Raw genomic sequence first — 206,530 nt, forward strand, 5'->3', positions numbered from 1 at the left:
TCCCACAACGTCTGTAGGCGTCTCAGGGCAGATTACGGCTCTTTGGGTCTACACAGGGAGCTCTCGGCTGCTGCGAGCCAGCGCTGCCATCCGCAGAGCACGGTCCCATCGGTGACGGCTCCTGCCCCAGGCCACGAAGGAGCATCTCTGGGTGGCAGCACAAGACTGCACGGCCCAGGCAACACCATCGTGAGAGACGGAAGCGCCCAGCATCTGTGTCCAGAAACCTCAGTGAAGCCCCTGCTTTCCATTCACGTCTCGTCCTCTCCCTCACAGCGGGTTAGCGGTGCAATTAAGTTATTGCATATTTACATCAGGGCTGGAGAGATGAGAATCTGAACAGAAGCTTTAAAAGCCACTTTCTCCTTTTTTAAAGCCTGACATAAAATACCAGCCAGATTTACCATGAGTTTCCTGTGCGTGCACATGAGTTATACACACACTAAGTGTCCCGTCATCGTGAATTCTGCCGACGTGCTCTTTTTAACGGCACTGATCATAGGGAATTCATTTGGTCTTCATATAGCTGTCACCTGTATTACCAGAGCAATTTCATTCTAATTTAGCATTACTTAATGGTGAAGATAAAGTGAAGTGTTAGCCATGTGGGTCTTTTTCTTGGCTTCTCTCTTTCTCTCTCTCTCTGACACAGCAAGAGTGCAACTGCGGGGTGTTTTATGACCAATAATTCAAAAGAGCAGGGAAAAGAAGGAGCAGCAAATATCAACTGCTTGTCAATCATCCTCAGTCTTTCAGCTCAAATGGTTATTCTTGGACCTCTGATCTTTTCTTCTGCCAACTCTGATCCCCCTGTTTGTTTGGAGTTCTTTAGGTGCCGCAACCATCAAAAATATATTTTTTTAAAGGTTCGGGTATAGGAAACCCGCAGTGGTTGCCCACAATGATAGGAAAATGTTGTATGGCTTTCTATACCGAATGGCTGCAGTATAACGGCCAAATTACAGCCAGCCGGTCGGGGTGGCGGTGACGGGGTACCCGACAACCTGGCTGGACAGATGAAAATGCTGTGGGGAGACGGAGAGGTTCTATAGCATCCGTTATACAGCAACAAGTGATTTGTCCTCCCAAGCCCCTGCCCCCCCCTCCCTCTTTTCCCCCAGCTCCGAAAGGTAATCATTCTGTATATATCACTAGCTTGTTTAAACTGGAGATGAAAAGCTACAAAAGTACAACTTAATTGAACCCTGTATTGTGTTATTACAAATGCTGCCGACCTCACTTGCAGTCCATTATCAGAGGGTTCTGCTGAATGCTTTAATTAAAGACAATAAGGCTAATAAAAAGGCATCATTTTCCTGTCTCCAGCGCTGCTGGAGAGTTGGGGCTGATGAGATTATTTCCCGCTAATGCTCTTCTGTTGTTGTTGGTTTTAAATCTTTTTCTCCCTATGGTTTGCAAATACTGTCTGAGCCTGAGTTGTACAAGATTCATTAAGAACAAGAAAAAAATCAGTTTGGTTTCTGAAACGCTCACTAATATTTGACGAGCAGAGTCCCCCTTCCAGACGATCCCCGGTGCCTTACCCCAACCATCGCTGCCTTTTGCCCTTGGATCCAGTCCCAGGGAAGGGAAAAAAATCTTCCCTGCAAAGGCACAGGTACGCATACAAACTGAGTTAAGGACGCACTCTGCCCGCGGCACCCATCTCCAGCCCCCCCGTTCCCAGGGAGGACAGCGTGACGACAGTGCTACTTGCCAGAGAGCAGGATCTAGCCCAGAGTGAGTAATGCAGCACCTCGCCATAATTAACACGCTGCTTACTAATGGCCCATATGTGCCATCTCTGTTTACTTTCATACTGATAGTGTTAGCAATACCAAACCAGCAGTGCTTGGGCAACTTTGCCTCTCCAGCTTTGGTCCAAAGATGTAGAAGAAGAGGGAGACAGCGCAGGAAGACATCAGGCAGGATTGCCACAAAGAAGGGAAGGTGGCTAGCTGAGCGGGGGTAGCCAAAATGCTGCTGGGGGCGGGGTGGGGGGGGCTTGCAGAAGGGGAAAGGTTTGCAGTAGGACAGCTCTGCCCATCTGCCTGTAAGGGAATGTGGTGAGGGATAAGGGAGGAAGGACAGTCTCTGTCTCCGGATGCAGAGGGTGACGCACCATTCCCTGTCTGCATCACTCTGCCTTCAAGGACGTCTGCCTGGGCTTGACCTCATCCACCCCCTGCGTACCTTGGTGTCCGGTGAACAGCATAAACACGGGGGGGGTGCAAACAGGGGAATGGGAAATCACCTGGTGCTCATTGCATGGGTGCCTTCCCAAAACAGGCACATCCACCCACCAGCACAGAGACTGAGCCCAGCAACTCCTCACGCACTGGCCACAAAACAGTTAAAGCTTCGCTAACGATCCAGGCCATATCTGAACAAGAGACCTAATGGCAATCGGCATTGTAGCCCTGCTGTGAATAAGCCAAACCATCCAGTCCTACTGTGATTAAAAACTCCTTCTTGGACAAGGGAACAAGCAGCCAGACGCTAAGTAACTGAACTTTGCCCCTGCAAGGAGGAGAGCAAAGCACTAACCACTGAGCCAGCCCAGTTTGCCAAGACTTTTATAGGGAAGGAACTTTTACAATTAAATAACAGCAAAAGGTTTCTTCCACTGTGAGCCTCTGAACACAGGTTGAAAGGAGCAGAGTCGAACGTGGAAGCCAAGTTAAGAAAAAAAAAAAAAAAAAAGAAGAAGAAAAAGTCTTGATCTGAAGGTTGCAGGCTCAAAGTAGCTAGAAACCCCATCAAGTGACTGAATGGGAACAGCAAGAGGCGGGCAAAGACCACAACTCCTCCCTGGGTAAAGGATGAAGCTGTAATGTGGAGCCGACTGACCTAGTTACATATTTCTTCTTCACTTTCCCTCTCTCTCTCTCACTGCTGCAGTTGCCAGGCTGGGATGTTGCAAAGCAAGTTGTAAATGAAGTTTCTGCTATCCAAGACGAGCAAAGGAGAAACCAGGAGCTCTGCAGATGTGGGCATCTCAAGCAGCACCATCTCAGGCCCCTTTGGAGCAAAGGCATTTACTCACATCACCCCATCCAAGGTGGCTTTCCCCGTCGCGTCCCTCCTATCCGTTCTCCTTCATGTGTCGGCAGCTGTAAGTCATTTTTTGGTTGGGTAGGGAAATGGCCCACAGCCTGGTGACATTTGCAGCTCCATCCTCCTGAGCGCACAGCAAAGGCACGTGCTAATTAGACAGATTGTCTCCATCTTTCTGGTCTGCCATTGAAGCAAAGGAGTCTTTCCCTGAGCTGGGAGGGTCCTGCAGCCCCTACTGCTGGAGAGATGCTGCACAAAGCAGAGCTGCCCTGAACTGCCCCAAGGCCAGCAAGCATGGGGGCGACACCGTGCCATCAGGTATGGACATGCAGTATACAAAGTGCTGCTGATACCCTTAATTCTGATGGGGTTGGGCACCGGGAGGACAGGGCACAGTGCCGTTCCCTCGCTGAGTGCACTGCCACGGCTAGGAGCCCTCTGATAGCCTTTACAATCGTTCCCCGATGGACACAGGTGCTACTGGAGAGGTACAGCCATAGCAACTTTCCAGCTACTGGAGAGGTACAGCCATAGCAACTTTCCAGGGCCACTGTGAGGCCCTGCTCCTCTCTGCATTTGGGTACAGCACCCTTGCAAAGCCAGCCCCCAAGCCGCACTTGGATTGCCCAACATCTGGCAGAGCCTCTCTGGGTACGGCACGCAGGACACACGTCAGGCTGAGTTGGCACAAATCCCTCCGTGCTCCCCACAGTGGGCACTGGAGGTCAGCAGGCTGCCCGGGGTCCTAGGCAGGATTGTGGGGTTTTGTCCCTTTTGTACCCCAAGGATGGCCAAGGGTAGTGATGCACACTGATCCAGTGAGCCTCCGGAGGGCAGGAGGTTTGGAGAAACACCCAGGATCTGGATCCCTTCTCCGCCCCAGATCTCCAAAGCATCCACCGTTACTGCAGACTTACAAGACTGACAACCTTAAACCATCACCCAGCAAGTCGAGATGGGGTGCACGGGAATCTTTGCTCTTCATGAGCAATTAGCGAAAGGAGCAGCTGCCAGGAGAGGCAAGAGAAACCACCAATGGAAGCATTTCCAAAAGATGAGCAAACTCTTTGGGGAAGACCATGTTTTGGAAGAATCAGTGCTAAATGTAGGACCCGTAATGACTTTTGGGGGGTCTCCAGTCTATAATTTCTGATTAGAAATGAAGGGAAAAGAACAAGGAAACCTTCAGAATTTTCCACACACAAAACTACTAATATTTTTTTTTTGGCTCAGGAGTGGTTTTGAGATGCACGTGTCTCATCCTCAATGAAAAAATGTTTTGACAGAGGGAGAACCGGGGGTGACTGCGAGGAGATTCGCTCTGTCGGTCACAGCTACCCCTTCCAGCTGAAGCAAGGAGTCTCCAGAAAAGGAGCGGCGCAGGTGCTGAGGCAGATGCCAAGCAAGTATGAAGCCAGACAGAGTTCATTTTTGTAAACAGTTGCTGTGACCCCACTTTTCATCATCACTCGCTCACTTAGAGCCCTGCTTCTCCCTCGTCAGCATTTTCAGACTAGGGTAAAAGACGGAGTTTGCCTGTATGTCATGGGTTTATCTCTCTGGACTCACTGAGGTGCTCGTGGGTCCTGTGGACAACCCGGTAGAGCAGTTTTTTCCAACGCACCAAGTAAACATCGCTGATACGGATGTATTTTCCACACCTCAGCACTTCTGAGAAGCGTATGCGACAAGAGGACTTTCCAAACGCAAAGTGCCAGTCCAGCCTTCTCTCCCTTCCCTTGCACCGCTCAGCTGTTTCACAACCCAAGATACTTACAGAGGCACAGCGTTGTTCCTAACCCACAGAAACGCCAGGACTCAGGCTTTGCAGCAGAGGCAAGACTCAAAGACGACTCCTTGGTAAATGAACTTCGCACAAGCAAGGCACAGGAGGTCTAGTTTTCCTCATCTGGAAAAGCATCAGTGCATCCATCTGGGCTCACCTCTCCCCTTCGAGACCATTTTGTCTGCAAAAGAGGCAAGATCACCCATCAGTGACAACCGCAGCACCAAGATTCAAGCCCACCAGCCCTTTTTATGGAGGCACATTCCTGCCCAGGCAGCCAGTCGAGGCTGCTGGGAACACGCAAGGGGGGCAGTGCCCTAAAGGAGGGAGAGGGGCTGCCAGAGGACCCCCCCATCCCACTGCCCGGTTCAGCTTGCAAGGGACTGGGGGAGGCCAGCAGCCACACAGCTGGGGCCAGCACAATGGGCTGTCACTCTCATCAAGCAGGAGGGTAATTAGGGAGCACTTCTTCAAACACAGCTGCCTGTGCTATTCGAAAGCTGCCACGCGCTTGCTTTTAACGGGGAACGCCGTGGCCCAGCGGCGCAGAAACAAACCCACCCCCTTCCCTCGCCGCTGCCCCAAATGAGAGCTTCGAAGCCAGCAATCATTTCAGAGAGATCAGTGGTCGGTCACCACTTTCCAGCCTTCCCAACCCACAATTTGCTCTACAAGCATCTTGAACAGAGGGAAAAGGGCGGGTCATTATAGATGTGTCCTCAGGAAGAGATAAATCCATTCCACTTATTAATAACCTCTGCAGTCATCACTGCATGAAACTGGGTGCTTATGAGAACTGGCTCTTCTATAAGCGTGGCACAAACGCAAGGCGGGGTGAATATCAGATTCCATAGGCGAACCAAAAGATTTGGAGAAGCAAAACAGTGTGATTCATAAGCTGAGAATTGAGGCAAATCTCAGTTTTGGGGAGAAGCAAAATAAAACAGCATTCAATGTGGGGCAACTACAAATAACTCATTCGACTCTGGAAGGAATTTTGTTTAGACTGAGTTATTATTTGACCCTTTGATTTTCTTTTAAAAAATGAGGTCCTCTTTTTCATTTCAAGTGAAAAAGACTATGCCAAAATGGAAGTTTAACATCTAAAGATTTCATCTCAGAAAGTTTCACCTGGTAAGGAGAAGACTTGTCCCATCCTGTAACCTGCAAGCCAACCCTTCCAGCCTCTCTGACCGCCCCTCCCTCCACCTCTCACCAGTGACACGCACCCGACTCTGATTCATGAGCAGTTTCCATCCTCCTGCAACTCCACTAATTGGCAAATTTACTATGCACTACGTGTATTTTACCCATGTCTGCAGGAACCAGTCTTTTCTGTTCTCCCCTCTCCCTTCTTCTCTGCCCTTTCTGCTCCCCAGTCCCCCACATCTGCTTTTCTGCTCAAAAGTCCTTCTCATCATTTCCCACACGCACACAAATACGCTTTTTTTTTCACCCGCAACATCTGTACAGTCTGACCAGCTTCCTCAGTATTTTTTCATATGTACAAACTCAATAAATAATGCAAATGAGCCGCCACTTAATTATTTTCTCGGCTTGTCGCACAAGGAGCAATTTGGAGTGAGGACCCAAGGTGGCGAGGGGCAGCGCGCTCCCTCCCGAAGGCAAGCGTATGGCAGTACTACTGCTCCCCCTGCCTCCCACCGACCCACCCTCCAGCTTCCCCGCAAAGACTCACTTCACAAAATTTAATTACTCTGCTAACATGTCCCATATGCTCTGTGGCAGGCAGGGAAGGCTTTAATTACATCTGCTCAAGACATGCTGGGGAGCACTGATTCCCCATCTCCATCTCCCAGGGACCCAGCGCAGCACCCGTGGGGATGCGGGTGCTGCCAGAACCGTAACGGTGCCTCAGCATCAGGCGTTGAGAACCAAAATATCCTTTTTGCTCCTCCTACCCCTCCACACACACATCCACAGCTAACGGTGAGGCTGCAGACAAGGGAGGACTCTACCCTCTAGAGGAGAGCAAATCGTCCCTCTTACAAAGTGCTGACCATCACCGTTAATGAACTGATTAACAATCATTAATAATTAGAAAGCCTTTCCGCACCATTGCTCATTTGCATGATGCTTGAGAGACGTCATCCCTCATTTGGGAAGTGGAGGACAAAACCTGTCCCCAGCTGGCCTTCCCTTTCCCTGCATCCTCCCAGCCCATCAGGACCTGATCACTTGGCTATTCCCTCCTTCTCCCACCCCATTTTGCTTTTCATTTTCACAGCTGCCTCTGCAATTGCTAATTTCACAGCCATCAGGTGTGGCTGAGGTGGCAGGTAGTCAAAACCATTTTGGGGCACAATACATCAGGCGGTAGACAAGGACCAGGCAGGAATTTGTTTGACATGACATTGTTATGCAAAGATGCTCACGGTACCCGAGGTGCTTCATGCAACAGCATTGCATTTTCTGGAGACAGAAATCCTTTTTTTAGGGGAAGGAGGGCTGGAGGCAGGGGAAAGCCTTTCATTCAGGATCGCGTTTAAGTGTGAGAGCAGAATATCTATTGTGGTCCCTATACTTTTAATGTGGTTTGTGGCTTATGTGATCCAGCCTGTAATCTGTTCCATATCTTATACTGCCTTGAATTTGATCAAGACACATCTGAATTGTCATAGTCTGGTTTGCTGACTGCCTTGTGGTGAACCATCTCCTACCAGCTCTGGTTAACGTTCTGAACAAGGGCCAGTCATTATTGTTTGCAAACTCTTCAGGCAGGGGGGTAATTTCCAAGGGTGTTGTGGGTTGGAGAAGTTCCGCAGAGCACGCCTTTGAAGAGCGTTTTCCAAAGTGGGGGGTATGAATGTGCACACACGCACAATTTGTTTGGTAAACTCCCTGTGTTTCCTTCGTCAAAGGTGCAACTGTAGGGTCACAGTTAAGCGCAGGAATAGCGCTGCTTTGCCACGGACCAAGGATTGTTCCAGAGTCATAGAATCATAGAATCATAGAATCACAGAATCATAGGGTTGGAAGGGACCTCTGGAGATCATCTAGTCCAACCCGCAATCTAGTCTTCCGCAAGCTGTGGATCTCTAAGCCCCATTGCACCCATACGCAGCATCCGTCAGCTTTCCTGCTGCGCTAGGGGATGGCAGGGCCAGCCTGCACTCACCGGACAGTCCCGCCACGGGACAGGCTGCAGTGGCAGGTTGGCAGCAGGGGAGAGGCGCAGGCGATGCTGTGCTGAGCAGTAGGAGAAGAACATCCCACGCCGGGGTAGGAGGCATTTCCTCATAGCCTGTCCTCTTGCATGAACTGCTCTGCTTGAAGAAGAGATGCGTTGCCCTTATTTCCAAAGTGCTTTTTTTCCTATGGAGACACTGCAAGCTGCGTGGGATCTTGCTTTCCCCCTTGCATTAAGTAGAGTCTTGCCCCATGAGCAAACTCTGGAGTTACGAGTGCAAGGCTCGTGGCTGGCAGCATGGTCTCCCTTCCTCCTCGTTCCCCTCCGCTCTGGAGCTGCTACACGGAGCATGAAATAAGCACATGCTCGAGCTCCACATCACCGATTTCTCCTGTGAGAGGGAGATGCTCCACAAAGCACCAGGCAGAAGGGTGGCACAATACATCCTCTTTCAACAGATGTTCATCCCAATGCCCTTCTTTCTCCAGCGTGAGGTTCCAGCGAGCTCCCATACGTGAATACTCCTCCAGGACAGCACTTGCCTAGACAACTCCCTCCCTTTCCCAAGAGTGCGTATGTTGCAGTAACGTATCCGTGTTCCACGCCAAGGAACGGATGCGCAGCTGGTCCAGCTCCACTCTAGGCTTTGTACAGAAGCCAATTCCCTTTTCAGGACATCATTACTTCCTTTTAGCCTAAAGCCTAAAATGAGGGCAGGAGCGGGGAGAGAAAAGGGAATAAAGAAAGCAGACAGAGAGTAAAGTTGGCACTTGGGACATTTCAGCTAGAAAAGGTCAGGCAACACTTTTGAATGGCTCATCCCCCTACCTGGGCGCATGGTAATGGGAGATCCTGCCCTTCTCTGTTTCGTGCATTTCAGTAGTGGCTCTGCCCCTTGGGTGAATCAAATTGATTTAGTTCAGTCCCCTAGTTCAATTTCCAGGGCTGCTTGGCCAGGACTCCCTAATCTGTGAACAGGATTTCATTGTGGCTAGACACTTCTGATCCTTCAATTTATGGTTTGGCATTAAATTCAGCTCCAGTGATGCAGGGACGCTTAGATTATTTGTCTGAAAAATCAGGCGAGTGTAGCTCGAGCAGTGGGAAGATAGAGGTATTCTCGGAGAGGCGATCCTCCCTCCCTGAGCTAAAATAATCCGATGACATCTTGCCTGTGTGATCCAAAAGGCTGTGGTTTTGATGGCAGGATGAAATCTTGTTCGGGAGGAAAAAGAAATAAATTCTCATGGAAAGTTGGTTTGCAATTAAGAGAAGCATTTCTTCTAAAGTGCCTGTTCCTCGCTTACACACAACGGAATTAAATGAGCAGCTGAAGTTTCTTCAGCCCCCACGTCTGTTTTTCCATTTTGGAGGGCAGGAACTTCGGCAAAAATATCTCACAGGTTTGCGGTTTGTTTTTTTTTCCATTCCTGAGGGAGAGGCAGACAATACAAAAACACCTAACTGTAGAAGCGATGCTTGGAAATACAAATCTCAAATCCAATAGCGTGTCATGGTCTTAAACCAGGGCTTATCGCTGCCAGGCATAAAGAGATGCTGCAACCCTCACTTAGACATAGGGGTGTTATCCTGGTTGGTCAGGGCAGGTCTGAGCTGCAATCAAGGTGTTGTCTGAGAGCAGAGCAATTCACCCTAGCACACATTTTAAGGGCAACCAGGACTGCACAAGCAACGAGCTCAGCCTTTGGCAGAAGAAGACCTGCCAGTCCTTCTGTAGTGCTTCCTAACCCGTGACTTCGAAGCACCGCGCAAGACACGCCAGCCAAACGTGCCTGGTAAACTTTTCAATCCAAAATACCTGAGATAACGTGAGGGCTGCACAGCAGCCTGCTAGAGGAATATCTTCTGCTGCATGCAACGTGGGTGTGAGGTGTACCCCCGGAGGTACAGCAAGAAAACACGTGGAGACGCTCAAGAGCACAAAGCCAGCCCGGATAGCCTGCATAGGGCTGGTCAGCCTGATCCCTGGGCACGGGTCCTAGGCTGAGCTAGCCTCCAGAAGGTGTCCAGGGACATCCTGGAGACAAACCAAGACAAAACCCGGAAGCAACTTAACGAAGTAACAACAGGGACAATGGTGGCCACCTTCTCCGGGGCCCTCCCTGGCCCCTTCCTGCAGCAGCCCAGCAGAGCCACCGCAGCAGCCTCCCTGGCCCCGGCAGCCTGACTCAGAGCCCAGCAATGCCCAGGCAACCTCCCCTTCTCATGGGTAATTTCCTAGGCCCTGTATTGTTTCAGGGAAACACGCGTTTGGCAGCTCATGTTTTCCGGCACACCAGCAAGGATGGAAATAGCATTTTTTTCCAAAGAGTCTTCCTCTACTGTGTCATGAGACAAACATCCAGGGTGTGTTTCCTCACTCTCAATACGAAAGGCTGCTGCATACAAAGACAGTAGGAGGGCTTGGCAAAAGACCTCAAGGACGCGGTGTATGGGGATAACGGAGGTAAAGCAGCCGCAGGGTCCGTGCAGAGGGCGCAAAGAGCACGGAGCTCACCTGAGAGCCAGGCTCACCTCAGGCAGAGCTACGCGACCCCGAGGAACCGCACACCCCCACCCCTGCCCCTCGCTGCTCTGCCTATCGAATCAAGGGAGGGCTCCAGGGAGAAGGGCTCTGTGGCGGACAAAGCCCCTGGCACCGTGGGGGACGAGCACCCGTGGAGCCACCAGCCCCCTTGGCAGCGGAGCGGGGCGGACAGGTCGTGCCTCGTGGCCCCTTCTCATGCTCTATCGACTGGCCGCCGCCGCGCTGGCTTCTGGAGTGCAATCAATAAGCAGAGAGACATCACTACTGTTAAATTATCCCGCCGACCTCCTGGTGATCTAATGGACTCTCCAGGAAGGTCTTATTAAATTCCAAGCCAAACTGTGTCCAGTTACAGTAATTACTGAATATTTAAGAAACAGCAATTGCCTATTTAGAGCACACTAACAAACATCTCACGGAGAATTTCATGCTTTTTAATTACTATGCAATACCTGTCCCTTTGGTGACACCCTCCAACCTGGATTTATGTGTTAATTTGCATCTGTTCTTCTATGTTCCAGCATTTTAGAAAAGCAGAAAAATTACCAAAAAAAAAAAGGAAAGCAAGTCTCCTGTTGAGGGTTAGGGCCTGCGGGTAAAGAAAACCCTAATAAAAAAGCAGGTGCTGTGCCAGCTTTCCCCATGCCTACGTGGAAAGCCCGAATGCTGCAGTCCATCACTGCAGCTCTCCACGTCAGGCCAGACCCAAACCCAGCCCCGTCCCTCTGCGCGCTCAGCCCTGACCTCCACAACCCCCATCCCTCCCACCCTGGGGCTCAAACGCTCAAAAAAAAAAAAAAAAAAAGCCACAAAAAAAAAAAAAAAACAACACCCAAAAAAAAAAAAGCCAAGTTAAGCAAATCATGCCTTGGCTGACCGATGCGCATCCTCAGGAACTAGGGCAACACCTGCCTGGAGCTCATTTCCCTGCACGCAGCGAGAGCCGCGGCCGAATCCGAATCCGGGGCCTCTGTGTTAGCCGGGAGCCGTAACCCCAGCTGTGCTCTCCAGCTCGCTGCCTGCCTTATTAGCGCTAAGCAGCATCCTTATTTAACACACTTCAATTTAGAGTGGAATGGATATTTCTTACTTCAGAAAGTCTCACCTGCCTCTCAAACGGCTCTTGGCACGCTGCCCGTTCTCACTCGCGTTTTGCCTTTAACAAGGCAAGCCTCATTCCCCTCGAATGGAAAAGAGCTGGCAGGGCTTGATTGAAAGTTTGGAGTCCTTCCCCCTCCCCATCCACTTAGATGCCACAAGAGCCCCCAGATCTGTATAGCCTTCTTATTGCCAGGAAAGCGCAGCTTTTGCCAGCACATCTCCCAGGTTCCTCATCACAGAAACTGAAGCTAAAACATCTAACAGAAGCACCAACAAAGACTGGTGCAAAAAAAAGAAAGGGGTGGGGGGGAGGGGGGTGGTGAAGATGAACATTGTTTGCAGAGCTTGCCTGGCCTCCTGCTACCCCTGCCCCCATCTTTTCTTCCTCCACTGCTGAATCCTCAGAACATCCAAGCCCAAGGTAGAAATACCTAGCAAGTCAATTTTTTTTCTTCCCCATCCCCAACCGCAGTCCTTCCGCGGGTAGCTTGAAATGCAGAGATCCAAGAGAAAAGAGCATCACTCACCGCTCCCACTTTCCTAACAAGACCTCATTACGGTGCCGGGAAAACTTGACCCTGTCGGAAGTGTCAAGCCGAGGCACCACATTTATTCCTCACACAGTCCCCCTCGCCTATAACTTAGCGGGTGCTGCGGGGAGGTTATTCTTTCTTTCTTTGATTGTCACGGGGAGAGCGCTTTTCTTTTTTTAACAAAGCTATTTTAAAACAGATGCTTAACTCTCTGTGCTATTTTAAATGACGCATGGAAAAAAAGCCCACAGCAGAGCCGCGGTTCAGCACAAAGACTGGGCGAGCGGAAGCCCGTGTGCTCCTACCTGTGCACAGAAGGATCTTGGCGAAATGGGTCCACAGGTGACTGTTTTGAAGAAAATGGCCCCGTTTGGGCCAGAAGATGGCCATTCAGCGGGGAACAATTGCAAACCTGCAAGAGGCTCCCTCAGTTTGCTCTTGCAGGTCAGTAAATACCCACACTTATCTCCAAACCCTGCGAACTACAACACTGCAAGGTGAGGAGCGGGATGGAGGAAGGCTCCTGGCTGCTGGGCGCTGTGGGCACCGTGTGTTCCTGGCCATCCTGTAGGCTGACGTCCAGGCTGTAAGTTGGGTGAAAGACCCTCCACAGCCGCAGGAGGGAAGAATTAGAAACACACAATGCGGGACACCCAGAAAATGGATTTCCGCCTCAATCCCCAACAGGAGAGAGGTAGGAGCCACTAGATACCAACAGCTCCAGGGACTCAGCTTGGATTTGCGCCGTGATCTGGAGGCAGAAAAGTTTACTCTGTGTGTATTTGTTATTTTGGTACACAACAGATTATAAACTCAATCTCTGAAGTTACAAAACCATATAGTCAGTGTTTATCTGTGGCATTTGACTATTACAAAGTTGTTCATGCTCAGCAAATATGTTTTCTGTTAATCAGCTGGCATTTACTTTATAGACATCTGTGTTATTAAACACACAGAGAGAGGGGATTTAGGGATTGTGATAGCAAATGGCCCTCGTTCAGTCTGTAAAGCGTCACGCGTGTTTTTCTAGCAGCTCCATCGAGACATGCTCCCGTGGGCCAAACTTCCACCCAGCCCAGAGAGATGCTGCGTCTCCCAAAACTCCCTCTCCTCAAGCAGGCGAGGCCACGCCGCCTCCTAGGTAAAGGCACCCCATTTCTCCAGCTGCATCGATGCTGCTGTCTGGCACTGAATTATTTAGCTTCCCCTCACCGTGAATGGAAGTGATCTGCAGTTTAAATGGGATGAAGAGAAGTTTGCATCAAAGGCACCTTAACTCAGTCAAACACGCATTGGAGACTTCCTCGCCTGTGACTGTCAGGGGTAATAACCGTGGCTCTGATCAAACAAAAGGCCCTTCAGACCCACTTAGTCCCTGTAATCGGCAGGTTCACATCTCCTCTTCCAGCTGCCGGCGAAGAAAGTGTTTAAAGAGGTTGAGTCAGAGGGAGATGAGGATGTTGGGCTGTGGAACGTGAAAGACTTTCCCATAGATTGGAGGTTGATGTGGTGCTGGCGGCCCTGGGCTTTCTCAGCGCCCAAACGCTTTGTCGTGCAGGCTGGCAACACCCTCCATTTTCCTCCTGACCTGGCAGGAGAGGAGGGTCGGTGTTAGCAGCACTCATCTTGGCTAATTCACGTGGAAGCGTAGGGCTATTACAGCTGTCACTGGTGCACCAAACACCAGCTTTCTCGTTTCCTAAACCTTTTCTGCCCCAGACCCACCATCTCCGACCACCCCTCCCCTACGCACCCAAACCCACCAGCAGCTCTGCACTCTACCCATCGCCAAGTCCTCCTGTCCGTCCCCGTGCCCAAGGCTTCTTTCCCCACCTCCTCCGTGCTGCCGATACCAGGATCACTGCAGACATCAGACCTCCTCAGATGGTGGTGTTCCTCTCCAAGTCACACGGTGACAGGGAGCGCTGGTCAAATGTCCTCGCTGGTTCCACAGGAAAGATGGCATGGAGCTGGAGGCAAATCAGGGATCTTCTAAACAGGGTTGTTGCACAGACCTGGCTGTGAAAAGTCTTTTGTGGCAGCAGAAATGCTGTGGTGCTCAGTGGAGACCTTGAGGTTAAAACCAAAATCTGTCAGCATTTGGAGAATGAGGGATTCTGCTGTCTGACCTGCCCCTGCTTCACTGCCCCCAACGCCGTCCTCCCCAGATGGAAATTCTCCCCTCCCGTGCAGCCCTGTGAGCTGCCCACCAGTTTGGGATGCCTCCCTTAGGGGATGCCGTTGGAGGGAAGCAGAGGGGTGCTCTGGCATCAAGCAGCCAAGTTCTGCCCGTGCCAGCGTCGCACCACAGCCCAGGCTTCCCTTCCTCTGCCGCCCCCACCACTGCCCACCCCCCCCCCCCCAAGTTGCTAGCATTAAAAGGATTACTGAACAAAATGATGAGAGAGAAGGGATTAGAGGGCATTATCAGCCTTGATCCCCTCCTAATTAATTACTGGTCAGACATAGGAAAGGATAGCTTCAGCACAGCACAGGACAGTGAAGAAGAAATGACATGTGCAACTGGAGGGCACCTAGGAAAGGCTTTGGTAAATGCCAACACTTAATTGCTGATGCAACTTTTCTTCCCAGAAAGGGCTTCTTTAGAGAGCGGTACCTGAACGCGGCTGCTGCTATCGTCTGTGTAGTTTCTGTTCCTTTTCGCGCTCACCTTTTTTCTCTTCCTCCCGCTCGCGCCTTTTGCTTTGCAGCAAAGCCAGCTCTACCCCAGACCCTGGGGCTGGCTCCACAGATCACCTTCCCCTCTCAGCAGACTGGGAAAGCTGACGCTTAACTGGCTGACTGAGGGACGCCCGGTTTTCTTGCGCTAGGCTGGGGTGACTAATCAAAAGGTATTTTTCTTAAAATTCTTATGGATGGAGGCAATCATCACAACAATCAGAGCAACCCCGCAATGAGGGGAAAGAGGAGGCATGTCATTTCAGCTCTGCTCTCTAGAGGAAGAGATAAGAGAAGATCTATTTTTCTGTGTTTCCTGGCCTGAAAGGAAAGGCAGTTCTTATCCCTCCCAAAACACTGTTCAGTGGGAACTGGCCAAATTCTATTTTATTTTTTAATTGTCAGGGTTACACCCCAGTAAATAAGAACTAACAGCTAGTCTCTGCGTATTGTGCTTTGCGCCCTCTCGGGTACCCAGCCCCTGCAGTGAGAAAAAGCCACCCAATAATGATAGATTGGTTTTACCAGTCAAAGCCATTATTCCTGAAAGCAGAGCTCCGAATAGTCCTCCTGCTTTGCTGGGCCTATTCCCACCTCCTTCCCTGACAGACCAGCACTTCAGCAGGCTCATGGCGCCACCTGAGCGGGGTTGACCCCAAAGGATTCCTGGTACCTGACTGGGCTCATGTTCTTCCTTACTGAACACTCCACACTTTGAATAAGGATGCCCGTGATTTTGGGGTGCCCAGCCTTCCCGAGACAGACTCCATGGTCTGGGATCCCACAAGGACGCCTTAAATCTTGGTGAAGCACTTTGATGGAGCACCAGGAGTGCCAGCCCAGACGTCTCCAGGCTACCTGCAAGTGAAGTGGCCGCTTCCAGCCCTCCGACCCAGCAAGGTCCTGCAACTGCCCTGGCCTCGCCTCCTCACCCTGCTGAGCATTGCTAGCCTGGTGGGTGATTTACCTCCAGTTTGGGAAGTGCAGGCTTTCTGTTTGCAAACAACACGCAGCTCAGCAGCCCCGGGCTGGCCACCGCTCCACCTTTAAGCTCCAAGAGGGTGTGTGGTCACAGCAGGCGTCAAACTGGAAGGTACTCACGGGATGTGGCTGAACAGCATCTCTTTTTGCATCCCACCTTTCCCATGCACCTTCCCTCGATGCAGGATCGTTCCCCAAGAGTCACGACCAAAACACTATTTCAAGTTTCCTTTCGTGACCACCAAAGTCTTTAGGCGGGGAACTCAGACAAGGCATTTGTACCCGCTCCAAGATCCCCCGGGTCTGTCCACGTGCCTATTTTTCTTCTTTTTTTCTAACTCCAACAAATCTGCAGCACCTTCAAATCGATAAAACAAAGAAAGGCAAGGCAAGCTGCCACTAAACACCACCTGCTTAAAAAAGACCAGCTAAAATTATTTGCTGCTACACAACAAATTTCTGCCCGTTTAGTCCCCTGGTTGCTGTGCTGTAAATGACCGAGACGGAGCAGGATGCAGAGACGGGGGTCCAGCCGGCATCACCTTCCTCGCTGCATGGGGCACTTGGGCTCTGCTGCAGCTGCGATTTGTACCATATGTTCACGTAAGCGATGAAGCAGGGACGGCCACAGCCCTTTCCTTGCTTCAGGAGCTGAGAAGCCCCAGTGGGGGAGCGCGGAGACCACCTCTCTGCACCCAGCGGAGAGTTTATCGAAGGGCATCCCTCCAGCCACCGGGACGGGCAGGCGGCTTCGGCACGTGAGCTCCGCTTTTGCCTGGGGGACAGAAGCCCTTCTCTGCTCTACGCAGAAGAGGTTAAGGGAAAGCAAGAGCTAGCGAAATTTATGAGAAACGCCAGCATGCTGGTTTTGACAAATGCACAAATTGGAGCCGATTTGGAATGCAGATGTATGTAAACATGCATGAAATTATCCCATCCCTCCTGCATAATGTCGCCTCGCAGCCACAAAGGCTCTGAGCGCTCTGGCGAGGCCAAGCCACTTAGATCCGTTCAAATCAGGGAAAAGGCACTGGAAAGGCACCAGGCAAAAGAGTGGGAGAAGAACGAGGGAAGAAGATGCTTCATCGTTAAGTTAAACACGGTCCCGCTTGGCAGCAGGACGGCCTGTCTCCGGGAGCGGAGCTCCTCCTAGGAGCCCACGGGCTGAGCAGAGCACCCTGCTGCCCCCTGAGTTTGGAGGGGACAGACGTCACACGCAGGCAGGAGGTACTAATGGGTTTCTCTGGATGGATACTAACGGGTAAGTGGAAAAAGAGAGGATGGAGGAAGCAGAACAGGAGGGAACTGTGTGCACTGAAGGGACCTCCCTGAAAGCACCTCTGGCCTTCACATGCACACACAGATGTGCCTTTTTGGGTCCAGCTGCCCTACACAGCAATCAGAGGTGGGTTTACGGGAAAGGCGATGGGAATGTCAGCCCTTCCCTCCACTCCATCAGCACGGGGTATTTGCCACTTCTGTTCACATCGGGGGTATACTTTGCTGCATGCACAGACGCTAAGGGCCACTGTCCTTGGGCAAAGCCTTCCGGACCCCAGATCCAGGCTCCTGGCTTCCCTTCCTCCCTCGGCGGCCTCCAGCTTCAGCAGTGCCCCCCCTCCGGAGCCTGTCGTGCACATCTTTGTGTCCCGAGCCCACAGACATCAGGGGCGGTTTCAAGAGCTGCTTCCCTGCTCTGCCTGCAAACACCTTTAACCCTCAATGTCAAACCACGTCATACAGGGATGGGTTGGTGAACGCCGGGTTACAGACATTGACCCATTTGCCTAAGATCGCACCACGAGTCTTGGAAACAGAATCCAGGAGTCCTGACTCCCACATCCTTGTCCTAACCCTTCCATCGGTTAGGAGATTATTTAAAAGCCATGGAGATTATTTAAATGCCACCCATTCCTCACCAGCATGTCACTGAAGTGGTCCAGCAGAAGCAGCACATAAGCCCCTGAGAAAAGAAGCACCCTTCCCTGCTCCTGCTTCCATAGCAAGCTGCAACACGACTGGGGAAGAACTGAAAAGCTTTCAAGGCGTTCTCCACATAAGGAGCCCCTTTTTAATATCAAGCACACATATTTTCTATTTACCTACTGCCAGCCGCATGCACCTGCCCTGATCCAAGCCATAAGCCCTGGCAGGGACTAATCTCCCCATCCTCACACAGCACCTGCGAAGCCTCAACTCCACTTTTCATAACAGTTTGTACGAACAAATCTCTTCCATTAATCCGCCGCCTTCCTCCGGCCCTCGGTGAGTCTCTCAACAGCAGCCACCTCCCCCTGCTCCGGCACTTCAAGTTGGATTTAGAGATGAGAGAAGCCCTTTGAACATAGGACTTCCTGATTAAAATACATAGGGTGAGGGACACATCAAAAATGAAGAGCAGAGCAGACGTCCCGTAGGCTCAGTGTGTCTCGTTTTATAGACACGTGCTCTTCCAGGGAACTTGAAAAATCTCAGCTCTTGGGAAGAAAGGGATAGAAATTAAATGGGTAAGTCCCCATAACTGAAAGTTATCCCGCTCCCTTATCCCTTGACTGGAGCACTGAGAACCACCAACCGTCCTGCTGAGGATCCAAAAAAAAACCCTCCTCCAAGAGCAACTAAAGCTGGAGGCTTCAGAGAAAGGTAAACAAGCACCCGCACACATAAATAAAGCATGGTAATAAATGTCTTAATAATTAGCAGCGATACAGATGCAGCTGAGCAAACAGCCCTGGATCCAAAAAAACAAACAAGCCCTCTGCTTTCTGCCCTAACTCCGGTGATAATTGCTTGCATGCCTTCATCGCAGGCAGTCCCAAAGCCCTTAGTAAATAGAGACAGGGATGCTGTGTGGAGCGGGAGCTGGGAGAGGCGGTGGAGCGGTGCAGGTCTCCTGCGTGGACGCCCCAGAGCCACGCTTGGGTCTGTCACAACCACAGGCCACCAGTGCCACAACGCTGCCGCACGCTCACACGGAGCATCCCCAGCAAATGCCGTTGCTCTGCAGGAACGCCATTTGCAGATGGTTAAGCGAAAAGAAAAAAAGGGATTGAGGAAAATCGGGCACGTGTTCACCGCTCTGCCGCGCAGCGCCAAACCCCGAGGTCCATGTTCGTACGGCGGCTCCAAAGCCGCCGTGGGGCTCCGTGGGGCAGCGCGGAAGAGCACTCGGCACCTGTGCTGGTTTGTGGCCCGTCTAGGACAAGGTCGACACCTGCTCAGGAGCATAGCTACAGGACTTTACTCTCAGTTATTTTTCCCTTATTTTATGCGAGGGAAATCATGTTGTGAGTAGAATCAATAAGGAAAAGCAGAGCTGGAAGAAGGAAGAGAGCCGTACAGAAACACACGCGCAGGCACAAACCCCTCTCTTCTGAACTCCTACTGCAAAAAAACCCAATCCTTTGAACCTTCCCTTTGAGTCGTAAGCTCTCCTAGCTTTTTTTTTTTTTTTTTTGCCTTTTTTCCCCCCCCCTCCAAACTCAAGGATGCATTTCTAACCTCAGAAAGAAAATCCTCCTTTTGTAAAAGTCATTAATTGGCTTTGGGGAATCTGGGCCGCCAGATATGCCCCTAATCCTATACACACTTCCAGTCCCATGTTCAGAGCCGGGCTGCCCGGCACTTCTCTCCACAAGAGGTTTCTAAGGGGAATTAGCTGCTCCCTTCAGCCGCTGCAGCTGTCTGGCTTGATATATTTTTTTTTTTTAAATATGAGAAAAAAAAAAAAAGGAAAGAGTCAGTTGGCAGATCATGTTTGTTGGGGAGACACTGATGTGAATTTTTATCTCTCTAAATGGTGCATTTCTCCATTATCTAGACGCACAAAGGAATGTCAATCACCTTGTCCTAGTACAAAAGCTAAGAGCTTGCCAAAAGGTTGGCAGCAGCGTGCACACCAATGTAGGTGGCAGGGTGTTATGAGAGCAAGCGCCAGTTTGATAGGAGCTGTGTAGATTGTGAGGGTGTTAGAGCGTGTTTGTCATGATTTAAAGTGTTAAACCTTGGAAGCGGTACATAAAGGCTGACATGAAAGAGTCTGAAGAACACATCCTCGTGCGTGTGTTCGAAGGTCTGGGGAGCCGAACACGGCTCATGGTCGTGAATTCCCAGCTGCCCTTGGAAAACCTTCAGCTCAAAACCTCTTCCGACGTGAGGGGACTTATTAAGCAGCCACCGATCGCGATGTGGTGTTTCCCCAGGTGGCCCTACCTCCAGAGGCTGCCTGCACACACAGGGCATCCAAAGGGCAGGGAGCGAACCTGGGGGGGAGAGTAATTCTCCTGCCCCAGAGTTAGCTGCCTGAGCCGAGAGACGGATCTTCCTCCGTGACGTGGGGAAGGCGATTTCTGCAGAAGGTAATTCAGGCAGGGGTCAAACTTGGGTGCCCTAAACCTCTTCCCAGAGATCCCATGCTCGTATCCTGACCAGTACATGCCAACAGGAAGCGAAATTAAATTGGAATTAATTTGAATTACTGCCCTGAACAAAATTAAGCCTGTTCACCAATCCAAACACATCTGGGCATCCTCTCTAGAAGGAAAAAACCCACGCACCGTTTATTAAATTATTCTGACTTTTTCTTATTACTGTCTCTCCTGGTTCAGACTAAGGCATTGAAAAGCCAGGAGGCACATTGATCTTGTGCTGTTTCCCATTTAATATTGAAGCACTTGAAGCTCATGGGAAAGGTCATTCTGATCACATCTCTACCTGAGGAGATTTGGATGGCACAAATGAAAACCCAGATGCTCGAGTCTCCCACTTGCCACACGTGGCTATTCCTTTTGGGTCAAATCCTGCCAGGCTACGTTAAGCATGTTGGTGTTTATTGAAAGATGCAAAATGTCCTTTAAAAGGAGAAAAAGCCAGCACAGGATGGAGTCGAGAGGCTCTCCAGCTGGACCGTTGTTCTGGAAACTGCCATAAACTGTAGAGGTGAACTCCAAATGAAAGATCACACAACAGGGACCTGGAGGTAAGCAGATGGCTTTTAGAACTGGGAGTCTCGCACCAGCTACAAGCGAGTAATTACCAGCAAGTCACAGCTGTGCTGGACCACATGAGCAGGTGAAAATGTGGCTATGCTAGGGTGTGATCGCACTGCCAGCATCCTCTGACACTTCTCCTCTTCCCTAGCTGGTCCTAGTGCTACCAAATGTAGGGTTTATTTGCTTTAGAGAGATCGGAGCTATTTCTCCTTAGGAGGCCTTTAAAAACTGGGGTGGGAAGGAAGTTAACAAGATGCTCTGAAGTGGTGGATGAGTGTAGCTATCATTGCAAGAGGTGAGGAGCGCATCCAGACTAATGCGGAGCTTGCCAAAGCGGCTGTCGAGAGCGAGAGAGGCACGAGCTGGGGCTGGGGGGGCGGTTTCCTCAGCCAGAGGGCATAATCTGGCAGTGACATTGCCACTAGGTTTTGCCGTGAGGATCGGAAAAACTGGCTTCCTCACCGCCTGCTGCCCGAGCCAGTCTGCTCCTGAACGCGTAAAGATACGCGGTTCGAAAATCTTGGAATTTACCCCCATCGTGAGTTACTGGCTATAAGCCCTGGTTGGGAGGGAGCAGCTAGTGCCAAGCTTCTGATCCAAAAGTGGTGGGCTGGGCTGTAAAAGCCAAACCAACTTCAGCAGTCAGTCTGCTCCACGTGCTTGGCTTTTTTTTTTTTTTTTTTCCCCAGCTGCTTTGCCCAATATGTCTAAAGAGCGTGGATATACTGACAGAGTCTCGGGAAGGACTGCGCGTTTGTTTTTGTGCATCTCCAGAAATAAGAAGCAAAGAGAAGGATGATGCTGTAATGTCTCCTCCAGCCCCTGCAAGTCACTATCAAGTAAGTTTACAACTCTCTTCACATCCATCAGTGTGAAATTCTTGGGCAACAAGCTGGTTCCTGCCTCCGCGGAAGCCTGGGAGCTCCTGGCCTTTCGCTCCTTGCCGGCTCTGGCAGCAGGAAGAGGTGCTGAGCCCCCAGGCGCCGAAACACCTGCAAATCCCCCAAACGCTTTTGCCTGGTCTGCCAGCAATTAATAACAAAGAGCGTCATTCAAGCAAGGTAGATCAGACCCCGCACCTCTCTCAGCCACCCTCCCCTCTGCGTTACCTTTCCAGCAACACAGCGGAGGTCTCCTGGAAAGGACCACCTGGTGCTCTCAGACAAAAGAGAGAAAAAAAACCATCCTAGCAATAAAGGCAAAGCCACTCTTCCTCCCCCCCTGCCTCACCTCTTCCCCCTCCTTGCCCCCATCGCGCCGTCTCGGGGGCTTTTTTTGGCGCACCAGCGATTTCTGTCAGATTTGGGCAAAGGCAGACAGCTCTTTCACAGCCGGTGTGCCGGGGATGTCAGATCTCCTGCTTTTCCCCCTTTTTTCTCACCGGCGCTCGGAGCCAGCCTCTTGGATCGACTGGCGGATGACATGCCTGGCTGGGCTGAGGCACTCGGATCGACGCTTCCCCAGGGTGCTGCTCCTGATGGAGTTTGCAGCAGGAGCTAAAAGCTGCATACAGATAACTCTTCCTTCCCCCTGCTCCCTTCCTCCTTCCTTCCTTTCAGCAATTCAAAGAGAAGGAGGTGAAGAAAATGGCACTTGGATTAAATAAACGAACAACCAGCATGCGGGGCTTTTAGCTGTAAGTGAGCCAAGTGTCCTGTAACATTAAATAAATGCAAGATTAACCTTCAAGGCTCCCACACTAAATTATTTATCTTGAGAGGCGAAGAGGTCGGGATTGAAACAAAGGGTAAATATTTGAGGAGCGCGCTGTGTGCGCCGGCTGCGCGGCTGTTTGCCGACCGTGCCGGTGCTGCCCGCGCTTCCCCCCCGTGGGGACAGCCACGGACTGGCCGTGCCGGACCCCCAGCCCCTCGGCACCCCGGGGTTGGGCCGCGAGGGCAGCAGAGGGGACCAGGATAACCCTCGCGCCATCAGCCATGGCATCCCGCCCAGCAGAGGCTGCCAGGCGGGGGGAGAGCCCCAGTGACCTGACCGGGGCCGATAAGTTGCTGTGATTTCACCAAGCACCCCGTGCTCCGCAATTAGCAGTTGCATCTGCCTTCCATACCGGAGTATCATTAACCGCATGATTTACATACAAGCGTTTCTGTAGCCGCTGTAGGCAGGGAATTACCTGGTAACAAAATACCCTGCTGTTCATGCTAAGTGACAGACTCAGAAATATTAGGCTGTTTAATCAAAGCACCAACACCAAATAGACAAAAATATTTTGCCATTCCCTAGCTGATCTCCCCCATTAAGATCCTCCAGCATTCTTCTGTCAAAGATATGTCAATTATTTTCCTTTCAGTAAAAAAATTAAAGTGTAGCCACTACTGAGAAAGCATACGACACTTGTTTAACTGTGAATAGCAACTTTACAGTGCATTTTAAGATGAGAAATAAGCTGCAGCCAGGACCGATGTAATTAGTCAGGATGTACAACACTTTAAATTACCATCTCTCTGCTTTCCAGAAGTGCCAGGCTCCAGAAGGAGAAGCAGGCGGGATCTCGGTGTTAACTCACCTGAAAAAAAGCTCCCCTAACACACTTTTTCCCTAGAAAGAGCATCACCAACTCACTAATCAATAACTTTACTCGCAGCACCCATTTCCTCGTCCACATTCCTGTCCCAGCGTGGCAGAGATACGAACCAGCGCAACGGAACTCACAAGCCCACGATGCGCTGCGGCACTGCCCGGCAGCTGCCGGAGGTTTGGTGTTAAACGCAAAAAAATAAATACGGGAGGGGGGAAAAAAAAAAAGAAATTAAAGCTGCGACCTACCAAATGAAAACGTTTCAGCTGTTTGTCAATACACCAAATTCCCAGCATCGTATTCAAAGCGTGTGCAGGAGAGAGCAAGGCCAGGGTGCCCTCTGCCCTGGGTTGGTACTCAGCGGGATATGCGGAATTTCTCGGGCAGCTGTGCGGCCTGTACCCTTCGTGTACAATGCATTAAACCCCTCGCCAGGTGTAAGGTCAGGAAGGGATTTTCTCTGAGTGAAGGGAATGACTGGAGTGGGATTTTTACACTCCTTCACGGTAAAGTGTGTGCTTCGGACTGTCGGATCATCTCCTTATTTCCACGTAGCAAATCCCTGCCATTTCAGAGATCAAAGACGCTGGCACTACTCTTGATCTCTCGGTGTCTCCGCGGAGTACTTCAGCTGGTGGGGTTTAGTCTCTGGCACGGGGTGCGGGTGCGCTGCAGAGCCCTCCCCGGCAAACGCCCCGTGCGGTCCCTCCCGCTCCTCTCCCCCACCGCGCACAGCCTCAAGACCCGCTTTCCAAAAAAAAAAAAAAAAAAAAAACAAAAAAACAAACCCCATCGCTCCCAGCGCACCCACGAGCCACCGCGACGCAGCCGGGAGCGGCGCAGATCACCTCCGGGAGAGAGCATCGGGGGAAGCTGGGAATGAGACGTCCAAATTGACGAGCCACCCGCCACGGTGCTGGGCGCTGCCTTTTGCTAATCAGCTGACGAAGGCTTTGGCTCCGCTGCCAAAGAGCGTGTGTTTTAGCGTGGGATAAGTGAGGTGAGTAAGCTGTGAAACCCAAGTGGCAGTGAGGGCCGTTGCTTTCTACCAATTACGAGAACAACTATAGGTAAAGAAGCCATAGCAACAAAAACTTGACCTGCTCCACTCCAGAGACATAGCTGGAGCCTATTCTAGCTTTAATGTAGTCTCTTAACGCCTACTGCTGTTAATGGCTCCTGCATAATAAGGGGGATTACAGATCTATTACAGATCTGTCACCTCTTAAGGAATACGCCATTAATCATGATCGTTTATTTGCAAATTGGTTTATAATTTTGAAAATCTTTTGCAAATTACTTTAAATGGAAGAGGCTGGGGGGCAAGGGGCTTTCAAAACAGACTTCCACGCTATTTCCTTCCTTGGCTATTGCCCCATTTTGAGCCAAATCACTGCTTGTGTATGTCTGCATATGTATATGGGTATTTATGTGTGGGATTAAACTGGATGAGTGCAACCAGACACACGTGAGTGACAGCAGTTAGCAGGTATCGCGTAGGAGGTGGCGTCTGTTTGCGCACAGCCGCACCGGCCAGTCCATGTGGGCAAAGGTGCCTTTTTGCAGACTGCTTCTCACCTGGGCAGCTCTCCCAGATGAAGAGCAATGGAGCGTTCGCCCGCGCGCCTGGCCGCTGGTGACACCGCTGCCTGCGGCCACCCATCAGCAGCACCTCCCCGTCCGCCTTTCCTTGGCTTTTCACCAAGCTGGTTCGCACAAGGTTCGGAGGTTGGGCCCGAAATTCATGCCCTCGTCGCCACTTGCCCTCCCTGCAAGCTGCACTTGGCCACGCAAAATCTTGGTGTCACGCCACACAGCGGAAGGAGCAGCTAATTAGCTCCGACCAGCTAACGGCCACACGCCCCCCTAGCCGCTCGGGGATCCCTACGGGGCAGAGCGCAAGGTGAGAACTGCCACGGAGCCTTCCCTTATCCCACAGCTTAACCCACCGTTGGGTCGGCGCAGATAAATCCCTTACCCCACCACTCTCCCTGTCACCCCCAGCTCCCCCGAGGCTCTGCCCTTCTTTTTGGCTTTCCGCTAAACTCACCTACCAGAGACTCCCCTCCACTCTCCTCCTCTCCAGCCCTCTGCATCCATCCCTGCTCCCCGCCCCTGCGGATTAAGTAGACTTTGCCTGGATTACAGCTGCCAATCAAGTTCAAGTGCATTTTTAATAGTTTAATTTGTGGCACAAGGTTTCAAATAAAATCATCAAGTGCAGTCGATTAAACTCATTAAGTCCTTACGGACTCGTCTGTGTACTGTGCCGTTATCAGATTCGGAGACATGAGAATTAATTAGGCCGCTGTTATCCTTTGTCTGGATTAGTGTGCCAGGCCCAGCGGCCGGGTGTTTTCCTGTGAAAACACGAGGTCCATAATCTCCTTACGAGCACAACCGGGGAGACAGAGGCCTAAGAGATTTCTTCAACATTCCTCAAAGATCAAACTACAAGAAATGCACTGTTCTTTGATTATTTTTTTTCTCTTCCCCTGGTTTTCTTTCTTTCTCTCTTGTTTTTTTTTTTTTTTTCCCCCTTAAGAGCATGGTGCAGCTCGTGACTAAATGCAGTTCGGTGGGAAGCAGGCAGGTGGATAGAAATGGGTTGCTGGTACCAGGGCAACCTCACACCCTACCAGCGTACACCAGGGATGTCCTGAAAGGCTTCTTCTGCTGCAAGGGGATTTATCTTCTCTTCAACCTTCCCATGCATGCCAAACAACCCTTACTCACGTCCACTGGGGCTATTTCCCCACTGCCGCATCCCTTGGGTTAATGCCCATGTTTGGATAAAGAGACTAAGGGTACCCAAAGAGCGTAAGGGTACCCTCTCCACCCCTATGGAACCGGAGTAATGTGAAATCATGACTGACACACAACACGACTCACCAGGACTCCCCAGATGCCTTCGTTTCTGCGGTGAGTGCGATGCCTCCAGCACGTGTGTTACCTGCCTCTGAGAACCATGACTCTTCCAGCGAGCAACCACAGCAGATGGTGAGCTGCTTGGAGAGAGCGACACGCGGGTGGGAAGGACAGTGCAATACTTTGGCTGCCAGGACTGCATGGTCCTAAACATGAGGACATGCAGAGATGAGTACCCATGTGGATGCTCCAGTCTTTACTGGAGGGTACGGTGCGCAGACGAGCCAAGGTGAAGATAAGCAGGGATGTATGTAGACACCCTGCACCCGACTGTACTCCCACTTGCAATATTCTGGCCCCTACCCATGGAGCAGGATCCCACTCCACAAATATCGACACTGAACAAGCTCCCTACGTAACTTGCCACCTACACTGCTCTACGGAGTAGAAATACATGATACACAGTCACCACCACAGGGCTTTTAACAAGCAACATCTCACACTCGTAATACCAATATATGAAGCCAATAGCTACACCATGCAGTATGCAAAACAATACTAATATATATAGCTGAACTACGGATTTCTCCAGTCCAGGGGAGACTTATGAATACCCTTAGAACCCCAGCAAGGTCCACCCACAGAACTAGGTAAGAGAAGTTTATACACATCTAGATCCCAGAGGAGAATTTTTTTAAGTACCATCGGCAAGTAAGCACCTCTGGATTTCTAATGGCATGAGGAACTTCACTGACATCAGGGATCCAAAAACATCTCCCCTCACATTAAGGCTGTCCCTCATTTATCCAAGTCGGCTACTACAAAGAAGGGCAGGAGACAGGAGATCCACAGCAGGCGATGACATGCAGGTGCCCATGTGCAATGGCCGAGGGTTGCTGCCTCCATCAGACCTTTGGTAGTGAAGTTAGTCAGTCCTTGACGAAGCTGTTATTTCACAGAGCAACGCAGCTGCAGAAGGGCCTTAAAAAGGCGTATTGCTGAAGAGAGCTTTATCCAAGAGGCTTTTCTGGTGGACACAAATCCTTTCCGATGGGCCAGCTGCCGGCAAACACACTGCAACAAATTTATGAGAACATAACCATGCTGTAAAGAGATGAACTTAAGGGACAAAGAAAAGTAATCCATATTAAGGCTGGCAAGGGCTTTGCGCCTGCTAACGGTCCTGCTGAATTGCATTTGAGGGGAGCTGAACTGCAGCAATTTCTAAACTAAATCGCTTGGGCCTGCCAGTACTTTCACCAGTTTATTACAGAAATTTACTCACAAGGGTCAGTGACCCCTCCGTCAATGACTCCCCCAGGTGACTTCCTGAGCCGCGTTAAGCTACGAGCATTTGCTCTCGCTCCCTCTGATCTTTTCTTTCTCTCCTCCTCCTCTTCCACTTCCCGTTTCGTTCGCCTCTCCACTGAATCCCTTCTTTTTTTCTCTCTATTGTCAAATCACAGGAGTAGGGTGCGATGTGACAAGACAGGACTGGCGGAACAATAAGGGATGTAGATGTGAAGGAGCAACAGAGAGGCAAAAGGGCTGAGAAGGGAAGCCGAGAAGGGAAGCCGAGAAGCCTGAATGCGACGGAGGGGAAAGGGATGCGTGAAGGGCTGCAGGGACGGCAGTAAGGCAGCTACGCTTTTGGGAAATATGAGGATTTTCTTGCCCGCTTCACTGTGCAGAGAATGTGAAAACAAGGATGAGGGTGAGAGCAAATCTGCAGCCTCCAAGATGAGGGAGGCCTCCGGAATCATTTTAGCTCCTGAGGTGGGGAGAAAACAATGGGAGCTGCAGGGTGCATGTGGAGGAAGAGGCGTCAGGATTTGGCACAGAGGAGGAGGACTAAGGGGCAGAGCAGTCGTATGGGCAAGAGGGGCAACGCAGAAGGTCTGATGGCATCGCGTGAGAAAAAATAAGGGCTGTCTTTTTAATGGAGAGGAGTACACTCCCTCCAAAGGTGGGCATCCAAGTACGACAAGTGAATCCTGCTCTCCTTTCCTAAAAGGGGGTGTAGACAATTATGCACCTCCTGAGCCCAGAACATCTGCACTTAGACAAGAGGAATCCTACGGAAACGCTGTCTCACCGTAGCCAAACTGATGAATCATCAGAGTCCTGCTCTGCTGTCGGGCAGATTCTCCAGGCCTGGCATAAGTCTAACCCTCATCATTTCCCCAGCAGAAAAGTAAGCAAAAGAAATTCTTCAGGAAATACTTAACCCACGTACCCTGGAATATCAACTGCTGAACATTTAAAAGCATCGCAGCCCACAGCAGGATTTCTGCCTCCGCCCCAGCCCTGCCAACCTCCTCCTGCTCCTGCCCAGACACCCCTCTGAAGCAGCCTTCAGCAATTCTTGTGGGCAACACAGTTCTCCACGAATTATTCATCACAAGAGAAGACATTCAGAGCGGGCAGGCATCCTTCCTCCCTTCCCAGCTCCAAAAGGTTCTCCTTCCAGTGTCTCCTTCTCACTCGCTTTTTTCTTTTTCTCCCCTCACCACACATAAGGAATTGATGAATGTCTCTTTAAGGCCCTGTGTCTGCCGCCTTGCAGCACACCCTTGTAAATCAGATAAATATCTCAAGGATCCTTATCCTGGGAAAATTGAGATAATTGCGCTAAATTGAAGAGCCTCTTTTTTGGGTTTTTTTTTTCCTTCCCCACCCCCCCCACCCCCCGCCGCCCTTCTTCTTCTCTTTTCAGCTGGAGTCTCTTGTAGTAACAGGTGTGCTGATTGCTAATTCCTGCACAGGAATTGTCCCCTCTCTCTAAAAAGGTGGCCCTCGATAGCCGGTTCCAGTCTAGCTCCTGAAGCGCGTATCAACCAAGGTAGGACGTCAGACAGGAACATTTTCATAGCTCTATCAAGGTCTCTCTTGGAAAAGGTCACCCTTGCTGGTGCACCTCTGACACCCACCTGCTCAGGAGGTGTCTGCTGCGGTGTGAATGGTGGGTCATGCCTGTAACGGGTAACGCAGGGCCAGCTCCAACGTCTCCCCTCTGCCATGGACCGGTGCTGGAGAAAGCCGGAGAGGGAAAACAGCAACAAAAAAATACAATGGAAGGATGGAGATGAGTAAGATTCAGGTGAAAGAAGATGGAGCATTAAGAAACAGCAGGAAAACTAACATGGTAGTCAAGTCAAGTCACATCAAGTCAAGTCAAGAAGGCCCTGAGTGATCAAGTCAAGAAGGCCCTAAGCTGGCCAGCTCCAAGCAGGTCCTGAGGTCTCCTCCAACACATGTGGGCCCAGGGCAGGGCAGAGGAACACTAATGCTATATGAGAGGAGGGATGTACTCCAAAAACAGTCCCTGTTTCTCAGTGTCATCACCACGTGCTTCTCCTCCCGCCTAGAGAGAACACCTCCCACCAGCCAAGAGCAGCACCAGCTACATCAAGTTATTAACCCTCCCTTCCATGGCCGTGGCAAAAGCCACCAGAAAGGCAGGGGACAGGGCAGCAAGTGAGGAAATCAAGGGGCAAGCTGCGACCCTGCTGTTTTTCTGCCGGGCAAAGAAAAGTCTACAAAGCAGAAGCCTACAGTGTTTTGCTTTTGGTGCTCTACAGCCAAACACACAAGCAAATTGGGACTGTCAGAGGGACTGAAGGTGAATGATGGAGCAATCCAAAGGGGATGATTACTTCTCTAAGAGATTTGCAAGCAGCACCTGGGGTCTCCAGGGAAGCCTGCAAAGAGGATTTTGGGGTGACTTTGCTTAAGGCAGGGAGCATAAACACGGAAGGTGCTCAGAGAGCAAGGATGACTCTACACTCAGAAAACTAGGGAGATGGCAAGCAGTGGATGGTGACACAATGGTGCTGAGTATGGCCTTCGTAACGACAGGCCTCCTTCAAGTGCAGATTAGACCTTCAAGCCCAGCCAGCTCGTCTAAAGCATGCATTGGCTGGGAGAAAGCAGAGCAGACTGGCTCCAAGCCCCACAAGATAATCGCTGAGCTCGGATGAGCGGTCTCGAGGCTGCAGGTGGGTTGAGAGAGAGGAGGACACCAGCTGTTTCTACTTCACCCAGGTCTTCCGTGCCAGGCCACCCTTCCCTTGTGCCCAGGAGAGCCACAGCTCTCTGCAGACTCATCAGAGCTCATTCTTCTGAAAATGCTCTCACACACACCAATAATAACCTGAGAGCCCAGGCAGGGCTGAGACAAGATGAACGTGGTGGCTGAACAAAGCCATTCAGAGCTGTGGCTCCAGCCAGAGCTTTGACAACACATTGGGTTTCCTCCACAAACGCATTCCAGGTTTGGGGAGGAAGGAAACAAGTTTTAGGAAAGTGGGAAACGACTGAAAGCCCACTGATGAAGAGGGGATGGAAAGAAGTCTCATGAGTCAACTCCCTCTTTTCAGTTGCAGCCCAAATTTTCTCACCTTCCCCTGCCAAATGACTAGAAACAGGCACCATGGGTGCCATGTCCTGTACCCAGAACACATGCAGTAGAAGGTGACTCCTCTGCTAACTCCCTGTCATCCATATAGATCCAACTTGAGCTTAAAAGTAGCACCGCCAATGTGGAAAATAGGGGTTAGTTCTCCATGGCGCCCCTCAACCCTTGCCTTAGCACTACAAAGAGGCTCAGGACGGCTTTCAGTGCCTATGGGACTGGATGACCCCCCCACCCCCCAACCTGTGAGCCGCAGAGTCGCTCCTGGCATCAGCAGGCTCCACGCAACATCTCCACTCCTCTCAGGAAGAGTAGGCTTGACGGTGTTTTGACTCCCTTCTGGGAGACTCCCACACGGCACTTTACAATCCAACTCTGCTCTCAAATACACATCCTGGGCTGCATCCCAGAGATGTGTGTCAGGCACGAAGCGCTGTCAGTCAGCCCCAGTCACAACACATCAGGGCTTAGGAAAAGTCTGACTGATCGGGGCGAGGGGGGAGGGAGCACGGGAATGAGAAGAAAAGGCTGAACAGCCAAAAAAAAAAAAAAAATAGAGAAGAGCAAGGCAAATCAAGCGGGAAAATGGCAGGAACTATTCCATAAAGCAAGGATGTTTTTCATCTGTGATACAGCAGCAGTGTCAGGCACCGAAAAGATGTTCAGATACAGAGTGGCAGGGAGGAGAGCAGAGGAAGCACCTGGGAGGGCTCCTGGTCTGAAACCCACCGTCTCTCATCCACGTGGCTTCGGGCAGCAGGGACTGAAACTTGCTGCCACATCCGCAGCATGGCAATTAATGTAAAGTGGGCTGTAGGGACAAAGCTACCAGATAAAGCGTGCGCCTGGCTAAATGCCACTTCGGAGTTGGCCCTGATATCAGGAACATCAGCCAAGAACGACCAAATGGCCGCGGCACCGGGGTTGTCTCTTCCGTGCCGTGGAGAAGTTCACGGGGCACAGGGAAGAGTCACTGCAGGAATGACTTGGGGCTGTTCTCCTGCCACCACCCAGATGTTTTCCTGCATAGGAAGATACCTGCAAACCTGGCTGTCAAGAGAGGCAAAGCTGGGCAAAATAGGAGCAACTGAGGAAGCAACCAAAGCTGCGCTCATATTCACAAAGGTGAATAAATTTAGGCAAGGGTTCAGAGGAAAAGTCTGCCTATGAAAGGGCACCGCAGCAGAGAGGGAGGAGGTCCCTCCCTGTTCTGGGAGACGAAGGACACGGAGAGAAGACCTCAAACACTGCATAAAATTTTGAGATTAGTCAAGTATGCTCATATTATGAATTTCACTCTCTTCTACCATGCATGAAATGAGTAAATATTCATTGGACTGAAGGAAGAGAAAGAGAGGAGGGGGGCGAGGAGAGATGACTCCATAGCATAATTTATGTAAGTATCCACTGGAGCTTGAACAGGAACCCACATCTCCCCCACTCCCAGGTGAGTGCCCGAGCTACTAGGCTGGAAGTCCTGCTTCTTTTTACTCCCTCACTGCAACCTAGTGTTTAAATAATATTTAATTATTCCTCACCAAGTGGAAAAGTTCAAATGACTGGACTGATTTGACTCTTCTGCCACCTCAAAACCAGAATTCCCTGATAATCAGGAGGGTCTTTGCAGGTGGGTTTAAGTCTCTTTCAGAGGGAGAAAAGATGAGAGAGGAGAGGGCTCTAAGCCACGACGCTCTTCTGTAAGAGTGGCCAATGTTTCTCAGCCAATGCAGACCCCCATCGCTGAGCTGTGCCCAGAAGGTGCCTCGCAGATTGGGCTTTGCCAGCAAGAGAGACATGCCCAGAGTAACCAGGTGTTGCTTAGGCATAAGATAAGCACTGACCTGCTCAGCATGCTGAAAACGGAGGTAGCAGATCTTCAGGGAGGATAGGGAACATGGAAAGATGGCAGCTCTACTGAGAGGCAGCTGAGCAGGGGCTCTGAAGATCCAAACTAGACTCCTAAAATTGCTTTCTGTATGGGGTACAGCATACCTCTGTCAAACAGGATTGTTTCGCCACAAATCTGTGAGGGGGACAATAGACTCGTGCTCGCCTACCTCGTGAAGAAGACACAAAGGAAGGAACCGCGTGAGGAACCTGCTGCCCAGCCAAACCTTTCCCACGTGAACCTCAGTGCGTCGTATCAGTCTCTTGTCTACAAGGAGGCACCGCTGCCTTTCTAGCTCAGACAGGGGGTGCAGGGGGACAATCCATGAATAATTTAGAATTCTTCATTGCTGAGGGACAGATACTCTTGCATGAGGACTGTCTGCAGCTCTGGCTTCACGGGCTGCCTTTAGCCAGCTCACACAGGGTTGAATTGGATTTTTCTTTTAGCTGCGTGACAGACAAGGGAAATGAAGTGGGTGGTGTGTACTCTGACTTCAAGAGACATTTGTTAATCTCTGAGGAGGAATCTTATTAGAGAAATGGAAGAGGTCATAAGGGGTAGGGATAGGAAGCTCTAGAAATTACACATCGCCTACAAAATTGACTGGAAGAAATGGGAGTCTCTGTGCAAGCTGGCTCATGGGGAAAGGTGAGTCCATCCCTCCCGCTTCCTTTTGTTCACCATCTTCACAGTCACTGGTGGTTTTCCTCTGATGCAACCCAAACTCAGCACATTGGCTGAGGGCTACAGCTGGTCCCTTCATGCATCTGTCCCATGGCAGATGGAAGAGGTAGCAATAAAATGAAGAACACAGAGGGAAATCCAGATGGGGAAGCAAAGAGAGTAGTGTGAGACCCAAATCGCTTAAACCTTGGGATCCTGCACTCAATCACCAGCCTTCACTGGGGAAGACAGCTCATGAGTCAGACCACTAGACCTCATAGCTGGGGTGAGGAGCCAGCAGTCTTGCAAGTCACTTTTCTGATCTGACATAAGAAGAAGAAATTGCTATGGAAAGGAAGATACAGCAAGCCTCACCTTTCACTGGCTCATCTGCATCATAATTAGAAAGTGCTGCAAAACCTCTCTGGAAACCTGGGAGGAGACCAAGGAGAGGGAAAGACCCCAGACACCCCACCACTCCCCCCAGCCTGCCCTCAACCTGTAAAGATATGAGTCCGACAGCACATGCTTGCAAACCCCGGCCCGGCTCTGGCTGGGTTAATGTGACAATCCATTTCTGACAGCGTGTCAATACAAAGCAATTTAGGAGTGCATGAAAAATCGACCCGAGGTAACAGGCAATTTCTCCGCTCTGCTGGTTAGACGGAAGTAGGGACCAATGAGGCCAGCATCTCCGAGCACGCTCACCTCGGCAGCGCCCGGTCTGCTGGCGCGCGCTGTCGCGTTAGCAGCTCTCACCAGAAAGGAGGACGGAGCAAGGCAGGAGCAAGGCAGGAGCAAGGCACCTGCTACGGGGCACAGTCTCGGGATGGGGACGAAGGAGAGTTAAGGGTGGCATCCCATTCTTTCTCCCCATAAAGATTTTGTTAATTGGGAGGCATTTGAATATGTAAAGTAACAAACTGGTTGAAACGGAATAGACAGACTTAAACATACAGATGATTATAAGGCAGCACCCTGGCCTCAGGTCCGTATGACCTCCCTGCGGGCAGGGAGCCACCGGCTGAACCACTGCAGGCTGGAGAGGGACAAGCAGGTGGTCCAGAAAACCCAAAAGCCTGATGCCAAAAAATCATCTCCTCTTTTAAGCCAAACCCAGAACGTGCCTGGATGGGACCTGGGGCACTACCCAACGCCACACTGCGGCCCTTCTACCATGGAGACAAGGAGCACATTTCACCCTGGTGCATCTCCCCAGGCAGGGACTAAAAGAGGCCACAGGAATTAACAGGGAGTAGCAGGGGGTGCAGTGGGAGAGGGAGATGAAGGCACTGGCATCACCGAAGGCTGGCCTGCCCTCCTTCCCTCTCTGTCACCAGCACAGCTTGCTGGGAGGGCAATCACCTGCCCCTCGCCCACATGGTGGCCACCAGCAGCCATCTCAGAGCGCTGCCTCCCACCATGAAAGCACATTGGCTCAAACACCGAGGCTGGCACAGAAAAACAGAGGGCGAGCCCAATCCAAGCAAATCTGTTTGCAAATGTGGAGAGCGGCAACGATGTGCTGGCAGCGCTCGTGCAGCGTGATGGGCTAGCGGACACTCCCTCCGCGCTAAAAGCATCACGGCCTGTCATTATTAGAGCAGAAAACACAACAGACGGAGCCTATGCCACTGAGTCCAGGCTTTTGCTCCCTCGCAACCCCAGGACGTTTCACTCTGAAGAGTTGATTCAGATCCCTCACTCGTCTAGAGATGCCAGAAGTGTCGCCTCTGCTGACACAGTCAGGAGAAATTACACTTCCTGCCTATTTTTCAGATCGAAGAACTTCGACGCAGGCTGAACTTGCCGCCCGTGCCACACACCATAAACACAGCAACTCTAGAGGGTGCCAAGCATGGAAATGCAGAAGTCAAAAAAAGGAAGAATTGGTAGAAAGAGGAAATATAGTATTGCTGTGACTCTGCCAGAATAACATGCTGGGTTAAACCTACCCTTGGCCACATTTTCATCCAGGACACCATGGGATACAGCCAGGGAGGCAGGGTTTGGGGTTGGGTCCTTTTTGTGTGGTTGCATTAAGAGTAAGATTCCCATTTTATTTTGATTTAATAAGCTAGTTAGTGTGTGTTAACAAAATTAAAAGTCATTATTAAAGGCAGATGTACTGGTGTATGAATAGCTAAGCATCAGCTTTGCCTTTAGATGATCCACAGCTTCAGCGTATGCTTCTAATAACCAGCTGTCGCTTACCAGCGATGTGGTAACTCTCTTATTAAATCCTAAATGGGCATATGGACGCGACATTTAAAGTAGTACTTCCCCCTCCCCCCGCTTCTATCTTTTCCCACACGCAACTGAGCCAACTCACGAATTTCCTGCAACATTTTTTCCCTTCGTTAATGGGATGCATGTTGAGTTCAGAAGGGCCAAATGATGACCTGTCTTTTTGTTTTTACATCCCTTTGGAAAAATCCATATGACTCTCCGTGTGTCAAAAGAGCCATAATACATCCCAGATGCCTCAGCACTAATTGCGCTTTTTCTACTAGAAGCCGCTAAGCTCCCCTGAGAAGCCCTTCAACCACAAGCCCTGTTTGTCCAGCGCTGCCACGTTCCTGAACAGCTTTGCAGTAACAGGCTGGCGAGCTCAGCTCTCGGATGAGCCACCAGCGACAACCCAGCACGAACACCTCCTTAGTCACAAACTGCATATTCAGAGGATGCCGGAAACCAGGGCACCGTGGGGCTTGAGAGAAGCAAAACCGGTTTCCGTGATGGGAGCGGGGGCGAAGGGTTAAGAGAAAAAAAATCAGTCTTGTTTGCAAGGTTCCAGGAGGACTACAGTAAAAATGCCACCAAATGCAAACGGTGCTTAAAATCAGGAAAACACTTCCACCTTCCATATTTTTTTTTTTGCTTTTTGGTTGGGGTAAACGTAGTTAGCGATGCAGGAGGCAGTACCTGTACCTTCCAGCATTGTGGTCTCCAGCCAGGAGCAGAGGGGACAGAGGGGACTTACCTCCCCTGCCAGGTCACCCCCGACAGACTGAAGCTGCATTGGCTGAGGGGGAATAGCAAGAAGGGCCAGTTCTGCTCTGTCCGACGTGGGGTCCAACATTGAGACTTGACTCACGCAAACCGCTTCCCCACTGGCCCCATCCTTCCTTGACAGGGATCTATATGTCCTTAATAACATTTGACTAGTTAGTGTGGTTGGCTGGCAGGCAGGGAGGGGAGAAGTGCAGGCCGAGGACTGGAGAGCCCTGGCACTGCAAAGTATTAAAATTGCATTAAGATGGGTCAGTCCCTGAAGACTCGGGGCAACGATGCTAACAGGTCTATTCCCGGCTCCACCACCCATTTATAACATGAAATATGGAGAAACCGGGCCCCATTGTCCCCAGCCAGGTGCTCGTGGTGCAGAAACCCTCCTCACCTCTCCCATCATGGTGGGATTACCATCACACTCCTAAGAGCTGCTGTGAGAGGTGCCTCAAGTGTCCAGGCTGTTCCTGTAACTCCAGGTCAGAGTTCTTCCAAGGGACATGTTGTGCCAGGCTCCCTCTCCACCTAAGAGATTGGATGGAGCGGCAGGAGGAGCAGGGAGTTACCACCTCTCACAGATGTCCCCTTTGAAGGTACCGTTTCCCAACCGTACCTCTACGGGAGGATGGGACCTCCCATCTGGGAGCTGCCCCAGCCCAGGTATCGGCCACTTGCACCAGGCAGACGGTGATGCCAGCAGGTGACTCACCACGCTGGAAATCCTCCCTTTGATCCTTCCTCCATGAGAAGGAGCTGGCACCCTCCTTTGACTCCGTTTTTTCCCTCACTAGCAGAGAGAGGCAGGACTTGTTACACACGAGGTAGGACCGTCCGTGGATATGTTGCTATACGGTCTGAAAGAAATAGAAAACAGGCTTTTCCTTGTACCTTGGACTGTCTGCCCCAGGCTATGGTCACTGCTGCCCTGGAAGCGGAGGGGAGCATCACAAGACTTGCTCCCCTCCTGTGCTCTCCTCTAGGAACCGCTATCAGCCACAAACACAGAATATTTGTGGTCTAAACTTTCTCATCCTTATGTCTGAATGTCCTGTACACTGTGCTATCAATCATCCACAGAAATATTAAGCCACTGGAGAGCTGACGCTGTCGTGTGCTGTGTTCATTCACTTGAGGATCAAGTGTCTCAGCGAAAGCGGGAGCAGAGTGCGAACGCGGAGCCTCCCCCACCCCTGATCTCCTTACGGCCCAGCCGCATGCACAAACCCCTTTTCTCTCCCCGTCTCTCTTCCCACAGCACTGACCGCAGCTCATAAATTAATAAGTGCATGTATTTTTAAAATCAGGTTTGCGGTGAGGGAGACACTGAAGATGAAGTGGAGGGGAGGCGGGGGGAAGAAAACAAAACCAGCACATACAAACAGTTCAAACACTGCAAAATATTTAACAACATGTAAGTCCTTCAAAGCCACAAACCCCTTGGTCCCTCTCCGCCGGCCGGATTCGCTAATAGGTTTACTGCCAATGCCAGTGTGAAAGGCGGTGGTGCACAAGGACCCAGAATCCTCTGTTCTGCCTCCAATTATGTGCCAAGTTAAAACTCAGGAAAAAAAAAAAAACCTCCACCAACCTAATCCACAGTCATTCTTTAATCTTGTGCAGCTTATTAAAACCAAGAGGACAAGATAATCCACCCAGGCTGGCAACTTGGAGGCTGCTCATTCCCTCTCCAGAAGAAATCAGCTCATGTTTTCTCCCGAGGGTCCCAAGAGGCTCAGAGACCAGAAGACACTGACAATATGCTACAGAAAGAAGAAGAAAAAAAAAAAAAGAAAAAAAAAAGAAAGGAAGGTAATTATGGAAAAGGTTCAGAGGAAAACGTGTTTCTGCCCAGCTGCTGAGGGCCAGCAGGAGCTGTACACGCAGCAGGAGCTGCTGGCTCCCCACTCCTGGCCATCAGAGGACCGCACCGGAGAGGCAGAGCCGGGGCCAGGGCTGTTAGTGGGATGGGCAGTTCCAGTGATTTGGCCTCAACAGCCTGATCTACAAAAAGGCTGAAGAATAGAAAAAGACCGTGCGTTTCAAGCTACACAGATGAAGATACCTAGGCTGGACAGGTCACACAGAGGGAAAGAGCTGGGCAGGGTGGACCATTATGTAGGGCACCTCCTCAGCACTTCTGTTCACATCCCTCAATCGGTCACAGGCTCCCTTAGGCAAAGGATGGAGGTGGTTCAGAGGGACGGACATACCCGGTGAGACGGCACAACAGTGTGCGGCATGACCCCAGGTGCTGGAGAGGTGACAGAAACCAGGAGGAACAACAAACCTGGTGGACCAAAGGTGCCAATGGCTCTACTGGAAAGGTGGGAAAGAGGAGGTGGCACTTCCTATGCCTTCAATAATGTGACGGATGAAGACGTATGACAGGATGGAGAAGATCATTTGGGGCCACCAACACTTGGACAAAAGAAATAAAAGTATCTCTATTAGGAGAGTGCTAAAAGTCCTGCCTAGAGCAGCAAGGATGGGTTTGAATGGACACTGAGATTTCTGTTAACTTTATTAACACAGAGAGAGAAACTACAAAAAATACCCATTCGGGGAGACTAAACAAAAACAAAGCCAAAAAAAATGCAACAGTAAAAGCTACAAAGGTTAAAGACTTGAACACCAACTGTAGATGTATCACCAAGACATGATATTGTTTTAGACTCAATATTGGTGAGTGATAAGAACACCGTGGAAGAGCTGGAACTGAAAAATAACCTTGGACAGAGCGATTTATTTAAAACTCATGCCTTATTTTGACTTATTTTAAACTGAACAGACAGATAAACAACAGCAGAGTTGTTTAAAGGTTCCTGGTTTCAAAAGGGCAAATCCAGCCTTGGATATAAAAAGTTCAAAGACATTTGAACCAAAGACAAAACTCTCTGGATACTGCACCCCAAACATGGAAAAAATATTGAAGGAGCAGCTCCTAACTTGCTGGAATGAGCAGAGAAACGGGGATACGAGGAATAAGACGAGAGCATAGAAAGGGAAATGATTAAGCAGCACAGACAGCAATTTTTTAGGGGCTGGGAAACAGAAGGGATGGAGTGAGAGATGCCGTAAGTCAAACTGAGTTAGACGCGGGGAAGAATATTAAAACAAATAGTGAAAGGTGCTCTGGCCATACAAACACAAAGATAATAAAGACAGAACAAGCAGTGCTGTGATGCAGGAAGGGGGAAGGGAGTTCACAGAAAATCTAGGTGAGGTCCCAAGACTAAATGAATTCTCCTCAGCAGCTCTCAACAGGGACAATAATCATTAATATATGAACTTAGCCGGGTGACCAACATGGAAAATGTACTTACCACAGCTGAGATGGAAGTGAAGATCCAAGATCTTCCTGTGATCAAGTCAGGGGACCAGGTAGGTCCCAGCCCAAATTCCTGGAGGAGCTACTCCACGAAATGACAGGACTGAGAGCAAGGCCTTTGATAAATCCACCAGTAAGAAGGTGGAGAATATAAAATACAGCGTCTGTAAGAAAGAAGGATGAAAAAGCAATCTGAGCAGCTGCCAACCTAGTGCGCTAGGGACGAAGTAAAGACTGGGGAGGGCTGCGAAAGGTCGGGGAAGCCAGACTATCCTGTTGGGGGTTGCTTTCATTTTTGTCTCGCTTCTTGTGTTAATAACTGATCTTCTAGATAAAGGGAAATATGCATTTTAGTGAATCGTTTAATGCTGTGCCATGATGGGAAGTGATTTGTTACGGCAAAAAGGATGAGTCCCGGCCCAGGCAATGTAGAGGCGGACTGGGATTTGGTGGAGGGAAGGGGGCGGTTCGGCTGCAGGGAGCTTGGCAGCGGAGTTTCCTGCAAAGCAGTCTCGGGACTTGCCCTGGTCATCAATTTTCCTAACGAGCTCATCTTAATGAAGCTAGCCCATGAGAAGCAGGAGAAAAACGGGGAAGACAAGGTGGATATCGCACTGGAAGCACAGCTGGGGGGTGGCTTCAGCGATCTGGAAGCAAACAGGGTAGTTTCCAAGAACTTCTACTGCAAATGGGGAATTCATGAGTTGAAAATGACTAAAGAAAAGACGCTGCTTGTAGGAGACAATTACAGGCTGATTAATGAGAGGCAGGGAAATTTGATCCTAGGGTATATGCAGAGAAGGGTTTCCAGCAAAGGAGAGCATCACCCAGTTCAAGAGAGAACTTGGTCATCCACTCGCAACAGCAGATATCATAGAATTATAGCAATAGATGCAAAGAAAGGCTGCCAGGATTACCAGCGGATGGGACGTGGCCCGAGAAGCTGGGGCACATGAATTTTTGGTTTAATTGGCTGAAGAAGATGTGATTTCTCTCTCCATCCCCACCATAGCTAGTAAACAAGAGAAGAAGCAATGGAAGTAGAAGGATGACATGGGTACTAAAAATATATAAACTAACTAGAAACATGTCTAAGCTCAAAATTATGCCCCACCAGAGCAGGGAGGCAGCTAGGGCAACCAATGGAAAAAAAAAAAGCAGGAAAGATTTTTAAGATGGAGCCTGCTAAGAGTATGAAAGGGATTTTATGAGGTGGTTCCCAGCTGGGAATTTGGCCAAGGTGCTGGGGTTAACACACCCACTACTCTGAAAAGTACCAAGGGATTTTTCAGCAGCCAGAAATTGCCAGGACCTGGGTTTTAAATCTCCACTGCTGAAATGCAACTATTTATTCAGAGCAGTTCCACTTGAGCAACTATGTGAAATGCTGCTCTGAGACTCTCAAAAGTCTCCCAGGGAGCAGGCAAAAAAATACATATATTCTGTCTGGAGCTGATTCTCTTTCCACACTTCTCTCCCTCTCATCCCTCTTCGCCACTAACAGGATTTGCATCAGAGCAGCCCAGCCCTCGGAGCCATGCAGCTCCCGGCCCCTCTCCCCGAGCCCGTCACACCATGGAGACATCACCTTCGGACGTTCAAGCATGAGGAGCGGGGTCCCAGGAAGCCAGGGGGAAAATTTGCCACACAACACACACCTCTATGCCCCTCCTGGCAAGCAGGGAAAGAGAGTCCAGGCATCGTGGGCTATCGTACAGTTTAGACCTGTCCAAGAAATACCGGCTAGGAGCGGATGCTTTCAGAGCCACTCAAGACTTTCTTAATAACACAGGCTTACCTGGAACAAAAGAAAACTGAGCCATCTCCATCCTAAACCAAATGAGAAGGTACCAGCATGCTCGGTGGTTCCCAGGGAGCCAAGAACTCGTCTTAGCACGCACCATGTCCTTATTCACATGCTGTGGGGAACAGCCACTCTTTGGGAGATCCAGGTATCCCAATGCCCAGGTATATTTTTTTTGTGGGCTCAACACACTGTGTATTCTTACAACAACCACCAGGCCCTGCAAAAGAAGATTATTTTATTTTTCTGTATCCTTGTCCCTTCTTTTACTCCATATTATTTGTGCCATCTGCTCAATGATACAGGTGACAGCTTCCACACCAAAGCCTGGACACAACCCAAGGAGTGTTGCAAGTCCTGCCCTGCCGGCAGCAAGCAGCATCCACAACACAGCGTGCAAATGCCAAAGCACCATGAGAGAGCTGCTTCATCCTCCTCCAGCTCCTCAGCTTTGTGTCGCCCATCTCTTGCTGCTGGGTTTGGCAGCGGGGCTGAGCGAAGGGGTGCTGGGGAGCGGGGCAGGAGGGTGCTCTGTGGTGAGCAGGGTGGATCTTCTGTCCACAAGTGTTTACATGCCACCAGGCAGAGAGACGGACAGGAGCTGCTGGAACGGCTGATACACAGAGGTTTAGCAATAGAACCTCCTACTCCTCTGAGCCCACAGCTTGGCATGAGAGCCGGCAGGTCAGTCCCGAGCGCTGTGACTCCTAAGGCTGCCAGCAAGGTGAGGCACAGTTGGCACTTATCCCCCCTGCTCCTTGACCAAAGGAGACACCTTTCCACCTTCCTCAGCTTCGGCAGGGTCTCAGGAGCCTAAACCGCGACAGAGAAGGGCCAAGCAAACTGCATGGGATGCTGGTAGAAACGTGCCCGAGTGCTGCTACCTCCCACCCCGCAGCCAGCCCGCCCTTTGCACTTGCACACCCACTGCTGCGCCGCTCGCCGCCCGCGCTGCCTGCCGTCCTTCCCCATCCCCAGCCTCCCGCAGCGCCCACGGGAGAGGGGACGAGAGGGGACCAGGCTGCCTGGTGCCAGCCCTCATCCAGCATCTGGTGGTCCCCACGGAGCCCTCGCCCTCCGTGCTGCCCACCTGCCCCCTCCCCTTCCCCTGCCCTTCTCCGCTTGTTGCATGAAGGGCGCGTTTGACCTCAATCTGTCTGCTCGGATTAGAGTCCGGAGCCGTTCCCCTCCGCCGAGCACAGAGCCCCATCAGGGCTGCGAGGCCGCATCTGCCACGGCGGGTTATTCAAGAGGGGCTTCAGGGAGGGCTGCCGCCGTCGCAGGGCAGCGGGGGACACGGAGGTGAGAAGGGGCAGAGCTGGCTGCACCGTGCCGGAGCCGCTACTCCCAGCTACCAGGGGTGGAGAGGCACCGTCCCACGAAGCTCAGGTTGCCTGAGAGGTGAGGGCAAAGAGAAAGGGTTAAGAGGTGAAGGAGGAGTGGTGACTTCTTAGTATAACTGAGTGGAGGTGACTGCATGGACTGAGCCCCAGCTGCAGGAGTATGGGTCCTTTGGGTTTGCAGAAGTGTTTCTCCACAGTATTCCAGAGACACCTACAAATAAAAGTAAATAAAAAGGTAAGCATATAAAATGCAGGAGGGCCTGGTCTTTGGCCCAAGGCAAGTGACACAGCATGGCTCAAAGCAGCTGCGCTCTACTCCCTGTTCCCAAAATCAGAGTGACCTCACTCAAACTGCTCTCTGGGAGCCATTGCTGGCACATGACGTCCCCAAAAAGTGCCTGGACAGGAGACGAGCTCCTGCAGGAATCCCCTTTGACCTTCACTCACCCTGCCCCATGCCACCAGCATCTTCTGCTCAGGCTGGAGCCCAGCATCACAGCAGAGAGCGATCCAAAGGAAGGACCTTCATCCCTAGGTGGGCAAAAAAGGTAGAGACATTTGCACAAGGAGCTGACTGGCCAGTTTGGGAAGAAGCAGAAGGACAACAGCTACCATGACGTCCATCACATGCATGCAGCCCAGCAAACTGGTCAGGAGGGGAGGGCAGCAAGCCCTGGAGGCCTCCGTTGCATTGGTTGAGGGTGACAGGCCGAGTCTGACAGCTCTGCGTGCTGTCACTATCTATTGCCTTGCATTCCCTGAAGGACGATGGGGTAAACACAACACCCAGAGCCCTGACAAGTGGGCTACCAGACAGCCTGGCACAGCCAAGAACTGTCCCCAGTTGCACATGCCTCTCCAAGTCAGACCTCTCTCCTCTCTTTCATTTAGAAACACCAGCAGAGGTATTTCCCCCTGGTCAGAGGACAGGTCTGCTGGCAGCACCCAACTGGCCATCACAGCTGTTTCTGACTGCATCAAAACCTGAGCTTCAGGAGGGACCACCAGGTCCAGCATCACAGTGGTCAATGCCCTGGGGACATGAAGCTCCACTGCGGGATGAAGGTTGCAGTCCGTCGTACTGCACCAGTGTGTCCTCCACCAGAACGGCTTGTTAACACAGTGCTGGGGCTGACAGCAGTATTCAACCCCTGAGCAAGCTCATAACTGGTGGCTATGGGGTTCATGGTGTGGGTGTGATTCCACTTACTCTGCAGACCAGGGTCAGCTGAGAAACGTAGATTTAGCTTCTGGAATGCCTCAAAATCTCAGTTGCTCAAGTCAGATGTTTCCAGCCCAGTCCTCCCTGGTGAGAAGGAGAAGTACCAGTTCTGGGGGAATAAGCTCCACTAAGTCCCAGCTGGTTTATCCGTGCCCAGGAACTCCAAGACTTTGCCCCAGCCAGCAACAAGGACATGTTACAAACGTGTACGCAGTGGCTAAGATGCACATCTCTCTCTCTCTCCCAAGATGTGCATTTCAGCACTTCCCCACCGTTTTCTCCCGTTCTGTGCCTCACCCAGTTTGGAGACACTGCCCCTCAGACACATTGCTAATAGTCCCTAGGTGGAAACTCCAGCCCAGGCTGGAGACATGACAGGTCTGACAGGATTAGGAGAATCCACACTCCACCCACTCCCCCGCTCACCTCCAAGGGGAGAAGCCACCACCTGCTCTGGAGTTGCAGCTCTGCCAGCAGAAAACCCAGCGCCGCCGCAGATGGACACTCCGAGACGGCACAGCTCCGCTGCTGCCCAGCCTGTCTGCTCTGTCCCCGCGGCCACTGACGTCCAGCCAGCAGCTGGGGCACGTGGTGACACGACGGTGACATGTCGGAGGCCTGGCTGCAGCTCCACGCTGGAGGACAGCCTTGCCGCGACATCCTGGGGCATGAGCAGCGAGGAGAGTGGCACGTCCCTCCAGCTGCCCTGACGGCTGGCCGGGCTGTGCTCTGGTTCCTTTGCTCCTGGGACTCTGCCCAGCCCACAACACCACGACCCAAAAGTCTCCTCTTATTTCAGTCCAGTGACACAGAAAAACAGCCGTCAGGATGGGGGGAAGGGGTCAGATGCCAGCCTGGAAAATCCTCCGAGTCAGACACACAAACAAACCCAAATCACCGCTTCTCATGGATGTCACAATAAGTAGCACAAAATGTAGCTGCAGGAAAAAAAATCCAATAGACACCAATTAAATGCATGACTTGACTGCCTCTGCCACGGCAGCCAGTGGTGGCTTGCTGGTGGCAGCGGAGTATCACCGGTCATTGCTGACACTGCTGAGCCGCTGCCTCTCCCAGGGGATGCCAAGGACGGTCAGTCTCACTGGCGCGACACCCGCCTGCGTACCAGCTAGCTTATTGCCAAGTGCACCACAAAGTCATTCAAGTCCCACCTTAAAAACAGGGGATCGTCACTTTGCCGTGAGCCCGAATCTCCCTGGAACACTAACAGTGGGTGGACCCAATGGGAAAAAAAATCTTGTTCAGGTTGCCCAAAATCTGGGCTAACGCAGGCGGAAGCGTGTCTGCTACTGCTAACCAGGATGCTACAGCCAGGGCAAGCCCAGCAAAGGTCCTGCCACATCCCTTGACGTGACAGAACAGGATCACCCCATGCCGGAGATATCCGGAGCAGTTGTTGGGTGGCATGTTTCTCAGCCAAGAGAAAACCCACAGCCCATTCCCGAGCCCCAGTTTTTCCTTACCTACCCACAGCGATGCTGCCATCTGCTTTAGACACCCCAAAGACGACTGCGAAGAGTCACAGCGGTGTGATAGCCACAGCAGCACGACGCTGTGCCAGGCAGCCTGCCCACAGCATCTCCAGCAGCAAGGCACTTCCAAAACCAGCCCTCCTGGTGCTGGCCATCAGGCCCTGGGTACCGCACCGTGGCTACCCCGGGTACCTGCATCACGCTACAGCAGGCGCTCTTCCTGAGGGGCCTCAGTATTCCCCATGGCACGGATGTCTGCTCCCCTACAGCCTCCTGGCTTGCCCTCTACGCCGCAGCCAGCGCCCCTGGACAGGAGCATTTAGAGCATGGCAGCCACATCTGCAAGAAACGCTTTTCCCTCCTCTTATTTAAGCTGCAGCCACTAGAGGGTAATCCAGCCCTCCGAGTTAGATCTGCTCCTCGCTTTGATACAGTGGGCAGCAGGTAAATGCCCGAACCCCAGCAACTAATTACCAGGTGCTTTTTAACAGCCCCTGCCTAAATCAGCATCCGTGTTCCCCCACGGCTACTCAGAAAGCCCTTCTGGCTACCGCTGAGCTGCACAACCTGGAGCAGGCACCCTGATTCAATGCCACCCGCTGGGCTGCGGTTGTGACTCTGTTTCTTCCAGTTGGATGATGCCGCTCCTCCAAGCTGATTAAGAGTAGTACAAAATAATAACACTAATAATGAAATAACATTTTTTAAACCCGCTATAACCCTGAAATCTTCATTAATTATGAATTTTGCATGGCAACTGTTACTAAGAGAGTCTCCTCTGAAACTGATGTTCAAAGAACTTTACATCAAATCTTCAAACAGCTGAGAAGGTTCAAGCTACAAAGTCGAAACATCTGTTGCTTGCCATGCATTTTTCAATGGGGAGATCAGAGAGGAGAAAAAAGTGTACAAAATAATCCTGGTTCTGCTTTATTATTTAAATACAATGACAGCCTATGATATACACTCTGCTCAGAGAGAGAGAGAGCAAAAATGAAGGCAGAGTGTTACACAGTTCTACCTACTGGAGCCAAAAATATAATATGCTTCCATTTGCTTTAAATTTAGCCCTTCTGGGAAATGCTGTATTAACAGCCCTGGGGGATGAAGTCTAAAAGAGGAAAAGGAGGGTGACTTCTCCTGCAGAAACAATGAGCTGACAGCCTCATGCCTTCTTCAGCTGCCACACAAAGCCGGGCTCTGGTGGGAAAGTTAGGAGGCAAAGCTACGGGGTGCACCCCCCAGCTACATCTAATGTCACCTCCCTCCACTGCAACCAGCAGGGAACGAGCAGAAAGGGTTGTCCTTTGTGCCTGTGGGAAGGACCCAGCAGACAGGGCTGTCTCCTAAAAACGGCCTTCAAAACACACTTTCTGCTCTCAGCTTTTTGCCCTAAGGGCAGGCAGCAATCTGGAGCCTGGTGCCTCTTCACACCCCATCAGTTCCCTCTAGTGAGGTCTTTACTAGACCTGGCTGTGACATTTTTCAAACTTTTCATTTGAAAAAAAAAAACCAAAAAACTCGCATCTTTTTGCCCAAACCCAAATCTCTCAAGCAATAACACAATAACCAACATTCCCGACATTTTCCAAGGCTTTGCAAAATATTTGGGGTCACGTAGGATCGATATCGATTGCAGTGTAACGTTGACATTTTTTTGGTTGAGCAGCGAGAGGAAATTTCTAACAACATTTGGATTAAAGACCTCCATTCGACGCACGCCGCAGCAACCTCTAGCCGAGAGATGTGACCCAGAGGTTTGCAAGGTCCCTGCACTTGTGGTATTTCAACCGCTTTCCCTGGAGCCTCCAGCATGGCCGCATCATAAGACCGATACCTCATGAGAGGTTTTACCAGCGGGGAAGCCTTTCTTTGAATGGGAAAACTGACTTCAGCCTTTCAAACCGTGTGCTTTTGGGGACTGCTGCCCCTCTGAGAGCTAATGCTGGGTTGGGAAAAAACTGGTCCGCCCCAGGTAGGTGCCAGGAATCAAGACCGATTGGCAAACTTCAGATGAAGAGCTGGACGTCAAGGACCTCTGTAACATGAGGCTGGGAATGACTTCTTGGGTCACTGTACCAAGTCCCTGCTGTCCCAGGCACCGTGATATATTATCCCTTAATGAATATGAAGCTCAAACCTTTGGTTCAAATCCCCCAAAAGGAGGGGGGAGTAGGCGTGAGAGAGACTGACTGGCCCCCAGAGCCTTGTGAACCTGAGATTCATGACCGAACCCTCCTCCCTGCCTCAGGCCCATCCTCGAGCATCAAAACTTCCCTCAAGGCACAGCCTTCTCCTGCTACTGTGGTGAAGGGGGGAGTTCCCCCCACCTCACCCCTTCCAGTAGGAAGGTGTCAAACTCCTTCAAAGCGGCTTTTTCTGCCCAAAGAGCCTGCTTTCACCCCCAGTTCATTTGGAGGCAGCTGGGAAATTCAGCTGCTGCTGCTGGCTCAGTGCAGGCAGGGATGAATTATCAAACACTGCTCCCCAAGGCATGTGAAATGTCCTAGTCACAGTCACGCTGAACTCCTGACCATCCTCTTGCTTTCAGCGTAATTTGTAATTTCAATTTGGGCCCCAACAATTCAACAGCCCCTGGGGCTTGGTTGGGTCAGAAAGATCAGAACAAGAGGAGGAACGAGGAATTAACGTTTTTCAGAGTGCTCTGTCCCAGCAGCTTTCCCAGCTCCCATCTCACCCAGACCCACCTGGGCCCCCAGGCAGTTCCTGCCCTGTAAATCCCATCAGGTTTCACTGACTCCTGCCCCCGTGACCAGCTGGCAGCAGTCAGAAGCGAAGGCTGAAGCCAGTGCAGAAATTCCCTCCTCCCCAGGCAGCGTGTTTCAATTACCACAGCGTGGGCTTCCAAGTGGATTTATCAAACTGGGCCTATAAAGCAAATTGAATAATCTTGTGCTTCAGACCTATAAAACATAAGTATCATACTTGAAAGTACTTTGACAAAGTAATAAAGATGGAGAGTGAGGGAAAGGAGTGAGGAGAGCAACCAGCTCCTTGTTAACGTGTTGTAACCAAGCCCAGTCGATGCCTGGCTCCAAGGTACCTCTCCATTGTGGGAGCCACCGGGGCGCATCCAGCCGTGAGACTGCACGATCTGGATGGAAAGCTGATAAACTTTAAGATATAAGGCTGTTGGATCACTCAGTTTGCCCAAGGCTGCTCCCCTCACTGCTGAACCTCCAGATCTCTCCAAAAACAAGACCTGGGGGAAGACCTGGAGATAACTGAGACCTTGGAGGGGACCTGACAGGAGTTAGACACCCTTCCAAAAAGAGCATCTCTGAGCAAGCTGATCTTTGTATCTCTGCCAAGCAGGACCAGTAGAAAGGAGATTAAATTGCAACAAGGAAGATTTAGGCTGGTCAGTGGGAAAAACATACCGAGTGTGAGCATGGGGAAACCCTGTTCTATGTTGCTGGTGGAGACAGCAAACCTGCAGTTGCTTTAAAGAAGCGGTTAGGGGAGTATCTCAGCGCGGTTTGGGACAGGGAGAACACTGATGCATTGGGCAGGTCCAACACGATACTAGATGATCTGAAAATTGCGGTACCAGGCCACATGAGACACAGCAACAACCCTGGCTGTTTGGGAGCTCTTCTGCTCCACCTGGTTCTGCAGACACTCCGGAGCTCCTTTTTTTTAACGCTGTCCCTGACTGTCACACTGACCCTCTCCTTCGGCAGACTCTTCCCATACATCCCAATACTAAAAATGAACAGACGTTCCTTCCCACCATGGTGTGCTGTCCTTCCCGCCTACCGCTGTGAGACCCTACAGTCAGAGGGACCTCCCAAATCCTGGCCACGGTAACACCATAACACCGGGATTAGCTGGGAGCATGTGTTCTCTCCAGCATAAAAAGACACGCTCAGTCTGCCGGTACCAGTTTCCATCATTTGTTATCCAATGGTAGGAACTGCACTCCAGGTTTTGCTTTCCTGAACCCCAGATCACTCCCTGCTCTCCGTCAGTCCCTTGCAAACCACGCTAGCACCGAAGACAAACCACCCATGAAGAAGGCAATGCCAGGACCAACCATCCGCTGTGATAGCCCAGACAAGGTCTGTAACCCCAAATGAGCAGCAAACTACAGAAAGGGCTTAAATCCTCCACTCTGCCTCCATCCCGCCTCTGCAACCCTTACGTGATCCAGGGGCATTAATCAAACAAATGGAGCTGCGAGTCCTCTGTCTCCTCCCAAACACAAACACGTGGGAGCTCACATCTCCACATCATGGATTTCTTTCTGGTAAATCTGGAGCAGCGTGTTCACCCCCTCACCCAAACCAACAGTACCTGTCGAGACAGCCCACAGCACCTACAGCCCTTCAGCTCTGACAAGTCCTGCTTTGGCCTGACGCCCCCCATCCCTTGGACACCACCTGAGGACCACTTTTCCACCCAGGTGGGACAAGTGTCCAGCCTTCCACGTGACAGCAGCCAGTATTTCCCCTACTAAATCAGCATGCAGAACTGCGAGGTGTGATGAAGCAGGGTGGTAAAATCATCCAGCCAGCCCTTCAGAAAGAAAAAATAATTATACAGCCTACAAATTTGCCCCCGTGATTCCCCATCGCAGTGGAACCCCCTCTGGCCGTCTGCTCGAGCTCAAGCAGTCGTCAGAGCCCTCTCCTTTGCCTGTTATTTACTCTCCGCTCTCTGCCTTTCTTCTGCCCCAGTGACCCCACTGTTCACACATCCCTGCTCCGCCTTTAACCCCATTTTGGTTTAGGGTCTGATTAACTCTTGATGCTGAAGGTTTTCGCCATCACAAGGCTTTGTTGCCATGGTAACTCCTGGGGGGGGATTATTCAAACCAACGTGTCCAGCCAGCGCGGGGTCAGCAGGATGGAGGAGCCTCCAGGGATGCTCAAGTCCCGCTCCACACACGCACACGGCGGTGCTCCTGCCTCCTCCCCGCCACCAATTACTGCAGATGAGTGCCGAAATCCTGCTGCCCTCTTTAACTCTCTCTCCACATTAGCACTAGCTCACACACTTTTTTTTTTTTTTTTTTGTGCCATGTGTCACTAATTTTACTCATTTTCCGAGTTTGTCTAGAATAGTAAAAGATTTGATTAGAGCGTTCCCGGTTTTAATTGTAATTAGGACAGTCATTGTACGAGCTATAAAAGGAAATTGGGCTACTGCTGAGTGGAAGAGCCCCTGAGAGAATAGGAGCTGCAAAGGGAGAATTTCGTTCATAAAAAAAGGGAAAAAAAATCAGTTTAGGGAAGAAATAAAACTGCAGCTCAGGGTAGTGTGACAGCCAAAGTGGCCCAGGCATCTGGGACCATAACAAAAGCGTGTTTCCTAAGGATTTCAGCATGGGTCGCGAGCGGTTTCTTCCCCGCTGCAACCTTCTGCATGACCTTGGGTGAAGCAGCCCTGCTCTTGTGCCTCAGTTTCCCCCGCTGGGACCCAGCTGGCTGGTCTGTGAGCTAACGACTCATTTTACAATGTGCGTTGTGATCCCTTGTGACACAGGAGAGGCGAGCATTGAAATAACCCGCCCAGTCCCCACCACTTACCAGCAGCCACCTTGCTGGTGGCACCACAGCTGCTGAGGGACACCGCCTGCAGCCGGGGGACAGCGAGACGCCCCTGGCCACCATCCAGGTTCCAAGGATGGACCTAGACATTTCTGCTTTGTTCCAGCAGAGGGAGGGGAAGGACAGTTGAAGCCCGTGGCAGTGCTGTTAATGCTGGGAAGGACACCTAGAAATAGGATGTGCAAAGTCACACCAGTCACCACCTTAAAAGCCCCCGGAGGAGTGGGGTTCCTCCAGCCATAGCATCACTCTGAGGTTTGCCGGCCCGGGGTGACTTTGTTGGCCACCATGCCTGGCATGTGGTGGTGAGCCACCAAGTCATCGGGGACCAAAGGGACAGACAGGACGCCTACAGCGGTGTTTCTCAACCAACTTCACCGCATGGAAAAATTGCTCTTGACAGTCACGGATGAGATTCCCAGTGATGGTCTCCAGCCCAGCCACCACAGCCCACCGCCAGCCCCTCCAAAGGGGACCCTCTGAAAAGGAGTGTCACCTGCCCGCCACCCCACAGCTCTTGCAGGGGGGGGCAACTGGAGATGTCAATCCGATGCCATAAAATTCAAAATAAATCCATTTTCCCCCTTCCCCCTGCTCTAATTCCACCAGGGGAGGTGGCTGTTTTCCTGAAGCAATAATTTGCCTCAGTTAAAAGAAAAAAAAAACACAACAGTGAAGCTCTGACTGCTCATGGCACGTTAACGTGTATTAGCTGTCGTCTGCCACCTCCTAATGATCCCACCTCCGATCCAAGCCCAAAACTGTGGGCTTTTACCACTACATTTAAAGCGAAGAACAAACATAAACCAGGCACCTCCCGGCGCGGCTGTGATTTTCATTAGTCCAGGCGGGGAGAGGAAGGGGGTGTCGCTCTCCTCAGCCCTTACTGCCTTCACAATTTATGGATTTTTTTTTTTTCTCTTCCCAGCAGCTCAGAAGAGACTTAATCATCACCTGCGAGTGGGAAGAAACCCCCCTCCGTCGTATCCTTCAACTTGCAGGGGCACGTGATGCTGCTGTGGCCTTTCCCATGCGATGTCTGAACCCAGCATATGGCCTGGCGCTTGCAGTCCGTGTTAATACTCTATCTGGATTGTAATTTCTATTCTATTCTATCACATTATATACATAGTTATATATTTTATATACTTATCTCATATATAACTCTCTTATCATATGCAGATCTGCGTCAAGGAACATTGCAGACACAGGAAGACAGAATCAATCACAGAATCACAGACTGGCAGGGGTTGGAAGGGCCCTCTGGAGATCATCTCCTCCAACCCCCTGCCGGAGCAGGGTCACCCACAGCAGGTGGCACAGGAACGCGTCCAGGCGGGGTTGGGATGTCTCCAGAGACGGAGACTCCCCCACCTCTCTGGGCAGCCTGTGCCAGGGCTCTGCCACCCTCAGGGTAAAGAAGTTCCTCCTCATGTTTAGGTGGAACTTCCCATGGTCAAGTTTGTGCCCGTTACCTCTTGTCCTGTCCCCGGGCACCACTGAAAAGAGCCTGGCCCCATCCTCCTGACACCCACCCTTTAAGTATTCATAAGCGTTGATGAGATCCCCCCTCAGCCGTCTTTTTTCCAGACTGAAGAGACCCAAATCCCTCAGCCTTTCTTCATAAGAGAGGTGTTCCAGTCCCCTCATCATCTCGGTATCCCTTTGCTGTCCCCTCTCCAGCAGTTCCCTGTCCTTCTAGAACCGGGGAGCCCAGAACTGGACACAGTACTCCACTCCAAGACGGAGCCAAAAGCTTCTCTTCTGCAGGAATTGGCTGCTCGAAGGTCCCCCGTGCTTCCCTGAAGATGTGGCAGGTCCCTTTCCCGCAGGATTACGGAGCTCAAGGGGCAGCGGCGTACCTGGGACAGCCCAATTACCCCGGATGCTCCCTTCGTTTGCAGTTCCCTGGGCTGGGGGTCGGCAGCATCGCAGGAAGGACGGGGGCTGCCCGGGGTGGTGCTGCAGGAGGGGAAGGGAAGGGGCAGTCTGGTGCTCTCTGCACATAAGCAGGTGGATCAGGCTGTTAATGAATTACAGACTTCATCAGCTGGAAGAGCAGCCCCACTCCCAGCCCAGCCACTCCGTCCCAGTGCAGGAGCTTGCTGCCAGTGGACGAGGGAGATGTTCCTGCTGGCCTTTCGGCTGAGGGTGAAGAACAGGATAAGTCTAACGGTGTCTTCAGCAGCTCAGCTCAGCCTCTGGGGTTCTGAGCACATCGGTGGCGAAAACACACGCTGGGGGACATCGGTGGCAGGTTAAAGAGGTGTTAAACCCCCAAACCAAACCCTCTTGTCTTTCTAGAGCGAAGCTCAAAGGCAGGAGGAGCTTTACTGGCGCCTGACACTCGCACCATGGGCACGTGGCTGTCCATGACTGTGTGCCCGGGGACATGAGCTTGACATGTCCCTTTGCCGTAGACAGCGGATCCCCGTGTCCTGCACCAACCTCCCCCCAAGGCAACGCAGGGCGCTGAGCACGCTGTGCTGTCTAGGAGCAGCACGACCGTGTGCGTGTCCTGGCCCTCGCCGCGCGCGTCAGAGAAGGAAAGGAAGGATTAGACGGGGAGATCCAAAGGCAGGAGAGCATCTCCACGGGGCTGGAGAGGACAAGGAGGTGCACAGGGAAAGTGCAAGACCATGGTGATGGTGTAGGGATGGAGGTCTTATGCAAAGATGGTGCAGGGATAGAGGTCTTGCCACAGACAAGACTTTCAGACCCCCAGACGGGTGCCCTGGGATGTGCCACTCACCTGGAACCTGAGTTTGGGCGAGACGATGGCATGGGGGCTTCCAAGACCCCCAGGGTGGCCACAGGCAGAGGGAGGCACGCTGCCATGGTGAGCGGGCTGCCGTCACCGCCGAGCCCCGGCCGGCTCCGGGCACGCTGCGGCCGCTGCAGATTTGCTGGATTACCGCCGTCTCCGGCGGCAGTGGCGTATGTTATTGCTGGAAGGTTCACATTTTATCATTTAATCAAATAAAGTGCATTTGTGGATTACACAATCATTTGCAGGCCTTGATAATCTTTTTCTGCTTAGCTCTGCACTAGAACGGAGGAGGCAAACAAAGACATTTGTAGCTGTCATTGGAGGCCCTGGCTTCATGCCAGGAGCTCTTACTCCTTGGGAAAACCAGTGCAATTTGTATTGAAGAACATCTCGGCGATCGTGAAATACTAGGTATTTATTTATTTGGCCAACCAGGAGGTTTTTAAGCTTTTGTTCCCCAGCAAGACAATAGAGAAAATATTAAGGAGGAGGAAAAAAAAAAACATAAAAATCCTGCCTGCAAAGGGCTCAGAGTAAAGCAACGAGGCCCAGCAAGAGGGTTTATGGGGACAACAGCGTGTCCCGGATGGGTGCCGAGGCCACCCCTTCCCCTCTCTCCACCCCACCGCAGCACACAGATGTCCTCCAGAAGAAATTTCAACCCAAAGCAGGAGAGGATCCAAGGCTGTTGTCCCCAGGGAAGGAGGGGGACCCCGACAGCGCTAAGACCCCAAGGAGAGGAGTCATTGAGGGGACAAGAGGGGTCTGCTCCCCTTCTTGCAGTGGCCAGGGGCTGTTGTGGGCCAGACCTCGGGATCCCCTCCAACACATCCAACAAGGACATCCCACCACAGACACCCAACCCATCTCTTCGGGGAGAGAATGTCTTGAGATGACCCCAAGAACAACAAAAGCCCCACTACGTGTTGGACTGAAAATTTTGGGAAAGCGTTATTTAAAGATAGTTTTCATACCCAGCAAGAGGCTCACCTGCCACCAGCTCCCACGTGGCCACCAGGTCGGTGTTGGCAGCCACAAAATGTGGGGAGATGAGGGTCTTTTTCCTGTTGCCCTCAGTTAAATCTGTCCAGAAACCTGAACAAAACTCAGTTCATATGTGATTTTCTTAAACATTTGAAAGGCTGGTAAAAGAAAACCTTTTTTTTTTTTTTTAAGGCGTAAAAAAAAAAAAGATCAAATCAATCTTTGTTTCGATGGCACTATGGCTGAAATAGCGGAAGTTTAATACTTGCTGCTGATGGTCTCTTCGCTAGAGAGGAGGAAACCTGTGGGAGAAAACAGAAAAAACCCATCCTTTTTATAGTAAATGCAGAGAAAAGATGTGTTTATGATCTGCAGTACACAACCAGCCCAAACCCTCAGGAGGCTGACCCCAGGAAGGGAACACGTGAAGGAAAAAAAAAAAAAAAAGAAAAAAAAAAAAGGCAGGTTAGTTTGTGTGATTTTGGTCTGTGGGCTGGGCAGAGCCCTGGCCACGACCTCACACCCTGGGGATGAGCCCGCGAAACTCACCTCCTTCTGCCCGGGAAGGTCCCCCCACGCCTGCCGCCGACACCCAGCGTCACCAGGGAAGGTCACCACCATGAGGAGGGTGCCATGGTGGCCGGCCGCCGGCCTGGGCTTCCTCTGCCGGTGCCTTGCTTGAGGATCCTGTAATTTAGCTTTGCAAAGCTGAAAGACCAGGAGCTGGAAAAGAGGATCCCAGAGAAGCTGTGGCTGCCCCATCCCTGGAGGGGTTCAAGGCCAGGCTGGACGGGGCTTGGAGCAACCTGGGCTGGTGGGAGGTGTCCCTGCCCAGGGCAGGGGCTTGGAACTAGGTGATCTTGATTCTATGACCTTTAAGGGCCCTTCCAACCCGAACCATTCTGTGATTCCATGATCCCCTACAGCGTGCAGAGCCTTCACAGACACCACTGCAGCATCACCCCACCACCGTGTACCTCTTCCCCCCTTCCCCAAGCGCTTGTGCTGTCACCCCATCGCGTCCCCGCAGGAGGAAGGACCAGGATGGCCAAGGGGCAGAAGTGAAGCTGTCTCAGCCCCAGTCGGCTCCTTTTGACCCCGGCGAGCCGTGGTGCCGCCAGGCAGGTATTTACCTCTTCTTGCTCACACCGTACTGGATTCATCTCCTCTGCATCTCACCGGCAGCTCCCAGCATGTTCAAAGGCGACGAGTGAAATCCAACGGTTTAAAACAATTCAATATAAGCTGCCCAGGAAAGCGGCTGATGGAGAAGGCCCTTCCTGCATACATCCTCCATCCAAATCCACCCAGGAGCATCCAGAGCAGCCCCCAGGGCTGCTCCGGGGCTGTGAACAGCTGCAGCTCGGGGTCCCCATCCCCACGCATGCACTCGACAGCCCCAGTGATGCTGGCCCATCCCGATACCGTTTTGCATCGTGCCACCCCAGCGCCGCTGGCACGGATTCAACCGCTGCTCCCGGGAACGGCCCTTCCCCAAAGCCGCCCGCCTCTCCCGCCTGCATCGTCCCCCAAAACACAGGCGAGAGACACCAGCTTTAGCAAAAATGTTTAATCTCTCCTTGATGCGTGTGTTTATTTACAAGTACTAAATCTGAAGAACATTAAAATAGGAAATAGCAGGATATTTACACGATCAAAGGGGTTTCGACCAGCCGCGCTGGCCTGTTGCTTCAAGTCTGAAACAATCACAGAAAGGTAATCAGGACTCCGGATTTCTGTTTGCTTTTTTTCCCCATTTAATTTTTTAAAACTATTAAAATGCTCTTGCCTTTCGCCGGGTCCGCGTTAGGTTTCCCCCTGCGTTCTTAAAGGACAGCTCGTTGTGCACTTTGGTCGGGACCGGGTGAGCCTGGGGGGACCCCGCTCCCCCTGCCCCCCTGCTGCCCGTCCCCAGGCTGGGGCCACCCGTGGGGTGGCATGGGGCTCCTGCCGGAAGGGGGGACAGCAGGGCCAGGCACAGGGGACACTTCCAGGCTGGACTGCGTGGTTATTTTTTGAAACCCAAACTGAAGAGAAAAGGCAATGTGAGCAGAGGAGGGCAGGGAGGGACCCGCTCGCCGCAGCGGTGGGGGAGCAGCCTGGGGGTCCCGCTGCCTCCGACAGTGGGGGGGGGGGGGCAGAGCTCCCCCAAACGCAGGCTCAGGGCAGGGAACGCTTCTCCGTCTCATCCCATTTTGGGGCACAGGTGACACCACCAGTAAGAGGAGTCCGGCGAATGCTTCCCAGCCTCTCCCCCTCCATCCTTCCCCGTTCCTAAGCAGGGACGGCCAGCCCGGCTCTGCCCCCCGCCAGGCTGGGGCGAGGGAGGGAGGACAGGTGCCTGGCACAGTTAAGGACGCTGGGCATCACGCGAAAGGCAAAGGTAGCACCAAGAAGCGCCGGAGGCTGCGGGCAGCATTGCAGTGCCCACCCTGCCGACGGCCACCCTCCCCGTCGGAGGCAGCAAGGAGGGGTGGGGAGATGCCGGGAGGATCCTTTGGTGGAGCAAACCACAGACACCCCAAAGCTCACCAGGAGGAAGCCAACGGGAACCCGTCCCCGGGACCACACCACGGGCTCTCAGCATCGTCACGGGGTGGGAAGAGCCAGGCCATAGCACAAGGGGGACTCAGCGAGGGGAGCCCAGGGAGCGCAGCCACGCCACGGCACCGCCCGGCACAACACCCCCAGAGACCTCCCCGCCGCCCAAATCCAACCCAGGCCCACCACAGCCAAAAAACACCCACAGGAAAGCGACAGGCTAATAAACCCTCTGCTCTTAACGGTGCTTCCAGCCCCCATTCGCCACCGAGGAAATTTTCAGGGGGATGCTCTTAGAAACGCATCTCCATCCTGTCCAACCGTCAACAGGGAGGGTCCCACCATCCCCTCTCAATCACCAAAAAACTACGCGCTTGGCTCCTTCAGCAGCCACCGAAGCTCCCCAAAACACTCTTACCACTGCAACAGGCAGGCCCCACGCCACTTCTGGATAGAGACTTCAAGGCCACCACTCCCACCCGATCGCAACGACCACCAACACACATCCGCTGTCCTCCGGGCGATTTCCAGGACCTCCGCCAACGCCGCCCCGCCGCCCGCCACGGGAGGAAGAAGCTTTGGGCCAACCTTGTACCAAAGGGAGCTGCGGGCACCCCTCCTCCCCATCGCGGTGGCAGCAAAGGACCCCCCGGGAGGATTTTGTCCCACCGGAGTGCCCAGGGAGATGCTGGCAGCCGGCGGTGGCCCCGGCGCGGGGCGGGCGGGCACACAGCTGTCCTTTAAGGCTCTCCGAGTACCACATTGGAGATGTGAACCTCTGAAGTCTTTCTTTTTGCTTTGTTTTTGTTTTCCTTTTTTTTTTTTTTTCTTTTGGACGAGAAAGTGACAAATTAATTTCAAATAAAATTAAAAAAAAAAAAGGTAACAGGTCTAAACAAACCTCTAATATTCAACACTTGCAGTTTTTTTGTTTTATGGTTTTTTTTGTTTTTTTTTTTTCTTCCGTTTCTTAAAAAGATCAACTCAGACTAAAATCTAGCACAGTCATGCAACAGCCCACAGCTCTCAGAAATCCAGCGACAGCTCGGGGTCCGTAGGTTTGGGAAACAATTATTACTTCTTTTTCAAACACGGTTTTGCTGTTGTGGTTGGGTTTTTTGTTGCTGTTGGGGGTTTTTTTTTGTTGGGTTGGTTTTTTTTTTTTTTTTTTTTTTTTTTAATCAGCATCTTCACCTTTCCCTCCTTATTAAAACAAAACAAACCCAAACAAAATTACAACGTAACGAGAGATGGTGCAGACTTTCAAACGATTGTTCTGCATGGTGAGAAAGGCTTGGAAATTTCTTCCAGACCATTTGGTATCCTTATTTTTTTTTTTGTAGTTGTTGTTTGTTTTGTTTTAACCGGCTGTGTAAATTCATTTCATATTTATATTGGTTCAATTCTCCTTCAGTTAACTACACAGCACCCCACTGGGGCACGAGAATTAGATTGTAACCACATATATATATACACACTTTTATTATTATTTTTTTTTTAATTAAAAACTTCATTATTTCTCCCTCTCCCCCCCCTTAAATTGTGGTTTAAGGGAACGGACAGAAATCAGCTGGGCTTCTTTCCACTTGGATTTCGACAGCCACCCGCTCCTGGCAGAGTTTGGCCCCGTCTGCCACGGCCCGGGCAGCGACGGGAGCTCTCGCTACGGAAAAGGAAAGGGGTTTGCTCGTTTTTTTGGAAGTTTTTGGTCACCTGCTGCCACTCACGCAGCATTCGGCACCTTTTCATCTCTGGAAAGCATAAACCCGCGAGGATCTGACATTTCGAAGGGGTCAGGCGAGGGAGAGACCTCAGGTTTCTTCCAGCGAACCCCCCGGCAGGACGGAGGCGGCGGAGGGGAGACGGGGTGAGAGCAAGGAGAGAAAGGGAGAGAAAGAAGGAAAAGACAGAGAGAGAAAGGTCAATCTTGGGTGGAAAATCCTGCACACGTTTGGGCTTGCAGTGTGGAGGAGCAGGCAACAGCCCCATGGCGGTCGAGCATCCCAGTCCCTCCACGAGCCGGTCACCCAGCGGGGTTTGCCGGGGGTATCCCAGTCAGGAGAAGCGGTGGAGGTGCCCCCCCTTTCCCCAGGGATCTGGTCCCTTCCCCCGCATCAGCACAAAAAGATGATGGGGGGGGAAAAAAAAAAATAAAAATAAAGAGGACTTCATTAAGGCTGCTCCAGCACCAGGGGATCTGCCAAAAACCCCCCAGGCTGGCTCTCCACGAACCCTCCCCACAGCCCCCAAGCCCCCGCACCTCTCTTCTGCCCCGCATCGTCCCGGGACGGGCAGCGCTGCCCACACCCCCCCGGCAGCCACCGGACCGGGAAAACCAGGACGAGCTCAACAAAACACCGACCATCCCTCAGCGATCCGCCGGGGAAAGAACAACCAACCTTGGGATCTCCCCTCCTCTCTGACCGCGACCTCCAGAACCGCTCCAGCAGCATTTAAATAAGATCACCTACCCACCTAACAAAACTCCCACCTTTTTTTTTTTTTTTTTTTTCAATATTTTTTTTTTTTCCGCACTAAACAACATTCAAATAAAACATGGCACAGGACGTATTTTAGAAATATCAAAGCTCAGGGATTTCTCCCTTTCTTGCCCACCCCTACTGCCCCCACCCCCAAATCTCCCCAGCATCAGTCCTTTAGCTTATTTTTTAAAACCATTTTTGTTAGTTTGTTGCAAAAAAATTTAGAATCTTTTTTTTTTTTCCCCTCCCATTTTTTGTTATAATTTTTTTTTTCTCTTTAAATTAAAAATTTTGTTTTGTCTTGTGTAAATTGTGCAAATATAGCAGTTAACACTAGTGGCAGAAGGCCAGAGAGAGAGAGAAGGGGGGAAGAGACAGAAAAAGGGAGGAGGAGGAGGAGGAGGAGAAGGAGGAGGAGGAGAGGGGGCAGACAGCTGGGGGGAAAGAGGGGAGAGCAAGTCAAGTACAGTAAAAATAGGAGCCCACCCACCCTCCCTCCACCAAAGTAACAACAACATCCAAACGCCGTCCTAGAAAGCCCCGCGGTCCCAACCCTCCTTCCTTGGGGGCTCCGGGGCTCTGCCCGGGCGAGGGATGCCCAGCGGGTCCATGGGGCAGGCGACCCCCTTCTCCTCTGCCCGGCATCGCCCCTCTGCAAGGTCCCGGCTGCATCCCGCTTGGATCGGGGGGTGGGATATGTGTGTGTGTGTGTGTGTGTGTGTGTGTGAGAGGGTTTTATCGATGTCGCTGCTGTCGTCGGGATTTGTTGGTTTGTTTTGTTTTGTGGTTTTTTTTTTGTTCTGCTAAAGCGCGAGGTTTCCTTGTTCGTTCGTGGGAAGCGTGCGGAGGCGTGGTGGCTCCCGCGGGTCCATCCGGCCCCAGCCCCAAAGTCTTCTTCTGCCCGCGCCTGCCGCTGGCCGGCCCCCTCCCTCCTGCCGCCTCCGCTGCCCGGGATGCTGGCACCGCGCCGCCGCCTTCTCAGCTGCTTAAGGCCATTGTGTCGATCGCCTGCTCCAGCTTACTCCTCAGCCGCTGCCGCCGGGCCTGCTCATCCTTCTCCAGCGCGGCTAAAATCTGGGGGAGAGAGGGGAGAAGACAGGGTGAGGAGATGCCCTCCTACCCAAAGCGGCTCCTTGCTGCCCGCGGCCACACTGGCTCATCGACGGCATCAGGGCACGGGCATGTGGCCCCACGGAAGGCGGTGCACGTTCATTCCCGTCCCTCACAGGGCCAGGAAAGGGCCAAAGGAGGTGCGAGGTGGAGGACACCGCTTGAGTGCTGCCACCCCACAGGTTCTTCCGCAACCCCCAAGGGGCTGCAGTAACACCAGGGACCTGCTTGATAACGAGAAGCCAACGTGCACATGGGGGAACGAAGACAATGAAAAACCATCATCAAGTAGAGGGTGAACTCCAAACGCAAGACAGCACCACCTTCCCATCACATCCATGACTCCGACAAACCCGTAACGTCCTCGGGAAGTGGGGGCTGCATTTCAGAGACCACGATCAAGCCATGAACTGGTCCCATGAGTGTAAAACAACCAAATCCACGAGGCTTCAGCTGCCGCCAGTGGTAAAACCCCTCTGGTCTCTCCCCAAGGTGGACAACTGGGGGGCACTGGGGTGATGGAGGAGGAGACCAGACGGATGCACCAGCAAAGCCTGCCTTGCTGAGAGCCCTCAGTCCTGTGCAAGGGGTGCACCCACAGACACCTGAGGATGACTTTCCTGCCTTGAAATCCTCTTTTTCTAAACAATCCCCTGTCCGTGATGACAGATCTCAGGGTGGAGGGATGGTCCCCTGCCCTGGGCTGGAGGCGGCCATGCCCCCAGCGCCGGGAAAGGACTGGCTGCAGTGGGAGGGTGGAGGATGGGGCTCGGAGTGGGGAGAAGGGAGTAATGAACCGTAAAACGAAGGGGCCGTTGCCCTCCCAGCAGCCAGGAGTCTCGTCTCGCTAACATCATGCCAGCAGAGCAGAGAAGCTGATTTAAAAAAACAAACCTGACAGAAATCTCATCTCCTCGGGTGAGCTAGTTGAGAGAGCAAATTTTTTGCAATTAAATATCAAGGCATCCGTCAAAGGGGACTTGATTAACCATTTCATTGGCCGCATAATTGGAAACAAACTGTTGTATAATTAATAGACTTACTAGGAGGCAGGCAAAGTCCATCAGGAGCCCTACAGGTAACTTCTTAATGGGGAATCAGTTCCCTTTGATTAAGAGCTGCTGCAGCGCCGGCGGGTTGTGGAGCAGCGTGTGGGGCGTGCTGTGCAGCATCCACCGCGCTGCCACGCAGCAGCCTCCGGCCACCGCCAGCCTCCGGCTCTCCACCAGGCTTTTTGGGACAGGAGCAGGCTGGTCCCTGCTTGCTGGGCCAGTAGGAGATGCCCGATGGGGAATTTATTCCCAAAGGAAGGGGAAAGGCTGCATGTTGGCTCCAGAGGAGGGGAAAATTCACCAGCGAGAGTCAGGCACACCTGATTCACCCCGCCTGGCAGCAAGGACTCGGGGCTACAGCTGGACTCGCGAGAGCTCGTAGATTCTGCCACAAAACCTGCCACCGGGGACACCACCCCGCCATCCATCTCCGCAGCCGCTGTTGGCCGTCACACTACACGCGGAATAAAATAGCTGTAATAACACTCATGCAGACATCACAACCCCACGTGCCTGAAAGGTGGCTGAGCCGGAACCAAACAGGATTGGGCTGAGAAGTGGAAGAGGAGCCTATTCCCCTCGGTCACCTCCTCCGCCTTTCCTGATAAGACAGCCGTGTATCCGGGGACGCCGAGGTGTCGAAAGATTCACAACCTGCCCCTGCATTTATTTGCTCCTCTTTTATCTCAGCCTTAGGGAAACAATGCAGTCAGAGGAAACCTGTGCCGAGCGTAGTGAGACACCCAGGTTTGTCACCTGCTGGAAGGAGCCAGGACCACTGATTACCAAGATGCAAGTACCCAAATGAAAATTAATTATGATTTTCATTCACAGCCAATGACAGCATATTATTGCACTGAACAACAGGAAAAATTATTCTCTCCCATTTTGCATCAAAGAGGGTGCAATTGGGCTGCATGTAATTGTGCTTAATGAATGAAAACAAACAAAGGGAACAGCTGCGATTTATTAATCCCATTACAAATAATAAAAGAAGTTCCTGAGAGCTGTGAACACACTTGTGATGCTCCGAGAGCAGGCGACAGCAAGACACTCAACAGATGTCAGGCTGCCGTTAGTGGGCAAGAAGAGGACCTGTGCCCCCAAAGAGCAGCTCATAATGCCACACGGTCCCCTCCCTGCTCTCGCCCGGGGCCTGGAGGATTTATTTAAGGCCTGGGGGGACTTTTAGCCTGCAGGAAGTGAGCTGAGGGATGATGGCTGCCCTGCAGCAGATCTAGATTCTCCAGACTGCTCCTCTTCCATTCTCTTGGTAGCCACAGAGCTGTTGTACGAACTGTAAAACCCCAGAAACCCTTCATGGCCAACTCATCACGCAGAGCTATGGAGGCCTCCTGGATGCGCCATCCCAAGTCATCTGGGGAGAGGCACAGAGGTCCCACCAGCACGGTCATCAGCACGTGGCCATCAGCTGCACAGTGACCACCACACGGCACCTTCCCAGGCACCAGGGTTCCCTCCCAGCCCTGTAGGCAAGCCAGGCCCTCCTCCTCCTCACTCCTGCAAAGCGCCCAGATGCACCAGGATTTTGGCCCCCACGGTCCCACTGCTGTCCTTAGACCCAGGGACCAGGTCTGCTACAACCTGCTTATGGACTCCCTAAACTCACATCTCAAAGCGGCACTGGGAGACGCCTCTCGGGATTGCTGCAGGGTACAATGGGGACCGCGCTCCCTCTCCCTGCGCGGTGAGAGGCCGGCTCTCCCGGCTCTCTCCAAGCGAGATGTTCTGGCACTCTGTCATCTAAATAAGCCACCGTTCAAACACAGTCGTCAGTCCGCTTTATTGGGACAATAAAACCTATACTATCGTATTATATGTATAGATCCGTATTTTACTGTAGTTACATATTTTATTGCTTTAATAAAAAGATGCGGGGTGTGGATTTGAGCGGTGCTTTACGAAGTTAATTTGTATAAATTACAACAGAGGGGTTTTTAACCATTCTTACTGATGCTCACAAAGCAAGCACTGAAGAGGCCACCACGTCCTCTAGCATCCCCGGCGAGCAGAGCCAGACGCTGCTGTATAATCACACAGTGCTGGTACCGCCACGGTGCCGGGGGACAAGAGAGGCGAGGAGGGGAGCCACACTGAGATAACACCGCAAACTCTGCAGCCCCACAGAGCTCGTGTGCCAGATGCGTAGAAAAATAGGTGTTTCCCAACATTAGTCACTGCGGAAAACATGGGGAACAAAACGCTGCCTACACCAGCACCTGGCTCCACATCTCCCAAACCTTTCCTTCCCCACCGGCTCAAGCACAAGACTACACAGACTACATTACTCCCCCACATTTCATGGGGTGTTTTTCTATAGGAAAAAGAGTGGGACTGAAGAAACGAGGGCAAAGGGACACAGCTCGTAGCCCAGGCTTGACTCCCCATCGCCGCGTCTTACCTCGTCCTTGTACTTGGTGATGTAGGAGTAGATCTCGTGCAGCGCGCTCATACTGTTGAACTGGCTGAGGTGTAACCGTGACTGCTCCGCCAGGTACGCGCTCATGTCCTGGTCACTGATCGCTGGCATTTTAGCTATATCTGCATAATATCTGCAAGGGAGAAACAGAAGAGTGGATCAGAAATAGGGACAGATAGAAGGGGAAGGGTCCCCGCCGCGACGCTTGCTGAGAACAGCCACTGGAGAGGCAAGGTGAAGAACATCTTGCTTCCAAGAGGTGACATACCTCCACCACCCACTGTAACGCCACCGCCCATCAAGAGCTCTCTGAGCACTCCCCAGAGCAGTCAGCATCATTAAGAACATGCTCCCAACGGAGCGGCACTGAGCCCAGCCCAGCCCAGCTCACCGTGCTGGGAAGCCGGGAGCCGCCGCTCTGAAGGATTTCTCACCCTCTCCTAAACCACGTATTTTTCCTCCTTCCCACCCCATTGGCATGTTTTGCCAAGAAACTGCATCAGTCAGAATCCTCCGAGCCTGCAGCAATCCGTAAGGCTTTGCTGCCATTCTCCTAAGGCTGCTGCATCGCTAAAGCCAACCGCGCCTTTTTGCATTCCGTTAAATCCTTGGTGAGTGAACACAAGGCAAGTTCCCATCCAGCCCTTGCGGTGATACACGCCCGCGTGGTTACGTCCTACTCAGCAACAGGCATTCAACACGGCCTGCGGCTGCCGCTGGCCATGCTCAGACGTTATCGCTCGCCAAAAACCTACGAGGAGCTTTTGTTTTCAGCAAAAACTGAGGTTCTGCAGACATGTTTGTGAAATCAAAGGATCCAGGGCAGCAGAGGAGGTAGCTGATGTCTTCGGTCATGCCTGGGCCAAATGACTTGGTGTTTTCCTGCCTTCTTATCCTTGTCTGATGGTTGCTATCAGCAAAATACTACCTTACATTTCCTAGGACACCTTAAGGTTTGCAGTCCCATCCCATAGCCGCCTCACTGATACGCTCGGCAAATACAGGGAAATGCAGACAGAGCTTATATGGTCCAGAACTGCAGTGGGAAAACAGAGTATCTAAATGGATATTCATCAAAACCCAGGGAGATCAAAGCTGCACCATCCCATTACACCAAGCAGACGCACCAGTGAACTGGCTACTGAGGTCCTTTTGGAAAGCAGGGTTGCGTCCACAGGCCTCTATGAAAAAAGAAACCCTACCCACAGCAAACGAGCCCTAGCGGCTCCCACCACCTGGAAACAGAGAGTGCCAGTTTCGCCCAGGTTTGCTTCACTCCTCGTGACTCCTCAAACTACTCAGTGAAGGTTCTGGTCCAGTGATTAGCATCATTAGCATCATCAGCTGAATGCTGAGGTGGAACACGGCTGAAGCACTTGAATAGGAGCAGATGGCAGGAAGACCACTTGAGGAGATGAATATGAGGATCCACTCCATCCCACGGCGCTGAACTCAGCTAGTGATAAAATACTTGGGCAGTTTTAACAAGGAGGCTCATTCACACCCAGAAAGTGATGCGAGAGATTTCCCGTATGCTGCCAACAGAGCAGCAGTCCGAGGTGAGGCACCAAGAGATCTGCTACGCCACTAGAGAGATCACCTCCAGAGTGACGTCTCCTAAAGCTGACATTACTTCTACCTGCGCTGAGGAATATGAGGGACAATACGCCCAACCTTCCCAGTTCCAGCCAGCTTCAGTCAGCAAAGAAAACCCACAGAGATCCTCCTGGCCAGCCTTTAACCCTGTAGGTGAAGGCCCCTGTGAGGCAGGACTCATGGGAGATGAACGTACAGGGAGACCTGATGACGAAGAAAGCTTTTGTGGCTGCCACAAGATGTCCAGGTAATGTGCAGGCATTTTGCGTTCCCAGTTTTCTATCATGACAAAGAAGATGGCAGGAAAACATCATTTTCCAACATAAGCGTGCATGGCTCCTGTGGACCGAGATCCCAGTCACACCTACCATTTCCAGAGGACACCTACAACAGCCGTGACCCCGGCAGCAGTCCCCTCGGGTTTCCCCAGGCTCCCCACCTCCCAGGCCCTTTCCCGTTGCTATTCCTGCCTCAGACTGGCAGGATGCCCTTTTTTCAGCTGGTGCCTGAATCACGGCGACAGACAGACCTGCTGTTGGGACTTAAGCAGTCCCACTCAGCCGCCCACGCATCGCTCCCATCCTGCCTCTGCACAGCTTTGCGACGATAACCGTGCCAACAGCCAGAAATGCCGATTATGTCGTAAATCTCCGCAGCAGACGAAAGGTGGGAGATGCAGTCGCACCCTGCACGGGGCAGCTCTGCCTCTGCTCGGCTGCCTCTGGGACCACACCGGCAGTAAGCGATGGCAGGAACATCTGTCACCGGTGAGATCTCTTGCCTCCCCCCCCGGGACACAGCGTGTCTAGACCAATGTTTCACTCTGGAATGGTTTTATACCTTTTTTACCTCCAGGCACACACAGAGCTGAATATTTTTGTCACAGAGATGGCAAGGTCAGAGAAATTGACTTTATGAAGTTTGTGATGTTCCTACAGGACCCCACTCCAAAGCCCCCTCCAGCCCCCTGCAAAGAAATTTCTCCTGTTACGGTGCAGCTCATCTCTCATCTCAGCCATCACATCTCAGGGGCATCTTTTCTTCTGATCCAAGCCCTGTCTTCCTCAAGGGAAGAAGCTTGTCTTTGTACCTGCCTGCAAAGCACCAGGCATGCCAATGGCGCGACAAAAATAACCGTGTACAAGGGAGTATCCAAAGGATGATTTAGGCTACAAAATCCCACGCTTGCAAACTAGAGAATGTGATGCTTATTGTTGCCCAGGCATCTTTCATTTGGTTCATTCTGTATCTGGTCTAGATGCTGAAAAGAGGAAAGGGCCTTCAGTTTTGAAAAAAAAAAAAAGAGCATAATCCATAGCACAGATTACCAGCACCAGGGGAAAGTTACGTGAGCAACCTGCAATCTGCCATTTTTTAAGCTTGATGAAGTCCCACTTTGCCACGCAGCAACATTTTAACAGTAGCTCTATTTGGAGGGCTTTGGAGGACATCTCCCAGGTTTCTCTCCCAAAAGGATAAAGCTAAACACAGCATTATGCCTGAGCGCATCAATTTGCAATCAGTAGCATTCAAACCCTGAACCTTTAACACTGTATTAATTCGGCGGGACAGAAGGATGTCTCTCATCAGCTCACAGTGAACGTGGAGGGTGTCGGAAGGCGTCAGGGGACCTGCTCCTCTCCCTGCTCCCCGGCACAGCGACAGCAGCCCGAGCACTGCCTCAGAGCGCGTGCTCTCATCTCAGGATCCCAGGTGAGACGTACAGACGGATGAGAGATGGGAAATGGTAATTTTCCAACCATTTCAGCAAAACCTGCGTGTATTGTCGTGGTACAAAAAAAGACACTTCTCTAGGCCAAGGCTGACTTCTCACTGCTCTTCGAAAGCAATCGAGGGAGGTGTTAGCAATTCCCTAGCACAGACCAAGTTTTTACAACAGAAAACATCGGACGACCTAAAAGTGGAGGTTGCTTGTAGCACCCCTAAAGCAAGTCATAAACGGCTGCGTCAAACAGTTATTGCAAACTAATTCCAGGACACAATGACGAGAAAGCATCACCTCCCAAACGAGAGGATCACCTTCCACAAGCGTTAATATGATCCCTCTTCAGACAGCTGCCAAGAGGAGTCCTCCCACCAACAACCCAAGTCCCCACGCCCACGTACGTCCACTGTAAGTCCTCCAGGTGACGCAAGGAGCTACTGCCAAGTCTACTCACCTTTCTACCCAGCTCTTGTAGTTGGGGATGTCCTTGGCGTACAGTAGTTTGTTGGAGGGAGAGTCTTTTCCTAGCTTGTGCTCAGAAGTTGAGCAGGAGTCCATGAATGTCTGAGCCACCACGGATAGGCAGGCATCAGTAATACTGTTCTTGTGAATGTCGAACACAAACTGGGGGTTCTTAATCACATTCACCCAAAAACGTAGAGGTAGACTGAGGGAAGAAGGAAAGAGGAGTCAGCACCTGAACCGAGCCCCACATGGCAGCCAGCTCACACGCGTCTCCAGTTGCGGAGGAGGAGGAGCTCCCCGTGACCCGGAATTGGGCAGGATGCTTTTCCCAGCGCCCCAGGGATGCAAACAACCTGGGGTAAACGGCTGTTCTCCTCTGCCCACCCCCACCGGGCCGCAGCTCTCCGTGGAGAAACTCCTCAGCCCTGCCAACATCTCTAAAGGTAAACAGGGGCGGCGCAGGTCTGCGGTTTCTCCAAGGATCCGCTCGTACTGAAGAGCCCTTGCTAAGCCCATGGGTCAAAGCAGGCACAGTCCCATTCTCTCGCATCAAAAAGCCCGTCTACGGTGCCGTGTGGCATTTCACACATCTACCGTGGAGGAGGAGGGGGTTAACTGCACTCCTCAAGGGACTCATTAGCACATTTAACGCCAGAGAAGAATTTAGGCAGCCTGGGATGCTGGAAATGAAGCTCTCAGCCGTAGAGACAGCGGGTCTCCTGGCCAGCCACCGACTGGATGTTTACTGCATATTGACACACGTGCTGCTCTCCATGGCTCCAGTTCCCAATCCTGCTGCCCCTCTCCTCTCCCGGGAGCACCTCAAGGTCTCCCCCCATCAGAAAGCCTCTCCGCTCTGTCATCCCTCAGCACCAACACCCAGCAAATGCTTTTATCTTAAACAAAACACACTTCGTTCCCCAGGACTTTCCTAATGAGGGTACCGGGTGCATGTACATATTTCATTTGTGAAGGGAATGGCCTCAAGAAATTAGCTCCACACATCGAATTAGCGCCCAGAGATAAGCACAGGCATTAGTATGCAGGAGCCTGCGTGCCCAGCCCCTGCGGAGCAGGGCTTTCTTTTTTTTCTTTCCTTGCCTTTCGCTCCTTCTTTTAATATAGAAAGCCGAGTTATAAATCAGTTCCAAGCACTTCCGTGCTCTCACATCTCCATTTAAAAATGTTTCTTTTCCTGCCCTGCTAATTGCCAACAGTTACTGAACTATACAAAAGCAATTTGGCTGCCATTTAACAAATGCCAGACACGGGAATGTACGTACCCGTCTCCAGTAACGGCAACATCAGAGAGATGAAATCAGTGAGGCAGCAGCAAAGAAAAATGCCGAGGGGGGGCCGCGGAGCAGGAGCCAACGCCTGCTCGAGCCCTGGCCCAAGCACGGCACCCACGGAGGCTTCATCAGCCGCTCCGCCCCGCTTTTAAGGGAGCGATTAGCGGAGCCGATGGGTTGGCTCTGCGGGAGAGCTTATGGAGGGCGCACACGCAGCTTTACGCTGACTTTGCCAGGGCACGCTCGGCTGAGCGACGGGAGGGAGCGTGGAAACACCTTTAGGACAGTCGAGACAAGAATTGGGGCTGGCGTTCTCCGGAGGAGCCCGGAGGATGGAGGAGCCCGTCAGCGTTTGCTCAAGGTGAGATGGGAACAGAACTGCTGAAGTCCTCGGCTGACTCCAGCCATCAGGCAGAGCATGGTGCCCGGGATTTGGGGATGGAAGGGCTGAGGGAGCCCTGCATTCCTGGGATTTTTTTCTGCTGCAGGAAGGCATGCAAGGGATTTACCCACACCCGAAATACAGAGATATGGGCCTCTCTTGTCCTGGATCATTTCCAGGGACATATTTCTGCTCCGGTGGGAGGGGCAGGAAGTATCATTAGCTGCGATATCGTTAGCCCCCCCCTTCTCTGACCCACTGCCCCTCTCCATTACCAGTTACTCTTCCAGGTGTGCCTGACATCGTAATCGTTGATCTGATGCTTATCAGCTTGTTCATCCAGGAAATCAAACATGTATTTGATGGCGAGGGGCAGCGCGCTCCCACGATGTGCTGTGCTGAAGATGGTCTCAAACAGGTCATCCACGAACTTCTGCAGGGTGCCCTGAGGAGGAGAAAGAGAGAGGGGTGGCTCAGCAATGCCCAGCCCCGGCAGAGGAATGAGCCTTTAACTAAAGGTTGTCCTTTAAACCAATTTCATTTGTATTCCTACCATCTGGAAAAGAAGCACAGTACAGCACAGCACCCTGCTCTGGCAGGGGGGTTGGACTAGATGATCTCCAGAGGTCCCTTCCAACCCTATGATTCTATGATTCTATGATTCTATGATTCTACAGTATGTGTAACTTTACTGGTTCTCAGTGGTTTACACTGGGAAACAGACACAGCAGTGGTTATCTCCTTCGCTGCATGATCCAGCATGCTAAAAGCATACACATAAAAATACCACATAGAGCAAAACCCAAGCAGACCTACATCATATCACCGTCTTGTTTGGGCCCCATTAAGATACCCAAGACCTGATGACAAACATCCCTGAACAAGCCCTCGTCCCACGTCGGACGGGGGGAGCCAAGTCACGGGGGAGATGGCTGAGCCCAGACTCTGCAACCCTGAGCCAGCGCCCACAGCACAGCCCTCGGCTCCTCTCTGGGGACATCTCAGACACGCAGCACCCGCTCAGCACTACAGAAGGCTTTGTATGTGCTGAGGGAAGGGGAACCTGCTGAGATGCCAAATGCCCCCGGTAATTACCCTTCCCACATCACTGATTTTGCAGCTTTATCCCAGACACCAAAGGGGATGAGGTGCCTGCCCCAGGGCACCTCCGCTTTGCAGTCCAGCAGCTGCTCAAGGATACAGGGAACAGTAAAAACGACAAAGGGTGCAAAAAAAAAGCAAATAGGAAAATCCACTCAAGGGATATTCGCTGAGGGTTTTGATACACAAAAACGCCACCTGCATCTCAGGAAAGCCCAAAGACGAAGAGAGTAGTTCCTCCTGGGCTGATGCAGAAGGCTCTTGAAAAAGCAGTGTTTACAACTTCTGGACATCGCGAATCGCTACCCGTCCCCATCCAGATCTGAAAAGCCAGGTGGCAGCTCTGTGTCTCCATGCCATACCTTGGTGGCTAGCAGGCGGGTCAGGTAGATTTCGGAGACCATCTTGCTGCCCCGGTCACCCTCCCGCTGGTCCATGTGGTCATGGTTTTTCACCAGGTGCCAGAGCTTGGTGCCGCTCTCCAGGTCCGGGGTGATCATGGGGGTGCGTGAGCGCAGGCTGTCGGGGCTGCTGGCTGTCCGCAGCATGCTCTCTGCAAGCACCAAGCACAAGGGGACACTCGTACCCTGCCCGCCTCCACCATGCCACCAGCTGCTCCATCCCCCTTCCCTCCACTGTGATTTCAGGGTGCATCACAGCTGTTAAACAGGAGCTTTGGGATCCAGCCTCTGCAGTCACCATGGATTGAGAGCTCTTCTGGGACTGTCCTCACAGTACAGGGGCCAGGACGATCATGGAAGGGTTTCTGCAGAGGCCTGTCCTACTCCCAGCACACAGGTACCAGGATCACAGATGCCTCCTGTGTTGGTCTGAGCTGACCACACTATTCCCTTCCAAACCAAGGCTGAACCACACTTGCCAGCATGTGCGCTGGAGTCCTCAACTCTGCTCATTTAAGTGCAAAGTGCCTCTGTGCCTATTTTAATTAGATTTCAAGGGAATAAAAGGGAGGGGATCCCTTAGCAGCAGCCACCTGACACGTATCTTTCTCCCCTGAGTCTGACATGTTGCAAAGAGAGATGGCTCTGGGGACATCTGCTCCCTCTCTGACACCAGAACAAATAGCGTGCTGCAGGAGACCCAGGGGCTCGGAGGACTTCACATGAGCCACAGTTACAATCACCTGCCCCATGCCTTGGTCTGCAAGCCCAGCCCGGTGCTGCCTCCCCCGCCAGCACAGCGGAGGACGCCCCTGCATGCTCACCGTATCTGCTGAGGGACTTGGTGAAGGTGGAGGAGTTGGAGATGTTGTACGCCGAGTTCTGCTTGGGCACCAGGGCTACTGAGGAGCCGTCCGTCACCTGGGGGCAGAGATGGCATGAGGAGGCTGTGGCACCAGAGAGGCACAGGAGGAACAGCCCCGCAGCAGGGAGAAACCAGCCCAAGAGGGATGAAGCTACACTGCACCCCACCCCAGGGGATCCATCTCCTGCAAAGGAGACCTATGGATCTACCCCTGAGACAGACTGGGGGCAAGGGTCAGAACAGGAACACACCAGAAACCTTGACAAGAAGATGGTAAAGTAAGGTCAGAGCGGGAAACAGCCTCTACGAGCCCTGAAGATGCCCCATTTAGTGCTTCCTTGAACAGAAGGACCATAAACATGGGGACCACGCAGGAAAGTGGCTGCAGACCTCCTGGCTACACACCTGCATGGGCAGCACGGTCTGGAGAGCCAAGCCAAGGCCCTGACCAAGCTGAGCAGGGAGAAGAGATGCTCAAGCTCAAAGCAGCTGGTGACTGCTCAGTGCTCTCCACCACGGACAGCCTTACCTGGTAGTGGGCCAGGGTGTTTAGCCTCTTCCAGTCATTGTCGATCTTTGTGGTGACATCTTCGTCCTGCAGTATGATCCGGGCCATCCTGCCCTGCCGCCACTCTGTCCCCATGAGGGAGAAGGGCCCGCGGTTAGTGGGGGTCTTGGAGCACAAAGCCAAGGCAAGGGTAGGAGCACAATCTGCGTATCAACAGAAGAACCCTCCCACCACTTTTTGAATCCCAGGACTAACGACTGTCAATAGGACGTTGGACAAAAACTGTTTCTAAGTACTCAAGGAAAGACAGGCTCGATTTGACCTCGGCGACCATTTCCTTTGCTTCTCTCCTCTTCATTCTCCTACGCCTCCTTTAAGAACAGGACTATTAACACTGTTCTCAACTATTGCTGGCCTCCTTGGATCTCAGCCACCTCAAGCCTGCAATCCAGACCACAGCCAGAGACGAGGAGGTTCCTTTCCCCATCCTCTCTACTGGCAGAACCCACAATTTCATGCCAGGGGTCGCCACACAGTCAGTGCCACCAGCACCGCAAAAGTAGACTGGACAAGCACAAACGTTCTGCTCCTGCCAGGACCCCTCTCCTGTAGAAGATACAGATTTTCCTGCCTTGAACATTTTTTTTGGCACTTCTGCTCTTGTTTACATCCCTGCTCCCCACAGGGAAGTGCTTCGCCTCTCTCTTACCCAGATCCATGTCTCCGGCTTTGGGTCGCTGGGAATAGGGCACCCCCTTGTAGACAGCATCCAGCAGCTTCTCTTTCACCTGCGTGATGGTGTCGCAGTTCAGCACCTTGACGGGGATCTCTGGGGCGTTCTCGTTCTCAGGGTTCACGCAGTTGAGGGTCTGAGCAGCGCAGGGGGGCAGAAAGACTCTCGTGAGAGGATGTGACACACTGGCTGCAAAGGCCGGTCCAATGACATGGGGCTACAGCTGTCTACAGGCCATGCCTTCTCACCTCCTGGTCGGCTGCAGGGGTGCAGCCACATGGCATATTCCTGCTCTCTCTTTCTCCCTACCTCTCTCCCCCAGTACCCAAATCTCCAGTCTGTTCCCAGAAAGGCAGCACGGTGCCAGTGAAGGAATCCTGGGCCAGCAAACCATGCCCAGCTCACAAACACCTGTCTAGCCTGAGTGACGCCTGTGCACACTCCACTGCCCTGCCAAGCCCACCCCAGTGGAGATGGAGGTGGTGAAGCGCCAGCTGCAGGCTCGGTCAGGGGAAGGGCCTGGCTTATCATCCAGCTGGACAGAGGAGATGGCTCATATGGAGGAAGAGTAGTATCTCTCCATCTCCTCAAGGCTCTAACTTTGATCCCCACCCCACATAAGCCACTGGCTCCTCCAGGTAGCACACATTCAACAGCATCTCTGTCCCTCTATCTGTCAGGGACATGGCGTTTGTTGGGAGAGGGGCAGAGGGGGATTCAGTTCATGCCTGGCTTTCGCAGCTCCGTGGCAAGGCCAAACCTTGCCACGCAAAGGCCCCGAATCTGGCCCTAGCTGAGATGGGTGCCACACGGACAGGCTAAGAGGCACCCTAGGGACACTGGAGAGAAGAACAAGAAACAAACCACTCTCTGCACCACACTTTCATAGAATCATAGAATTGTTGAGGTTGGAAGGGACCTTTAAGATCATCGAGTCCAACCTTTAGCCTACCCTGACAAGAGCCACTTCTAAACCGTGTCCCTCAGTGCCCCATCTACCCTTTTTTTAAACACCTCCAGAGATGGTGAATCCACCACCTCCCTGGGCAGCCTATTCCAATGTTTAATAACCCTTTCAGTGAAAAAATGTCTCCTAATATCTAATCTAAACCTCCCCTGACGTAACTTGAACCCGTTTCCCCTCGTCCTATCACTTGTCACCAGGGAGAAGAGGTCAGCCCCCATCTCTCTACAACCTCCTTTCAGGTAGTTGTAGAGGGTGATAAGGTCTCCCCTCAGCCTCCTCTTTTCCAGGCATGGAAAGATCTTGGGTGCCTCCAAGATCTTGTTAAATAGCTGGACAAGCTAGCACCAGTACCAGCGAGGCTCCTGCTTGCACTAACCAGCATTTTGTAGTCAATCTGCTGGCGGATAAGCTTGTCCTCACTGAGGGAGTAGCGAGCCTCTCCTGTGATGGCGTCAATGGGTCCCTTCTCCATCTGCTGCTTGATGGCGCAGTAGAGCATGAAGAGCGGTTCCCCGGCACACTCCTGTGGGACAGGGGATGGAGGAGAAGGAGAAAGAGGGGTGAGAAGGTGCCAGGCACCACCTTTGCCTTTCAAGAACCACCAGCATGTCAGGAGCCTGCTGTGTCCCCGCAGCACTGAGCCCCACACGTAGCTTTATAAAGAGTCTCCAGCCCTTGCTCAAGACAGCGAGGAAGGGGGCACATGGTAAAATTCATCCCATGGAGGAACACATTCTTTCCGTTCAAGGCTGCTGGAGGTTGCTCCCTGTTTATCAACCCCCAGGCTCAGCTTCCCAGAGCTTCCAGACACTCCCCGGTGACTTCTGCTCGTTCTACAGGCCAAAACTGAGCTAAAAAGGTAAAATTCAGGGCTCGCGCAGAGCAGGTTGGGTCTGGGGACTTTGTGCATGGGATATGGCCGATCTTTTCAGCTGGCCCAGCTGAGAGAAGCACCTGAGGACTGGCAAGGGCACGCTGCAGTGGGATAGCCTGGTGGTTCTTGCCCAGGAATCACAAAGCAGTTCTGGCATCTGCCAGAAGCCCAGTCTCACGTGAGAAAAGGTCAAAGGAAATTTCTCCATATGATAGCTGGGCACAGCCAGACAGATCCACTGGGAAGGGAAAGCAAGAGAGCATCAAGGGAGGAAGGGAGAGGGAAACTGGACCAGACACTTCCCCCAAAGATGCTGGAAGTGCAGCGACCCAGGAACAGCAAAGGACCTGCTGAGGTTGGAGACACCAACCAGCCTGGAGGCATGAGTTGGCACAGGAGGGCTGGAAATGGACACCCCTTTATCACTCAGGGCCCAAATCTCTCCCCTGAGCTGCATCCCAATGAGTCCTTCCAGATGCAGGCATTAGCCCTAAGGGGAAAAAGGCTACGATGGGAGCAGAGGACAGGGAGAAGTCCCAGCAGATTTTACCCCACCAGTCCTCACCCCTCCCTCCCTCCCAACCTCACAAATAAATTGTACTTTGGTGCAAAGTGCGGCTGCTCTCCCTGTCACCATATGCTGTTAGCATCTCGTTAGCATCTGCGGTAATTAAAGAGACAGCTGCTAACGAGCAGGAACAGGCATACATCATCCCCAGACCTTCCGACAACACGCCTGTCTTTGAAATTATGTTTCATTTGCAAACTTGGCTTCATTAAGTCAGCTTAGAAAAGTGAGAGACCCACGGTGGGTGCTAGGCTGCGCGTTACCGGCTGCCCGGCAAGGCGGGAGCGCCCGGCTGGCCACAAAGCGGTGAGCCCCCAGGCAACCCCACGGCGCCCAAACCCACCCCTCCAGCTGCGGCAGAAAGACCGGGAGTTGCTTCTTTCCGTGGCTCGTAAAATCTCCTTGTAAAACTTCCGAGTCTGCGGAAGTGGCGTGGATGGAGGACAGCTTGGAGCGAGACTCCTGCTCACATCTGGCATGGCTGCTCCCGTCTCAGACCACAGATCTCCCTCTGAGCCGTCGGGCACCCCAATGTCAAACAAAACAGCCCCTCTGCCCTGTCCCCCTGACTCTGTGCGTCCTCCATGTTACAGCTTGGCTTCCCCACCTGTCCTAAACACGAGTCCTACCCCTAAAATCCAAAACCGCACTCCTGACCTCGCTGTCCCCACCGGCTCTTGACGACCTGGGCCAAGATGCTGCCACAAGTCACGGCTCACTGAGCCATAACAGATGAGGATGGTTTGGGGCCCGTCCCTGACAGAAACCACCAAAATGACCAGGGACCACAGAAAACGTCGCCAGGCAGTTCCCCCGAGATGGTCTCCATCAGGTGAGATACAGGCGGGGACCGCTGAGATGGGGACGGGTGGCCCGGCAGGTTGATGGAGGGCAGCCTGCCCCCCAAACGCAGCCATGCCCACGCTGCCAGCCCTGATGCAGTTTGCTCACTGCTGGGGGCCTGAGCAAAGCGGGGTTTGGGGGGGCTCTCCATGCGAGCCCATCTGGAGGGGGACTGGAAACACCCCCAGGCATGGCACATCCACGCCTGCCTCGGTACACGGGGAGCAGACTGAGGCGAGCCAGCTAACGCTCAAACTGTCTTATTGACTAGATCTAGCTCATCAGGCACCTAATATCGTGCATTTTTCAGCGCTTGTCTCGATTTATCCCTCTCCCTTTCCCCAGGGTGTCTCATTAAGTGTCTGATAAATGCTACTACAGGGTCCCCATGAAAGCGGCAGCCCCCGCTGGCTCCCCACACTGCTGGCCTTGAGCAGGGGTGGCTGTTCTGTCCCTGTCCCTGTCCCTCGCCCCAGCACATCGCGGCCGCTCAATGCCGAGCACCCAGCCCTGCTCCGGGCAGGTTTGCCGAGAGCTGATCTGGCAGCTGGGCACACGTCCGCCTGCCTCATTTACATGCACAATTACCGCGGTTTGGTGCAAGGCATATGTTTCCCTGCTGGCAAACTGTCTGCTGTGATACCTCTCCATCTACTCCACCGGGTTTCTCCTGCTTTTGATGCCACCTGTGATCCTTACTGCCAGGAGACAGGCAGAACCGGCCCTGTGGGTCTTCTCTGGTGGGGCTGACCCAGGAGAGGCCATAAGCGCATCCTCAAGCCTTCCTGTAACTCAAGTGACACAAGTGATGGAGTTTCAACCACTTCCCCAGGGAGATGATCCTCTGCGTAACAATCTCACAGCCAGCGGGTTTATCCAAGCCCTCCAACATATGTTCCTCCTGTAATAGCGCATCTAGATCAGACTTCTCTCTCCTGCTGCTACCACCCAGAGACTGGAGGTGATTTCCGCTGCCAAAGCCATGGCTTAGCAAAGGACTTTATAAAAAGGCATTGCCCTGGTCCCAGGGCACATGAAATGGTCCAAAGCAGCTTCTGAAGGAGGTGAACGTGCCCCGTGACCTGCCCACAGGGCTCAGCCCAGTCAGGGACAGGCCAAGGGCATCAGGTCTCGCACATGAATGTAACGTCCCCAAACACCACTGTGGGCATTCAAAGGCTGTGTGCCGCACTTTGCTCAGCCCTGAGGGAGTTTATCCACACCAAGAGCTACTTCTGCTTGTCCCATCGACCCCGCAGAGCCCGAAGAGCCATGGGCCAGTGTCCTACCTAATCCCATCGAGTACATCCTACATGATCCCACCGGGCACTGCCGCTGCAGGGGTAAAGGATGACCCCGCTGAGCAAAGCCCTGGCCCAAAGAGGTGTCGGGAGGTTTGACATCTGCCCATGAACAGCACAGCTTTCCTCCTCTCCCACCCCTGGAAAGCAATCTCCACTGCAATCCACAGCTAGATTTTTATAGATACAGGCTATCCCTCGACGGAGGCAAAAAGCCAAGTGCGCGTAAGTGATATTATAAATCACCTCTCGTTGACGATCACTTGAGTTCTGCACAGACTCCTGCTCGCTCTCATCTCTTGGCTGGAAATGGTTCAAACCCTCTTTATCTTAATGAGGGATGAAATCCCACAAAAACGGCTGCGTGCCACCCAGCCTCGCTGCGCTGACGCCAGGCAGGATCCCAAGAAACGGCTCTGCTGACTGACAAACCAGCGGCAGGACCGCAGGCGCCGTTCACCCCACCGGTGTCAGCCCGAAGCAGCAGCAGGACCGAGCCGGGGGTCCAGGGGCTGGAGCTGTGGCTGTGTAACCCGCATGGCTGCTGGGGCGGCTCTAGCAGGTGGAAGCACCGGTGCTGATGGAATAAATGTTCTTGATACGGGTGGGATGAACCAGTGGTAAAAACAGCTCTTACGCGTTGGCATCCTGCTGTGCTACCCCGATAAAATTAGGAAAAAGGCAAATTCAAGCTACCAGGCGCTGCACCCTCGTGCAGTGGAGAGAGCTGTGTCCCCGGCTGCCGAGAGGCCCCACAGGGCGTCCATCCCCACCAGGGCACCTTCTGGAGGGGAAGCAGCAGCAGAAGTGGAGACACCTGGGGAAAACGATTCCCCTACCACAGAGCATCAGTGTCAAAGAGACGAAGGAATAGCAGTGCCCTTTCATGAAGAGTGCGGCACATCGAACTACAGCTCAAACAGGCAGAAATATCTTCCGATCAGTCATGTCTACAGCAAAGACCAGCTCCGGGGGCTTCTTCCTCCCAAGTTACACAAGCAGAGGCAAGGAGGGAGGAATAGGGACCACTCCAAAGGGATTCAAGACTCAGCTGAGTTGCTTCAGATTGATCTTTTCTCCAGGCATCGTTCTTCAGAAGATCTCAAACCCACTACGCAATAAGCAATCCTGGTCTGGATTTCATTTTTCATTCTCAGCTATTTCCCCAAAAGGAGACCCAGAGTCACTAATCACATCTCAGAAACACAGGATGGGAACGGAGGTCTGGGAAGCGATCTCTGCTCCGGGAGGGAGCGGCAGCACTGAGGAGCACGTCAGCCCAGGCTCTGGGTACCACACTGCCCACGCCATCGAGGCAGGAACCACCTCCCTGCCCGCACAGGGTTGCCATCCCTTCCCAAACTCACCTTCAGAAACTTGTACAGCAGAAACGTGAACCAATTCGTCAGCATCTTCTCTGCCACCGACTCCGTTCTGTAGGGAAGACAGAGAGCAAAGCTGTCAGCAGAGGATATTAAGGGTCTCTGATCTCACCCGTTGCCACCTCAGCCTCGGACTGTGGCTCAATTATTTTTGGCTTTCAAAGGTCATACGTGGAAAGGCAGGAGCCTCGAAGCAAAGGGGCACAAGCAGACAGCAAAAGCCGTAGTGGAAAGCCTGCCCATCCAGAAGGCTGAGCTACAGCAGCCACCCAGGAGGGAGAAGCAAATTGGTCTCCATCGTATTCGGAGAACCGGAGAGCCAAGCATGACCTTGTCCCATGGGGAGGCTCGCCCAGGGGATGACCAGCTTTCTGCATCTCCCTGGTACCTTCTACTTCAGTGAAGTTTGTTTCTTCCATCGTGTCCCACTGGAACCAGGCAGCTCCCTCCACAGGAGGATTGTATGAGACACCTAAGCTAGGGAAATGTCACCAAACCTACCTCAAGCTCCCCAGTTAAAGCAAAACTTGAAGGGAAGAGCTAAGGTTGCAAGGCAAAGTCAGATCCTGACCCGCATTCCCATGACAGGAGCACCTCCTCCCACATCACCCTGTGCCTGATGTAGCTGGAAGCCCCTTTCACCACCTGGGACCTGCTGCTGACTTCTGCTCCTGCAACGCACTCAATGTCGCTATTGCCCTGACACAGGCTCACCACTACTGGGTCACGTGGGACTTCCCTGCAACCCCCAAAGTAGCCCTTAATCTCTACAGCCTGAAAGCCCAGGACCCACAGTGGAGTAAGAGGACAATCATCACCAATACCAGAGGGATAAAGACTTTTCCCCAGCAGCCTGTGCAAGGTCTGCTCAGAAGAACTGCTGGAGGAGAGAGAGGACATCTGGTTCTTGGCACTGAGCGGTGGTGATGGAGAAGCTTTAGGAGGCCACACTCTGCACCCTCGCTTCTCTACATGCCTCCACCCTTGGGCCTGGATCTGGTTGGCTCTCGGCAGGGATGGAGAGCCCTGCAACATAAAGAGATGGCACCGGTCCACCGGCACACAGCCTTGGTTAAAGCCACTGCTGGATTTAGGTCTGCAAGACTTTGATCCCAATATGGTTTTGGTCAAACTTATCCTCAGTACTAATTCAGCTGAAAACAAGGAGATTAAAGGAGGAAGGAGTAAGAGCAGTGGTTGGAAGCTTAAGCTGTTTCCCATGTACCTTTGGAGCACTGTGCAAAGACACTGTGCCAGGCTTGGGATTTAACCCTTCCCTGCCAGCATGGTGGAAATCCCGGGTCTCTGTGTGTCTCCTCGGAGTGGGGTGGTGATGTAGGAGTTTGCAGTGAACGATGCTGCAACTACCTGCTCCAAAGGGAGATTAAAAATAGAGTTTTGTCTCTCAGCTTTTGAAGATGCAATTGAAGGAAGCAGCCAAAACTGCCTTGAGAAAGCCTATATATTGCCCCTAGTCTCCTAAAGCGTGGTTCAAATCCAGATGCCATCGTGCTCCAAAGCAGTATGGCAGGGCAGGTCCAGGGGAGTCACTTGTGCCTGTTTGGGACCATCACCGCGCAGCATGTGCCCAAGAGGGAGAGCAGGATCCCGCAGGATGGGTAGGAGACGTGGTGGGTCCGAATAGGACGTGAGGACCTCGGGGTGGCGGTACTGCAGCCAGGACATGCCGCACCAGCAGAGGAGAGGGACAGCCTGGCATGGAGGGGGCTGAGGGTGACACAGGACCCAGGTGAACCATGCAGCCCTACAAGGGCAGCTTAACGCACCTGTCTCTGCACCACAGCCTGATCTTGCTGCTGTAAGATTAAAATTCCCCTTAACACATCCATTATTTTTAAAGCGGCTTTCACTCCCTTGAAAGTAAAAATGCCAGCCAGCCCCCCAACCCTCTCCGGTCACGCTTCTTCAGCTTATCCACCCGTTAATCATCAGATCAGCCACTTGCAACCATAGATGCTCCTGAAAGCACAAGCAATACTAATAACTCACGAATGTGGCTGCATTCCTGTTGCACCAGGGGAAGGGACACAGACAAGTTGACTCAAGAGTCAAAACCCAGAAGGAATCCAAACCTCAGAGCCACCAGGAGGAGGCCCACTGCCCAATGCCACGCGCTGCCCAACGACCATGCCATGCCTGGCAGATGGGCCAGGAGCAGTTCCCCGATGGCCAGATGGCTGGGGTAGGAAATCCACTTTCCCAGAGTTTATTCAAGCTGACTCAGGGTCGTATGGTCCCATCCCAGGCTTTCTCTGGTGCTAATGGGGCTTAGCCCTTTTTGGCCTCCCTGGAATAGCACAGTTCTCCTTAAACCACTCGGGGATGGTAATATTTGAGCCTCCAGAGGAGGGAAGTGCCCGCCAGGAAAGATTAATCCATCAAGGGGAAGGAAAAATGGAGAAGGGATGTGGGGAGAAAGCCAAGGACGGGGTGGACTGAAGCTATTCAGCAGACACCCTCCCCAGCCCCAGACCAGGTCCTTCACAGACAAGCCCGTAGCACTCATCTGAAGTGTCACCACCCAGGCTCCAGAGGATGTTTGTCTTTATCCGTGATAGAGCCAGATGCCACAGCAACAGAGGGATTATCCAATAACCAAATAAATAAATAACAGCTCTCCCCAGTTAGATCAATGTTAATCCAGTTGCCCTGGGCGGTAAGCACACTCTCACGCCCAACAGCAGCGCTAATCAAAAGGATGGAGAAGCTCAACCCTCAGCACCGCTCGCTCCGCAACGTGGCTACAGGAAGAGCGAAGTCTCCTTGTTAAATATCACTCGGGGAGGCACAAGCAAGGTACCGGCCAGGGAACCTCGTCCCTGTCCTAAGCCTCCTGCAGCTCCACCTGCGATGGGCTCTCGAGCTCCATGGCTGGGGACCGAGAGTCCTCGGGCTGTCGGCTCTCACCGTGCTGGCTCGGGCTGGGCTCTGCCCCTCTGCGGCTCCCACGGCTCAGCCACTGCGGCTGCTGGCCTCCCTGCACTGCCTTTTATTTATATTTTATTGATTTACTTCATTCCGGAGCTTTGCTCCGATGGCAGCGGCTTCATGATGCTCTGGGAGACCCAGGAGGTGGAAACGTGGTTTAAATATTTCAGTGAAGCCTGGTGTCATGGAGGGACAGCAAGAAGGGAAAAGCCTAAAAAGGATGTGTTCGGGGAACAGGGATGGGGACAGGGGTCGGCACCTCCAAGACGCAGCCCTCTCCCGGCCAGCCACAGGTCTGCACCGCACCCCCTCCCTGGCACATTGCTAACGAGGTCCTTTGAGAAATTAGGGGCACCCGTGTAGCGTGATAAATGAAGCAGAGAGAGTAAGAAAGCAATGTGCCTAAAGAGACCGGCCAAGGGAAGGTGTCAGGGATGTAACCAGGACCGGGTCACACCCGTGTCTTCTCCAGGCGTCTCCCCAGGGCCAGGCACAAAACCCGACAGGCTTTGTGCAGTCTGGCCATGCCACGAACTTTGGTCGATGTCTGAAAGATGCTCTGGTTTTCTTGAGCCTTCCTGGTGACATGCCAGCCCTGTGGCTCTCAGCCATCCCTGCATCTCTGCTGGAGGCTGGTGGCACCGGGCTGGTGGAGACGAGGAGGCACAGCACAGCATGCGAAGGGAGAAGACAGCACGGAGGGCCTCGAGCTGGGCCGGTGGAGCTTATTAATTGTTTTTGTTCAGCACTTGGTGTATCTTTCAATATTCATCAGCCCGTGATGAAGGAGAGCTCAGAGCTATCGTTAAATATTGATGGGCCAGGCAGACTCACAACAGGGCTTGGCAGGCTGCCTCCTGCTCACGCTGCCCCCCGGCCCCGGCGAGACTCCCAGCTCGCGAAGATCCGCTTGGCTTTCCCAGGAAAACCCCCCTGTGCCCGGCAAGGTGGGCAAGCCCCGAGGAGGCAGCGGGGAAAGGAGGACTCCTGCCTGCTGACAGCCTGCGGAGGCACCCATGCAGCAAGGCAGCCACCAGGCAAGGTGAGAGCTGCCCCGGGTGCCGAAGGGTGCGGGGGACGGCTTGGTCACCTGGAGAAGGGTAGGCAGGTGAGAGCATCGCTGCAGCGATGCACAACAGCGCCTGACACCAATGTGCATCCTCCCTGCACCCGCCTACACAGCTGGCAACTGCCGAGCATCTTGCTCTCTCCTTCCCAGACAAGATGAACCCACACGGGCCAAACCAAAGCGAGAACATCCCATGGGCGACTCCTGAGTTGGATGGCTCCAGGCGGTCCCACATCCCTCTCGTACTTGCACGCAGAGAGGCAAGGAAATGCTTGACCACAGACCCAGTGCCGACATTGCCACAGACAACACCAAAGCCACCACTGATGGCATCCCTAAGGGACACCAGCTCGTGTCCACACACTCAGAAGAGCCTGGGCACAGTCCCACAGCTCCAACCTCTCGGATGGTCACTCACCTCCGCAAGAGCAGCTTGGGGTGGTTCTTACTCTCCAGGTTCTTCTCTATGAGGTCGGAGAGGAGCTGCTTCAGCACACCCGTGGCGTACTCCATCTCGCCCTGCAGCGCCGTCATGATGAGGGAGGCCACGTTGCCGCGGTCCCGCATGGAGAAGCTCCGCTGAGCCTCCAGAGTGCGGATGAAGGTCAGCAAGAAGTGCTTTTTGTTCAGGAGCTGCCCAAAGAGGGTCAAGGACTTCTCCACGTTCGCCTGGACCTGCAAGGATAGAGCAAAGCTGGGAGATGGGCACGAGGGGGAGGGCGATGAGAAGGGGGCTGGGCTGCACAAGACCCTGGATTCACCCTCATCCCCCAAGAGGAAAGGATGAAAAAGGGTCAAAAAAGCAGCTGGATTTGCTCTCTCCATACTACCAAGCTTCCTCTTTGGTGATCAGCCTTGATTTCCTCCAGAAGCATTACCTAGTTTGCAATATCTCAGCATCAGGTTAACACAGTCTCAGGGCATCCATGTATATATATATATGTATTCACACACACACTTCCATACAAAGACTCTCTCCCACGCGTGTGCAGGCATACACACGCACTTCCCGCCCATAAACAAACACTCTTTCTCTCCCAAACACGCGCACAAATTACAATTTTCAGCGTCAGCTAACAAGCAGCTCAATTCCCACCCAAGTGACTGCCTGCAACACGCGCTTCGGGTATTGCACAGAAAGCAAATAAAGCCACAACCCTGAGCTCCGCCAGCAGCAAACCCGCCTGGTTTAGGGGGCCGGGGGGAGGGGGGCTGGATTTGAGACAGGGAAGCAAATAGCAGAAATCTGGCTCTGCCCCGCTCCAGACACAGCCTGGAATATTCCCGTTCCTCTTGAGATGTTTGAAGGTGTATTTCTGGCCATACTTGGCCACGTAGGACCCAGCAGGGATTAGGCTGGGATGCTTTCATCCCCGCACTGCCATCGTCAGCCCAGCTCTGGTCAGCCCTGACCACATTTCTTATCAGAAATGAACATTTTTACAACACAACGTTTTCCCATTAGAAAAGATGGTTTCCTCTGAATAAAAGCTTTACTGCAGTAAAACGTCAATTTTAATTATTTTTTTCTTTTTCCTCCCTTGTCTTCCTGATTGGGAGAATAAGTGAAAAATTTCATTTCATGTCGATATTGGGAGACAAAACAACACTTTTCATTTCAAAACACCAACTCAAAATGAAGAACAGGGTTTTGACACATCAAATCATTTCACTTCAATCAAAACTTTGGATCAAAGCTCTTCAGTTCAGCAAAATTCCTCGTGGTTGTAACCTCCCCCTCCAAAATACTCTTTCCCACTGGACAAAATCCCCGTTTCCCACCCAGTCCTTGTCAATACTGTGATACGAGCCTCCAAGCGCCACTGTCACCCTCATCACCCAGGTGAGAGGGAAAACCTGCCCCAGAGCATCCCAGAAGGGCGATGGGGGAGTGACAAACCCTCTCTGCCCCCGTCCTCGGGGTTCCTCTTGCAGGCACCACGCCAGCAAGCACGTGGCTCAATTTTGCCTAATGCAGGTCAGAGGATAAACCTCCTGCTAGGAACAGAAATGCTTTAAATGATGGTTTCCCGGAGTCCCTCCCTCCAGACGACGCGGGGACCTCACTGCAATGATGCTGGTAACTCAGGTGGATGCCGGAGGTTCAGCAGCGTCGGCTGCTCCCTGCAGGGACGCAGAAATGCTTGTTGATTCCTCAGCACAGGAAGACCCGAGAGCTGGCTGGAGCACAGCCGCTGCGCTGGAGACTGACCAGACCCACCAGTAAAACTGGGGCAGAGGGAGACGGGCTGCATCCCCACCCCTGCGCGTTTGCTGGTGCTTTTGCAGCCAAGACCAGGCAAAGGAGACCCCGGGACGAGACACTTTATCCCTTCAGTGGAGCAGGAGGATCTCAATAAGATGGGAAACGGGCCCTGTCCACCAATGACCATCCCGTGGGAGCCTTGGCAGGGAGCACGGGAGGACCTGAAAGCCCCATCACAGGCAGCACGGCAATGCCCGAGCCTCCCGCATGCCTGTCGCCTCCCTGGGCCCCCCGTGTTTAACTCGCTGATCATTAGCAGAAATAAATGAACAATAGTGAATTAAATATTTAATCAGGCTTAAATTCGCACAAAGCAACAAACCTCCCCCTCAAAACCTGAAGCGAAAGGGAGCGGGTACCGACAGCCTGATGCTCGCTGCAGATTAGCCTGTGCGCGAGCAAGTGCCGTTTCCTTCCCGTCACTTGCAATAGCTAATGTTACACTCTGAGTAAAGAGACAAATAAAAGCAAACGTGATTAAATTATATGAAGCTTACACAACTGTAGTTGCTTTATTTAATCTCTTTGGGGGATTTTTTTTTTATTTTTTTTTTATTTTTTTTTTTTTCCCCTCCTTTGCAACTTTAACCTCTTCTTTCCCAGGCCAGGCTGAGCTGGCGTGCTGTCTCCAGCGGGATGTTTCGAATTAGGAGCTGGAAGTGGACAAAATCCCACCCAGCCTGCCATAGCCAATGAAAAATTCCTCCTCTGATACCGTTTTTGATAGCCTTTCCACCCCTCTCTCTTTAGAGAAAATCCTTAAGAGCAAGAGCGGAGGTGAGGGGAGAGCCAGGCGCTCGCAGAGACAGGAAGGGCTGTGCCCCAGGGAGGGCTACGCTCACGCCTGCTGCGGCTCTGAGCATCCGGAAACCCAAGCTGCAAGGGAAAATCCATGGAAACGGGGTCCCCGCCGCCCTCCAGAGCTGGGATTAGGGACCAGGGAAGGAGAGCAGGCAGAGGGCCAGGGCCTCGAGCTGTAGCCATGCTGGCGTACAACACCAGCACGTGCGTTTGCAGTTGGTAAGAGCTTGTTGCATTGTAATTAGCGACCGTGCATCTTGCACCAGCGCCGATTACTTCTCCTAAATACATTGTGAAGCCCCCGTCGACATTAATTACTGTGCCGGGTCAACAGCGAGGGGAAGCTAAGGTCACCCCCCCTCCTTTCTCTAATCAAGAGCGGCCTCGGCAGCCCAGCAAACGAGAAGCCAATTGCTGTGCAATTGCACGCACTAAATTAAACAGATGTGGGGAGGCCGGGAGAGGAGAGGGAGCTGGTTTGGGGAGCAGGGGAAGGATGCCAAGGATGGGTTCTGTACGGAGAAACGGAGCCCAGCAAGCAGGCGATGTCGGACAAGCCTGCTAGAAACGAGCGGCCGGTCAGGCATCAAACAAACCCAATTGAATAAAGCAAGTGCTGTAGAAAATGACAGCAGCAATGATATTAATATAAATATTGATATTAATGTCAGAGAGCACAGTAACCATTCGGCAGCCGGTCCCCATTTGCGCCGCCTGCCACGCAGCGGGATGCTCTTTGCCAGCATCAGAACCAAGGCATCTCTGCAGCCCTGCGCTTGGGGCACGGGGACTCACGCAGGGGACTGGGAAGGGACAGACAGGCAGACGGTACCACACCTCCATCTCCTTCAGCACGGGGTGGTCTTCGATCCCTGGGAAGAGAACCCGCATGGCGTAGGTGCGGTAATCCAGAAAGGGGATGCCAGCCCCGTCCAGGTCGTTGGTCAGCTCGTTAATGTCAGTCTGCAGCTCAGCGAAGGCTGGCAGGGGGGAAAAGCGGAATTAAGCAACACATTCCGGAGTCCCAGCAGCACAGCATCAGCGCCCAGGCTCCGCCACACCCCCCAGCACCCCATGGGTGAGACACCCCCCCCCAGGCGTGAATCAGGTTTGCATCCCCCCCGCAGCAGGCTGTGATCTCCGTCCCCATCTCACAGATGGAGAAACTGAGCTGCGGAGGGTGGGGATGACTTCCCCAGAATAAACCAAGTGGCAGTTTTGGGAACAGGATCGTGGCTCCCAGGGGGCTCAAATCCCCCCTTCTCAGCACTCACAGCCTCCCAGAGATGCTGGGGGCAGCGGGGAACAACAAGGCTTGAACAAAGCCAGAGCTTCTGGGGGAAAACGCCAGCCTAAACCACAAGAATGTCCTCATTTCTTTTTGACCTAAATACTACTCACGAGAAGAGCTTAAACACACCCACCCCGGCACCTCCGGATCCGAGCAGAGGCAGCCGCAACTCCCAAGGGAATGCGATGCAGGGGGGGTCCTGAACCTTTAATTGCACCTACAGGGAAAAGCTGACGGGAGAGGAGTCCTGGAGATGCACCAGGGAAAGGTGTTGGCGGGGGGGAGAAAACCCTCAGAAAAATCAAATTAATGGCACTTTAAAGGGAGCTGAAAGCCAGGCAGAGGACTGCAGGCTCGTCAGCCTGATGAGAAAAAACAAACCGTCAGCTTGAAAGGCATGCTATCTTATCTGTAACTAGTGGGACTAGAAAAGAGAAAAGGCAGGGAAGAGATTGTGCCTTTTAATTAAAAGCAGATCCTTTTATCTGCCAGCTGTGGAAGACAAGACACCATCCCCTCCACCCGCTCCCTCCCCTCTCCCTGTCACCAGTGCCATCCGCAGGCGTGCGCAGGGATGGGGATTTGGGGCACCAAAGGGTTTCTCTTTCTTTCCCCTTTTTATTATCTTGTTTTCGGTGCCTGCTCCATCCGCAGCGCCCGGGCTGGCTGTGGCTGGCAGGGTCGGGGCCTCGGAAGCCAGCTCAGGGGGATAATGGGCAATTAGGTTTTATCAGAAGGATCATACAAGGAATTCTGTCCAATTTCACAGCATCCGTCTGTCACATAACGAGAGACCGACTGCCCGCACCCAGGCAGCCTTCGCTACCCTCTTTCTTTTCTCCCGTTTGGAGAAAAGGAGGGGAATTCCTTAACTGGAAAAATCCCCAGATCCCACGTAAAATGAGTTTCCTCTGACAAAGCAGCTTTGCCCATTCCCACCGCCTCACTGGAAGGCAGCAGGGAAAGGGTGGGAGCACAGTGAGCCTCGGGATATCAGGAGACCCTCCAAGACCCCCACATTAGTGGCACAAGGATCCCTCACCCTCTTTGCATTCCAAGGCCACCCGGGATTCCAGGTTGTCCATCTGCAGCTGGAGGCGTTTCAGGGTCCGGTCAGCATCCCGGGACTTGCGCTTGTAGGCGATGAGGACGATGATGATGATGAGGAGGAGCAGACCACCCCCGCCGCCGATGCCGATGATAGCGGGCAGGGTGAGCAGGCTGTCCGAGTAGATCTGCAGCGTCCCCGGGGAGAACTCGAACCCTCCAGCCTTGATCTGCACCACGGGGAGGGGGAAAAAAAGGACCTGGCGTCAGGGGGCATGCACCCAGGGCAGCCCTCCCTACCGTGCCCACTGTGCTGGGAACTGGGGGATGATTCCCAGCCTGGGGGAAAAAGGGATGTGGAAAACAGCAGGAATGGCAGGAGCCGGTCCGGAGCAGCATGGCGCGCTTTAATGGGATGCAGGACATGCTGCTGGAGCGGGCAGAGAGTTTGATGTCTCATTCAGACAACATTATAGTACCAGATGGGATGTGAAGCGAGTTCCCCCACGGGTGGGGAGCCTGGAGGGGACCGTGCCGGGTCCCTTTCAACCTGGCAGCGTCCTGGAGCGTGAGCACTGCTGTGCTACAACCCCACAAAGGCGCCTTCCTTACGGCATGAACCAGCACCGGGGGAAAGGGTGGGAACCCCCCCCCACTGCCTTGGCACAGGCTCTGCCTTGGCACCCAGCAGCGAAGCGAAGTTGTTGGCAGGGCCAGCCAGGGCCACCCAGGGCACAGGAACGCCCAGCTGAGCGTGCCGGGGAGGGGACAAAGTATTTGGTCCTACCAGACATGTAATTAGGGAGAGCGATGCCCAGGGAGCAGCAGGAAGGTGCCTGAAGATGCTCCGGCACGTGCACCGGCTATCGGGTCCTCATCTGGGGACAGGGACGCAGCAGGGCCAGTGCCAGGAGAGAGACTAAGCCTCTGTGACACGTGGGACACGAGAAGCAAGGGCAGCGGTGCCGGCATTTACCGTGACTTTGTGCTGGCCGGTGAGGTTGGGGGACTCGCAGAGGAGCTGGGTCTCGGAGACAGTCAGGGTGCAGGGAGTGTCTCCGATCAGCACCGTGTAGTTGAGGCGGGAGTTACCAGCAGCCGGCGGGAGCAGGTTCCGGCCCTTTGAGGGAACAAGGAATGAGATTGTCAGTTCTCATGCAATGGGGAACACTTACAAAAACCCAACATAAAGAAAATCTGTGCTCTCGCAGTGCGGAAATCTGCCCCAGGAGAGACGAAAAGCCACCTCCACAGAGGGACATGTCCCCACCCCTCAGTCCCTGGCTGCACGCTGCCTTACCTTGAGGATGAGGGGAGAGCTGGGCTTCAGTTCCAGCATCCCCGTGGGGCTGAGCGGCTCAAAGACAGGGTCCGGGTAGTAGACGAAGTTGGTGGTGTTGACAATCAGCAAGGCCTGGACGTTATCCATGATGAAGCCGATCTCATCTGGACGGTCGCCGACCTCCGGAGGGCTCTGTATAGGGTTGTCGATGGAGGGCGCGTAGCACACCATGGTGGTGTCATTGTAGACGGTGCAGTTCTGCAGGGGGCACAGACCAAGGTCAGACCTGGCTCCCAACAGGGAGGTCAGGATCACACTCCACCAGGATCTCCTGCAAGCAGCAGCTCTGGACATCGGGCTTAGACTTGGGATCTCCTGTCCTGTGCTGTTACATCAACAGGCACCGCACTCCACCCCAGGGCAGAGGGACTCCTGTCTGCAATGGATGTGCGAGGGGTGGCAGGTGGGAGCTTGCTGGGGATGGGATCTTTCTGTTACTATCCTGCAGACATCGCACAGTTTTGCACGCTCAGATCTCGACCCTCTCCTGGCAGCACCCGGCCGGAGGTCCTGCAGGGAGATCGGCGCTTCTTTTTGGGTGGCAGCCCTGGGAACTCAGCCCCTCCAGGCCATCACACCTGATGGGCAAGGGATGCGCTTTCTGCCCTACACTGCAGAGGGACAGCGTCCCTCCTCCTTGTGCTCTGCCGCCAGCCCCAGCCAGCACCACTTACGTTCTCCCTTTCAGAGCTGCAGTACTTCGCCCGGATCCTGGGCTCTTTGATGGTGGCCAGGTTGGTGCCAGTCACGGTCAGCAGCGTCCCACCGCTAGAGACATGGAGATAATGGGTTAGGAGAGGCAGTGTGGCACTGGGTCCCCACTTCTGGGAGGGAAGCGCCCATCCTCGCCAGCCAGACGCCCACCTGCCCCAGCCTGGGTGCACCACAATGCCCCAGGGACCTTTCATCCCACCCAGCTGTCACCACAGCCAGCAGGATCTGGCATTCACCACCACCAAATCATCTCAGCTGACCCAAGGGGCAGCTAGAGATACAAAACTTGCCAATTAACACTAATGCCCTACACTGTGTCCAGGTTTGGGGTCTGAAGGCAGCTCCCAAGCTAAAGGAGACCAAGCATCCACAATGGGAAAGCATCCTGAGGAGGAGGAGGTCCCCTCTGCCACCCCCTTCTCCACCATGCAGACAGCGGGTGGCATGGCAGGCTGAGCCCTAGCAGGTTTTCTCCACAGCTTGGTGTTAAAAGCCCTGCGGTCCCGGAGAGCTCGGCCATGCCCCTGGGGAGCTCACTCCTCATCAACACCCTGGGGAAGGTTTCCCTTGGCGCTGGAGCTTAATGGATTCCTTCGCCTTCTCTCCAGCCAATTCAAACCTTTTAGAAAAATATGTAAACATTTCAAAAAAATCCCCCGATGGGAAATATTTTAATTTTATTCGCCACCGCCAAATGTCAAGCGGAAATTAAGCAGCTCCAAAGCGCTCTCTGCTTTTGCCCCCTGCCAGGCTGAGCACTGCAGGCCAGGACTTTGCAGGGTCCCGGTGCCAAGCCATTGCTCACACTCCTCTTGCCACATCTCTGGAGCATGGCCCAGCGGCTATCACAGCAGCACTGGGATCTACCCATCGGGATGGGGGTGGGGATCCACGTGGAGAAGAGCCCCCCGCGTCCCACAAGCTCCCTGCGGACACCCCACGATTCACCTGTTGATGCTCCACTCGGGATCGATCTTCTGGATGGTGGGGTCCTCCGTGTAGTTGTACTTCACCTCCGGGTTGCTCAGCTCTGCCCGGTTGATGTTGATGAGGATGGGGGAGCCGCCAGGGGCGTGCCCGGGGGGCGTCCTGCACCGGATCTCGCGGGCGCTTCTCCTGGGGCACAAACGCACAACCCATCAACCCATCAGAGCGCGGGCAGGAGGGAGGCGAGGGCGGCCGGGGGGGGGCCGATACCGCCCATGAGCCCCCTGCCCCAGCCCCTCTCCCCTTCTGAAACTGCCAGAGGAAAAGAAAGAAAGGAGGAAAAAAACGAAAAAAAAAAAAAAACACCCAAGAAATGAAACAAAAGGCAGCCGGGAAAAGCTGAGCAGCTCCTGAGCGTTCCCATCGCGCGGCTGCTGCAAACAGCAGCGATTAGGGCTGATAACCAGTAATTACCACAGGAAAATATTTAAAGAGCCGCTCCATTATCATCCCTAATCTAAAAATTATCCACTTCATGCCTCAGGGCTTTGTGCTTTTAGAGAAAAATCCCCGTTCTTTGGGCTCTTCCTGCAGCCTCTGACACACAGAGGTTTTGGGGGGAGATGCCTCTGGCCACCTGTGGGGTTTGGCTCCCAGGGTTGCCACTGGCCCCCCAGCACAGGCTCCCAGCCTCCGGAGGTGCCCGTCACCCATCCTCCTCCACCCTCTGTGCTCCTCACCAGGAGAAAGCGCAGGGCCGTCCCCCGATGGTCACGGAGACGTTGCTGCCAGCGTTGAGGTGGCTGCCTTCGATGGCAATCCAGGTGCCGCCGGAGAGAGGGCCCCGGGCTGGGACCACGCGGGAGAAAGTGGGCGTCTGTCAAAGGAAAAGAGCAGTCCTGGTGTCAGACGGGCTGGGGACCAAAACCCACGTCCCCAAGCAGCCCTGAGCACGTGACGGGGCCACAGAGGAGAGGGACCTGTGGGACAGCGGTGGGACACGGCACTGAGGGTTGGCAGTGCCAGCAGGGAGGCAGGGCAGCAGCAGCCTTGGAAAAATTCAACCGGCACAACCCAACGCCTGCCCAGAGATCCCCGCCTGCCCCACAGGGAAATGATGGCCAGTTTTCCAATTTGCCAGGAAAACCACCCCAAACCACCCCGCACCAGCCTGCATCCCGGCACGGGGCTTACCACAAAGGTGAAGCTCTTGGGGGACGTGGCTCGGTAGTTGGGCGAGCAGTCGCGGATGCACACTTCCACCCGCGCCTCGTGGACCTTGCTCAGGCTGGCATCTCCGATTTCACACACGATCCTAAGGGATGTGAGGAAGGAACCCTCAGTGCCCTGGCACCAAGACAACCCCTGTGCCATGGTAGAGATGGACCAGCTTGAGGAAGGGTCTTCAGGTTTGGTCTGACACCAAACAAAGGTCCCAGGTGCCAACAGGTTCACAAGAAACCAAGGTGGTGGCTGTTGGCACTGCCAGTCCTGGGGGGAGCATCCCCAAAGCCTTTGGGCTCCTCCCAGAGCAACCACAACCAGCAGGTACTCCTCTCCCAGTTCAGCCCAGTCAGCTCCACGTCTTCTGCAGCCACAGGCAGCATTTGAACATCAGCACCCCTGTCCCCCACCTACCAAGGTGATCTGGAGTGCGCCCACCCCTCACCGGACACTTACTGCTCAGCGCTGATGTACTCGCTCTCGATGGGGTTGCAGACCACTCTGCCGACTCGAACGCCCCAGCGAACATCTTCAAACTTGAGGCCCAGGTTCTCTCCAGTGATGGTCAGACGGGTCCCTCCTTGCCTGGGGCCAGTCTCAGGGGACAGCTAGGAGAAAGCATGGCCCATCAGCCAAAGGAGCAGAGCCGTGGGGACACCTCGCTCGGGCAACTGTGGGATGTGTGTTACCCCTCCATGAGGGGCAAGGAGCAAAGGGTGATGACAAATGCCAGCACGTCTATAAGGAGCCCACAGAGCCAGAAAGACCTCCCGAACGGCAGCTGTGTCCACAATTTCCCCCAAAAACAAGCCAGAAGATGCCAGATGTGTCCAAGAAGAGGGTTGGGATTTGGACACCCCGCTGCAGATGGAGCCCCCTTGCAGGTGACAAGGACACAGTTGGGAAGGAGGCAGGGCAGTGTCAGCCACAGCTCCAGCTGTGCCGGCGAGGAAGCACGTGGATCTGCCTGGCTTTTGGCCAGGTCCCACGTACCCAGGGATGAGGTTCCTACATCCAAGATGTCCTCAAAGGAGGAAAAAATCTCCCCCAGGTCCCTGCGCATGGCAGGCAGCGGCGAGAAGGGTTTCTCTCCGCCACCAAACCCTGTGCCGAGGCCGGCTGGGAAGGGAGGGGACCTCACCCTGGTGCTGCGCCTCATTTACCAGGATGATGATGCCCAATAAAGTGGGCAGGTGTGGCCTGACAGACGGCGGCGGGATGAGGGATGAACAGAGGCACGGGCCCACCGCTGCCTCCAACCAGGCAATTACAGGCGGTTTTACACCAGCGCTCAGCCGCCCCGGGGCCCAGCGCCCACCTGCAGCACTGACCAGGATGAACGGCAGGGCTGCGCGCCCCGGCTGGGGACGGCGCTGGGTCCCTCGTGACACCGAGACAGAGCAGGGGAAAAGGCAGCTGTGGGAAAGAGATGAAGGAGAGAAAAATGCAGATCCAGGAGGAAGGTGGGTCCTGGTGCGGGAAAAGGGACCGTTTTGTCGCAGGCGATGCTCGCGCTCCTGCGGCGCTGGCGGAGATCTCCTCTAGCACGGGGAGGCACCTCTGCCAGCGCTACACCCAGCGCCTGGACAGGCTCACACTACGGCCATGCTCACACTGGGAGCGAGCACGTGCGAGCTCTTTGCATTCCTGGCAAATCTGGGCAGCTGCCACCCCGGGGGCCGGAGCCAGCTGGGGCCTCCTCCTCCTCCTTTTGCTCTTCCTCCTCGCGCAAGGCTCGCTCCTGGACATCACTCCTGCAGCGAGGAGAAGTGGACGAGCAGAGGGTGGGAAACATACAGCAGCAGACATTGTCCGCATCCCCAGTGGGACACATGGAGCCAAGGGCTCTTTCTGCACAGCCCCGCCACAGCCATCGACACTGGGGTTAAGCACCATCCTCCGGATTTGCACCGGGCTGATGACCTTCAGCACGTCCAAACCGGGGCAGCCGGTCCCCCCTGCGCACAGGCGGCCTGCGGGACACGTCCCAGGACAGCATCAGAGCTGGGATCGGCGCCTGGGGCCCCGGCTCCCACCAAGGCAGCTACGACTCACAATTTACACGGCGACAAAACCCTGTGGGGCTGCGGGGAACCACTGTTTGCCCGAACCCGGCTCAGCCCCTGCCCAGCTCCAGGATCGGAGCTCATTATGGCATCCGCAGCCAGCGTCAGGTTGGGTCTTCCCCCTAAATCAAGCTCCGCCGGGGAGGCTGGCAAGAAGCGGCTGTTTGTTTGGTGTTTCTAAATGAGTGTTAAAAGCTGCTCCGGCATGTTCGATTCCTCCTCCTCCGCAGCAAAGCTGACAAGGGCCACGCGTTTGGGGAGAAACAAGCCCAGGAATGAAATGACATCGTTGGCCGCCCAGCGCAGAGAGGTCACGGCTAAACAAGGTGTGCGGGAGGAGGGAGCTGACGAGGAGAGCGAGGAATGCTTGAGCCTCCCCTTTCCCCCCTCCACCTCTGAACCCCTGGCCCCGACAAACACCGCTGCTTTTCTGCTAATTGGTTTCACAGGGTCCTTTTACATCAACAAGCAAACAGCTCTGGTGGGCGCGAGCAGTGGGCTCGCTCCCAGCTCTGGCAGCCACAGCAGGGCCAGGAGGTGCCGAGGGGTTCCCCCTTCCCAAGGGAAGAGATAATGCTCCGAGGGTCACAGCCAGCACCAGGCAGGACCCCCCAAGAGGTTTGAAGGGGGCTTGTCCCCACCACTGAGCAATGGGTAAGTGATTCTTCACTCCAAAGGTGTGAAGACGGTCATCGCCCAGCCCAGCCCCACCGCCCATGAAGACGCCTGCACTCTGGTGGGCTGGGCTTCAGCTCCTCCTGAAATCCCTGTGAAATCCCTCTTTTCTCCCCCCCCACCCCATGCTGCCCCCTCTGCACCAGGCTGCTCTCTGGACCATTTCCAAGCCTGCCCACAGTCCAGAGTGTGGGACAGGGGTTGTGGGAAGCAGCAGGCTACCGGAGGAGCATCGCACCAACAGCTACGCACACCCACAGCGACCGCCAGCTCCCAGGGGACTGACGCAGAGCGGCACCAATGTCAAGCCCACCTGCTAACAGATCTGTTTCTGCTGCACCTGCAATTACTGCAAAATTTCATAACGATTCAGGGCGGGAGAGCTGCCACCGAGGCTGGACACCACCAGCTGCTGGGAAGCTGCTGTGAGCGGGATGCACGTGCATGCCCGCAGCCCTGGCCATGCCAGCACAAGAGGAAAGGGCACAGCTTGCAGCAAGGCCACCCCAGTCACCACCCGGCCACTGCGGTCTTCGGTCCCACCATCCGCAGGGGTCCAGCTTTGGGAAGTTCAGCCTGAGCAGGGTAGGAAGCCACCAGGGACGGGGAGCCCTGCAGCGCCGCACACAACAGCGGATCTCCTTGTACAGATGCAGGCGCTGGGGCTCGATCCCACTCCCACAGGAACAGATCCCTTCTCCTGCCAGCACTCCGCCAGCCTCAGGCAACTCTCTGCAGGCAGTACTCCTCGCAGGCAGGGACGTGCCCGGTGGGGGAATACCCCCCTCTCCCCATGTTGGCTGCCACCCAGCACACTGCAGCGCCGGTACCCTGCGAGAGGCAGGCGGCGCAGGGAAAAGGCACGACTCTCATTTCCAGCTTCCATCAGATAAGACACTGAAACCCAAACAGATCAGATCCCGTGCTAAGACTCCGGTAATTAACACCGTTGAGGCCGGCCAGCCGCGGGTAAACAGAAGGTATCCAGCAGAAATACCCACCAGTCCCTCCTCATGCACTTGGAGCTCGGCCCAACAGGCATGTGAACATTAATACACGCAATCTTATTAAACGAAGGTCATAAAAGCTGTCAGTGAAAGGGGATGATGAACTGCCGGCGCACACGGCGACAAGAGGAGGAGCAACCCAGAACCGCAGCTTTCCTGGGATCCTCCGCCCACGTGCAGGAGGAGCGGTGGGAATGTCGGAGATGGGCCACAAAGCCGAGCGCACGGGGGTGATGGAGAGAAGGTTTTAGCCTTGGAAATGAGAGTGACGACAACAGATGCTGAGTCCTAAACACCGAGCAGATCTGGCTGCTGTGAGGTGCCACCGGAGAGTCTCATCCCCATCTCCATCCCCATCTTCCCCCCTCAGTTCCCCGGCACGGGATATCACCACCCAGCCGTCCCCGCGTACCTTGGTGATCTTGGGCTCGGTGCAGCGGCTGTTGCCGCTGCTGGCGTGCATCCAGCTGCTCTCGTAGGCCAGGCAGTGCTGCCGCAGGGAGCAGCGCCTCTCCAGCACGCACCAGCCGCACTCGAAGCGCGGGTCGGCCTTGAGGCACAGACCGCAGCTCTCCCGCAGGGCTGAGCACTTGTACAGGTGGGCTGCAATGGCAGGAGGAGTACGGGGGTCAGCACAGCCCCTCCAGCCCACGGGCACAGAGTTTTGGGGAGAAGGGCACCCACTCTCACCCCTCCCACTGCATGCGGGTAATCCATGCAGAGGTAATGGTTTTAAACTGAAAAAGGGGAGATTTAGATTAGATATCAGGAAGAAATTTTTCACTCTGAGGGTGGTGAGGCACTGGAACAGGTTGCCCAGAGAAGCTGTGGCTGCCCCATCCCTGGAGGGGTTCAAGGCCAGGCTGGACGGGGCTTGGAGCAACCTGGGCTGGTGGGAGGTGTCCCTGCCCAGGGCAGGGGGTTGGAACTAGATGATCTTTAAGGTCCCTTCCAACCCAAACCATCCTATGATTCTATGATTCCATGCAAGCCACCAGCTTCCCAAGGGGACAAACCCCCACGGGCAGAAGGCACCAGCACCCTGGACTCAAAGCCAAGGCAGAGCTTTGGGCGTTCTCCCGAAATTTCTTGGAGAAAAGCCTCTCTCATTTAGAAACCCAGCAGATTGACACAGCCAGAGCATCGCTCCCTCCCCCAAGGCACTGGTGCAAACTGCAGTCGGGGAGGGGGAGAGGGGTGGGCTGGAAGCTGGCGGCGGCGGTGGGGGGCGCACCAGGATGCTTTCCCACCCCCGTCCCATCCTTCACTCACCCTGGATGTTCTGGGGGTTGTCGATGACAAAGTTCCCGTTCCACACCACGGACAAGTTGACCGGCAGGTCGCTGATGTCGTTCCCTTCATAGAAATACTGCAGGAGGAGACAGAAGGAGGCAGAGCCCGTTAATGGGCGAGGTGAGATACCCCGATGAGGGGCACAGAGCGTACAACCCCATTCCATGGATGGCTCCCACCAACCCAGAGGAGAGCGATGGGAGCCTGGTTCAGTCAGGTCTAACAGCCACTGGTCAAAGCATCGGATACAGCACCTGCAAACCAGTAGGCTAGACTGGCAAAAAAGGATAAATAAGCAAAATAGAGGGTTTCTAAATAAACCCAAAACCCATTAACACAAAGGTCTGAAGCTGCTGCTGGCAGAGAAGGAAACAGATGGTGTCTCTGCAGCACACACGTACCTCTCCCCGCCAGGCACCCGAGCCCTCCCCCATGTCCTCCCCACTCCAGGGATGCTCAGTCGGATGTTTGGGATCACATTTGGGATCATGCTCATCACTACAGTGAAGCTCAGGGAGGACAAGCTGGGCACATGGCAGCAGCAGATTCAATAGAGCCACCCCTGACACCCGGTAGGAGGTTGTCCCCCATGGTCCCCTCCAGCCCCATCACCCATAACACAATAACACAAAGCCGTGGGCGGGACAGAGCCAGGCACCAGCCCTGTGCCACACCAGCCCTCCGGAAGGTCTTGGGAGACCATCCCTCCCCTCCACACGCTGCCTCTACACCGCACCCCCAGCTGCCCCGCTCCCAGCCCCACGCTGTGCCTGTCCAGTAGCTCTATCCCACTCCCAGACCGGCATCACCACCCAGATCCCCCAGGCTCCCGTGCAGGGATGTGACACTGGGGGATCCTGCCCCCCGGCTCCCGGGGACCTGCTGCATGCCCAAACTCAGGCCCCGGCACCCGCTGCTGTCCGGACGTACCCACCTCTGCTGCTCCTTCCAGCGCGGGCAGTGCCTCCTCCCCACCCACACCCCTCTCCGCTGCCTCAACACCCAAGCCCCAGCCCCGGCAGCCCCATCAATATTCCCCGCACAGCCCCTGTACGCAGGCGGAGAGGTTTAATCGATACAGAGGCAGGAAGGCAGTCGGAACCGTCCCTGACAGCTAATGACCTCCTTCGGCAAGAGATTCCCCGCTCCTCGCCCGAGAAAATGACAGGCGTGTCAGGAGAGATTAAATGAATGATTCATGGGTTGCTGGAGTTTGTTAGGGAGCGGTGGACGCGCCGGCAGCGGCTCACCCGGCCGCAGCCCTGCCACCGCCTCCAGCCAGCCCCAGCGTCACCTCGTGCAGCCCTGGTGGTGGCCTCAGCATCTCCTCCAGCTCTGCCCCAGCTGCTGCCCCACAGAGCACATTTGTCCCTGCCAGCACCAGGGACCGCTCCGGTGGGTCTGCTCTGCTCAACCGCCTCCCCAGGAGGCAGGGATGTGATCCACGGACGAAGCCAGCATGCCCAGGTGGCCGTGGGAAGCAAGAGGTGCTTGGGTCCCTCTCGCCATCAAAGCTGGTCGCTCCCGTGCTGAGTGTCTCCCAACCAGGCACCATCAACGGCCACAGTCCAGCATCAGACACAGCACCAAAACGGGGCACAGGACCGGTGTGAGCCATGGCTACGGCAACACACGCTTCCCTCAACCCCTCAGCCCCACAAGGTACAAATGAGAGGCTAAGCCTGGTCCTGGCTTACAGCTCCACAGCTTTTGGCTAGCGGTCCTACACCCAGGGGCCACCCCGCACAAGCACAGGGGAGGAAGGCTGCCACTGATCCGCCATACGCAGCGGTTGTAAGGCATGAGACCTCCACTCCAACCTCAACCCTTTCTTGAGCATCCAACAGCTTCACCACCACCTCTCCTCTCCTGGAAGAGCCCCACACCTCCCACACAGCCTCTCAAGACACGGCACCTCTCACGGTGTTCACTCAGAGGACCTTCAGCCACATCCCCACCACGCTCCATCCGCAACCAGAGCCTCTCAGCAACGTTCCCGTCACCAAGCCTGGGAAGATGGACCCAGAACTGGGCTGGGAGTCTGGATTTGTTCACCATCCCCTATCCTCCACCCGCCCAAGGACATCCCCAACAGGACCATGATGAGGAGCTGGTCGGACCCACAGCAGCAAGTAGAGGCCATCCCCTGGCAGCAGGAGGGAGCGTGTGCTGGGGAGGGCGGCGGTGGCGGCGCCGGAGCAGAATTTAGCTGTGACGAGCCACGTGGCAGCGTAAGTGAAATTGGCATTTTCAATTTGTACTCTGACATGTCTCATTTGGGGCCCTGGCATCTCGGGAAGGCATCCAGCCTGCAGCTGTCCAAAACACTTATTTGCATCTCTCTGCCCCGGCTGCTTTTGGAAATTAGTTCTTCTGGGAGGTGGGTTGGAGGAAGAAGAATAGGGGGAGAGGGAGGGAGAGCATTAACTCTTCATTCACCAGCCCCGAGACAGCAACAGGGCAATTGCACAAGAGACGGTGTCCCTCTGGGAAAGGGCACGGTGCTGAAGACGCTGAATTTGCTGCGGAGCTGGAGCTGGAGCGGACGGTGGGGAGGGAGCGCAGGACCGTGCGGAGGGAAGCAGCAGGCAGGAGCAGGAGTTGTCGCCCCAGCTGGCGTTCACGGCATGGGATCACCAAGGGAACGCAGATGTCAATGAAAAACGTGTCCTCGGTGTTTGTGTGTCCGTCAGCAGCATCTCACCTGCCCTGCAGAGATGGGCAGCGGGTTCACGGCTTGGATGCCGTTACTGGTCCCTGTAGGATGCCAGAGCCGGAGTCGTGGTTTGGCTGCGTGCGGGCAGGAGCTGCAGCCACCGGGGCTCAGCACTCAGCCTCCTGGGACACCGAGATCCATCAGATCCCTCTCTAATTTCCCAAGCACCTCTTATTTTGAAGGATGTTTTCAAAAGGCCTTCCCGCAGCTGCTCTTGCCACAGCACGGGCAGGAAGGTGCCCTCTCCACCCATGGGCACAGCCACAGCCGGGGAGGTGGCAGCAGCCCGGCCGTGGCAGCTGAGCAAAGCAGTGGCCACTTTCTGGAACTGAAGGCCCCACAAGCAGTGCGGATCAGGCAGAGGGGTGCTTACCAATGTCTCCATCCCATGGGATGCAGGGAAGAGCCCAGAGGCAGCCAGCAGGTCCCACCACGCTGGCTCCTCCCCTGCTTCTAGCTAACACAGTGCTAAACATCCATTAAACACTTAACTGTTATTAACTTCCCGGTTAATCAATCGCTGTGGCTGGCAGCGATCTGGGATGAGCTGCGAGAGGGGCGGGGAGGCCGGGGGGGGGTGTGTGCCGGGGGGATGCACCTGCCCAGGCAGCCCTGCTATCAGACCACCTTTCGCTCTACAAAGGTGCCTGGGACCCTCCAGCTCTGCCGCAGGACAATCCAGCACGGCAGCTGCCTCGGGGACAAGTTATAGGAAAGGGACGTTTGCTCTGGGAGCAAAAACCGACAGGCACAGCCCCAGGAGTAAACCAACAGTGCCCAAAAGAGAAGCGTGCTCACGCAGCATGGTCCACAGAAGGTGATGGGAGAAAAGATGTCATCGGGTGAGTCAGCAACAGAGATGTGAGCTGCTTGGCTCCTTACCTAACCCGGCCAGCCTTTTCAACCCTCTCTGGAAGAGCCTACAAGGCAAGCGTAGAAGGGCCGATGGAGGACACACCAGCCCCACCAACCTGGGTACAACTATTCCCAGCAAGAGCTCCTTCTGCAGGGATGCGGCTCAGGCGAGAGGACTCCTCACCAAGCCTTTCTCAAGGCTCTTCACCCCAAACTGATCTCAGGTGTCTTCCCAAGTAACAGCCAACAACTTCATGTGCTTCTCACAGCTCCCGTTCTCACGCCCTCCCTGTCCCCCAGGGGAGGATGCCCACCAGCCCAGCGTGCTGCGAGGGCTGTGGGCGCCACCTCCCCTGAAGGTCTCATATTTGGTTCTAGCAAGCCCACTGCTCACCCACCAGTCGGCAGGAACGGGCACCGAGAGACACCCAGCTCCCCTTGGGGTGAGGGATTCAGCACTCCAAGAAGGTGCCTCCAGGGAGCCGCGCTCCCAGGCGACAGAGCTGCAGCCAGCGAGGGGGCACCCCGAATCTGGGGCGGATTGCACCGAGATGCACTTTGAGATGCTCCTGCAAGCGCCATGCCAACTAGCCAAAGGCACTAGCCCTTCCCAGCCCAGACAAGGCAGGGTGGCCCCATGGCCATCACACCCCTTGCCATGGGGCAGCCACCTCACTCCGGCCACAGCCCAGCACGGGGAAGGGAGGAAGGCTGCGGAGGGGCTGCTCCTCTGCCCTCTGCGAGCAAACCCGCACACCCAAACTTCCCTTACAACCCCCCTCCTTCTCACCGGCACCACCCCCCCAGGCTGCATTTCTGGAGGAGCGCTTGGGCTGCAGCTGTGTCCTATTTTTCTGTAGTTGATGACCTCAACTCCTTCCCCGCACTACGGGGACGGCAGTAATGTACATCGTGTCTCGCCAGGGCTCAACTGCAATTCATCATTATTTTATCTGCTGGAATTTAATTGGATCCTATCAAACTCTCCTGATACTCCCTTTTCACTTTAAACACTGCTGCAGGAAAGATAAATGTAGGCACCGCTAGGACGGAGAGCACGGCTTTGTTGGCGAACGGTGCCGGGGTTGTGGGCTCCAATCCTGTTTCCCCCTCCACGGCTGGTTAATTAGAGATACATATACTGGAGGTGTGCGGCGCTCAGAACAGGGCCTGTGCGTATGATTTATGTTCCTCTATAAATACACCCCAGGCCTAGTAAAATACCATCATCCACACAACAGCACAACTTGACAGTAACACTTGGCCTCCGATTCTGGACATCCTTTTGCTCTTTTCACATCAAATTCCCCCTCTCCTCCCCCATCACATGCAAGCTTCTTCGCCTGCCTCCGAAATTCGGCAGGGTGTGAGTGAGAACCCAAGACCCTGGGAACACATCAGACCGACACACCCAGGCTCCACTGTGGTACAGAAATACCCAGAAAAAGTAATTCTAACAGGTCTTGCCTGCCATCCCGGCATCCACACCCGGGGCTGGGCATCCCGGCCTCAGCCTCGGCGGCTCTGGGTACCACTCACACGCCGACCCCCCCAGCCCAGCTTGCTCCGCATCCGTATCATTTTGTCACAGGGATGAGCCGCTCCGCGCGGCTCCCAGGCAAACATCCCCAGCCTGGTGGGAGGGGAGCAGCCTTTGGAAATGGGTGGGCAAGGTGGGCTGCCCGTGTCAGGGGGATTGGCGAGGAAGAAGGCGAAAGGGAGCCAGGGAGGTGACACAGCTGCTCCTCACCACGCAGGGCTTCGGTTAAAAGGAAAGGGAATTAATTGAGGCACGAGGCTTAAATTAAAGTGCTGAGACGACAAACTCAAATGCTCATGGAAAGGAGATCAGGGGTTCCTCCTATTTTTACATTTAAAGGGAAAGAGCAGCTCTGGGGCTACTTCAGTCTTAAGAGGAACATTCTGGAGAGAAAAAGCCAAGCTCTTGGCAGCGAGAAACACCTGTAGCCATTTTGCCAAGGCCAGGACTAAATGGGATGAAGTCCAGTGTTACAAGCAGTAGCGTGGATTCAGGACTGGGGTACTTTCCAACAGCAAAACTCTCTTATTTTTCGCAGCAATCAGAAGGATGAGCCCTACTGAGGAATGGCAGATGGGAAAAAATGGGCAAAAGCAGGGATTGCTTGGAAAACGAAACTCAGGCGTTACCTGCACGCATTAAGACAGGTGACCCCTTCCCCATCCTCCGCTGCATGAAGCAAGCCTGGGAACGTCTGCCTCCAGACGATTTAAAGCAACCAATTAACAAAAAAATAGTTTACTAGCAAAGAATTTGTTTTCTTAATTAGGCTTTTCTTTTCTTTTTGGTTCTTTACAAAGCATGTAGAAAACCTTTAGGGTTGATTTCCTTTTGAACGGCAGAAAGAGACCAAACTGAGGAGGCAGAAAAGGGTTTTTCTGCTTCTTTTTTGCCCTGAGATGTGTGGGGAACACCAAGCCTGGTCTCTCTTGAGTTGGCTGAAGATCTATTGGGTGTCTCAAATGATGTTTATAGTCGACACTCAAACCTTAATGAATGGACTGCTGAATATTTAACCAAGATGTCCTTTCTTCAAAGCCCTAACAAGTCATTGGAGTTTGACAAGCACTAAAACTAAACAAAAGACGAGGAGTTTTAAGCGGGCTTGACTTATTATCCCTTCCATTCACCCGAGATTCAGGAAAGCATCCCTAATTCCGCAGCGCAATTAACCTCTTGTTTAGATCCCATTGAACTACTGGAAACAAAGTGTGCTTAAATGCCTTCCCGAGGCGAGGACATCCATTCCTCACACGCCGGCTGGGCCGATGTCATCCTTTCCCTGTTTCTGCGCTCACCAGAGTGTCCTCCACACCGGGCCAGACCCAAACTCCTAACCCAAAAAATAAATTGCGACAGAAGAACCGGGTGGGTCACGGGTGGGTGATGGTGGGAGCCTGAAGTGCTATCAACCAGCCAGATGGACTGCAAAAAAAGACGGGGAGGAGACAAGCATCACAGAAGTGTGAATCCGAATCCCCCACACCATAAAGCAGCCTGGCTAAATGCCCTCAAATGTTAAAGCAGGCGAGCAGACCCTGAAAGAAAGACAGCTTCGTTCAAGCCAAAACTCTCTTCTTCCGTCTGTGAAGCCACCTTGCTCCTGAAAGCCACGTCTCCTGCCTGAGACCGCAGCCCCAGAGAGCTGCTGCCACCCGCTCCCGCACCCACGCAGCCCCCACGCCCCCACGCGTCCTCTGGCTGATTTGCTTTGCTTTCCGAGCATCTGCGGCAATTTTCGGGTCAAACGTCCACCACTGTCAGTCTGGGAGAAGGTGTCTGTCATCTCAGCTCTGCGTGGGGACCGTGATGGCAGACAGGCACACCTCAAGCCATCCCATCCCTTCGGACAAGAGCTGCAGAGGCCGTGCAGCTCAAGACACCGGTGCTGGCAACAGCAGCACCCTTCGGAAAACACAAGCAGTGTTTTTTGCTTCTGCCTCTCCCTCCCGCCTTGCAAATTGAAACCTGCTGGGGAGAAATGAGTCCAAATGTTTCAGACTCCCCTCTCCGAGTCCCATCTCCGTTAGGGAAAGGCTCCACTCCGGGAAAGGCTCTGCTCTGGCGCAGGCACCTCTCCCCCGACACCCTACAGGAGCCATCAAGGCTGCCGCTGCCGGCACCGTGCAGCCGCTTCTCTGTCAGGAGCATCCTGCAGCACACACCGTCCCAAACTGCTTTTGAATGAACCAAGCCAAACCGCAGGCTGAAGAACGGGGCATGAGGGAGCGGCCAGCTCTGCCAGCTGCAGGCAGAGGACCCTGGCAGGAGGCTGGGCTGGCCGAGGGGCTCTGGCCAGGCAGGGGCTCACAAGATGTCCCCACAAAGCTGGGGACCAGCAAATCACCGTGAGGGATTAAAGTCTGCAAGCCAACATCTGCTTCCCCCACAGACTACCTGTGCCCCAGCAGATGCGGTTTCAGCTCCCAGGTGCTGATGGCCGGGGTCCCCGAAGGCTGGCTCCCTCTTTGGGACAAAGAGGCCAAGTTTCTTTCACCCTTTGCAACAGGGCAATGGTTCCACCAGCCCGTTTCCAGCCACAGGTGCTCCAGCAGCGGGGCCAAGCACTGGCACATTGCAGAACAGCCCTCGGAGAACCAAGCGGGTACCTGGTTTAACCAGCCAGGACAAGGGTGTCTCGGATGACCCCCAAGAAACCTCCCATGTGGCTGTGATGGAGACAGAGCAGCCAAGCTTGGCTACCGGCAGCAACGAGACCCCAGCAAAGGGACCCTCGCCACGGTGATGTCTCTTCACACACACGTCCATCACGTTCCCCTCGAAGCACCAACATCGAGCCATGCAGGCAACGGGGGCAAGACTAGGTCTGACGGCAGATCCATGTGGTCAAGCCCTGGTGAGGGTCACAACCAACACTGGGGACCAGCAGCCAAGCCAGCTCTGCCGGGCAGTGCTCGACCTGGCTTCTCTTCCCCAAAACGAGCAGCAAAACAACAAATCTTTGCTTAATCTGCCTCAGTAATGGCTTCTTGCAGACACCACTCTGGTCCTGCACGTCCCTGCACAGACCCACCACCACCATTTCCACCAGCAGCTCAGGACGGGGAACATTTCTGCTCCTTGAAAACTACATGTCACAGAAAAAGAGCCCTGGCAGCACAGCATTCCCCCTGGCACTGCTGCCCAGCCACTCGGGATGCTCCTCCTGCCCAAAGCCCCGCAGCCCCGGGAGCGCAGGAGGAGGGCGGGAGCCAGGGCTCATCTTCAATGGCCTCTAAATGTCAGTGGTGCCACCAAAGGCCAAGGGAGCCGGGATTGGCGCTGGTGTTAGGCTGCAAATGAGCTTTCACAGTGTGAGTGACAGAAAACAAATTTTAAAAGGATTAAACGGGAGGGAGAAGGGAGGGGCCGGCTCCATGCGGGTGAGGGCAGGTCGGTGCAGAGCCCAGCGGGGCAGCCGAGGAACTGAGCAACGCCGGCTCCCGGGGGGGCTATTAACACCTTGGGTGGGTTTGCTCATGGGCTTGGTGCTCAGGACGGCTGCACAGCGAGGGGCACACAACACAGCTCACCGAGGGGCCACAAAACGCCCTCTCGCTTCGGGATAAGGCAACCGGAGAGGGCAGAGCAGGCAGAGCTGCCTGCAGGAGGGAGCTGCAGGGAGCAAGGACGGAGAGCAGGGAGCGAAGCACCAGCAGGGCCGGGATGGAGGGCAGGCAGGGGGATGAGGCAGCTGCTGGTGGGAGCCGGGGATGGAGAGGGGCTGCAGGGGAGGGGGGGAAGCGGGGGCTGGCAGGCACGGCGGCGTGCGGGGGAGTGTGCGCAGCGAGACACGGAGAAGGTGTTAGCTCGATCCCGCCTGTACAGCGGGATGGCTTGGTGTCAGGGGGAAGCAGGAGCGGGCAGAGAGGAGGGGGAGGCAAGGCTCCGGCACGTCCAGGCCAGCTGGCTCCCGCCCAGGCAACTTTCTTCAGCTTTCCAAAGCCAATTTCCTTGGAAGTGCTCCTAAAGCCTGGCAGCTCCCTCAGGGTGGCTCTGGCATTGATCCTATCGGGAACGACCCCCAGCAGCAGCCTCACCGTGCACTAGTGGGGGAGCCCACCTCGCACCCCACGGGCACCAGAAACCCCCGTGACCTGCCCACCGGAGGGAGAGCGAACCCGACCGTGCAACGACCCGAGAAGGTCCCGGGGCAGGGCAGGAACGAGCAGCCCGCAAACGAAGCCCGCGCCGAGGTGAGCCACGCACTCACCGAGGTGTTCTGGCACTGGATGCTGGTGCTGTTGAAGCGCAGGGCGGTGACGCGGGTGGTGCTGCCGGGGATGTGGAAGATGCACTCGTAGTTGCGCTGGCCGGACTGCGGCTGGGGCAGGTTCTTGGCCGTCAGGGTGATGGGTTTCACCACGCCCACGGGGATGTAGATCTGGGTGGAGGGCAGGATCTGGGGGCAGTCCTGCGAGGGGAACAAGGGGCAGGCAATGAGAGGGGAACAGCGCGGCAGCCTCCCCCAGCACCCCCACGACCCCCCCTTGGCTGGCAGGCTGGGCAACGCACTGCGAAAATACCACCCTGAGCACACGCTTGAGTAAATCCTTATGTGCAGCCAACCCCAAACCAGCATCTCGTGGACCAAAGCCCTGAAGACACAAAAGGAGAGCACAGAGGAATCTGGCAGCACGGCAGTGGGGTGTTTTCCACAGCTCAGGTTAATCCAGGCGGTAGGCGGGGACTGGATTCGGCTATGGGACCTGCAACCTGGCACTGCAACAGCAGCACTGATTTCGGTGAAATGACTGGTAGCAAGATGGGCTATAAGGCCATCATTGCAGTCAGTAGGTTTCAGAGTTAACACCCATTAGGCTGTGTATTGTCAGGCTACCCTCTCAGCCCTCCTGTTTCCCTTACAGCCTCCATCCCCCTTCCTTCACAAGTGGACAGAAAGGCCTTTTCCCCCTTCAACACTGCAACGCGCTTCTGTAACGTTGCAGAGAACCTGCTCTGCAGCAATTTTTGCTGCTGCTGCCGCTTCTTAACCGTGGCCAGCTCGAAGCAGCGTCACCCCAACCAGCCCAGCTGCAAGCCGCCCAGAAGACGGCACCTCCGGCCAGGGGATGCTGGTGACTCCAAGCTGGGGATGAAGGCAAGGGCAAGGGGCTCGGCAGTGCCAGCCGCCCACGCTCCCCGGGGAAGGAGCCATTGGGAGGACAAAGCACTCAACTTTTAATAGCCACGGGCTCCCAGCTGCTCCGGGGGAGCTGGTGAGCCTTGTGTGCAAAGCACAGGGGAGCGGGAGGGAGCAAAAATAAATGAGCTCAGGCAGCAAAAACAGCTCCATGGCCCTGGTCGGTGCCACTTCGGCAACAACAGCCTGACGCAATCCCACGCCGGCCTTGCCGAGCCGGGCGGAGGTCTCGCACCTATGGCAGCGACTCCTGGAAGCGTCGGCGTGAAATAACGTCAAGAGGGAAATAACGTGTGCTGAAACGAGCTGTTCCGAAAACAGAAATGGCAGCAGCAGCGCCGGTGGTGGGCGCAGCCCCCCCTCCTGCTCTCACAAGGCTGCTGACGGCCACGGCGCGGCTGCAGCTCTCGCCCCAAGGCCACTGGCAGCCACGCGTGGCCAACGCTGCCCACCTGCCTCCTGCCGGCCCGCAGCGATACGGGCCGGACCCTGCGCAGCACCGGGCTTTATCTCAGCTGGTAGGATTAATCTAACTTTCAAATGATGTAGAGAAATGAACAAGAAATTGTTTCATTTAGCAAATATCAACAGAAAGCCCCAACTCGTTTTACTCTAAGCTTCCTGTTCTTCACAAGCCTGTATTCCCCAAAAGCGCAATTTTTAAGGGAAGAAACTATTTAACCCCAACACATGCTAAACGAAACGAAAGCAGAGAGGAACAGGAGTGCCAGCCCCAACCCGGAGATGGTGACGGGGCTGGGACAGTCTGGGGACGCTCAGCACTGCTCTGCCACCTCCCTGCTCCGTATCCGTGGCTGCCCCTCTGCAAAGGGGGCTGAAGTTGTCCCCTCTTTCAGCATCAGCTGGGGGCTCACAGTGGGGAGACCCCGCATGCCCGCTGCCATTTATAATGAGTGGCCCCCACCGCTGCAAAGCGGTTGCTCCCCACCAGCTCCCGTCTTCGAAGTGCTGATGGAGGGAGACGTCCCCGCCTGCTTGATCCCCCTCCGCGTTGCAGGGGGACCCCCACGGGTGGCACACACCTTCCCCACGGGGCACATATATGCTTGGAGAGGATTAGTTCCCAGCTTACTCTCCGACACCTCCACCTCCTCATTTTTCTGTAATTATTCCTGCCAGCTCAGCCGGGGCAGCGGGTAAGTCCATGCCACACCAGCCGGGCTCACCACGGATGCTGGCAAGACCGGTGCCCGGGGAGCACGGCGGGGACGAGCGTCCCCGTCCCCGCGCAGGCAGGAGGGCTCGTTTTGCTGACTCGTGGTTTGAGCCGCGTCCCCCCCCACGACGTCACATGCTCCGCATCTGCCGGCAGAAGTGTCTCATCCAGCAAAAATGTCAGCCTGCGCCCAAACAGGAAACACCTGGCGCTGGTGGGCGCCCGGGGTGCCCGGAGGGGTGGGGGCACAGGGACAACTCATTTCCCCTACGAGCCATTCCGACCGCTGACAAAATCTCACCCCAGCGTTGCCCGGCACTTAACTTCCCTTGGGAACACTCTGCGCAGCCCACAGAGCTCCCCATCCTGCCAAAAACAGCCTCCCCCCCGGCAGAGCCTCGGCTGCCCGGAGCAGGGAGCTGTGAAGGGATGGGACGAGCAGAAAAGCAAGACCCCAACACATGCACATTCCCAAACACCGCACAACTGGGATTTTCTCCATTAAAACTGTTTTTCTAGCTGGATGAGAACACGACAAGGGTGTCCAGGTTTGCTTGGAGAGGTAAGAGCTTCAGAGTCACGCTGCAAACGCTGCGGTTTGGGTTTCTCTGGCAGCTCCCAGAGATGAGGATGAAGGCAGTCTGGGGCTGAGCTTGACCCTGGCTTTGAGGTTCCCTCACAAAGCCCTCAGCCATTCCCACTGGCGGGGGAATGAAGAACAAACACAAGCTGAACCTGCTTTAGACTGAACCAACACACACGGTCCCCGCAGGCCGGGAGCCTTTCATCCTCCACAGCAGCTCTGCATCAGCAGGGACTGTCACAGGAGGGCAGCTTTTTGGGATGGGACACTCCAGCATCCATCACTCATCACCCTGCAGCCACCGCTGGGCACCACGAGTCGGGAAAAACAAACAGCAGCGTGTGCTGCTTCATCACCCCTTCCCCAGCCCTGCACCCCGAACACGCCGCAGGGGAGGGAGATCTCCAGAGCCCAGGCTTCAAAGCCACCGCAGCTGGCGGGCAGGGACATCCTTCCTGCTGCCACCATTCCCAGGCACATTTACGTGAGCGGTGGCTCCTACCCACGGCCCGTTCCTGCCCTGCCACCCCCAGAAATGCAGGTGAACGTGCCCAGCATGCCCAGGACAGAGTGCCATGGGTCACTCTGTCTTTTGCTACAAAACAGCTGCTTCCCCACTCAGGAAACCGTGGTGAACCACGGGCTGGGAACCAGCAGAGACAGAGTTAAGCATTGCTGGTAACCCCTGTCTCTGCCCCTCCTGACCAGTGCCCACCACACTCCAGCCAACGCATACAGACCAAATCCTGCTTAAAATAACCCTCCCAGTTAGATATCCTCCCACAGAGAGGATGGACGTCTACCATTAAACTTGTCCAGTGGTGTCATGGGCTGGCACAGAGTTCCCCCACCCGCCACACCACCCTGCTGGGGACTGGGATGGCTGGGGATGGGGACGGGATGTCTCACTCCAGCCCGGACACACGGCCCACAGCAGTGGCCAGTCTGAGGATGTCTCGCCATCCCCGCCGGGAACTGCCGAAGCCACACCAATGTGCAAACAGGCTGAGCCAGGCGCTCCAAACCTCAAGCCAGGCACCGCTCCAGGTCCCAGCATGGCCAAAAGGTCTGCCGGGGGACAGACTGCCCGTGCTCGGGAGCGACACGAGTTCCCGGAGAGCTGCACGTGTCCCAGAGACAACACCCCTGGGGTGCATGGCCAGATGCTTTTGGGTTCGCCTGGCAGGGAAGGAAGGGCCAGCAGCCTCCCCGTGCCCTCGGTGAGGGGAATGGGCAGACGAGAGCTGCCAGGCTCCAGTGGTCTGGACACCACGTGTCGCATTTGCAGAAGCAACACCAGGGCTGGCTGGAAGCGCGACCTCAAGAGCAGGCTTCTGGGATGCCTGGGACAGGCCAGTCCCTCGCTGGATTTCTTCAGGGCACAAGCTAGGAGAAAACAGCTTTTTCTGATCTTCTTACATTACCAAATCCCCTCTTCACATGGGGCCGCCAGGCTGGGCTCGTTCTGGCCTGTGCCAAACATGCTCAAGCACCCATGAAGCACAGTGCAACCCCCTTGCACTTGGGTGGGACCTCCAGGGAGGTGAGGGACGGTGCCAGAGCCCGGAGTTTGGCCGTTTGGTGGAAGGCACGGCGCGAAGCCATCGCTGTGCCATCCGAGAGGCTGGCAGCGGGGCTGCGGCACGGCCCAGGCACCCGCACGCTCGCCAGTGCCGCGGGGGCAAGAGGGGCTGCTTAAGGAGTGGAGTCTCGTTACCATCCTGTTGACATGCAGAAACGGCAAGCACCAACCCCACCGGCCCACGTGCGGGAATGATAGTTGGGCTTTTCCAGCTCTCCCGAGGCACTTAGCTGAGAGGCGGCTTCAGCTCCACACTTGGAGTAAGGATCACGACAAGAGCCCAGCATGGCCTCGTGCTGGGACGCCACCATCTTCTTCAAGTCCATCCACTCCTGAAGGCCTTGGAGGCTCCAAACTGGGGAGCACCCACGTATGAGACCCAAGCAGCTCTCTTTGCAGGTTGCAAAGCCCAGACGTTCCCCCACTGACACAGCAGCTCCCCTGGGAGAGGGAGACACACCAGGTACTCTGGCTTTCCACAGGGATGCAGCTTGGTGGGCACCCAGTGTCCAACCAAGGTCAAGCCACCCCAAGGGAGCAGGGAAGCCACACAGGGTTCAGCCCCAGTACACGGGAAGATGCTCCTCCATCCATCCCATCCTTGGCCCAAAAGTGATGGTGCTGCTGGTGGCTGGGCAATGGCTGAGTAATGGCCCAGCTCTCCCGTTCTCTCCTGTGAGAGCGTGATGACAGAGGCAGAGGGGGGTAATGGGGAAAAAATTAATTGGGGTTCCTCATCCGCAGAAGGATCCGTCTGACTCCACACGTGCTCCCAGCACAGAAGCAGGGAGACACATGGAGGACAACAGCCCTGATCTAGAAGGATACCCATGAGCTCACAAGTCCTCACCGAGGATGAGGGCGGACCTCAGAAGACACAAATTACAGGGGATAGAGATTTACTGCTCCTCCCGACCGGGGAGATGCAGAGACAGGCTTCCTCTCGGTGCCAGCCAGGACAGCAAAGACCTTGAGGGACATCTCGGCTCCTTGCCTTCACACATGGTCTGTGAAGCGGAGACAAGCTTTCCTTGTTCACCTCTGCTTCCAGGGAACAGTCCTGGCCTGGGAGGCTGCCGGGACACGAGCTCTGCTGGAGCTCAAGAGACCAAACTTTATCTGAGATGATCTGAGCTAATGCTTTCTCCAGGGCAACATCCGTTTGAGCCATTCCTGTGAGGGCAGCACACGGCTTTGCTCCCAGCAGCAACCATCAGACAGAAGGACCCTTCCACTGGGCGCTTGCACAGGAGACTGTAAAGCCAGGGAAGTTCAACCAGAGCCCTCTTCCAGGACAGGGATGGAGGAGAAACTCTCCCTCCCAAAATTCTCCCTTCAGAAACCGAATCGGCATTTACAGCAGAGCCGGTGGCTGTTGGCCAGACCTCCAGACCCAACCCAAACAGCCAGCAACGCCACCACAGGCTGGGGACACCAGGACCTCCCGTGAGCGCCCTGCCAGTGACAAGTTTCGGCAGTGGGTGTCATGGATGCTGCGCAGGATGAACCCCTGCAAAAGAACACGTTTCTTAGCAAAGCACTTGAGACGAAGAAGGCGTGAGGTGCAGCGAAACAGTTTGTTTTACGGATTTCAACCTTCCCCTCTCTGAAAACAAGTTGTTCTGCAATGACAGCTCAAGCTTGCTCCCTTCAAAAACATCAAAGGAAAATGCTTCACCATCTCTGCCTTTGTTTTTCCCTTCATTCAGCCTAAAGTGCTCTCGGCTGCGCCCGGCTTCCCAAGCAGCCTCTCCGCAGCATCACTCCTCAGCCAGCGCAGCCTCTCCCCTCTGGCATCCAGTCCCGGCAGCGCTTCCCACTCCCCCCTCACTGCTTCCCAGGCAGCCCCAGCACCTCGGGCAAGGCGGTACGAAAGGTTTCCAAAGCCATTTGCCTTCTTCTAAACCCTTCCCCATAGGGCAGGGGGCTGCGACAGGACCAGGACAGGAGAGGGGAGCTGGGTCGCGTCGCCTTACCTCGGAGAGCTTGACGCGTCCCTCCAGGAAGGAGCAGTCGGCGGCGTTGTGGGTGCAGATGTGGCGGTACTTGCACCAGTGGCAGGGGAAGGAGCCGTTCACGCAGGACAGGCAGCTGCGGAGAGAGCAAAGCGGGCAGCATTAGGGCAGGGTCCACCGGGGCACTTCTCGGGATGCTTCTGTGGGACAGCATCCGTAGGTGATCCTGCATCTCTCATCCCTCATGCGCGGGGGCAAGGGCTGTGTGCCAGCAAGCTGGGAGGGGAGACGCCTGCACACCCTGGACCCCCTGGCCTTGCAGGGCGAGGAGAACTGGCCTTCTGGGCACCGCAGGGTCTGCGCCCCAGCCAGGCCAGCCACGCTCCCTCCTCCGCTTGGCAAGCTGACCCTGCCCGCCCCGCTCCTGGAGGGGGGAGGCCAAGCTCCAGACTTTGGGAGCTTTATTTGGGTTCACTGAAAGGCGATTTTTAGCAAGAGGCGGCAGAACAAGGGCTCTGCACCGCAGGGGAACAGGGGAGAAGGCACGCTCATTGAGAGGAAAATTATAACTGGCGAAAGGTTGGGTCAGATTAACATTTCGGGACTGTAGCGCCTTTCAGCCGCTCACAATAGGTTGTGTGTCACCCCCTCCCTCAGCCCCCCTCGTCATCAGCCCTCCGTGGCCGTGCGTGTGTGTGTGTCTGTGCAATTCCACCCTTCCTTCTAGCCCACCACGTTTCCGTGTCTCTCTTCCCAGCCTCCTCTCCAGGCTCTCTGTGCCGTGGGATCGCGCGTGCCCCTCTCTCCCCGCTTCTCCTGGGGGATGCACTCAGGCACCCGGGGATGCCGGGAGCCCCGTGCTCTGCTCTGCACCCCACTTACCAGAGAAACCAGCCCCAGGCACCTGATGCATTTCCCCCACAGCATACAGAGTCCCCTCCTTGTGCAACCGTTCACACAAGCGGCACCCCAAGAGCCTGTCCCCTCGCTAACCCCCCCAAAAAAAAACATGCCCTCCCAGCACCACAAGGCATCCCTGTTCGCAGGCACGGGGGATCCCGCAGAGCCCCCCAGCCGGAAGGTGATTTTCGGGGCCCTGGCCCTGCGCAGATGGAAGGGGCTGAGCCCTCCGCACCACGCTGTCCCCAGGCAGCAGAGAGGTCCTGCATCAACGCGGCGAGCCTGCACAGGGCAGGTCTCCCCGTGAGCTGCCCTCCTGAGGAGGAGAGGGGAGAGATGCTGAGGCATAAGCTTGAAGGAAAAAAAAAAAAATAAAAAATCAGCCTGGCTTTGGGGGGAGGGGAAAAAAAAAGGAGGGGGGAGGGGGGGGGAAGCAGCAGCAGTGTTTTTCTCCCTAGAAGGCCGATACCTGCTCTCACTGATCCAAGCACACGCAGGATCGGGCCCAAAGCAATTATATTTAAACAAAGGCAGGCTCTTCCCCTGAGCACAGCTCTGGCAGGAGGCAGGCAGCCCTGCCCAGCCCCATCCCGCTCCCAGATCACACGCCACCTCTCTGCCTCTACACCCCGGGGAAACGACGGGGAAAACACAGCACCGCCGAGCCAGGCGGCAGAAAGAAAACCTTCCCCGGGAGAGGGATCCTGGGGTGGCAGGGCCTGGCATGCCGAATCCCTGGCCCTTGGGCAGACTTGTCACTTTTGGGGTGTGGGGGCAGCACACGAAGGGGCGGTGGCAGCGGGCGGCGCAGGGTGCAAATGCGCACCTAGGGCTTCGCAGCGCCATCGATCCCTGCCCGCCCTGGGGCTTCACACACCATTACATATACAGCAAGAGCTTCCCAAATCCATGCGCACACACTAAGGAAATATTTAATTAAGCTGCTTGCAAAGGGGGCTGGAAGTCATTTCCATGTTTCGCTCACATTTTCACTTCCAAATGAACAGCCCTTTTAGCTTTACCCACAAATATGCTAATTGAGATGCTCCTTATGCAAATATATGCAATTTTATTTCAGCTGCAGAGATTCAACTTAAAAGCAGAGCCGTAGCCTCCTATCTCTGGTTGCTTTGATGGAGGGAGGTGCAGAGGGTGGGGGAAATGGGGGACACAAATAAAGCAAAAGGACGGCTCCTGCCCTCCCGATAAGAGACCGGTGGGCAGGGAAATCCAAGATGCGGAGGCAGAGGGGCAGGGAAAGCACGGGTTAATCCTCATGGAAGTAGAGCAACCACAGAGAGGTCATTTGTGAGAGGAGTGTGGTACAAGCAGTCGCAAGGCACCCGCCGGGGAATAACCACCAACCCTCCCATGAAATCTCTGCAAAGGAGAGATTTTCCAGCCACCGGGTCTTTCAGAGTCTGCAAAAAAAACCCTCCCCAGTCCCCTCTCCATCACCTCGCGAAGTGCCTCAAAGCAGTCGGGTGAAGTCCCCGGCCCCCGGAGCTGCAGCTGCACTCCGCAGTTCTTCAGGGCCAAAGCCAAATCTTGGCTATTTCAGGACCCTGCCCACCTGAGGGTCTCCTCTGCCATTTAACTACTGCAGGTCCCAGCCAGTCTCTTGGTCTCCACTTGCCAAAAGACATATAGACACACCTAAAGCATCTCAGGTTATCCTCCATGGACACCCCAAGGCACAGGGATGCCCCTCTCCCGCTTCAGTCCTCCCGGCTGCTTCCAACTTAAATGAGCCATTTCTAAAGCCCCAACCCCAGAGATGTTTTTCACACTCTGCCAAGGTTCTCCATCTGCCATAAAGACATCAAACGCCACCACAAGGGCACTCACCGCCACATGCCTCGCTCCACAGCATCTCTGCTGCATTTAGGGCTTGCCTGGGTCAGCAGCCCCCGGCTGGCCAAAGACTCTGTAAAGTGGCGAGCAAGTCAGCGCCCGGGTGCCAGTAATGGGGTGAAACCCCATTTCCAGCCTCCCTCAGTCCTGCTGGCCTCAGCACGTCTGTTTGACCCCCGCAGCTCCCTGCGAGGCTGCCCAAAACCCAGGGCAGGAGCTTCCCCGGCTGCGGGTCAGGCCGGGCAGCACGGCCGGGGCCGTATCCTCGGTGTGTCCGTGTGTCGCTGCTGTCTGTTCCCAGCGCAGGAGCAGGTTGCTCGGCAGCATGATGCCATCTGTGCCGTCTCTCTCCTTCCCACGGTCAGGCACTCTTCCCTCATCACTTCTTGCCTAAGAGGCTTTCATCACTCCTGATAATTAGAGGGAGGCTCTCCTTCATGTGTCGAAGTCCCCCCCGCCCTCCTCCCCGGAGCGTGTCGGGAGCGCGAGAAGCCCAGCCAGGCAGAAAACCCAGGCTGGGGGTGCTGCGCAGACACGGACCCCATCAACCTCCTCCCCAGTGCTGCCAGGGGACAGGCGGAGACGAAGCCCAGGCTGGGCAAGGGGAAGGGGGTCAGACCCGCCGGCAGTGCCCCCCTTCCCTCCCGACATCCTGGTGGCAAGGGGAGCAGCACCAACCTCAGACCCGCATTTCAGGATCACTCTGCAAAGAATGCCCCATCCCAACACAAGACCAGGCTCGCAGGCAGCAGGGCAGCTCTGCCCACCTCTGAGTGACCCAGGGGCAAAGCCGGAGCCTCCCCACAGCCTCCACATTTGCCCCCCACTCACTACGCAGGCAGGTCAAGACCTCCCAGTGCTGCTCCGCTCCCACTTCCCAACCCAGTCCCAAACTTGCTAAGGCTGCACTGGAGAAACACCTGACACGGCTGCAGGAAAGTGGCGGTGAGGAGAGGGCGGCAGGACAGTGAAGGAGCATCCTAGAGCTAGGCCCATCTCCAGGATGGGCGCGGGGCCACAAACACTGCTGCAGGACGAGCCCAGACCCAGGGGTGGCTCCAGGGGACCAGGCGCAAGGGCAGGTCTGCAGAAGGCACCTCCAGCCACCACGGCGAGGTCGCAGCTGTCTCCACGCCTGATCCGAAGCAATACTGCAGCTGATGGGAAGCACGGGAAGCCAGCAGTGCTGGATCCGGGCTCCTCACTCACTGTCCTTCCCGTGCTCCCAGCCCCAGGTGTGCCACGTGCCCGAAGGAGCCCAGAGCTCTTCCGCGCGCTGAGTGGGGAAGGCAGAAAACAAAACCAGCATCCACAGGGGCACGATAAGCCTGAGCAAACGAGAGGGACAGGGGGAGCGAGTGTTGCACGTGTGTGTGTACACACACACACACACACTGGGGCTATTTCCATGGAGTAGCACATTCCTGGAGGAAGGACACGGGGCAAAGGGCGGGGAAGAGGGACGGGGGCAAGTTCAACGGCACCAAGAGCAGAGCAGGGGAGGTCCATTGAGAAGGGAAATTATAAACACGGTGATGATGGAAACGGCATCTGCGCACGCACAGCACAGCACAGCACAGCCCGCCGGCGAGTCCCCCGACCGCTCCCCAGACCTCCTCTTGGCAGGAGGATGTATCCTTAGTGAATACTCAGCTCCGGCATAGCCCGCATCTGGAGCAGCAGCTGGCGGGGTGAGGGGCTGAACGGTGGTGCTTTGGGCTTTATATCCATCTCTCTGCCCCACGGAGGGGGGGAAATGCTGAACAGCAGCAAGAACAAGCACTCAGTGCCCCCGAGCCCCTACACGGACCTACAGACAGCCCTGCCCTTCCCGACCGGTGTCCAGACCCAAAGCTGGGAGAGCCGTGGGGTGGGAGATCCATCCCCCTCCCTCCATCCCTGCCCATCTCAAACCACCACATTCCTGCCCTTCCTTTCACGCCAGCCCCGATGCTTTTCCATTCCTGCTGGGTTTTGCCAAGGACCTTACTCAGGGGGGCTGGGCACACACAGCCTCCCTGCAGAGTGGTGCAGGGCATCCACTATCACGCTGGCTGGAGGATGCAGAATCAGGCCCTGGTTTTTAAAATCTCCAGAAACACGTAATTCACTTGAAACACCTTCAGCCGCCTCCCCTCACTGAAACACAACACCAGGGTGCACCAGCTCTCCTCCTTTACAACAAACGTGACATAAACCAGGTTATCCCAAGTGGTCTCTGGAGCTATCCTACGGGATTTTCCACCTGCCCCAGCCCAGGAGTACGCAGGGATCTGTTACTGCCTCGCAGCTCAGCTGTGCTAACTCGGATACACTCACTCAACTGCTTGCAGCCATCTGTCTGTGCCTTCAACAAGGAAGCATCTGTAAGCATCTGGAAACAAGCAGCGCGGGGCCTGCGGAGAAGCAGCCACGCTGTGTACGGGCAGCTCGGAGGCACAGGCAGCCCAAGGCACGGCCAGACGGAAAGGCTGCAGCGAGGAGCCCAGCGGTACACGGGCTGGCATCGTCACACATGGTCCCACAGGTGCCACCAGGTGCTTCGGCCACCACAGCAGCCCAGCCCTGCCCCCAGCCCCTGGGGCCATGCGTTAAAATCCCATTTAGTTAATGGAGGCTTACAGGGAAAGCCTGACCTGTGGGACAGGTGGACATCAGACTCACACGTCTCTGGCCAGGAGGACCCAGAGCCGCATGGCATGTCTGCCTCTCGCTCCAGCCTTGGAGAAATTCAGCACCCTGCAGCTAATGGGACCCAGGTGTCACAAGCATCACTGCAGCGGGGCACAACCACGAGGCCAGAACCATCACGACCACCTCCCGGATAGAAGACACGGCGCGGGCGCACACAAGCACAGGTTTCCTGGCTGCTTGGCTCCCCCCTCTCAGCATAAGACCCCCCAGATCTGCGATTTTCCCCCTTCCCCTGTGCCATTGCCTGGATTTTGGCTTCCACGTTGCAATGGCTGGTGATGCCGGGCAGAGTCTGGTGATGCGCCAGGCACGCCAGTGCTCGAAAAACCAGCAGCGCTGCAAAACCTACCCACAGCATCGAAGGAAGCGCTGAAGGCTTTCGTCTTCTTCCCCATCCCCCTCCACTTGCCAGCCCCCTTCCCACAGCCGCGCCCTCCGAAAAGCCAAACCACAACAGGAGTAACGGACTGGAGTTTCCAGAGGAGAAAGCCAGAGAGTAAACATGGAAATAGCGGGAAGAATTATATCCTGGTATTCTCTGGAATTGCTCGCTGGCTTTCCAGGAGGATTCCTTGCTCGCCCACCTCACCAGCAAGCGCGGGCTCTGCCGGAGGCAGGCAGGGAGCCTGGTGTTATGTCTTTATCTTGAAAGGGGACTCATTTCCCCACGAATGCTTTGAAGAGGGAGTTTAATGCTGACAAAGACGACCTCAACATCTGCCCGCGCGCGCGCTGGACACGGGCTGATTCATTAGACGATCAAAGGCGCCGAGCAGTCTTTCAATGCCTGTGCTTGATCAGTGCCCCATAGGAAAACCCCAAAGGAACCCACCCTGGTCCCTGCCACGGGGTTTTCCATCCCGTCTTCCACCGCAGGAACCACAGCCTGTCCCCAGGCAAGCCTGCGTGGGCAGCCCGGTTCCCCCACCGTGGGCTGGCAGCGACCCTCAGCCACTCACATACCCCTCCGCAAGGGACCCATTTTTCTGCATCGACCTCCAGGTTTCCACTCCCCCGTTCAATGCATTTCTCAGCTCAGCCAGAAACATCCCCCGCCTGATGCACAAGCCCTTCAGGAGCAAGATGCCCAGAAGATGCCACCGCCTGGAAATGCCTGCCTGAGCCCCACAGGAGCCCCGAGGCTGCCGGGTGAGGTACACCAAGCTGGGACCTCCATCCAGAACCTTGCCAGGTGACCCTGCTGGAGCAAGGAATGGAGCCCCAGAGAGGGTGTGAGTCCCAGACCCAGGCTCCCAGGGACCCCCACATGGAGAAGTACCCCGGGAGCCAGTGATGCTGGTCTGTGATGGGGACAGTCCCATTGCACCAGGTAACACTATAAAGCCCTGCAATAACAGACGGGACAGCAACGGGGCTCTACCTGGAAGGCATCCCCTCGGCGTGGACCACCACAAGCCAAATACATGGGCAGCACAACCCCCTCTGTACCCCTCCTTCCCTGCAGGAGAAGGGGGTTAGACATATTTTCCCTTTTGCAACCCCTCCCTGGACCAGACTGGTTCCAGCAGTCCTTGAAAAAGCACGGGAAGAAGAGTTTTGCAGGGCAATGAGAAACAGGAGAGCCGGGATCCTCGCACAGCAGCAGGATCCGCCACCACAGGGCTTCAGCAGCGCAATTTGCTGCTGCCTTTCCAGGCACCTGCTGAAAATAAGAAGGGTCAGACAGACTCTCCCCTGTGTACGCGGTGGAGCTGTGCTGGTTTCCCTGGAGCTACCCCAGCTTACACGAGCAAAGAGCTGCCTTGCAATCCTCAAAGTTCTCCATAGTCGTCTGAAAAATCTCACCTAAACATTTCATCCTCAGTGGAGAAATGATTTGACACACAGGCCTCTGGCTCCCAACCCAAGTAAAGCCGCCCAAATATAAAAAGAAAACGTACTGCACGGTCATCAGAGATCTCCACAGGAAAAACATTAGCCTCGTGGAAAAGCATATTGCCCCTAATACAGAATTTATCAGGCTGACGTATAGATTTTCCTCCACAAAATATGAAACCTGGATCTGAAAGGCTATTAACTCCGAAGAGATCCATTAAAGACGTCTGTCTGCAAATGGTATTTAAAAGTATTGCATCATCCTAGGTATTGTCATGCTCTTCGGCTATGACTCGACTGCAGGTCACACCGTTAAAACTGCCTCCAAACCCTAAAATTCTTGATGTAAAGAAAATAATAATAATGTTCACCAGCCTAGAACATGGACTTTTCTATCAGCTCCAACCGGAGCCCATAAATATTAATGCATCCATAATTAGCCTTTTTAAATAATGCATCCAAAATTAAACATCAACGCAGTAATAAATCAGTCAGGGCTCTTTGTTGTAGGTTTGTTGGGGGGGGGGGGGGGGGGGGGGAGGTGTAGTTTTTTTTTCCCTCCTGTGTCAGGCACATAAAATAAAATGCCAATTCCTGTCACCTTTTCCCACTGGACCAAAATGCTGGAGCCCCGATTGGACTGGATCGGATGCCATTTGTACTTAAAAGTCTTCTTTCTTTCATTTAGAAAAAATAAAAGCCACATCTGCTTTTTGATTTGCGAAATAATGACATGCAGCCAGCCCGAGCCAAAGCTGAGCTAATGTTATTGAAACCACACGACGTGAAGGGAGACAAAGCTCATCTCGGGAGTCAAGGTGAGGGAGAAAGTCAAGTTTGCAAACTCTCTCCTCCCTCGCCGGCACGGCGCTCTCGGGAGCCCAGACCCGCTCCCTCTGCAAAGGGCGGGCAGGCCACAAATCCCTGGGATGCACAAGGTTTGCAGGAGCAAATGCATCCCGCTCGGAGCTCACTGCTACCCAGGTACCCAGCCGGGGAGCCCGCATCTCACCTGCTTCTCCCTGATCAAAGTGGACAATCCGAACGGGCTTTGGAGGAGCAACCTGCAGCACGGCCCTCCAAGCCAGGCTAGACGCTTTGCAAAACGCCGTCCAAAAGAGATCGCTCTGCATTTGCTTATCTATAATTACTGATCAGCTGGAGCGCCACCATCCATGGGAGGTTTCTGGCAGGGTAATGAAATCGCTTACATTCTTGAGCTCCAAATTCTTTGCCCAAACACACCCCGGCATCTCCTCCGACGCTCCCACAGCAGAGCCATCTCCCCGCCGCTCACACACACCGTCCGCAGCTCCTCATCAGGAGCTCGCTGTTAGAGGCTTCAGACGCCCTGCTTAGACAGCACGGCGATAATCCACACCTCCTCTATTTTACCACGTGCATATCTCAAACTGCCTAAAAACCCCTACACGGAGTAGATTTCACGGCAGCCCGACAAGAAAGCAAATTCGCAATTACTTCCAGTTCGGAAATTCTTGGGTAAACGCCCCAGGACATGCAGCCTGTTCCACCCCATGTTGCTGTAACTTTCCAGCTCGCTCTCCAGCAAGCCTGGGAAGCAGGTACCGTCGTCGCAGGAAAACACAGGCTTCTCCTTTTGCATCGCCAAGTCACTCCTATTAACTGTTTCCAGGAATAACAAGATGCTTGGTATTTTCGGTCACATGGATTATTGCTACAGTCTGCAATGCAGTAAACCCGCTTTTTCTTCCACAGCTTTGCCAAACCCAAAGCCCTGGTTTTTAAGTGAGGTTCTGCCCTGATGCGACACGTTCCCACACGCCCAAACCAACTGTGGGTGCTCTGGTCACCGTCCCAGTTTACAAGGGCAAAAGGAGGAGGGTTTCTCACTGCAAACACCACCGTACTCGACGGCCTTTTCCTCTTGCAACATCAGCACCCACAAAGCTGAGATCCCCCTCTCCCAGTCTCACGCTGCCCCACCAATCTGTTCCCGGAGGACTCTGGTGAAGCCCAGGACACTTACGACTGATGGACGCTGCAGTTGTAGAAGACAAAATCCACGGAGGCAAACTTCTTCCCCGTCTCCTTAGATTTCAGGTAGAGCTTCACCACTCGCTTGTCCCCTGGGAGAGACCCAGGCAGAAAAAGGCATCAGAAGGGACACAGTGCACAGCTCGGCATTCATCCCAAGGCTTGTGATGGGCTGGAGGGAGCTGGGCATCACCACTTAGCCCCGTTCACTAACAAAATCCCCCAAATCTGGCAACAAAAAGTGTCCACCCACATCCACCCAGCCACCAAAGGGGCCAACGAGACCAAGTATAGCTCTGAGCCCCTACAGCTAACTGCAACCCGCTGGCATGAAGGCAGGTGCCTTGGGCTGCACTGGCGGTACTGAACGGGAGCTTAACAGTTCTGGGGTCAGCAAAATGTCCTAGAGCCCATGGCCACCCAGAGCACACCTGCCCAGGAACGGCCCGTAGGTGGGAACAAGGCCAGGGTGCCCAGGACTGGTGCACAGACCACTACAGTGTCAGCAAGTAGCTGTGCCCGTGGCTTGGAGGAGACCAAGGACAAGTCCCCCACGAGCAGCAACGTCCTCCTCCTACACCCTGAGAACCCAACTTGGGTCCTGCTCAGGGGCTGGGGATTGCTGTCATGGGAGGACTGTCCTCCTCCACATCTGCCTGTGGGGCAACAATGGGGACAAGGTTTGTCTTGGGCTTTCTCCCCACCCCGGGGCACAAGCTCACCGCGGCCCCTGGTGATGGGGATGACATCCTTGGCAGAGGGAGAGCTGCAGTAGATCTTTCCATCTTCAATGCGGCTCTCGGACTCGGTGAAGTCCTCAAAGGAACAGTTGACTCCTGCTGAGAGGTCTGGGACGTTCCACGCCTCCAGGACCAGCTGGGGGAGAAGAAGCAAGAGCATCAGTACAGAAAACTGGCAAAAAAGACTCCTCCTTGTCTGCTACGTGTTAAGTCCAGCCAACAGAGAAGACCAGGGGTACAATCCCTACACTCCACCACCCACACGTTGGTGGGGTGACCTGCCTGGGGCTTTTGCCAGCGAGCCCCATCCATGGACCTCCCCGCTCAAGCAAGGAGCGTGGATTTAAATGTGTTAAAAGACGGAATGACTCACAGCCTCCTGTCCTCTGCCCTCACAGTACCACAAGCCATTACGCCTCACCTCTACAGAGACCAAGCACAGAGTCAGGCTAAAGAGTGTTTCGTGGAAAGGCATCCGCTCCGGCAGAGCCGAGGAGGGGAGGAATCCACCTCTTCCCTCGCAAAGTCATTCCCAGGGTCAGCAGTTCTCACTTTACAAAACGCTTGCCTTATTTCTAATTTGAATTTTTCACAGCTTCCAGCCATTAGTTCTTGTTATGCCTTTCCTTGATAGATTAAAAAGCCCTTTAGTCCCTGATATTTGCTCCTTGTAAAGGCACTTATACTCTGTAATCAAGTCACCTCTTAATCTTCTTTTTGATAAGCTAAGCAGATTGAGCTCTGGAAGTCTCTCACTGCAAGGCATTTTCTCCAGCCTTCAACTCATTTACATGATGTTTATGGAAGGTTTTCAGCCTCCCCCTTTAAAAGCTGGACTCCGGCCCGAGCGCAGCATCCCCGCGCCGACAGCACCAGACCTCCGTGCAGCATCCTGCCACCGGTCAGGGAGATAACCACCCGCAGAGCCGAACGCACCGCCCTCTTCCCAGCTTCGCCCGAGGAGCGCGGAGAGCCCCACAGCGGGGGCTCAGCCCCGACACCGTTTTCCAGGACGCCAGGTGAATGCTTGTCTTTCTCCCTCCGTGTCTAACGTTAGACTGGGCAACATCGAACCCCCATTTCTCTGCTAAACCAGCCCCGCTCAGACCCAACTGCTCGGCAGAGGAACCTCGCCCCACACCACCCCGCCAGCCTCAGCGTCCCAGCAGGTGCCATCCCCAGCCACCTCGCATTTATTTCCACGTTACCGACAAACGTTAGCCCCTGCAGAAGCGCTTTCCGGAATGTTTTCATCCAGTGACGGTTCCCCTCTCACGAGGACTTTTTGAGATTTGTCACGTAGCCAGTTCTTAATCCACTTAACACGTGCTTTATCAATATTGTATAATGCTAATTTTTAATCAGAACATTGCGTTGTACCAAGTCAAATGCCTTGTAGAAGCCTAAAGACATCACATCCCCACAGTCCCTCTTCTAATTCAAGTCATAATTTCATCAAAGAGCAAAATGTGGTTTGTTTGACATAAAACCGCCTTGACTGGCATTAATTATATTCCCATCCTTAAATCTTTATCAGTTGTATTCTGTACGCGGTTTTTTTTCCTTCATTTTTTCTAAATCTGATGTCAAACTAAGCAGTCTCTGACCATTGGGTCCATCCCATGTGCCCTTTCTGCATCGGGGCAAAAAAATGAGAACTTTCTCTGTTTCCTGGGCTTTTCTCAACATTTGCGTATTTATTACAAAATGATAATCATTCATTATTCTATTATTACAAATACCCGCAGGCCAAGGTGCTCCTCAGCAGCTCTTTTAGAACTCCTGAGAGCCCGCTAGCCAGACCTGGCAGTTTGCAAAACTTTATTGCTCGTATACGCTGTTTTGTATTCTCTTCACGATGCTAATGGCCTGGAAAATACTTCAGGGAAGTCCATCATCCTTTCTGTCTGCACAGCGAGAGCAGCGAGTTGTACATCGAAGTCTCATCCCAAAATATCTACTGCAGGCCAGGGTCAGAGACAGGCTATTGAGCTAGATGGATCACTGGCCGACGAACGGCAACTCTGATGTTGGTGTTTGTACTATGGAGAAATATTTATTGCTCGCTTATGTCTTTTCTGAATAATCATCAACCGGTTTATTATCTCCATCAATGCTCCGCACTGTGCTATGTTTTATTTGTCTCGGACCTCTCTTCCCCTTTCTTCTATTTGTCATGTACTCATTAGGTATTTTTAATTGCCACCTTCCAAGACGTTGCCCGCAAAGGGTGAGGAGGTGGCTGGGGGCATCCACAGGCAACAGAGGTGGCTTACCGGGACCTCCGACATGGTGACCGAGATGTTCTTTGGCTGGACGGTGAGCTGGACACACTGCCGCAGGTCGGAGGCGAAGCGCTGGGGCTCGTCTGCCCGCTCACATCGGTCCTTGCGCGAGCATCTGGAGAGGGATGAAACCACCACGGTGAGGAGGAGAATCCCCCGGGGTCCTGCGTGGCTCCGGGCTGACGCCACGGCAGACAGACCCTTTGGCAAGGAGCTGATGCCCAGCTAGGGAACCCTGGGTGCTTGAGGTCCATACAGGAGCTCTGCTTTCCCCCGGTGCCAGCAATGGGGACTTCTGGGGTCTTTTATCTTCAGTTTTTCTTACTGGCACAAGGATGCCAAACTGGAAAGCCCGTGGGCAGGACTTAGGGGTGCCCTGCCAGCAGCTTTCCCGTGCATGGGTGCTGTGGGAAGGGATGACGGACCTCTCGGACCGCTCCATCCCCACACGTTTCAAAGCCAAAGTACAGGAAGGGTCTTCCCCAAGGAGACCAGCGGTGGGGACGGACATTCTTTCCAAACCGTGGTTCACTGGCACAGCCCCGGGGCCGATCCCGCGGTACTTACATGTTGTGGAGGACGCACCAGCCGCAGTGGGGGTCCCGGGAGCCCAGGCACAGCTCGCAGCTCTCATACTGCTCACAGCTCTCCACCGGCACCCGCGTCACCTGCGGGGAACAGGCGGGGAGTGAAGGGGGACGGGCTGCGTGTTTCCCCGCCGTGTCCATGCCTAGACCCCGCCAGAGATGGGACTCACCCTGGCCCACAGCTCCCACCCCATTAGAGAGGAGGCAGATGCAGGGAGCAGTCTGAGCCCCCACCATCACCCACTCCCCTCCCGGGCAGCACATTTGCAGGCAGCGTCTCCACCCCAGGGAGGCTTTTACCCCAACCGAGCTCCTTCCACCATCACATCTTTGCAGGGCTGTGGGAGTGGGCTGTGCCGGCTCAGCCCCACACCGGCTCCCGGTGCCGGCCAGGCACCCCGCGGCTACCGCAGCCCTGCTCCGAGAGGGTTACCCGTCCTTTATTAATTGCTCCTCCAGATTTGATTAAAATCCCCTCGTTCTCCAAGCCCTTCGAGCTCTGTTACAACTGTTCATTTAATTACTCTCCACCAGCACTCTGATAACACCGAGCCGGAGCAGGGAAGAGAGTGGGTTTTATTAAGGAGAGGGGAGGAGAAGAGGGGGGACGTGGGGAGCCGGCAGCGGCAGGCAGCTGCCTGCACCTGCCGCGCTCGTGCCTCAGTTTCCCCAGTGCTCCCACAGGGCAGGACTCATTTGTTAATTAAAATTTGCAAACTTCTCTACCGAAGGCTAAACCCGGGGTGCTCTCCCTCCTCCCAGCCCAGTAGGGGCTGGGCTCAGCGTGATGCCTACAGGGTTGGGGTAAGGCTGGCCAATCAGTACGCTCCGGCTTGCATACCAATGAGGATACCTGTAGCGTTTCCATTTGTCTGTCCCTGACATTACTTCAGGCAGGCAGTGGTGAGGGGGTTGGCAGCAGGTCCCCCCCAGTCAGACCCCACACAGGAGCATGCCGGCTCCCAGCAGCCACGGTGGCCCCTGGGGGAGATCCCTAGTCCAGCTCTTTGTAACCCGCCCGCCCGCAACCACGTCTCCAACATCCCCCCTGAAGAGGGGAGGCTTAGCTGAGCCAGGTGTGGGACAGAAACACGGAGGACTCCAAATCCAGTTTCTACCTCACCTGGGAAGACCCAGGTTCCCTGCAGCAGAGCAGAAAGCAGAGACAGGAGCTGGGAGAGAGAGAGAAAGGGCCCTGCTGTCCCCATGGGGATGTCTAGACAAACCCACCGCCCGACTCCAGCATCCTTCCCCCTCCCGAGCCCCCGGGCTGGCGGCCAGGAGAGCTGTCACGGTCCGAGCTCTGCCATGGTCCCACTCGCACCCCTCTGCCGGGCCGGGTAGCGGAGATGCTGCAAGATGCAGGCACGCCACGTCCCAGCAAGGCAGCCCTGTGTCACCCCACGAGGATGACGCTGGATCCAAACAGTGCCGCCGCCACGGCACAAACCTGCTTCACCCGCTCCACTGCATCTGATGAACTCGCATCAGCAAGCTCTCCCGCAGGTCGGGCATCACGCAAACACTCACAAAGCCAACTGAAACATCCTACCCTGAGCCCCAACCATGCTGCCAGGACAGCAGCACCGGATCCACATCGGGTCTGTACCTCCAGTACAACAGAGGCAGGGACCAAGGGGTGCACGCCAGGGCCTGGGGGCACACCAGCCCCATGTCCCCGCTGCCCTGAGGTGCAAAAGTAGCCGTCCCAGAGGAGAAAAAGCCATTTGGAGTGAGGAGCTTCTGCTAACCTGCAGGAACCCTGCTCTGGAGGGAAGGGCCAGCACAGGGAGGAGGTTTATGGCCAGCCCCTCGTAGCAAGGAAGGGTCAGGCAGCCCTCGGTCCCCAGGGACCGTGGGGATTTCAAGCAGCTGCTGCTAACAATTACTGCCTGGGGCACGGCCCCAGCGCGGAGAGGAGCAGCAGGGCCACAGCGTCAGTGCCTCGGGGCAGTGTTTCTGCAGAGAGGAGCCAGAAGGAGCTGCTGCCGTTCCCTGGGACAGGAGTCCTGCCCCCAGGCAGTCCAGACCCTGGGAAGCAAAGCACTGGGGAGCTGCCCAGAAGGCTTCCCAGCGCATGGACTGCGAGCTGGGGCTGCAACGTGGGCTGCCGTGTCAGGAGAGCCGAGGGGCTGCCGACCCCTGCCCTTACCTGTTTCTCGGTCATGGCGTAGATGTGCTGGCGGTCGGGACTCAGCACCAGGTCTCGCAGGATGGAGCTGCCCTCGTGGGCCACGACGTTCTCGTACTGCAGCGCTTGGTGCTTCCTCTCGGCCGGCAAGTCCACCAGGATCTGCGGGGAGAGCAAGGGGAGGTGAGCACGGTTTCACGCGCAGCCCAGGGACGGGGAAGGGGAACATGACCCGTTAGAGATGCCGCCTCTCTGTCCCACACCAGTGTGGCCACAGCGTGGTCATCGCAGCATGGCAAAGCAGCAGCTGTGCTGCAAACATCCTGAGCCTTTCCAAGAAGAGCAAACTGCAATATTTTCTTCCCTTTTTTACATTTGTCCCATGTTTATGCTGACAGCGTTCACCCCTCTCCAGGGAGGGATGCCACATACACGGCCCTGCTCTGCACTGCCCCACTGCCACTCAGCCCCAAAGCCCCTCCAACTCGCAGCATGGCACAGACAAGCAAAGCAGCAAACCCCGTCTTGCTGCAGCAGTGCCGAGTGTGGCTCGCACGCCCCGCCGCACCGAGCCCCGGCCGGGCAGGATGCTGCGATGCAGGCAGGCAGGGCTCCCGTCTCCCCATCCATCAGAGGAAACGCTTGGGCTCGTGACCGGGGAAGTCAAGAGGGTCTTAAGGAAGCTGGGGGTCAACAGAGGTTCAGAAAGCGCCTTTGTTCCCTGAGCAGGAACGTGGCGAAGGCTTTAATCCCCTAACAGCTCACAATTACGTTAAAGCTCTTCCTAAGTACACTGGTTTCTGGCTGTACCGGCGATAACCGCATCACGAGGCACCACGGGGCTGGAAGCACCCACCGAGCAAGAGCTAAACTCGGCTGCGCTACTTGCCATAACCTGATTGCCACCTCCACGAGCAAGAGGCGCTTTCTGCTAATGCCATCCCTCACGATCTCCCAAGATTCGGGCTGTCCCCCAGCACGGGGCAGCCTCAAGGGAGACAGTGCCGGAGAAATGGCTGAGTGGGTCTGGTCTGCTCCCACGGGATGGGATAGGATGGGATGGGGGCCACGCCAGGAGCACGTTCTGCAAAAAAAAACAGCAGCAAGCAGAGAATCATAGAATCACGGAAGGGTTAGAGTTGGAAGGGACCTTAAAGATCATCTAGTTCCAACCCCCCTGCCCTGGGCAGGGACACCCCCCACTAGACCAGGCTGCTCAAAGCCTCATCCAGCCTGGCCTTGAACCCCTCCAGGGATGGGAGTGCCCAGGGGAGCAGCGTGCCCAGCACGACGGAGCAAACGCTGCCCAGCATCAGCTCCATGCTGCCACCGGCACACACGGGGAGCCGGTCCGGCACCCCCAGCCACGGGGCTCAGGATTCCCCCCAGGGCACGGGGGTAAATCTGCTGCTTTGAAGCATCCCCCCCAAAACGCATCCCATGGCCCTGCCCTGATCGCGACGCCCACTCCCACAGCCATGCCCGAGCCCTTGTGCCCCCCACGGCAACCGCCCCAGCACCCCGGCCGCCTCGTCCCCCTCCTGCAATAAATGGCCACCGGCATTTGCATAGTTCCCAATCAGGAGGATACGGGGCCAGGAAAGCAGGATCCCGGTGTGCAGCTGATTAGCATGGAAATGTATGCGGCTCACAAACAAACCGGGGCCCGTTTAATTAGAGCGGCGCCTTTGATTCACCGCCAGCCTCCTGCATGCACCAGCCCCGGATTATTTTTAGGCAGTTTTACAAAACGAATGTATTTAATTAAGAAAGAGACCCCTGAGCAACCAGAGAGCGTTGAGTCCTGCGCAGCAGTGAGTAAAGGGGCCGCCCTCTCCCCAGGGGACACGGGGACAGGGCTTGCAGGGCCAGGTGTAACTCTTGGGAGCCCACGGCACAGCCAAAAGCCCCCCATACGTCCTGCCGCAGGACTGAAGGGCCTTCACCATAACCCAAACTGGTCCTGGTACTTACCCACCTTCTCAGCATCCTTTGCCAGACCCATACACAGTCCCCATCGCCCCCACCCCGGGTTACCACTGTGTGCTGGGGAACCCAGAGATGCCAAAAGCCTGTCCTAAAGCTTCTGCCCGTGCTTTTTTTTTGGGGGGGGTGTCTTTCTGCCCGGGACCACATTTGCTCCTATTCCAAACATCACAGGCAGGTCAAGCCTCAAACACCTGCAGCACAGGGTCGTGCAGCACCTCCTGTCCCACCTTACCCCGTGCCCCACAGCATCGCCCCCAGGACCCAACCCTGCCTCCCCGCATCCCTTCGCTCATCACTCCCCTCCTGGCTCTCAGCTTCTCCCCTGTGAAGTCCTGGCCGAGCCAGCTCTCCAGAGGAGGGTAACAGGGAGCATCCCCCCTCCCGGCAGCAAGGCATAGTCTCTCCCCCCCACAGCAGCAACGTGACAAACGCACCTTTCCAACCCTTTTATGGGATGCAGTTGCGGCACAGAAGAATCGATATAGTTTTACCCTGGTTCTAAAATAGATCTATGGCTGGATGTCGCGCTGGCAGTAATTTTTAACTAGCGGGGTAATTTCCCCATTACATTATTGCACTGCGCAGTGCTGGGAAAGAGAAAGAGATGTATTTAAAAAAAAAACCAACAGACGTGAAGCACTTCCAGTTAATTTGAGACTCCAGGAAGAACCTAAAAATATTCTCAGTATTCAAAGGGGGCTGGAGCCCAGCCTGCCACACGTCAAGGTGCTCTGGTGGGGGGGCACGGGGCCACCCCAGGCTTGCACACACGGGAACCCTCCTTCTCCAGAGCCTCTCCTCCTGCTAAGGATGCTCTACAGAGGGGTTTGGGATTCAGGAAAATGAAATTTGGAAGACCTGGCAATTAAGTTGTTTTCTGGCTGGCCAAAAGGCAGGGCACGAGGGAGTCTTTGAGTTAGCTCATGGTAGGCAAACACATCCTACCGCTCCTCCCCAGCACCAGCAGATCATCGGCAGATAGATCCCAACATCATCCCACACCAGGAGGATCCGACTGCTGCGTCCGCTGCCATGCAGGCAGAGATGGGAATGCGGCATCAGGGCCCTTTCCAGTGGGATTAGCCTGATGGGAACCTGCCCATCTCAGCTGGCGGGAAGGGGACGGGCGGTTTGGACCATAACACAGCGGAGCGCTGCATGGGATGCACAAGATGCCTCTTATCTGATCTCTTACAGATGGCAGGGAGGGATAGGGATGGCTTCCCCCCCTCTCCCCACACCCGGGGGGCAGAGGAAGGGGGAGAGGATGCGGTTTAATCAGAGCAGCCCCCCTCGGAAACACGTTCCTTCCTGCCCACCCTGCCTGCCTTCCCACCCAGGGGAAAAGACATTTACCAAAAATAAATAAATAAATAAACTTATTAACCTTTCTCCTCATCCTGACGCTGATATAATTACCCAATACTAATAATTACGCGCACTAATTTCTCGCTCAGGATTCCTGCCCTCGCTCTTGCCTGCCTCGGGCTGGCTCCGGGCATGGGCTCGGCGGCGCTGCCTCCTGCGAGGGACCAGCAGGAGCGCCGGCAGCGGCCGGACCCCGGAGCCGCGTGGCGGTGGAGGAGCAGGAGCGAGGGTCGGCGTGTTGGCCTGCTACCTCATTATGAAAACGGAGGAGATCAGAGGCAAGAAATTACAAGCTCCCTGCTGCGGTGAAGCATCTCAAAGCAAGCCCGGAGGTTGCTCTGCCAGAAACCCACGTGCACGCCCTCCCCACCCAAGCAAGGAGCCCACCCCACGGGGCGAGCACCCAGTGCAGCTTCACTCTGAAGAGGGAAGGGTTTAAGACCTGGTCCCCCAGAAGTCAAGCGGGCTGGCTGAGGCAGCGCAAGGCCAGGAGACGCAATGGCATCTCACCTTCCCAAGAGGTCCCTTGCCTCCCAAGCCAGCCATGAAGAACCCCAGCAGGGAAAGGAGGGCGTGCAACACTTCAACCCCCGGGCACCCCAGCATCACAAGTGACCGTGCACAGCACACCCCAGCCAGGCAAAGTCCTCCCCCAGGAGGCCCAGAGAGGGTTCCTGGGGATGGCCTTGCCTTGGCTGGAGACGCGAGTTTCCATCCCATACGGGTTTTGGCGGAGGAGAGCACATCACCTCACTAAGAAGCATGCAGCGGTGCAGGGTCAGGGCCGGACAACAGCACGAGCCGGCCCTGCTGCTGCTGCGTCGAGCCCAACGCTCCCTCCAAAGCTCGGCTCTCCTTTACAAACCATGATGCTGGAGCATCCAGAAGCTTCGGCAGGGCCCAGACCCCACCGCATCCAGTGCTAGTGAAGAGCCGCTGCCCCGAGGAGCTGTAGAAGACAAGGCCGGGACATGACACCCACGCGAGAGAGAATGGGAAGTGAAAGCACCAGGAAGGAAGAGACAACACATCAGAGGAGAGACGGCTCTTCCACTGCGGCACGTTTGCTCCCCTGGGCAGGAGGCCCTCCAGGCTGGTCCAGGTGAGGAGGCACCTCCACACTGCCATAACCACTGCCCGACCGCCGCTCGCCAAACCGCCAAGGGCAAAACCTCTCAACGTCCTTACGGCCGCCAGCAACAGGCGCAAAGTAGAGAGGAGCATCTCCCCAGGCTTGTCTTTTGGTACAAGACGGGCAATGAGAAGAATGAAGGGCAGTAGCCGTGACCTGGAGGACACCCAGCAGCGGCAGCGGGTCTGGAGGAGGACAGCGGCAGAGGACAGGGCTCTACAGCTCAGCCTTGGCCAGGGATGCCAGGCGGAGGGGGAGGAAGCACAGCCGGCGAGGGAAGACAGCTGCAGACATGCCAAGGCTGCTTTCGGATTTAACACATGCCATCAGGGGTCTAGCCAGGGTCTGGGGGGTGCTGGGGTGGGCCACCGGCTCCCCACAGGATCGAAAACGCATGCTTGAGGGCACAAACAGAGGGTCCCCAGGAGACCCGGGCTCACTACAGGGGACACCCCCCAAGCCCACTGCTGGGAAGAGGCGGCTCTTCACCACCCCACAGCCGGTCTCCCCGCAGGGCTCTCCCACCCCAGCCCTCCATCGCCCCCCCTCCGGGCTCTCCAGCCCCCATCCTGGGTCCCAAGCGGTCCCCCGCAGACCCCCTCCTCCAGGCAGGAGAAGTGCTCAGCCACGCTTTGTACTCTTATCTGTACGGGGCTGTGATTAATTCGCAGCGGCTGGCAGCAGCTACAAGAGGAGGGCGCTTCTGCCCGCCTGCCACACTTCAAAGGCAGGGACTTATCTGCCTGAAACACACTCCGCAGCCTTTTCACGGGGACCCTTTCCAGTTCCACGGGGCTTGCACGGCGCTGACGGGCAACAGGAAAGAAGGGCTTATTTACCAGAGTGCATTTCAAAGCCTCTCCTCTTCCCTCCCAACACTCGCTGGGGGAAGCAGCGAGTCCCCCAGCCCCAGGGGTGTCCATCGGGGACGGAGACTGAGCAGAGGGGACAAGACGGGGCTGCGAGGAGAGGATGCTGGATCGAGGTCCCCGTCCGACCTTCGCCCACGCCCTGGTCCTCTCCTGCCCCATCCTCTTCCCGGTGAGCAGCTCTACGGCACATCCCTGGGTTGGGAAGAGGAAGAAGCTTTGACTTGTGCCGAGGGCAGAGCCCAGCCCTGGGACCAAAACCTTTCCCTCCCCACACCACTGGGGACTGAAACCTTCCCGTCCCCACATCACTGGTGCTCCAGCTCAGGCACCACCAAAGCCCCGGGCTTCCACACCCGAAGAGGTGGGTGCACATCCCCCTTCGCAGGAGCAAGGCTGTGCTAACACCCCCAGGACTTTGCTTTGATTTTGGCACCATCCGCCCCAAGGGCACAGGACAGGGCAATAAACCAGGAGATGAGCTGGTCCCAGCAGAGCTGACCCCCAAACCACGGGGCAACCTCCCAGAGGCAACAGAGGACCTGCACAGCCCGGCCACCCCAGGGCAGAGGTGACAGCTGCCGGGCAGTGTCACACAACACCGTGCCAACGAGCCTACAGCCGGAAAGGGGGTATCCCATGTCCAGCCAGGGGGGCCGGCGGGGGACAGGGACCCCCCCCGGGGTGCCAGCCTGCGCAGCCCCTCCTGGCATGTGGCCTGGGCTCACCCCAAGGCAGCAGGCGACGGGGACACCGGCTGCCCCTCCACATGCCTCCCCCCCCCAGCCATCCCATGGGGACCAGCAGCTGCCACCCACACGCCCCTCTCTGGTTTCCAAAGGAAGGCGAGGGGTTTAAAATGAGGTTCCCGGATCAGCTGCTTCAGGGACACACACACACACACACGTGCCCTTTTTCACCCCCTCCCCAGGAAGGTGCAGGGGCTGCCCAGTGAAATGCGAGGCCGGGAGCAGCTGCGGGGCCACGGCATCGCCTGTCCCGGGGGTCACAGCCAGTGGGGATGGGGGGACTGGAAAGGGGGGCACTGGCGTGCCGGGGGACAAGAGTGAGGAGAAGGTGGTGGGGGAGAAGGCAGTGACTCCTGCTCCCTCCCATTGTATTGCAGGTTACCAAGTGTTGGCAGCCAGGGTGATGAGGTTTTGCTCGGGCATCAAGAAAATCGCCACCAGGAGAGCCCCGGCCATGCTTCCCAGGGCTCGCTGTACGGCTGCTCTGTGCGGGGCGGCGGGGGGACAGGCAGGGCCTTGGGGGATGCGACTCCCAAGGGCTCGCACCTGGGGCTGGGGACAGGACGGCCCCGCAGAAACATCCCAGCTATGCGGGGCGGGTTGGCAGCCGGCACCCCCGCTATCTCCGCTCCCCCCAGCTGCCTGCACAGGAATGCACCAGCCGGGTAGGGATCAGACACATGCCGCCTCCTCCTCCTCCTCCTCATTCTCCCAGACGGGCAGGCAGCTGCCTGCTGCCGGCTGCTGGAACCCAGCATGCCAGGGTCGTGCGGAGCTGGATGCTGGCCTCCTGGACTCCTCAGCCGGGTGGAGGTTTTGCCGGCTCCTCGCACGGGGCTGGGATGCTCCTGCCTCACCAGGAACCTGCCACGGGCGAGATGAGCTGCCTGATTCCACTCAGTGAAACCCATTCGCTTTATAAGGGTGAATACAAGCAAGGCTTTCGTCCGAGGCCCGACATTGCCCTGAGCTGGAGAATACTGCGACTTTAATTATACCAGTATAATAAAGCAAAAAACAAGGAGATACTTAATCTAAATCAATGCTCATAACAGCAACAAATGCCAGCGACTCGCTGACACTGACAGATATGACACCAGTTCATCTAACCGGTTTCAATGCACATGTTGTCGCCCTTGTGTTGTCCCCGGGCAGCATCCTGAGCTCGGCCACGTGGGCTGAGGACAGACGCACTCGCTGCACCTCTCCAGAGAGGGGGGGTGGGAATTGGGTGAAGGCGCTGGGGTTTGTCATACAGAGGGGGAGGCAGGGGGGTGACCCTGCCCAGCAGGACCCTGAAACACAGCACTACCTTCCCCAAAAATCCTCAACAGCCTTTTTCTCCTGCTCAGACTCATTTCCATCTTTTCCTCTTGCACAGCCACCCACACGGCGGGCTCGGCAGAACCGGACAGACCAGCGCCAGCCCACGGGGCACGGCATGGCACGGCACGGCACGGCACTGACCGGCTTCTCACCCACCATCTGCAAACCTTCTCAAAACCCCCCCTGAGCAGGTCTGCCCGCACTGCCCCATCAGCAGGAGGGCGAAGTACAGCCCAACACACCATTCCAGCAACTCTGACACAACTGTCAGAAAAATCTTTTCCGCCTCTCTGTACCAAAACCTGGAAAGACGAAGCAAGCGCCAGGGCACCGCATGGGAGCAGCACCTTCACCAAAGTCAAACCCGGGTGCAGGAGGGACTGACAGAGGCAATGAAGAAGAGGAAGGGATTACAATCACCCCCCCCATCGGGAGCCACACGGCGTGGGATGGATAAAGGCACTTGCTCTGCTTCCCTCCCCAGCAAAGCCCCGGGTCCCGGCCCCACGGCTGCTCCGGCGGTCTCGAGCCATTGATTTCCCAGCTTTGCCCTTCAAAACTCTCCTGGCTCAGCGCCCAGTTCATATCGTCTAGTCACTCAGGAGCAAAATATCTCTATTATTATTGCAATTATTTCCCAATCAGCACCGCTCAGGGCTGAGGCGGTCAGAGGGGGGCCCCCGACAAGCGAATCGATGGGCAGCCTCTGCCCTGGGGGCTGCCGGGGACGGGGCGGGAGGCGCTGGCAGCTGCCAAGCGGCACGGGGAAGGACAGGCGGAGGACGGGAGACCCTGGGGACCCCTCTGTGTGATGCCGTGGACCGGCACGGTGGCAGTCCTCGGTCTTCGCTGACCCTCTGCCAAGCAACGGCGATGCAAAATAACCTCTGCACGGAGTGCGCACGCAGCCACCGTCCCCACGCGCTCCGAATGCGATGGAAGGGTTTTACCTCCGAGGCGCTTCACGGCTAAACAGAACCGACAGGAGCCCCAGGGCGTCCCCAGGGGCAGCACAGCAGCCACCGGGGCATCAGTTCCCTGGGGAAGGAGCGATGGAACATCCCGAAACTATCCCTCCAGTCCGCACCCGGCTGCGCCTTCTCCAGCGCAAATGCACAGCGAAACCCCAGCACCGCACCTCACCGCAGACGCGTCCCTCTCGAGGGAAGGGAACACCGGCAGGTAAGCAGGTCCTGCTGTTTCTCAAGCCACGGGAAGAGAGGAGGGAGTTGTGGAGGTAGGAGAGCCCGGTAACGGCTGGGGAAGGCATTTTAGCCCTGCAAAACTGAAGGAAGGTAAGGGCAGAAAAAGCACACTGTAAAATGAGATGGGGGCCTTCTCACTGCATCCCACTGCCCCGCTCCGTGTAGGAAAAAGCCGTGGATGACAAGCAGTGAAGGGCAGAGCACATCACAGAAATATAGGGTTATTTTTCCCCCCGTTTATTAATTACTGTAGGCATCCCAAGCGTCCCAGCAGGCCCCCGGCGCGCTGAAGCCATGGCAATGTGTCACCCTCCTGGCTCCCACGGGACTCAGGCTGCACGTGACCAGCCTGGGGCGAGTTAATACCTAAACGTCCCAGAGAAGTCCCGGGGAAGAAAGCTCTCGCCTGAAGGACTCAGTACTCAGTTTTCCAAACAAAAGCCATCCCTTCAGTGCCAAGGAACCGGCTCCTCCAAGGAGACCGCATCCTTCTGTCCCATGGGGACCAGCCCAGACCCTCGGTACCAGTCTCCTGCGATGCCCAGCCTGGCTGGTGAGCAGAACAGACCCAGAGTCGCCATCCCCAGCCTCTCCACCGCTTAGAAGTTGCTATTTCTCCTGCAAATCTGCAGTGCTACTTATTTTCCTCCTAACAATGCTATTTAGCTCAACAGGGCAGGACAAGCCCCCCTTCCTGAGCCTCACCGCGCTTCTGACCATGCAACCAGACCAAGAGAACCCCAACACAAACAAGGGCTTGTTCCACCACCCTCGCCCTCCTGGCCACTCGGGACATGCCTACGGCCAGGGGCTCAAACCTTTCCAGATCTCCATCAGGGGATCCCAAAAGGCAGGGAGGAGGCAGCGGAGGCGGCGAGGGACGAAGGAGGAGCTCCCAAGGCTGCAGCACAGCTGGAGATCAGCTGGATCCTTCCTCCCTCCTCGGCTCCAGGAAAAGAGCTGTTTCCTTCCTGGTCCCTAAAACAACACAGCAGCATGAGAGGAGCTGCCTGAGGACAAGGCAAGGGCTGTCAGTCTTGCAAACAGAGGAGCCAGTGTCAGGAAAAGCTCACGCAGGGGAGGCTGCGGAGGGACGGACCCCAAGGCGGGGGGATCTCCTTCAGGGGACCCGTGCACAGTCGGGTCTCCTCCCACCCCAGCGCCTGCACCAGCCAAGCCCCCGTTTCACCAGAGCTGCCTGCACCATGGCTTGCGTCTGGATTTATCCATCCATCAGACTCTAAAGCCTTCTGCAAGCCCATCTCAGCAGCTCCCCACTCATTCAGCTCCAGCCGCGTAAGTTCACCAGCTGTTATTTCCACGGCGTGCAAGCCCAAAGCCATTTGCTGCAGCAATACATTGCAGCGAGGGGGATGTAATAGGAACTAAATCCACTGCCCATTCACCTCCACCCAGGGAGAAGGACAACGCTGACCGCATGGGGGAAATTCGGCTTTCCCCCGTTTAACGCCGGCTTTGATCCCTTCCTACCGATCAGGCCTCTTGTTACTGCAGCTCTGGGCTGTCCTGGTGGTTTATCTCCATGGACGAATCACACCAGACTGCCCAGGAGAAGCTGATAAGCAATAAACGATCAGGGTCTAAATATCGCAGGGCACAGTGACAATATCAAATATTACCACACAGGACTGGACATGCAGAATCTCTTAAAAATTCAATGACAAAATCATACATCACATGATATACTTCCTGGGAACGTAACCCACGGCATCAGGAGGCGGCAGAAAGCTACAGCCACACTTTTTTTTTTTTTTTTTTCTTTATAGATCACCATCTCCGCTATTGACACGCCACGATCAAAACTGCAGGCTCTGCCTTCCCCCCCGAAACAGTCCGTGCTCCAAACATAAGCACCTCCAAGATTAGAGAAGAAATCTTCCATCGTTCCATGCTCGGTGTTCCCGGCGATAACAGCCAGCTAAGCCTGGCTTCGGGCCGAGCGCGCCGGAGAGCGCCTGCAAATATTTTGCTTCAAATACACTCAGACCCTCTTGGTCACTCCACCTTGAGCTCTTGACGTGTTTGCTGAATTCCATGCTCTCGCTTTTCGTTTCCGTCTTAAGGTTTCGTTCCCACACCCTAAACCTCTGGCCCCTCTGCTGTAGCATCTCCAGCCCCGGGAGCCACGTCCCTGGCTACACCACACCCTTCTCCGCATCTCCGTAAAGCCAGGGGAGAGCTATGGGGCCACGGCTCCCCACCGCGCAGAACCCGGAGCGAGGAAAACCGCTTCTCTGCAGTGGGCTCTCCGTTAAAAAAATCAGGATGAAAATTAGGCTCTTCAGTGCAGATAGCAGCAATTTCGCAGGAGAGATTGAGAAGATTTAAATATAGAGATTGCTCTCCCTAAGGATGCTGCTCGAGATATTTAAGAGCTCAGGTTTTACACGGCATGGATTTCCTTTGGCACCGATGCAGAACTCCCCACCCCGCTTCTCCAGGCAGCAATCCCTTCTTCAGGCTGTCGGGCAACGCCAGGTACCGTTGGCTAACGCACAGCCCATCGGTGACCACAGGGCTCAGGCAGGAGGGTAAACTGGGTGCAGGGGGGCTGGAGCCCACCTGGAGCTTTCCAGGTGTGACAGCACCTGGCCACAAACTGTCGTAACCCCAGCTCTTGCAGGTCCATGCAGTAGGAAAAGAAAGAGACCCACTCACCTCTTAATAAATTAACCCTGGGAGCGCAAGGCTGCTCTCTGAAAGCTCAGCTCTTGCTATGACCAGACCAGAGCACACGCTGCATTCAAACCCAAGTTCTCAGAAGATCTTTGAGGAACACCTACCACCCTCCCCACTCTGCCAGGGGACCTTCAAGCAGAGCTTCCACCCACCGCAACATGCCAGCACCGTGACCGGTCCCAGACCGGGCCGCAGGTTGGCACCCAGCAGCCCGGCGAGAGACGGGCAAGCACCAAGCACGGCTGGACCTCACCGGCCTGATGCTGGAGGGAGCAGGGATGGGGACGGGCAGACAGTCCCCGGATAAACAGCTTTATCCCGAGATGCAACCCTGGCAGGCACCCATCGCACGCCTGAATATCTGTAGAGGGAGGCCAAGGGGTGGGAAATGATGTTAATTAAAGTTTTAATTACTGTAACCAAACGAGTAGTATAATTACTTTATTCTCACAGAGACTTCAAACTGATTAAGGACCACGTGCGCAGTCTTCGGGTTGATGTGGTTTTTAATTAAACGTGCCGTCAAAGACGGTGAGAGGGGGCGGGCAGGACGATGGCTCAGCCCTGCCTGGACCTCCCCCCCCCCCCGGCCCCCCGAGATCTCGTGTGAGGAGGGAGCCCTGGGCTGGCAGAGACACGGGTCAACAGCAGCAGCCAGTGCAAAAGGGCAAGGATGCTTTGGGAAGACCGAAGCCGGCGGGATGCACACAGGTGTCTCAAAGGAGAAGCTCCTCTCCCGTACATCGTCCCTCAGCTTCGCATTCCCCCAAAACATCTCCAAAACAACCCCGCATGGGCCCTGAAAATATTAATGAACTGGTGCTGCCAACTGGAGGGAATGATTAAAAAACAATTTTGCAAAGGTATCCTTTTCAAATAATAATAATACTAAAAGACAAAGCAGTAGAAATTAAATTCCCAGTCCCCTACCTCAAATAAATAGTATCAGAATTTGAAATGAGACATAATTACCCCAGCAAGGTTAAAGCCGCTAATGCACGCAGAATACGGAATCACCATCCATCATAATCATATCTCATATCGCAGCCATTATTTATAATTAGGAGGCACGGTTTAAAAAACACATAAAGACGCCCATGCAATGCAGTAATTCTTCTGTTATTGCTCCTGGAGGGCCAATCCTGCTCCCATTTGTGGAGTCCGGGATCAGGCAAAAGTAATTCCCAAAAAAAACCCCAACAGTCATTCCCAAAAAGCTCCTCGCTGGGAAGGGAAACCCACCTCAGCCCACCTGCGAGCTGGCAGCAGTAGGACACAGCCGGGCTGCTCTGGGTCCCTCCCGGCCACTTCAAACCCAAGCGGGGCTCAACAAGGCATCCAGGTAGTTCTTCACAGGTAGATACTCACAAGTCCATGGGCCCTGATGGGATGCACCCGAGAGTGCTGAGGGAGCTGGCAGAAGTCATTGCTGGGCTGCTCTCCATCATCTTTGAAAAGTCCTGGAGAACAGGCGAGGTGCCTGCGGACTGGAGGAAAGCCAATGTCACTCCAGTCTTCAAGAAAGGCAAGAAGGAGGAGCCGGGGAACTACAGGCCGGTCAGCCTCACCTCCATCCCTGGAAAGATGATGGAACAGCTCGTTCTGGGTGTCATCTCAAGGCACGTGGAGGAAAGGAAAGCTATCAGAAGTACTCAGCATGGATTCACCAAGGGGAAATCATGTCTGACTAACCTGATAGCCTTCTATGATGGCATGACTAGATGGATAGATGAGGGGAGGGCGGTAGAAGTGGTCTACCTTGACTTAAGCAAGGCGTTTGACACGGTCTCCCACAGCATCCTCATAGGGAAGCTTAGGAAGTGTGGGTTAGATGAATGGACAGTGGGGTGGATAGAAAACTGGTTGAAAGATAGAGCTCAGAGGGTTGTGATTAGGGGCACAGAGTCTAGTTGGAGACCAGTGACGAGTGGTGTTCCCCAGGGGTCAGTACTGGGTCCAGTCCTGTTCAACATATTCATCAATGACCTGGATGAGGGGATAGAGTGCACCCTCAGCAAGTTTGCTGATGACACCAAGCTGGGTGGGGTGGCTGACACACCGGAAGGCTGTGCCGCCATACAGAGAGACCTGGACAGGTTGGAGATCTGGGCAGAGAGAAACCTTATGAAGTTCAACAAGGGCAAGTGTAGGGTGCTGCACCTGGGGAGGAACAACCCCATGCACCAGTACAGGTTGGGGGCTGACCTGCTGGAGAGCAGCTCTATGGAAAGAGACCTGGGAGTCCTGGTGGACAACAGGATGACCATGAGCTAGCAATGTGCCCTTGTGGCCAAGAAGGCCAATGGCATCCTGGGGTGCATCAAGAAGAGTGTGGCCAGCAGGTTGAGGGAGATCATCCTCCCCCTCTACTCTGCCTTGGTGAGGCCGCACCTGGAGTACTGTGTCCAGTTCTGGGCTCCCCGGTTCAAGAGGGACAGGGAGCTGCTGGGGAGGGTGCAGCAAAGGGCTACAAAGGTGATTAGGGGACTGGAACATGTCTCTTATGAAGAAAGGCTGAGGGATTTGGGTCTCTTCAGTCTGGAAAAAAGACGTCTGAGGGGTGACCTTATCAACGCTTATAAATACTTAAAGGGGGGGTGTCAGGACGATGGGGCCAGGCTCTTTTCAGTGGTGCCCGGGGACAGGACAAGAGGCAATGGGCACAAACTGGAACATAGGAAGTTCCACCTAAACATGAGGAGGAACTTCTTCACCCTGAGGGTGGCAGAGCACTGGAACAGGCTGCCCAGAGAGGTGGGGGAGTCTCCAACTCTGGAGACATTCAAAACCCACCTGGACGTGTTCCTGTGCCACCTGCTCTAGGTGACCCTGCTCTGGCAGGGGGGTTGGACTAGATGATCTCCGGAGGTCCCTTCCAACCCTATGATTCTATGATTCTATGATTCTCCCTTAACGATATTGAATTTATATTTTTTTTCCCCAAAACGCCAGTGCAGGAAGAGTGGAGCTGAGCAGACACCAGAGCCACAACCTGGCTCAGCGAGGCAGTGGCACGCAGGCCACGGCCGGCCTGGTGGGCTTTCTCCTCTGCTGGGTGGGTTTTTTTACACCTATTTTTAAAACCACGGAACGAGTTATAGCAAGAGCTGGGGAAACAAAAAGCTAACCCCGGCGCTGCCGAAAGCTGCCCTCTTTTGAAGCACGGGCTTTGCAGGCTGCCCTCGTGTCCCAGTGAAATATTAACAAGCTCCCGGCGAAGCAGGAGGAAATCACGCTTAATATATTCCGGGGAAGTCCGCAGACGGCAGCGCCTACGCGGCACAGCCCCGCTCCTGAGGGACCCACCTCCAAATCCCTTCTCCTCCCAGCAACGAGGAGCAGCGAGGCTCCACGGGGGACGCAGTAGCTCCATGGCACACGCAAGCGATGAAGCCAGCTTGGACAGAAAAACACAAACACCGACCAGGACGTGGCTTTGAACCCTTCGGTGGTGAGTTAGAAAGCGACGACGGTTGGAGGTGGTGTCCTGGGGACACACTGCCATGATGGCTGAGGCTATGATGAAAGCTCAGGGGTGAGATCGCAGAAAGGACAGACACAGGAGTGTGTGAATCTACGCTACGGTGTTTTCGGAGATGGAAATCAAGCCGGGATGAGGAGAGGGGAAGGCCGAGCCATGGCCAGAGAGGCACAAGTCCCAAGCAGAACAAGCTCCCCATCTTGCTCAGCCCCGCGAGCGGCCAAAGGGAAACAGCCAAAGCCGGCTCACCCCGCCGGTCTCATGACTGTTACTCACCAGCAGAGCTGGGCTTCCTCAGAAGTTTCCCTAAGTTGGAAAACCAGAAAAAATACGAACAAGAAAAAGAAAAACCACCCCCCGCCCCCAACAAAAAGCCAGCTTGCAGATGCGCGTACAAACACCGCTCTCCAAAAACGAGGAAGCACGTTTCTAATGAAGGTTGCGGCAAACACAACAAAACACCAGCCGAAGATCCAGCCAGGATGCCCTTGCCGGAGGTGCCACGCTCCTGCGGCACGGAAGGGCTCTCTGACACCTGGGCTCCATCTGCTGCCAGCACGAAAGGGGGGGGATGAGCCTTTTTGGGGTTCAGGCACTGCGCCCAGCCGGCTGCCAGCTCCCCAGGGCAGGCTGTCTTCTCCACCACTACCACACTGGGGGTGTCAGACATCATAAACGATGGCTCTGACCCCCAGGGTGGCAAGCAGGGTACACGGGGCATCTCTCGGGCTTGCCCCGAGCATTTTCCGGCTCTTCCTCCGTTTCAGCCAGCCAGCACTCCACCCAACACACCAAGCATCAGCCTTGCAGGATCAGACAAGCTGGCGGAAGACCACCTCGGGGGGCAGGAGAGGGGATGCTCCCCGTGGGGAAAAGCCGAAGGGGACAGGGTCATCCCACCATGGCCAGTGCCTCCCCAGGCCCTGAAACAGCCATCGGCGCAGCTCCGGGCTCCGGCTGATGTCCTTCGGCCATCCCCAGCCCCGACGGCACACGCCAGAAGGACTCTTAACATCGGTGGCAGCAAGTTTACCGCAAGAAAAAGGAGGAGAGAGAGGAGGCGGCGCTTTGCAGGATCAGGCAGAGGATCACTATTTGCCCTTCCAAGTGCTGAAAACTAATCCCCCCCCTTCCCCCTTTTTATCCCATTGAAAACTTGACAGAACCTCCTAGCGCTTTGCAGTTGAAATTGGCAGGTCTTAAATTAATTGACTGCAATTTTACACAACAACATGTTTAGCTGCAAGCTGGCCCGCGGCCCGCTTGGCTCGCCACCGCTCCCCAGACACTTTTCAAGCAACCTCCAAAACTTCATAACACATCGAAGGCGAGGGGAGCAGGCTGCCAACGTGACCCGCTCCCTGCCAAAAACCAGCCCTGCCTCCCCGCGCCCCTGCCCCGACCCTGCTCCAGCTCCTCCGGTGTTTTCCCCCGCTCTCGTTAATGGTTTGTTAAATTATTCTCATCGTCTCTGAGGATTTTTGCTCCTCCAAACGGCGAGGAGCACGGGGCGGGCTGGGTTACGGGCCCGCTGCTTTGCCATGGAAACGGCAGCAATGGGACCGATGCACGCAACAGGGGCGAGTAAAGTCAGGGTGTTTTGTTTTGTTTTTTTTTTTTATTTCCATCCATCCTGACGCATTCCTGCTCTCCTTCCACTTAATACCCTGCAAGACGAAGCCCAAAGCAAAAGATGACAGCGCAGTGGCAGGTCTGCCCTGTCCCCATCTGGGTCTGGGCGCTTGGGGTAATACAGAAAACACAACCCCAGCGCCCAGGAACAACACGGCCCGGCCCAACCTACCCAAAAAAACCTCTTCTTAGGAGAGGGTCGGAGCTGGCACTGCGGAGCCTGCCCGCGGGGCTGGTCCCGGCTCCAGGTCCCCGAGCTCCCGCGAGATGCTGGGGCCAAGCGCGAGCCCCAGCGATGAGTCAGCCCCAGCTCCCAGACCTAATCTCATCCCGTTCCCGATGCCGGGCGGCTTTCCAGGGCATGTCCGCAACATGAAAGGCGCGCTCTCGCCGCGCTGCCGGGTCGAAAACCGGAGGAGGAGGAGGAGGAGGAGGAGAGGGGAGGATTGCTTCGGCTCTGCCTAGGACTTGGGTCGAGCAGCTGATGCTCTGCGAAAGCCAAACTGGGGGTGGGTTGTTTGTGTGATTTCATTGCTTGAGCAAACAGAAACATCCTGTATGTGATTAAGAGCCTTTATGAAAAACACCCCGGCGCTGAGCCCCGCAGCTTGGGGCCGAAGGTACGGCTGCGGCTGGAAGGCAGCGCGCAGCAGGGCTCGGCCGCGCTGGGCTGAGCGGAGCTCCCAGGCGGATTCACGCAGCCACAGCATCCCAAGGATGTTTCAGAGCATGCCGGGCAGACAGACATCCCCCCCCCCCCGCACCTTGGAAATCACCTCCCCTGTATAATGCCACTTTTTTCATGCCAACCTCCCCAAGCCCTCGCTTGCTCTCGGGAGCGAGAGGCACAGCAGGGTTACCAGCAGCCCAGAGGACGGCTGCACGGGGAGAGGCAGCCGAGGCGCTAACATCACTCCGAAGCATGAATTCTTTCCTTTATCACCTTCTGCCCCCCAGATATCAAAGTACTCCACGCACCCCTACAGCTTGCTCCTCCTTTTGGCTGCGGGCACGGCCACCCGCAGATGGCACGGAGGAGAAACGGACGGCGCAGGCAGGAGGAGCGACCCGACCACCACCATCTAACACCCCCAAAACAGGGAGGACTCCAGCTCCTGCCAAAAACCAGGACTTGCCTGGACTTGTGCGGCCATCACCTCCCCAGCCCCTGCCCTCCGCTCCGGCAGAGCCGCCTCTGGGGAGCAGCGCCAGGAAAACACATGGTTTTGTTTAAGGAGCACAGGCTGAGGGGGGGTGGAAGCCCTTAAATGTTACACACACACAAAAAAAAAAAAGAAAACTGAAGTTTTGAAGTTGTTTCTCTTTGGCAAGGTTCAAAATAGGGCAAGTTTTTTGTTTTTGCTGGGAGGCTTTTTAAAAAAAAAAAAAAAAAAAAAAAAAAAGTATTTCATCCATACCATCCTTGAAACATTCTTGACATTTATTACCATAAACTTTTCCTCCAATTAATTGCTCCTACACAACTATCATTTTCCTGATGAAAAACACCACCAGAAACTCACAAGCCCTTAAAAAAAACCGCTCGCTCTCTCTTGTTTCTCCCTGCTCACGAGCATAACCAGAGCTCGGGAGATTAGGGGGGTCAGAAACAAGAGTTTTGACTCAACAGCTTTGGCCGGCGAGAGCTGCCACCCGCGGCAGGGACACCGAGGGCAATCTAGCTCACTGGACGCTTGCAAAAATACCAGCCTCTACAGGTACGCGGTACCACCTCCGGCGCTGACTCAGAAATGCACGATGGGCCAAGTCTCGGCTGAAAAATCACGTTCTCGAGGATTTGGGCTGGGTTTATAGCCGAGGCTTTCAGAGGGCGGCGGTGGGGATGCTCATGGAGGGGGGTGGGAAATGAAGCCGAGCAGAGGTGAGCGGAGATGCCTCCATCCCAGGAGGGAGGCATCGACAGCCACCTGGGCGGATATGGTGTCGGGGAGGACCGGAGCTGTTTGCGTGCTCTTTAATTGCTTCCATTTCCATAATGAAGCCCAGGTCTCGTTTCGGCTGCACCGGGCGAGCAGGCACCGGGTGGAAAGGCAGCCCCGGTCTGAAAGGACGAGGCTGCAGAGGGGAATGCAAGCTGTGATGCTGAACTCCATGAAGGGGGCACAGAAGAAGCTCCCCCACCTCTCCTTAAGCCAGTGGGACGCGGTTGCTCCCCACCTCTGGGATCAGCGGCTAAAGAGGGGACAAGGCACAGGGGGGGACACGCTGGAGGTACCCCAAAGCAGGACGCACCCCCCGGGGACCACGGGCGGTAGGCGCCACCACAGCTGCGCCAGCCCCCACACAGCCTCCGCCAGAAACCCTGGCGCTGCCACACAACCGAGGTACCGCAATTTAACGAGCCCTCCTGCAGACGAGCGGCGGTACCACATCGTCACGCGGCGTGCCCTCCGTCACTGAGATGAACCACACTTTGAAGCTCGACCAAGCACATTGTCACCTCCCTACTCCCTCGTCCTCCATCCCCACGCCAAAGGTAGCAATTTTTGCCCTCTTTTAAAACAAGAAGCCACCCGAGGGAGCAGCCAAAGCTCACACATCCCACATCGAAGCTGACTCGTCCCCCCGGGAGGAGAGCCCAAGCATCTCATTCCCAGGTTATTTGCTCCAGCCGCGGGCTCGCACTTTCCCACCAGCAGATTCCGGGGGGGGAAGGAGAGGCAGGAAGGAAACCCCCAGCTGAGACACGGAGTGTTTATCTCACCTGCTAGAAGAGAAACACATCTTTAATTTTAAACGTTGAGCGTAAAAACAGATCCCTCGAGGCTCATAAACATACCAGACAGAGAGGGAGAGTAACACGGCGAAACCCTGGGGAAATAAACAGAGAATTCAATTTGGGAAGTTTCCATCCCTCGTGCGGGGCGGGAATCAGCTGGCACGGGCCACGCAGGCGAGGCGCAGTTTTTTGGATTTTGAGGCCTTTTTAAAGGACTTTGCTCATTTATCACAAAAAACCATCACGTGCATCACCCACACCCCCTCCCCGGGAAACCAAGCGTGGCGGCGGCGAGTCCAATCCCATCCATCGTCTCCACGCAGGGGGGCAGAGGCTGCCCCAGTCCCTCTGCCACGAAAGCTGCCGGTCCAGAGCACATGGTGGGAGCCCACTGTCTGCACCCCCCGGCCCTCCAGCCGTGCCCGTCGCCCCCGAGGTCCCTCATCCCGACCTCCACCGCCGGGGATGCCGAGCCTTTCTGCGTGGCTGCCTGCATACCAGCCTCGTTAAAACACCCACTTTCCATAGCTAATTACAGACGCAGTCACGCTGGCCAAGACACAGGCCTATTTTTGGAAGCTTTTAAAGAAAAATAAATACATATAGATATATATATACACACGCACGCACATCAAAACTGCATCATATTTTTCTTCCACTAATACTTTCAGTTGCGTTTTTGCTCAACAGCTACCAGTTAATTTTTGACCACCGTCAATGGAAAGCAAAAAGCCAGGGAACAGCCAGGCGCTTGACCCAGCCTCCGAGACCAGCAGACCTGATGCCTTCACAGCTTCCAGGACTGCAAACTCCTCTACAGACCTGAAGCTCGTCCACGAGCACCCCTGCTGAGCCCCAAATCCCCCCTCGGAAGGATTTTTGCCGCATCTTTCAGTGAAAATTTAGTTTTAAGTCCTGGCTGGGGAAGAGCATCACCAGTGATATGAGTTTGGTGGAGCTCAGGTTTTGGTAGGGGATGCTGTTGGGAGGATTGGGAGGACGCAAGAGGGCTGGGGAGGACTTCTGCAGGTGAGGAAAGTCCTGATGGAGACACATGGATGCCACTTCCTCCTCTGGTCCCGTTTCCCACCCTGAAGGAGGCAGCATCCATGTGTCTCCAGCTCCCTCTTCCCCAGGATTCACCGGAGAACAGCTACAGTGAAATCATCCACATGTATATTTAATATCATCCCTTCACCCCAGTTCCCACCCCACGCAGCTCCAGGGGTCTGTCACATCCAGCAAGGACAACGAGTTGTCCCCGAAAAAGCAAGGAAGCCCCTTACCTGAGCATCCACCCAGCCCAGAGAGCATCATTACCAGCGTTAAGCCTCCAGCTACGGCAGCACCAGGTTTCTTCTGCGGATGCCGGCACATAATTAAGATCTACGGGACTCCATCAATCACCGAGGGGAAAGAAACAGGAGGGGAACCTCTCGTGGGACACGGCAGAAGCCTACGCGTTACTGGTGCCAGGGTGCCTGAGGGATGCTGGTGGGGTGGCACAAATCCAAGCCACCCCTGGAGCAAGCAGCCGGGCTCTCCGCCCTTCAAACTGCCTCTTCTCGCCCGCTTTGTGAACCGTAACCCCCCTAAAGACAAGCCTGTGCTCTCCCAGTGCAGCATCACTCCTAACTCTTCCTAGAAAGGGAAGAACCCCAGTTAACAGCCCCGTGGATACCGCAACCCAGGGTGGCCCTGGAGGCAACTGTTGTTGGGAAGAGCCGGCGTGTGGGAGATGGGGTGCTCCAGCATCTGAGGCTTCCATCTGGCACCCTAAAGCAGGGGCTGGGGGAGGAGAATATCTTTACACGGGTCTCCTCACCCCCGAGGAGAAGCCCTCCAGGGCAGATCCGGCACAAGGAAACGGCTTCTCTCCCACCTCTGCACTCTGCCTGCCCTTGCCAAGCACCATCCCCCGGACTGGCAAGGACAAGAGGTCTCCAGGATCAGCAGCAGGACGGCCAGGAGCCCTTTGCCTGGACCCATCCATTGCCAAACCCTCCTCTGGTGCCCAGCCCTGGGGGGCAATTCCCTGGCCCTGCCCTCGGCAAAAGGCCCTGGGGTGAAGGGACCTTCCCAGGGCTCCAGGCAAAGGGACAAAAGGACCAGAGAAGGCAGAGCCTTTGGAGAACAAGCCCCCTCCTGCCCCAAAACACCCTCATTAACCCTTCCCCTCCCAGCCAAACCACGGAGCTTGGACCCACCAGCTCTCAGCCCGCACCGCAGCAGGATTGGGGAGCAGGACGCGAAAACTGCACCCCAAGAGCACGCACAGCCTGGGGAGCAGCAGGACAACCTCCCCTTTCCCCCGGAGCATCAGCCTTTCCCCGGCTCATCCCCAAAGAGGATGATCCCAGCGGGATGGAGCGGCATCCCCGCTACCCCGGAGCCGCGCACAGCCACGCTAGCGCACAAATTGCTTCATTAAATTTCATCGCATTAAGCCAGTTTCATGAATTGTCCCCGGACTATTGTTTGCCTGAAAATTAAATTAAGGCAACATTTGTTGTTTCAACGAGTCTGTCAGTTAGGGACGGGGCCAGAGGAGGGGGACAAAGGCACAGGCAGGTGATGCCATTTCGGCAGCAGGACTCCTCCAGGTGGGCAGTTCCAGTGAAGGTGGGAAAGGCAGCCACATCTTCCTTCACGGGGGAGGGAGAAGGGAAGGATGAAGCTAACATGCTGTTTCAAACCCAAGCCAACTGTGCCAGATACAGAGAGGAGAGCCAAGCTGCCCGGGAAGGGAAAGCATCACTGTTTTGGAGCAGATAAAGGCTCCGATCCGGTCCCAGCAGCCACTCGCCGGCACGGCAGAGCATCATCCCACACTCCTCCGGGAAGCACAGACCCTGGCTACGTCCGCACGAGGAGCTCGGCACGGCAGTCCGGAGCTTTTTGATCTTTCCAGATTACAAAGCTTTGCCACGTACAGGAACGCTCTGAAAAATTTCTCATTTATTCTTCCTTTTCCCTTGAGCAGCTCCTCTCTGCAGTATCAGAAACAAAGGTGACAACCTTTCGCTTTGTAAAGAAAACCGTTGAACGAAGCGGACTATAAATAGCACCCAAAACTGACCTGCATCCCCAGCCGAGGGGAAAGAAATGAAGACGAGCGAACGAACAGCTTCAAGGTCAGAGAGACAGGGTTGTTTTTTTTTTTCCTTTGTTCAAGGTCTGGTAATTTTTATCCACACAGGAGAGCAATCCAAAATACATCATTAGGGTCGTAGCTAATAAAAACCACGCGGGCTTTTTTCAGCCCGGCGTCATTTTCTTTGCCCGTATGGGGATTACGGCGGGAAGCTGCTTTCCCCAGCACGGGCTCTGCATCCCCTGCATCCCCCCACCGAGCTCCCCAGCCATGCCAGATCTGTCCGGGCACAGAGAGACCGACCGATGCTGCCCTCAAGAGCACAAAGCATGGCAAAATCCAAGCGCCATCAGATTACCCTGCCTTTCTCTGCCAGACCGTAGGGATGCTCCCCACCACCTCAGCCCGTCCTCGGTCTGCAGAGAACCAGCTTGTCACACGGCGCTGGCTCTCTTCCTTCTCTCCAGCTGCTAAATGGCATTAAAAGAACTAAGCATCCATTAAATAAAACTTTCCCACTATTTGCTTCCCATGTAGACAATTGCTCTCGCTGCCACAGGGAGGTTTTGTGCCGGCGGCTGGTACATGGGCGCACAAAGAGCGGGGAGGTGCCAGGGTCGGCTCTGGTACAGCACGGGCCACCCAGGGAAAGCACCCGGGGGCCTCGAAATCCAGTGCCAAACCCCAAACGACAGCACTCCCGCCGCTCGTCACGTCCCCCGCTGCATCACCCTGCAGCCCCACTCTCCCCGCTCCAGTCTCGACCCAATTGCAATGCTAAGGAAAGGGAGAGGGGGGGTTATGGGGAAATTTCCCAGCTTGGAAGCAGCTGGGGAGGGTTCAGGAAGGTTTATTCAGCGCAAAGCCCTTTGACACCACTCCTCTGATCAGTCAGAGGTGAGATGCGGGAAACTCAAGGACCCACCAAAGGGCAGGAGGGTAAGAACATGGGGCTGGCGTGCCGCAGCCGGAGATATTTTGAGCCCTGGTGGGGGTAGGAGAGACAGAAGAGAAAGGTAACGTGAAGGAAAAAAGTAAGAAAGGGAACAGAAAGTGGAGGTGGTACGTGCAGTCCATCCCATGGACTCGGGGATGCTCCTGCCCCTGCCTGAGACGCTCTGCCCCAGCTCTGCCCACCAGCCTGCTCCAACTCACCCTCGGCCACGCGGCTGCGTCCAGCCCAGGGACTAAAGCGAGAACCCACCAAGCTCATTTCATCGTGAAGCGCCATCGTGCAAAATGCTAAGCATTATCCTTATTGTGGTGGCCCAAGCCAGGATTAGCCCACCCACATCCCCCAAGGCTGGGAGACCCCTTTCCTTACCCGGGCGGCACGTGTAAACCCCAGTGATGTGGCTCCAGCTCTGCCGCCCGTTGATGAGCAGAGCTCCCGGGTACCTGTTCATCCCCGAGGCATGGCAGGATTACCGGCGCTGCCCTGATCCCCGCGTTTGTTTGACTTGTACCGCGCAGGCTAAGCATGACCCAGGCAAGATGCAGGCCGAGAGCTCCGGTCCTGCCCGACATTAACGGCAGCACACCCCGTGCGCTTCTCGGGTACCAGACACGACGAGGTTGAACTCCTGTCCCCTACCCCACTGCCCAACAACAGGAGAAACAGGGGCACAGTCCCAGGGGTCTGCGCCCTTACGAACACCCGGCACCCGCCCTGGCTCCTCCACCTCCGCATTTCACACCATGATGCCGATCCTGCGGGGCACCTTGCTGTCACCTTCCCCGTCAGTACCAGCCTGCCATTAGCATCCCTTCTCCTGCTCCATTTCAGAAAAGCCCATAATTAACGAGGGCAGGGGACAGCGGAGGGCAAACAGCAGCTCTTCCGAACGGCCTGGGGCTGAGCGCCGTCCCTGTCTGGACCTGCAGCAGAGACAAATGACCCCCGCGTGTATCAAAGCCTCAGAGATGGATGACGGGCTGGAGCAGCCACCAAGGGGCGGCGAGAGTCACGTCCTGCGTCCCCAAGTGCCGTATCACACCTCCACCTCACTCTTGATTTATGATGGATTTTCCTCCCAGTCTGGGGAGGGGGACTCGGGGGGGGCGGGGGCTCAGCCCACGGGACTGGGGACGGCTGACCTTCCCCGCTGTCACATCTCTACCTGAGGCTGTGCTGGGACATGCGGGGAGCTGAACAACACGAAAACCAGCTTGGCCCCTTCTGAGCACACATCTTCCTTCCTCCAGCATCTTCCCTCCTCCAGCAGGCCATGGGCTCAGGGAAAATTCCTCCGGCACCATTAACCTGGGTTAATGGGGCTGCACAAAGGCGAAGCAGGACACCAGCAGGGCCCTTCCCACCCAGGCGCACCCGCAGCCCCTGTCTTCCCTCTTCTCCACTGCCTTTGGTGGGAGGCCACGGCCATTCTCCCACCTGAAAAGCCAAAATTAGTCAGTGTTCAAGCCTGTGAATAGGCACAATGGCTCCAACAGGAGGAACCCAACAGAGCTGGGGCCTCCCAGCTCATTTCCATCTCAATGGGGTGGCTTTTCACCCTGCCCTGTCCCCGTGAGGCCACTGCAGAGGTCCCCAGCAAGAGGCGAAGTCCAAAGCAGGAGTCGTGCTCCCGCTCTTCCCAGCAGAATAGGGGTCACAGGCGGGGACGACAGCCCCCCATTCCGGGGCAGAGAGATACAGAGAGAACACTCAGCAGCTTCGTGCTTCACCAACCAAACCAACCCTGCCGGCCGGGAGGGAAAACCCAGTGAACACCCCCAGCGATGGGCAAGTCCACACACCCCTTTTCCTAACGCAGCCCCCCGGAGCTTTAGAGGGACTCAGTGTCCCCACCAACAATCCCAAAGCATCGCTCTTCTCCCTCGCTCTCCCAGAGCTGCTGAGCCACGGCCACCACTGCCTCACACAGCCCCGCAACAGCCGGGGCAGGACCAGCGACCGCATGCAGGCACAAACCCGCAGGCTCTTGCTTTTTCCTTTCCCAGCCCTATATCCACCCTATTTCCAGGGCGGCAGCCCCTGCCGGGGCACGTCATGGTCTGCAGGGACTGGCTGCGATGGTGATGCTGCTGGTACAGACCCAAGCACACCCCATGGGGCACCTCGAGCCGGCTCAGTGGGCTGCCAAGAGGTATTTTGCCCTCAAACCCCTTTTTCAGGACGATTACAGAAGCCAGCTTCACACCTAGCAGCCCTTTTGAAGACGCAGGGTCTTCAGGATCTGCCTCCAACCCTGCGCCTCCACCGGCTTCTGCAAGGCGCCGCTCCCCAAAAGTCACCTTGGCCCGACACCGGCACATCCCGGCGGCGATGCTGCCGTACCCGTCAGCGGCTCCTCGGCAGCCGGAGCGGGCTGATGGATTGGGGTTAGGCGGCGCGTTGCCTGCGGGCACCCGGCGCCGGAGCCAGGGAGAGGCGAGACGTGCACCGTCAGCGCTTTCGGCAGGGAAGGTTGGAGCAGGGCTGGCTGCTGCCGCTGCTGCTGCCTCCGCGGCTGGCCGGGCGCCAGGCTCCCAGCCCTCGCTCACCTGCCGGCTTTGTGCGGAGAGCAGAGCAGATGGGGAAAAAGGAGGGGGGAAAAGAAAAAAAAAAAGAGGGTTATGGCTTGTGAGTCAAAAAGCCTGGGGGCACGAGGGGTGGAGGGAGCGGGGTTTGGAGGGAGGGAGCCCCCCCGACACCTACTCTGCCTCCCCAAGGCTGTGTGAGCAACGCCGGAGCATCCCTCGGAGAGCCAGGGGCATGGAAATGCTCAGCCCTATCCATCCCGCATGAGGCAGGAGCCCCAGCCCCGGCGGCGTCCCCCTCCAGGAGTCACTCGAGGACGGAGCTGGCAGCTGCCTGCAGCCCCGGCCCCGCTGCCCCGGCCGGTCCCCGAGGCCAACGGTTCACGATGAATTTCTAATTGTTTCCTCCAACAATGAGACATCCTGTTCGGAGCCAGGCGGCTCAACAAAGCCCGACGCAGGGAGCGGGGCCCCTTCCTGCTGAGCAGGAGCGGGGCGATGCCGAGTACTCCCCACCATGAGCAGGGGGACGGGGACAGCTCTGCCACCCCCTCCCCGCCACCCCACACACTTAACACGCCAGCTCTCCAGCCACCACCTTGATTAAAACAGCTTAACGACTCCAGCGAGAGCTCTTGAGGGGGTGGGGAGCCGCCGAGAGGTATTTGATGGATTCACTTTGGCAACCGTCAGCTACCTTGTCATGCCAATAAAATTATTGCCATTGATTGGGGAGAGGCGTGGACGCATGCTCCGAGGAGCGGATCTCCCTCCCGGAGATGGGCGCAGGCGCCCACAGGGGCTGTGTCAACATGGGGAGGGGGCGAGGGGTCCACCAAGGGATGGGATGGGGATGGAGCGGGAGAGGGCAGAGGGAAGAGGCAGGAGGAACAAAAGGCCCTTGTGCCGGGCAGCCAGCTGGGGAGAGGCAGCAACACGGGCAGGAGAGGATTTCCAGGGGCTGCGCTGGGCTTGATGCTCAGGGACTCCTCAAGGGTTGCCGGCTGACACCGCCGAGGCCAGGGCAAGCTTTATGCCCTAAAACTCCCCCCCCCCGCCCCCTCCAAAAAAAAAAATCCCACCAAGGCGCAGGCAGTAAGTAGGGTAGCCGGCAGCAGGGTCACGAGGGGGGCCGAGCCCTCCCAGAGCCGGATTTCACGCGCCGAGACACAAAGGGCCCCTTTTCAGCCCCAGCCGCTTACCCTGAGCACTAAGCCGAGGGCAACGTGAAAGGACCCGCGGGGACGGGACTGGCAGAGCGGGCAGGGAGCCCGACAGCTTCTCCTTCCAGCTCATATGGACCACGATCAGGTCATGCATCATATCCACGAGGCCGACACATGGGGGCTTTTGTGATGGGAAGAGAGCCGGCAGGCAATAGGGAAATTCCCAAAAAGCCCCCAGTCAGCAGCTCCCCGTCCCCGCAGCACCTATTTTCAGGTCATACTGCCCAGACACATCAAGGGTTGTGAACACACTGAAGCATCCTTCTACAAAGCTTTAAGAGGATCCTAGTCCCAGGGGGTGCCTCCACGGGCTGCCAAATCTGGTTCCCCAAAGCACCCCCATCTCCCTGCCCTCGGGAGGGGGGCTGCAGGGGAGCCCCCGGACCCTCCCCAGGACAGGAGAGCAGCACTGCATCCCGTTGCGTAGGGATGGCGATGACCCACTTAGCGTGAAGAGTTTATTTATTGGTATTATTCTTATTATTAAAGTGGAGAAGCCGAAGAAGCCAGACGTGGGGCCAGTTCAGCTGTGCTTTCCGTGGGAGAGAATAAACAAGCCGCAGCAAGTGTGAGCCCGGGGAGGCGGGGGGAGCAGATTCCTGACGGAGACACGTCCTGATGTGTTGGTGCCCGAGGCCAGCCAGTTTCAGGACAGGGCAGGGAGCTGTGGGGATTACGGTGGCGACTGGGCAGTCAGATAATCCTCAAAAAAACCCCAGAGCTCGGCTGGCTGCGAGGGATGTGTAGTCCGACGCTATCCTGGCTGGGATGCCCTGGCTGCGCCGTCCCACGACCATGCCCGCCTTAGGGATCTCTGGTGCCTGGATCCCAGGTGGTGTTCGATGTCTCCCGGGGGGCTGTGGCAGGAGGGACAGCCCGCAGCCCCCTTGCGCCGCAGCAGCCAGGGGACGGCAGCGGGCAGGGAGCCATCGAGCTGCTTGGAAGAAGGAGTTCAGCTCATCCCCCCCCAAAAATAACCAGGCAGCACCCAAAACTGGGTCAACCCACAAGGGTCACACCGGAGCCCAGTGGAGCCCTAGGGCGGTGCCTTGTTTGCATAACGAGGAGCAGATGGTGAGCTAACGAGGTCTCTGGGCTGCACCTCCCAGGATGCTCCAGCTCCGAGGCGCCAGCCCAGCACGGTGCGGTTACTGGGAGGGGGCTGCACCATCAGCACACCCCCTCCAGCACCGCCCTTCTGCCCTCTCTCCGTACAACACTTCAAGCACACCCAAAATCGGGTCGTTGGTGGGCACAGGAGGTGACTACGGTTAAGAGGTGACTACGGGTCCAGCCTCAAACGCATGACTGAGCGCTCCCATTGCAGTTACACACGCGGCTTTCTGTCCACCCGAAAAATTGGAAAGACAACCTGGGAAAACGACAACCGCCCAATACAAAGATTGTCAAGCGAGGACGGGTGGTTTACAGGAAAAACCCAGGCATTAGGAAGCAAGCCACCCTTCCCTTGCGCAAATATCCCCTGGATATCCCCGCTGCAGCATGCTCATGGCTCACGTCCCCATGTCACTTCCCCATCTGCAGCACCCTCAGACCGCAGGGTGCACGGCCGGGTCCCCGACGCACCGGTTTGGGAAGTGGCTCCCTGCCAGCATGAGAAGTCATCCCTGCACTGCTCACCCAGCGGCAGGAATTCCCCAACCGTCCCAATCCCATGACTGCTGGCAGGGAAGAGAGCGAGCACGCGGGGCCCGAGGGCTTTCCAAGCCTGGCCTCTCCACAGAACTCGGGGCCAGCCAAAAGATAACCGCCTGCCTGGTAACCCAGCGGGGACCAGCCGAGAGCGGGCTGCCGCGGGCTTCGCTGCTGCGACCCGCTGAGCATCCTGTATCTCCACCCCTGCCACTGCCTCCCCATCCCAGCCACTGCCTCCCCATCCCAGCCACTGCCTCCCCATCCCAGCCCGCAGCCAGTTCTGCGCATCCGACATTGCTTGCGATATCCTCACGCGCGCACGCACATGCACACACCCCCCCGAAATTAGGGTCCCCCTGCAGCTGCGGCAGCAGCAGGTGCTGCCCAGCACCCCGGCCTCACGGCGGCAACTGTTGGCGGCAGGGCCGGGGAGAGGCTGCCGGGCAGACAGAGGCTCGCGTGGCTTTTTTTTTTTGGGGGGGGGGGGGGGGGGGGACGACAAAGGCAGGCTCTGTCTGCACGCAACAGCCTGGACAAATGCTGGGCACGGGAGCTGCCATCCAAGGAAAATCCAGACGCGGCAGTGACTCTGCCCTGACCTTACCCCGGCCCAGATGGCGAGATGGGTGCCCCCTCGGCAGAGCGGCCTCCATGACAGGGCTCCCGGGGATGGGGAGGGGAGCTCCCAGCTGTCGGCCCAGCCTTCCCTGCCCAAAGGAGATGCCGGGGGGTTCCAGCAAGGGCAGGGGCGAGGGGCAGGAGGGCAGAGACGCCACCAGGCTGCACCAAGCCTAACAGAGGCGCTTGCCAAGGGGACGGGGGAAAACACGGATGGCTCGAAAGCAGAGGGACTGCAACCTCTGCCGGGGGATGCGCCCCTCCTGCACCCTCTGCCTGGGGGAGACGCCTTGGCCGTGCTCTGCTGTATACCCCAGGCATCCCCTGCCCTGGATGGGCACACATCAGCACCACTCGGGGACAGGTCAGCAGCCCCCGTCTCACAATCCCCAGGTAGGGGGGAGGCTCTCCCTTCCCTCCAGCCCTGCCGGCAGACAGGCAGCAGGATCGGGTAGCTGCTGAGGCAGCGCTTTGCCGGGCCAGCAAGGCAGGGGCTGCTGCAGACAGGCTGGGCTGCCCACCCCAAGGTCACAGCAGGGGACGAGGCGGGGACCCAGCATCGCAGGGCTCGGCGCCCGCAAAGTGCTCCCCCATGGTCACCGGAGAGCTCTGCCACCCCAGTGCTCCAGGCAGGACGAGCCTATGAAACCCACCAGGAGTCCCGGCGCTGGGACAGGATTGAGACCCACCCCGTCAACCCCCATGGAGCTCCTGCTCTGTGTCCTCGTGCCCTGCAGGGCCAGAGAGCCAGACCAGCACTTTGGGGCACCGAGTTTAGAAACCAGCAAAAAGAAAGCTGGGGAAAGCCCTGCCGAAGAGGACGATGCTCAAACCACAAGGAGGTTTGCCGAAGAGGACAATGCTTGTAGGATGCAGCCCGCACCCTGGCCAGGCAACCCCCCTTAGATCGCCACTTGCAAATGGCTCTGAAGGTGCAAGGACCAGAGAAAAACTGAAAAGAAGGAAGAAGAGGAAAAAACAAATCTGCCATGTAAAAACAAACTGCCAGCCTCTCTAGATAAATAAGGAACTAGAGGTGTAACACTGTCCCCATGGCTTTGTGAACCCTCCTCCCACACGCTCCTTTCTTCCCATCCGCATTTAAAACCTCCCATCTGGAGCCCAGCGGCAGGAGAAACCGCCAGCAACGTGACACCGGTCCCTCTGGATCCCTCATCGATCCGGAAGGGAGGACGAGCTGCCTCCGTCAGCTCCCCGCAGCCCCACTCAGCCCTGGCGCCGCCATGCCCACCCCCACTGAGGACCACAGAAAGGCAAGCAGAGGATGTGGGGCTGGAAAGGACCACCAGCATCCTGCCCCCACCTCCACACATGCTGCCCGTGTCCCCCCTGCCCCTAAACATGCTGCTAACAGGCAGGGCTGCAGGCAGGTCAGGGGTCCAAGGGGAACACGGGCAGGGCTAGCGGAATATATGGAGACTACTGCCCACAACAGCACCCTGCTCCTGATTCCTGCCAGGGAAGCCACCATGCATCCTCCAAAGCACCCTGCCCAGCACAGATCAAGAGAAGCAGGAAAAATGCAGGGTGCTGTACCCAGGACGGGGCGCTGGAGCACCTCACAAGTCACAGAGCAACAGGCCGGACCCCCTGGCCAAGCCCTGGTCCTCCTGCCCCTGACAAGGACCATACCAGGACCTTCCCTAGCTAAGGATGCAGTTAATGCAAGCTGTGTTTATACAGGGCATGTACAGCTGTAATTATAGGCACGATGTTATGATAACAGGAAATCCGTGCCCTGTGGAGATGCAGGGAGAGAAAGGCATGCACGGAGCTATTTGCTAATTGCCACCAACAAGCAGCCTTTTGTGCGATGGCGGGGTACAGGAAGAGAAGCCTCCCCCACGCCGGGCTGGAGCCACCAGCACCCACCTCCACCCACCCTGTCCAGGTCAATGGCAAAGCCATACGGACACGGACAGACAGAGCCCACCCTATGGCAGCTACAGGGCAAACCCACCTGCCCTGAGGCACAACGGGACAGGCTCTGATCCACCAGTGGACAGGACTCAACTTCCCTAGGCTATAACCCTTCCAAAAGACAGAGGTTTTGTAAATTTGATGGGCAGAGAGGAGCAAGGGGAAATTGCCCCTCACTGGCCCTTTGCACCTTACCCCCAGTACATCAAGTCATGCTACGAGAGGCACAGCCAAAGGGCTGGCGAGGCGAGCGGTCATCCCTCCCCATCAGCATCACTGAGAGCTTTCCTACCTTTTTGATCTTCCCGCTCCGCGTGCCCGCAAAGACGACCGTTTGTCCTCTGTAGTCGTAGGCAGCCACCGAGGTCATCCCATCCTCCTTATCCACGAAGAGCGGGGTCCCCTCGATGGTGACGGTCCCGCCCAGCGGCTGGTTAAAATCCTGGCCACAGAAATTGTCGTCGATCTGCAGCGGCTGTTGGAGGCAAACAGAGGAGAGATGAGCTTTTTGACAATGTCTCAACACGCTGGACCTCCCAGATGGCCATCGGCCATCTCCCACCTCCACCCCATCAGCTACAGCAGCTTTGGCAGCACCATCCCTTGCCCCTCCTGTCCCAGCCATCCCACCTCACCAGCCGAGGGAAGGGATGAGCTGATGCTTCCCTAAAATTCCCTACGCGCTGATGTAAGGCAGTTGGGACACATCCAAGGCATGCAGCCCCTCTCTGCATCTGAGCGAGCTCTGCAGATGAGGACCAAGGCACTCAGTCCTCTGCATCTTACACAGCGGCACTCACAAACCCAGCGGGAGCCAGCGCAGCATCCCTGCTCCCCCTCCATCCCCGCCGCTGCCATCTCAGGCACGTGGGATGCCGGCACGAGCTCCTCGGCGCAAAAACCCCCCCCTCTCTCCTCCTCACCCCGGCGCTAGCTTCAAAAAGAAAACGGTTTGGCAGTAAGGCAGGAGGGGCTGAATCCTGCGCCCCAGCCTTCCCCCAGAGACAGAACACTTCCCAGCCAAGGCCGTGCCAAGACAAACAGGTCAGGGCTCCTGAAAGAGCCTCACTTCACATAGCAGAGCCTCCAGCAAACACGCTACCCACCTGCCAGCCCTGCTCCTCCTCCCGCAGGAACGTCTTTGGGAAATCCCCGCATTTTTTTCGTGTTGCATTGCCCCAGACAAGGCGCCTGGCTCAACCAGCTGCCTCCTCGGTTCAGCGCTCGCCCACGGGCCTGGGAGAAGCTTTTGCAAGCTCTTGCCTGCACCCGTGGGCAAGGAAAAGCCAGAGGGATGTCCCCTGTGAGAGCCAGGATGCAGGTGGGGGAGCGGGACCAGGACAAGCTCCGCAGCACTCGCCCCCTCCACCGAGCATCCTCGCCACACCGCCCTGACCTGCTGGGCAGAACAACACACCCTGCCCGTGGGTACCCAGCCTGGGGGGCACCCGGGCCTCATGGAGGTCCCATTGGCCTGATGGCCATGCACAGCACCAGCAAAATCCACCTCCAGCAGCCCCCAGCCCGTCCCAAGCAGCGAGGCACTCCAAACAAATCCCCGGGGTGGCAGCAAGCCTGGGTGCAGGAGGTTAGGGCGGCAGGGCAGGCACAGCCACAGGGACACAGCCAGCTCCGGCCACGGGATTCTTCCACTCCACGAGGCTCCTTATGTAACTTTGAATTTAAAGGGGAGAGAGGTTTTTTGGCAAGCGGCGGCCTCCAAATGCATGCCAGTCCCCAAGGGGTTTTAAATCCGTGCAGCATGTGCACGGAGCATATGGGAAAACACCGAGCTCCCGCGCTCCACGTACACAAGGGCTCCACGATTCCCACTCTGCTGCCTGGGAAGCGAGGGTCAGCCCGCAGCGGCTCCCACCAGCAACCCACAGTCACCTGCGGGGAGGAGGGAAAACTCAGCGCTTTTCCGCGCCCCGGCACAATGCATCTGCAGCCACAACGGCTTCAGCCTCCTGCAGCCACGGCGAGGCGGCTCGCCCTCCTCGCAGTGCCACCACACCGGCCCCACGGCCAGCGGTCCTGCTCCCGGCTGCAGCCGGGACTCAGCGCCGTGCCAGCCTTCCAGCGGGGGAGAACTGGGAATTACGCCAGTCGGTCACGTTTGGCCTCCCCCATCGGTCTGGGGATGCTGGGCTGCGTCCTCAGTTTTTGCGGGGCGCCTGAGTTAATCTACAGTCAAAGATCGACTCCCTTCCCCGCCTGACCTTTGCTCGTCCTTCCCTAAACTGGGGAAACTCCTACAGCCAGGCCTGAGAGATGCGGGGATCCCCAAGACAGGAACATGAGGCACCACGCGCCTCTGCAACCACAGGGAAAGCGGGGAAGAAGAATTAGGACCTCTCCACCCGTCCCCCGAATCCCAGCTTTGCAAGCGCCCTCTCCTATCCATCAGCCAGCACACGCACTCAGCATCCTCCTCTGCATCACCAGGCTGGGCGTTTTCAAACAGCAGATCTGAGAAAATTATCTTCCTGACCACGGAGCGAGACGGCAGTGATGCTCCAACCGATACCCAGTGCCCATCCGGATACCCGGGATCCTTCAGCCACTTTGCTGGGGAAAAAACACCCTGTCCCGGCCAGCCCCTCTGCCTTGGTAAAGCATCCCAGCACCTTCCACCCGGCCGCCAGCAATAGCAGAGGGGTTAAGGGCAATGCCGTGAAGGTATTTAAGCCCTGGCAGCCCCTGGGTGCAGTTTCTGCTCTCTCGGCTCTCAATCTGCAGCTTCCCCAACCCCTCGGCTGCTGAATATGCAAGAGGAGAGATGTTTACGGTGTTTACTCCTCTCTGCTTTGTCTCAACAAACTCTCTGGGAAACGACAAATACAGCTGCGCTCCGGGACCAGGAGGAGCGCCCGCTGCCGTGATGCCGACACCACCTCGATAAATAATTACGCCAACAATTAGCTCATTAACAGCAAACTGCCTCGTTAGGAGGGGCGCAGACAGGCAGCACGGCGAGGTCGGGCCAAGGGCGGTGGTACGGGGGTTATGGCACCAAGCGGCATCCCTGGCGGATGCGGGCTGCAGGGAGAGGCGAGGCGGAGGGATGGAGGGACAGAAGGACAGCTGTCCCCTGGCCGGTGCCGGCAGGGACCGACATGCACCGTGGCACACGAGGGCCAGTGACCTTGCAGCGTTTCAGCGTGCGGATGCTGGGATCTGCAGGAGGCATCGAGCTCTGCCCGCTCTCCCATTTGCACGGACCATGGCCTCAGCACATTGCAAGGGGGAGGGTGTAGTTTGTTTTGGGGGTTTGGAGGTATTTTTTGTCCCTTTTTTTTTTCCCCCCCCTCTCCTGTTTTTCTTTCAGTTCTTTCCCTTTGGCACCCCTCTGCGCTGCCCCTGGCCCCCACCTGCATGACATTGCAGCCTTCTCCTCCCTCCCACCGCTAACCCGCCTCCCCAAAAGAGGGTCAGGAAGCTCAGATTTCCCAGGAGAAGCGGCCTGCCAGAGGCGGGGGGAAAGCGGACCCACAGCACCGAGCGAGCGGGAGCAGGCGTCTCCTTGACATGCCTTGTCTCATTGCCTCCCTTCAAGCCCACTTACGAAAGCAATGAGGGAGCAGACAGCAGAAGCAAGGCTCGCACCACTCAGCATTATTAATTAGCCTGTAATTCGCCAGTTAACACCATTACAGGCACACCCCGTCCCCTTGTGCACCCCAGGGGCTGCGATGGAGGATGTGGGGGACGCGAAGAGGCAGGGAGGAGGTTGCAGGAGGCAGGTACCAAGTGCCAGGCCGGGATGCCAGCCTTTTTGCACGTTAATCGCTGCCCAGGAATAATCCCAGTGTGGTACAGTTCATTAACACATGCATTTCTCTGACTGCCCCAGGGAAGGATTTGGCTTCTCCTGGCCCAGTTTGGGCCAGTTTGTCACCAGCCATTGCTCTGTGCCAGCCAGCTGGGCAGCAAGCCCCACCAAGGACTCAAACCTCATTTTCTCCCTGGGGGAGCCCAGGGAAAGCTGCTGCCCAGGTCCTGCCGGCTCCGGGCACTGGCTTTGCCTGCATTGCCAGCCCCGGGATCAGGGACTCGGGGAAGCCCGAATCGCTCCCTCCTGTAACATCTCCACTCCAGCTCCAACCCACCACCCTTTCCCAGTCATGCTACATCAGACCCTCGTCCCCCCGCTTTGGGGACAGGAGCACTGGGCAGATGTGCTGAGAACATCTGGCTGTGGGCACACAGACCTCCAGTCCCTGCGCTGTGCCGGGGAAGCAAAGAGCCGGGCTACACAACACCGAGCATCTCTTCAGTGAAACACAACGAGCAGCAAAACCTCTGGACGGGCTCAGGAGCAATTTGGGCAGCGGGGATGGCAGAGGGGAATGGACCAGATGGTTCCTCAAGGTGCCTTTGCTGCTTGTGCAAGTCCATGCTCAGGTCTGAAGGTACCAGCTTGAAGGGTCTCGTTCCTGAGCCAGCTCCACTCCCCTTCCCACTGCCGGACCACTGGATCCCAGAAGGGGAGAGAGAAATCAGGGGACTGGAATTTGCTCTGCTCACCAGCACCGGGGAGGAACCGCTAACATCTCGGGAGCTGGCTGCCAAGCCTGGCGGCCTCTCCTCCTGGCTCCGACACCAGCTCCAGAGAATTGGATCCCTTGTCCCTGCGCTGCTCAAGGTCTGGGACCCGGAACCGGCAAAGCTTCCTCCAGCATGGACCAGCCTCAGCCCCTTGCTATCACAAAGGAGTGGAGCGAGAGACCTCCTGGGATATTTTCCATACGGATGGGGTGCAGATCCCAAGCAACTACTGACTTGAGCAATTACATTCTGCCTCCTTAAAAATAATAATAATAAAAAAAAACAACAAAACAACATGCCCTTCATTTTCTGGCCAGCCCTCACCACTGAGACATCCGTCACCGCCACGACCCACCCCAGAGGTGGCTGCATTTTATTAGGGGCGCGGAGATTCCTGCCAGAAAGAGGTTACATGCTCCGCGGGGTCTGGTTTGGCTTGCGCCCAGCACAGCGAGGGGCCGAGGGCTTGACTCGCAATCCAGTCGTGCCTTTCCAGGCTCTTCTCAGCAGCTGGAGAAGGACAAGGACAGAAAACACCACCTGGCTCCCCTGGGGGAGAGCAGCACCCCCCAACCCAACCCACTGGAAAGCAGGAGACACCCCATCGTGGCACGCGTCCTTCCACCCCGCCAGAGCCGTCTCTGCAGGACCCAAAGGACACCTTGAGATCCACCTACTCATGCAGGACAGCCACCAGGTAGCGATCCCAGGACCTTCCTAGCATGAACCCCCCCGCCAAGGGGTTAGAGCCCCCTCCCCAAACCCAGGGGGCACGGTGCTGCTGTGGGGCGCTGGGGGAGGCAAGCCAGGAGCGCAGGAGAAGGCAGCGAGCATCGCCGCCGCCGGAGCCAGCAGCTGCGCGACCCAACAGGCAGCAGTGTAACGATTTCATCATTTTCCAGCAAAATTGAATTAGTTCAAAGCCAAAATCTGATTTGCGAGCCCAGCGCTCTTGACAGCAAACCCTTTACTTTGTCAGGCAGCTGTTAGCTGTCTCCTCCGGAGCTGCGGGGAGGATGGTGGGAGGGTAGGCAGGGCTGCTCCGCAGGGACCCCTCTCACCTGCCTGCACCACCAGGCACCCAAAACCCTGCTCAGGCAAGGCTGGGGGGCTTGGTGATGGGTGCTGAGGACCAGCAGGGGGGCTGAAGGGCGGTGGGCAATAGCAGGGCTGTCGGGACCTCCACCAGACCCTCTCAAACACACACACCGGCACCCCAAACCCCGTCTCTGCCACGTATCTGACCCTGCCTGGGGACTACCCAGCCCAGCTTGGTGATGCCCAGTGTAAGACCTCCCTGTCACCCAGAGCCACAGCCGCCCTGTGGCCACTCGTGGTTTATAATGTTGCCTGGGAAAAAAATCCAGCAATAATAATAGTTTAGCTGAAAAACAAACCCAGAGAGCCAAGCGGGGAGGTCCTCTGCTCCCCGCCACTCATAGGCCCCCCACAGAGCAGCTGAGCCATGAGCAGGGGCCAGAGGTGCCCACGTGAGCACAGGGCAGGAGGACACATCTCTGGGGACAGAAGGGAGCTACTCACTCAGCTCTGGGATGCCAGCACTCGCCTCCTGCACCTCAAGACGACAGTTTATACTGGCCACGCTCAAAACCCACCTCGCTGACGGTGCCTTGTGCCCTCCGTCTTCCTCTCCAGCACCCCATGGAGAAGACACGGTCCCTTCACGTTGAGCATCTGACCAACTTCTACTGGGACGGCCAACGTCCCCTCCTCCCTCCATCAGCTCTACGCTCCCTGTCCCCCACATCCTACTGCCCCAACACCTCCTTGGCCACCACCAAGCCCCAGGTGACACAACACTCACAAATTCACGCGTGCCATCTGCAAGGGACTCCCCAGCGAAGCTGCAGCAGATGCCCTGAAGACTGAGCATTCTGCCCTCTCAGGACAACTCACCGACAATCCCCAAATCCACTGGGCACAGGCACCAGAAGCAGGCCCCTGCATGGACACAGGGGCCCTTGCTTGGGGCTCTCTGCGGGCACTGATGAAACCCAAACCCAGATGGCAACCTCACAATGAAGCAATGATCTCCACAAGGAATGGTACCGAGCAAGCCAAGCGCCCAGCCCTAGCAGCGCCAGTCCCCCTACCGGGAAAACATGGCTCAGGTCAGGTCACCAGCAAGAGTCTGGCCAGAGAGGGCACCACCAGGAGCCAGAAACAGCCTGGCTTGGGTAGAGACAAGCAGGAACTTACCGAGTTGATGCAGCCCAGCTCCTTATTCAAGAGCCAGGGCAGCGAGAGTTTCCCTTCCCCTCTGTAGCACGACTGGATACGCTCCTTGATCTTATCCTTGATCTTCTTCAACGTGAAGAGGCAGAGCACAGACTCCTTGGGAGGCTTAACCCTGTTTTTCTGGCCCTGGGAGAAGATGGTGAAGAGGATATCCTCCCTCTCCGAGATGCCCAGGTACTTGGCCAAAGCCTTGCCAGGCTTGGTCAGGTAGGCGTCCTGGATCAGGCGGTATTCAATGCCGTCCTGCACACATCCGATGGGGAACTCCACGTAGGAGTAGAACTTGGGGTCATCCACACAGAGGCGGACAATCTTGGAGGTGAAAAACTGCTCCCCAGTGGAGTCAGGCGAGGTGAGCTGGGTGTCCAGCTGCAGGGTCAGGTAGTAAACAAACTGCTCGCTGCTGAAGCTGTAGATGTAGTAGATGTCGAAGGTGGGGAACTTGGAGAGTGTATCCGAGGGGATCTTGAGCTGGGAGGAAACAAACTCGTCCTGGTAGACAAAGCCAAACATCTCCGCATTCTCCTCGTTGGCCATCAGCTTGCGGCTGGAGAGCGTGGGGAAGTACTCCGACTTCCCATCAATGGGCGTCCCAATGAAGAGCTTGTTCTGCCCATTCAGCACCTCGATGATGACCCCAGACATGGTGCCTGACTCGTTGACGCTGGAGAGGTAGTGCTCCTTGCGGTGGTGGGGCTCACCCAACTTGAAGAGGTCGTCCAGCCGCAGGAACTGGCAAATACCCTGGGAGGCACTGCCACAGGCAATCAGCCGGTTCCCCGAGTAGTCCACCAGCAGCAGTTTGTTCACATTGTTGGTGGTGACCAGCCCATGCGGGCAGGACTGAACACTGGGCGGAGGGTAACACTTCTCATTGTCCTCCACGGGCCCCGTCACATGAGTCCGCAGGAGCGTGAGGTTATTGGAGAGCTTGTAGATCCGATTGACAGCCCCCACGTAGACCTCCCCGGTTTTGTTGTGGACCACCAAGTGTGTCAAGCTCCAGTCTGTAACCGGGAAAGTCCTAAAGGGAGACTTGGGGCTGCCTTCCGCCAGCGGTAGCCAGGTGCTCCCCAAGAGCAGCAAGGTCCAAATGTTGATGGACAAATGGTGCTTGAGCCAAAGGAGCCACATTGCAGCAGCCTCACATCCAGCCAAGGCCATGCCCAAACCCAGCCACAAAATAAATAGAAACAAACCCAAACTAAAGGGAAAAGGGAGGGAGGAGGAGCTAATGGGACACAGTCTCCTCTGCTTCTGCTGCGCTCGGCATTCAGGGCATCGTGGGCACGGCCAGTCTGGTCAGCCCTAGAGGGAAAAAGACAAGAAGAGCAGGGTTAGGAGCCTTTCCTGCAGGGTGTCAAGCCTGTTCCACCCCACCCAGCAGAGACTCGGCTGCTTCACGCTCTTCTAGCAGGCAGCCTAACAAAACGCCCCACACCACCCACCTCCTGCCCCAGAGGAAGACACGTCCCCAGTGCGGGGACCAAGTGAGCCTGCGACATGCTAAGGACAAACAGCCCCACCTGGTCGCACACAGCACATCCCAAACAAGGAACTGCCATGTGCTTTGTCTCCCCATCCCAGCCTGAACCACCATCCAGCAGCCCCCTCCAAGGGGCATCACCCAGCCCTCGCGCCCACCCAGGGCCCCTCAGGAAGAGCAGCAGCCACCTGAGCGTGCCTGCAGCCGCTGGCTGGACCCAACCAGCACATCCCTGGCAGCCAGCAGCCTTGCAACACGCTCCGGTACATCTACTGCATACCAACGCTTTGGCTGGCCTCAACCTGCTTTTAACACCACCGGCAGCACCAAAGCGTTAGCCGGGGATGGCTGCTAACAAGCCATGAGAGGAGCCCCCTGGCCTGCTGCCCCTGCCCCGCTCCACCACGGCACTGGGAGTGGATGCAAAAACACAGTGTGCAAAAAACACAGCCCGAGCCCCTAGAGAGAGGAGGACCTTCTAAAGGAGCTGGGAGAGCCGAGACCCTGGCATGCTGCCGGCCATCCCTGCCACCTGCCTGCCTGACAAAGCCCAGGAGGGCCGTGGGCAGGAGGAGTCGGGGGGAGCAAGCGGGCACGGCAAGGAGAAGCACGTCCTTCTGGCATTTATATGCATTAAGAAGCGCAGGGCCAGCCATCAGGCAGTTGGCTTGAGAGGCTCCGGAGGGACGAGGGGGCACACACAGGGAGGATGGAGAGCTCTGCACGCTGCTGTGCCACGGCTGGGGCTCGCCAATACAGAGCAGCAAAGCAGCAGGGAGCCAGCCAAAAACCCACACCAGTGTGACCTCTGCGTCCCCGGCAGCGGGGAGATGGCCGCAGGCAGCCAACACAGAGAGCTTTACCCTTCGTGCCTGCTCAGCAGCCCCTCAGTTGCATCCTTCTCCATCCCTCCAGCAGCACAAGTCCCCCTGGGATAACACAGGGATGTGCAACCCCCCTGCCAGCACACAGCCCGTCCCACCGACACCGTCACAACCCATCCACCCAGGGTGGGACCATCCCTGCCAAGGTCCACGGTGGGGACAGGAGTTCAGCCCTCAGTTCCCCACCCCAGCCACGGCAGATAAGCAGCTCTGAAAGCGAGCGGAGGAGGAGAGCCTCCCTCCCTCCCTCTCCTTATCGCCCATCTCTGACTCAGCCCGGGACAACCCGGCGGGAGGATCCCCACCAGGGAGTGGCACAGGTAGGAAACATGGCCTGCGGTGACGGCGTGGCTCTGCTGGCATCCCGGACAGGGCAGGGTGGTGTTGGAGGGCGGCCAACGGCAGGGCAAAATGGCAGCCCCAGAGCTCGGCAGCCTGCGCTCAGCAGGGCTCTGGAACCCACCAGCCAGCCCCCACACAGACGTTGGGGGTGCCATCGTCACCAGGCCAGCGGCTGGGCCATACAGTACCCTGACATCCCATATAGCATCCTTCATTTCTGCTGCCCCAAGCCAGGAGGAGGTCAGAGGGAGGGGAGAGGCTTTCCCCCACCCTTTTCCCACTCCCGATGAACATGAAACCTTCCTCTCCTTTCCCAGTGCAGCTCCAGTCATCCTGCATCCTTGCCAGCTGTGCCAGCCGGCGCTTAGGGCAAAGCCTCCACAGCACTTCCAAACCCTCTCTGCAGGTCTGCTGGCTCCACCAGCTCTCCCCTGCCCATACGTTCACGATCCTGGTCCCTTCCACCCCTTCAACACATCACCCCCCATGGCAATAACCTCAAGGGAGGTTTGGGAAATGGAATACGAGCAACACTGAGATCAAAGCCAGGTGCCACAAAGCTCCATGGGTGTGGAGACAACCAAAGCATGGAGCCATCAGCCTCAGAAATCCCCTGCATGGTCCTCATCTCCCATTCCCACCACCTTTTGCAACACTGGGAGCCTCCTAGCGAAGAGCACACGGCCAGCACTCCCGGGGCGAGCGCGCTCCCGGGGGACAGCCATGCAGCCCAGCCTCCTCATTTTCACGAGCTCATAGGTAACATGAGCACCCCAGATCGGAGCTTACGAGCCCCAGACCACACCGAGGCGTGGGACCAAGCCGTGTCGTTGGCACAAATCCATCGTCTCAGAAACCACCATCCCAGCAGCGGCAGGCACTGTGGTTTCCTGCCGGATCGCCGGAGGGAGGTTTCCCACCCCAAGAAACCAGCCCGGCTCTCACCAAGCTACTGTGAACTATGGGGCCGAGGCCCTCCCAGAACAATACAATCGGCTCCCTCGCAAGGAGATCACCAGCGACACGAAATTCCGGCCCCAGTGACATGCCGCAGAGAGGAGAAGGAGCAGGGAAGGCAGTGGAGGTGAAAGCAGAAGCTCGGAGTAGCGTACGGATGGATGCCAGCCGGAGCATCGTCCTGCTGGGACAGGTGACGGGGACAGGGAAGCCACTTTCTGAGTGCTTTTCTATGATTCATCGCTTCTATTTCAGGGAGCGGGAGAGCTGGAGGTCGGGCTGCTGCTACAAAGCAGGGCTAGAAAGCCCAACAGGAGATTCCCAAATTAATGTAGGGAACTACTACTCGGGAGCTAGAACAAGAGCAAAGCGAGGCAGAACTGGGGCCAGCAGCGACACGACACCCTGCAGAGCTCCGCCGAGATTTCTGCTCCTAAACATACACTAGCAGCAACATCTCATCCCAGCGCTTGATACCAGCAGGGTCGTTATCCAGTCCTGCCTATAACCATCAACAGCGATTATTAAAAAACAAAAAAAAAAAAAAAAAAAGAGAGGAGGAATGGTAAATTTGTCTGCTTTCTTCAGGATTAAATGATCCGGGTACCTGAGACTTGGATTGAATTAAAGCGGGATCCAACTGCAGCCCCGAACTGGAGCACAGCCGCCCGCATGGCCCCAGCTCCCCGCCAGCGGGAGCAGCGGCGCAGGGGCCAAAGGGCATTTCCCTCCTGTCTCACTGCCTCCATCCCCCACGGGGAGGTCACGGCACGGATAACGGCAGGGCAGCTCCTCCGCCGGCACACGCTTTAAACCACGCAGCACCCAAACCCCCCAGGGCTGCGCCCAAGCAGCACCTCGCCCTGGGGGGCACCACCAGGACCACCAGGGAGTGCTGCCGGCAAGCGAGACCCGCACCGCGGTCCCCAGGCACGGAAAACCCCCGAGCAGACACCCTGGAGCCGAGCCCAGCCCTGAAACGGGCTGCAATAACATAATACACCCCCAGCCTGGATGCATATGTGCCAACTGGGAGAGTAGGACCAAAAACACACCCTGTTACGCTGCCCGGGCAGCAAGCGATGCATCGCAGAGCACCATCCCCCACGCAGGGCTGGATCACCCCACAGCGGGGCCACACCACCAGAGAGACAGCACCACAGGCTTGTCTTTGTTTTCCATGCACATATGTATATATCTATACACACACACACATAAACATATAGCAGGAAGCCTGCCGTCAGAAACAAAGCCGGTGAAGCAATCGCGCAAGCACCAAATCCGCCCCAGCCCCTTTCATCCTGCGCCAGAAAGGACATTTGCTCACGGTTTCACCTCGAAAATGGCCACGCTGAGACGGTCACAGCTGCTGCATGACCTGAACGGGGCTGCCCGCCTTGCCACGGCCAACGCTTGTGCACCCCGGCTTCAAAAGAGCCTTTCATCAAAAAGCCATCGGCTTGCCCCGCAAATGCCTGCATCCCGCTTGCTCGCTGCTGAAGAGGTGACAAGTGGCTGCAGCATCGATCCCGCGAGGCTGCTGGGCTTCCCTGTCCCGCAGCATGGCCAGAAACCTGGGTTTGGGATGGGAGATCACGCTTTGGGAAAATAATCATCACTCTTGATAGCACAAAGCAGGAGTACTGGGATGGAAAAACTAACCTTAAAAGACTGGACTGAGCACTAAGGACCAGCTCTCCGCTCGTCCGGGCAGCCAGTCCGGAGCACTGACGGATGCCGAGTCAGCACGGACAACTCGGCTACGAAGCGGCAGCTCCCGCAGAAACAGCCAAAGCTGGGGTTTAAAACATGCCGACGGGCACAGCGGTGCACAGATGGCACTCACAGACCCACTGGCCGTCCCCACCCCTGCACCACCAAGACCCCAGAGGGCTCACACCACCGCTGGTGCTCCCCGCCACCACGCACGCCCCAGGAGAAGCCCCCCAGGGATATTCTGGGGTGGGGGATCTCTGCACCCCCAGGGCTCAGGAAAGCATCGTTTGTCTTGGAGAGAAGCTGCTCTGGAGCAGTGGGACGAGGCTGCAAACCGCCCCAAGAGCTTTACAGCCTTGCACTTTGCAAGGGAGGCTGGAAGAGTGAAGCAAGGGGATTGAAAACCCCCATATAACCAACCCTGGAAAGGGGAAATGGCATTTACCGGGTCTTTACCTGCAATCTCTCCGAGTCACTTTCTGCTCTCAGCAATAGGAAACTGCCTGAAAAGGAACCGGCTCCATTTTCAAACACGCGAGCTGCTAGGCTGCCAGTAATTAGCAAAAGGGAGAGAGGGGAGATTATCCGGGGGAGAGAAAAGCCCGCAGGCCACAGGAGAGTCCGCCTCACCATACAGCTGGTGTATTTTTAGGTTCGTCTGCCTGGGAAAAGCCTCGCAACAATGAGGAATGGCTGGTGGTGGTACCGAGTTAGAGCTGCGCTACATATGCAATCCTCTGCAACAGGGCTAAACTTTAACTCCTTCCTTCGCCGCACACACTCATTAAAAACTATTCGGCTGGGGGCTCTCCCTAGCCAGCGAGTTAAATCATTACAAATCTTATCCCTGGCTCGAACCGCACCCTGATGAAATCAGCGGCAAGAGCTGAAGCTACTATCACCAGCACCAGGAATATCTTCAGTTTCCTCCCAGGCTCCTGCCATCCCCCCCTGGGGCAGGGACCGAGGACCCCGTCCTGCTCTATCACCGCGGCGCACGTGGACACGGCAGCTTCCACTCCTGCCCTGCAAGCATCTTCTGGGCAAGAAATTCAACCTCTCCCAGCCTGAGAAACATGACAAGCAGAAGCAGCCATCTACTGCCCAAGGGCTTCAAGAAGCAGCTTGACCCTCAGCAAAAAGGGGCATAAAAGAACAAGTAGCAAGGAAATTAAATAGCACTTCTCAAGCGCGCAATTCCCCTTCCCCAGTCCTCCGCAAGAATTCACGCCAAGCCAAGGAGAACAGCTCTGGAGCCCTGCAGAGAGCGGTTCCCAAACAGGCTCACGAGCACTTCTGAGATGGAAACACAAGCTTCCCCCAACGATAATGTCCCAAGGCAGAGGCACGCAAGGACAGTCTCAGTGGGTCCTGCCAGGACTGCTTGTGCCTGCTATGGAAACCAGGCATGGACCAGGACCTTACACATGTTCTCCAACTCCATCCAGCGATGCTAGAAGTGCAAGCCGATGGCTGTCCTTTGCATTAATTATTCTCACAACTCATCTGGGTATTGAAGTCCCTATAGGGACCATATAAGGACTTTCTATATGCAGCCCACGAGCTGGATGCGTACTTCCCAGGAAGACAGTGCACCCCATCTTTCACTTGAGCTCCTGCAGCCAAGGGAGAAATATAAAGACCTGGACAAACCGATGGCTGGATGGAGACCAACGCACAGCCCATGGCTGACCATCTACACAGGACACAGCCTGCTGCCTCCCGCTCCTGCTTCAGGAGATGTGTCCATCAGCACACACGGAGCAAAACACCTTACCCCGAACCCCTCTGGCAGCTCTCGTCATGCTGCAGAAAGTGACCCAAGGCACCAGGACCCCAGCTACAGGGCTGTGGATTCCTACTATCAACATCCAGGCCAGCTCACGGCTTCACACTCCAGACTGGCATGAATTTTTCACCCTCGATCAGGAACACTTAACAACATTTTGCCCCCAGCTTCAGAGCAAAGAAGTCCAAATCCCCCTGAGGGCCACCTTCCACCTTGACTTTGGCCCATGCATTCCAGACAGTGGTTCTCACACCCCATCAGTCCCCTGGCCAATGCAGACGTCCCAAAAACCAGCCCTGCTGGCAGAAGTCACCTTGGTCCAGCTGCACCTGCAGAGAGGCAGAAGGTGACTCACAAGCCCAGTCTCCCAACAGCCAGCACAGAAGTCCAACATGAGGTCCTCTGGCCATTGCCATCCTTCCCTTATCTGATCTCACTCCCTGTGCCCTAACACATTGCTCAACATTCCCAAACTCGCTGCTCCACGTCCTTCAGTGGGCCAGGGCAGCCACAAACACAACCCAACGAGCCAACCCTCCCCAGATCAATGCACCTCTTCCAGCCCGGCTCTGCAGGGAGGACCTTCCCCTCTTGGACACGCACACACACCTCCGCACCTCCTGACCTGCGCTTCCCCCAAACATCAGAGCGAATTCCAGCAGCTCCCGCTTTGCAACGACGCACTGGCACAGGAGGACTCCTGGGTGCTGGACCCCATTCTGCTCCCAGCAAAGGGAGGTCGCTCCGGAGCTGGCTTAATCCTGGCTGAGCTGAAACTCCCGTGCTTCCGCCCGGCGCCGTGCTGACACCAGCACCCGCACCGTCACGTGGCGAGCTGAGCACAACCGCCACCGGAGTTCGGTCTGATTAAAACAGACCATGAAACTTCTCCGAACGAGGTTTCACCAGCTAAACTCCAAGCCGTGCCTGCCTTTCCTTACCCCTAGATCTCCCGTCCTTCCCTCTTCCCCGTCCCAGCCGTGCTGCCCTGAGCCCCGCTGCTGGAATGGGCTCAGCTCCCGGCTCCGCTTCCCCGGCGAGGTCCCTGGCTCAGCACGGCTCCACGCTTTATTTGCCCAAGGTGGAGCAGATCCAGGAGCAGTGACTCAGCCCGAGGGCTAACGGAGCCTCGCTCGGCTACGGGATGGCACCACCACCACACGGGAAACTGCTCCCAGAAACTAACGGGCACCGGCACGGCCCCCCGCTCCGGCACACCTCCCCCTTGGCAAGGGGGTCTCACCCAGCCGATCCCGGCAGAGCGAATTTCAGAGCACGGGCGCAGCACTGCCCAAGAGACACGGGCTGGGACAGCGAGCAGAGCGGTGCTGCTCCTCTCCCCGCGGATCCCGGTTGCAACTCCAACCCACGCTGGGCGCAGGCGCCCTGACGCTGTGCACGAGGGGCCAAGACCCCAACAGACGTTAGCGTCATGGATCTACTTATTCGCCGCAAAACCGAGAGGATGCGGCTGCCTGCCTGCGCTGGGAGGGCTGTCCAAGCACCACTGCCAAAAATCCATTTTGTGCTAATGAAGGTGGCTGGATGGCGGCTCCAGCGAGCGCCGTCACCCCACAGAGGGCCAGGGAGCCATGCATGGCACACTCGGTGAGCCTAAAAACATCCTATCGGGAATCCCGGTGCGGGCTGACGCATGCCCCTGGCATCCGGGCATCCCTCCTGCTGCCTCTCACCCACGCAGGCACCAGGTCCTGCAGAGCGGGACCTCTCCCACACGTGCCGGCAGCCCCGCGGGCACCGCCACCGTGCCAATAATAAGGAATAATAATGGGTGTCGGTGGAAGCCCGGGCTGCCGGCGGCGTCAGGGGCTCGGCGGCTGCTCTCCTTCGGAAGCGTCGCTGCCTTCCTGCCTTCCTCCTCCCCCATTTCTTACCGATGACATCAGCCTGAAAAACAGGTTCTTGACTTCAGAAGGGCTCATCGGGCCGATTCTGGTCCCGCCGGAGAGGGGAGAGCCCCCCGTGACTCCGGGAAGGATGCAGCCATCCAGGAGCCGGACCCCAAGATAAGCAGCGGCAGGCAGGCGGCAGGCAGGGACCCTGCCGGCACGCCAGCACTTCTAGGAATAAAAACCACGCAGGAGGAGATGGGGGTGGAAGGAGCGCGACGCTGCGGAACGGATTTGACATGTTTTACAAGAGGCCTCAGCAGCTGGAAGCTTGAGCTTGCCCAGCTCAGGTACAGGGAGCCCGACCCACCCAGAGCAAAAGCCAAAACCCAGGGCCTGCTCCTGGCCCCCTCGGTCGCCCAGAGACCCACAGCGAGTCCTCAGGCTGGCCAAAACAACAAGACGAGGCTTAACACCGCCCAGCAAAGACTTCCGAGGGCCACAGAGCTGGACTGGGACCAGCGGGGAACACGATTCTGCGAAACATCCTGCCCACCGGCCAAGCTCGAGCATTTATTTTTAAACTCCTCCTAAAATACTTTTGGTTTTTCCTCTTCCCCTGTGTGAAACTAACAGTCTGCGCAGGAAGAGCGAAGTCAGAGCACGGCCGCCCGCACAAAGCAAAACAACTTATTGCCATTACAATTACCTGCGATGTTATCGGCGGCTCTGACTTGGCCGGGGGCGGGGGGGGGGTCGGCATTCGCAGAAGGAAATGCCGTTTCCACAGTGTTGTCACTTGTGTCATCCCTTCCTCCCGCCCTGCCCGAGGGGGTCGGCCACCAAGCAGCGCCCACTCGCACCCACACGACGTTAAATTGGGGTGGGGGGGCCAAGAAAAGCCACGGGATGTGGGGCTGCATCACACGGGAAATTTCTTCCCCCCCCCCCCAACGCAAGCGCCGACAGGGAATCCGCCTCTCCCCTCGCCAGGGATTTGCTTCTCCAAGAGCCTGAATATTTGGACACACAGTAAGCACTTAAAGCAAAGGGACTCGCAGTGATTTATCTGGATGGGGGTAGCGCCGGTTGTGTCCGGGGCCCGATCCTCTGCGATAGCAGAGGATCGGGCCCCGGACACAACCGGCACTACCCCAAGGATGGGCTCGGAGCATCCCGGGATGGCGAGCATCCCAGCCGGCTTCCTGGTAATGGTGGGAAACCAGCCCTGCTCCTAACCCCTCACGTGCCGGACCCACAGCTCTGCTCCACCGGAATCCCGAGAAAACACGAATCGCTCAACATTTATCAGTTCAAAACACCCGTGCAATTAGCGAGATTATTTTTTTTTTTTTAATTTTTTTTTTCCCCCCCTTCTCCCTCCAGTATAATTATATACGTTCTAATGCAATTACCACCCCTGTATTTTGTACATTAAACAGTAGGCAACCGAAGGAAGAGAGAGGCTTTATTTTTCTTGGCTTCGCCTTTCTGAAAATAATAGTGTGTTGCAAAACAGCTCCGGCAGAAGGGCTTATCTTCCTCAGAGAAAGAGGGGGAGCAGGCGGAAAACGGGAAGGGGGATGGAGGGATCTCGGGAAGGGAAAGCGGGGATTGCAGTCCCCCTCCGCTCCTTACACTTACCTACACCTGGAGACCCTCCCCAATAGCACGGGCAGGACTCGGAAACAGCCTCCGCCTCCGTCCTCCACCGCCGACAGAAAGGAAAACCAAATCAAGCAAATGGTCGTCGGTTACTCAACCCCTCAAGCCGGGGTCATTAGCCGGATTAAAGTTCCCAAGCTCCGGCCGGCAGCACGGATAGCAAAGTGCAGCTAAACTGCCCAAATTGGATTACTACCGCTCCCGGGTCTCCGTGCCAAGTTGGCCAACAGATTGCGGGATGCTCGAGACGGGGAGGTGGGCGCCAAGCCCCAGGGCTGATCTCAGGCTGCCGGGGAGGGGGAGGAGGGATGGGGAGGGGACGGACCCTGCACAGTGGGTCCCCCAGAGCCCCGCAGCCTGTCCCCAGCGTCCCCGCCGTGCTCTCACCCCGGGCACTTTCTCCAGCAAAATCCCTCACAAGCTCAGCTCAAGGAGCAAAGAGGATATCGCACCACAGCTCGCCCCAGGCCCCGGATCAACCCCAGCGGTAACAAATCTCCTCTGAGGTTCAGGTGGCTCACAAGGGTCTCGGTCCCCGGGCACAGACCAGTACACAGCAGCCCACGGGGCTCAGCCCCCATCCCACCAAGGCACCCCACACTGAAAGGACAGAAGGATCAGCCAAAATAGCCGGCCTTACACCACACAAGGAGACTTCAGAAAAGAAAGGAGCAGAAGTATTTGTGGAACACGAGCCCGACAGTCTGGACGCGGAGTTTTTCTCCAGACTGAAACATCTCAGCATGTCGGCAACAAGGAGGAGGTTTGCCAAGCCTTGGCTAAAGGGAAAATAAACTTTTAAGTGTTTTTAATTCAGGTTTTTAAGTGGTGGCTTCCACCAGAAACAAGGGCTGGAGGCAGGCATGGGATGCTCAGGGAAGCAAGGCAAGTGAGGACACCACCCCGTGTCCGGCCGCTCTCCGACAAGCTGGTGGGAAGATGTGCGTTTTGGCTACACAACATGCCAAGTGCAGGGGAGACGAGCCATGTCTGACCATGCCTGGCACAGAAATCAAGATTTATTTGTTGGCTTGAGCTTTTCTCCTCCATAATGCGCAAGATATTTGCTCAAACCTGGCTTCTAGGCACAGCTGGAGGACCATGCTGGGGTATCTACACAGCTTCCACGCTGCATGCATGGCCAGGGCTAGGAGGGGCGTAGCTGAGGCTGCAGGTCAGAAACAGTGGCAGAGCGCACACGTTCTCATCACATATCACCCATCTGCAGTAGGATGTTCCCCACGGCTCTGCCCAGAACGTGTCATGGGCTACAGACAAAGAAGGTGACCGCCTCCAGCCTGAAGCCAAACCAGCCACCCAAGCGCTGGACGGTGGCAAAGACTCACTCCTCCCCATTTCACATGGAGCCACAGTGCCCAGCACTTGCTGGGAAAAGGGGCTCTAGCCCAAACCCAGGAGAGGTAAGGGATGGGGGGGCCACGCTGAGCTAAGCTCCCCATCACTCGTGATTCCCAGCCCTTGGGCCTTCCTCTACACACATGGTACATTGTCGAGCCATTCACCAGTCAAACACTGGTCAGGAGCCCTCTGCCCACTGGTTTCTTCCATATAGCACACAAGTATCTAATGACATGATTTGGAGGAGACATCAAAGGATCACAGAGAGCGGCAACCCAAGGTCTCCACGCACACATCCCACCAGGGAGGTCAATGCAAAACCCGAGCTTGCAGGCAGCGAGGATGGCACATGGGCGTCGGGGTGATCCATGCCCACCTTTCCATTGCCACAGAAGGGTGGCAGCACCCCCACAGCCCTGCCTCTCCCAAGGCCCACCCTCCTTTTCCCGTGCCAGGGTGCCAAAAACCATGACTCACTGTGGACGCAAGCGACCACGGCACCGAAACTCCCAATGTGGAGAGGGGACCACAAGAAAGTCCTGCGGGACCGAGCAGAAGCCCAACGCTGCAGGCAAGGCTCCCCCCCTGGTTTGCAGGGAGCCGGCGGCGCCAGCACAGCAGCTCCGGGCTCTCCTGCTCGGAAATTCCCAGCTCGGGGCCAAGTCCGGCTCCCGCCGGTGGTTAGTGCTGCAGCCGGCAGCAAGGCAGGCAGCAACAAAGGCCCCGACCCGCGCTCAGCCTCGGGAATAAACGCGTACAACTTTCCTTCGTTAAATCCGATCCTGGGGACGAATCCTTCCCTTTGCCCCTCGGATGTCAAACACAGCGAACCCACCGACGTTAAATCGCCCGGCATGAACGTTTACACGCAGGGAACAGGGCCGGGGCCAGCCGCTGCCGGGATGGAGGAGGGGAGGCAGTTCCGCCGGCACGCAGCAGCGCCGCTTTTATGACCCTCTTCCATTTCGGCTGCGCAAAGCTCCGGCGAAACAGCGGCTCGCTCGTAGCCTCCGCCGGCAGCGTGGTCCTTGGCCCCGTCTCCGCCGGAGTTGGGATTTTTGTTTATGGCTCACAGGGGCCTCCGTCTCCGCACGGGAAAAGGGGCTTTGTGTGACGGAGAAGGCGGCGAGGGCTCTTCTCCCCGGCTCCGTGCACAGCCCAAGCGTGCGCGAAGGCGGATGCCTCCGCTCTGCTCCAAATCTGACGCGTCTATCGCCAAAAAAAAAAAAAAAAAAAAAAAAAAAAAAAAAGAAATAATAAAAAAAAAAAATAAGCCAAGAAGGGGGGAAAACTCTTGCTGGTGCCACCGAAACTTTAGTCTTCAGGGTACCGAGGAATTTCTTCCCCCAGCGCAAGCACCGACAGGAATCTGCCTCTCCTCTCGCCAGGGATTTACTTCTCCAAGAGCCTGAATATTTTGACGCACAAGCAATCGCTTAACTAAGCACGTAAAGCAAAGAGACTCGCGGAGCTTCTACAACGATTTGCCCCAGATGGGGGTAGCGCCGGTTGTGTCCGGGGCCCGATCCTCTGCTATTGCAGAGGATCGGGCCCCGGACACAACCGGCGCTACCCCAGGGAGGGGCTCGGAGCATCCCGAACGACAGAAAGCCCAGCCTCCTGGCATCCCCTCGGGAAGCAGCGCATCCAAGCTCACCGCTCTCGGAGGAGCGGCACACGGGCAGCTGAAGCCACCGGGAGCAAGCGGATCGCAGGCACAACGGGCTATTTCGAATCCAAAACTTCCTTACCAGCCTTCCTTACGGCCCCACGCCGCCGCCAGCACCGGCATCCACCGGCAGCAGCAAACCGCACCAGGGCGAGCGGGCAGAAGCAAAAACCTTTCCCCCCTCCCCTTGCAGGCGCGTAAGAAATTATCCGTGCATCCTCCCAGAGGCTTCTGCCCTGCTGGTTTTCCTTGGCTTCTCCACCTTTCCACCCCGTTCGGTCACCAGTGTCTTGAGAGAGAGAGACATCGAGTCACTCATTTTACCCACTGAGTATATACAAAAGACCCTGAGATTGTTCAGGAAGCAATTAGCCGCTGTTCAGAGGAAAATGGTGTTTTCAAATGGATAACCTTTGATGTAGTCAATAGCCCCAGCTCCTCTTTTTTTTTTTTTCCTCTTTTTTCCTTGCAGCCACACACAAAAGAAAAAAAAAAAAAAATATCCAGCAAAAGGCTGGTAATTCCCCCCGACGCAGCCCTCGCTCAGCAAAAAGGGATTTTCTCGCAAGCCGGAGGAAAAGCAGCTTCGGAAAGGCAGCTCATCTGCCCAACTTTTCTCCCCTCCGTGTCCCAGAGCGTACGAGAAGCATCATGAATATTCATCCCCCTCCCCGTTAGCAGGTTCGGCTTTTGTTTTGTCCTCCCCAAAGCAGGAGGAAGGGGGGAGCTAACAAGTGAGGTTAATGCCTGTCTTTTCTCTCCCATCCATCTCCTCTTTAACCAGTGACCTTCATGTTAAGCCCTGTTTACACACCAGTCCCCCCCCTCCCCTCTCCCCTGGCTCCCCCCACCCCGGCGCTGGGCCAGGGGCAGAAGGAAGAATTTCCCCGCAAGGAGGACAAGGGAGAAGGGAGGGATTTCGGGATTTATTTCAGCGTGCCACAGAGATTTTGCAAATCCCTCCCCGCCCGCACGCCGGAGCTGCCGGGCGTGTTTGCAGGGCAGAAATGGGTAAAGCAGAGGGGGGATAAGGGGCCACGAACGTGCAGCCCCCCCCCCCCCCCTTTATTTGCCGCCTTCCACGTTAATACCGGCGGCGGCCGGGGCGCAGCGGCGGGCAGCCCCGCACACAGGTATCTCAGCCTCCCGCGGCGCGGTCGGAGAGGTGCCCGGGCGCCGCGCTGCGAAACTACGACGCGATCACAATAGTCACGATAATAAGGAGGGCGACGGCAGCCACCCCGCAGGGCGCCCTGCCTCGATGGGCAAAGCCGAGCCGGTCTGCCGGCATCCCCCCGGCATCCCCATCCCTCCGCCGGCTGCCGGGGAGAGGGATGCGCGGGGGGAAAACGGCGGCTCCGCGGGGTTCGGGGCGAGCCCAGCTCGGATGCGGCGCACCGCGCCCCGGCGGGATGCGGGGACGTGAAGCAGCGGGGATGGCAGCGAGGGTACGAGCGGGGATGCGGGGCAGCGGGATGCGGGGATGGCAGGGAGGATGCGGGGATCCGAAGCAGGCAGGACGCGGGGACCGGCAGCAGCTCCCCGCACTCACGTCTCCAGCGCTGCCGGACCCGGGCGGGCAGCGGTGCGGTGGGCTCCCCGCGGTGCGGCACCGGGGAAGCCAACCCCGCCGAGAGCCGGGGCGAGCTGCATGCGGGAGGGAGGCGGCCAGCCCCGCCGCTGCACCGGGCAAGGAGTCACCCCCGGCCCCGGCACCCCCCCGGCGGGACCGACCGCCCCGAGCAGGAGGGCGGCCCCCGCCCGGTCCAGCCCGCACCTGCCCGGTCCCCAGCACCCCGCTGCGAAACCCACGCGGGGCGTGGGGTGGTTAAAGAAAAAGGTTCGCGTCCCCCCTGCGGGAGGCGGTTCCCGCGGCCGCGCTCCCGGAGCCGCGGGGCGCATTGCGGGCTGGCCCCGGGCGGCAGCAGCGCGGCGGCGCCGGCCCGGCCCAGCCCAGCCCAACCCGCCGCGGCCCCTCCGCGCCCCCCGACGGGCCGCCGCTGCCCTGCCCGGGCCAGCCCCGCTCCGCCGCCGCCGCATTTTTGGGGGGCGATAAAGACAAATCCGTGTATTATTTTTTTTTTTTTTTGTTAACAAATCAACGCAACCGGGCGCATAAAGCCGCGCCCGCGGACGAAAGTTGCGAACCGGGGTTACTCACGGCTCCGGTCGCCGCTCGCCTCCGCCGTGCCAGCCATAATTGCATTCCACACCGAGCCGCCCGCCGGGCCCCCGCCTCCTCCTCCTCCTCCTCCTTCTTCTTCTTCTCCGCCGCCGCCGCCTGCTCCGCGCCCGCCTCCCCCCGCCGCCGCCGCCGCCCGGGGCTCCGCGCCCGCCTCGCTCGCGCCGCCGCCGCCGCTGCCCCGCATGAATGGGACGGCGGCGCGGGGCCCCGACGGAACGCCGCCCGCCGCGCGCCCCCGCCGCCGCGCGCACGCGCACGGCCCCACCGGCGGCGCGAGGGAGGAACGGGGCGGAGGGGGGAAGGGGGGGGGGGAAAGGGGGAGGCGGAGGCTCGCGCCGCCTCCAGGGGGCGCCCGAGGGGAGGGAGAGGTGGGCGGAGCCGCCCCGCCCGCCCTTAAAAGGGCGATGCCGCCCGGGAGGGGGTTTTAAAGCGGCCACGGTGAGGGTGGGGACCTCACACGCCCCACACGCACAGGCAACGCGGGCGGGGTGTGGGGCAGCCGTGGGGCCGGGAACACACCTGAGGGAGGAGCAGCGCTGGAGGGTCCTCCTCGGCCCCCCCACACGGCAGCACCGCTTTCCCTAGGGGCGTCCACACAACATCTTTCCACTGGTGCCCCATCCACTCCGCCTAAAAATGAAATTACAAAGGGGGAAAAAAAAAAATATTAAAACCCATAAAAAAAAAAAGATCAGTTGAGGGGCTGAGGTGATGGTTTGTCTTTTTTAAGCTCGCCCAGTGCCAGCGACGTTTGTCACCTTCACTCTCCCACCCTTGCGCTCTTTCCCTGGGCCATTGTCTTCCCTTTCCCCAGCATCAGTGGTCCCCTGCCCGCCCCAGCACAGCACGCCTCGTACGAGGGGTCCTGCGTGTTTGTGTAGGCCCTACAGAAACCCTCCATCGTCTCTCAGCCGGGAAGAGACCTTTGTAAAGACCAACAGGAATAAATACAGTGTTTATAATCGGGACCTCCACCGATTTCATGAGCGACCTTTGGGATGGAAATGGTGGGGAGCGGCTCTATCCAGACCTGCCCACCAGGAGATGGAGCTGCAGAGGGTTATGGTTTACCCAGACCCCACCATGTGCTGCAGCACGGGGTCCATAGGGTCACCTCTCCCTGGGCAATCAGTGCAGGGTGCCTTGTTCACCCAGGTTTTCGTGGGTGCGACCAGCCAGATCTTTATCCCCACCAAATCTCAGCGCTGGGACACCCTTTGCCCTTTAGACGGGGATGTGCCATTAGAGTTTGGGAGTTGCCCCGATCCGCGATGGAAGGCGTGTGCTCACCTTGGGCGTGCGCAGATCTCCTCCGCCGGCATCCTGGCAGGCATCTGTGCCTCTGCATGGGCCAAGGTACAAGCACCTCCACAGCTCTTGACCTCGCTGATGGGAGGAACCGACTCCTGAAGCCGCGGGGACCAGGGAGGCTCCTTCAGCAAGAGCAGCACAGAGGCCACTGCGGGTCCTTTGGGAGAGGACATGGAAAGAGAGCCAGGGGCTCCTGGTCAACCTCAAGCATCAGAATGGAGACGGAAAGGGGCCCTTGGAGGCTCCAGCAAGGGTAGGAAGGAGAATGGAGGGGAAAATAGGTGATTTGGCCAAGTACACCAGCAGAGGTGCTCTTTCCTTCCTCAGCACCTTGGTCTTGCTCATACTTTGCTCAAAGCCCACTGGAGAGCAAAGGTGACCGTCCCTACGACTCGGACAACAGGTCCCTTCCAGCACAAACAGGGTTTCCTCCTCATTTGTCCCCACACTCTGCCCTCACCAGCATCCCGCTCCTGGAGGCTCGGAGGAGCCGGGAATGAGCGCGTTCCCCGGGGACCCTGCGTCGGTGCCTGCCGTTCTCCCACCTCTTGTTTGTGCAGACACACATGGGGCCCAGACTTAAAAGCTTTCCAGACAGAGGAGAAGAGAAGAAATCAGGGAGCTCTGCCGACAGGGAAGTGGCTGGGGTTTGGATCGCTTCCCCCAAATTGAAAGAAACACTTCTTTTTTTCTTTTTTTTTTTTTTTTTTCCCTTCCTCCAAGAGACTAAATTTAGTGAATTCCTTTCACATTAAAAACTTGTCAGGTATTCACATCCAAAGAGGCGGCTGCTTGGCTCTCTCAGGGGAGTTACTGAGACAGCGAAACCTCTTAAACGTATAAAGAAGAAGGAAGAGATATTCAGACAATCTCTCACGGCTGCTTTTAAATCCACTCTCTCCCAGGACGGGTGCACGGGCACCTTGGTCCCATGGCTGCCATCTCCTGCTGCGGATGCGAGAGGAGAGGGATGAATCCTTCCTCCCCGGGGCAGGGCCGAGCGATGCAGCAGCACCGAGCCGCAGGGCCGCCGCTGCCGTCCCCGTGTCCCCCTGCTCAGCGCCGGTGTGAAGGAAACGGCAGCAATTTGTTTTTGCTGAAAAATGGATTGTCAACATCCATCCGGCGACGAGGGAAGCCAAGGTGGCAGAGCTGAGAAAAGAGTGGGCATCCCTGGCTGCGGGATCACCGCCTGCCCCCTCCTGAGCCACTGAGGTCCAGCCCTGTGACGGGGGAACAAAAAAAAGACAGTAAGAAAACCCAAGCATCCCCCATGGATGGCCAGGAGCCCAGAGCAGGGTCAGGGAGGGAGCTGGCAGGGAGCATCCCGGGTTTGTACCAGGTGGGAAGCAGCCCCTGTCTCACACAGCCCTCATTGCTGGTCCGACGGCCCATCCAGCACGGTGCCCGGCGGGCACTGGGACACGCTTGTCACTCACATGACTTCCCCCCAGGTCTGGGCACATCACCCCTGCAGAGAGACCCTCGTTATCTCGGGAAGCCTGGCCTTTTATCCGGCCTCCCATGGGGCTTTAATTGCTCTGTTCATTCCCCAGCCTCCTTGCGCATCCTTACCCCTCTCTCTCTCCCGACAGATCCCGCGGGCTGACAGCCTGGCCGTGCCCCGAGGACAACCGGCTTGAGTGGCACCTCAAAGGCACTCCGAAGCTCCGCGCTCGGCAGGGTGCTGGGAGGAAGGGCTGGAGGCAGAAGATGGCTCTGGTGGCAGCTGGACCCAAAGCCCCAGCGGTGAGGGGTTCGCCCGGCTCCTTCTCGTTACGCTAACAGCTGAGTCGGCACGTCTTACCCACAACTTCGACCAAAATTACACTGAGAGACGATCTGTCCTCCGTGCGTCTGGTCTCCACGTTACCGAAGAGACCGAGGGGCATTTTGTTCTCTAAAAGCAGCCTGACGACTACTTCGTAAAAACAAAACTAATTGGGAGAGGATTAGGAGGCTGGAGGGAGCCCAAAGAGATGGGGAGACTCTTCTGCTCAGCTCACCGGGTTAACCCCAGTCCGAGTGGTGAGGGGCTAAAAAAAATCAGCTAAATTCACGATTTTTCAACTGTTTGCATTTTTTGACTGCTAAAAATTTCTTCTAAAAGGCAGACTCTGGCACGGTTCACCCAAGTCCTGAAGCACACGCCACCTCCTTTGGTTATCGCTCATGGACCATTGATAAATGAACCTCCCAGAACCTGCGGCCAGGGTTTAAACCCCCTGCACTGAACGACACACGGGGACGAGATAAATCCAGCAGCCCCAGCCCAGAGGCCTTTTGGGCTGTGAGATCTGCCTGGCCCAGAGAACAGCCCTCAAATGTGGGCTTTGGGGACCTTCACACGCAAACTCTGCAGCTCAGCTCTGCCCAGCCGGTCCCGGGGCATCCTCCGAAGGAGCATCGGCCCCAGGAGGGGATCAGCTCTGCCCCGAGGTCAGCAATAAGGTTTTTTTTTCCCCTCCTCCCATCCTCGCAGACATCTTTGCTAATCAAGTCCCAGGAAAAGAAAGGCTGGGCAGGCAGCACTGGGTCCAACCAGAGGGTTTGTCAAAGTTTTCCAGGAGGTGTCAGCAGCTCTTTAAGCTTCTTGACAGCCAGGATAACAAACTGTGTCTGCGGAGCTCTGGGGATCCAGGGCAAAATTAAAACGGGTAATGAATAGAGCCATTTTTCAGGGGATCGCAGCTGCAGAGGCAAGCGGGGCCAGCGGGCAAAAAGCGCTGAAGAGGGACGTGGGGAAGGGGCCTGGGGTGGCACCGGGGCTGTCACCAGGGCGGCGTGTGTTCCTCCTCTCCCGGCTCTGCTGGAAAAGGAAGGCACTTTGCTGGCTGCCAGTGAGGCTTTTACCCTGCGCCCGCTGCTACGGGCACCCTCCGGATCAGCGGGGTCTGCAAAGCATCGTTGGCCAACGGCCCCTTCCTCCCCCCCCGCCATGCCTGTGTTCCTCAAAATGGGGAATTTTCTGTTAGAGGCCTCCGTAGGCACGCTGCGCCACCATCGGTTCCAGCAAGAAGCTCCCCCTCAGCCAGGGCTGGGAAGGAAGAGGTCGGCAGGCAAAGCGGGTCACCTCAACGGGGATCGGGAGACAAGAGGGGGCTGGGAGCATCCTTGCTTCCCCAGGCTGTCCCGTTGGCAGCGGCGTGCCCTTTGATTTGGGGCGAGGCTGAGTGGGATGGGCGCTGGGAGCGGTGTTTGTGGGAGATGCTCTAGGGGACCCTGCCAGGTCTGTAAGGAGAGGAGCAGGCGTCAGTGCCAGCACACGGGACCCAGGGGAAGACACCTGGTGTGACGGGAGAGGATGGACACCCAGGAGGACAGCTCGCCCTGCTCTTATCCAAGCTGATCCCCAGCTCCCAAAAGACTTGCCTGCCCTGGTGACTGTATCCGCCAGCCGACGAGCCGCACACGCATCAGTCCTTCCCAGTGGGCAGGGAGGTCCTGCAGACATCCCCCCCCGGCCGCACCTGCACCGGCTGAGCTCCTTCCCGGCTCCTCCATCCCTCAGCCCCGTGACTCACGACGGCGCTTAATTAGCAGGAAGCCTGATGCAGACACCTGTCAACTCCTCCGAGACAACCAGCATTTCACGTTAGCTGCCCCGGGGCTGTTCGGCAGGAACAGCTCGCTCTCCGTATTGATATTCCTTCATCTCAGCCTATTTTCCAAGCCGTCAAGCTGCCATCTCAACCCTCCCAGGGCCGGCAGCGCCGGGGAGAGCAGCCTCGTGTCCATCAGCTCCCGGACTCTGCTCCCACCTTTGCAGCAGCTCAGGAGCACTGGAACCGCTTTGTGCTTCCCCCCAGCAGCCCGAGGGCTCCCCACCAAGGAAATCAGGCAGCCCTTGATGAGCCAAACCCTGCCGTCCCTGCATATCATCCACTTCAAGTCAGGGCAACTTTGAAGGGAGGAAAGAAAGTCACTTTCCGACTCCTCAGCTTCACAGAGAGTCTCCGAGACATGGACCTCTGCCACCCTCCTGGCACCATAGATGCAGCATCATCGCCCCGGCCGTGGGGATGCCCACCCCACCACGAGACACAGCCATAGCCGGTAGAGACTGGGTGGCTGCTTTGATTCATTGCAGCAGGCAGAAGGGTGGGGTGCCATCACCAGCGTGCTTAGTGCCGGTGGCATCTGGTGACACAGTGGTGTGCCATGGCCGCTGCGCTGGGTCCTGCAGAAGGTTACCTGGGGTGGGCTGAGGTTCACGGCCGGTCTTGCAGAGGCAGGAAAAGGTAGGACAGGTTGACCTGACGGTTCTAAATGAGGTATAAAGAGACACCCTGTTAATTGCAAAAGACGTTAACTCTGAAACCTAATGGTTGAGGGCTGAATAGAACCCTAAGGTCAGGGCTCACCACCTTGGCTGTTCTGTCACCAGCTGGAACCAGGCAGCGCGTCCCTCCTGGGGTAATGCCATGCCCTTCGGAGCCACCCTCCATCCCCCCTCTGCCATATCCCACCACACTGTTGCTTACTCCCACCTGCCCCATGCCCTCCCTCACCAGGCCCAGCTGAGGACCCCTTTCACGGAGCAGATTTGCCTCCTCCCTCTCCATCAGGATGACATCTGTCATCACCTGCTTCCCAAAGGCTCTCTGGTCCTCCACCAGTGCCAGGATGAGAGATGCTGTTCTTAGCACGCCTAGGGACAAGGCGGGGTTGCAGTGGTCTAAGAGCATCCCCCCTCCATTTCATCCCCCCTCCATTTCATGCATGGGGAGAAGACAGAAAATGACACAATTAAGGCCCAATGATGCATCAGCCAGACTAAACCCCAGGCCATAATTGCCCCTTACTTCTGGGTGCCAGGCTCCATCCCCAGGCTGGCCGCTTCCCCAAGATTCAAGTCAGTGGAAACATCAACACCAAATCCTGGGGCGACTCAGAAATTCATCTCCGTCACATGGAACAAGTGGGTGGCCGTCAGACGCCAAGGAGTCCCTTCCCTTTCTCCAGTGCCCATGTAAAATTAAAATGGACAAGGAAGAAGCTGCTGTAAATAATGCATTTGTGGTGCACTACACGGCTTCGGGAGCACATATTCATTGTCTAGTCTTATTTAAAGACACCCAGCCCCGCCTGCGTCATTAAAAATGCATCCTGGTTTCAGCTTCATCCCATATACACTCACCACTGTGAAGCAGGTGGCTCGGTGGCTGTTTTCATGCCTTCCCACTCTCAGCTGGTCCCGGGCAGCCCCATGCTGGTACGAGCGAGGCCTCCGGGTCACATGAAAAATTCACGCGTTGGGCATCAGGCATTTTCCATCCCTCTGCTCCCTGCTCCTCCCTCGCACCTGGGCCTGAGGACCCGCTCTCTGCCGCTGCCTCCCGGACCCCAGCAGCATCCTTCGAGATAATAAAGGATGCTGACGAGAACTGCTAAGCCCCAGGCTGGCCACAGCATCAATCCCACCACTTTCCCATCCTTCTGCCTTCTCCCCACTCCCTCTGGCCAGTCTTCATTCTCCCCTGCATCCCGCATCCCCCACCCACCCACAGCCGGGGTCCACCAGCTCTTGGCTGGGTGTTAACGGCTGGTGGGAGCCGAGCCTGCAGGGAGGGCCATTCCCTACAGCATCCTCCTGCTTCGCTGGAGACGGCAGCAAGGAGTCAGGCCGCTTTGGACCCGCAGGCTGCGGCGTCCTGTTTGCTCTTCATTTTCATTCCAGGGATGTGGCGCCCAAGGCCGGCATCTTGCACGGCTCCCAGCAGGCACTGGAGGGGATTTAATCTGCCCTGTGGTGCTCTGGGAATGGTGGCTGGGGATGAGGAGGTGGAGGAGAGGCTGGACCCAAGACTGGAGCTGGGTAGAGGAGGGCCAGGTTGCCCGATGCCTGGCTGAAATTCACCACGTGCCATTCAATAACCAGGCGGCCACAAACCCAAACACCTCTTTAATGGGGCAGCGCTTCAATTAACACAGCTGAAGCAACAGCAGCTCATTAATGATGAAGATCCACCGCTTGCAGGCTGAGCCGAGGCAGGGTGGTAGGAGCAGGGCTGCGTGCGGGGTGGTGAGGAGAGCAGCCACGAGGAGCTCCGTGCCAAGGGCATCTCCTAAGGGGTTGGTGTGGCACATACAACGCCCAGAACAACCTGCGTGGCAATTTGCTGCAGAAGCAGAGCAGCCTCAAGCCACTCCAGAAACTCCCAAAATGCCTGCCCTGGGCACTGCTAGCATGGGATTCATCATAGGTGGGGTCTCATGATGTCCACCAGCCAGCCCTGGCACAGCAGGGGCTCTGCAGGGAGAGGGGAGGAAACCCAGGGGGTTTCCAGCCCCAACCAGTGCTCCCACCCCTCAGCCAGGCCACAACTAACGTATCTGTACCCACCCCTGCAAGGACAGATGGGTCCCTGGGGTGCTCCATGCTGACCCCATCCCTAGGCAGAGCCATCACACCACGCTCAACCCATCTCTGCTCCTCCCTCTTGGAGGGAGCTCAGGGCTGACCACAAGTGCACGCGAGACCACAGCAAACCTGGGTCAGAGCAGTTATTCACAGCCTGTAAAATCTGTCCCTGCTTGCTGCTCACCACCCCCTCCTCTCTGGGAAGCGCTGAGCCGCCGGCCGGAGGCAAACCGCGGGGTGGGATAACCCGGCAGCATCGCTCGGACACACGGACACCAACACGCAGTCCGTGCCTGCCCGAATCCCCCGCATCCCCCTGCGGAGGAGCTCCTCCAGAGACACTGCAAGAAAACCTGGGAGATAACACATGCCTGCGACATTAGCAATTAAGGAACATTAATTATAATAATAATAATTATCACAAAATAGCATTTTTATGGCACAATATTATGCTGAAGGATTTACAACATACTGAATCATGAAGTTCGTAATTAACGTTATTTTAGTTTCTAATTCTGTTTTAATTCTATTCCAATAAAAGATATGATAAATATACGTTAAAAAAACCCAGAGAAACCATTACTTAAGACAATTTCCCTATACAGGCATGTTATATTGCAGCACAGAGATCCCTTGAGGAGCATCACAAACCTCAGCGAGGAAGAAATGTCCGGTCCCATGAAATACTGAGCTCCCACAAGCCTCACCCCAGGGCAGCAGGGCATTTGCAGCCTGCGATACATCCACGGCCCCTTGGCTTCAGCTTCCTGGCCGCGAGCCCTCCCGAGACGGTTCTGTATGTCACCGTGGTTCTTCTGCTGGGAGGAACAGGAGGAACTGGAGAGCCTGGTACCCACGAGGCAGCTCCCCAGGAGGAGCTGAGCTGGGTTTACTCCTCATGCGGCTGCTGGAGGAGCCCTGGCATCACCGCGACGTGTGTAACGTCCTCCCTGGATGGAGCTGGGATGCGTCACTCCTGCTCTGACTTCAGTCCATGCACCTGTAACAGTGGGTAGGAGAGAAAGAGAGCAAAGAAAAGAGCCAAACCCCAGTCTTCCCAGCCTCGAGCTACTTGGAAACTTCCTTTTTTTTCCCCCCTGCACAACTTTTTTCCATGAGAAAATGCTGATTCACTTAAAAAAAAATCCAAACAACCTCCAATTGGTGTGATCAAAGTTCGCCACCACAGTAAGAAAAGAAAAAAAAAAAAAAAAAAAGAACATGGAGAAAGGTCTATGTCTTGGAAGAGATACTGCCATTGCAAAAGGATGTTTCAGTTCCATTTTGTGAATAAACTCCATAATATTAGCAAAGCCGAAACCAGAAGACAAAGTTTGCCCCTTACCGCAGCAGCCCGCTCTGACCGCCCCTTATCTTACTGCACAGGAATTTCGAGTGTCGAGTGCATCACCCCGCCGTGGAGCAAGACACGGTTTGAAATCTCAGGTTCTCCCCGAAAACCAACAAGTCCAGCCTCTGCTTTGCCGGTCCTGCACCGTAACCGGGCTGGACCCACACGGCAGCCGGGCTCACGTCGGCTCAGCCATCCCCACCTTGATGCCCCACTGTGTTGGGAGACGTGGGGCCACCTTCAGCGGGTCTGAGCCCCCCTTGCCTGGGAGCTGCGCCCCACTCTCACTGCCGACACCAAACGGCACAAGAGGAGGGGAGGGAAGAGGAGGAGCTGATGGGTTTGAGAAGTCATTTGCTCCAGACCCCCCAGGATCAGCCCCGTGGCCTGGGCAGACACCACAGAGTGCGAGCGGCTGAAGATCCTTCACATCCATCCCTCAAGAGTCAGCACGGACCCAGCTGGCACGCTGCTGTCCCACGGTGGCAATAGTCATTTGATTTCACCCCACCTGGAGTACCGCACCCAGCTCTGGAGCCCTCAGCACAAGAAGGATGTGGACCTGACGGATCGGGTCCAGCAGAGGGCCACGAAGATGATCTGAGGGCTGGTGCACCTCTGCTGTGAGGACAGGCTGAGAGAGCTGGGGGTGTTCAGCCTGGGGAAAAGAAGGCTCCGGGGAGACCTTATAGTGGCCTTCCAGTACTTAAAGGGGCTCCAGGAAAGCCGGGGAGGGACATTTTACAAGGGCATGCAGTGGTAGGATGATGGGTAACGGCTTCAAACTGGGAGAGGGGAGACTTAGATTAGATATTAGAAAGAAATTCTTCCCTGTGAGGGTGAGCCCCTGGCCCAGGTTGCCCAGAGAAGCTGTGGCTGCCCCATCCCTGGAGGGGTTCAAGGCCAGGTTGGACGGGGCTTGGAGCAGCCTGGGCTGGTGGGAGGTGTCCCTGCCCAGGGCAGGGGGTGGAACGAGATGATCTTTAGGGTCCCTTCCAACCCGAACCATCCTATGATTCAAAATCCAGAGGATGTGCCACATCCCCATGCCCACAGCACGGCCCCCACTCGCTGCCTTTAAGGACCCCTCGGTCCGCCTGACCCTGTGGTCTAACGCCAGAGCAACTCATCACGCCGATGGAGCAGCCGCAGGGAATTAATTTCTCCATAATTAATTTGGGTGCTGCTGTGTGTCTGCTGCCCACCGGGGCCTCCCGAGCACCGATTGCCCACCTCGCTGCGGACGCCGGGAACGTTGTGAGTGGGGCTGGGGGACGGCAGGTCCTGGCTCCCTGCCAGCCCGCAGCCGGTGGCTGGTTCGGGGGGGCAGCCGGGGCAGCGTCCATTCCCAGAAAAGCAGCGGGCGATCCTGGCACCCACGTTCCCAGACAGAGAGGGACCCAGCCTGGGCCGGGAGGGAGATGGGAGTCCCCCAAAAGCAGAGCGGGGGCGGTGGGAGGTGCATTTGAGGGAAGGGTGGGGGCTTTAACTAAAAGAGGCACGGCTATTACTAGCAAGGCCTTTAATTGATTCTGGGAGAGTGATTACTAAATTATATCCTGACGCGTACACCGCAATCAATAAATGCATTAAAGCCCAAGGAGGCTGCAAGCCCCTCGGTTGTGCTGCTCCACGCCATCCCCGCGGCCCCTGCCCTGCCCCGTATCCTGCCGGGGCTGCAGAGGAATCCCATGGGAGCAGCTGGGGACGTGCCCACGTGTAGGATCCCCCCACCCCAGGCAGGTTGACCACCCCTGGGAAGGACACAGGCACCCCGAAATACCAACTTCTTCAAGACTCGGTGCCACGGTTTGGTGGCAGAGACAGAAATAAGTGGGGGCACCGTGTCCAGCTCTGGAGCCCTCAGCACAAGAAGGACATGGACCTGTTGGAGCGGGGCCAGTGGAGGGCCACGAAGATGATCCGAGGGCTGGAGCCCCTCTGCTGTGAGGCCAGGCTGAGAGGGCTGGGGGTGTTCAGCCTGGAGAAGAGAAGGCTCCGGGGAGACCTTAGAGCCTCTTCCAGTCCCTGAAGGGGCTCCAGGAGAGATGGAGAGGGGCTGTTTGCCAGGGCACGTAGTGACAGGACGAGGGGCAATGGTTTAAACTAGAGCAGGGCGGGTTTAGAACAGACATCAGGGAGAAGTTCTGCACGCTGAGGGTGGTGAGACCCTGGCCCAGGTTGCCCAGAGAGGTGGTGCAGGCGCCATCCCTGGAGACATTCCAGGCCAGGCTGGATGAGGCTCTGAGCAACCTGATCTAGTTGAAGATGTCCCTGCTGACTGCGGGGGGTGGGACTGGATGGCCTTTAGAGCTCCCTTCCCACCCAACGCATTCTAGGATTCTATAAGTCTCCCTCCAGTGCTTCCACTGCAGCCTTGAGCTCCTCCTCTTACCCTGCTCCCCATCTCCCGGCTACTTCCAACAAACTTCTTGCATCTGGAAAACCAAGAGCGAGGCAGAGCGGTCCTTTCCATAAGGACATGCCAAGAAATCCTGAAAAGCTCGGCTGCCCGCCTCTTTTAGGACGACAGGTTTCGGAAGGGGTTTAGCATCCTTGGGAAAGGGTTTCGTGCTTTGAAGCATCAGCCTGGAGGTTCCCGCTCTCCGTGCAGCCTCCCCTGGCACATCCCCGCTGCCCGAAGGGAGAGCTGGGAGCTGGAAAAACAAAAGCAAACACAAACAAACACTTCAGCATATTTATAAAAAAAAAAAGTTTACAAAATGATGAGTGAAAGACAGCTAATGATGCATCGTATGGTTAGTGCCAGGGAAAACGCTCTAAATTAAAGTCCTCAAATATGAAAAGAATCAACATTTAATAAGACAGTTAATGTATGTTATTTAAATGTCACTTCATTATTAAAAGTGTATATTTTTTGAGGTTTAATAACCATGTAATTGAGGCATCTTTTCTATAGTTAAACCTTGGCAAATATGTTTTTCATAATTAGCTGGTATTTATTTAACATGCAATAACCATCCCATTAAATTTAATGACTTCAATTAATAGGTACAGAGGGGCCTTTTTTAATGTCAATATGTATTCTTAAAGACGGTTCCCGAGGCGGTGCGGTGAGGAAGCTGGGCTACCTGGGGGTGACTGGGGAGGGCAGGAGCCCGAGCCGAGCGCCGGGGCTTTGCCGTCACCCCCGGGGAGGGGGTGCTGCGTGCCCTGGCCAGGCCTTGGGGTGCGCAAGGAGGGGGATGTCACCGGAGACCCCACAGGGACCCCAGCCCATCCATGCCCGGCACCTCCTCGCCCCGCCAGCCCCTTCCCCGGGTACAAGGAGCGAGGCTGAAGGGCAAACTGTGCCGGGGTGGTGAAGCAGGTGAGGTTCGGCCTGATGCAGCTGCGACTGAGCCTTATAGCCCAAATCGTGGAATCGTTTCGGTTGGAAGGGACCTTTAAGGTCATCGAGTCCAACCATCAACATAACGCTGCCAAAACCACCGCTAAACCATGTCCCTCGGCACCACGTGGGCCCGTCTTTTAAATACCTCCAGGGACGGCGATTCCACCACTTCCCAGGGCAGCCCGTTCCAGTGCTTGATAACCCAAATCAGCGAACAGCCCAGGATACGTTAACTCCTGCAACAAGCCATCCAGTACAGGCTTATTAACCGCCTTGTAATAAAGCCCAGCCCGACGCTGTGCAGGCTGCAACCCTGGCTCCAGGCTATAAAACCCCACACCGTTAGGGAGCAATCCTCGTCACGCAGGTACACACCACCTCCATTGCCCCGGCACCTCCCCTCCCGGGCAGGGGCTTTGCCTCCCTGATCCCTGCACCTCCAGGGGCTCCCTCCTTCCCCTCCAGCCCTGGCAGGACCCCCCAGACGCCTCTCCCCCACCCTTCGGGCCCCTGCTCTCCCCATGGACCTCACCCACATGCCGGGGGACTTGTCCGAAGGCAGATACGCCCGAGGAGCCGAGCAGGGAAGAGCGCAAGTTTCCGCAGGTAGCAAACTGGGAAGCGGGCTCGGGAACACGGAGCAAACCCCTCGGAAAGCAATTACTGCTCAGGAGAAGCGGCGCGCTAGAAATGCATCGCCTTTCTGCTCCGGCAAAGGTGCCGGAGTGCGGAGCCGTGGCAGCCGGCCCCGGGGCAGGCTGCAAGTGAGGCGCTGCCCCAGGGACGCCCAAACGCCGATGGCCAAGGCCAGCAGCCTGCAAGCCCCCCGGCCTGCCCTGGCTACAGCCGGGGTGACCCCAGTGCCCCCACAGCCACCCACCCGTCCCTGAGGCCATCTCACCCAGGGGACGTGACGCTGGCTGCGGGCACCGGGTCAGGTCCCGTCCTCCTGACTTAAAAACCTGTGAGATGACGCTGGTTGTGCTCACTGCAGCCAGGGGACCCTGGGGAGGTGGTTGCTCCATTTTTCCAGTTGTCTTGAGCCAGGACACAGCTCAGGAGACACCATATCCTCAAAGGCAAAGGATTATAGGTTGGGTTTATAGCTCTGGCCAGGCTGGTTCACCCTAGGGCAGAAAACCAGCTCTAGCAGAGCCCACACCCCCAAAAATACCCCAGCACGTGGCCCTGGGGCTTTCCTTCCACCCCTGACTTCTCCCTGCCCCTTCCAGCCCTTCCCATGGCAGCACTGCAGGGGCTGCGGGGCATCCCACCGCCTCGGTGTCCCTGGCACCTCCTTCCCCAGCTAAAACCCTCCGAGACCACTCGCAGGGGATGGCCGAAACGCACCGAGGACGGAGCAGATTGGGGAAGCATATGTCTCCACGCATTTCCCCGGGCACGGAGCGAGGTGCCAGCAGTGCCACTGGCCTCCACCGGGCAAGACACCGGCTGCCTGTGCTCGCCCACCCCATGTGCAGCAAGGGAGCAAGGCTCAGCAGCAATCGGTGAATGCCATTTAATTGCGGTATGAGTAATTAAGGGACCCCATCGGTTGCTCCAAGGCTGCCAAGAGCCATCTGCTCCCCTTGCCCGGGGGTGGCGAGAGGGGCACGGTGATTTCTGTGGCCGGGGTCTGGTGGGAGGACGCCCACCCCGCAGCCCCCCTACCTGCGGCTCGGTTTGGGTAGCGTGATCAGGATGGGGAGCGGAGCCGATGGGGTTTAGTGCCTCAAATAGGTGCCAGGTGCCTGGCGGCGAAGCTGCCAACCGGCGAACAGCCGCCCGCACCGACGTGGCCATAAATTACCCGCAGAGCCACCGGGGACCCGCGCCGGAGGGGAGGCAGTAGTGTTGCGCGGCCCCGTGCAGGAGCCCGGCACAGGTGATTAATCCTCGTTAGCAGCCTGACAGGGAGAGGGGCTTGCCGGGTGTGTGGCACAGGGTGGCTGCTCCTGCAGCGGGGCTCGCTCCTCCGGCACCGCTGCCCGCTCCCGCTTGTACCCCTCCTTCCCCAGTGTCCTCTTTTCTCTGCAACTCCCCCCTTCGCCCGTCCTCCCCCCTGCCCTCTCTCACCCTTGTTTCCTCCTGCCTCTCTCCATCCTTTCTTCCCACCTCTCCCTCCAGTGTCCCCCACGGAAGATGCTCCGGCAGCGCTGCTCCCATCCCCAAAGCAAGGGTGAGCCCGGTCCCTGCCCACCGTACTCGACAGCCCTTGCAAGGAGGCAGCCGCTGAGATTTGGGCATCCCGAGCCACAGTCTCAGCCACCGACCTCCCGGCTTTCCAGGGAAGAAGATGAAACCAAGACGTGTCAAAACCACAAGGCCACCTCTCGAGCCCAGACCTGCCCTGCTGCGCCCCAGCCCGGGGGGGAGACGAGGCTCGCTGGGCCGGGGCAGAGCGCAGCGCGGGCAGGGCAGCCCAGCAACGCTGCGCAGGGATGTGTCATCCCCAGCGTGACATCCCCGAAGCGAGCAAATGCCGCTTCTCGCACAGCAGATGGCAAATCCCGCAGCGGGGAGGGGAAGCAGGGTGCCCACCAGCACCCCCAGCTATCGCCTTAACTCAGCACCTCCCTTTTCAGGGCTGGGAGCCAGCGCCGGGCTCCCAGGCTCTCCCTTCCACCACCCTCCTCATCCCGGCTCCAGACGTCCCCAAGGACACCCCCCCAGGGCCAGGGACCAACCTCTGCCTCCTGCCCGCAGCCCTCTGCACCCTGGTCCATCAGCCACCACTCCAGGAGGAAGCATCGAGCTGAAGCAAAAAAGGACCTTGGTTTGAAAGAAAATAATAATTCTAGAATAAATAAATAAATAACAAGCCCAAGCACGAGTCTGCTTTTAAATTCAAATGTGCAATATGGCCCAGAGCCTCGGAGCCAGAAGGAAACTACAGATTTGGGCAAAGAAACAGGGAACGTTTCACTCCAGCTCAGTCCAAGCCGTCATGATTTACACCGCAGCGAGGGAGGTGGGGGGAGCGCTGCCCCCCGGGGGGGCTCTGCAGCTCCGGCAGCCGTGTCCCCCCTCCCGCCGCCCCGAGCTGCTATCCCTAGACATAAAAACTTTCTCCGGGCTCTCACATCCCGCATCAGCTCCCCATCATGTCCCACCAGCCCCGCTCCTGCTTAACCCTCCAGCGCCCACGGGCACAGCATGCTCCTGCCCCACCGGCACCCTCCAGCCCGAGAGGGGCACAGGGCCACCCGTCACGGCCCCCCAGCAGCAGCGTAACTCCCAGACCCCACTCAGGGGCTGTTTGGGGTCACAGAAGCGCGGCAGCGGCTGCCATCCAGCTCGGGCTGGGTGTTTGCGTGGGGCAGCAACGCCCCAACTGCGGCCCTGTCCCACGGGGAGGCTCCTGCCGCTGCCGGGGGGTCACGGCTCCCACCCTGTCCCAGGGCGAGGGACGTTCTCCTGAGCCCCGGGACACCACCAGCCAGTGCAGTGCTCAGTTCCTGCCCCCCCCGGGCCTCTCGGTTAATGCACCCGCCCCAGGAGCCCGGGGCCATAACCCGGATTCATGTCCTCTGCGGGCCACACGTGACACGAGTTTGGACAGGCCTCAGCCCAAGTCCTGCAGTTGGGCGCAGCCGGGCTCTTACCTCTCCGATACCGGGGTCGTCCGGGATGCTCACGCTGATGCGCCCCGACTTTCCACAAGGGCAGAGCTCGGCCAAGGGCAGCCTGGGGACACGGCCCGTCCCCCTGCGCCAGCCCCGGGTCCCCGTCCCCCAGCAGCCCCGGGGCTTCCCCCGGCCCGGAGCCCAGCGGGAGCCGGGAAGCAGCTCCGGCAGAAGCGCGGACCGACAGTGCCATCTTGTGCTGTCTGCCAGAAGGGATGCCCGGCCCCGCCGGCCCACGGAGGGCCCCCAGCCCCACGGGTGTGGGTCCCGCACGGCGGGGGGCCCCGGTGGGCGCTCCCCATCCCTCGGCGGCACAGGGGGTCCGGCGCAGGGGGCTGCGTGCCGGGGGAAGTGATGGGGAGGCGACGGCGAGCCTGGAGCTGGGGGGGGGAACCGGAATAAACCCCCACTCCTGTTTTTCCCCCGCCAGCGGGTGCGTTAACCCCACTACCCCGGCACCCCCGCACCAGGGTGCGAGGACAAGGTGGGACCGGGCACAGGGTGATGGCTGTGCCCATGGCCACATCCTGAAGGCACGAGCTGCAGGACCCTGCGCCCAAAATCCAGGCACCCCGAGGCACGTGCATCGCCCAGACAGACACGGGACACACAGCTTCGCACAGGGACATCCCGAGAAGAAACCCCTTGGCCCTGCACAGGGAAGTTCGGGGCTGCTGCTCTCAGTCCCGCTGTCATGGTGGCTGCTGGTGGGGCTGGGGAGAGGAGCCCACCCCAAAACCAGCAGGTACCCTCTGACACAGCCCAGCTCCCCCTAAAAACATAGGGGCAACACGGCACAGCATCACCTCAGCACAAAAAGAGCAAAGTGGGGGTACAGGGCTGGCTCCCAGGGGGTGTGAAGGCACACGGAAGGTGTCAGGGACAGCTTGTCACCGTGTCACCCCGTCCCCAGGCACAGCTGCTGGGGCCTGACGGAGCGATCCGGGGATGGAGGGGCTGCAAAGGCCGCAGGCAGCGCAGTGACATCCTCCCCCCACGTCCCCGTGGCACACGAGCATCCTCCACCATGAGCGTGGAGAGCGAGGGATGGGGGGGGAACCGACCGTGGGGTGGGGGGGAAAAAAAAAAAAAATCTGCTTCACAAATTACCGTTAGTACCAAATGTCCCTTCTTATCAAGACTGGACGGGTATTCAATTTTCTCTTCAAACGCCTGCCTTCTGAAATGGTAATAGAATTTCAAATATAGGGGAAAAGGGAGGGGAAAAACTGAATATGCAAGGATTAACAATGAGAGAGAGAGACAAAGGAAGAAATTATACCAAAAAAATATAGTCGGAGCCTTTGCAGGAATTAATTAAATACAAATATAAAGAGAAAATTAACAGTCTCATGCTTAGGAGGGGGGAGAAAAGGGATATTTTCTGAGTTTAATTAACCTTTTTTTGCCAAGAACAATGAAGAGGAAGGGGGAAGGGAGGGAGAGGAGAGCAAAGACTCCTAATTGTTTTGCCTGGCAGGAGATAATTACGGGAGCTGGCCGGGTCGGGGTCTGCCCACGCGGGTTTGGGGTGCGTGGGTCTGGCTCGCGCACGTGCCGGGGTTGTGTGCACGTAACTACTCATTTGTTGCTCCTAATTGGAAGGTGAATCGAAGGAGCAAAGGCAGAGCCGGGAAGAGCCCCGGTCCCCTGGACAGCAGGGGGCTGGAGGCGGGTGAGGAGGGGACGTCCCCTCCTGGCAAAGCCATGGGGAAGGGGAGAACGTTGGGCATCGGTGGGAAGTGGCTGGTGGCCACGGCGGCCGGCAGGACTGTGAGATGACCTCCGTCCCCGTGCTCCCTAATGTCTTGTTTGGAGATTTGGTATCTGTGGTGCTCGGAGGCACCAGTCACAGGGCAACAGCTCGGGGGTAGGATGGGGGTTTGGAGCTGCTGGATGACAAATTAATGTCACCGCTGTCCCCTCCTAGGGAAATCAGGGGAGCCAGGCAGCGACAGCAGGACAAAAAGCACAGGACAAGGAAAAGGAAGGTGATGCTGATAGTAACAGGAGCACTTGCGTGCCGAGTCCTTGCTGCACGCCTGCTCCTTGCCCTGGCACCTCTCTGCTTTGCTGCTGCCCGCACAGGAGCTTTTTGGCCACCGCGCGGACTCCAGAAGAGGGGAAGGGACAAAGCCAGGCCTGGAGAGCAGGAGCGCTGTGGCTGTGGCAGCAGCCAACACCGTGCCCCGCCGTGCGGAGCGGCACGGGGCTGCCTCTGGGCTACGATGCCGCCCCACGGCCAGGCTCAGCCCTGCGAGCCCCACAGCAACGCTCACAGCAACTCACGTAACGCCAGCGCCCGGGAGCGACGGAGATCAGCCAGTCGATGCCCCACGGGCCATGTGGGCAAGAGGCAATGAAGAGCACTCTCCTCCTCCTCCTCTGCGTGCCTTTCACTACATCCTTTCGATACCTCGGTGGCACAAGGTTAGAGCAGGACCTGTCTCCCTCTAACCCCCAGCCGGGTGAAGCAGAGTTTTCCCAAGGATTCATCACATGTAACTTCCTCGGGCCACAACCCACGGAGATGTTCTCCACCTCCACCCCTGCACCACAAGCTCTCCCAAAAAAATTGCAAAGCCCTTTCCTCTCCCCTCACCCCCCCCCTTCACTGCGATTATACCACCATCCATCACATACATGCTTGGGTGGGTGATGGAGAAGCCCAGGTCCGTGCTCCTGGATGAGGCCGGAGGCAGCAGAGCTGGGTTTCCAGGCGGGATCGGCTGCACCAAAGCCCGGTTTCCACTGGGTGACAGAAGGACAAATTCGTTTCTCCCGGGCAGGAGGCTGCTGAAAGGCACAAGCTGACGACCCGGACCTTTGCAAGGGTCCAGCTCCACCACCACGGCATCGCCCAGGAGGACGAACACAGGGGCTACGGATCACCCAGGAATTGGGACGGGGTGATTAATAAGTTAAAACCAACACCAGGAAGCGTTCATTTAACAAACGCGGCTCCTTATCTGTCCGGGAATAGATTGCGAAATTATGCAAGAGTCTTCAGTGTAAATTATTCTCGGTATAAGGATTGTTTAAATTGCAAGCTGGGAATATTACTGTGAAGTGTACAAGGTATGTGGTAAATTATGTAACCAATTTATGTAATTTATAAATTGAGTTACATAAATTAGCTACACAAGGTACAGCATGAATGTCAAATTGTATACTCAATTGTCACAATAATAGCTCAGCATCAGATTAGTTTGAGGATTAATCCAGACAGTACGAAGTCTGGATGTTACAAATAAATAAATATAAATACCAAACTGTATAGTAACAGCTCAAACTAGAAAGTCATTGGCATTAATAAAGTGCAACCACTCAATTACTTGTTGGGGGGGGGGGAATGAGGCAGAGGCGGCAGCATCCGTTTGCTTTTCAGCGTGCGCAGGCGTCCCCGGTGCCCCGCGGAGCGCTTCAGGAAGGGCAGAGACTGCCCGAGCCTTCTCCAGAAGTCCGGGTCTCACTCCTGGGGTAGGAATTCTCTCCGTCAACAGTAAGGGGCTACAAAATCACCGACAGACTTTGCAATTAAGAAGGTGAGTCTAAAAGGCACCGTAACACCACTTACTTCGCTGCACCCAGGGCCACGAGGATGGAAAAGTCCGTGAATTTACTGCACAGCTCGGAGGCTCACTGGCCATTACTCACAAACGCGAGTTTTCAAGACTTGGAGAACCCTCAGGAAACCTGAACTAAGTTAACACTCAAAGGTACGTTTCGACCGCTCCTTTTCCATGAGCGTTTCCCCTCCGCTCCCACAAAGCGCTCAACCCCCAGGTTCAGCACGGGCGAGACAGCCCTGGGCCAGGCACCGCCTTTTTGGACACAGGGACACCAGGAGATGAAAGGAGCTTCTCCTGCAGGCTTCAGGTAGAGCTTTGGCACAACTTGAAAACCTGGAAAGGGGTTTTGGGAGGATACGTGGGGATTTGGAGAAACAAGAGCAAATATTACAGATTGGTTTATAAATTACTTACCTTAAAATCTAAGGCTGGGTGGGAGTAACTGCTTTGGACCAGACGAAGCAAGGAGAGCCAGGAGCTCTCCCCGGGGAGCCCTGCTCACAGGGCGGCCCCGTGGGCAGAAGCAGGGCTGAGCCACCATTCGTGCTTTTTGCTCCTCCGTCCACATTCTCAACGGATGCTAAAGGCTTCCGAGTTTCGGAACTTTTTACCTCGTACTCCTTATTAAAACCTAATTTGCTTTCAAGTCGAGAACGGCAGAATTCTGCTCTCCTGAGAACAGCTGTGATTATGTTGTCATCTACTTGCCCAGGAGTGCTGCAAGGTCTGCAGCAGTGTTAGAGCACCAGCTTCCAGTCCCAGGGGTGACTAAAAAGCGGTCTAGAAGCACAATTCTCTTGAGTACAACTCGTTAAAACCTCCCCGTTAATGGGTGTGCTTGGTTTTCCCAGAGAGCTGTATGAGTTTGGACCTCCCAAGCAATCCCAAAACCATGAGCAGGGGTGGGCAGTGACCAAGTTCACGGTTAGAAGGATAGTATAGATTACCTTAAAATTATGGTCTCATGGGTCTCTTTTTTCAGTGCAATTCCTCACACTGTTGAACAGAGACTTTTACCCAGAAGAACCACACTTCGAAACATCTGGCCCATCAGGCACAAAGGACTCCCTTTCTCCTGATGCCACACCTGTAGACTGTCCCCTTGACATCGGGGTCCTACAACCTGCACAGATCTAACCCCGTTCAGATCTCACCCCGTTCATCGATTGAAAATAGCCTCAAACGAAACTACTTGAGCTTACAGCAGCCACAAGCAATGCAGCCTCCGAAGAGGACACCTGTTCTGTTCTTTGAGGAGCTGAAGAACCAGACCCCGCTGTCTGAGGGTGCTTCCAAGAAGACCATCAGCTTAGACTCCGAAGCATATTTTCTCTTCTCTCTCTGTTTGGCCACAGACTAAATGGCGACCCTTTCCTTCAGACAGCACCGTTCATTCTTCCTGGCAATAGGGGGGGTGTCAGGCCAACCAGTGGCTGGGTGGAACGGACAGCTGGCACGGAGCTTTCGCGGCTGGGTTTCACTAGGATGTTAGGGAAAGCAGTCGTGAAGTATATTAAATATATCGCTGCGGAGATTCCATTTTCTAAGCCACCCCCCCAGCCTGGGAATGTATACTTCAGGGTACCAGAAGGCACTATATAAAATCATTGGAACGTAGTCTTGAAATAAATGGATGAGCGTTTTCTCTCTTTGTAACCTCTTTAACTTAAAGATGCAACAGCACAAGCACCTGATTTAAGTCTGGAACGAGCCCAGCACACCGATAAGCCTACTGGTCTCAGCTTACGCTCTGCTGGACAGCCCTGTCTGCCTTCCCACCACGGAGCCATCCTTGGGAGCCGGCGCAAACCTCATGGCAAAAGGTGGCTTCGCACACCCGGAACGCACCGGGATGCCCGGCTCAGTCTATGAGGCCATCACAGATGGACATCGCCGATCCATTTAATCCAATAAATCGCAATCCGAGGAAGTTATTAGTCGGCAACAGCGCACTGGGAGCTAAGGAGTAGAGGGGAAAAGTCACGACACAAAGAAAGCTTGCAAAGAAAAATAAGTAAATAAGGATTAAAGGGACTATGAAGGCTGTTTCATTGAAGCAGCCCATAAAGAGCAATTTCCCTGCCTTTTGTAAGCTTTTATTTTGGCTGATATGATTTAAGCTAAATCCTGAACTGGCGTTTCCCCCCTGTCTCGTTAAGAGCCATGAAGCTTCACTGCAGTCACCAGCCAGACCTCGGCAGCTGAAAGGCTACTGAAGGAAAAGTAAAGAATTAATTTTTAAAAAGCCGTGCTCGCACACGGCTTTATCAAATGGCAAGAACTCAAATCTCTCCCTTGGTTCAGCCGCTCGGAGGGGGAATGCATGGCAGTACTGGCAGAGTTCCTGTTTACTTGTTTTATGATGGTTGTAACGAGGAACCCATTAAATTAATAGCCGTGCTTTATTTTTAATGTTATGTTTAGCTAATCCTGACTTACAGTGGCACTCCCCATTCATAGAAAATAGAAATCAAACTCGCTATGACGATGGAGTCCATTGCCAAGACAATGGATACAGAGGGATGTGCAAGAGGTCGTAGGAGCGAAAAAATAACACCTTCCTTGTTCCTTCAGAGGGAGCATCACTCACGTCCCTCAGCTGGTGCCCACTAGAGAAATTATCTCAGGCAGTTCAAGGACTAATAGAAAACTGATATAAAGCCCTAAGAGAAAAAAAAATGCCAGATAGACCCAGTCCAAGTCCAGTCGCACCTCAGCCCCAGGTACCGAAACAGAGACGTGCTCCTGCCCCTGCCACAGGGAACCCCTCGGACGGGTCCTGCACACCCTCGTCCCCGGTGCCCGTAGATATTCTCCTCACCTGTAAGGCTTAAGTTATCCACCCCCACACGCCAGAGCACGTACAACAGGCTAACAATGCAACTGGGTCAAAATGAGCCTTCTTAGATCTGAGATGGATCTTGGGAACAGCAGCCCTTCAGCTTGCCTGTTCAGCGACCAGTGGACCCTGGAGCGGCTCTGCCCCGGACCCAAGAGGGAGATGCCCCCCCAGAGAGCCAGGCAGAGCCCCGCAGGCACAGAGCCACACGCAGAGGGCACGGCTGGAGCACGCACACGTGGGCACACAGCGCTTCCAGCCCTATGGCCCACCAGCGCAGGCGAGGAATGACCAAGGACAAGCGGGCACGGTCAGCCATAGCGGCAGAAGGGTCTCGCTGGGGCAGGGACAAGCCGTTCAAGTGTATCACCAGGTCCAAAATGCACTCGCCAGGGCCACCTCCCACCGCCGCACAGCAGCCGGGCACTGCACCCCCGCGGGGGCGACAGGCACGCAGCTCTCAGAAGGCAGCAGCTGCCTCAGAGCAGGCACAATTCAAGTAAAACAAGCCCTTTTCATTACAGACAAAATTGGTAAGGACCAAACGCAGAGAAGCCAGAAGGACTCTGAGTTTCCAGCGTGATCCTCGGAAAGCTACCAAGTACAGCACGGCTGAATGAGCCCTCCTATAGCTGCTCCTTGCCCTCGGTCATCTCCCACTCTGCAGTCTGGGTCAGCCACCAATCTTTCCTGGCATTAAGCAGCAAAGAACTCTTTTGTTTTTAAATTCTGTAGAGAGGGAAGTAGGAAATGTATAGGACTGAACTGCATGCACCAGTTCGCCATAAATGTTAGCAGCAGGAGGTGGGAATGAAGACAACTGCAAACCTGCTCCGAAGATATCAGAAATGATATTTATTTCTAAACAAACTTTTGGAAAACAAAGGAAGGGGCAAGGTAGGAGTCAAAATGAGACTCCAGGTCCCCACTGCCCCTTCTCCTGCACTCCCTGGGACGGCAAGTCTTCCATGCAATGGCTCCCCCACAAAACAACACGGGAACCAGACACAAGCACTATCAACCTCTCACTGCACATCGCACAAACGGAACGGCTGGATCAAGCACGAGCTACTCCACTGAGTGCAAGCAGGAAGAGCGTCTAATTTAGGCCACTCACCTAAATTAGGGGAAACCAGCTTCAGGAGCCATTTGTTACATATCCCAGAGGGAGCAGTTAGTTTCATCTCCAACTTCGAAACAAAAGTTTGTCTGCTGCTCTCCCTTACGCAGATGACAAAGGAAAAGTTCTCTGCCATGTGCCGACCCCTGTAAAAAGTCTGAAAAGAGCACATGTGTCATTAAATCCAAGACACGCTTCTGACACAGAGCCCTCCTGAGACCAACGGCCACTTCATTCGCTCCCTCTGGCTTTGCCCCAGGCTGCGCAACTACCACTCTGCCAGCGTAATTACACACCAGAGGGGGAGACGGAGGGGCGGCATTGCTCGCCCTGAACAACCTCAGCGAGAAGATGACTACTGGTCCAGGCTAATCACTTCAGCCTGCATCACCCTTCACTCTCCCCAGGCACCAGCCCAGGAAAACCGGGGAAGTAACGAGAAACCAAGACA

The 206,530-nt window shown here is 55.8% G+C and overlaps 1 protein-coding gene and 1 long non-coding RNA gene across 5 annotated transcripts; both read right to left on the minus strand.

The window, feature by feature from the left end:
• Window positions 1-56,294: 56,294 nt before the first annotated feature.
• PLXNA1 (plexin A1) lies at window positions 56,295-182,671 on the minus strand. 3 transcript variants are annotated; one of them, XM_063347675.1, is made up of 32 exons: window positions 182,518-182,671; window positions 166,601-167,947; window positions 160,122-160,304; window positions 128,645-128,785; window positions 126,473-126,573; window positions 125,897-126,020; window positions 123,603-123,756; window positions 122,873-122,972; window positions 113,602-113,716; window positions 107,354-107,554; window positions 98,009-98,105; window positions 97,149-97,339; window positions 93,445-93,596; window positions 92,959-93,079; window positions 92,505-92,641; window positions 91,786-91,953; window positions 90,798-90,891; window positions 90,082-90,321; window positions 89,758-89,901; window positions 88,777-89,011; window positions 87,281-87,423; window positions 83,795-84,051; window positions 79,344-79,410; window positions 74,767-74,913; window positions 73,400-73,559; window positions 72,712-72,815; window positions 72,142-72,238; window positions 71,279-71,469; window positions 70,091-70,260; window positions 68,131-68,343; window positions 64,337-64,487; window positions 56,295-60,826 (listed from the first exon to the last, which is right to left on the minus strand). In XM_063347675.1, the coding sequence occupies exons 2-32, from the start codon at window positions 167,801-167,803 to the stop codon at window positions 60,731-60,733; spliced, it is 5,697 nt and encodes a 1,898-aa protein (XP_063203745.1). In that variant the 5' UTR covers window positions 167,804-167,947; window positions 182,518-182,671; the 3' UTR covers window positions 56,295-60,730. The 3 variants fall into 3 exon arrangements, with proteins under 3 accessions (XP_063203745.1, XP_063203746.1, XP_063203747.1); XM_063347676.1 differs by having other exon boundaries at window positions 182,505-182,671; XM_063347677.1 differs by lacking the exon at window positions 182,518-182,671 and adding an exon at window positions 177,308-177,382.
• Window positions 182,672-195,844: 13,173 nt separating this feature from the next.
• Window positions 195,845-198,664, minus strand: LOC134521718 (uncharacterized). Of its 2 annotated transcripts, none has more exons than XR_010072853.1 (3): window positions 198,528-198,664; window positions 197,610-197,677; window positions 195,845-195,994 (listed from the first exon to the last, which is right to left on the minus strand). It is a non-coding gene; the product is annotated as an uncharacterized LOC134521718 (long non-coding RNA). The 2 variants fall into 2 exon arrangements; XR_010072852.1 differs by having other exon boundaries at window positions 195,845-196,049.
• Between the last annotated feature and the right edge of the window lie 7,866 nt (window positions 198,665-206,530).

Source organism: Chroicocephalus ridibundus, chromosome 10 (assembly GCF_963924245.1).
Source record: "Chroicocephalus ridibundus chromosome 10, bChrRid1.1, whole genome shotgun sequence".
NCBI classification, from domain to species: Eukaryota; Metazoa; Chordata; class Aves; order Charadriiformes; family Laridae; genus Chroicocephalus; species Chroicocephalus ridibundus.

Coding starts and splice junctions, on each gene's coding strand:
- PLXNA1 (XM_063347675.1), bottom strand. CDS start 167,803: ATGGCCTTGGCTGGATGTGAGGCTGCTGCAATGTGGCTCCTTTGGCTC. Junction 73,560..74,766: donor AGATTGACTACAAAATGCTG/GTTAGTGCAAGC, acceptor TGCGCTGCTCAG/ACCCTCAACTGCGTGAACCC. Junction 72,816..73,399: donor AGCCGGAGACATGGATCTGG/GTAAGAGAGAGG, acceptor TCATGGGGACAG/AGTGGCGGCAGGGCAGGATG.